Here is a 288,358-nt window from a genome sequence, read left to right as displayed (position 1 = left end):
CCTTCCATATAGGTTATCAAATGGAGCTTCATTTAAGAGATTTAGAACAAAAAAGAAATTCAGTTCTCTCTACCAAAACACATATTTTTTTTAAGTGGCCAACAATTTGGTCACTGGTCTGCTAATCAAAACATGTCCCAAAACAACCTAATATGAACAATCTAACATATTCCTGTCTTTCACAGTCAATGTAACCCCAATATGGAAGCCATCTTTAAACTTACATGAAAAGAAAAAGCAGAGAAATCATTCCAAAATCATCAATTCAATTTTTATATTCCAATTGGAATACAGCTTAGTTAAAAGTTTAGGGAGGGTCTGAATAATGATTTTTTTTTCTTGAGCTCATTAACTAATTTTCTTAAGATTGGAACTTCTCAAACCAAACCCCCCCCCCACAAAAAAAAAAAAAAAAAAAAAAAAAACTAAAACTATAATGTAACCCCTAATAACTGTATGTGTTTAAAAAAACACATGGATGCAGTAGGGCATCTTCATAGGCAGATAACTGAGGTGTCTTGGGAAGAGGAAAACACAAATCAAATATCCTAGATAGAAATAAATATTGATTGTTGAATAAAAGTTCTTTATTTTAATGTAGTAGTCCAATTTTTCAATTATTTCTTTATGATTAGCACTTTTTTATTCTATTTAAGGAATCTTTGCCTTAAAGATGTCCTACTACTTTACCATACATACTTTGATATATAATCCATCTGAAATTGATGTTAGTGTATAATGTAAAGTATAATTACAAAAGAATTCATATCCATAACATGTAAAAGATTCCTAGAAATAAATAAGAAAATGCAGACAATATAAAAACAGACATGAACCTTCAGCAGTTACTTTGTAAAAGGGGATAGTCAAATAGTGATATCACATAAAGTGCTCAAATTCTCTAATTATCAGAAAAATTCAAATTAAAACCACAAGGTGATACCACCAAACATCCACCAAAATGTCTAAAATAAAAGACAAATACTTCAAATATTGGCAAGGACATAGAACACCTGATAGTCTTATACATGCTGGAGGGAGTATAAATTTGTATAATCTCACTAAAAAGCTGGCAATAACAACTCAATTTCAACATATGAACCCTGCAGTTTTGCTCTTTTACCAATGGTCATACACACACAGATTAAACAAAATACATGTATAAGAATGTATGGAGAAAATATATTCATAATGACATTTAATTAGAAATAACCCAAATGTACATCTACAGTAGAATGAACAAATACAGTATATTTTTACAATGAAATACTATTGAACAATGATATATACAAATGGATGAATTATTCCTACAAATGAAATACTGAGCAAAAGAATCCAGAAACAAAGAGTTTATATCATATAATCTCATGTATACAAATTTTTGAAGCAGACAAAACAAATCCACGCTGCTAGAGAGTGCTTATTCTTGGTGTCTGTGGGGGTACAGTGGCATGGCATAACTTCTGGGAAATGATATTGTCCCATTTGTTCATCTGGGTGACAGTTACTTATACACTTGTAATTTATGAACTCTTCATACCCATTTTGTACTGAAACTAAAAATAATAATAAAATGCAGATTCTACTCTGACTTAGTGAAAACTGTATATGAGAGAAAACATATTTCATCAGAAACTGGTTCTAGTGTTATTTGAAGCCTAAAGAAAAAAAAGTGAAGATACAATATTGTGATTTATAATAAAGTATACATAATCGGTCTTCATCTCTATTTTCTGGCACACAGCTCCTAAAACCTCTGGAATATCCAAACTGAAAAGTGCCTTTCTGTGTGCCAATAAGAAGACTGATGACTGGGGACTTCTGGACAGCCTCAGGATGGTAGCTGGTTGCCAGGAGAACCAATCCGGTAATTAGAGGGTTGGAACTTTCAGCCACACTCCCAAACAACTGGGAAGGGAAGAAAGGCTAAAGAATGAGTTAATCACCAATAGCCAATGATGTAATAAATCATGCCTACATAATGAAACCTACTTCAAAGCCCAAAACTGTATGATTTGGAGAGTTTGGGGATAGTTGAATGCATGGAGGTACCTGGAGGGTAGTGTGCCTGGAGGGGACATGGAAGATTTGTGCCTCTTCCCACATTCCTTGACCTATGCATCTCTCCATCTGGCTGGTCAGCTGCATCCTTTGTAAAATCCTTTATAACAAATGGGTAAACGTAAGTAAAGTATTCCCCCGAGTACTGTGAACCACTCTAGGAAATTAAATAAACCCAAGGAGGAGGTCATGGGAACCCCAATTTACAGCAAGTCAGTTAGAAGCACAGGTCACAACCTGGGACTTGCAATTGCCATCTGAAGTGGAGATGGCCAGTGGGACTGAGGATTTAATCTGCCAGATCTGATGCTATCTCTAGGTAGATAGTGCCAGAAGTGGGTCAAATTGTAAAACGTCTATCAGGTATCTGCAACAGAATTGGTTCTTTGGTATGTTGGGGGTGAGGGGAAATACATTTTGGTGACTGGAGGTGGGTGCCTGTGTATGAGTAAAGGATTTCCTTTAGAGAAGAAAAAATTACAAAAATAAAATCACCAAATGGAATTTTTTGAACACCTACTATGTGTATATCCATGAATAATGAAGTAAAAACAGATGCTGACCTCAAGGGAAACAGGATCTAGATGGATTTCTGAGGCTCTGAGAAAGGGTCTCCCAGAGAAGGAATCAACAAAAATAGGAAATATAAGTGAAAGTCAGTTTTTGAACACTGTTTTGGATACTCTCCAACTGAGATGACAGGAAAACATGCAAGTGGAAATATTCAGGATACATTTAGCATTATGGGATAAGACAAAGACGTAAGTCAGGACAAGGATCATGAATCTGGAAATCACCTAAATGAAGGAGAGAGTGCTTTGGGAAGAAAGTGAAGAATACCAGGCTGAGAACCAAACTTGGCATATATGGACACTTAGTAGGTAAAAGAGGTTCCCAAATATCCTGTCTCTCTTTTGCGTATCAAACAATACTGCATTTTTCTGCCACATTCCAGTTAGAGGTGACCGAGCAATTTGATTTGGCCAGTGAAATGCGAACAGCATTAATGTGTGTCACGTTTGAGTGGAAGCTCTAAGAAACAGTATAGGACTTGCCAAAATCCTTTCCTACTACCTTAGTGATTGTGGAGATTGCAAGTAAGATGGATTCTCCAACAACCTGAGTTCTGGAGTGTTTGCTATGTACACTGTGCCCCAATCCCTAACCTATACTAAACACGTAGCATGAATGCAAAATAACATTTTCACTGTGTTAAGCCACAATGAACTTTCAGATTTGTTTGCTTCCACAATTTAATCTAGGCTAACTTGACTAATGTAGGGATTTTTTTCTAGAAAAAAGGGATAATCAATGCTGGCATATGTTGCAGAGAGATCTAAAAGGCTATGAGGATGGGGAAAATGTACATTGGCTTTAATGAGAAATATGTTAGTATTGATCTAAAAGGAAGCAGTTTTAGATGAGTATAAAAGACAAAAAACAGATTTCAGGATCTAAGGAGTAGGTGGGTATTAAGAAAGCAAAGGAAACAATGTAGACCACTCATATAATAAATGTGGTCATTAAAAGAACACCAAGAGTGAGAGAAAAAGTAAGGATCATATGCATCTCTTTCTTGTGGGTCTCACCTGCTCTAGAAAGCAGAGGTCAGTATTATAATTCAATCTTTTTTTGTTCCTACACTCAGATGACTGAGTACTGCTGAGAAAAATCAGGTAATCACATTGCCACAATTTTTTTTTTTTTGAGATAGTCTCACTCTGTCACTCAGGCTGGAGTGCAGTGGCGCAATCTCTGCTCACTGCAGCCTCTGCCTCCTGGGTTCAAGTAATTCTCCTGCCTCAGCCTCCTGAGTAGCTGGGATTACAGGCACATACCACCATGCTAGGCTAATTTTTGGATTTTTAGTAGAGACGGGGTTTCGTCGTGTTGGCCAGGCTGATCTCGAATTCCTGAACTCAAGTGATCCACCCACCTTGGCTTCCCAATGTGTTGGTATTACAGGGGTGAGCCACCACACCTAGCCACTACAAATTTTTAATCTGCAAAATCAGCAGGCCCTCTGCAATCATTTTATCAAACTCAGATAGTTTCCTCTCCCATGTCCACAACAACTCTTGCAAAGCTTAGACGTTCTTCTTTAGCCCAGCCTCATACTGAACTCTGCTTCACGAAGTCTCAGCAAAGCATCTGGCCTCTTAAATCTTCAAGAGCACTAAGGCTATAAGGTATACTCTTCTATATATTCCACTTGACCCTTTCTACTAAGTTAAATTTACCCACACCCCTCCTTATTCCCTTTCTCCCTGTCTCAGATGTTGAGGCTTCCACACTTCTGGCCAGGAATTCCCTTCACTTAAACCATTTTGTCCTGCCTCTTCTGGGACTTTGCTCTACTAGGCAGTCCTCTTCCCACTGCATTCAATTGCTTACTCTCTACTGTTTTCTTCTTTCTGTAGTTTATAAGTATGCCACAAACCCTACCTTGAAATTAAATCTCCCTATAGCAGCTACCATCTAATCTCTATCTCATCCACAGAAGAGAATTAGGCTCACTACTAACCCCACTATAATCTTACATCTATCATTCTACTACAAACTGTTCTTACTAGGATCACTAAAGGCCAAATAAATGTCTATTAGACGTATACTATTAAGCCTCTATATTATTCTTAACCGCAATTAAAACTGCTTTTTCCTTTTTGAAACTCTCCAGTCTCTTGATGTCTGTGATTCTACACTTTCCTCATCTTACCCTATCTCCATTATAGTTCTCTCTTCTTCCCAATACCCTAGAAATGTTGATTATCTCTAGAGTTCTTTCCTTGGCACACTCTGTTTCTCACTGAGCAATGTACCGGAGTTATCTCATTTGTCTGCATTATTTCAACGTGACCTATATGCCGATGACTTCCAAATTTAAATCTCCTGTCCAAACTTCCTTGAGCTTGAAATTAATAGTCACCTGTAGAGAATATCCTGTAGAGACTTTAAAGACAATATGTCCAGAATTAAGTCTTTTTTTATGTCCTAAACCCATGCATTAAACTATATTCTCTCAATTGATGGAATTACCATGTAGCCATTGACTCAAGACAAAAATATGGGAGTGATCCCAGTTTCTTTCCAATTTTGGTAGAATATATTGCTGTCCTGCTTTTATTCCTACTGCCTTACCATTTCAGTGCATGTTGGCTTGACTTGCTAATGCCATTATCTGCATCTCTCTACACAGCAGAGCAAGAAGTGCAGGGAATTAACCTCCCTTTTCTTTGACTCATGACTGAGAGTAGGCTTATAAATATCCTACCTCCATTGCCCTTAAGTGGGACGTGTTTACGTATCTTATAAGACATGTTTTTAATAATTTCAACATTTATTTTAGATTCAGGAGGTACACATGCAAGTTTGTTACATGAGCATATTGTGTGATGCTGAGGTTCGGGATGTAAATGATCCCATCATCTAGATAGTGAGTATAGTGTTCTATACTGCCTTATGAAGTTACTCAGTAGGATTAAGTGCTGGTTGCCCACACTGGTAATTTGCTTGAAAATATGTCATTTATTTGCTAAACTTCCTCCTCCGTTTTACTTTCTTATTTTTTGTGCTTGCATTTTCTTCCTTTCCAAACCAAATTATTTAAATTCTGATCTCAGGTTCTGCTTCTAAAAAAACCCAAAGACACCAGCTTTTAAGTGAATATGTAATCAAACACTTGATTTGCGTTGGTAACTGTGTCCCGATTCTATTCACATCATTTCCACCATTTTGTACTTTCCTCATTTATTGCTGGGCTATTCCAAAGGCTTCCTATTCATCCCTCTGTTTCTAAGCCTGTCTACCTCAAATCCATCCTCTACACTGCTGAAAGAGTGAGGTATTTATAAAGCAGTCCTCCTGTGTCTCTGTTGGCTGAAACCTTTCAATATCTCCCATCACTTACAAGATACAGGCCAAACACTGATGATGAAATTAATTTTAATTAAGATCTAGTCCTACCTACATTTTTAGCTTCGTTTATCTTACTTCTCCATATTTTACTCCAGCAACACCAGTTGAATTGATATCTCACTCTCTCTCACCTCAGTGCTATACCATCTCTCTAGATAAGACCAGATCTCATTTCTCTCCTATCCTATCCTATCTAAAAAGTTTCTCTAACCTATACCTCAGGCCACCATCCTTAAAATCTCAGCTCAAAATATCCTCATGCAAAAATCATTTTCTAACCTTCCAACAAAAGGCTAAACATCACATTCTCTCACATTATTGTCTATATATATCTATTATGTGCATATATCTATTATGTGATAAATTATAATTATCAGATTATAATTTTCTGTTTATGCCTGGATTATTACAATTGTCTCCATATAGATTTCCATGCCTTGAATGTCTTCCTCTTTTGAATCCACATGACACATTTCTACTATTACTAAATTTGAAAAAAAAAAAAAAACCTGATAGGAAGCCCCAGGCAAACTCACTATATAACTAACCCCTCCTCCAGTCACTCCATTCTGATCTTTGGTTCAGGACATAGCAAATTAAATTACTTTTCTCACTGAATGCCACGGTGCAAGGCTCTGTTATGCTTCTATGCATTTGTACATACTTCTGACTGGAATGGCTATACCCACCTACTAATCCATCAAGTTTATCCCAAACATTACTGCTCTATGGTACTTTCTCCCATCTTTCCCCTTCCCTTCCTGTTAGCAATTTCTTCTAATGGCATCTCTTGGCACTGGGCAAATATTCCCTCTATAACACTCACTATACTGCCTTGTAATGATTTCTAAGTGCCTTACAGGCTGTTCTTTCTCATCTCAGCTCTGTATCTCACACACAGTAAATGCTCAATAAAGAACTGTTGAGAATGGATGAATGAATGAATGAATGAACAAATTGATGGGAAGAATAACAACTAGTTTTTAATCAAACTAAAGACAATCACATAGAGGCAATTCTTTGCTTGCAATGTGGCTGAGCCTTAGAAGCATTTCTCATATTCAAAACTTGAGAGTAAATCTGAAAACAAAAGACAGAAAAGAAAAAAAAAAAAAAACAGAGGCTAGAAATGAAGAAACAGAGTGGGGAAGGCAGGTAAAACAGGTGATGGGGAAGGTTGATAGCATAATCTACTTCCACACAGGATCCTCATATGTGGCTTCCGCTCAGGATACATGTGATTATCATAACTCAAGCAATGGGAGATTAAGCCTCAATTCCCATCAGCAGGACTTTCCCATCACACATGTCTTTCCTACTGCCACTAGGGATTTAAACTACCAGCCATAAGAAGCTACACAATATATTAATTCACAGAAAGAGAAAGAAGCAAAGGCAATAACAGAATTACACCTTCAGGGTCCCAGGTAGAAGGGGTATTCTCCAAAATAAAGCTAATTATTTAAATGATGGCAGTCACTGGCTGGTCATTGCAGTGGCCATATGTATGATAATGTATTGTAGCCCCTCTGTTGGATGAGGTTTCGTGCTCTGAACATCTGCCTACTATAAGCAAGAATATGTTCTATGTAGCCTGAGAAGAGTATCGTATGCACAGAATTAACCGGAACTATAAATTCAGTAATACAAGCCAATCATTTAGGCTTTGCAACGAAGGGGTGTTGGGGTTTTGAAAGATCACTCAGATGACAAAAATAAGATACAGATTTAACTCAAATACTGATGTGTAGGTCAAATCTGAAGCCCAGTGGTAGATAGCTGTGAAATCGTCTAGTATGCTAAAAATCAGGCCACAGTGAAATGGTGTCGTTACTCCTTCTCATTATCTTCCGCTGTCCCTTTACTTAATTCTCCTGTCTCTCAATGAGAATGTCAATAAACCTCACTGGAGTTAAACACTGGAAGTATCTAATTTCTCCCCGGCAAGTTCTCAGGTTCTCTTTTCTCACAGATTTTTCATTAAAAATAGGGTAATAAATGAGAGTCTTGGAAGACAAAAGGAAATCTGTCTAGTAACTTTCATTAATTAATCAAAAAGCAAGAACATAATTTACTCATTCCCCTGAGTGACATGTTTTTGCTCCATCCCATGGCTCACTTCCTCTTCTCCCTCCCCCTGCTGGTTTCCTGTCTTTCTCTATCCCCCTGTTATAAGGACAACAATTTCCTCAGAGCCATCAAACACATCAAACCTTGGTAACAGCCTGTACAAGGATGTTTCTTAAAAGGCAGTGTCTGAATATGACAAATGACATTAGCCTTGTGTTTGGCAGGGTCACAGCCAAAGCCAAGACTGATATTTACAGTATACTTTATAAAACCACAAGCATCTTCCTAAGTCCTATGGGATGTCATGTCACACGGAACATATATAATTAATCTCCTATTGTAACATTTACCACCTTTCTCCCCAGGCAGGTCTCTCCCAGAGATGGCTAAGCAGCCACTGCCAGAGCTGCCACCTACTTAGATGGCTAAGTAGCCACTGCCAGAGCAGCAATAGTCATGTAGGTGTTTTAGGGTCTGGCACCAATACAGCATCAGACCTATGCAGCAAGAGCATTTAGTACTCAGCCTTTGAAAAAGACTTAACAGGTGATGCAGCAAAATCTTTCCCTAGTAGAATAAAACTTTCAATGCCTGGAAGAGACGCTGGCCTTGGAGAATTGGCTGCTATCAGTTTTTGGCATTATATAAATTTGTCCTAATTTAGCTCTAACATGATACTATATTTCAAGGCTTGAATACACTGATATTGCAGAAGTGGAAGTTTAAAAACTGAACACTATCAGTTTCAAACTTTACAATACCTGAATCAAGGCAGGGCCAGCAAAATGATTTGAATGGTTAATAATAAAGTTTATCGAAAAATGTTAAAATCTAGATTTCTATAGTGAGCATATACATACATGTATGTATGCATGTATACACACACCCACACACACACTTGTGTCATGTGTGTGTATATATATTATATATATAATATCCAAGATTCCAGTTCTAAGTCCTATTCTTCCTCTATGGCTAGTAGCCAAGCAGAAATCCAAGGCCAGACATCTACATGTCCCAAGTTTCTCTGCCGAGCAGTGGGAAGACCACATAATTGAGGGCAGATTTCCAAGTTCCAACATCATCTCGGCACTGAAAACTGTTACACTCGGTCAGCTAGGCAAGTGCAGTTGTTAATCCCAGACAGAGCAATTGCCTAAGCAGCAAGTCCGACACACATTAAGATTGGCATTTCCTTATGACACCCCTCCACGAATACACACGGAAGTCTCAATTTTCATATGCTAGCTTTAACTCCATCTTTTTCTCTAATAGTCAAGAAATCAAATCAGTGAGCTGGAGTGTTTAGTAGAAATATGGTTGTTCCTTTCTACTGAATATAACATTAAATAATTCACATGTGTTAGTATTTCATTATGAATAACAAGATAATCACAACACAATTGACAACTCATGAACAGACTTTAGGGTATCAAGACCCTATGGCTGATGCATGCCTCACATGATAACCACACCATATGCCTTCTATGCCAGGCATAGTGCTAAGAACTTTACATATTACATTTAATCGTGATCACAGTCAGAAATATTAGATTATCTACCCAAGATCATACAACTGGTAAAGTTTTGGATCCAGGATTTTAAAGCAGATTTTTCCTACTGCAAAGACGATGATCAACCACTATCCTATTTATAATGACTCTCTACCTCAATCTTCACCTCAAAACCTTGGGTGCTCCCCAGTGGCAAGATCAAGGTCCTGCTAACTATGACTATAACCTTATTTATAGTCTTACTTACTCCCCATATTCTAAGACTCAGGTCAAATGAATCCTCTTGGCATCTTCTCTGAAAATTTGACACAAGTTATTATTCTCCTCTAGTGCAGTGATAGCTTCTACCCTCCTCTACTCCACTACTCCTTCATCAGGGCAATTTTTCTCCGCAGGGAGTTATCCAGCAATGTTTGCAGATATCTTTGGTTGTCACAACTGGGGGAATCCTAGTGGGAAGAAGCTCCAGTTGCTTGCTAAACATACTCAATGCACAAGAAAGCCTCCCACAACAAATAATTACCCATCCTGTCTCAATAGTGTGAGGTTGAGAAACCCTGGTGCATACGATAATCATCTTTGTAACTTCCTTAAGGAATTGAACACTTTTCCCTTTGTATTACATAATATACAGAATATTCTGAGTTAAGAGCCTATGTCTTACACAATTTTATATTACATATCCTTTTCCTTTTCAAGAGTGACTTACTGTTCCAAGTAACTAATAGGTGTTCAATAAGTGTTGGGGACTGTATGAATGATGAACATTCTACAGACATTTGACTCTTTTTTTTCTTTTGAGATGGAGTCTTGCTCTATCGCGCAGGCTGGAGTGCAGTGGTGTGATCTTAGCTCACTATAAACTCGACCTCCCGGGTTCACACCATTCTCCTGCCTCAGCCTCCTGAGTAGCTGCGAGTACAGGTGCCTGTCATCGTGCCTGGCTAATTTTTTGTATTGTTAGTAGAGATGGGGTTTTGCCATGTTAGCCAGGATGGTCTCCATCTCCTCACCTCGTGATCCACCTGCCTCTGCCTCCCAAAGTGCTGGGATTACAGGCGTGAGCCACTGCGCCCAGCCACATTTGACTCTTTAGAGTAAATTCTGAAAGACACATCGGAAGAGCTGTGTGAAACAGTGACTGCATCATAGAATCCTATAGCTTTGAGGTGGATAGCATATCAGATGAACAACAACCTCATTTTAAATGCATGGATGATGAAGAGCAGAGAAGTACAATGAATTGACTAAGGTCACAGGACAAGTGCCACTTTCTTAGTCCTTAGACTGGGCTATATATTAAAGAAAGCCAATACTATATAAGAAAAGGATCAAAAGTAGAAAATATCTCTTAAATAAGTAAAATTTCTCTTTTCTCAGGAGAATGAAAACTTACTCATGAAATGTGTTAAGTACGTGAGTTGTTTTTTCTTTTTTTAATCATAAACATGCTATGCATCCGTGCTTCCTCTAATCATACTGTCAGTGATGATCAATGCCTTTTACAGAGATTTGTGGAAACCACAAAGAGTCAAACGTTGCTACTATGGAGATAAATGTCCTTGAAGGCTCTCAGCCTTAGCTCACCACTAAATGCCTCCTTGGAGGATGCTTTATTTTATCCCCACGTTATTACTGAAACAGGGCAGTGGTGCAGTTCTGACTCAGAAAAGTGTCCAAGGTACTATGCCAAGACCTTAGTTTATGACTCATATGAAAGACAGCTCCATCCTGAATTTTCTTTCTTGTCATCTGTTGTCCCAGTCCTGGTGATTCCTCACTCAATTAGTTTATGAGTTCTCTGAGGTAACCCTGTGGAACACTCTTTCATTATTTAAAAATAACAGCAACAACAAAACACCATAATTTAAAACTTGATACAGAGGTTGTGTTCTCTGTTAAAAATTACGTGCCTCACTCTTGGGGCTGACCCAGTTTACCCATTTCTGTTAATAACCAGCTCACAACTACTCACAAAATCACTTCTTAGTAGTATGAAACTCTCACAATGTGGCTGGGTGTGTGCTCCAGCAAAAGAGACCCAAAGGCTTAAAATGTCAGACTTCAAAAGGAATAGTCTGTTGCTGCATCCTCAATAGGTTGTGCTCAGCTGAGAGAACCCAAGCAGAAGATAATGCCACCCTAGTCCAAGATTAAGGCAAAGTGCACTGTGTGCCGATAACTAAGCACAGTTACAATAATGGAGCAAGAAAAAACCTGCCATTTGGACACAGTTATCCTGAGTCTCCAGATCTTTCTTCAGATAACACGCCAGAGACCTCATGAGTTACATGAAGAGAGCTTTTACTAATGGAATCCCCACTTCGGGGCACACACACAAAATGGAAATGTTATCTTTTCTTATTCAAGACAGAACTGTTTCCTCCTCTCAACACAGCTACTAATCCACATGTCAGCATCTGTGATTTATAACACATTTCCATATGTTGTACCCATCGCAGAGTCGTCTATTTAACCCCATCCTCTCCTACATGAAAGACAATCTTCACATAAATATTAATGAGTGTTAGACCCATGAACAGAAAGGTATGACTCTCTCAGCATTTCATAATGATTGCACTTCTCTCCTTCTTCAAAAGCCACAATTATATCCCAGAGGGAAAATTATCTTCTGTGGATAATGCAAATAGTGTTGTTTTAATATATGCACACATTCATAATGATATTACTATTATTAATAGTGACAATAATGAATAAATTTGCTACTAGAAAATAAGTAGGTAGCCCAGATTTTATAACCCTATTAAATATCTCTGTATTTTATATGTTACATATTATTTTTTTATGAGATGACCTGAGTCACATATGCACTTTTATAGCTTCCTAGAGATACAAGAAAATGGAGCTATAACTTTTCATTTTCTCTCTATCATGTGTGATGTGTATAAGAATATGCATATGTATCAAAAAAGAAAGCTTTATTTTACTTCAGCTCTTTGATCTGGGGGGTAGAGATTATTTTCCATATGATTCTATTCAAAAGAGTCATATTTTTTTCCCATACGTATCTAAATAAGAAGGAAAGAAATTATCCACCAAAATCACCCACAGAAAAAAGAAAGAAAAAATCATCCACCAAAATAGAGCTCTCCATTTACGATATATTGTTTCTCAAGTGACTTTTGTCATTGGATGCTCCAAATAGGGGAGTCCAAAAATAACAGCATGTAATATTACAAGGCTTCAGAGTACTGAAATCATAGTCTAAGTCAACTTTTTTAGGGTATTCAGAAACTTTGAGTGGCACTCACTTTGATATGATCCCCAAATATAGCCTTAATAATCCATTAAACTTCCTTGCTATACAAGAGATCATCAAAGAGATCAGGACAAGAAGAAAACAGAATAACAAAACAGTATAAGGAAGAGAATAAAATGGAAAAGGAACGCAGTTGTATAGATACTTGACATTTTTAAAAAGGCAGTTATTCATTGTCTCAAAGGCACTTAAGAATCAAAATCATTGTCTGATTGATATTATATCAAAACATAAATTTGCTAACAATCCAGTTGTTTTATCATCTTATGTGCAATAATACAGCATGAAAGAATGAAGAATGCATTATGATCATTCTCAACTCGTTGAGCAACTTACTGTACAAGTTGTCTATTCTTAGTTATTGTAACACTTGCTAAGTCAAAAAGGTCAGGTAGGATTTGACCTTCCCGTTCATTATAAACAATTCTTGATGTTTTCTACTGCCTGAGTGTATAGACTTTGCTTTCTGGCCATCAGATCAGGTCTGGAACCAGCTTTTGAGGGGAGCACAGAAATGTGCTTCAGTTTTAGGAAGAGCCCATTTTGTAGGGAATGCACAAGGCTAGACAATCCTGAGGTCTTCAAGTGCTGTGTGCTCCCCTTTGAACTTCCCAGTGGTGCTCTGAAAGGCTATTCCAATGGACTTCAAAGTTCATACTACATTAGAATCATCTGGAAGGTTTGTTAAAGCACAGATTCCTGGGCCTCACCCCCAGAGCTTCTGAGTTGGTAAGTCTGAGGTGGCCCAAGAATTTGCATTTCTGATGAGGTGTTAGAATGCCCATGCTTCTGGTCCGAGAACTACATTTTGCAAATCATTATTCTATCCAATTATGTACAGATTTCCAGGACAATCTTGCCCTGGGTTCTGCAATAATCAATTCTCATCTTCATGTTTAAAATATAATGCCACCGCAATTTGGAATTAAAAATTAAACATTTAAGGAGTTACGTTTTCTCTGCTTGACATCAAACATTCACACTTTTAGAAGTATTTAAATTCATTGATATGGATACACATAACTAGAGATGGCCTTTCGTTAAAGAACATTTAATTCCACTGACAGATAAAAGGAAATATGGGGGATAGTCTCATCCTTTATAATGTCAGTTTCTTTTTACGTTGAAGAAATATTATGACTGGTGTACAGAAAGAAATAGATTATAGCTTTGACATAGTTTGGTTTTTAACAGTTTTGCAAAGTCTTTCTTCCAATGTTATTTCATCCAATAAATATTTTATTAAATGTCAGCCCATAAAAGGCCTACTGTACGCATGGCACTCTGTCAGGCCCTTTGTAATATTTAAAAACTAAATAAATACCAAGTTTCTGACTTACAGAAAAGTTACATACACACACAAACACACCATTGCAGCATATAATAAGGTGAAAGATGAAACTTTATACAGGAAGATTATCCTTTTTAGGAGAGCTCTGGCTTTTCTTTATTTTATAGAATAGTGCTCTTCATCAATTGATCAGATGTTGAATTTGCAAATACTCTCAGCCTATGTCTTTCATTCTATTCAGTGCTGTTATTTATCTTTTTAGCGTTCCCTTCTGTCTTAGTCCATTTGAGCTGCCATAACAAAATACCATAAACTAGGTGGCTTATAAACAGCAAATATGTATTTTTCACAGTTTTAGAAGCTGGGAAGTTCAAGATGAAGGCGCTGGCAGATTCAGTGTCTGTCGAGGGCCTATTCCTTACAGACAGTAACTTCCAGCTGTGTACTCAAATAATGGCGGGGCACTAATCCTATTCATAAGGGATTTGCCCTTATGATCTAATCACTTTCCAAAGGTTCCACTTCCTAATATCACTACATTGGGATTAGGTTTCAACATACACATTTTAGGGGGACACAATCATGATAGCACTATTTAGCATAATTATCCTAATTATCCTATTCCTTTGACATTTCACTCAACTAACATTTAATATGCATACTTAGATGACAGCCATGTTGTCTGGCAATAGGAAGAAAAAGTGGATTGCTCTACATGGTACCCCCCTAAAGCTACTTATAGTCTAATGGGAGAACAAATACAAAGGCATTCATGCTATGGGGAGTCAGCACTAAGACTAGAGAGAGGCAGCTGGACCAGACATGGTAAGGTTTTCTGAGTTTCCTAATACTTGAGGCAAATGTTGAATTTAAAGTAGGAGGGGCTAGACAACAAGGTTATAATGAAGCAGAGGGAACAGCATGCCACATGGTCTCACATCATAGTGGAACATATTGTGTTTGTTAAGAAAAGTTAAATTGTTCAGTAATGATTGAAAGAAAAAGGTGTGAAGAAACAATAAAATAATCAGTCAAATGGAACATCAAGCCCCAAAAGAAGACTTTCCAAGTCATTTTAAGGAGCTTGGGTTTTACACTAAGAGTTGAAATCTATTAACTTAGTTTAAGAAGAGAATGGCAGGATAAGTTTTGTTTCAGCAGAAACAATCTTGCATTTTCTAAATTGTAACCATCGTTTCAGTTTTCTGAATGTTGTGTACCGTTTAGATGCCTACCTGAAGCAAGTAAACTAAAAGTGATGAAAATAATTGAAACCTTTAGCCATTCACATGATATAATTTACAAAGTCAAATGTGTACATGTTCAATGGTTGCTGGGTGACTGATTCTGTTTCCCCATTTCTATTGGGATGTTTGGTGAGGCATAGCCTCCCGTTGAGTCCTAGGACTGGACATATCAGTACAGCCAAGGCCTGAGTCATGTTGACTATTTCATTCATTTCTCACAATTACAGATTTGCTTTTTACCAGTCCTCCAGAGGGAAAAAAAAATGCTGACTGGTGGCCTACTTGTTACCCACTGTGGCCTCTCTAAATTTTTCTACTCAAGCTGCACAAAGCTGTGATAGTCTTGCTCATTCTTACAGTCTTACACTCAGAATTCCCTCCACAGGACTGCGCTCTTTGTTCTTTCTGCACATTATTCAGCTGATGTCTGATCGCTGTCCAAATCCTCAATCATCTGGAATTTTCACTCTTTGCTTTAGGATATAGCTAATCAATGCCTTACTGTGCTGGCTTCTCACATTATTTTTATTTGACGGTTGTTCTGCACTCTTTATTTCCTACCTCTAATCTTCACCAAATTAAATTCAATAAATGTATTTTCTTCATGTTTGGAACTTTGTAGTAAAAACGTGATAAAGGTGTTTTGAGTATAGACCTTAAAAGTAAAGCAAAAAAGGGAACTAAAATCATCTGAACTTTAATGACTTTTCCCTTTTTTTTTTTAAAGAAAATTTAAAAATGAATACCTGGACTGTTCCTCTATAATATCTTTGAAAGAAGCAATTTAATAAAAAATCAGAGTGCTTCTAGTTAATTTAATTCCCTCCAGACCCACATTCCTTCCAAATTGCACACTTCAGAACTACAGAGCCAGAGAACTTCAGATGCCCTCTGAGAATGCCTGAGGAGAAGGGGGAAAAAGGTCCATGAAAGAAAATGAAAGTAAAAGCTAATTTATGGAGAGAAAACGGAAAATGGTGAGGAAGTTTCAATTAATCTGTGATTGATTTAACACTTAAGAACAATTGTTAAGAAAAAAGCAATATTAGCATTTAATTAATTATTTAGAAGCTATTGAAAGGAACATATTGTACAGTGTATTAAACCTATAGCCCATATGAAGAATGGATTGAAACTCGATAGGAGATTACTAGCTTGAAAAATGAAAGGATGATGTACCATAGGGACAATCCAATTCCAAGCTTAAAAACATGGGAATAAAAACACATAAAGGAGAAAGGGTTACAGATTGGTAAATTGGACAAAATTTTAGACACCTGGACAGCCTGAAGTCATTGACACCTAGAGTTTGTGATTATAAAGAATCTAAAGTGCTCTACTGATTACCTCTGAAATAATAGACCTTCCGGATTTTTGTTCCTAGACAAAAGGGTGACTCTACTTTATATAGACATTGTAATATTTAAACAAATCTAACCCAGGATGTGGTTTCATAGGAACCAGAGTAATTAGAGAAACTATTTGTCAAAGAGTAACTGACACGCCAAGTGATGAACAGAATCTAAGGCAGGATAACAATACTCTTCTGTAACTCCATGGAGCATGATTCCAACAGTTTCTGTTGTCACTTTTGCTTCTTATAGGGAAGCTTGTTTTGTATATGTGCATGTAAAGCTGTTAAAACCATCAAACCCTCTCTCTGATATTTTGTTGTTGTTTTTACTCATATTCACGATGAAGGAAGGAGGAAAAAAAGAAATGGTATCTTCGCAAGTTAGTGTTAATGTTAGGTACAAGAATGTGCACGCGCATAAACGCCCATTCCCCAACCTCCGCACACCCAAACCTACACTCTCTGCCTGCTAGGTTCTGTCGCTCCTTATGGCTTCCAGGACATACTACTTGTGTGCACAGTACTATAAATTTGAGAAAGTCCACTCTGCAGCTTTGTTCTAATCCCACCTCATGTCTCTTCATGTGGAAGTCATCACTGTGGCTCTGAAACAATACACTTTCTCTCTCCTGCTATGTTAAATTCACTACCCATCTAGCCATCTTTGCCCTTAACAGTGGCATCAGTCTCCAACCACTTAAGGATGCAGGTTCTGTTTTAAACATTTTACATGTAATCTCATTGATCATAATTACCATATAAATTGAGGCTGCTATTATTTTCATTTTTCAGATGAGGAAACAAAGGCTGAAGTATGTTAAGTAACTTGCCCAAGGTCTTAGAATTAAGAAGTTGTGAAGCCAGGACTGTAATGTAGGTCTCTGCTTCCAGAATCTGAATTCTAAACACTGCTAATCAACAACTGCTTTGCCTCAAGGAGTAGAGAAGCTGCTAACGTCAGCATTGTTGCATTTTAGTGTTAATCCACCTTATGACTGGTTCAGAATTAGACTAAATCCAAACCCATATTCCCCTGTTGATGACATGAAACAGTCACTATTTTTTTCTCTTTCTTACCCATCAATGGACATTTTATACCATAAAGTATATGCCATGCAAATTAGGTGGAGAAGCAGAAAGCAGGCTATTAGACCCTAGGGTTATCATCTGGGGAAAGAATTGAGGAAAATATGCAAAGGAACATGAAATGCTTTCTTCCTTCCCATGACTTTATATAGAGGCTTGGACGAATTTTAAACACATATATTAAGATTTAAGGATTAAATACTTAGTGATGGAAGTTCTTTTAAACTCTAAACCAAAAGCCTTCAACTTTGCAAGATAAGGGTTAAAGAAAATTAAAAGGACATTTTGCTGAAGGCTGGTGGAAAGAAGGATCTAACTATAGCTGCTGGTGGTTCTCTTTTTAGGCTAACCTTCTTCGGCCTCCTGGGGGGATACATTAGCACGTCCAGAAACTGCATGCCCATGAAATATTTGAAAATTTGCAAACCGTGGGAAGCTTACCAAAATGTACACAGTGCTATCCCTGTTACTATCAGTTAAAATGTAATCAATAAAAAACACAGGGACAGCCTTTCCCTAAAGCAAAAATGACCTGCTGAAGTACCTTCTAAATATCTTTTTTTTTTTGAGACGGAGTCTCGCTCTGTCGCCCAGGCTGGAGTGCAGTGGTCGGATCTCAGCTCACTGCAAGCTCCGCCTCCCGGGTTCGCGCCATTCTCCTGCCTCAGCCTCCCGAGTAGCTGGGACTACAGGCGCCCGCCACCTCACCCAGCTAGTTTTTTGTATTTTTTTTTTTTTTTTTTAGTAGAGACGGGGTTTCACCGTGTTAGCCAGGATGGTCTCGATCTCCTGCTAAATATCTTTTTCATTTCTTATGGCACTACAGCTATCCTCATTCTTTGGGGTTTTATACTTTACCATCTATGTCTATTTAAGGTCAAGCCATGGCAATCTCTTTCAGTTTCATGTCTTACAACTTGTGGCATATATGAATCATATACAATGTGCTACAAAGGAAGAATCATGATCTTTGGAGTCTGGTCCAAATGCAAGTCTCATGCTTATCAGTTATATATAATTAACCTCACTGATGTTTAGTTAAGTATAGCTAAGTATAGTATAGCTAAGAAGTTATAGCTAAGAAGTTAGCTACAGTATAGCTAAGAAGCTATAAAATGGTCATTCTAACACAACCTCCTAGGTTTATCATGAAGATTATAAGTGAGATAATACTTAAAATACATTTAATACTGTGCCTAGTATATTGTGAACTCTTAACAAATGGTGGTGGACATTATTATCATATGTGAAGCCCATTTATGGTAAGTATTCAATTAATCCCTATCTTGTCATTATTAGAATGGCTAGATTCACCTTACTCACACATGGCACAAGCACATCTAATTTACTTCAGTTTCTTCTCTCTGTCTTTAGTATAATCTATTCCCTAGACAAGAAATTTATTCTATACACTGCTACATGAAATTTTTCTCAAGCATTTCCTGCTTAAGACCCCCCAAGGGACTCAAGAACATCTTAGAACTCCCTATGACATTCAAACTAAATATAAATTGATCTGCTCTTCACTAATTCACCTGTTCTATCTGTCCTACCAAACTCTTTTCTTATCTTTCATAGACATTTGATAATAGGAGAGCCAGGTTATCCTACTATCTGAGGCATGCTTAACCTATCATATCCGAAAGTTTAGGAAGTTTTTATTCTATCTCACCCTAACTAGGAAAACCATATTATGTTACTGTCAATTCATGTTTCTCTCCTTTTACAAAACCATTCATGCTTTCCTTGATGGCTTCACATTAACACCACTCAGTGCCGATGAGATTTCTCTATCTATAGCCACTCAAGGTGTTTGCTTTTGGTTTGCTTTTTACTTGCATGTCGTATATTCCTTTCCTTAGAAAAATTATTCATTATTTGTTTACCCTTGATGCCAATACATTCTATGAAGCAAAGTAATAAACATTTTATATGCTGTCTTTGCCAAAGCTGGTGAAGATATCAGGAAACCAGAATAAACATTCATAGATGACTATACTACAAGCATAGCTCCTTTCATTGTGTTTTCTTTATTGCATGCCATAGATACTACCTTTTTGTACAAATGGAAGGTCTGTGGCAACCTTGCATGTAGCAAGTCTATGGGTACTGTTTTTCCAATAGCGTGTGCTCAGTCTGTGTCTCTGCATCACATTGTTGTAATTCTCACATTATTTCAAATGTTTAAAATATTATTATATCTATTATTATGATCTGTGATCACTGATCTCTGATATTACTTTTGTAATTGATTTGGGGTGCCATGAACTGCACCCATATAGAATAGGGAACTTGATTGATAAATGTGTGTGTTCCCACTGCTCAATGGACCGGCCATTCTCTCATCTCTCTCCCTCTCCTCGGGTTTCCCTTTTCTCTAAGACACAACAGTATTGAAACTAGGTGAATATTAACCCTACAATGGCCTCTAACGGTTCAAGTGAAAGAAAGAGTAATATGTCCCTCACTTTAAATCAAAAGCTATAAATGGTAAAGCTTAGTGAGGAAGACATTTCAAAAGGAGAGATAGGATGAAAGCTAGGCCTCTGATGCCACACAGCCAGGTTATGAATGCAAAAGAAAAGTTCTTGAAGGAAATTAAAATGCTACACTGTAAGCACACAAATGATAAAAAGGCAAAACAGCCATATTGCTGTTATAGGGGAAGTTTGGGAGGCCTGGGTAGAATCACACCAGCCACAACATTCTCTTAAGCAACACCTAATTCAGAGCAAGGCCCTAACTCTATTCAATTATATGAGGGCTGGGAGAAGTGAGAAAACTTCAGAAGTAAAGTTTACAGCTAGCAGAGATTGGTTCATGAGGTTTAAGGAATGAATCTGTCTCTATAACATAAAAGTACAAGGTAAAACAGCAAGTGCTGATATAGAAGTTTCAACAAATTATTTGTAAGATACAGCTAAGATCATTGATAAGGTAGCTACACTCAATAACAGATTTTGAATGTAGACAAATCAGCCTTATGTCAGAAGAAAATGCCATCTAGAGCATTCACAGCCAGAGTCTGGCTTCAAAGGACAGACTGAGTCTCTTGTTAGAGGCAAATGCAGCTGGCAAATTGTAGTTAAAGCCAATGCTAATTTACCACTGTGAAAATCCTAAGACCCTTGAGAATTATGCTAAATTTACTCTGCTTATGCTCTAGAAATGGAACAACAAAGCCCGGATGATAGCACACCCGTTTACAGCCTGATTTACTAAATATTTTATACCCATTGTTGAGACCTACTGCTCAGAAATGATTTCTTCCAAAAGATTACTGCTCATTAACAGTACATCTGTTCATTTGAGAGCTCTGAACGAAGTGTACAAGGAGACTAATGTTGTTTTATTCCCTGCTAGCACAACAGTAGTTCTGCAGTCCATGGAGCAGGGAGCCATTTCAACTTTCAGGACTTATAATTTCAGAAATACATTTAGTGAAGCTATAGCTACCATAGTTACTGATTCCTCTAATAGAACTTGGCAAAGTAAATTTAAAATCTTCTGGAAAGTATTCACCATTCCAGATGCCATTAGGAACATTTGTGATTCGTGGCTAATGTTAATATCAACATTAACAGGTGTTTGGGAAAAGTTGATTCCAACCCTTTTGAATAACTGTGAGTGGTCCAAGACTTCAGTGGAGGGAGCATGTCTGCATATGTGGTAGAAATTGCAAAATAACTGGAATTAGAAGTGGAACCTGAAGGTGTGACTGAATTACTGCAATCTCATGATAAAACTTAAACAGAACAGATGAGAAGTTGCTTCTTATGGATGAGTAAAGAAAGTGGTTTCTTGAGATGGAATCTACTCTGGGTGAAGATGCTGTGAACATTTTTGAAATGACAACAAAGCATTTAAAACATTACACAAAGTTACTTGATGACACAGAATCAGGGGTTGTGAGAACTGACTCTAATTTTGAAAAACGTTCGACTGTGGGTAAAAAATGCTATCAAATAGCATTGCAAGCTCTAGAGAAGGCTTTCATGAAAGCCTTCAATCCATGTAGCTACAATCTATGTAGCAAACTTCTTTGATGTCTTATTTTAAGAAATTGCCATAGCCACCCTAACCTTCAGCAACCACCACCCTGATCAACCAGCAGCCACCAATATAGAGGCAACACCCTCCATCAGCAAAAAGATTATGATTTGCTGAAGGCTCATATAAATGTTAGCATTCTTTAGCAATTTTTTCAATAAAATATTTTTAAATTAAGATATGCATACTGTTTTTTGGACATAATGCTATTGCACACTTAATATACTACAGTATAGTATAAATATAACTTTTATACTAATTGAGAAACTAAAAATTTCATGACTCACTTTATTGTGATATTTTATTTAATGTAGTGGTCTGAAACCAAACCTACAAGCTCTAAGATATGCCTGTATTTAATAGTGTGACCAATATCAGAGAAAGAATGTACCTGTATGACTGTGTTTTTCTTCATCTACGCCTCATGCTATTAATGTTTTCACCCCCTACTGGAAAAAGCTGGAATTGAAGGGATTCTGATCCTATTTCTCAGATTCTTAGGGAAATAAACCCCTAGCACAGACTGCCTGAAAGGCAGCTCATTGACTGATGTTCAGGACTTAAATAATAGTAGAGTTCCTTTTTTTCTCTCTCTTTCATTCCTTTCTTTCTGAAAATGTTGCTATGGTAACTGCACTGGGTTTTCATTCTCTGTCTTCGTCATGCTTCTGCTTAGAAGCCCTGGAGAGAGAGACATTGATCAGTGATGCAACGAGACAGCCTCTGGGGAGAGACGAAGGCCATCAAGGGGAGTATGTATTCTCAGGACACTGGATCACAACTACTCTTTCAGCAAAGACAGGTCGATTTGACCATCCTTTAGGGGGATTTAATTAAAAACCAGTCTAGGCCAGCCCGTATGCGGCACAGTAGCAACATGGATCACCAGCATCTAATAGTGGCATGTCAAAGAAGGCAAGGGTTACTCAGAAATGGCCCACACATATTAAACGTTTCTGCTGTGTGCTGCTGTCAAGCAAGAAATTCATTTAGTGCTCATCCTTTTAGCCAGGGAGATTTACTGCCCACGGGTTGAAATCACTTTTCATGTTATTAGGTCACTGGGGACCAGGAAGGTTTCTCTCCCCTCCATCCTATGACTTTCCCAGTGGAAGGGACGTCTACATCGTTTCACCCACACATTAAAGGAAGCACACAGGCTGAGGAAACTGTGAATTGTACTTTCGAGGTACTCTCATTCCATTGCAGTAATGACTACTGATAGTATTTGTGGTGACATCTTTTTACATGTGACTTTACAGATACCAGTTTATTTTTAGTTTTTCCTCACGTTTTCATTTTCTCATATATTAGGGGGAGGTAAAGATATTTGGGGGCCTGAAGGTAGTCTAAAAAGCCCCCTGGGAATACCTCATGTATGTCAGTGGTGGGCTTCTGGTTTCCACTTGGAAAATACTCCTGCCCACTTACCAGGCTTCTAATGTTTTTTGGGAGTGAACTGTGCCAGCTTTTAAGATGTCTGGCAAGTGAGGAAGATATTCTGAGAATATAGGACTTGGTGGCCACATACATTTCTCTCATTTACACAGTCAGAATTCTTCTAACCTACTTTCTCCTGATTCTCTCACCAGTACACACTTTCCTTTACCTTCATCCTTGCCCCTCCCTTGCTTCCTTTACCTCCTATTTAATCCCTCCATTTAGTGTAGTTCTTTTCAGACTCTGCAGTTACACAGGCTCCGTTGCACCCCATCCTTTCCAGATTCTACATATGTTTACTTACATGAGTTATTAAACAGGGCTTTGAGCTTTCTCATCTTTACCATGTTATTGTAAAGATTAGTATAATAATGTATATGAAAAAGTGTGTCAGGAAGTATTCAGTATACATTAGCTTTTAATTCATTTAGATCCATATATATTTCCTGAGTTTTTCCATCTCTTATTTTTCTTTATTTCTTTAGTCTGTGATCACATTGCTCAACATGATTTGTTAAAATTTCATTTAATATGTGAAAGTGAGTTAACAACACCTTCACACAGCAGTGCGAATGCCATAGAAGCTGTAATCATTCAGGGTTGCTCCAAGATTCCGTCAACTGGTTGCCCAACTTTTTTATCCTACCCCTTCTCAGAGAGAGAAAACATTCCACACTCTGAGTACTCCCATAAGGTATCATATATCTCAAAACAACTACAAGATAGGTATATTGTATATGCCTATTGTATATATTGTATATCTCAAAACAACTACAAGATAGGATTGGGAATGGTCTCATTACAGAGAAACAATATGTTTTTGAGGTGATAGTTATGCTAATTACCCTGATTCGATCATTATACAAAGCATACATGTATGGAAAATCACATTGTACTCTGTCAATATGTACAATTATTATATATCAATTAAAAAGTAAATGAAAGATGTTAGATCCTCAGAACTTGAATTTCTACTCTTTTCTGTTCCTTGCTTCTTTTTCAGATAGCCCACCACCATACCAATTTATAATTATATACTTAACAAGCCACTGTAGATAAATTGGACAATATACCATATTTTATTACACCTACTGTGAATAAAGTTAGCACTTAAAGATCTATGCCTTCTCCCTCAAGGAACACTCACTCAGGGATTTCACAACAAGCCCTCAAATGATTCTTTCCAAATGTGCAGCTCCACCCTGATTTCTCTTAGCTTTCACTCTCTTAATTTTCAATACCCTCTGAAAGCTTCTATCAATATGTATAGAATCATCTCAAATTTATTACAAGTCCTTTGTAGCTCACCTGCAAAAAGTATTTTACTCTAAATAATTTCCAATGACCCTGCCAACCTGTCAATCTGTGACTTTTTGTATTACTCTAAGACAATCTGTATCACTCCCACAACTCCCTCTCTACTGTAATATCCCAATATTTGTCAACTGTTCAGTAGTTTCATATTTTTGAGAAAATTATGCTTATAAAGTTGTAATTGTTTTTGATTCACTATTACCTAATTAAGAGCTGAACTTATCTTCCAAGTCAAGTTGAATATTATGTCATATTTCTTTACAATCTTTTCCTTCCCACCACTCTAATGAGAATCAGAACACTCATTATAATTAGTGTGTCCTTTTTTTCTCTCACCACAACCCAACAGACACACAACTGCCAATTCAATACTCTGAAAATATTGTGTTCATAGTTCACTCTCCTGCTTAATAATCACTGGAGGTAAATGGAACTCCAATTCCCACAGAAGAACACTGAGGCTCTAGAGCCCAGCACTCACATCCTTTCATAATTATCACTTTTCCTTTTCAATCTTCTCACCTGCTTCTTCTCAACATAATTTTTCCTACCCAATCAATACATAAAGTCAAAATTTTGATTGCACATAATTCTGCTTTTTGTTCACGATACTATTCAACTTTCTCCTAATCCCAGCAAGTCTTCCATGACTCTCCCATTCACAGAGATTTATTTTGGCCTGTAAAACCTATAACACTTCCTATGAACCTACCACGTAATCATATATAGTTTTACCCAGTATGTAACACATTAATGTGTATGGTATATGGATCATTAGTGGTGTATGTAAGGGATCCTGAATGGTACTACAGGTTTATTAATACAACAATTTAATTAAAATGTTCCCAGTTATAAATACAGTATAGCAGGCACTCTAGTACATAATAAGGACACAACGGAAAACAAGCTAGACACTGTAGCTGCCTCATGAAAAGTGTAACCTAATAGAGGCTCATGCAGGGAAACAATAAAGAAGTATGATGAATGGTATGAAGATGGTAGTACAAGGTGTCATAGAGCACAAACAAGGGGAACCAAATATGGTCTGCAGCTGGGAGAGGCACATGAGCACATAGGAAAATATTCGTGGTTAAAGTTATATCTAGGCCGGGCACAGTGGCTCACGCCTGTAATCCCAGCACTTTGGGAAGCCAAGGCAGGAGGATCAGGAGGTCAGGAGTTGGAGACCAGCCTGGCCAACATAGTGAAACCCCATCTCTACTAAAAATACAAAAATTAGCCGGGTGTGGTGGCGGGCACCTGTAGTCCCAGCCACTTTGGAGATTGAGGTGGAAGAATCCTTTGAACCCAGGAGGAGGAGGTTGCAGTGAGCAGACCACGCCATTGCACTCCAGCCTGGGTGACAGAGTGAGACTCCATTTCAAGAAAAAAAATTTTGTATCTAGTTTAAGACCTAAACAATAAATAGTACTTTGGTAGGTAAATAGGGGAGGAGGTTATGAATATAAGGTGAGCAAAATCTTAGAAGAAGAAGAAACAGATAGAAGAAGATACACAAAATCCTAGTAATAAAAACAGATCATTGCACATTCAAAGAACTAAAAAAAAATTCAAGATGGCTAGAATTGGGGGAAGCAGGAGATTTTACCTCAGTTTTAATTTATAGAGCCTATAAGGCCCTATAGTTTACAGTAAGGATGTAGAAAGTTGGCCTGACAATGAACGTTTTTAAGCATAACAATAATTTCAGTTTCATCAAATTCTTAACATGTAGTAATCCAGAAAGAACATATGGTTGCTTGAATTAGGACCTTTGTAGTTAGGGTAGACAAAAGTAGATGGATAAAGAAAATACAGAAGAGGCAAAATTAATAGGCTTTAGTGGTAGACTAAACTCCTAAGGGTAGAAACTGTACTTATGCATCTCTGCACCCCACACAGTGCCTGCCACAGTATTTTAGTGCAGAAGGGACCCTATAAATATTTGTTGAATGAATGAATAAATGAAGCCTCTAAAACTTCTCTCCCTAGAAGAAATATGAATTACATTCATGTTTCATTTATAAGGGATGTAATGAATGCTGAAAGCAGAGGCAAAACCCTTTCAGCATCAGTCTTGTTGAAGGAGCTAGTAAGTAGGAATTTCAGAGTACTGCTGTGTGCAGCCCCAGGGGAGCACGGCTGGTTTAAGGCCAAGGATTCAGGACTGCCATCACTAAGACGGCTGTGGTATACTAGGCAGTTGAGGAGGTGAAAGGGCAGCAGGAAATCTAATTCCAGAGTTTTGCAACAGAACACATATTTTTTATTTTATTTTATTTATTTATTTATTTGCAATAAGACCAGCTTCTAAAATGCTACAGTTACCCATATCAGAAGAGGGAATATGTCACACATACTTTCACATGCTTCTGCAAAACAGTTGAGTCGAGTTTGGGATAAGGAAATGATATGGATAGCAAACTGAATGCCATATTCTGAAAGCATAATTCCATCCCGGCCACCTTGGCAAGTCATAGAGAAATAATTGGCAAAATGTTTCATTGTATTCTCTACCATCCTTCTTTCTTTCCCTCTATTCAAATTCATTCTTTCCCTGGTACCTCTCTATACTTTTCTTGTACCTCATTTTTCCTCAAGCTCTAGCTCTTTTTAGCTCCATCCCCTCCCTCCCTCTTAGCTTGGTATCAGGGTTCAGGTCAGAGAATCAGCCAAGAATTAATTTAAAACCTATTTAAATTGAGATGGGGGGAGATATGGCATATTTTCCCTCAGCTTAAACCTTCTACCAACAACTGCCACAACACACACACACAAAAACACACACACACACACAGTGCCAACAGTAATTGTTAGTTGACCACAGAATATTTATATCTGATGTCTCACTATTAGTGTTCAATTATAGAGAAAACATTAAGAAAATGATAGTTCTTCTAGACACACCACCATGCAGCCATTAAAACGGTATTGGTCGAGGAATTTAAAAAGATGGGAAATGCTTTTGTTATCATGTTAACAGGGAAGAAAGTCAGAAAAATATTATATTTCAATACAATTTCAAATAGGTAAAATATGCATTTGAATACTGGAAAGTTATACACAAATGTATTAGCAGTGATTAATTTTGTACAAGGCTTTCATTTCCATTATTATACAGTTTGGAAGTTTAAATTTGCAATGAACACAGGTTCATTCCATTTGGGGGTAAATATCTCAAAACAAAGGTGCAAACAAGACACCATGTGGTGTGTATGTGTGGTAGAAGAAGTATTGTAAATAAAGTCATTAAACTTTATAATAAGATGTAGCTCTGAGTATAAGATTTTTAGGTGCTGGGTGGAACATACAATAAGAGTTAAATGACCCTGGTGATGAATTAGGTCAAAATAAATGTTTCAAGCACAGAATATCTAAGTCTAAGTATCATAAATGAGGCCACATGCTCATGCTTAGAAGATTCTCCAGCTATCTTGTGAATCTAGTCAATCCTATAATCCAAGTGTTAAGAGTAATATTCTCTACTCAAATTTTTACTTCCTAATACTGTACCGGAAGCTATCCTACCTAATAAGGAAAATTGGCATCAGCTTATTTATGTATTTATTAATCTGTTTATCTATTTGTTTGTTAAGCTATATCTTGGGGGTAGATATACCAGTATCTTTTGCACTGTCTCACATGAATTATTTTCAGTTTTCAAATAAAAAGTACTATATAAGCCCTTTTGCAATTCTCACTCTGGTCCTTTTGTGTGGAATATTCTATTTCATAGTTTGTTAACCTGGTAACCTCCTGCACATCTTTTAAAATAGTTTGAGTATACTTCTCTAATAAAGCTTTCCATAATTCCTCTTACTTCATAATAGAAAGACTATCACAATCTTCTGTGATTCCATTATAGCCAACACATATTCCCATCACAGCATCTATAATTGACTTTTTTCATGGTTAGAATACTTGTATGTATGCATTTATTTTTATTGTGATTAAAAACCTCTCAAATGTGATCTACTCTCTTAACAAAATATTAAGTGTACAATACAGCATTATTAACCATAGACACAATATTTTAGAGTAGATATCTAGGACTTAATCATCTGGCATAAATGAAACTGTATACCTAATGAACAGCAACTCTCCCATTTCCCCCTCCCCCTTGGCCCATATAAATCACAATTTTTAATGACCAATATGTCTTTAGCTCTCATTTCAAACTTGCTTAAAAAGGCAATGGAGTGTGGTTTTTGACAATATGTGATTTGGAATGAGAAATACTTGAATTCAAGTCTTGCTTTGCTAATTAGTAAGTATAAAATTTGTGGCAAATAACTTATTATCAATAAACTAAATACAATTTGAATAATAATTTTATTATTAGCATGATAAGCCATTGGGTCTATCACAATTTGAATAATAATTTTATTATTAGCATTATAAGGCTGTTGGGAAGACCAGAAAACATTTATTCTGGTTTTGATTATCTGGGCACCTACAGTGGACTCTTGCTGAGATATTTTCAATGGTCAAGAAGAGTGAATAACTCGTAATAAATGCTTTCATGTTAATTCTTATTGATGGTGAGAATAAACGTCTTTAACTGTTCTCAGTTCCTCAGGATGCCATATACTGAAGACATAGAAACTGAAACTCTTCCATCCTTTCCCACTCTGTTTGAAAACAAAAACAGGGCCACAACAGTCGTCATTACCTCTTCAGTATGTGCAAAATTGATATGTTATTGTCTCAGCATAGCTACTGTTCTATGCTTAATCTGAATTCATTTACTTCAGTAGAACAATATATGTGGTAGATATTGTGAAAGTATTGCTTCCATCTTCATGGGATTCTTATCTGACTTAATAATTGTAACATGAGGAAAATTTCTGCCTAAAATTTATAAGAGGTAAATGGTTCTCCACAATTGTGTCCTCTTCAGAACCCAGATTCTTCCAAATGATGCTAATAGTATCACTAACTCTAACACATCAGTGTTCAATCCTTGCCAAGAGGACTAGATCCTTTCAGAGAGGAGAGGGGGCAACATTTACATGAAAAGAAATGCTTCTGGAAATGAAATTTGAGGCACATTGATACTAACATAGTAATTAATTAGGAATAAAATAGCTCTCGTGTTACCTCTCAAATCTTATCATATAGGTTATCATCTTCTTCCCTTATCTGAGAGGCTGACTTAGATCATCTCAGCTATCACATAGAAAGGAAACATGGGATCATCACCAATGAAGTCCTCGAAAATCTACCAGCACAGAAGTGATTCCTACCACAACACAGCTCCAACACAGCTATTCTCTGTGATGGCAGCCATGGGACAGGCTGACTGTAGACTGGGTCAGAGAAAGAAAACAGTGTGGCTCCATATTAAAACACAACTTCAATCGCATCCCCCTACACAAAATGTTGGGAAGCTGCAGCAGCAACATACAGGATATTGGTTTAAATCAACCTCGGAGAGAATGTTACCCATTTATTTAAATATAGCCCGTAATGCAAGCAAAGAGGTCAAACAGTAACAAATGAAAAGTGTCCAGATAGGAGTTACCATCCTAGAGCAAAGAGTAGTCTACCAGCCTACCCATGTATCATATACAATCATGTACCACACAATGACTTTTCCCTCAATGATGAACCACATATACCATGGTGGTGCCATAAAATAATAATGGAGCTGGAAAATTCCTATTGACTGCTGACATCATTGTCATCCTAACACTATATTGCAATGCATTATTCATGTGTTTGTGGTGATGCAGGTGTAAACAAACACATGGTACTCCAGTCACACAAAAGTATAGCACATACAATTGTGTACAATATATAATACTTGATAATGATAACAACTATGTTACTGGTTTATGTATTTACCAGAATGTATTTTTATCATTATTTTAGAGTGTTCTCCTTCTACCTATTTTTTTTTTAAGTTAACTGCAAAACAGCCTCAGGCAGGTCCTTCAGGAGGTATTCCAGAAGAAGGCATTGTTATCATAGGAAATGACAGCTTCATGCATGTTATTGCCCCTGAAGACTTTCCAGTGGGACAAGATGTGGAGGTGGAAGACAGTGCTATGGATGATCCTGACCCCGTGTAGGTCTAGGCTAATGTGTATGCTTTTGTCTTAGTTGTTAATAATGTTTATAAAGTTAAAAAAAATTAAAAATTAAGAATGGAAAAATGCTTATAGAATGATACAAAGAAAACAAATATATTTGCACAGCTGTATAATGTTTGTGTTTTAAGCCAAGTGTTATTACACAAGAGTCAAATAATTTTTTAAAAATTTGAAAATGTGTAAAGTAAAAAAGGTTATAGGAAGCTAAGGTTAATTTACTATTGAAGAAAGAAAAATTTTTAAATAAATTTAGTGTAGTATTTATAAAGTTTATGGTAGTATGCAGTAATGTCTTTAGCATTCACTCACCATTCACCCACTGACTCACCCAGAATAACTTCCAGTCCTGCGAGCTCCTTTCATGGTAAGCATCCTATAGAGCTGCTTCATTTTTTTATCTCTTATGCTATGTTTTTACTGTACCTTTTCTATATTTAGAGATGTTTAGGTACAGAAATTCTTGCCATATCATTGTGTTACAATTGCCTGGAGTTTTCAGTACAATAACAGGTTTTCCAGGTTTTTAGCCTAGGAGCAATAAGCTATACAATACAGCCTAGGTGTGTAGGCTAGGCTGTATTGTATAGCTTATTGCTCCCAGGCTAAAATCTAGGCTATATCATCTAGGTTTGTGTATATATACTTTACGTATCATATTTGCACAATGATGAAATCACCTAACAGTGCATTTCTCAGAATGTGTCCTCATTGTTAAGTGACACATAAACATAATGACAAAGTCACAAGTCCATATTCCTGGGTTCATATGTTATACATACTAAGAAACACACATGCACACACACACACACACACATGCACACAGTTAACCGGCACATTTTATATACATATAAAGAGTTGAAGAATAATCTTGATATTTCTTTTTCTCCCTCTTAGGTGCCAGTGCATTTACAACCATGATTCTTTAAAATAGAGTTCTTATTTTTCTCACAGTTCACGGCATTTTTAATGGTTTTAAATGTCTCCTTTTTGCATTTAATACCGTGTACTATCCCAAGCAGCATCAGCAAACCTGCTCAAAGATACCCCAGTGGCATACCTTGAGTAGTCTGGGGATGAGTGAATCTGAAGGATGAGTATATCTTTTAGTACCTGCTGTCTAGCAAAATGTCATGCCACTCAGTACGGACAGATCTGAAGAATAAAGTTGTCCTTAGTTAAGAATCTATAAACTGGTCTGTGGAGTTTTAATAGGCCAACAAGTCCTGGCCTCACATACCTCCCCCCAAAAACCTTATGTTCAAATGTAGTTTTAAAATTAGTTTTCTCCTTAATGATCAAATTAAATTAGATACTCCAACCACACCTATGCATGGCATACGTCAACAGTGTTCAAAATCCCAAATTTTCCCTGGGAAGGATAGGAGAGTAAAAATGAAAAGTTTTAGGCTTTCTAGTTAATTATCTTCATGTTAATATCATTGGGAAATAAAGGTGGGAAAAGGTAGAAAACAGTACAAAAATGAGAATCACTTTTAAAAAGACAGTACAATCTTATAGTTCTACTCATGCACACTGTGATACTTAATGGGACATTATAACAAGTCCTCCCAAAGTCAGATGAGAGCAAACACTACAGCTTCTCACTTACAGCATAAGGTGATGAGATTAGTCGTAAGATGGTGGTAGTAAGAAGGCCTGAAAGCAAGAGCAGATCAGCTGCTGGAGAATGCAGAGACATGAGTTCAGTAATTGCTTGTTGACTCTTTGAAGTGTCTCTTCACCATTTTATCATTCATGAGAAAAAATGTCAAAAAGTATTGATGACTACTTGAAGGATGATATAAAAGAGATCCCTTAATAGTGAGGAAATATAAAGGTAAATAAGTTGAAAAAGAAATGGAATAGGTAGAATTAAGTAACAATTCATGGAAGCTGCTTACAGTGGATACGATTTGGATACTCGCCTTGAATGAGCTTCTGGGCAGGTCTGACCATTACCCTGGCTTCCTTTGATATAACCATGATAAAAAATCATAGAAATGAAAAGTTAGCACCAATACAACATTCTAGGCAAGCTTGTATGGCTGGCACAACAAGAAAAATAAGAAAATCTGATTATCACCAAAATATTACCAAGTTCATTCTTTCATTCAAAAATATTATCTAAGTACCCGCTATTCAGCAGTTAGTGAACAACACAAAAAAGCCTCTGCCTCTTGAAATATATCCTGTTCAGAAAGACAAAAAATGCACATAATATATCAGGTAGTGATTACTGCAAAGAAGAAAAACAGAGCAGGATAAGGGAATAAAGTGTGAGAGGATGCTATGCTAGACAGGATGGCCAGAAGATTTCTTTGAGAAGGTCACTTTTGAACAGAATTGAATAGGGAGAATAATGAACCAGATTCAGTTGCCTAGAGGGAGAGCCATTCAGAGAAAGGAAGAGCAGGGGCAAAGGATGTGGTGTAGCAATACACTTGGCATATTCCAAAAACATCAAGGAGGCTGTGTGAGAGAAAGAGAAATGGAGAAAGTTAAGTCAGAGAGGCAGCCAGGGCAAGATTATGCAGGTTCTTCTTGACCATATCCAGAATATTTAAGTTTATTCTAGATGTTATGGGAAGCAAGAAGAAGGTCAAAAACGGTGCTAGGCTCTTACTAACATGGTGTTGATTAATGCGGTCTCATAATTAGAATAATTCCATAAAGTTTTTATCAATAAAGTATCAAGTTTATATAATACATATTAAGATCTACTGTTTAAATATATTGAAGAAGGCTAGTAACAACCTATGGGGCATTGGTAACACTGGCATTTATGACAGCTGAAGTATAGATTCTTAGTGTATTTTAATAGAGAGAAGGAGATTCATTTAGTAGGAATTTACATGGACGGTGAGAAAACCATCAGAAAATGATGATGCTGTGGTGACATTAGGTAGAGTCTGCATTGTGTATGTAGTTTAAGAAGCACCCACAAGAATTTGAAAAGATTAACAATGAAGGTGCCCTCTAAATGTTAAACTATTAAATCAACAGAAATCGAGCCATATTACCATTAAGAGGCAGGATGGCTCTGGACCATAACAACCTTTCCTGTGATAACTAATATGACTATAGAAAGAAAAGAACAATCCAAAGCACAGATTGGTCAGCCATAGTACTATAGAAATAGGAAAGCACAGAGGTCTATTCTGCTCCTGTCGAGGAAGGGACATCTCGGCATTGTTGGACTGCTCAGAATGTCTGTTCTTTCTGGCAGGTAGATGGAGATGAATGCATGCTGCCATTAGCACCTGATGAGACCAAAGCACAGAGGTCTATTCTGCTCCTGTCCGAGGAAGGGACATCTCGGCATTGTTGGACTGCTCAGAATGTCTGTTCTTTCTGGCAGGTAGATGGAGATGAATGCATGCTGCCATTAGCACCTGATGAGACTAAGCATTTGAAACAAGCATCCTGCTCACCAAGCAACCTTCTGTTAATGTGACTCCCTGTGTAGCTTGTGTGCAGGGCAAGAATTCACTGGCCAGACTGATGCAAATGTCTGGTCTGGTTAACAGTAATATTTTTCATTGTAAATTACTACAGTGGCTTTCTAATTTATATGCTTCAGTCTTTTGTGAGTTGGTACAAGTCATCCCCCGTAAATAATCAGCTCGGGGCATTAACCAGACCAAGTACTGGGACCTGCAATGCTGAGGTCTGGACTCCAGTTGTGATGAATTCACCCTGGAAATGCTGCCCTGCAAGGTCTCCTGGCAGCTGGCCTTCTCCTGGGACACACTGACCTTGCAGTACCTTACATTTGAAATGTCGACATGTGCATTCCAACACTGGCTCTCCTGGGAACAGTCACTGCCGGGGCATATGTGCAGGGAGTTATGAGATGTGATTCATTGAATATTGAAAAAATGTCTCTACTGGTAGGAAAATAATTTTAATTATGTATACTATGTATGTACTCTTTAAATATAACAATAGTCAATATTTTTAATTTATTGAGCACTTTCTAAACCCCATTCTAAAAGTTTTAAATATTACTTGATTTAAGTACTATTATTATTCCTATTCTCATTTTAGAGACTGGAAAAACAGAAGTTGAGAAAGGTTATGTCATTAACCAGGGTTTCATCTTTACGATATGATGGAACAGTGATTTGAACTCAGACCTATTATCCCCAGAGTTAAGAGAATAGACTCTGGAGCAAGCCTTGCCCTGGCTGGAAACCCAGCTCCATCACTCATTAGATTACTGATCTTGGAGAAAACAGAACTCTTTTGAATCCGTTTTGTCACTAAGTGCATAACAACATAGAATTGCAATGAAGTGCAAACGAAATTATGAAAATAAAGTACTTAGTAATATAAAGTGCTTAATCATGCATATGATACATAGTAAGAACCAAAGAAAGGTTATCTGTAATAGGTAAAATACGTAACACGTGAGAGCCAACATCACATAACCAGATCAATGCTCAGGTATACCTTCTCGTGAGTATCCTCACACCCGCCTATACCTTTAATATTTAGTGATATAAGTTGATTTACTTGTATAAGCCTCATTCCAAAAATTTCCGTCAGGTTTCAAAAATACATACAAATATAGAAACGAAGTAGATCAAATGTGACAAAAAGTAGTTGGAAAAGAAAACAAATGGCAGTATGCAATAGACGTCTGTACATTTGAATTAGGCCGCACATTTGGCTTTGAATTCCCCAGAAGCCCAGGTAAATGGGACAAAGTGGTTAATTATAAGTTTCACACTGGCCATAAGACTAAACCAAACCTCTAGTCCATAGTTCTGCAGCCTGAGAACCTGACCCACTCCTAAAGGCAGTATTGTGTGATGCAGCGGCAGCATCAACACCCGCCCTACAATGCTTGCAATAATGAACCTCAATAGTTTGAAAATAGCAACATTGCATTCCAAGAATTTGAAATGTCAGCATATGTGTGAGTGTTTCTGACTGGATTGAAACTGGACTGACTGACCATTTTATATCTTCACCCACAGACTGCTAGTGCTTTCCATTTACCCCAAGCTTACTGTATTGTCCTGTCTTTATGGAGATCTTCTGCAAAATGCCAGGCTATAGTTTCCCTCTTATCTGCATTTATTCAAAATACCCTGTGTTTTTTTTTTTTTTTCTATTTCATTTTGGGTTATATTTTTCAATTCTTTCACCATGTAGAGAAGAGGTCAAAGTCGTTCATCTGGAACTGGAAAAAAAAATTCACAGAACAGCGAGTTTACTATTCCAAATGGTTAATGGCTAGGAGAAAGTAAATGCCTCTGGAACTTGAAAACCTGGCTTCAGACAATAAATCAAAAGCAACTTAAGTTAGTACCAAGGCACCTTGGGCTTTCATACCTGACTAGCAAAAAAAAAAAAAAAAAAAAAACTGGCAAAAGGAAAAAAGAATAGCAAAAAAGGAAAGAAAGTGGCATCCTCCTAACGGAGCTATAAAAACGATGGGAGTACAATCTCAATTGTGCTTACTGTCTGCTTACATATGCTGTCCAAGCACACCCCCACATCAGCATCCAGGCTGCATCTCACTTGACTGTCCCTTCTCAAGTCCATGACTTTTTATTTCTTCTCCTTTATTTATCTCATCCCTTTTTCAGCATGGTACCAGGTCCACCTTCAGAGTTTACATATACACTCTCACTTACTTTTAAAAACACTCATCTTAATCTCCACCTAATTTTTTTTTTCTTTTCACACTGCAAAATTGCATGCCTGTTCATAGCCCTGGAAGGACTGGAAGGCCAGGACCAGACTATCATGGAAAGGTCAATTTTTTTGTTTTTTTTGTTTTGTTGTTGTTGTTTTGCACAGTCTCAAGTGGAAAGTCCCATGGTTCTACTCATAGAGGGAATCTGTCTTTTTCCATGACATTTCCAGATTTACCTTCAATAAAATAACTAAAACCCTGACTTGGGCATTTGAGAGTAGCACGTTGTCAGATTTTGATTGCAAATCATATGTTCTGCTCAGCACTCAGCACGTGGTTGATAATCCTTGAGTTGTGGTTTCTCTTTCTGTCACAGAATAGCTAACTGAACTATAGCTTGCTTTGCCTTCCTACTGCCCTCTCTCTGTGTCCTCTTCCCCTTTCTTATGGCACTCTATTCTTTGGGGAATTCTTACCAGCTAAGTTGTGGTGTTCACTTTGCATGACATGTATAGGGATCAGAGAAAAAAAATTAACTGTCCACTAATTGAATTGCACCACTCCTTGCTCCTGGAAGCAAAGTAGGGGAGAGTCACCACCATTAATGATTATAGGTGATTATCTCATCTCCTTAAGAAGCTTATTAGCCCCTATGACGTTCTTTCTACTCCCAAGGTGTCACTTCACACCCAATGGGGAACAGGTACTGAAGTGTCTTGGCCAAAGTCCTCTCTCAAGATCTCAGTGATTCTATTTTTAGGCTACCAATGAACCTGATCCAAGAATAGCAATATTGAAGGTGATATTTTTCCTTTGACAGATAAACTTGTATTCCCTAGTGACTGGAGAAGAATGGGGTGGTATAATTTCCCTAGCACTCCTGTAGAACAAAGTAAATATTCTATACCTTGTCTCCCTAATGATAAAACTGCAGAGAATGAAGACGAAATGGCTTGATCAGGGTCCTAGAAGTGTGTCAAAAGTTTATATAAAGACCAGCAAAACAAAACAAACAGACAAACCAGTCAGAAACCCAGTCAGGCATTGGATCCAATCACTGGCAACATTATCTCAGATGCAGTGTCCTCTGTCAAAGCCATGGTGAGGAACACGTGTCTGAGACAGAGTTGGAACCCTGGTAGACATGAAGTCCTGGCATTATGAACTCAGGCTCTCAGTGCCTCCATCTGCCTGTGATTTAACGTGGATGACAGTATCTCTCCACTGACAGGAACAGCATTTCTTGTCGTTTCGTGCACTGAGCTATTTCTGCCATGACATATATCAAGAGGATCGGGATCTTGAGGATTTATTGGGAGTGTTAATAATTGCATGTGAGTAAGGTCTCAGCTCTTCATCTGCAGCCGGGGATCGGGGTGGGGAGTTGCAAAGCAGAGCCAATGTATATTCTCTTTTGGACAGGGAGCTCATATTTAACACACAGCTTTGTCTTCCCTGACTGCCCTCTGAAAAATTATGTTTTTAGTAAATAAATATTTAACAGATTTCCTAGTGTCTCTTTTTTCTATTAGTTTCGTTAGATTTAAAACCCAGTATTGTGAAAGTAAAGTGTAAGACAATTCCTTTGTAAAAATAGCAATGGTCATTTTTAATGCTTATTTTTTGTCTGTTTATGTGAGTTTTGTCTTACATTCACGTCCCAGTTTTGTTTTCAATGTGTAGATACCCATATTTTCTGGTTTTAAAACAAGTTTAAACATGTGTATATTTGAAGAGAGAGAAAACATACTGATATTGTCTGCTGATATTAGGAACCTAATATCACCTGAATTCTATTTCCATTTAGTATTTTCATCTTTTGTTTCTCTGACTCCTTCCCCAAAGTTAGTTTTCCAAACTGTTAAGAAAACATAGCAAAATTGGATTTGCTCCATCTTATCCAAAGTAAAATTGACTACAACTAAATCTATTATATATCAATTAAATATAAGTTGAGAACATCTATACACTTGCTCCCCAAACCATTGAATACATCAAATTTAAGTGCCTCTGGGTTTTGTTATAAGCATTTGCAGAAGCTGCAAGCCAGCTGTGGTTAAAATTCACAACCTGTAGATACTCTTTACATCAGATATTGCAATTGCCTGGAGATATTATTTTTATGGGCATTCATTTATTTCCAATCTCCATAACATTCTGAGAAACTTCTATAAGACAGGCAAAATGCAAAAATGTATCAGGTTATAGTCTGATATGTATAAATAGATCTCCATCAGTGACATTTATTTCCTGCCCCTTAATGTTTATAAATGGTAATATGTTCTTTGTATTCTGAATTTTTTGGTATGTATAATGACATTAGTCTTGCAACACAGGTATTTTTCTACTTCTCAGTATATTGTATTTGTTTATATGATCTCTTATTAATTAGGTGCAGTTAAGAAAAGTGAGCCGATAACAAACATTACTAAACTGTGTTTTGTTGTGGTTGAGAGAGAAATGAGATGAATAAAAGGGAGAATATGAATTGAAGGTAAGAAAAATATGAATATGCCTGCATTTAAAAGCCAGATGGCCTCATGTGAGTACAGACCTGGAAGAAATAACTCAAATCTACACATTTCCTTTCACAGATGAGGAGACTGAGGCTCGGAGGGGCTTGTCTATTGTCTCAGAGAGATGCATATCTGGACCCAGAAGCAACAGACCAGTGTCATTTAATGTTTCTGACCCTCAGCTCTTGGACCAGAAGGCAGCTACTTTTTTTTAACAGAAGATTTCTTTAGTCCTGGTTTTGCATTTAAAATCTAAGTTCATCTCCTACTTTCTCCTCTTTTCACCCCTACAGGACACGTATAAGACTTCCAGGAGTCACTCAGCATTTTCTTTTACATTTTCCCCCCTCATATTTTCTCACTTAACCACCTGAGGACATACACATACAGCAAATAAGATGGGTATTGGGTGTCCAGCGAACACAGATAACTTATGCCTAACACAGCATAAGATCAAATAAGTCTTGAATTATGCATAAATGTACAAATTAATCAATTCAAGGTAACATGAGATCTAAAAATGTATTACAAGAGAAAAGGGATAACAAGTCATTCTTTGTATCTTCTCCAAACACAGTCATACTTAGATAAACCTAACAAATAATTCAGAGGCCTTTGCTACACTAATTAGAAACACTATTAGAGACTCCAAAGATAAAATTCTGTCCATACCTGACCAACCTCCCCTTGTCCAACACATTTGCCTTGTATTCCAAGCACAACACATAAGTATAAAACAGAGGAAATTTATATAGCCCATTAGAAAGCAGTTGGACACTGACCACATAGAGATCACAAAGCCATCATCTGGTAGTGTTGGAATGCCTGGGTACCTATGATGAAAGCATTTGTAAATGTTGCTGTGAAGTAATTTCCTTCCATTTCTAGAGTACCCCAGACAAATTAGATTTCCTCTAATCACATCTGCTGCCTGTGTATAAGAAAAGATGGTTTTCTCATACACAAATGATATGTACTTAGAGGGTAGAGGACAAAGACATTTAGTGGAAAGTTACCACATATAATGGAGCAGCATGGTACCAAAGAAAAAGTCACAGGATGCTTTTTAGGCAGAGACTATGCAAAATGCCACATGAATACGGCTGTGAGGTACTGCATATTACAGGGCATGTGCAATTCACCTGTCAGAGGTAAACAAGACCTTAACCGTGTCTTCCACATACAGGGCACACTGTTGAGAACTGGCTAACTCATGTCAAGTACTTTCAGTAAACAAATCAGATTTATGATGTTATTCATCTAACATATCCACATTAAAATCAGAACGGAAATAAATTTAAGCTGAAATGTTATCAATAAAGTGGCCATATGTAGCTCTAGCCTATGTCAGAATCACAGGTTATTCTGATAATTTTAAATAATATCTAGTCACAAAGAGTTCGGAATTCAAAAAAGAGATAGTAAATAAATACAGCAGGCTACCACGTAGTCAAAGGTTCCTTACTGGTGACCTGGTTGTTGCAGATGCTATTGATAAACTACTCGCATTCACTTGGGACACACCATTTCAGAAATTGCCGACAATGCCCAACTGCAAGTTCTTGTGATTCTCCACCTGAGGGTTTCCTTTTCTTTTGGCCTTCAGGTAGCATGTTAAAGTGCTGAGCAGTAAATGTCCTAGGGATTTAGGGCATTCTTCTGTCATCCAATGACAGACAGAAGTTGGAAACAAAGGCCCTGCTCCTCACTTCCTCATCTTTAGGTAGGAAGATTCTGACACTGGTTTTCTCACAGAGTTCCAGTGATTTCCATTGGGTCTAAACATTAATGGTACACAACACACCCTTTATCGGTTTCCCTGTATGCCTGCTCATAATTCCTTACTCTATTGCTCATTTTTTTCTGAGATTATCTCCCAAATAAACTACCTGCACATTGTTGATCCAAGGGGGAACTCAACTTAACTCATGGTCAGTTCAAAACTGGCATGAACAGAAAATTAAGGCAACAAAAAGTAGGGAAGGGCAAGGAACCATGTAGTAAAGCCCATGCATTTTACTTAAAATGAGAACTCTGGGAAAAGAGGAGGAGAAATCAGCAAAACAAATGAAATAACTTATGAAGCATTTAGAGTAGGAACAATCAGGTTTTAGTCACCTGTAAGATATTATACATAATATAATCCTTTGGTTACCTATAAGACATTATATATCTACTCTTCTATAAATGTTCACAATATAAAATCTGAGTTAGTGTTGGTAGGTCCAAACATAATACTTACTATCCGTAACTATGCAAAAAATACCACATTACATAAACTACCATTAGTGAATATAAATCTTTGAATGGATCGGTGTGAACATCTTTAAACGGTCAGCATTATATTAATCTATGCAGGTAGTTGCACAGTCACTAAACGGCTACCTGGAAACACATTCAAATAACTTAAGACCTGAAATCATTTGTACAGTATCTCAGAGTACGATTCTTACTTATACTGATGGTCTAGGTCATTGATCGCTGAATAGCAATTATTGCACTCTACGAATACAGGGGGTGCAGTGTATAGTTTCTAAAATTGACATCAAAATTGTTACAATGAATAGTTCTTATTTACAAATTAAACTTCAATTTGCTGGAAAACATATTAATGTAGGATATACACCTTTCCCATAACTGGAGATAAAGTAGATGATACAGGACAGGTCTAGTATTACTTAATTGAATTAATATGTTCCGTAATTATAAGTTGGGTTAACACTGTACCTATAGAGACATCACTGAAGTAGGAAAGTTGAAGCACAGAGGAAGTAACTGAGAGTTAAGCATAATATTTGAATCAAATATATATTGAGCTGATGTTTCATAGTTTTCTTAAAATTCATATCCCAGACATTTTAGCATAAATACATGCTTGTATCTTTTGCTTTATGTATGGGCTAAGCTATTCTTATATGTTAGTAAGATAAACTTAAGTAGTGAGAATTGATGAGTATCATGAAAGGATCCGGGCTATAAAAATATCTCCCCATTCATCAATAGTTGACACTTTGAATTCTGCCACTAGCAGCCTATATCTTTGGTTTAATCATTGTTGTGTTTCATCCTATGAGATGAAAATATACCTAAGGGAAGTATCACTTTGGGTCACTCACATCTTAATGTGCATAAATAATATTGAAAGCTTTGTTAGATAAATTAGGGTTACAAAGATAATATGGTGATGGACATTTTTGTTAAATAATTTTTATGATGAGTTTCCTTTGAAAAAAACAGTCTAAAATCATACTATACTATATGATTCTGGCTAAAAATCAGAAGTATAGAGGCAGGGGCATATTTTATTAAAAGAAAACACCAAAGATTCAATTAAGTATAAAGCCTGGAAAGAGTCTAACAAAGTGGTGTTTGCCCATTTTTGTGAGCCAAATTACCGTGAGCTCTTTCTGATTTGTGTGTTTATCTTTATTTTGCCCAATTTCTGTGTCTTTGTCCAGCCCAGCCTCCCATTCCCCAAACCTGTACTCTGCAAACCATTCTACACACATCTACTTCCAGCAGTTCCTCAGAGCATGTCCCACAATAGCTGACCTTATTCCTTCTGTGGCTATGACCTCTATGCACAGGAAAATCTCCAGTGCTGCTCTATATGACTGGCCTAGGCAGACAGATGGCCTGGAATACTACCAACAACCAGGCATAGGAAAAAACACCAAACAGGAAAACCGGCTTAGTAAGATCAAATTATTTTCTAGCAGTACTGAGATCAAGGTGGGAAGTAAATGTCAGGTATCCTTCTATATCTTCATTTTTGCAAATTTAAGATACATGTCCTCACGCAATTTATATTTTCTGCGGATAGATTACTAAAATAAATCCACTCAATTCAAGTATTTTTGAAGTATCTTCTCTGTGCCAATCACTACATCAGGCAAAGAGAATAGAACAATGAACAGGTTACAATCTCTGACTCTAAAATGTGGGGGATCCCTTCATGCAATATTGTAAAACCACAAGTGAGCACCTGGTCCCTATGGCTGTAGGAGGTAGTGTTACCTGAGTAACGGCATTTCCTTTAGAGTTCCCACCATGGCTTTTTGATTACCATAGTAGTGATTGGACCTGCCAGTCAGTAAGACTGTTTTCTGACTTGTTTCTACAAACTCTGACCTGAAAGACTGGAACTCCTGCCAATAACTTACTAAGGAGGAAAAAATGCAAGACCTGTCTGTGCTCCTTTTAATTAGTTCAGCAATCTGGCAACCAGAGACCCTGACACAGAAAAGACAAAATAAAGTCTTATTTAAAATACTGTGGGAGGCTAATGCTAGAACACTGACCAGTCCCCCTGTTGAGACAAGGGAGGGGTCTGGAGTAAACTATAGCAAGAAGCAGCTCAGTGTATGGGTCCTATTTAAATTCCTGTGTGCATTTCCCGTCAACATGCACTAATTTGCATTGAGGCCAAAGAGCCAAGAATGGGCAATCTGACAGCGGTCTGACCACTGTTGCATCTTCTGGTTATCTTGGCAGTTCTTTCTTCTTCAGGTGTGACAAACGACACTCCTGAGAGGTTTTGGCAGGCTTCCAGGTTGTGTTCTGTGCATGTGTTGAAGGGAATGACAGCGATTCCTGTAACACACCGTAAGAGCACACTTTTATAACACTTTGATTTTTATCTGTAATTTTTATTAATCCCAAATTCTCTCATTTGTCAAAGAATGAATGAATTAGATACGGTAGAATGTTCCTCCACAGGTTCAAACTATTACTTCTTCTTTTGATCTATGTACCCATCACCAGCCTTAAAATTAAATAAAAGCCTTCTCTCAAGGTTCAAACATAGAATGGGTGGGTGGCGTCCACCCTTTTTTTTTTCCCTCACACCCATAATTGAAAGACTCAGGAGGAAAAGGTATGTGATTGCTATATTGTGCCAGATGAGATGCAGTTCAGACTATACATAAATATAGGACATATTTTACATCAAATAAAATATTTTAAGACAAAATACAGGAAGACAAAATACAAATATTTACAAAATTAGTGATGCAAGATTTCAATACCAAGTTAAAGAAAGCACTACACACACACACACACACACACACACACACACACACACACACATGGTGGAAACAGTGTGGTAGCTATTCATGAGAACAGTGAAGTACCTTGAAGGGTTTGTGGCACTGAGCTGGACTTACAGGAAGACAAAAGAATAGATTAAGCAATGAAGAGGGAAAGGGCATTTCGGGTGGGTTGAATATAGTGAATAAAATCCAGTCATTCACTGGTGGCCATTCACCAAATAAGTTGAGGACATTCACAAAATAAACTGGGAATTTTAGATAGGTTTATTTGCTGCTTTTAAAAATAATTCTTAGACTCTCCTCACTCTTCCCTAGAAATTACCATCATTGCAGAGTCCTTTCCACCAGAACTTTCAGGCAGAGCTGGAGCTGAATCCTCCCTCCAACACTGCCTCCTCCACATCGGACAGAATTACCTGCATGTTCCTGGGTGACACAAAGGATGGCTGAGATGTCACCCATGACAAGCTTAAGTGGACAGTTTTGGACATCAGTCGCTAATACTAATTTCAGTGCCCTATGATTTGATTGCTTGGATGATTAATGGGATTCTCATGACACTTGTGTAGCATACTTCTTCATTTTCTCTTTAACTTTAATAAAATGGGATTACCCATTCTTATCATGCTGAGTCTGAAGAGGTTGTCAAGTAGACAAAAAGAAAAAAAAAAAACTGAAATGTATCTTGAGAAGGGGGACAGCAGAATAGCCTAAATCAACTTCATATTTTTTTCAAGATATCAAAGTACAGGGGGCTCCTGTTGCTTTCTCTAACGAAGGCCCTTAATTTTCTGCCTGTATATAGTTACTGAACGTCACTGTGCATCAGCCTTCTTATCTATGAAATGAGGCTAATAATACAGATGTAGCCCAGAGCAAAGCTGTAAGGATTAATTAATAAAACATGATTGTTAAGCCTACTGCAAACACGAAGCATAGCATGAAGCTACTTGGTTAGAAAGTATAAAGTGGGGCCTCTGAAGCACTGGGCAGCTGTGCTGGGAGCTCAAAGTCCCACCCCTCCTCCCTTTGAGTATTCAGGTCAATGCAGCCTTCTTTGTGCCTTCAGCATTGAAACCCTTCCCAAATACCAGACCCAGGAGTGCTTCCCCTCAGAGGCTCAACACGTCACATGCTTCTCTATGGTTCTAACTACACCTACTCTATCTCTGTATTTTGGCTCATCTCAGTTGCTAGCTTTTGATTTCATCTTCCTCACATTGATATTTCTTTTTCCAATTATCTCAGCAGAGAAAATGTTCTTCCTACAGTAGAAAGAATTCCCCAATCACACTCCTCACCCCGTGAGTGACAGGCCTTGCTGATGCTTCTTTACCCATCTCTCTCCTCCTCCTTCTCTGTCTCTGTTTCTCTCTCTCTCTCTCTCTCTCTCTCTCTCTCTCTCTCTCAAGCACACACACACACACACACACACACACACACGTTTGCACATAGTGAGATTACAATAATTTACTCAGTACTGTGAGAGAGGAGAAAATACCATCCCTAGCAAGTGAATCTTACAACAAATGACTGTGAAATACTCATTAATTAGGCTCAATTCAAAAACTCAATTTAATCAAAACAAATATCTAGCATGTACATTTTTCCAAAAAGCACTGTGCTGGCCATTGTGCAGTGCAAGGCAACAAGCTTATTCCCTTGCTGTCAAGGTTTAGAGAGATATGTACATGAAATGCCACAACATAAGCAAAGTCACGTGCTTTAAAAGAGTTATAAGTAAAAAGAAGAGATAGATTTCTGTTGGAAGAAAGGAAGGAAAGATGGATGGAAAGAAAAGACAGAAGGAGGGACTGGGATATTCTCATTAGGATGTTAAATGCTTCCATATAAGTTACCTAATTTTAATTTTGCATTTTCTCTATAGGGTAGTATTATTTTTCCATTTATATAGATGTTAAAACTGAGACTCCCGAAAGTACACAACTTTCCCAAATTGTTGATGTCAATGGGACAGCATTAGTTCATGAGCCTCCAGGATGAGGCAATTAAATTGAACTTTGAAATAAATATTACATATCTACTCTTCTATAAATGTTGACAATATAAAATCTGAGTTGGTGTTGGTAGTTCTAAACATAATACTTACTACCCATAACTATGCAAAAAATGCCACATTATACAAACTACTGTAGTGAGTATAAATCCTTAAGTGGACTGGTGTGAATATCTTTAAATGGCCAGTATTATGTTAATCCTTGAAGGTAGTTGCACGGTCACTAAATGTTCACCTGGAAACACATTCACATAATAGTGTGACATGAAGCAGGGTCACTACTTTTCTAAGACAAATCAGAAAAAGAAGTATAGTACAGCAGCAACCCATGGGCCAACAAGAAAAGCAAGCAGCAATGGCTCAAGGAAAAACCTTGACCCATCACTGAAAACCATTGCTAACATCTAAATGTCATAGAACACAATTTTTAAAAGGATATGAAACTAGAATATATTACAGAAGTCAGTATAAAATAGACTACTTAGAAGGACAATCTGTCTTAGCTAAGGCTGAAAGACAAAGTAAAAACTGTCTGCTGTTAAATATTGTTTAGTTGGCTTAATTTTCCATTAAATATCAAATAAGCAGCCTGCTATATCTATTTCTGAGCAGACAGGGTATCTGACATTCTTACCAGCTGCGATATTCCCTATGGGTTGAATGGGTTTGTATAATATTTGTACAAAGTAATATTATCATTATCATAAATGTTTTCTAATTATTTCTTGGGATTAATGAAAGCATGTTGTATTATTGATGGATTAAGTACAATATTTATGAAACAGTGATAGGATTAAAGAGAAATAAATATGTATATCTTTCTGCATGTGTAAATAATAAATATTAATTCCCATCATCAATTTTGTACAAAGTGGTTTAGGTATATAATATTTTTGTACATACTTATAACGTACTAAATACTTCAGTTATCTGTTGTGGATTAAGGGGTATGAAGATAGTGTTTGTTTATCTGTAAACTGAAGTACTTGGTAAAGTCTTCAGGGACTGCAGGAAGGACAAAGATCTGAAAAACAGACCAAAGAAATAATGTAAAATGTGTTGGATTTTTAGAAAATGTGCAAAATGTACACAATAAACTTTCAAAGGGAAGAAACATAAACTTGCATCAAAGTCAGAAACAAATTAAGCCTCATAAGGTGTTACAAATCTCCAGAGCACTCTTCTGCATATAGTTGTTGGTTCATATATGTGTACATTATAGAACTGTTGTTTTGATTGTTGACTTGTGTGTATATAATTGTTTCCCCTCTGTCCCATTTGGTTGTGTAAGCCCTCTGCAGACAGGGATAAAGCATCTATATGACAGACTGTAAAACACCTCCGTTTTGAAGACAGAAGATCTCGCTTGGAATTTGGAATTACCACTGACTGGTTGAGATATGTGGGGCAATGGTAATGGCATGTATCGTCAGCTTGTTCTCTTGCCATTGTTTTCAATAATAAGGTCAATCCTTTACTTCAAGCAGGGAATTGATTTTGATATAAATGCAAAGCAATTTCTCCTCCAAAGCTACAAACTACAATTCATTTTAAGGCTAAGATATGAACCATTCAAGAAACATATGTTTGCTGATGAGGTTTTAAAGAAATTACATCAGTGAACTGATGGGAGTCACTTAAGCAAATAGATTCATAAGAGACTAGTGAAGTGATGATACAGTTTTAAATGGCAATACCGTCTTCAGTAGTCATGCAAAGTTGTTTTTCTTTTGGATTAATGTCTTCCAAGTTAAAGGATAATGGTTCAGGAATTGAAAAGACAAGAAAGCTCTTGTCTTTCTATTCTAGTATTATGTTTGGAACCACCAACACAGACAGGAGTCTGAGTAGCATAACCTTCGGAATTTCTCATTTGATTAACCTGATCAATGTAATTTCTGTTTTTAAATAAGCCTATTTCTAACATACTATCCCCTTTTCCTATGGGCAAAGTTATTGTCAATAACCCTCATGGTTCATTATCCTAGTCCTAACAGATTTCTTAAAAATGGAATAACATCAAATAAAGAGAAATCATTTACAAATGAGAATGGGAAGTCTTAGCCTTAGTAGCCAGGCTATTTTTTTTCCACAAAGTAAGCCAGACAATGTGGACTTTTCAGAAGTTTTCCAGGGTGACAGGTGGCTGTGTAATGACATGCACAGATGTTGTGAGGATACGAGGCATCTCTGGGTCACCCCAGAAATCTGGGCCTTTACCCCAGGTTTCCCTAAGGTACAAGCAGCCTTTTCAAAACTTCACCTGTCTCAGAGGATCCTGAGTGCCCCAAGTTTGCCTAAGCATCTGCTCTTACTGTACTGCACCAGAGCTAACTTTATGAAAACTGGTATGTTCCCAAAACAACATGACAATAAATACTGTCTGTTAATGTAAATGATTTGTAAAAGCTTGTCCAAGAAATAAATGACAGTGTAGTATATTTTTTAAAAATTACTTATGCTTTCTGCTGTTTCTGGGAAATATGGTTCAGGTCAGTGCCATATTTCTCTAAGCAATTTTAGGTCCTGTATTTCTGATCTAATCCAGTCTGCAAAAGTTATTTCTGTTCCATAGCCACTAAAATTGAGAAGGAAGGCACTATCCAAGCACTTGAAATTCCTGGTTAACTTGTACCCAGGCAACAGGAGTGAGGAAAATGGGCACAAGTCAAGTTCAAGAGGCAGAAAATAGAGCAATCTGGGCTGCAGAAGACAGTCAAATGATATGCGTGTTGATCTGCACATAACTTGCCTTTTGGAAACTTTGTCCATCACCAGGGTCAATCTGTAAACTTATTATTATTTGTGAAATGTAGGAAATAAGAGGCCTTTATTCACAATAGCCAAGACACAGAATCAACCTAAGTGTCCATGGGCAGATGAACTGATTAACAAAACAAAACAAAAAAGTACACATACACACACACACACCATGGAATATTATTAATACTTAAAGAGGAAGGACATCCTGTCATTCTTGATAATATGAATGGACATGGAGGATATATTATGCTAAGTGAAATAAGCCAGGTACAGAGATACATATATGGTATTATCTCTCTTATATGTGGAAAAAAGTAGAACTTATAAAAAAAGAGAACTTATATCTCTCTTATATCTAAAAAAGTAGAACTTATAAAAGCCGAGAGTAGAATGGTGATTTCCAGGATTTGACTGGGGGAAGAAGGAATAGAAAATGGGAGATATTAGTCAAAGAATAACTTTCAGTTATAAGATGAATAAGTTCTGGAGATCCAATAAACAGCACAATGGCTACAGTTGATAATACTGTCCTGCACACTTGCAATGTGCTAAGACAATACATCTTAAATGTTCTCACCACGAAAAAAAAGTAACTGCATGAAGCGATGGATAGGCTAGTGAGCTTTACTGTGGTAATAATTTTTCAGTGTATATGTAGGTCAAACATCACATTGTACTCTGTAAATATATACAATTTTTATTTGTCAATTATATCTCTATAAAACTGGAAAAAAACTTAAAAGACAGTTGGCTGAATATTAAGAAAAAGAGTTAAGCCTTCCCAATGACAAGCCAGGCCATTTGCTAGCCAAATTAAATGAAATATTATTTGTTTGAAAGTGTAAGTTAGCTTAACTGAGAACATTATTAGGAAAAAAATATAATCTTATAAATAAATTACTTTTGTAAAGATTTGTGAATGAATTTATAAACATACTGTTATAGTAAAAAAACACCTACCAGAAAATATTACAGGATATGTAGCTATAGAACAGTGATTCTCCCCATGTGGTCTACACACCAGAAGCATTAGCAGCATCTAGAAACTGTCAGAAAGGCTAATTCTTTAATCCTACTTCATAGTTAATCCAAAACACTAGGGATGGTGCCCAGCAACCTGCATTTGAAGAAGGTGTGTTACAGAGGAACTTATGTCTCTAAATTCTATTCAGAGGCATATTTATTCCAGGATATTTCCATATACAAATTAATTTAACTTGCAGCTCACTGGAAAATTGAGGTAACATCATATTTCAGTCCTCGACCATACCTGTTGATTAAAATGTTGTAGTTATTTTCTCTACTAGAATATTTAGAAATTTTATTGATATTTAGGTTATTGTTAGAGTTAGTGTTTTAATTGTAATTGCAATGGTAACAAAATATTTTAAATAATAAGGATATAAGGCAGATGCTTTAATGTTTCTGTCTAGCTAAGCATATGTTAGTTTTTATATCACTATCAGGTTTTATATCAAAGAAAGAATAAAAGATAATGTCAAGATTTTGCAACATAAGATTAACTATCCAGGAATACAGAAGTTCTTATGTGACCTGAGAATGAAATAAGAAGTCATTGTTTTTATAAGTCTCCAGTGAAGCGGAAGTGGAGCACTGTAAGGCAGAATAATATTCTCACTTCTCTTGGGGGTTTTAATTCTTCTGAGCAGCTGAAAACTAGTGTAGAGACCTCCTGACACTTTCACTTTCCCTCCCATCTTTCTCTTCTAATTGCCCTTAGCCAAATGAATGACCAGTCTTGGAGAGGGCATAAAAAATACCACCCCCAGCAAGAATGATTTTCAAGTCATAGATAACTACATTCTGAATTTCACAGTGCTGGAGCAGAAAATGGCAGAAGGTGGAAAGTGCAAAATGAAACAGGCTCATTCAGAGTCTGACAGCCAGCAAAGAGCAGAGATGAGGTAATCAGAGATAAGCTAGTCAGATTTGGGAGGGAAGAAAGTAGAGAATGACAAGGTAGTCAGAATTGGTGAGGTAAGAAGCCAAGGGAAATTAAAAAATGGGAAGAGCTAGGATTTATTAAGGAGGGAGAAAACCATGTCACTTCCTTAAAATCCCACTGCAAGCTCTGTTCTCAAGATTTTAAGTTGAGGTCATTTCCAAGACACTGGCAAGTTAATGAATATTTACTTTTAATCATGCACTAAAGTTTATGACTCACTACACTACTTTGTGTGAAGTGCTTGGCAACTTTACATCCTTCACTTTTAGAATGTTGGTATTTATCTTGAAGTAGCTTATTTTGCCCCAATTACCTCTTTCTCCTCCTACCAAGGCAGAACATTCAAGATGTTAGCTTGCAACTTCTGACCTGGAGAGAAAGCCACATGGTTGGCTTTCTGTCAGGTTGTAAGCTGGAAATTGACAGATATCAAAGGAATCAGTGCCACTTTCCTCTGCCCATCTTGAACATTGTGGCAAAGAACCATTAGGGCTGAGTCTGCTCAACCCTCAGTTAAAGTAGGCAAATCAAAAGCAACAGATTAAACAACCAGTAGCCAATCTTATTTAGTTATCTTAATGACTAAAACAATGGCCATTTAGTGATTTTAGTCATTGAGGCCACAAAATCAGATCATCTGTTCTGGAAGTGAAAGATGGGCTCTGTGATTCCCTACATCAATTTCAAACACAAATACTAAAAAGCACATAACATAAAATTAACCACTCTATCCATTTTTAAGTATACAATGTAATTAAAAATTATAAAAATTTTTTAAAGTTACAGCATGTAGAACTGATTCAGTTCTGTATCACTAAAGTTGAACACAATCTCAGACATGGCAAAGCCCTTACACGTCCAAATTCAGAAAGAGACAAAGACCCAGAGATGTTCAGCAATTTGCCCAAAGGTCACATGAAAACTCAGTGACAAAATCAAAACTAAAGGCTCATTCTTGGGCCATCTTTTATTTTTTCCATTTTATCCAAGATGAGTCAGGAGAACACAAAATGAAAACTATATAGCAATTATCTGATAAATGTGATAGATGTGTACAGACAAACAGGAATAATTATGACCAGATAATCCAATTTAGGTCCACAATTACCTAGATTGACTGTCTACATTGACCAAATAAACTGGATAATGGCCAAAAATGCACTCTACATTGTGTGGTGCTCCCACAGCCTTAGAAACACTTCATTATGCTTTTGTGATTAATAGTAACATCCATACCACTAAGATGACTTACAAACTACAAATTTAAAGTAGAAATGGATGCATCTTCCATTAATGAAATAGATTTGAAAGTTATCTCAAATCTCTCTTGTTCATTACTAAGTCAAGTGAAAATGCTATATGAACGAAATGTGTACATGTTACAGAATTTCTCCAAAGATAGCAATCACATTGCCTCTCTCTGGTCCTTTGTTTCATCAAGGCTATTATTTGTCCAAATGAATAAACCATAATTAGGCCCAAGTTGTAAGATGAAAAGATTTTCAAGACCTCACACCAAAACCCTCGGCAAATCTGGGTCATTCTTTATTTCATTCTAAAAATGATGTGGGTCTTAGTTATGAACTTAAGATAAACATCATATTTAGTCCCCTTCACTGACTGAAAATTAAATAAAATATTTAAATAAAACAAAGCCCAACATCATACTTAGGACGTTTGATCATGGATAGGAAACATAGAGAAGGGGTTTTCAAGCAATACCTCCAAAAACTTTTCTGACGGACTTCATATTTTACGTTTTAAAGTAAAAATTCTGCCACTCTAATTAACACAGGTTTTTCTGCTCAAAGATTCAACATGAAAATATATTTCAAAAATAAATATATGCTTTAATACTCATTCTCTCTCTCACCTTAAAAGTAATACAGATTTAGAAATTTCTTTGCCAATATCAGCAATATAATTGACTGCACATCATGATTGGAAGCTGCGAAGACAGTCCTGGGGAAAGATGAATCAAAAAGTACAATATGATTTGTTATGGTGGAGACCTTGTTGGTCTGGGAATTATAAAGCTAGGTTTTAATTATCCATTTGGCATGAACAAGCTTGGTTACATTAGACAATTCATCTTTTCTCCAGACTTTGGTTCTCTTATCTCTTAAATGACAAGGTTGAACTGGATGAGTTTTTGGTTTTATCTCTCTATGACATTAAGCCAGGGATCAGCAAATTAAGGTTTGTGGGCCAAATATAGATCACTGTTTTTGTAAATGAAGTTTGATTGGAACATAGCCACACTCATTCATTTACATATTGTCTTTGGTTGCCTTCATGCTACAACAGCAGAGTTTCTTAATTGTAAAAGAGATTATATGTTCCACAAAGCCTAAAATATTTACTATCTGGCCCTTTACAGAAAAGGTTTGCTGACCCCTACTCTGATCCACTGATGGTATTTCTAACAAAAGAGAGCACCATGGTAACACTGCTAACCCAAAGTCCATATTTTAATGGATTATACCAATTCTGTAGGGCAAATTTTCATGTTTCTTATGCCCAAGGCCATGCTGAGTAATGTGTCTTGTCTGATTATAAGTCATGGTCCTCTAACAGGCATGCTGGCAGTTGCGGATGTACTGGTCCTTCACTGTAACCTCAACACATAAGTGATGGTAATTAGTAAGAGTGTTGTTTGGATGTTTTGCTGGATGTTGGTAGGGTTGGTGAAGGTGACTAGAAACTGATTGGTTCCCAAGTTTCAGGGTCATTGAGAAGCCTTCTTGCACCTGTGAAAGGAAAGTGAGCTACTATATTGACAATAGATAAGGAAGAGAACAAGAAAAGTGGTTAAATCTCCATAAAAGTGTGAGAAAAAAAGAAAGCCTATCTAAGACAGGAGTAGTGTAACTCACATAACTTTAATCTTCTTGAGGAGCACAATTTATGTTGAAGCTGAAAATCTATATCCAAATTAGTGGTTATAGAATTGGCTCAGACTGAAATTGTGAATGTGCTTTAAAATTCAAGTGACACAATGGAAGGAAACTCATATATGTTCCTTATTATTCAATCTAATGTCTCACAGAACCTCACTATTAAAGGGAAGGCCTCTCATAGTCACAGAAAGAGAGGGCTTCAGTGCAGGCTTATCTGAAAACCACACTTTTTTTGCATCCAAAGACTTACCAGGCTAATCATGCACAGAGCCATATCAGAACTCACTTTCTCAACAGTCTTTCTGATCTGCCACCAAAGACCCTCAACCCTAGAAGACATTTTACCTGGAAAACTCAAAAAACTGACAAAGATATCCCAGAGCCAAATCTCTACTAAACATTGTTACTTGTAGATTTTTTAAAGAAATTGTGTAAGAGCTGCATGCAACCTTAAAATATGTCTCATTCCTGACGCTTTCAGAAACTATATTTATTTTTAAATATAGTTCAATAAAATTGAGATGTGAGGTCAATCATTCTCAATTACAGAATTAGTGTTTTTCCATTTCCTTATTGTATGGCATAAGTAAGTTACACTTAAACTCCCTGGACCTCAGTTTGAATCAACTAAATAATGCCAAAATTGTCTCCCTTCAAAGACTATTTAAATCTCTTAGAAGCATATGTAGTTGAATGAAAAAAAATGTTATTCTCTTTTGAGTCATCAGTAGTCACCAGAAGCAAACATATTAGTTCATTTAATATTTTGAGGTAGAAATTATTAATTCCATATTATAGAAAAGCAAAGAAAAGCCTGGATTTTAAGAGATTTGACAATTGTCATTCAGTTGTCAGAGGCTGGAATGGGCATTTGAACCCAGGCCTTTCTGACCCCAAAGCCTATGCTCTTTCATCATATCCATACTACCTCCCACTAATGGCATCATCTGTACACTAAGATATACTCTAGTTCCTAAGTTGTAATACTAGCTAAGGCATAGAGGTATGGAACACCTCAGCTTCATGATTCAGAAATTATTTACCCTTATTAGATAAAAAATATTGTGTTCCAGGGCTGGCCTTTAGTTACTGATCCAGCACTTCTTGTCTGCTACAAGTTTTGGCCAAGGGACTAGGACATTTGATTGAACTCATTACTTGCTTTGGAGACTTTTCCCTGCATCCTATTCCACTCATCTCAGGTCTATAAAATCTCCTTGGTTCCTTCTATTTGGAATTGTACCTCCCCATGCTCAAAACAAGCCATAGGGAATATGTTAACATCTCTCAGCGCATCGTCAGAGTCTGGCCATAACTAGGAGAAAGCCAAAAATCACAGTGATGCCATTTCCATGGATAAGCTGGTTCTGGAGACTCCTGTGTTGGTCAAATTTAATGCTCAGATGCCAGTAGCTACAGAAACCATGTCATGTCTATTCTCTCTAAGATTTAAGTTTGGCATGCCATTGAACGCCTTGGATGATGCCAGACTCAGCAAGCAATCATCTCACTGCCTTTACCCTCTCTCCCTGGCTATGCTGTTCATGTGCCCAGCATGCCTCTCTTCAGTGTCTTCTTGAGGTCTGCCATGATCAGTCAGGAACTAGGTGATCCGCAGAAAGTGAAGGCAAAGAGAGCAAGAAATTAAATGTGTGACTCCAGTGACCTAAGAGATATGAGTAGCAATGCCATGGCCAAAAAGCTTCCCTGCATTTAGTCATGGCAATCACTTACTCCAAAACCAGACTTTTCTGGGCCTGTAGGTCCAGGCTGCTGAATGCATCTGACTAAAGCAAGAATTGAGAAACAAAGAGAGGAAGAACTGCTGAGTTTGGACCTTTAGCAGAACTTGATTTTACATAAATGCTCTGTTATTTGTCAAAGGGTCTGTTTTCTCTGGTTAAACTGAAAAGGGATATGAAAAATCTTTGCTTAGAAAATGTGCATGTTTCCTCTAAAAAGCATATTTCAAAACTTCATTCCAGGAAGTTCCTTTATAACTTGGTGTAATTTGCTGCAGCTCAACATAAATGCTGCTAAACTCCCACAGGAAGCATGCAAAGATGATGTTGGAAATCAGGGAAGAATTGTGAAGGAAAAGGATGAAGGGATTCTGTGTTTCAATATAGTAATTCTCTTATGCTACTTTTCAACATCCACCCTGCCGTTAGAGCCATTTGTGTTCATCTCTCACTTACTGGACTGTTAGTTCTTTATGAGTATAGAGTCATTGTCAGATATCTTCTTTTTTTCCCCAGCATCTAGCGCAATGTCTGATATATGGTAGGTTTGAAAGACAATGAACATTGTGAATATGGCAGAGAATGTCAGTGCTCATTAGATTTCTGTTTACTCTTCATGGTATAAAGACATGAACAAGGAGTGGCGGGGTCATCCAGGTACTACATTACAAAGTGTGTTCCCAATGAATTTTTCCTATGTTAAGACCCTGAAATGTGAGCGTCTATTTGTTACAGCAGGTAAAGTAATTCTAACACAATGAGTACATAATTCAGTTGATTAACTGATTAACTAAGTGATGGCTGGATAATATTGAGATATTAATGGTTGATTTCTAATTATTTAAGTAAGAGAATAAAGACAGAATCAGATTTATCATGAAGCTAGTGAAGGTTATGTTTCAATGAACGCACTGGCAGAACTCTTTCTTCTTGGGAAATGCCCTAGCAATATATTCAGATTTGTAAATTTTTCAAAAGTAATTTTTTGTATTATTTTTCTTAGGAGCAGGTCCCCAAATTATGGAAGCCACAGAAAACTGACTCTGTCCCTGGGTCAAGATAATACATACAGCATGGTGGTATATAATGCATAAAATGTGAAATTTGTATTAGCAATGCACAGAAAGTCAATTTCCATTGAAGTTGACTTTTTTATTAATAAAAATGTCATACAATCTAAAGTAGCCTGCAATTTATTGTCACATTTTCTCTCATTACTTTTTCTATGATGCCTTAGCATAAAGAATTGCCTCATTAATAACTTTGACCAATTGCTTTTGCAAGATGTTGATTATTTTTCCCTTTTGCATTTGACAAAGCTTACAAATAGATAAAAAATGCCTTTCTTGTAATAGTGTTAGGTTAGTTTTAATAATGAGTCTACTATGGGTGTTTTAAACATTTCCAGTAAATTTATCTTCAGGCATAGATATATCTTATATGATAACCAAATTAAATACACACACATACAACACACACACATACAAATGAGTTTATGGAATGCTCAGGAAAGTAAGATAAAAAATAATGTCTAACAACTTGTTTGATTAAATTCAGCTCTCTCACTTTTAATATTTTGTTAAGTGATATTCTAACCAGAGGGGAGATACAAGAAAAGGAATATTAGATAGATATTATCTTTCTAGATATTAGAAAATGAATAACTTATGACTTTGGAAATGAGTTTGAGTTTTAAAGGTAGGAATATATGACGTACAATTTTGTCTGTATTTTCAGTTGTAAACATTTGTGTCTGCTATATTGATAAGCTTTCCTTACCAAAACTCTTGAATTTGCTATTATTCAATTTGATTTGCCTCTTCCTTTATCTTTACCTAGCTTCTTACAGACAATCTACATAAGAAAAAAATAGTTTGCCTTATTTAGACATAGGCTTTAGTTATTTGTTAACATTTCAATGTATACTATTTTCTGATATGAAAATAGAAGAAAAACATTACATTTCTCTCTAGGAAGGAAATTATTACTAAAATTTTCAAAAGCAACATTCCCAATATAGTTAATAATTCATAAAAAAAGCAAATCAAGGAACTAAAGATAAGAACAATGCATGGTGTCTAGAAGACATCATTTATGCAGCTATTTAAATGCATATAATAAAAGTTGAAGATATCTCTGTGGTTTCTGAACTGAAAGAGTTCTCATAAAAGTCCAAAAGTATTCATAAACACAGAGCTCCCATTTTAATGAAAGAGGTTTTTTGAGGAATCATAGAATAGTGTTGTATCATCCATACATAAGCAACATGGCAGCAGCAGCTGTAGCTCGTTTTTATCCCAAAGCACTCACTTTAACAGCTGAGCATTAAAACATTGATTTTGATATTGAGAAAACCACATTTGCTAAGTTCCATGTCCAAAATATTTCAAATAAGCTATTATAGAATAAATAATTTAAATCTCTCTATATGCATTTCAAAAGGGTAAAGGATTTTATGCCCACAAAAAAATGCACGTTTAGTATAACAGCAGAACTATTATCCAAAAGAATACAAAATATTTCCCCTACACCTAATTTAGACCCCCTTCCTTTAGCATAGGGCTTTGTAAAACTGTTTGATTATTCAATAATCAACTTTCAACCCAAAGTTATTACTTCTTTAACTCTTTGAAAGAAACTTTGATATAGTTGTTCTTAATCTAATTGGCAGCTATCAGTTAAATAAACCATTTGATTGAGACCTTAAATGTAAATAATTTTCCCTAACCATCTGTTAATAGAAGTCAGTTGATGAATGTTAACTGTAACATCCTTAAGAGTCGGTGGCCTTTCATTGCCCGTATCTTCCACATATCCCTGTACTCCAGAGATATGTCAATTGAAAATAGCTGGATAGTGGTCGAGATTTCTTCATAAGTCCTCTTGTCTGTAGTAGGTATTTGTTCTGTGTTCTTGAGCTTGATATATGGTCGTAGAATCAAAAACACACATTCATCATAAAGGAAGTTAGTGTTTTATCTAGGAGCTATAAGTTTTCTGGTAAGTACAAAAGGAAAATAACAGCACCCAAGAGAGAAAGTGAAGGAAGAAAGATGAGGAGCTAGCAGTGGGTAAACTAAACAAAGCATTATAAAGTACTACACAGGAGCAATTCATCCAGCATCGAGGCTACAACCATGTTATCTTTTCATTTTCAAATCCTTCTTATCCCTCCTTAAGGGCCTACTACATGACCTTACAGACAGTAGATACTCAGTCAACATTCTCCAACAGTCGGCCATTCCAACCACTTGCACATTTCATGCTTGGGGCATGTGGTGAGAAAAAGGACAGTGGATGAGAGCTACACACAGAGAAGGCTCTTCCTCTCTTCACACTTCTGATTGTCTTCCTTGGAGCCTCCATTTTTCCTGTGTCCAGACTTTGGTATTCAGTGTGGGCCCATTGTAGTGTCTGGAAAAATTTATTTATTTCACAGCTCCTGAACAGAACTAGCATTCAGTTTCCAAGCTGGAATCACAAGAGAAATATGAAAGCTAACTGCACATAGTATAAATAAACATGGTATGGGAACATGAGAGCAGAACACAGCGGCCTGACATAGACGAGAGAGACAATCCAGCATAACAAATAGTAAGTTGTGCTTTGCCTGTGGCATTTTCTGGCTCCATCAATAATTATATAATACAACAGTCACTGATTTCTCAGCCCTGGATCAATAATGGGTTTCACATCCCCTCCAGAGCTGGTTGTTGACCAAGGTGCTTGCTCAGACCCCCACCTCATCTATGGCAAAAATCGATTCTTGCATAACTGCTTGTGTGCTTGGAATGTCAGCATCAGAGCAATGGAGAAATGTGGTGTTTAAATAGCACTGCAGAACTCATAAAGATTTCATATCTGCCCCATAAGCCCATAGAGCTCAACCAGTAGCTTCAAAGGAAAGTTCCCAACCCAAAAGATACAATACAGTGGGACTTTCCAAAGAAAAAACAACAGCAACAACAACAACAACAACAACCACAAATATGTAGCGCACTCACAGGTTAAGAGCAGACTATGGAAGGAAATCTGTTTCATCTGTCCTATGATTAACATATCCCATATTCTAACAGGTGAGCTGACATTCTTACTACAATGGGATGGTAGTGTCACAATAATATTGGGATGGACTTTCTGAGGTATAGCCCAAAAATATCCATCACAACTGAGGCTACATCAAAGGACGGTCACATCACATCATAAAATATATTTTTAAAAATGTAAAGAGGCTCTATTTCTTCATACAAAGTAGCATATTTTCAAGTCAGGAATTCTTTGATAAACGACACTAGTTGTGTGTACTCAACACACACACAAAAAGGAGATATGACAATCATTGTTTTAATCTGATCAAGGCAGATTACCAAACTGGATAATATAGCTTAAGAAGGAAGGTGTACTGAAATATAACCAAAGTAGGTTATAAAAATTGAAATTTCCTGTTTGGTTGTCTGCTTTGATTTCATTAATTAGACAATGGTCTGAATTCTTCTTCACTAGTAAAGTTGTATACTGGTAGTATATAAATGAGGACAAAATTGTGAAATGGGCTTTTTTAAGCTTCTATTGCCCTGTCTTTTACAGGGTCACTCTAACTGGTGGCCATAAAAATGTCAGAAGAATGTATCACAGACATTAAGAACCTTAATTTTGCAGTTTAAAAAAAGTGGAACCCAGAGAGGCTGAGTGTGTTACCCAAGATCAGCAATAGCCCCAACATCTCATGGATCCAGGAACCACGTGTTATGCACTGCGCCAGAGCTCCTGCTAAGATGACAAGTATGTTTTTGGGGTTCTAGAGGCTATGCCCCTAAATTATCTTCACTGAAATGGAGTAAATATTTGTGCCTCTCTGAAATTCATATGTTAAAATCCTAACCCTCAAAGTGATAGTATTAAGAGGTACGGCCTTTGAGAAATCAGATCATGAGGGTGGAGCCCTCATGAATGGGATTAGTGCCCTTATACAAAGGACACCAGAAAACTCTTTGACCCTATTTTTGTTATGTAAGGACACAGCAAAAAAGAGCGCTGGTTATGAACTAGGAAACAGGCTCTCATAAGACATCAAATCATCTGGTACCTTGCTCTTGGACTTCCCAGCCTCCAGAACTGTGAGAACTATGTTTATTGTTGAAGCCATCAGTCTATGATATTCTGCTACTTCCCCTCCTCATATCATTTTTTTGAACATTTCCCTATTGTCATTAGGAAATACAACTAAGCAACACTGAGCCTAATTTCACAAAAAGGTGTTTATGGTGGTCAAAGCAGTATCTTCTGATCCTTTCCCTCTCACCTTCCCACCCTCATACCACTTTTCTACCTATAGAATTAACCAAACTTAGCAACTCCATTCTTTGAGTTGCTTGGAACAAAATCTTTAGATTCATACTTAATGCTTCTCTTTCTTGTATTCCACTCATCCCAACCATCATTAAATACTAGCAGCTCTACTGTCAACCTCTGACCATTTCTCATCACTTTCACTGTTATCACATTGGTCCAAGTTACCATCATATGCACCTGAGTTAACTGAAATAACTTTATAACTATACCTAGTAGAGGGTGTCACTGCTTTGACTTTTGCCACACTCTTTCTTACACCCAAGTTATTCTCATCCAATAGCCAAAATTATCATTTTAAAGCCTAAATCTGAATATGATACTTTTCTACTTAAAACCTTCCAATTATTCTCTATCTCACTCAAAAAATTCATACCTGACAATTGTCTATAAGGCCCTATATAATCCTATTGCTCTAACTTCATCATCTATTCACCCACTAGTTCACTAGGAGCTGGTCATATAGTCTTCTTGCTGTTCTGCAAATACACTAAGCATGCTCTGGCCTCAATGTTTTTATAATCACGGTCCCTTCTTCCTGGGTCACTTTTCCCTCAGATGCAAACATAGCTGGTACCCACAGCTTCCTCAAGATGCTGCCCAAATGTCAACTTCCCTTGCTTTCTCTTAAAAAAATAAAACTGGAATTCTAACAGCTACCTCAGCATTTCTTACCGATTTTTCTTCATTACAGTTAACTTCTAATATGCTATATAACTTGATTTTTCTTTTGCATACTGTCTATCCTCCCCCTCCATATGTGAGCTCTGAGTGGTGAGGAGAGAGGATGGGAGGCAGAGAGGTTTTCTTTGTTTACCACTACAACCCCAATACCTAGTATGGCAGCATGTAGCAAATGTTTAATTAAAGTTGATTGGATAAATTAATGAATAATAAGAGAAAAGTCAGATTTCAGGTAGGGAGGTTCAGGGGACAATTTGGGGCAAAGGAAATCTGCTTTGTATCCTGTTCATCATCTCCAGATGCATATTCTTTCACGAACAAGGCCAAAGGTTGGTTCAAGCTATTCAAGTTATCTCAGTAAATCAGGTATCTGGTCTCAAATAAATGTTGGCGATAATCTGATGCGAAATAGTGTTCTTAGACAGGATAAAATTTAGGGAATGGGCATGGTGCTGTTTAATCTGAAATAGCTGGAAAATGGTTCATCATTCTTTCCTGTGCTGCCACCACCCAGAAAGCTTGAATTAAAAGTAAGTATTTCCTCTCTGTTAGCACTCCCTGCCCTTGAGACACGAGTTTGCAAAATCATGGAATGAAGGCCTGAGGGAATGAGAAGAAAGTCAGAGAGCCTCATTGAGGAACAACATACGTGATACTCTGACTTCCTACCCTCTCCTTATGATTCCCTCGAGATCTGTTGAGGCCTTTGCTCCCCTCACTTTACTCCTTGCCGTCTGCTATCCCTATGTCTAGTAAGGTCAGGAGCAGCTGAACTGGATGAAAGGATACTTCACATTGAGAATCAGGATTAGATACAGCAATTCAATGCCTTACCAAAGTGCCCAGAGAACCCTTATGTTTGAAAATAATTCACAACAGGTACTGAAAATTCAAAGGACTTATATTACAAATGCAGCATCTGAGCCACACTCTTATACAGCTGGGCTGATTATGTAGTCTAGAGAGCAGGAACTGATCACCATGGGCTGTCCAACTGGGCAAAGAACAAATGATGAATGTGATATTAACACTGTCCAACTGCATGACCTCAAAGGCTCCCTTTCTGAATGTACCCTTAGTCTGTTTGCACAAAAGCAGACTGCAATAACAACTAAAGGTTTTCTTTTTAGTTTCTTCTTTAGGCATGCACTATGGAACAACATCAACAAAAAGGAGCACCAGCAGGAAGAAACTAACTAATGTACAGTCAGCAAAAAAGTCCAGATTTTAGTGCATTTTTATTCACATCCTCATAGAAAGAGAATACAAACTGTATTTGACACAAGCAACTCCCTGCAAACTTTAATTACAGCACTTGGAAAACCTTACATGTAAAAGTAATTAAAAATAAATTGTTCCCTGGGAAGAAATAGGCTAATTTGAACTGTGGAACTTTATTTTTTCCAAGAAATTTCACAAGTGAAGTTGGTGTCATGTAACTTGCCAGGTAATAAATAGCGATAAGAATAAAATCCCAAACATCTTCAGAGTTGATAGGTGAAATTTAAAAATTGGTCATCAGGGAATCTAGCACATTGACAAGGTAAAGGAAAAGACATAGTTAGTTGAATTTCAAAAAGTCATACAGCAATTGTTGACTCATTGGGAATTATCTAGAGAAGGTAAAGAGACAATCTTAAAGCTAAATAGAAGGGCCATTATTCTATTTTAACAGCCTCTCAGGCCACTGGGCGTGACTTATATTGTCAGTCCTTCTGTTTTAAAGACCCACATGCTCAAACACAAACAGATAAGTAAGTCTACTCTTGAAAACATTTAAGTACCAAGAATTTAGCCTCATTCCCACATTTACCCTAACAGAGTTCATCAAAGATAGGGCAGATCAGCAAAAACAAAAGTAAAATTTTAGAGGATGTGGGAAGGTGTTGCTACTCTGGATGATTTGGGGTACAAACATGGGTCTGGAGTAAAGTTTCAGACAGGCTCAGAATCCTCCCTCTGCTACTTGGCTTAAATGTGACTAGGTTCTTCATTCTGAACTTTATGGATCCTTGACTTTAACTTAAGAAGGAAGGCGTACTGAAATAGATTTGTCTGCCTTTGAGATGAATCAAATTTTGGCACTAGAATAGTCTAAAGAATTACATAGTTTTGTTCAAATTTACCTATCTGGGTTCTAAGGAATGTTCTATTTTTAGGTAGAAATAGATTTGGCAAACAAGTAGAACTAGTCAATGGTCATTGGGTCCACATTTGGCATCACTTTATATACTTTGATGTTTGAAAGGCTTTATCACACCACATTGAGGTGTCCCATCCTCATATATCATAGCCTTCATTGCAGTTATAACCATAATTGAATAACTGTGTGACTGAAGCTCTGTTTGTTCACTACCTCTTCCAAGATGCTTAGAAAAATGCCTGGCAAATAATACTCATTATAAAAGTAATACCTGGATAGATGGACACAAGAATGGAGGATGAAGACAGTTTCTCCTCATTTATGCAATTATTCCCAGTGACAACTGAGTTATCACTTTAGGGCTCTCTAATAAAATAAGAGCTCAGTTTTAAAGTAGGAACACTGTCACCTAAGTCTTTAAGTGTGGAGGCAAAAGTCCTTTCCTCTGTCTGTGCTACTCCCTCTATGGTTACGCAGGCCATACATAAACGTACAGCCATAGTTATAATGGCGCATATCTTTTTGTGCTGAGAATGCTCACAAGAAGTCCCAGCTGTTCACATGCAAGAGACTCCATTATTTTCTACAAAACTCATTTGAGTGGTATGGTGAAATGAAACAAATGTGTACTATGCTGCTTTTGAAACCAGAGATTTGATGCCAACTTGGTCTCCCACTCCTTGTAATAAGTGAGAAATATTACTTACTATATTCTTAGCTTTCATTGCTCCATGTACAAATATGGAGACCTCATTGCAGGGGGATGGGGAAGATCAACTGAGATTATTAAAGAAAGGCTTAGCAAGTATTACTGATAGTCAGTCATTAAACAAGTATCATCATCAACTATTAGTAGGTTCATGTACTTCTCCTGGACACAGGAGAGATAGCATAAGCTAGTGTATGGGTTTTACTTCCCACATTTGTAACTGTCTATGCTAACTCTTTTGGAAATCAGATTATTTCTGGAGCTCAAATGTCACTCAAAACAAATGTTCAAGGCAGTAAAAATCAAGTCTAGAGACTCATGATGTTGGAGTCCAAGATCAGAGACTATGAAAGATGGAGTCAGATTAAGGACTGATTTTAGTGTACCTATACATGTGTCAAGACACTTTGTGAAACCCCGTCTCTACTAAAATATACAAAAAATTAGCCGGGCGAGATGGCGGGCGCCTGTAGTCCCAGCTACTCGGGAGGCTGAGGCAGGAGAATGGCGTAAACCCAGGAGGCGGAGCTTGCAGTGAGCTGAGATCCGGCCACTGCACTCCAGCCTGGGCGACAGAGCGAGACTCCGTCTCAAAAAAAAAAAAAAAAAAAAAAAAAAAAAAGACACTTTGCTAGCATGCTCGTCTGCCTTTGTAATCCAAGATACCACATCCCAAGACTAGGTCTCATTATCAAGGAAACTATTACTTCACCATTAATAAGGAAAGGTGTGTCTTGGCAAAATAAAATTCATAGTCCCACAAAGCACACATGCACAACATTCAATCAAATGATGCAATGTTATTTACAATCCTTCAGAGAGGAGTCATTCATGCAGGGACCATGGGCTCAAAACTGATGGTGCTGTACAACAACTATGGAGTAGCCAAATACTCCATCCATCTAAAAAAGCACAGACTGTGAAGCTCCGTAATTTACTAGTGGAGTAATGTTAGACAAGTCACATAATTAATCTGAGTATAGTATCTTCATCTCAAAGGACACAGGAAGAAATCATGCCCATTTTGCAGTGTCTCATGAAGAATAAATAATAGGCAAAGTATTTATTCTATGGAAAACATCCAATAAAAATCTTCAGTTACATTTATTCTTGTCCTATGCTTGTTATGATATGAAAAAAGAGTATTTGTCCCCACAAAATTCATATGTTGCAATCCTAACTGCAACATATGAAAGTGGACCCTTTGGGAGGTGATTTAATGATGAAGGTAAAACTCTCACAAGTCAAATTAGGCCCCAGAGAACTTCCTTTCCCGCCCACCATGTGAGGATACAATGAGAAGGCATCATCTATTAGAAAGAGAACCCTCAACAGGCCCTGAATCTGCTTCCACCTTAATATTGGACTTCCCAGTCTCCAGGACTGTGAGAAATAAATTTCTGTTGTTCATAAGATACCCAGTCTAAGGTATTTTGTTAGAACAGCCCACATGTACTATGACAGAAATTGGTACTGAGAATTGGTCAAGCTGCTATAACAAATACCTAAAAGTGTGGAGGTGACTTTGGAAGTGGGTAATGAGTAGAAGTGAAAGACTTTTGAAGTGCATGCTAGAAAAACATATGGTACAGTGAAAGGCCTGAAAAGGGCAATTCTGATACAGGCTTAGAAGAAGAAGAGAGCTAAGGAGAAAGCTTCAGTCTTCTAAGGGATTACCTAAGTGGTCACGAACAGACTATTGGTAAAAGTATGGACAGCAAAGGTCATTGTGATGAGATCTCAGATGGAAGTGAAGAACATGTTATTGGAAATTAAAAGAAAAGTGATGTTTGTTACAAAGTGGCAAAGAACTTCACTGAATTGTGTCTGTGTTTTTGTGTTTTGTGGATGGTAAAACTTGAGAGCAATGAAATAAAATATTTGGTGGAGGAAATGTCTAAGCAAAGTGTTAAGGGTGCAGCATGATTTTTCTTAACAGTAACATGCCAGAAGATAAAATGATTTAAAGATGGCATCTATGAATCAAAAGGGAAGCTTCCTGTTGATTAAAGATTTGAAAAATTATCAGCCTGGCCATATTATAAGAAACGAGAAAGCTTGTTAGGTGGAGAACCAACCAACTATTTAGTATGGATCTATGGAATAGCGTTTAGTATTCATCAATACAATGGAAGAACAACCCAAAGACATTTCAGAGATCCCCATGGCTGTCCCTCTCAACACAGGCACATTATAAAATGGCCTTAGGGATAAAAAGGTATTTGGAGTCCTTGCTCTCCTAAATTCTAACTGTTCACTGTAGATTATCTTAACTATCCTTCTAGAAGGCAAGTAGGTAAAGTTCAGTAGCATCCATGCAGTGTCATCTGCACCAGGGCACTGAGTGCAGGAGGTGTGTAGGAATGTTCACCTTTGCCTAGATTGCAAAGGATGGAGTCACTCAAAGACTCTGGTTCTCCATTAAGGCAGAGAATGAGTGAGAGGGTAGAGTCACTACAGACAGTTCATACTAGGACAATGCCTAATAGAGCCATGGGGAAGAGGCTTCTCCCACCACCTCAGACCAGTAGTTACCAGCATGCCATTCTTGCCTGAGAAAGTGCAGGCACAGGCCCATAATCCTTGACAGCTGCTGTGTGGGCTGTACCCAGCAAAGCTATAGAGGTGGAGTCACCCAAAGCCATGGGTGCAATGCTGCCTGAAGCCTTAGATGCTCCACCCCTGCCAGGCAAAGCTGCAAAGGCAGGACTTCTGCTCCAGTGGGCCTGGAGGGTAAAAGGTCAAAGGTCATTCTGAAGCTTTAACATTTAATGTTGTTTGCTCTGTTGGGTTTTGGACTTACATGGGACGGACCAGTCACTTCCTCCTTCTTTCCTGTTTCTTCTTCTTGAAATTGGAATGTCTTCCTATCTCATCATTGTATTTTAGAAGGACATAAAGCATATGATTCCATAGCTTCAAAGCTGAAGAGCAATTTGCCTCAGAATAAATCATATCTTGAGTTTCATCTATATCTGATTTAGATGATATTTAGTTAAAACTCTGGACTTCGTACTTTTGAGTTGCTGTTGGAACAAGTTAAGAGTTTTGGAGTAACTGGGATATAGTGAATATATTTTGCAAGTGAGAAAGACATGAAATTATGGGGCTAGGGGAAGAATGTGGTGGTCTGAATGTTTGTGTCCTAGCTCCCCACTCCAAATTCCCTCAAAATTCATATGGTGGAATCTTAACACACAAGGTAATGGGATTAGGAGGAAGAGTCTTTGGGAGCTGATTAAATCATGAGAATGGATCTTTTGTGAATGGGATTAGTGCCCTTAGAAAATGGGCCCTGCACTCCAGCCTGGGTGACAGAGCAAGGCTCCATATCAAAAAAGAAAGAAAATAGACCCTGGAAATATGTGTTGCTCCTTCCACCATGTAAAAAACACAGATAAAAGTTACCATCTATGAGAACCAGCCCCACAACAGACCCCAAATCTGCCAGTTCCTTGATCTTGGAATTTCTAGCCTCCGGAACTATGAAAAATAATTGCTACTGTTTATAAGCTACCCAGTTTACAGTTTTGTTTTGTTTTTTTGCTATAGAAACCTGAATGACTAAGATAACTCTGTGAATGCCTGACCTAAAGCACATCTTAGAGCATGTAGTTGATCAATATCTGTTTGTATTTTTAAAAATTACCTTCATTTGTTGGAACATATTTTTATAAGTGAAGGTTTGACTTTGCACCACAAAACTGGTATCCACAACAATGACAACATGACTGAGGAAACACGTGCTGTTGTTCACAAAATGGATGCCTCCATAAGTGACCATAATATTTGGTGCCAATAGGGCACCAGAACCACCCATCAGTATCAGTGCACTCTCTTTAGAGGTGTGCTTAGCAACCTCTTTTCTGAAGGATTTTTTTTGGGGGGTGGTGGTAGGACCCAAGAAATTACATATGTTTAACATCTAAGCAAGATAATGTTACTATAACAGTTTAACACTACTACAAAAGAGCAAAATCAAACATAAAATAATTTGTAATAACACTGTATTTAGTTGTCACAATAAGGATTGACCTACAGTTGATATGTTTCTTAAATTATACTTGTTTATACAAATACTAGCCTAAGTTTGGACAAATTCAATTAACTTGTACAGCATCTTTTAGAAGACAGTCAAAGGAAAAGTTTATAAATCAAAATAAGAAACAAAAGATAATGGTGAAAAAATCTTGATAACCACCTTGATGGAAATAAACCCTATCACAGATAACCAAAAATCAATTTATACTTGGTTTTCTAAGGGCTGTACTCATGCTTACACATATATTTATACACTTATATTTACTATTTATTATGTTAGCTAGTATAAATTAATATAAAATATGTAATATTTAATCATTAATATAATTAATATAAATTATATAATTAATATGATTAATATACAATATGCAATACTTAATCATTTTTAATATATTAAAGATAACATCTATCATATTGGAAATATATGTTCCAAATTTGTGATATTACAATATATTTTAATGTTATGTTGTAAAATGTTGAACTAATTACTTTTACTCTCTTGAGAACTCACAGCCCTTCACTCATACTATAAATGTCTAGTTTTTTCCTTTTTCCCCCCTTTTCATCACTTCTATTTCCTTGTTTTATAAATATCTGAAGAATGTATTTCCTAGACATTTATACAGAGCCATCTCACAGTCACACTTGTTTTTAAACACACTGCTTCACACTTTCTATGGGACAGGTTAATGATTATTTTTGGTTTTAGATGCCATCTGTTAGAACTTCTGCTGGACCAAAGATCCTGTTTATGTCAACAAATTACTTAATTAAGCAAAATAGGTGACAACAAGGATGAGTTTTTGAAAATGATGTGGATGTTCATAAACACTATATAATTCAATATTATTCTTTATTTGAATGAAGATAGAAGTGCCTGAGGTGCAGGTAAAAGGATACCAGCAAGATCCCCCCACAAAGGTGGGAAGGAAAATGGTCGAGTATCCAGGTTGAAGGACTAGCTGTAGGTCAAAGGATGGACACTCTTTCCTCTTCCATTAGAAGAAAAGAGATTCTTCTGTAGATGAACCAAAGTCTTGCCTGAGCAAGCACTCACTGAGTCTTTCCTGTGCACCAAGTACAGCATTGCCTGTTATGTGACAGGCCACTGAGATGAAAGGTGCCTCAATGTTCCTGTGCAGCTACCTCATGGCTTCTCTAAATCCATATTCACTGGACACTGGACTTGACTTAAGGCTACTCTGCCTTACTCCCAGAACACTGTTTCTCATGTAATACATGACTCCATGATAGCCTTGCATATTCGATAAGGACAAAATTCCGAGTGCCTCCTTAAAAATCTTATTTTTGTAAAAAGATGTCCACAAAATATAATTTCATCTCAATTGAGAAAATTTTCTAATTCTGACAGCTTTTCAAATAATATTTCTTGCAATTTAACATGTCCTTTGGAATTTCTATAATTCCTATATTATTCTATGTTACTATAGAAAACTCTTGGATTTACTATAATTCTAATAATATTAAAAGAATAGACTTTAACTTCATTATTATCAATTGTTAAGCCTAACTATTCACAAAAATAATGCATTCTGTTTAAGACAGGACTCCTCTTGGTTCAAAACTAGCTTCTTGGTTAGCTGTATTCCTAGATATTTCATTTTCTTTTTAGCTGTTGTAAGTAGGATTGTGTTCTTAAGTTCACTCTCAGCCTAGATATTGTTGGTATATAGAAATGCTACTGATTTTTGTACATTGATTTGTGTCCTGAAACTTTACTAAAACAGTCTATCAATTCTAGGAGCCTTCTGGCAGTCTTTAGGATTTTCTAGGCATAGAATCATATCGTCAGAAAAGAGAAATAGTTTGACTTCTTCTTTCCTATTTAGATGCTTTTTATTTCTTTCTCCTGACCAACTGCTCTGCCTGGGACTTCTGGTATTATGTTGAATAGTAGTGGTAAGAGTGGGCATCTGTATTAGTTCATTCTCATGCTGCTATGAAGAAATACCTGAGACTGGGTAATTTGTAAAGGAAATAGGTTTAGTTGACTCACAGTTCTGCATGGCGGGGGGGCGGGGAAGCAGGAAACTCATAATCATGGTGGAAGGCATTTCTTCACAGGGTGGCAGGAGAGAGAGCAAATGCAAGCAGGGGAAATTCCAGATGCTTACAAAATCATTAGATTTCATGAGAACTCTCTATCACAAGAACAGCAAGGGGGCAACCGCTCCCATGATTTAATTACCTCTACCTGGTCCTGCCCTTGACATGTGGAGATTATTACAATTCAAGGTGAGATCTAGGTGGGGACACAGCCAAATCATACCAGCATCCTAATCTTGCTCCAGTTCTCAATAGGAATAGTTTGAGGTTCTGCCTGTTTAGTATGATGCTCGCTGTGAGTCTGTCATAAATGGCTATTATTTTGAGGTATGCTCCTTTGATGGTTTTATCATGAAGCGATGTTGGATTTTATCAAAAGCTTTTTCTCCATCTATTGAGGTGATCCTGTGGTTTTTACTTTTGATTCTGTTTATGTGATGAATCACATTTATTGATGTGTGTATGTTAAAACAGCTTTGCATCCCAGTAATAGAATCTAGTTGATTGTGATTGATTAACATTTTGATATGCTGCTGGAATCCATTTGCTAGGAATTTTACATCTATGTTCATGAAGGATATTGGACTGAAGTTTTATTTCTTCATTATGTCTCTATCAGATTTAGTATCAGACTAATGGTGGCTTTATAAAATGAGTTAGGAAAGAGCTCTTCCTCCTCAAATTTTTGAAATAGTTTCAGTGGGATTGAGAGTTCTTTGTGCATCTGGTAGGATTCAGGTTTGGATCCATCTGGTCCAGGGCTATTTTCAATTGGCAGATTCATTATTATTGATTCAATATCCAAAGTTGATACTGGTCTATTGAGGATTTCAATCTCTTCCTGATTCACTCTTGGGATAATATGTGCTTCTAAGAATTTATCCATTTCCTCTAGTTTTTCTAATTTGTGTGCATAGAGTTGATCATAGTAGCTTCTGAGGATCTTTTGTATTTCTGTGGGATCAGCTGTAATGTTACCTTTTTCATTTCTGATTGTGCTTATTTGGATCTTCTCTTTATTTTTCTTTGTTAATCTAGCTAGGGGTCTATAGTCTAGCTAGGGGTCTATCAATCTTATTTATGTTTTCAAAAAACCAACTCTTGGTTTCACTGATTTTTTAAATGAATTTTTCTATGTCAATTTCATTAAGTTCCTCTCTAATTTTAGTTATTTCTTTTCTTTCGCTAGTTTTGGGGTTGATTTGTCCTTTTTTCCTAGTTCCTTTAGGTGCAAAGTTAATTTGAGGCCTTTCTAATGTGTTGATGAAGGCATTTAAGGCTATAAACTTTCCTCTTAACATTGCTTTGGCTTTATTCCAGAGACTTAGGTAAGATGTGCCCCCATTTTCATTAAATGCAAATAATTTTTAATTCAAGAGTAAGTTTTTTAATTTCTCTGTATTTGTGCAGTTTGGAGAGATCTTCTTGATATTGGTTTCTATTTTTGTTGCCCTATGGTCTGAAAATATGCTACTATAATTTCAATTTTTTTAATGTATTGAGGCTTGCATCATGGCTGAGCATGTGGTCAATCTCAAAATATGTTCTATGTGTAGATGAGAAGAATATTCTGTGGTTCCTGAGCATAATGCTCTGTAGATGTCTATTAGTTCCATTTGGTCAAATGTCGAGTTTAGGTCTAGAGTTTCCTTGTTAGATTTTTGCCTCGGCCGGGCGCGGTGGCTCAAGCCTGTAATCCCAGCACTTTGGGAGGCCGAGACGGGCGGATCACGAGGTCAGGAGATCGAGACCATCCTGGCTAATACGGTGAAACCCCGTTTCTACTAAAAAATACAAAAAACTAGCCGGGCGACGAGGCGGGCGCCTGTAGTCCCAGCTACTCGGGAGGCTGAGACAGGAGAATGGCGTGAACCCGGGAGGCGGAGCTTGCAGTGAGCTAAGAGCCGGCCACTGCACTCCAGCCTGGGCGGCAGAGCAAGACTCCGTCTCAAAAAAAAAAAAAAAAAAAAGATTTTTGCCTCGATGATGGGTATGAAGTCTCCCACTACCATTGTATAGTTGTCTAAGTCTTTTCACAGGCCAAAAAGAAGTTGTTTTATGAATCTGGGTGCTCCAATTTTGACACATATATATTGAGGATAGTTAAGGCTTCTTGGTGGATTGTTTCCTTTATCATTATGTAATGCCTTTCATCATCCTTCTTAATTTTTATTGATTTAAGGTATGTTTTATCTGATATAAGAACAGTGACTCTTGCTCCCTTTTTTTTCCCATTTGTGTGGTAGATCTTATTCCACCCTTTTAACTCTGAGCCTATGGGTATTGTTACCTATGAGATGGGTCTCTTGAAGACAACATATGTTTGTGTCTTGTCTTTTTATCTAGCTGTCACTCTGTGTCTTTTAAGTGGGGTGTTAAGTGCATTTACATTCAAGATTAGTATTAAGATGTGAGATTTCGATCTGTCATCATGGTGTTAGCTGGCTGTTACATAGACTTGATTGTGTAGTTTCTTCATAGCACCTACAGGCTATGTATTAAGTATAATATCTCTACAAGGAGAAAAACAAAACACTGCTGAAAGAAATCAGAGATGAAAAAGTAAATGGAAAAAAATCATTCATGTTCATGGATCAGAAAAACGAATATTGTACAAATGGTCATACCGTCCAACGCAATTTAAAGATTCAATGCTATTGTTATCAAACTATCAATGACATTCTTCACATACCCAGAAAAAACTATTCTAAAACTCATGTGGAACCAAAAAAGAGCCCAAATAGCCAAAGCAATCCTAAGAAAAAAGAACAAAGCCAGAGGCATCATGCTACCTGACTTTAAACTACAATACAAAGTCACAGTAAACAAACAGCTTGGTACTGGTACAAAAACAGACACATAGATCAATGGAACAAGATAGAAAACTGAGAAATAAAGCTGCACACCTACAACTATCTGATCTTCAACAGGGCCGGCAAAAACAAGCAGTGGAGAAAGGATTTCCTATTTAATACGTCATGCTGGGATAAGCAACTAGCCATCTGCAGAACATTGAAGCTGGACCCCATACTTTTCATCATATACAAAAATTAGCTCAAACTGGGTTAATGATTTAAATGTAAGACTTCAAACTATAAAAATTCTGTAAGAAATACTCTTCTTGACATTGACCTTGGCAAATGATTTTTGGATAAGTCCCCAAAAGCGATTACTGCAAACACAAAAACAGACAATTGGACCTAATTAAACTAAAGAGCTTATGCACAGCAAAATAAACTATCAACAGAGCAAAGGAAAAAGCTACATAATAAGAGAAGATATTTGCAAACTATGCATCTGACAAAGGTCTAATATGTAGAATCTACAGGGAACTTAAATCGACCAGCTCAAAACAAATAACCTCATTAAAAATGGGCAAAGGACATAAACAGACAATTCTCAAAAGAAGAAATATAAGCAGCCAACAAATATATGGAAATATATAAGGATTTGAAATATAAAAAATGTTTATTATCATTAATCATCAGAGAAATGCAAATCAAAACTACAATAAGATACCATTTCACAATAGTCATTAATGTTATTATTAAAAAGTCAAAAACCAACATGCAGGCCAGGCTGCACAAAAAAGGGAATGTTTATACATTGTTAATGGGAAAATAAATTGTAAATGAGCCCAGCTACTGTGGAAAGCAGTTTGGAGATTTCTCAAAGAACTTAAAACACAGCCACCATTCAACCCAGCAATCCCATTACTGGGTATATCTCCAAAAGAAAATGAAACATTCTACCAAAAAGGCACACACGCTTGTATGTTCACTGCTGCACTATTCACAACAGCAAAGACATGGAATCCACCCAGGTGTCCAACAGTGGTATACTGGATAAAGAAAATGTGGTATAGGTACACCATGGAATACAATTCAGTCACAGAAAGGAATAAAATCATGTCCTTTGCAGCAACATTGATGAAGCGGATGGCTATTTTCCTAAGCAAATCAACATAGGAATTGAAAATCAAATACTGCATGTTCTCACTTATAAGTGAAAGCTAAACACTGAGCCCACGTGAACATAAATATGAGAAAAATAGACACTATCAGCTACTAAAGGGTGGGGATATGGGTTAAAAAACTAACTCTTGGGTACTGTGCTGGCTACTTGGGTGATGGGATCCATACTCCAAATACCTGTATCACACAATATTCCCAGTATAAAATCTACACGTGTACCCCCTGTATTTAAAATAAAGTGGAAAAAAAAAACAAAAATATAAGAGGCGCCGGGCGCGGTGGCTCAAGCCTGTAATCCCAGCACTTTGGGAGGCCGAGACGGACGCATCACGAGGTCAGGAGATCGAGACCATCCTGGCTAACATGGTGAAACCCCGTCTCTACTAAAAAATACAAAAAACTAGCCGGGCGAGGTGGCAGGCGCCTGTAGTCCCAGCTCACTCGGGAGGCGGAGGCAGGAGAATGGCGTAAACCCGGGAGGCGGAGCTTGCAGTGAGCTGAGATCTGGACACTACACTCCAGCCTGGGCGACAGAGCGAGACTTCGTCTCAAAAAAAAAAAAAAAAAAAAAAAAAAAAAAAAAAAAATATATATATATATATATATATATATATATATGAAAGAGGCCTCTAAGTGTGACTTATTTAAAAGGTTGACTGTGTTAAGTAATGCCTAATTTAGCAAAATTGTCTGGTATGGGCAAATTTATGGCAATAAACCTAATCATAGTAATTCCAGGGATACTTAAAGTTCTATAGATATACTATGGGACCACTGGCCTAAGTAAATCCAGATAGTAATAGATCATGGGCTTCAACACTAAGTAGCTGCAAAAGCCAAATGTTGAGGTCCTGAATTATGAACAATGAGACTGCCATTATTGAAAAGTTTAATGAAAATGGATTGTATGTAAAGTTTGTAATAGAAAAGAGGAAAGTAGTCTTGTACATAATTATTGTAAACTACTATTTTTATTAGCTAAACAAGATGGAATAAAAGCCCATACTGCTGCCAGTCTACTGTGTGGGATTTTTTTTTTCCTTTTTTGATAGATGGTGATATGATTTGGCTCTGTATCCCTACCCAAATCTAATGTGGAATTGTTGGAGGAGGGACCTGGTGGGAGGTGACTGAATCATGAGGGCAGACTTCTACCTTGCTACTCTCATGATAGAGTTCTCAGGAGATACGTTTGTTTGAAAGTGTGTAGCAACTCCCCCTTGCCATTCTCTTCCTCCTGATCCAGGCATATAGGATGTGCCAGCTTTCCCTTCACCTTCCACTATGCTTGTAAGTTTCCTGAGGCCTCCCCAGCCATGTTTCCTATACAGCCTATAGAACTGTGAGTCAACTAAACCTCTTTTCTTTATAAATTACCTAGTCTGAGGTAGTTATTAATAGGAATGTAAGAATGAACTAATACAGATGGGGTCTTGCTCTGTCACCTACACTGGAGCACAGTGGCACAATCATAGCTCACTGCCACCTCGAACTCCTGGCTTCAGTAGGTCCTCTTATCCTCTTGTCCCAGACTTCAGAGTAGCTAGTTAGCTAGTAGGTAGGACTACAGGTGCGAATAACCATGGCTCTTTTTTTTTTTGGTAGAGATAGGGTCTTGCTATGTTACCCAGGCTGCTCTTGAACTCTTGACCTCAAGCAATCCTCTTGCCTCAGCCTCTCAAAGCACTGAGATTACAGGTTTGGACCATGGTGCCTGGCCTGGCTAGAATTCTTAATACATGGAATTTCTAATGACAACCCTCAAGCCACTAAGAAATGGATTATGAGATAAGAAGGAATAGAAAATAAATAGCCCTATTCCACCCTAATTATTTTTTCTTATTATTCCATAGCAAATTCCAAGACACTAATATATAGGATGATCACATGTTTTAGTGTGTTTTGGACAGTCCTAGTTAATATCTATGATCCCATTGTAATTATTAATAAACTTCATTTTCATTGTCAGAAGTATCTCAGTTGGAATAATAAATTATATGGTCACACTCCCAATAAGCCACTGAAATTACTGAACTCCCTTCAGATTATTCTGACATTAAAAGAGAAAAAATCACTTTGTTAATGTTGCTGTCATTGCTATCATTTAATACCAAGTAAACAGCATTGGGTTGTTGCAGACAGAAATCAATAAAAAGCAATGCTATAAGCCTTCAAAAAAGGGAATAGAACCTCATTGTGGGAAGGGGACTTAGAAGTAAGTAGCATTTCATGTTCACTAAGACATAGTTGAGTGTCTAGACTCAATGGAAATACTGTGGCTTTGGTTTAATGTTTAACTAGTAAGTAAAATCCATATCTACAGAATCCGTATGGACAAGAGATTCATGTCATTGCTGTGATGACTTTTGCCTCCACAACATAAAGGAATTGCTATTTTTCAACTATTCAATCAACAAATTTTTATTAGAAATTGATTATATTTCATCCCCCTGCTTAACTCTGTGGGATACAGAAGCAACCATGGTACTTGCCTATAAAAGTTCATATTTTAATTTGCAATTCAAGACCAAAACAATCACATATACGAAGTGTATAACTATATGGCAGTAACTCTTAGAATTTTAAGAAAATAGTTAAAATACTAAGAAAAAAGCTTTTGAAAAAAGGCTTGAATTTAGACCTAAAGGATGCAAAGACTTCAAAAGATAAAGAGGAATCATGTAAAGGAAAGAATATCTGGTAATGAACATAATTTCAGGAGTGGCCAAAATGAATCTAGTGTTGAAAGGAAATAAAAAATACCATTGTATAGACATGATGGAGCCATGTTCTAGATACATTATTTAGGTAAGGGTTTTTGCTTGATAAAATACATGGTGTCAATATTAAAAATCATCCAACAACTGACGTCTCCACAGTAGTAAAGATTTTTAGGTTTTTCTATACTGCACTCCAAGTCCTTATCAAGATGATGAAAGACATTCAATAGGAAAATATCCAGCACCTTTTTACTTTTAGTCCCAAACAACAGCTATCGTGAACAACAACAAAAAATATGTGATCCGATAAACGATGCATTAATTTGTGATGAAAATATTTCAAAATATGTCACTAGTTTCTTTGAATAACCAAAGAAAGATGTGTCCTGAGTCTGCACTCCCTTTCATTTTTTTTTTACTCCAAACATCACATATCTAGCTAATAATTTCAGCATTCAGGTTCTTAGACATTTTCAAATATGCAGAGGTTATCACACTAATCCCTTGTCTTAAACTTCACTCACAGTTGCTTCCATCAAGACTCACTTGTTCCATGAAGACATTCTCAAATAAACTTATCTGCCTCCAGTCATTAAAATCACTCAACTAAAATAGCCACCAACCCCTCCTCCCCAGATCTCTGAATAGTTACTGTTTTCCAGATAGTAGTAATTAATTGATGGTAGGCATGTTTTAGTCATGTGAGTCTGAGTCTGTGTTCTGTTTCCTCTTTTAGACTGGATCACTGCAAGGGCAGGAAACTATCTTTTATTTTCTTTCACTACCATCATTATGTATTATTATTTAGCATTTAATAAGAAACAATAGTTTATTGTAGAAGAGTACGAATCAGTTTCTCACAGCTGAAAGCAAATAATGGCCACAAAAAAAAATAGAAGCATTAGTACTAGCCAAAGAGATTAAAAATAATAAGAAAACTAAGTATATGTAAAATTTTTAAATCAAAAAGAGAGTAAGAGAAAACAGACTTTAAATAAATGGGGCAGGCATGAAATCAATGACTACTCAACAATGACTAAAATACTAAATTCGGTGTGTTTTTTTTAGTGATACACCAAAGAAAGTAGACTATTAGGAAGTAATGAAGACTGCTAAAATAGCTATTGATGAAAGGTTGGTAAGAAAACACTTGGAACTGCACATTTACAAATTAGGAGTCCCCTGCTAGAACTACTGAACACTCTACAATGGGATAAACTAGGGCTAATAATTGGATGGATTCTTTGACAGTGAAACTTGAGGTGAAAGGGAAAGCAGAATGCTATAGCATTTTTGACACAGAATTATGCTGCTAGTCTACCAAAGACATCGCCAATGAGTTCTGGCCCCATGTAGTATTATTACGCCAGCAAAAATCACGTCCAGGACCCTCTATACCTTCTTTCCATAGTCATCCTTTGTCCATGGCTGCTTTTTCCTGACACAGCACCTGACCAGTGCTTTTCTGCTGTCCTGGCTTACTGGGCCATCAAGTCTATCTTCTCTTCCAGACTTAGAGTTCTTTTCCCTTATCTCTACTTTCTGCTAAGATAATAGTTAGGTATTCTGTTAAACATTAATCCATGAAAGTCAACCTAGTTTAATTCAACAATTTCTATTTCATGGCTACCACATGTCGGGCACAGTAGAAAATGTGGAGCTGAATATGATAGAAACACAGTCACCTCAGCATGTACAGCTGGACAGAAGATGTTCTCACACTTAGCTTAGGCTCTTGAGAATATGCTTTAACTTCTTCTCTGGCCACAATTCAAGGCTTTTGTTACAGATTACCCACACTTTCCCAAATGGTTACTTTCAAATAGCCTGACCTGGTGAGTGCAGTGAGGTTTTGTGTTTGTTTTGCATTTGTTTGTTTTGTGTGGCAAGATGTGGTATTCACATCTCAGCTTTCATCTGTTGTCTTATCTTTATGCTTTGCTTTTCACAGTCTCCCTAAATGCTCCCTTGTTTGCTTATCTTTGCACGGCACTCCCATGTCTATTTTGTTGTTGTCGTTGTCATCATTGTTTTTTCTTTATCATCGGTAATTATGTTGTGATTCTGGATAAAAGCACAATGACAGTTATACGAGGTTTTTGGATGCACATTTTAAATGACCAACACCAGGTGCTATGACACCCACTTGTCACAACAGGATTTCTCTAGGAAAAACTCCAAGACTATTCATATATGACAAAAAGAAGGTTTGAATATGAAAGATGAACATGATATCAAAGTGAATATTTAAGAAGGAAGCTTTGCAGGACAAAGTAAGGAAAACAGCTAAAACTGAATGACAGTTTTAAGTGGGAAAAAATCGAACAGTAGTGTAATAGATACCAAACTCTTCTAGAACTGGAAAAAGCATCATGAGGTTATGTTTGAAGACTTTTGGGGGGTATCCTTTGAATTTCGGAAAACTTATCTCCAAAGTGAAAGATAATTCTTCAGAAAATAAAATGCTTAATTATTTTCCCCTTCAAAGCTGCTGATACATATGTATTCTCTTTCAAATGACAATTTCAATCTATGAGGCAATCAACCAAGGAAAAGGTTTTACATTTCAGCACTATGGGCGAGATAGATAGAAAAAGATTCAAAAACTATGGTTCCCTTCTCTCCAGTAATTTACATATATTCAACAATCTTTTGCTGTAGCAAGACCAATGCACAAATAATTCACAGTAAAATAGTATGGACTATATATGCTATAGATGCATAAGAATAGATAAGCCAAGTTCCATTAATATAGATTTGTATTAAATATTTGTAAAATGGGTAAATGAACAAATAAATAAATGAGCAGATTAGGGTGATTGGGTTCAGTCTTGAGTGATGGTTAGAGTTTGATGAAGTAGAGCTGGTAGGGTTATTTTACATGTACAAGAATTTACCAGAGCAGAGGCCATGAGCAGGGACAAGAATGGGGGAAAGAGATTGTACTTTTAAGGGGCCAAGAAAACAAGCTCAAATGGAGAAAAATGTCTCAAGGCATGAAGAACACATGTACATTTCTTATAATTATAAAATCTTTAAAAAAGAAATCTGGAGTATAAATTTGTATTATTATAGTAATAATTGAATTATCCCAGGGTAATAATTCACAAGCTTAATGACTTGAGTACCCAGAATAATGCAGCAGGAAAAATAATATGACTATGACTAACTTTATCCCAGTCATATTTTATTGGATATTAATTTTTATTCATTCACTTTTTGATCCCACATTCTCTGCTGTCACTCCTTTCCCCTCCCTTTTTCTCCCTTTAGTCTCAGCAACCTTTATCTCTTGGGTATTGCTTGGTTCACCTCTAAGTTTGTCTCTGAACTCTAGGCTATTAATCATCATAGACTTTATCTGCCAAGGCTTTCTGGACTAATTCTTCTCGATCTTCATGTCCTTCACTCACTTATGGCCAAAATGTACAGCTTCAATAGTACTACCACATAACATGTATGCAGAATGCTAGCCTAGGGAGTAGGCAGGTGTTCCACCTTTATTGGGTACCGTGAACTGTATGTTTCTTGGTTCTTTTCTTCTGCCATTATAATGAAGTCTTAAAGTGCTATCTGACTTACATGTTGTTGGTGATACTCTAGAAACTACCCATGATTCCTCAAAGCCACATACTGTTAATAAAAGGGATAAACATTGAAAGAAGTACTGCATGGTTATGTGTATCTTCATTAATATCTCTTCATCCACAGCTTACATAACAATCCATTACCTATCCATCCAGAATCATTTTACATGCCCAATCTTTCCATTTTTGGATGTAACAAAATTATTTCAATTTATTTCTTGATAAGTAAAGGTGTATGGTACTTTAGAAAAGGAACAGAAGTTAGCATCAGAAAACCTATGCTTGAATTTTACCCTCCACTATTTTATGAAACCATCTTACCCTCCAAGTTAACATATGTAAACCTATTAGAAAAAAAATTCTTGCATTTCTACCTCATAGGTAATTGTAATACCAAATGAAAGAAGGGAAAATCCTCAGAACATTCAAAATTTTTAAAAATGTTATTTGTATTTATTTCAAGCTCGGACAATTGTGAGCTAATTTTTAGTCTATTCTCATTAGCCTTCTTTATTTGTAGATATTCTTTAAAAAAAAAAATTGAGATGCATGACCAAACAGATTTCAATGCCCAGAACACATATTAGATATTCAATTAGTATTAGATGGGAAATGGATTAAATACTCCATATTATGATATATCATTTAATTCAGGGTTAATGTTTCTGTGTGTTTATTTTCAATTTCCATCTTGATTTGTCAATATATACAAAGGTTACATCAAAGAGTAGTGTATAAAAACTGCCTGTAACTTTTATGGTACTACTGGATAACTCAACTTATTTATTGATAAGTACAGCCTGTATTTTTTTTCCTAAGTGAATTACCTTTCAGTGCCCACATTGAATATCATCTACCACTTTTCTGCCTACTCACACAGGCTGGCAAGTTCTCCCTGCAGTTTATCTCCATCTGCTTGGCATTTCACTACCTGGAAGAGCTTAGTGTCATCTGCAAACTTGCATAATTCACCATGCATTCCCTCTTCCAAATCATTTATGAAAATGTTAAATAAGACAGGTTCCAGGGCCAGTGTCTAAGAAATCACACTGTTTTCACTTCTCCCTTCAGAGGCACTCTCATTTATCTCTACATTGTGTTTTTCCTTTCCTCTGTTAAAATAAGCTTTGTATAATCACTATATATATGTATACATTCCTTCTATGAACTAAAGATACTAGAGGTTTGGGGATATGAAATTATCCAAAATGTGTTTCTTCCATAAAACTCAGGCACACTGGAGGTCAGACAACTTGGGTAGCAATAAGGAAGCTGAACACACAAGAAATTCTGGGCCCTTCAGACTCAATATTCTAAAAAAGCATGTTTTTATCTGTTTTATACATTGAGACATCAATTTGTGCGGAAAAAAATCTGTAAAAAATTATAGCTTTAAAACCACTAGTCCTGAAAAAAACTGAAATCAAGATCCCAAGGTTTGTGCTTTGCTGTACACTCATCTATGTACCACCAGTGTATTCTTAGACAAGTGACCCAGCCTTGCTGAGAATCTGGTTCCTGAACTGCAAAGCAGAAAGAATGGTCTCTGCCATGTCTCCACGTCTCTCTTGCAGCGTTTGTGAGGCTGAAGTGGTATAATATATTTAAAGGCTGATTGTAGCATTTACTAAGAGTAAGGCTATACAGATGGATATAGTAGAAGGAACAGGGGAACCAGCACTATCAGAGAAACCATAGTTCCCATATTCAAAGGGCCTGAGCTGGGAAAGGGAAATAAAAATGTCAGTAGGCAGTTGATATAATGAGAAAGTGAGCAAAGCAAGGACCTTTGCCTATGAGATTAAATATGAGAGATAAGGGGAGTGAGAGTTTGAAAGAGAAGGGAGGAGGTTGCGGTTGAAGAGTGTAATACTGGAGTTTAATGTTTCTCAGTAAGGGACCTAGAAGCAGGTACCTGTAGTGACGTTGAAATGAAAGATGTAGAATTGAGGAAATAAAAGTGTTATAAATGAGGGTATTGTAAAAATTGTCTAAACATCCTTTTTTCCTCTCAACAGGGGTAGAGAAGAAAAGTGAGATTGGTCCCAAGGTCTGAAAAATTAGAGAATAACCATCAGGATATCCATGAATGGCAGAGTGAGGAGGGTAGAAATAAACACAGTCAAAGAGTAAGAACCTCAAAGGAAGACTTCAAACAGGAGGATGGAGAAAATAGTCTGCAGTCAGAAGATCATTCACCCATGCTTCATGACCCACTAAGTAAGGGTGTACTGGGTAAGTTATGTAATCAAAGGAGTGCCTCAGTTCAAGCATGGCATGCAGATATACAAAGAGTTCAGTGAAAGGATGACAACATGGGAGATTTGGTTGACAAGAGTACAAGGTTTCTAGAGGGCCTAAGCAGAGTTATACTGAGACAATGCAGAGAGCTATGTAAAATCAAAATAAAATGGTAGATGTGTGATGAGAAGGAACTCTGTGACCAAACTCTACGGGGGTGCAAATCATGTTTTGGTATAACATAAAAATATCCTCAGAGAGTAGAGATAGTTGCTGCAAAGTTTAAAAGGGGCATCAAGGGCTCACTTGTTCTAGAAATAAGTTATCTAAATCTAATCCAGATGTAGTAAAGAAATTCTATTGGACCACATTGGTATCCAATTGATACATGCTTTCTGTTTGGTGTAACCCATTTAAAGGTGTCCAAATCAACCAAAATTTGTTGGCTACCAAATATATACTAAGTACCAGTTGCACCTATAAACAAATCAGCCTTATGTGTTCCAGATTTGTTCTAAGATTGTTGTAAAATCCCTTGTTTTCATTTTGGAGGACTTAAGCTTGGTAGGAGAAAGGGTGAACTAAGTTTCTCTTATATTATGAAGGCGTCTTTCACTTCTCCAGACTAAACTGTACCCCCCCACCCCCCACTTCCTAAAAACTCATATATTGATGCCCTAATTCCAAATGTGATGGTATTTGGAGACAGGGCCTTTAAGGTTTAAATGAGGTCATAAGGATGGGACCCCGATCCAACAGGACTGGTGTTCTTATAAAAAGAAGCAGAAGATACACTAGGGACATGCAAACAGAGAAAAGATCATGTGAAGACACAGTGAGAAGGTGGCCATCTGCAAACCAAGGAGAGCAGATGTGGAAGAACCCAAACCTGCTGGAACCTTAATCAGGGACTTCTAGCCTCCAAAACTGTGAGAAAATCATTTTCTGTTGTTTAAGCCACTCAGTCCAAGGTATTTTGTTATGGGAGCCTCAGCAAACTAATACACTCATGTTACCAGTTAGCGCAATTTCTTTTTGATGTTCAAAATTGATGAGGGAACTGAGTCTCAGAGAGGCTAAATGTGTTTCCCAAGGCCACACTGCTAGAAAGCCATGGGTGTGGAATTAAAATCCAGGTCCATCTGACTGCAAAGCCAATGAGCTCTTTGCTGCCATTGGCTCTATTTCTTTTCTAGTGCTAAGGGAAAACACAGCAACCCCCATCTTCCACTAACAATAATAACAATAATAGACCGAGCTCTATATTCATTTTCTTAAAGGTGATTTCAAAGAAGAACATTTGAGAGCTGGATAGACTTAGGACAAAGCTGATCATCAGCCAATTGCTTCTAGTCCCAAACAACAACCACAAAAATAGATATTTGAAAAATGAAATCTATAAAGAAACTGTTCTCTAAAACTACAACGCTTTCATTTTGATTTTGACATTTCGTTTCATTATGAATATAAGTCATGTTCACTACAAAAATGGAAGGAAAATAGAAATGTATAAAATGTTAATGGACATTCACTTTAGGTGTTTCTAGTTTTTCATTATTATAAAACAATAGGGTCACATATCATTTTATGTACTATATGGAATTTTATATAGCTATAGATATTTTAGAATAAACTTGTAAAACTGCTGAGTCAAAGGGTATGTGCATTTTAGATTGATAGGTATTTTCAAAATCGGCTTCTAAACCCTCCAAAGCTAACTTTCATTATATTACCTTCCCTAGGTCCAGCCCCTAGTACCACCACGCAGACTCCACCCAGAACAAAATGGTCTACAAGTAAGAAATTGCTATTGCTTACATTACTTTATAAGAAAGCACTGACATATCCTGAGGATATATCCAGGACATTTCACCATCTTGTAACAGAAAACATAATTCAATTTGAATGTTAGATCTGTGTCTAGAATTCTGTTTAAAACGAACATTAAAGCAAAAATCCTACCATCCTATTGTACTTAGAGTGAACCAGTCTCCACAAACCATGAAATAGTTAAGGCTGATTCATCCCAACCAATCAGTAAATTTAATAAAAGTAGGACAGAAATGTGGATGGAAGCTGATAAGACAGTATGTGACACATTGTAGCAGCCACTGTTAGTGACCTAGATGACACCTATCCCTTCCTCCTCCTAAGAAAGACTTGCTGAGGGCAGCTGTTTGTCTGCCAAGGTAAAGTCTCACTTTCCACCTTTCTTATGTGGTCATATGTCATAATTTTCAGCCCAGAGAAGTAAACAGATGTCTGACATGGACCCAGCAAACACTTTTGCTTTTGTTGATAGAGGGATGAAAATTACTTACACTGAAATCTCCTAACCCACTGCTCCTGCTACCATCACCTTCATCCGTTTTTAATGTGGATATGATATAAAATACTGTAGCCATTTTTGTGAACTTTAAGAGAAATAGCATGAAGAAAAGGCTAGAAGAATCACAGAGATGTTGGTCCCACTATTCTCCAGCATAAGTTTAAGGACGCCTGACAAAATATATACAGCATCTCTTTGTTTAAAATCCTATATTATCTTGCTATTTGATGCTAAAGACATGCTTAATCATGTAGTTATTACATTAACAATGTAAATCTGATAAAGATATTTTTAAAATTGAAATATGATAGTTATTTTTAAAATTGAAATTAAAATGGAAGACATTTAAAATGGTTTCTTTTTTAAAAAAAAGGTTTCAATAATTAGTAGATTACCTTTGTACAAGACTGCTTGTAGCTTTTGGTTGGAAAGTAATGTGATTAAAAGAAGAGGCTGAACTTTAGAATCTGACATACCTACACAAACATTCCATTTTTGCCATTTTCTAGCTTTTGTGATCGGAAGGGAACCCGGTTTCTTAATTTATAATTAAACATAATCAGAAGAATCATATAGGCTTGTTCTGATGATATGTGATGATCACATAGTAGATAATCAACACATGTTGGTTCTTCTCTCATTTCATTCAAAATTTGTATTTTTTATGGAAAAGGCAGCCTTGGTCTACCTCTCAGGAAACAATAGCAGTTTCACATTCTTCACTCTGTTTTATGGCGAAGAGGAAAATAAGCTGATAAAGGACTTTTAAAATCTGAACGATAGATGTCAGGATGTGGAGTAGGAAGAACACTGATTCAAATCAGCCCTTACACTTTCTAGAGATACAGCCCCACAAACTGAAAATTGATGGTCATCATGAAGACTCATGAGATTCTGCAAGATCCTGGCCTAGAGGCTACAACTAGGTTCACTCGATTGTACTTACCAATGGAGAAAAAAAAAAAAAAAACTCAGCAGAAATAGCTAATTCTCTGCCAGCTTGAGCTCCATGGTAATGACTATTAACTAAGATTCTTTTAAGAATAACATAGAATTTGTTTTTTTTTAATGCAGGAATAATCATTCACATTAGTAATTCCAGAGTCATTTAAGGTTGGCAGTTGCTCTGGTTTATTCAAAATTTTTAAAACGCAAGAATAATCATTCACATTACTAACTCCAGAGTTATTCAAGGTTGGTGGTTGCTCTGGTTTATTCACAATAAAAGTACGTCTTTTCTACTTGCTTCGCATTTAAGAACCATGTTTGCAGAATTTGTTTGTTTGTTTGTGTATGAATAAGGTTATACTTACCAAAATACAATTGGAAATATATAATCAGAAAAGATTCTATTAAAATATTTCTTCAAGTGTGTTCTAAGGAACATCAATCCCTCAGTGTGCTTTGGAAAATTTTCTTGTGATTAAACGAGCTTGAGAAATCACTTTATAATATATGGTTCTCTTAAAGATTTTAAGTAACACAGTAATACATTATAGGGTTTGAGAAACTTCATATTTATAGAAACTATTTAACATTTAGCTTAATCCAAAGCCTAGAATTGTCCCAAATGTCTTTGACCATGAAAGGTTGTTCTCCTAGTAATACCTATTAACCTCCTACACCGAGCACATAGCTTGAAATACACTTTGGAAACAGCTATAGAGTTTGGTGGTCATATATTATAATGGTGGCGATACCTATAAAAGCAGAGTCATGTGAAACATACTCCGGTGTCCATTCAGTCTGTCTATGAAGCCAGATGGACCATCAGCTGACATAAATGGGTTACATGCAACCAGACAGAAAGCAGATTGGTGTTAAGATGGTTTTCTTTGCAGTCCTAGATTTGTACCCTATTGTCTTTACTATGTTACTTGGGACAAAAATGTTAGCATACACATATAAGTATATACTTCTACGCAAGCAATTGAAGTATCCAGAAAACAGTCAACACTATATTTGTTCAACCATTTTTAAAAACATTCTCTCTGCAAGGCATGCTGCTGATAAAAGAATAGAATATGTTTGGCTTCTGTGATGTCGAGTCCAGTGTGGAAGAAGGGAGTGGTAAAAGATTTCCCAAAACATGTTTCTCCTGAAATGTAACACCTTGATACCATTTGGCTCTGTGTCCTCACCCAAATCTTATCTCAAATTGTAATTCCCCTGTGTCCAGGAAAGGATCTACTGGGAGGTGAGTGGATCGTGGGGGCAGTTTCCCTCATGCTGTTCTCATAATAGTGAGGGAGTTCTCATGAGATCTGCTGGTTTTAAAAGTGGTAGTTTACCCTGGGCTCGCTCTCTCTCCTGCCTTGTGAAGGTGCCTGCTTCCTTCACCTTCTGCCATGATTGTAAGTTTCCTAAGGCCAGCTATGCAGAACTGTGAGTCAATTAAATCTTTTTTGTTTATAAAAAACCCAGGCTCTGGTACTATCTTTATAGCAGTGTGAAAACAAACTAATACACACCCTCTCAAATGAATAATCCTCACAAAGATGGAAACTTCAGCATAATCTGAAGTTACCATTTGTGAAGATGTGATGTCAATTTTTCTTTGAAATTTATATTTTCATATGATATTTACAGTGTGAGACTTAGTGAGGGAAGATAATATATGTAAAGATTTTACCCAAATGGAAATTGTGAAATGAATTTTGCTATGGAAAGCCAGCTATAATATTGTTTGACATAATAGTTTTATTTTACTATTTTATATTCTATAACAATCATATGTGGATTACAGAATATGGGTCCAAAAGCAGGCTAAATAGTGAGAAAAATTTCTTTTTTTAAAAGAAAGGATGATCATTATTTCATGGGAGTTTGTAATCTAATTGAAAAGACAAGACGTATGGCCATAAAACAGGTAACAACACAAGGGAGATATGATTAAGTACCATGAAAAATGATGAGTGATAAAAGTAGCAGGTGCTATGAGGATTGCAGAAGAAGAAATCGAGTTTCACTATTTTCATGGATATAAAATAACCTAAATTAAAAAATCAACTTGATTTAAGTGGATTTAGCTTGTCATTTCAATTTTGCATGTTCAAGGCTTTATGTAATTGGGACTCTTCTCATTGTTTTCCCAGCTTGCTCACCAGGTAGCCAGTGAGAGAACAGAATAGGCAGTTCTGTCCTTGTCATCTGCCATAACTCCCATTGCAAATCGGGTGACTGTGTGTGTGTGGTGTGTGTATACACACATACACATATGCTACCTGATATGTATTTGCATTTGGGACTGAATATTTTGAGGTTCTCAGATTTAAGGAACTGTGAAAATACCGGGTATCATTATCTAAACTTTCAGTCTGAGGTTTAGCCATCCCTGAACAATCACGGCTCAGCACTGAAAGTAAAGATGTATCTACATAAGCACAAATTGCAACAATAACATTTTGCATTTCTAAAACATCTTCCATTGAAATAGCTCATTCTCAGTGCTGTTTACAAGCATTAATTTAGCCTCACAAGGGAAAGATCATTTGCAAGAAATAGGTTAAGGTTCTGATTTGAGACAGCACAGTTCCTGAAGTCAGTATAAAATACAGGCATTCTCACTCCTTGTCTAGTGACTTGGGGCGAGCCAACCCTTCTTCAATTCCTTTTAAAATTTTGTTTTCAAATGCCAATGAACACACAATAATAATAAATTATAACATGTCATTAGCATAGATACAAAAAATAATGCAGAGAATCTTTTTTTATTATTATTATACTTTAAGTTCTAGGATACATGAGCACAACGTGCAGGTCTGTTACATATGTATACTTGTGCCATGTTGGTGTGCTGCACCCATCAACTCGCCAACACCCATCAACTCGTCATTTACATCAGGTATAACTCCCAATGTCATCCCTTTCCCCTCCCCGCTCCCCATAATAGGCCTTGGTGTGTGATGTTCTCCTTCCCATGTCCAAGTGATCTCATTGTTCAATTCCCATCTATGAGTGAGAACATGTGGTGTTTGGTTTTCTGTTCTTGCCATAGTTTGCTGAGAATGATGGTTTCCAGCTGCATCCATGTCCATACAAAGGACACAAACTCGTCCCTTTTTATGGTTGCATAGTATTCCATGGTATATATGTGTCACATTTTCCTAACCCAGTCTGTCACTGATGGACATTTGGGCTGATTCCAAGTCTTTGCTATTGTGAATAGTGCCGCAATAAACATACGTGTGCATGTGTCTTTATAGCAGCATGATTTATAATCCTTTGGGTATATAACGAGTAATGGGATGGCTGGGTCATATGGTATTTCTAGTTCTAGATCCTTGAGGAATCGCCATACTGTTTTCCACAATGGTTGAACTAGTTTACAATCCCACCAACAGCGTAAAAGTGTTCCTATTTCTTCATATCCTCTCCAACACCTGTTGTTTCCTGACTTTTTAATGATTGCCATTCTAACTGGTGTGAGATGATATGACTCTGTCTATGTTATTACTATCATTTACAAGCTTTTCTCAGGCCTGGTAAAGTTATTTTCTGTGTGCCTGGAACCACTGATAATGAAAACCATTATAATGAAGAGAATAATATTCAAATGTGAGAAAATGTTCAATGAGAAGATGAAAGAAAACATGAAGAAGTTCTGAGCCCCTCACAGGTAGACTTGATTCATGAAAGTCTGTTCTCCAGTTTCTTAATCAAAGTAGTAGCTCATCAACAACTGGTAGAATAGAATAGGAGCAACAATGCTGGGTCAGACCATCAGAAATTGGATAGTAGTCCTCCGCCAATACCACCGTCCCTATTGCAGCCCAAGGGAATTAAACATTAGAATGTGCCGGGGCAAACAAAAAGTGTAGGTCGAGGAGGAGGAACAGCACAGAGGGACTATGATGATTATCCTTAGCACTTGCAGAACTTTATTATTCACTTTTTTGCTCAATTAAATATAAGGAATTATTATGTATTTTCCATATCAAGTTGCAATGCTAAATGTAGAGATAAAAAATCCTCAAAAAGGCAAAACATACATAAGCCAGAAAGAAACAATAAGAATGGTGTAAGTTGATTAATTCTTTCAATACATTTGGAGCATCTACAACAGGAATGGCAAGAAATTCTCAAAACTGGTGATGCTTTGGAAGGTACAATGGGGAACTCTAGAATTTAGCTGGGATGGCTTTTGATTGTCACAGTAACTGAAGGAACCCTTGGCACTCATTGGGCAGTATCCAGGGGCACTAGATACACTGAATATTCAGGACAGTCTCACCAATAAATAACTCTCCCAACTCCTGCATGACTTTCAAAGATCTCACTGCATGTTTATTCATGGGGGTGAGAAGCCAATTTATAATTGCTTGAGGTTAGACGTTCTCTCCATGTACTAGATTTTATACAAAGAATTATTTACACAGTTTTAATACATACTGAGTTCCCTGAGTGCAAGTCTCATATTAATCAGGACATATTTAACATAGTTTGATTCAGAATTTACCAACATGTGGTCACAATTTTAGAAAATCACATAATGAGTGGCTATGCCATTGCTCTTGAATCACTGAAACAACATGCCACACCCTTCTGCATGTGTACTGGCCGTGTCCAGGTGATACCATGCATACTTGAATGCATCTTCCTACTTTATCACATCATTCTGTGAAGTTATGCCTTAGCATTTTACATATTGAATATTAATACTTTATTTTAATTAATTTCCATAATTTCTTCTATTCTAGTTAACCATGATACTGACTTTAAAAAAATTACATGTGTAGCTAAGTTGTATCATATATTAATCTCAACTCAGAACAGTAAAGGTATATTACATATTAGTTGTTAAAAACAGTATCACATATTGTTATAAACAGTACTGTACATTATTTGTTATAAATAATATAGTATATGTGATGGTTAATATTGTCAACTTGATTGGATTGAAGGATGCCTAGAAGTTAGTAAAGTATCATTTCTGGGTGTGTCTGTGAGGGTGTTGCCAGAGGAGATTAACATTTAAATCAATCGACTGAGAGAGGAAGACCTATCCTCAATGTCTGTGGCCACCATCCAATCGGCTGCCAGTGAAGCTAGAACAAAGCTAGTGGAAGAAGGGGGATAAGCTGCCTTGCTGAGTCTTCTAGCTTTCATTTTTCCCGTGCTAGATGTTTTCTGTCCTTCAATATCAGACTCTGGGTTCTTTGGCCTCGGATTTACACCAGTAGTTTGCTGGTTGGCTCTAGGGCCTTCAGCCACAGACTGAAGGCTGCACTGTCAGCTTTCCTACTTTTGAAGCTTTTGGACTTGGACTGAACCACTACTGGCTTCTTCTTGGCTTGAAGACAGCCTATCATGGGGTTTCACCTTGAGATGGTGTGAGTCAATTTTCCTTAATAAATTATCTTTCATATATACATATATCCTATTAGTTCTGTCCCTCTGGAGAACCCTAATACAGTACTCTATTATTAAAAAGTAAATGTGCCTCTGCTAGGTAGTACAGATAACAGTAGTGGTGAGGACAGGAAATAGAGTGGTTAAAAAGCAAGTGTCAAGTCAATGGGCACAGAAATAAGTCTAAAATTACAAAGAGTACTAAGCCTTACGAAGATAAAGAAGATCATGAATTGAAAAGAGAATAGCAGAAGAGAACTTAAATTGAATAGTCGAGGTTCAGAAAAGGCTTCTCTAAACAAAGATAAAGAGCAACAAGATGTTTATAAGTTGTCAAATGAAGAAAAGGGGGCTGCACTGTGAGTAGAAGGACGAGCATGTATGAATAAATATATGGTCACAATGGGCTACAAGAGAGGAGAAGGGGTTTAATCAGTTTGATCAGAAAACACAGGACAAAGCAGCTTTTCCACATCCCACATTCTTTTGTGCATAATTCCTCCACCTTCCTAAATACATTTTGCTTTAAAAGCAATTCAGATCTCTCCTCAGAATCTATTCAATGAACCCCAAATTTCTCCTGAGAGAAGAAGAAATATAAAGCGTCACTAGAATGTACATTACCTTGCTTAAATGCCTTGAGATAGATTAACTTATTCCAATATTTTCTCTAGGTAAATGCTATCTGAATTGGAAAATTGGGATTTTTACTCTGTACTCTGCATTTAGCATGGTCTTGCCTAAATGTTAAAGCAAATGACTTCTTGCCTAAGGGTTTGAAAATAACAAAGCCAAGCAATATGCATCCATGGCTCCCCTTGGCTCATTCAATCAAAAAAAAAATTAAGTAGTGCTGTTTTCATAACTACCATTGTGGGGACACTTCAGTGTTGAGAGAACAAGAAGCTTATTCCTATTCTCCTAATGTGATGCAGTGGAGAAAATTCAGAGGAGGATTTGTCTCATAAACTGCAAATATGCAGGGGGTGACTCCAATCAAACACCACAAGACTTCTTTGTAAGTGTTTACATGAAAGGAAACCATCTATTTCTTGAGGCCAGTTATCTCTCCATTATGCAATCTCTCACCCACTTGGGGTACAGACATGGAAAAAGTGCAGTTGATTGAAAACCTGTCCAAGAATCTCCTTCCTAACTGTGGCTTACGTCAGAAAAACTGGGAGATGCGCAAACTCTCAAGCTCTCATCTGATAGCATTTTCCTCTCCTTCTACACTTTTATTTTTAACAAAACAAGGAGGAAATGCATTCTTATTTGAGTCTGGGTTGAACAGAATCTTTAGCCTAAGATTTGACTGGCTATGACATCACTGACAGATAGGCTAATTGGGATGGGGTGGAGGCTGTGCCCTCTATCTTCCTTTCATTAGTCAGTGGAGAACATTCATTTTCTTCTAACATATCAGAAAAACAATAATTCAAATCTTATTTGGAAAGGCTGGAAATTTTTGCTTGAAAAATTAATCTTATAATACATGGAATTGCTATCATACTTTCCAATTTGGGGAGAAGCTTTACGGTTAACTTTAAAATGTAGTGGTTTTGAGTTGATAGGTCTTGGGAAAATTTTAACTTGACTGTAATTCCAAGTAATGAATGTGCTTTAAAAATATTCAAGAATAAATAATAATTAAAATGTTCATTTTAATAAAATCTCCATAAGATGTAGTCTCTTTTATTTCAGAAATGGTATTGCCTTGTGTTTAGTGTTTGTGAAATGAGAAGTATAAACTCTAAAGTTCTAGTGTATAATCCCAATATGGGATCCAATCATATTGATAAAATAATACATAGATGCCTGAAGATTAGAAAAACAAATTACACTAAACTTTGAGGTACTATAATCTCCCTTAGACTGAATGTAAATATAGGTGTGCAAATCTATTTGTGACAGATGAGGGTCAAACTGCTGCTGCTTAGAAAGCTCCTTGGCTGCAAAGCTTCTATTTCCTATGTAGAACCTTGATATTGTTTGTAAATTCCAAACTGAAATGTTCCTAGACTCCATGGCTTAGTTAGGAATTCTACATTTGTATCCCAGATATTATACATGGCAACATGAAAGTTAGAGTCTGTGATTAAGATGTGGATTATGCTGCTGGGCACAGTGGCTCATGCCTGCAATCCCAGCACTTTGGGAGGCCGAGGTGGGTGGATCACCTGAAGTCAGGAGTTCAAGACTAGCCAGATCAACATGGTGAAAACATGTCTCTACTAAAAATACAAAATTAGCCGGGCATGGTGGCACATGCCTGTAATCCCAGCTACTTGGGAGGCTGAGGGAGGAGAATGCTTGAACTTGGAAGGCGGAGGTTGCAGCGAGCTGAGATTGCACCACTGCACTCCAGCCTGGACAATAAGAGTGAAACTTCATCTCAAAAAAAAAAAAAAAAAAAAAAATGTGGATTACGTGGTCTACAGGCTACATAATGAATAAAATTCAAGAGTGATGAGAGAGAATTCATTCTTCCTGTTAGCAGGACCCCCAAATCACACTGGCCTCCTATAAACACCCACTTAGAACATTCTTTGGGAGAGACAGAGAAGAAATTAGGTCCTCTATCTACTCTGCCTCCTGATTTATGTTTCACCATCTATGAATCTGATATTAGAGAAACCTTGGTAATACCATTACTATGAGTCCAAGTGTTTCATATCTATTATTTCAATAACCAATGTGAGTCTTGGTATCTCACATTGTAAATGTACATTTTTCTACAGAGATTGTCCTAATGTTCAGATATTAGGGTTTGGTTCATCACCCCAAGAGCGGTTAAACTAAAATGCTCTATAATATGGCAGATTCATTTGAGCATTCCATTCCAGGCCTCAGATTAGAAATCTCCTCACTAACTCCAGGTAAATGGAGATCAACCTCTGCCCCAGTATATTCAGCTAATCACATATTTATGCACTCATACATACATCTGATCAATTCAAATATTTGAGGTGGGACCCACATTCAAGGCTCATCAATACACCTAACTGTATCCTTTGAGAGACCCTGTTAATTCACGTGTTCCCACTTTGTTCTTCATTTTATGATCCCAGGAACTTTCCGCACTAGCTCCAGGCAGTTACATCTGAGGTGCCTGCAATGTAATCATGTCCTTAAGGATAAATAAAATTGAAAGCATCTGCTTAAAATTCTCTGAAATGTCATGAAAATGCCTATACAATTCACTTCCAAAAATGAATATGATAAAATCCATTGTTACTGTGTACAGTCATCCACTGAAGGGCCATCTCTTTGGTCACATTCTATTCTGAATTTTAACACAAAGCACACAATTTTGCTTTAGATTGACATATTTTTACAATCTTCAGATCAATCTGATACATAGTAAAGACATTCATAGTGCTTAGGGACCCTTCCTACAAGTTTTAACCTTACGGAGTCTGGACAATGATGGGACACAGTTTTAAAGTAAAAATCTTGCTCAGTACCTCAAATTTGCCAAAGTCTATTGAGATCGGTTAAAAAGACTGATGAAATTTCTCTATCTGCTGGGATGCTTCAGCTAGAAAAAGTAACATTTACTCATATTCCAGTATGTGTTTTTCTTTAGTATTTAATGTTTCAAAAAGAAAGCAGAAAAAGGCTCAGTAAATTCCTGTGGTACTTGCTTAAACTGACATATATGCAGTTGTGGTTAATATATTTTTAACAAAATATGATTTTAAAAATCATCAGTTAACCCCTTTCAGAGTACAAAATATTCTTTGACTATTCAGCCATTGAAATAAGTGCGAAAAATATTGGATGACCCTCATATTCATGTTAAACAAGATTCATCAACTCCTAAATAAGAATCATAAGCTTCTACAGGATGTCCATTTCGGAGGATAGCATGGGTTGTTGTAGAATTGATGGATCCCTATCTAGGGACCAATTTTATTCAATATTTTCAGCGATCATCCTGGGAAATCAAGAAAGAACCTTGAAGAAGTTATTAAGTACATTCTGATGTCCTGAAATACTATCTCTGTTCAACAGATGGTAAATGCATTCAGAGGTCCTAGTTGTAGTCATTGAGGGATTGCTGTATGCCAATCATTCTGCTCCAGGAGCAACCGCACTGTTAAGATAGGCAGGAGATCATGAGCCTCCACACAACCTGCACAAATATCCGGACTGACAGTCAGCCTAGAGGCAGGTAGATTGCAGGAAATCTAGCAAAAAGAAACCTTCTGAGGGCACCACATTAAAAACAATTCCGAATTCAGCTTGAGTCTAAAGACAGCATTATTAGAAAAATCAAATAAAGTAATTCACACATTTTAAGGATACAGTTGGGCATCATGGATCATTAATTTACAAATATGCAGTTTGGCAACATTTTACAATTTACATTATAATCATGCTACCTTAATTAACTGTATAACAACTAGATCACATCTCAATTCCGGAACACATTTATTAGCATCACTTTTCAGAGAACTGAGATCAATAGTAATGAGTTCTCACCATAGAAATTCCCAAAAACATCAAAACTCTCATTCCTAAACTTCAACCTAGCCTCTAAACAAAGGACAAAGGGTGTGGTGGTGGTGGTGGTGGTGGTCAGTCAGAGGTAGGAAAATAGCAATGAGAAGTGGGAAAATGTGTAAAGCAAGAATGAAGCTGAGTAACAAGGCTCTTGAAAAGAAACAGTAACTAAGAATAACTCCTTTAGAAACAATAAATTGGTGGACATTTTGCTTGTGTTTGTTAGCTTGTTTAGCAAAAGCAGGATGTATGAAGTGAAAGAAAAATGAAGCCAGGACAAAGGAACATATGTTCATCTACTCCTCTTTTCCAGCTATTTTATACCCCTTTATCCACACAAAGCCTGGTGGAAGGTACTGCAGGGAAGATGAATAATACCATCTAGTTAAACAAGATCTTACAATTTATGTGATTTAGGTAAAGACCACACCTTGAGAAGAGTTTACAGGAGAAGACAGACTTTGAAATCAACGTTTACACATGCCTCCCTGCTGATGCCATGCCATGCCTCCTCTTGATAGCCTGAGTAATAGCAACAATTGTTATTGGCATTCATCACTGGCAGATCAAATCAAGTGTTGAGGGCTGGAATTCCTTTTCTAGGCTTTCTCCTTGTGCCCAGTCCCACCCTTTGCTAGAGCCACCAAGTCATCACCAATAAACACCTGGGATCTTCAGAAATGTATTGGAAAATCATTGATCTAATCTAGTCCAATTCAATGTCACCTATTCTAATCAAGAAGGTGACGTGATCTGCACATATATTTAGTAAGCAGAGGGCTAGGATTTACAGTCAGATCTTCAAATGATTACTTCAGTGTTCTTTCACACACCTCAAATTAGATGGGATTAGAAGCAAGTGCAGTTAGATGCTGCCTTTGGATAGAATGTGTGGTGGCACTGAGAACTGAAGTAGGGAGGCGGCTTTGACTTTATATATTCTCCATGTTAGGAGATCAATGAGTTGGAAAATATTAAAAACTGGCCTAAGTTTATTCAGTGAATAAATTGGTGGCAGATTGGCTCTGAAGTTCATATTTGAACCACTATACTATGAGTGCTAAATTAAATATTTAGTTTAATTCTTAATTTGGTAAATTTACTTAATTTTTTGATAGCAACATTTAAATTTTAAAGATTACTATTATCCACCTATATTTTATAAATTGCCTATTCATCTTTTTTGTTTTTTTTATTATGGGATTTCTAACTGTATATTAATATTCAAATATTTTATTTTTATTCTGAAGGATTTGCTAATTTTATGAACATGGATTTTTTGTTTCCATTAGGACCTTTCTCTAAATAAAAAATTTAATATTTTGGAAATACTTTCATGTCATGAAAGCCAATACTTTTCATACTTTTATTTTTTAATTCCTATTTTATCTGAAATTTATTTGCCATAGAAAAGGAAAGTAACTTATTTGAAAGGATCACTGAACAATTCTTGAATAACTTGCTTAGTTTTAATAATCTTTTTTCATATTCATTTGTAATGCTACCTGTATCAAATAATTCCTCCTTACACATCACAGAATCTGTTAATAGATGAGCTATATTTCTTTCTCAATGGCCTAGCTATAGATTTTTATGCCAGACTATAGTGCTATTATATATATTACTATTACTACTACAACTACTACCAACAATATTTTTGTTATTGTTGTTATTTTGTAAGGAATTACAGAATAATGAGGTTAAGAACATGAACCCTGGAATCAAGAATGCCTGTGTTCATACAGGCGTCAACATGTCGGAATTTATTAGTTATGTAATTTTGGGCAAATCAGAGAATGCCCACTTTCCTTAACTGCAAATGGGGATTAATGATGGTACAACTGGCCCTGTGTATCAGCAGTTCCACCTCCACAGATTCAGACAAATGCAACTGAAAATTTTCAGAAAAAAAAACACAATAAAAATAATACAAGTAAACAATACAATGACAATTGACAAACATTTACATTGTATTAGGTATCATAAGTAATCTAGAGATGTTTTAAATTATATGGAAGGATGTACATAGATTTTATGCAAATAAAACATTATTTTATATAAGGAATTTGAGTACCCACAGATTTTAGACTGGGGGTGAGAGGTTCTGGAATCAGGCCCCAAGGAAACGGAGGGACAGGACAACGGAATCTATATCATAGAATTTTGGTGAGGAATGAGTGACTTAATATACTTAGAGCATAGGAGGTTACCTATTACATGTTAAGTACTGTGTGATTGTTATCATTTTATTTCAGTACTCCAAACCATTAATTTAATTAATTTTAGAATAATTATGAAAAGTTCCAGAAATTATTTGTGAATTTGGTTGGAAAAGGAGTAATATTTGTAAAATAAGTTGGAAAAAGCAGATATATTTATAATATTCATGAAATAATGGTATGTCAACAGTTATAAAAATGAAAAGACATGTCATCCACTATTTCTTGTAATTCTTTTTTTTTTTTTTTTTTTTGAGATGGAGTCTTGCTCTGTCCACCAGGCTGCAGGCTGGAGTGCAATGGCACCATCTTGGCTCACTGCAACTTCCGCCTCCTGGGTTCAAGTGATTCTCCTGACTCAGCCTCCAGAGTAGCTGGGACTATAGGCACGTGCCACCACGCCTAGCTAATTTTTGTATTTTTAGTAGAGACAGGGTTTCACCTTGTTGTCCAGGATGGTCTCAATCTCTTGACCTCATGATCCACCCGCCTTGGCCTAATGAAGTGCTGGGAAAATTTTTTCATAGAAATTATGGAATTCTATTTAAAGTCCGTTGCCATATTCAAAGATATTTTATTTTTCTTTGTATTTTTTATCTTTTTTTTGTTATGTGGAGAAATTATTGATTTTTTCCCAACATTTTTGTGGTAAAATACACATATAAAGTTTACCATCTTAACCAGTTTTAAGTGTAGTATTCAGTAGTAGTAAATATATATTAATAATGTTGTACAATCATCACCACCATCCATCTCCACAAACCTTTTCATCTTGTAAAACTGAAAATATTGATTTTTAAATATTTAACTGATAAAAGTCAAACATCTAAACATTTTTATTATTAGTTCAAGTGATTCCTTGGTGTTGCTGTTACTGTTATAGATATTCTTAGATCAGCTTTTAGAGAAATAAAAATAATTTTTGTCTCTTTCTTTGCAGTTCACTAAACTTCATGCCTTACTTCATTTCCTGAAATACACCAAACAAGAAGTTTCTCATAGCAGCCATCTGCAGCTTGTTTCTCATTTAATAAAATTGCTCCTAGGTTCTCATTTTAAACAGCAATGTTATCTATTGATTTTCTTTAACCCATAAGATTTTAACAATAACATAGTTTAAATGGCATCAAACATCCTTTTGGAGATTTGTTGAGGTGAACATACAGATTTTATTATTTGACTGAATAATTATATAAGACAATTATCTGTATTAAATTATGCATGCCTAGAATAAGCTCATCTTTAATAATATACATTATATTTATGTATTGATGAAATTGATTTGTTCTTTTATTTAGGAGTTTTATATCTCTGTGGTATTCTTCTTTGTTTATTTACTTGCTATTTTGTTTATTTACTTTAATTGACAAATACAAATTGCATATAATTGTCATGTACAACAAGATGCTTTGAAATATGTATATGTGCTGGAATGGCTAAATCAAATTTATCAGCATAAGCCTATTTCACATACTGGTCAGTTTTTGTAGTGAGAACATTTCAAATGTACTGTCTTAGTAATTTCGAGATTACAATGCATTTTTATTAACTGTAGTCATCATATTGTATGATAAACTTCTTGAAATCATTCCTCTTACCTTACTGACATCTTGTATCTTTTGATGCATTTCTCCCCAGCTCTCCTACCTGCAACCACAACCTCTCGTAATAGCCATTCTTCTCTCTGCTTCTTAGAGCTTAACATTCTACGATTCCACATATAACTGAAATCAGGCAGTAAAGTTTTGGTATTATGGTTACGTAGGTTCATCACAGTAGGTTGGGGGGTCTTTGATTTTCCTAAAATTTTATTTTCCTGGGCTTAAAAAATGTTAATATGAGAATTAACTTCACTTTTGCATTTTCATGTAATCTGCCTATAAAACCATGCAGGGCAAGAGCCTTTTAAGGGATAATTCTGTGGTACTTTGTTTTCTATTTTTCAATAGGTATTAATTCAATGTTTAAATTTTTATAATTATATTTTTCTAAGAAACTCATTCAATGTGTCAAGATTTTCAAATTCATCAAAATGGCCTTCACAAAGTAAATTTTACGTAGTTTTTAATCTCCATATCAATAATTATAGTCCCTTTATTATTCATGATTTTGCATATTTTATTTTCTATTTTTTATTGAAATTGCCAGACGTGTTATTATTGCTGATTTTATCCAAGGATTTTCTATACTCCTTCTGTTTTCAGTTAATTAATTTCTGCTGCCATTTTGCTATCTCTTTCCTTCTATTTTTGTATTCAAAATGTATAAATGATTTTAATGAATATGAGATTTAATGCATTTTTATAAAAATAACTTTACCCACTTATTTAATTGAATTTGGTCTTATAAATGAATAAAAATTGTTTTTTTAAATATGTTAAATTCTAATATTTCCATTGAATATAAATTATAATTTCTAGTTCATTTAGTTTTTAATAAGTCACATGGAATTCAAAATGTTTCACAAATAGGTTTCAAAAGACTTACATAGTAGGTGTTACCAGTAAATCTGAAGAAGTCACTCCACAAAATCGCCAAAAATAGTCTTCTGATACCTATTCAGCTGCCATCTTGTTTTTAAAAAGTATTTTAAAGATCCTATGAACTTTACTTGTGACTTAGTACTCTGTACAATAAATATCAAAATAATATTCACATATTTTTTATATTAGAATATCATAATTAAATGAAATATCAGAAAATTAGAATATCTACATCAAAAAATCCAAAAAGTAATGGACTTTAGTACTCACCTCAATTCCTTAGTTTTTTAGATGAAGAAATTGTGGCTAAAATAACTAAAGAGGTTAACTATTCATTCATTCATCCAGTTGTATTCCATGAGGGAAGTGTATCACACACCATGTTGAAATTGGGGCAGGAAGAATGTGGGAAGAATGATGAGCACATGACTGCTGAATTCTAGGAGAGCTCAGTGTGGTGAGTCTCGTATAACCATATGCACTCATCATCCTGTTTCATTTTCTTCATTTAGTTGAAAATAATCTTATGTGCTTACTTGACTATCCCACTACCTTTTATGGTGAGATGCACAGAGAAAATAAGGGCTTTGTTTACTACCCAATGTACAGAACAGCTCCTAGTGTATAACAAGAGCTCAATGAATGTTTGCTCAGTTAATCAACAAAGGAATTGATTGGGCCTGGAGGGTACATGGAAGTCAGTGGTACTATTGAAGTGTGTCTTAGACAACAAATTTCTCACCAGAACAGGCAGCAAATGTAAGGACTTCAAAACTAAGATGACAGAGCAGGCCCTGCCAGTGGAATGGCACCTCTTCATAATTTCTATAGTTTAAAGGGCGGAGGAAAGAGTCAGGAGAAAAAGACACAAGAAAGAGAAGGGGCCTCGCATATCAAACCTGAGAGTGCTGACTTTAACCTCCTATCTTTTCAGAGATTTTCCTCTTTTTTAGAGAAGGCAGGATAGATGGGTTTTAGAAAGATCACTTTGGCAGCTGTTTTGAGAATAAATTGGGGGGAGATTATAAGGTCACATTGACGGTTGCCAGTGGAGTTGCAGCTGAAATATTTTTTCCACTGTACATCATCTCATCTCCTAGGAGCAAATACCTTTTTGATTTAGATTGAAAAAGAGAGACAGACATTCGTTTGGTCAATTAAGGGCCTAATTTTGTAGGATTCCTGGAGGTTTATCTATCAGATACTTTAGAAAGGTAAAAGGAAATCACTGTAACTAATAGGTGTCAGTGCTTAGATCCCAGATGTTTAGCGTCTTCAAAGATAAAAGGCTTGTTAACAGTAAGGATAGAGGCTGCAGATAACAGATGGATCAGCCCTGTTGTCTCTGCATGGCACATTTTTCCAAGTTTTTTTTTTTTTCTTAATCTTACTTTGTTAAAATAGTTATATTTACTTTTCAAAAAAAGAAAGTATTTACTTTTGAAAAATATAAACTGGCTATTAGCAATTGAAATAATTTTTGTGTGTAGGCCTTTGTTCTTTTGGAAGGAGTTTTGGGTAGGGAGATCAAGAGATATCTTCCTAATACACAACAAAAATACATAACCCATTGAAGGGGAGATAGTGTCTTTATAAGCCTCTGGTTTAATTCGTTTTTAATTTACACCCATCCTCATTTTAGAAGATTTACAAAGCTTTATATGACAATTAGTTTGGGTAACTAAAAAATAATCAATAGTCATTCTATTTTCTATTGCAGTTATAAATTTATTCTGAGAACATATCAACATTCATATAAAGCAGAAAATATGACACAAAATGAACCTCTATCAATCCTATTTGAGCTTTGAGCGTCTTCCAAATTTTCTTTTTTCATGTTGCCAGTTAAAATTCAGCCAAATGGAGTACCTGAACTTCATTGAAATCAGTTTAGAGTTTATTTTTTAAAAATAGCATTATAGAATTTATTCAATAATAATTATTTAACATACTGGTGTTTTAAGAAAAAGAACACTGGATTTCTGTGTTACATATACTGCTAACTTGTGGGAGTCCATCACTTTTAGTAAGTAAAGGATATGTGAAAGATGACCAAGAACAAAATAACTTCAATATTTTCATTAATGGATATCTTTAATTTCTCCAAATACTGATATTTTTAAATTTCACTATGTCAGATTTTAAACTCATAAATAAACTTAGATATAGCATTACTTAATAGTTATCTGCTATTATATTTATCTACTTTACAAATAGATCATGAGCTTCTCAAGGGCAGAAGTGTTGTCCAATGTTTACCTAGCACTTAGTGCGATGTCTTGGACATAGTTGGTACTTAGTAAAGTTTATGGACAAATAATTTCAGGTACATCATATGTAAGCAATTTCATTCTATTACAGCATCTTGGCACCAGAAGAAATCATCAAAATTATCTACTCTAACTCTACCATTTTACAGAAAAAGGAATACCTATTCAGAGAGGCAGGGTACCTATTTGATGAGCACAAAGCTCCCCAGGTCTCTCAACTCTTATTCCAATTTTTAGAGTTTAGAAAATTTGAGATTTCTGAGTATTAAATCTTTGATAACAGGAAATGAGCTTCAAGGTGTGCTATGATACATATAAATTCAATTCAATGTTCAGGTGTCAGAAACCAGGTACCAGGAGTTCAAATTAAGACATATAGAGAGGGCTGAACACTAACTCAGTGATACATGTTCTGCTTTTGAAAGTCTCCACTACCTTTCTGTAGAGGAACACCTTGGCTTCTGTGTCACATAGAAAGCATAGCCCTATTGGAGAGTATAACATAATAAGAACTATTATTCTGGATTTCTGATACAAAAATATCTATAATTTGTAAGTAAAATTCTCTAATGAGAACATCAAAAGGGTTACATGGAAAACAGGTGTTACTTGTGACAGAGACTGCTATTTACCAGTGTGTTCCGTCTTCTTCCTGGAACACAGCTGGCCCACATTTCCCAGTGTTCATGGCTTTGAGGTGTAACCACGTGATTTAGTTCAACCAGTTGAATGCAACCAGAAATGAGATACAGCACTACCAGGATCTAGCATAAAACTGACCTCCGTTTGCTCATTCTGATATACAGATTCCTAGGACAAACTTCTAAGTCACATGTTAAAGTTACCAGGAACATCAGTAGCCTCAGTTATGAGTGGCTATGAGGATCAAGGGCTGCCTATTGACCAGAAACTCCCTTGAAGCATGGATGAGACACACAATGCCATTGTTTTCAGCCTCTTGTATATTGCAGGGACATTTGTTCTAGGAATTAGTGTTACTTTTCTCTCAAATTTCTGTGATAGAGAAAAATACATCATTTCTATCAGCTAGAAAACATTCAACATCTGGACTATGGAGTGGCAAAATGAGTATATTCTTCTACACTGACTTTCTTCACAGTTGCTCTTAGATATATAAGCATCTAGCATAGATAGTATTCATTTAACACCACCACCATAAGCTAATTAAGGTTCCATTTTGCCTCATCCCATAGGGCAATGGTTCTCTAGTTTATCAGAATCACCTTGAAGGCTTATTAAGCCAGATTACTCATCCTTTTTCCAGAGTTTCTGATTTGGATACAGTCCGATAATTTGAATTTGTGACAGATTCCAGATGAGGCCCCTGCAGTCAGTCAAGGGACTACCCTTTGAGAAGCACAGCTATAGAGCTTCTAGATTACTCCAAAAAATGCGACCCAATAGTTTCACATACTAGCCATCTATAATAAGCTGTCATCCTCTGGAAGTGGTACTATCTCTGTGGCAATACACCTGATGCAATTCTGAAAGGGAGACAATTGCAGGATCTAATTGCAACCGCTTAGCTAATAAGGAAGTGTTTCTCACTGTCAAAATTGTCAAAAACAGCACTTGTGTTCTGATGGAGTGCAGCCTGTTTGGAGTTGGAAAAATTAGCTGACAGGTAAGTCAAGTCCTCCTTACGGAATTAAAGGTAAGGTTAAAGCTCATCTGAAGATGAGAAGAGGAAATGAGATGTTGAAGAAAAAAAATATCTGTAGGCCACAGACCTGGAGAAATAAAACATCATTATTAAAGATTTACCAGAAGAAAAAACAGAATCTCACCCTGGCATGAGGGGAAGCAGCCAGCCAGTTCACCACCAGAAATTCATTAGAAGTTGTTGCAAAAAAAAAAAAATCAACTCCAGCCCAAAGAGAAAGGCTTCTCTCTGCTATAGCACAACTTTACCTTCCAGGTGCCACCAAGATCATTTACTTCAGATGGCAGCAACTTTCTAACTGCTCCAATTTGTTGATATTTTGTCTGCAAGACAGTGGCATCAGCCTGCAAGGGATGCTTCCAGCCATGCAGCTTGACCAGGCAGGGCATGCGCAGAGACAGACTAACAGCAAGATTCCTGTGCAGCAGCTATGTGATGAGGTGAAGTGGGACCTATGCAAGCAGGGAGCATGAAGTCAGTCTTCAAAGATCCACTGAAGCCAAACTTCAAATATAGTGACAGAGCTGTGGATTGCTGGGGGAAAAAACACTGACAGACAGGCAAGTCTTGTTTACAAGGTTCTAAGAAAGAAAAGCCTTCAAAGCAGAGGCTTGGAGAGACGTGGAATCTAAGAGGCAGACTTGAATAAACATTGACAGTGCTGTAAACAACCAATCGCATCTTTATTTGGAAAAGCAAGTAAAGGTTACACATCAGTCTCTAGTTGAATTAAAGGACAATAATTATTGTTAGCAATATCCTCAAGGTAAAGGATCACAAACTGAAAATTTTAAAGGAAAATACTACTAAAGGAATATTGTATTAAAATGATACATATTTAATGATAATTAAGAGTCTATATTTATATAGTGCTCTGAAGTGTTTCAAATAATGTTATGTCAACTAATCTTCAAAATAACCCTGTGAGGTAGGCACATTAGCCCTATTTTACAAATGAGACTCTTCTGGCATTAATATCCAAAATTTCCAACTTCACTAATTTCTTCTCACTTCAGAAGTCTTTATATCCTAACCCAAATAATATATCAAATCTAATCTGCAGTAAACAGCATCTAAGAAAATCACATTTTGCAATTGCCCTCTGCAGTATAGCAAATATATTAAATAGATGCTTTTTTTCACAATGGCATTTGAAACCGCCTTCTTAATATGAATGGAAAATTTTAGACAATTACTGGGATTCACGAAAGAAAAGAGTATCTGCTTGGCTGAATGCTGCCTGGAAGACTGACCTTATTTATTCAAAAGATTATATATACACACAAATACACATAAAATATTTTGAATAAGGTGTGTATATATACATAGTAAATATACATATTTACTCAAGAGAGCTATATGTATACATAGTATGTAAGTGTATATACACCATGTATATGGTATATATATACACTGTGTACATATGTGTATACATATATTCACACATATACAGAAACATATGTGTGTGTATGTATACACACACAGATATATATACAGACACACACGTGTGTGTATAACTTTTCTCTCTCTCTCACAGTGTCAAACAGTCCCTCTCCTATAGCAGCTGGTATTAAAAGGTGAACCCTTGTATTAAAAACTTGCCTCTCTCCAGAGTTTTGCTCTGTAAATGTTGCCTGCCTGTTTGTGGGGGCTATATAACTACACCGCACCAGCAGCAGCAGTACCATAGCCATCCCTATCATCACTGTCATTATCATCATCATTCTTTCCCACCTATTACACCTAATGGAGCTCATTTAAACCAGAGCAAACACCAGAGAAGGTGTGTTAGTTAACTCAGTACACAAAGGCTATTTAGAGCCATGAATGAAAAATCCAGAAATACTGAAGATCTCTTAGAATCTTCATTAACGGATAATGGTTATATAAACGGGGATGCTTGGAAAGATGGATAGGCGATCCATATTTATCTTTACAAAATTATGTTCATATAAATGCTGCTCTTTATGTAGAAGCAGTGTCGCATAATGGTTAAGTCTGCTGATTCTTGAGCCAGACTACCTAGGTTGAAAACTGAGCTCTGTCACTTTAGCTGTGTTGCCTTAGACAGCTTAAACTGCCAGTTCTTCATTTTCTTCACCTGTAACATACTAACAATAATAGTATAAGAATAGGTGAATCAGTTTGACCCATTGTGTAAGTAGTTGTATTAGTATTATTTTAAAACTGCTACAGTCATGGCTTGCAGAATCTTTCAATGGAGCTTAGCCTCCATGACTTTTGGATACCATGAAGCCTCTGTTCACAGCCTGTGACTCCATCCCCACCAACTGTTTTCCAAGTAGACTAGTGTTGTGCTATTAGAATTCTGAGCTGGTTTTGAGAGGCCAATATGATGAGACCATTCCTAAACATTGTTTTTTTCACGTGGGGATGAAGAGTGAATTTCTAAATAGAAATCAAAGGTGATAGAAAAATGATACTATCTGCTTTCATCTATGAAAAGACCAATTCTGGAGTCTCCGTTTGTGTCAGAAATCATTTCCAAGATATCTCACTATATTACTACATACTACAAAATGGGTTGGTACTCTGTCGTGGGACTTTTGGAGGAGCCTATTTACGTGAGTAACTGAAAAGCTATATAGGAATAAATCTATCTATAAAAAAAGATTCCAGTTGAAAAAGCTGATTATTAAAAAAATGAAGATTTCAGGGGCATCATTGTTGGGGGAAACAGCTGTAATTTTGATGATGAATGAAATGCTCTCTGACCCAACTCCATAAAATCATATTTGAATCTCTTGGGTGCTTGAAAGTTGTTGGCAGTTTGGGGAGGGGGGCATATCAATAAGAAATGAGTTTTAAAAAACTGAACAGAGGATACTGAAAGGTTAAGAGAGCATTTGGTATAATCACAAAACATAGCTCAAATTGCAGTAAAGAGTACTTAGGCTATTTCAACAAGGTGATCAATTATTGGAACATGTATGGTTTCAACACGACTCAGAGCAACTGAAGAGCTCTAAATACGGGAGACTTGGAAACCACTGAGAGGAACAAGGCATAGGACAACATATGATAGTTAAGATGACTACAGGAGGGAGCACACACAGAGTATGTTCCATAACTTATTCCTTCTGCCGTGTTCAGAAACAAATCAGTGAACTCTTTCTTTTATTGAGAAAAACTAAGCTACATAATTTTTAAGAATAATGATCTCCTTGAGTCATAATAATGAATTTGGAATATTATATAATATGAAATTTCTTAGTCCTATCTGTTCTGGGCATCTCCTATTTTACAAAGGAGGGATTTGAAAGAGATTAGAGGGATCCTAAATTTGGGTATAGAACCAAAGAAAACATTGTTTATTATTATTATGGCCAACCTTTGAAAAAGCCATGAAGTTATAATGTATTCCATTAAAGCATTCATATTCTCACCTGCTCACTCCTTTTTTGGACAGCTATATACATTGCAGGGTGTTTAACTCAAATGAGCATAGGAGTAACTGGTAATGGGACTAGATATATCTGTAGATAATTGTGTTACCCTCATGTGATTTGATGCCATTGTTTAGTGATAGGCTTTAGCCTTATCAGGTGATGAGATCTTTGAAACTGCATACTTTAGGTTACGAATTAAAATTTACATTGCTTTCAACGTATACAAGCATTATATAAAGAATACTGCCAAGCCTTGGATATATTTGAAGTACACTAAAAAATTGAGCACTGGAAATGACTTCTTATAATCTCCTCCAATCCCTTCATTGCACACGATGAAATTAAATCCAGGAGATGTTAAGTGACTTTCCTAAGTAACCTGTGTGACAGAGCCCACTTTGAGTCTGGCTATTCAGTTTTCCCCCAAACATGATGCTGACTTAATGTGTTGGTGAAAGAATATTAAGGGTCACTCTGTCTCAATATAGAAAACCAATTTCTATGAGGCTAGTTAGGGGTCGGTAGCAATTGCTTAAAACTGGAGAAAACAGTATCTACAGATTTAGAGTGGTGGAAATGGGAAGGAAGAAATTAAGACATATTTAAAAATGCTCATAATTGCATGGGTAAGAGGAAGTAATGGACAGAAGGAGATAGAGCATTTGAAATAAGAATATGAAGTATACTAGTGTTAAAAGTACGGATACATTATTTTCATGGGATGCTTGTGGCTGAAATTCTATACCCAAATTAACATGTTGGAACTGAGAGAGACAATAATTCCCCTTATTATGATATGAAACTAGTTTTCCTTAAAACTGACACCAAAAGCAGATATTAACAATGAGGCTTATTTATTATTTAATGAAAACTAGAAGCAAAAAACAAACACTAGAATGCTTTTTTTAATGATCTATAAAAAGGTGTTTATAACTGCTCCCTATGATAGACATTTACAGCATGAATTAGAAAGTGGGGCCTGGGGAGACAGGAGTCTGACAAAAGTAGCTGCAGAAATTAGCTGTGTGTAACAAAATTCAACCCCACATCCTGGTGGTAGAGAGAAATCCAAATAAATCAATCAAAAATGTTATTTAATTTTAGAAAAGGAAACAGTCACAAAATGACATCATTAGTAAAGAAAAACTACAAATAAATATATATAAGGCACTAGATAACTTAAAGGTCTTAAAAACTTCAAGCCTTGAGTAAATGTGGGTTTCAGAAAAAAAAAAATAAAGACAAAGCTTGTAAAATGTCATTTATTACCAATACGTAATCTACAAGAGGTATTCCAAGGCAAAGGGAAAACATAAAAAATACAGAATATACATATTAAAAAAAGAAACAAGGAGGGTCACAAAATACTTCAAATAAAGCTTGAGTCCCAAAATAAATGTGGAAGTGGTACACATGACAGTTTAAAGAGCCTAATAAAAGTTATTTTTTTAAAAAAAATATTTTAGGTTCAGGGGTACATGTGCAGGTTGTTCTACAGGTAAACTCATGCCATGGGGGTTTGTTGTAAAAATTATTTTGTCACCTATGTCCTAAGCCTAGTATCCAATAGTTATTTTTTTCCTTAAGTGCAGCAAAGGGAGGGAGGGGATCAGGTGAGAATCCCCCAAACTCTCTGGCCACAAAGGTGAGGATGCATACTCAGGGTACAAAGGTAAAACTTAGGAAACCATATTTTTTGTCTCAGTCTTTTTCAAGGTCATTATCAGTTTCATATTTTAAAGGGAAAGTAAGATCAAAGGATGCTATATACATATGATCTTTGAAAACAAATTGACAAACCAAATGTAGATGAGTCATCCTTGCTGGATAACATCCATCTACAAATTCTAAAAGTAACACAAAGGTGGGACCTTGAGATTGTAGATCAATTTAGATGTGCTTTTAAACTGCCATATTCAGATAATTTGAGATTTGTCAGAAAGATTTTCCCACAACCAGTCATCGAAGAGAAGCCAAGTGAAACTTTCTCTCATAATGAAGTCAAATCTCAGTGAAAAGCATTAAACATATGATGCTCAGCCCCAGTCAGAAGCAGCGCAGTAAAGAAGGAACACTGGGCTGGAAAGGAAAAGATCATATCTTGCTATTCCACCATCTAGCATTGTATCCCATTTAAATTATTGAAACTTCTAAAGTCTCAGTTTCCTCATTATTAAAGGGGTATAATAATCCCTAACCAATACAAAATAAATAGAAATAGAAATTTAAGGAAATAACAATTGTGACTGTCAAATAGCAATATCTAATACTTTTTAGAGTTGTCTCTACATTGCCAGGCATTGTACTAGATGTTTTACATGCAATTATCATATTGCAGGTGTTCAATACTTTTAGCTTACTTTCTTCCCCACAGAATATTCTTGGGATCCAAATAAGTTAGTGTATCTGAAAATACTTCATAAAGTGTAAATTGTTGTGAGCATATAGGTAGTTATGTAAAGATCATGGGATCTATTAACATGGATGTATCACTGAACTGGCAACCAAATGTAAGCTATTGGAGAAAAACCAACATGGGTTCTGTAAGATGAAATAACACTGGATTAATTTGCTAGCCAATATCCTAAGGTTGTTTAAAACCACTATGATCGTGAAGCAAGAACAAATTAATTGTGTATGCCATCATGTAATATCTTCCTATTTTAAAAATAAAAGCACTCACCAAAAATGATATTCAAAAATAGAGCATTGATGAATAAATTATGACATGAGACACTAGGCAACCATAAACAGAAATATGGTAGGTGAATATTTAATAATATAGAAAAAAATTTCATAATATGCTATTGAAAGAAAAAAGTAAACCATAAGGTATATGTAAATCATAATCCTAATTTTGTAACTTATGAATATATATTTTGCGGGGGAGAATCTGGAATGGTACACAACAAAAAAATGTAATAGAAGCTTTTGTGGTATTGAGAAACTGATTAATTTTTCATTTTCTTCCTTGTGCTTTTCTGTGTTTTCTCATTTTGCTATAATGAACACATTAATTTGTAGTGAGAAATATTTAAAAATACAAACGATTTTTTTAAACCATACCACGGAAAACCCTAGCTTCTTCACTCATTCTAAGAATATAAAAAAAGCAAGCTTTGCTTCAGAATGCAATGGGAAGTACTTCAACGTTCCTTCAGTGTTGCCAAGGTTTATTTAACAATATTTTCTCACCATATATTATACAAGAACAGAACTAAACAGATGGTCTACATCGAAAACTCAGCAATCTAGGAAAAGCTATCCTCACTCTACCTATTCATCATATACTACATTGTATATATAACATATACACACACACACATACGTAACTCCTTATCATCTTCTTAATAACATACATGCCTAAATCTTTCATAGATCGCACATGTCAAAGTTATCGTACAAGCCACACCCGCATCTGTGTGTGTGTGTTTGTTTTCAAAATATGACAGGAATACTCACACTCATTGCATGACCCTACTGACTTTAAAAATTACATTCTCACATATTTACATATTTGTAGATTTTATCCAAAAAAAATCTATGTAACTTGGAATTTCCAAGGAACAAAGGCAAGGCTTGAATTTGACTCTGTATTAGGTATGCAAATGGTATCTTGACATGGAATTAGTCTTCCAGAAGCAACATTTCCTTTGTGTCACTTCCTTCCTGGACCAATCAATGGTCCTTTATTTCTTTCAGGATGAAGAACAAATGGTTCAGCCTGGCATCCAAGGTTCACCTTGTGTCTCCAGGCTTCCTTGGCAATACTTCCCAATATAAACCTTTAACTCCACTCAGGCCAGAGTCTATACTATAACTCATATACAGAATGAACATTATTTTCTCTGTCCTTTGTTCGTGTTATTTTTCCCAATGGAAATATACTTCATCTTTTTCTTCCCCCTATAAATTCTCCTGTCCTTCAATATTAGGCGTTAAGTCCATGTCCATACTACATTTCCATCTCCTGATTTCTCTCAATTCATTTTCTGAAAATTCTGCTTTATACTTTATCACACTTCATCTATAGATCTTAGGAAACTATTTCTCAAGAATACTAGACACTCAAAAATGTCATACTGAATTAAGCTCAAATGTCCAGTGGTATACATTTTTATAGAAATAAGGTTTAATATGTACCAGAAAAGAGCTGATAATATGATTTTATTGACTTAATTATAAACAAATGGTGCTGCTACCAATTCTTTTTTAAGTTTGGCTTTTTAAAATCTGGCTATAAAATTAGGTCAGCAAGATCTCCTTGAAAAGATTTTGTTAGGAATTAGTCTTTTTGTATGTATTTGAATGTAATAAAATGGTATTTCTTTAAAAATAGTATTTAATTCAGCCGTTTTGCTAATTAAGACTAGACTTCTCCCCAATCGGAATAAAATCATAGACTCATCTAATTTTTTGAGCTCAAAGACACCTTAGAGATTATTTCCAGAATCAGAGAGTAACTTGCCCAAGGCCACATAGGTGGTTAGTCAAACATGACTTTTCTTTTAATTCTGTAAGTCATTCTCTTTTATACTATTGTTTAGGGTTGGCAGCATGATATAAGGAAAAGAACCTGCATTTGGAGACAGAGGCACAGGATTCATTCAAAGCCAAGCTCGGTTTTACTTGCGTTAAGCCTCTTTACTCAGCTAAAGAGTGGAAAGTATAGAACATCACCTCATGGAGTTGTTGGTAATAGTAGGTAACAGGTGATAGGCAATTCTATGCACAGCCACTTTAAACTGTAAAGCTTGTATCCCCTGTCTAACCTGCAATGGTGGTTTACACACCTACATGCCAGAGATTCTCTGTGAACTAAGCCCTGTTGATTCCATCCCTGAATCTCTCTTCTGTGGCCTCACCTCCAATGCCACAATCTTAGTCTAAACCAACATTTTCTTTCTTGTTACACAGTGAAAGCCTCTGACTTAGCTTCTTCCCAATCACTCATCCTTTTCTCACACTGCAGCCAGAGTCCTCTTCTAAAAACTCCTACTTCAGGTGGCACTTTCCTGCTTTAAAACTCATCAATGCTTTCCCTCAATTTCCCCTTTGGACTAAATCCCATATTCTTGCAATGTCCCTAAAGGCCCTGCAGTGTTGGGCTTACTTAATTCCTCCAAACTTACCTTCTGTCACTTTCCTCTTTGGTCCTTACACTCCTTCTGTTCCTTCAGTTCCTGGATTATGTTGGTCTCTTTCATACCTTAAAGCCTTGGCAAGACTTCTCTTTGCTGTTAAAGCTCTCTCTACCCGCCTCTGCACATAGCTAACTCCTACTCATAATTTAAACTCCAATTACATGTTAATTCCTTAAGCAAAGCCTTTCTTAACTCCCCAGACTAAACAGAGTCTCCCTAAAATACAATCTCATAGTACCCTAAACTCTCCTTCTTTAGGTATTATTATGGTGGCAATTAATTTATTATATTTTATGTGTCTGTCTCCCTTGCTATAAGGTTTATGAATGTGTTTGCTTAAGGCTTAATAAATATTTATGGAAGGAAGAAAGAAAAAAAAAACAATAAACGGAAGTCTATTGGTTGTTTTTCTTGCATATACCCCACTTTCCTCACTTTCCTATATTCTATGTCTTGTGTATACCCTAGCTAGCTGAAATAACTACCCATTCATCACACTACACATATCATACAAACAAAAATAACTTTAAGCCCACAGAATGCCCACTGTTTGCCTTCCTCCTCATCACAAACCACATTATTGCCTAATGGGAAAGATAGGAAATTAAAATTTCAGTAACAAAACCATAGTTGTTACTAGGAGCAGTTTCAAGCCTGCATCTGTTATGCTGGCACAGGTTTGCATCAGGTCAGTAGAATTGTCTTATCTCTGTTACTTGAGGCAGAAATCATCAGGCAGTTTCTTTCCATTCCTGTGTAGAGAGAGGATCCCCAGTGGAAAGCTGACCTGGTCGTGTGGGCTGTCTGGACTCAACCAACCCAGTCAGAATGTCCCTGATCATTTGTCAGAGGCAGCTACTCTGGGTTTCCTCCTAGCAGCTTGCTGTTCTCTCCTTAGGAGATAGAATCACAAATATCTCCTCCTGGGAGTAGGATATACCTTCTAGGTCTGCCAGGTTGGAGGAAGGAGATATCACAGGAGGTGGAAAAATAAACCTCTCTTCCTGCCCAATCTTGGGAGTACACAACTGTCTTCCAAAAGAGAGAAAAGAGGGCAGGTCCCTGAATCAGGGAAGACATTCATATAAATTATTGTTTCCTCATCAAACACTTGACATTCATTCAGTTTAAAAACTAAGTTGTATTGTTGGCTTAAATGTGACCAATTCTACACTTGAAATAAGGCCCTATAAATAGTTCTCAAGAGAAGTCCTTGACATAATTGATAGTCAATGGAAGGCAAATACTAATTCTAAATGTCAACAATGCCAGCATATTTCCTTGCATAACTTCCTATTTGTTTCTGACTTTTTTCACACTACAATAAGAAAGAAGAAACATAGAAGAAGAGAAGGTATGAAGGTTATTTGAGCAGCAGAGTTCTGGTTGGCTGACACCCTTGGCAAGATTCATTAATCTTGGAGATTCTCACTCTCATTTACTAAACAACAGTGATTCACACAGAGTTACACAGCCACAGTGGCAAAGTTAATTGGGATCTAGTCCCCCTAACATTTCTTCCTTCCTTCAGCAATTCCTCAATACTGCAAGCTAAAATATTAAGTGAGACTGTCATAATCTTATGAAAGGGAAAACAAACAAAGGGTGTTAGCACAGAATTAAAGGTGGACATGTTTCATTTTGTTTTGTTTTGTGTTTGGCTTTATCCCTTTGAGCAAAACAAGAAGGCAGAGGTAGTTTATGTAACCCTGTATCAATACTGGTATCTTTATTCAGCATGAAATTAGCACTGGGAGCTCAATGTGGCTTTTACCCAAGTCCAGAGAAAGAAAGAAAGGATGGAAGAAGGGAGAAAGAGACAGCTATGAATACTGGTAAATTCTGTTCAGTTAGTGGCAAGCAGCCAGATAATCCCTTTTAATTTTACTCTTTCTTTCATCTGGCAGAAGCAAATATTGCATTTTCTTAAAGCTTTATAACTTTAAAAGTATGCATAATGACATGTGACAGGCACTATTATCCCAATCCAGTAAACGAGGAAACTGAGACTCCCATAAGAGTATTATCTATGTTTTATCAGGAATTATGAGTGAATTTAAGACCAGTGTCTAAGTTGTCTAATGTGTACCTCATTGTTCCTTCCACATGATGATCTTTCCAGCTAAGTGTCCAGATGAGCACTGCTTATGTTGGCAGCATAAAGGCTTTTAAGTAAAGAAGATAGAGAATACAAGAAAATCATGAGTGGTGGAGAGGTAATGGTATACAACAAAGATTCACTTAAGAAAAATATTTCTGTATTCCTCATTTCAAATATGCCAAGCATATTTGAGAGGGTAGAGAGGTATACAGTGACAAAAATGTACTGTGTATGCAATTATGATTGAAAAAGATCTTCATGGTAGAAATATTTTTATGTGCTAGAAGACACTGTGGCTTCAGGATCTGACCCGAATTGTGTAAAAGGAGTCATAGATTTCTGACGTTGACAGTTATCAAATGAAATAAGAAAAGAAATCCAAAGACTTCTCATCAATTGCTTTACTTCCAGGCTGGACTGTGCTTTTCTAGATTAATAAACTATACTAAATAACTTCCACAAAAATATATCATATATTGTTTTCAGCAGTCATGGTAATTTGAGCCAGGGGTTTTTGTTATAAGTAATAATCATCACTGAAAGCTTGTGACAAGGTCTGGTCCACCACCAATAAAATCTAGAGGACTACACTCAATAAACGATAAAGTCTGTATTGTTCGGAATGTTAATGTTACTATTATTATTGTTATTGTTTTGAGAAAGGATCTCACTCTTGTCTCGCAGGCTAGAGTGCCATGATGTGGTAACAGTTCACTACAGCCTCAATTTCCTAGGCTCCTGTAGTCCCCCGACCTCAGCCTCCCAGATAGCTAAGACTACAGGTGCACATCACCATGCCAGGCTATTTTTTTCTGTTTTGTAGAAACAGGGTCTTTCCATGTTGCCAATGCTCATCTTGAACTCCTGGGCTCAAGTAATCCTTCTGCATTGGCCTCCCAAAGTGTTGGGATTACAGGCAAGAGCCACCATGCCTGACCTAGTACTATTTTTAAGTAGGTAAGGTCAAACACTTATTTGGAATGCAATTTTTTTTTTTTTTTTTTTTTTTTTTTTTTTGAGATGGAGTTTCACTCTTGTTGCCCAGGCTGGAGTGTAGTGCCACAATCTCAGCTTACTGCAAGCTCCACCTTCTGGTTTCAAGTGATTCTCCTGCCTGAGCTTCCTGAGTAGCTGGGATTACAGGTGTCCGCCACCACGCCTGGCTAATTTTTGTGTTTTTAGTAGAGATGGAGTTTCACCATATTGGCCAGGCTGGTCTTGAACTCTGGATCTCGTGATCTGCCGGCCTCAGCCTCCCAAAATGCTGGGATTACAAGCATGAGCCACCGCGCCTGGCTTTTTTTTTTTTTTTTTTTTTAAGGAGCTAAGTTTCTCCTGTATCTTAAACAGACAGCCATCATCGTGTAGTCAATGTTCATCATTGACTCAGTTCTAGGTTACCAATGTTGCTGGAAACAATGGAGATAACATCAAAAATCCTACCTAGCAGAAAACTATACCTTATGGATGGTGCTTTAAATCTTTTAAAATTACTTGGGTAAGTCAAATTAGAAATAAGCCAGGCACAGTGGCTTACACGTGTAATACCAGTGCTTTAAGAGGCCAAGGCCAGAGCATCTCTTGAGGCCATGAATTCAAGATCAGCCTGGGCAACATAGTAAGATCCCATTTCTACAGAAAAGAAAAATAAAAAACAAAATTAGCTGGGAATGGTGGTGTGTACCTGTAGTCTAAGCTACTTGGGAAGCTGAGGTAGCAGGATCCTTTGAGCTAGGAAGCTTGAGGTTACAGTGAGCTATGATCATGCCACTGCACTCCAGCCTGGGTAATGGAGACAGTGCCTCTTGAAAAGATCTTTTAATTACTTGCCATTGCTCTTAATATTAAAAACAACATGCATCTTGGACTCTAAAATATATTTCCTGAAGGGTATCATTTTTATTCTTTGCCAGAGGCACCTGTCAAAAACCTCTAAAGAGATTTCACCAACTTGTTTTGGCTGGAACCATTCGGAGGAGGTTGGGGAGTGTCACTGTGAACAGTTTAGACAGAGCTCTTAAGGGAAGCCTCATAGTAGTTAGACAGAACATTCCCATCCTAGGCATTTCTGCTGCTCCATCACTAATCAGCGGCAGCAACCCCTCCTCTCTGGGGTTGGGATTGGGGGTTTGTCGGCTAAGCTGCCTCTGCTGCAGTGTTACTACATTCTTCTCTTCTCCTGGCCACTAAGCAGCCCAAATATGGCTGCAGGCAGAAGACAAGGAAACCTTCATGCCCAGATGAACCAGAGAGATGCGGGTGGGATGGGCCAAGTGGAATCCATCTCTTCTGCAGTCTCGAAAGGGCACAGGGCTACTGCCATCCCAGATGCCAAGGGGAGAAAATAGAACCAACCTCAGTGCAAAACAGTGGCTGCTCTCTGGCTCTGGATCTGGAGCACGAGAAAGAAGAGACAGATGCCAGATGACAAACAGACCTGGCCAGATCTAAGCCAATGAAGCAGGGTCTCAAACTAAGCTGGGAACAAATGGAGAGTCCCAAGAAAAGTGTTTTTGTTTTAGTTTGTGTATGTGTGTGTGTGTTTGCTTTCTTTGCTTAATCAAAGTTACAGGTAAATGTGATGATATTAGTACAATCATGAATATCTAAAAAACTTTCTTCTGGAAACCTCAGACCCTTTATCAACAGAGATGTCATTAATATAAACTACAGTTGCCAGGGTATCAAGGATAAAAACTGGCTGGGCCAGTATGTAACCTTCTTGCCATCTCGTCATTGCACAAAAGGTTAGAAGTTCTCTCTACCAACATCACAAGGGCATTGCACAGATGAATACACTCAAGTATATCTAAGTACTCTAGGATATTTGGAAAAAGAACACCAGAAAATAAACTATGGTTTTTATTCACATGTAAATATATCTTGACTAATGTATCTTTTATGATCTATTTCAAAATAATGATAATTATTACATCATTCATGAAAAACAGAACGTAATTATTACTGAACCTCACGAATATATGCCTGACTTGCCCATGGTCACAAAATAATGACTTAGACTAAATAGCCTTTTTCTCATGGGGCCAGCACAAATCATCTGTAAATATGCCTCCACCTCAGAACCACCTAGCCTCAAATACTTACATTAAACCTTCTTGAACAAATGGATTCTAATTAAAAATGAACACCAAGAACAGCATTCATCTGTGAATCCATGAACATAAGAGTAAGAAGCAGCAGAAGCAACTGTGCTGAAGAATGGAGATAGTAAACAAGGGATGGGGCCAATTGAAAAGGGCCACATACTCTGACACTGAGGAGTGTGTACATGTCTGCCCACATGTATGTATGCTCAAGGGAGAGGAGAGCATGTTGTCAGGAAGCAGTTCAAGCCCTGCCATGATGATGGCAGGAGATAATGTGTATGGCAGTTGTTTGTGAGTGATCCCCATGTTTCTTAGCCTCATCCAGCTGCACTGCCTTCTTCTCCTATCCCATTACTCAATATTACTGCTGCCTAGTGTGTGCCACACACTGGGGGATCCCAAAGCTTGAGAACTGAGGCCACTTCCCACAATGTGCTAAACTCTATTTAGCAAAACCTTGAAAACTCCTCTTTAGAAAGAATAATATTCCCTGGGAGGAAAAGCTATCTGCTTTGCCCAAATGAGACCAGAAAATTCAGAGAATTGTTACTATAGTTTACTATGTTATTACTGAAAAAGACTGTAGGGCTTTATTTTTTTTAGTAGACGATCTCCTGAAATATAATTACCTGGTTTCGTGTTCCATTACACCTTCCTCATCCTTTAGAAGTCTCTTTCACTCATGAGACCCCATGGCTGAGTAATGAATATCCCATAGTTTTACTCAAACTTAAGAGAAGCACGTATTCGTGACACCAATCTTAGCATTTTATCAGAAGAGCTAAATTCCTAGAGTTAAATGGAATAGGAAGGAAAGGAATTAACCTCTGCTGCTGGCATAGTACAGTCACGATGCTAATGTCTCAGTATGAAAAAGCTGAATTGCAGCAATATCTGAAATCACAGAGAAAGTCCTGTGAGCTTTGGAGGAAAAAAAAATGTGAAGAAAGAAAATGTAAAAAGCCAAAGGTAGGTTGGGATTCTATTTTTCATGCAGACATGCTTAGTAGAAGAATCCTATATTGCAAGAGCTCACAAATTAGATGGGAGAGGAATGGGTCAGTGAGTTCTGAGATGAGGAAGTTTTTAGAACCTGTAACTTGTAATTGTATTATGGGTGAGTTCCAGCTGTTCCCCTAAGCATATTTTAAAATACAACTTCAACATAGTATTTATTCACTTGCAATGCTTCAACTAGTCAACAGCCAGGGAGTCTATTCTCTTTTCATTTAGCAAGAGGGCTTTATAGCTACACAAAATATCCCCCAGCAATGAAAAATGAAACCCACAAATGTAACATTAGCAACCAGCTGTCAGAAAAAAATCAGCAGTAGGATTGCCAGTCTGGTCATTTCATGCCAAGTGTTCATGAGAGGGAGTGTATGTGTGTTTATGTGTGCTTGCGCACATTGTGTGTAAATGGAGTGTGTTCAGTAGCATGAGAGATGTGAGCGGGTGCATGTCCTAATGATGGCAGAATGCCCGGACGTGAAGATGGAGTGGAACCGTCAGTGGTAGAGCAATATAGCATAGACTCTCTCTGGCTAATTGTGCAAGCTTCTCTCATGAGCAGGAAGAGTGAGAAAGGAGGATTAAAAAGACAATATATTTTTGTGTTGGAATTACTTCGTGTATTATAGGTATGTTTAACATACGAGAGGGCTCTGGGTGTCAGCTTGTAAGTGAAATGCACACACTATGTATGTATTTTCATTCTTAACCTTCATGAATTCATTTTACAACCTCCCCAAAATACAGAGACCTACAATCCCCTCAAAGTAAACACCCAGCTCTAGCAATTTTGTCCTGCAAGCACGAAACACATTGACCATTATGAACCAGCACAGCTATCAACCCGTGAATTCTCATATTCACTCTCTCTCTCGCTCGCTGGCTCTCGCTCTTCCTCTCCCTCCCTCCCTCTTCTCCTTCCCCCCGCCCCGTGTCCCCCTCCCCCCACCCCACTCACCGTTCCCTTCCCTCCCGCATCCCTCCTCCATCTCGGGCAGAAGAATCTGTTGGGGCTATTTTGCAGAGAGATACAAGTACCAGGTGCCAAGCGGATACCTAGCCTCCTCCTAAACTTAATGCCAATTCCCTCCTGAAAGAGGAGGAATGCAGTGATATCAGCACCGGGGACACGGGAACAGCGAACACCACCGCGGCACTTGGAGTTTACAGAGGAGCAACCCCAGCTCCGTGACCACCACCTCGCGCAAAAGCCCCTGCCCCACCAAGACACACACACACACACACACCACGCCGCTCTATCCCGACCCCGTTCACGCGCGCACACGCACACACACACACACACACTCACACACACAAGCCCTGGCTTTGGATTTCCCCATCAACACCGATGTTGCAGCAAGTCTGTCCGCACACTCCCCTACGCCTCTGGACCCAACCTGGGCGCAGAGCTGTCAGGGCAGGGAGCGCACCGCAGGACTTGTAAATAAGCCCTGTTCCATCCAGAATCGGAGCGCTTCTTACTCCACCGACCACCCCGGAGCCCGGCGGCAGGGAGGAGGGGGCGCAAGGGGGTCAGGGATTCCTCCCCCTACCTTGCAATGAGAAGAGGGACAGGAAAAAGCCCAGCACCCAGACGCTGTGCAGCCAGTAGGTCCTCATGTCTCCGCTGCGCTCGATGCTCCCTCGCGCGCTCCTGCTCTCGCCTCTTCCGCTCGCGCTCTCTCTAGTAAAACGCGCCGCTCCTTTCCCTCGGTTTCCCTCTGGGTTCTCCTGGCTCCGGCAACCCGGACAGACAAGCCTCTTGCCGTACGACGGCCGGATCCCAGAACAGCCTTGCCCTCCTCTTCGGGAGCGCGAGCCAGGGGCCGAGATGGACGCTCGTAGCCCGTGTCTGGTGTAAACACACCGAGCCCCCTCGTCCCTAGAGCTCTCCCGCTTTCCTGCTTCCTATCCTCCTCTCCCTCACTCCCCTGCAGCTTCAACTAAATGCGATGTACTTAAACAAGCAGCGCCTTATAGGACCGCGAACCGAGCCGAAAGGGCCCCGCTACTGCCATCTAGTGCGCAGAGAACGGCATCGCCGCGGCCCTTCTTTGCTTGCGTGTCTGCGCCAAGTGTATCCAACGCCGCCAAAATCCCCTCTGCTCTCAGCAAACACAGGTGAAGCTCTTGCCTTCTTAAATCCTTGACTTGACCTTGCTGTCCCGTGTAGGTCCTGACTTTCTCCTTTTCACGAGGAAACTCTTGGAACATGCCAGCCGCACATCTTCATCACCGCATTGCTCCTCCTCTCCCTCTCAGGAATCCCCGTGCTTTCCTAACAACTCTATGGAATTTTTTCTCCAAATGTCACCATGACCTCCACCAGAAAGTCCAGTGGCCTTTTGAAGCCTCATCCTACTTGATTTCGATGCTGCACTTCACAGCGTGTGCCATTCCTTTTTATTTGATTTCAAAGTCACTGGGTCAAAACAATCCCGGTACTTCTGACCTTCCCTCCAGGAGCCCTCTGGGTTCCTCTGCACTTCTTGGTTTACATGTTCTGTTATATTTTCTTTAAGTGACTTGGAAATAAAAGGTCTGTTACAGCTACTCCGGGATGGAAACCTCCACCACTAACCTCGTACTTAGCCCTCGGCTCAGACTTCCCAGCTGAGTACCAAGCATCTCAAACTGGATGACTCAGGGCTAGGGCTGCGTTGGGTGAGAAGGCAGATGGGGCCGCTCTAAAGAGCACTGACTAGAAGTTAGGAAAGCTGGATTTCAGTTCTGTCACTGTGGCCTCCACTCGTTGGAGACTTTAAGTCATTCAATCTGAATTTCATTTTATTCATCCATGTATTTACATGATAAAGAATATTGGTCCCTTCCAACTCTTTGTAATATCTATGCTAGGTTTCTCCACCTTGGCACTACTGACATATTGTACCAGATAATTCTTTACTGTGTGGGGCTATCCTGTGCTCTGCAGGATGTTTAGCAGCATCCCCAGGTTCTATCCACCAGATGACAGTAGCACAGCCCTCATTCTCCTAGTTATGACAACCAAAAACATCTCCAGGCATTGCCAAATGCCCCCTGGAGGGAAAAATTGACCCAGCTGAGAACTTCTTATCTATACCCATGTTATTTCCTTCAGGAATGATTCCCCTTTTCCAACTTCCCTGTTTCACAGGCTGCGAGAACATTTAGAAGCATATTTATTTCTCGCTTCTCCAGTTTCAGTTGGTCATCAGTCTCACCATGACAATGTATAAATGTGTCTAAGATGTCTCTATGTTTTTCTTTCACTTTTACTGCCACCTTTTTCATAATATGGTAAACACATACTGTGCATCATACTTTCTGAAATACTTTTAATTATCTCATAATATTGTGATATGTTCAAGGGCTATGTTAGCTCTTCTAGCATTGGTGGGAAATGCAGACAAGGACAAGTTAAGTGACTTTTCTTATGACATACAATAGGCCAGTGAAAACAACATCAGCAGAGCTGAGGGAGGTCTCCTGAGTCTAGCACCATTCCTGACCCATCTCTCTAGCATGGGTCTTTATTGCCACATCCCTAGATTTCTACGATAGCCTCCTACCTGATCCCTTTCCTCCATTCACTGCTGTAATCTAGGTTATACATCACCACCAGGTTAATCTTGTTAATAGTTTCTTCAATACTCTCACCTGCTTATGAGTTACAGCTGCTCCGTATGGGCCTCTAGATCCATATTAGAATCACCTGAGGACTTTTGCTGATGCATCATCTCACCCCAGACCAATTAGATCACAATTTTTGGGTTGCAGCCCTGCCGTCGGTAGTATTTTAAAGATCTCAGGCCATCCTAATCTGCAACCAGGGCTAGAAAAACACTAACCTACCAGACTGAATTCAGATTCTTCATTTTTAAAATGTAAGGTCCTGTGAAATTTCTTATCTTACCTTTAACAATTCATTTTTGTTTTCAATCCCCAATGGAGATACTTTCTTCTAGATTGCCCAGTCTTCTCTTCTCCCCATGCACTTCCTTTATCTGCTGCTTGTTTGTATTGCCAAATCTGTTCCATTCTCAGGAGGCAATTTGCAAGTGGTCAGAGCATGGACTTTGCAGCTAGAACTAGGTGGATTCAAGTCCTACCATGCCTTTAACAAACGGAGAGACCTTGTGTGAGTCTCAAAGGACTTTTGTGAGTATAACTCATGAACTACTTAATAAATAATGTCTAGTGGTATTGTTTTTCAAGGATCAACCTAGATTTCTTCAATGTTAATGTATGTCTTAGTAAGGTTTCTCAAAATACAATCTATTTAAGAACTCAGATGCAACAGAATCACAGTGTACATGTTAAAATTCCAGATTACTTAGTCATACACACAACCTAGTCTATTAATACATTTGTATGTTGGAGTCTAGGAATCTGCATTTTACTAGTATATCTAGGTGATTCTTGTGCCCTCTAATGATTGAAAATCATTATATAAGAACCACAAAGTGTTAAGAGTTGTGAGAAATTGTTTGCTCATCTAGTCCAGTTTCTCAGCCTCAGCACCCTTGACATTTTGGGAGAGATAACTCTCTGTTGTATGGCACTGTCCTTTTTATTGCAAGATGTTTAGCAGTATCCTTGACCTCTACCCACTACATGACATTAGCAGACCCCTCTCCTCAAAGTATGACAAACAAAAATATCTCCAGAAATCCTATATGTGGCCTGGGAAACTAATTTCCCCCACCTCAGCCACACCATGGAGTACCACTTGTCTAGTCCAAACCCCATTATAAGATAAGAAAACTGAGTTTCAAGGAAATCGCATGACTTGCTAAATCATGTAGTTTATATTTGGATTTGCCAGAGCCACAAAATGTGTTGCATCAGACTTTGTGATCTCCCTACATTATACGTAGAATGACTTCCAACAATTCTTTAAAATTCTTTCAAAATTGTTCTTGATGCCTAAATTGGACATTTTCATGCAATATATACTTACTGACTATAGTATCTTTCTGTTTGTTTCTGTATTACTTTAAATAATCGATCTCTAATTAATTTCTATGTCTGTGTCATGATTTTCCAAATTGATTTGTAAACACCCCTGCCAATTATCATGTATTCCTCACAGAGCCTAGCAGAGTGCTAGATGGGCAGACATTTTTTGAGTATAGCTAGCAGTTGAATAATTACTTGTTTGTGTGTGGTCAGAGGGAGCTTATGCATTCATGTATCAATTGTCCAAATATCGAAGGTTTCTTAGATGTAATATATGCTTAGAGACCCTTTTCATAAATATTCATTTTTTCAGCAAATGAATGTATCCTATGCTGTTCCTGCTCACACCCTTCACTGTAGTTCAGGTACACTGTTTACAGCATAGGGAAGTGGTTCTCAAATTGGCTGGGTAAAGAACTTGTAGAAATTGCATAGATAGCAGACATTCAAGCCCTAGCCCCAGAGGCTTTAATTTGCATGTGGATGGGACTACAGGTCAATCTGATACCTTGCCAGAGTTCAGGAAATCTAAACTTGAAGATTTGTGTGTGTGGGGAGGGGGGGGTGGCGGGTGTTTAGTGTGTTTTGTTGGAAATTTCTGAATGCAAAACTTTGCCCACATTATTTGAGGTTCAATTTATTATGTATTCGTGTGGATGACGTCCTTCTTAATATCATGGTGGAAGACACGCCTGTATATATAGACAGGACATATTTGTATAAACAGGTAGAAGTTATGTAACTCTCCATCATCACTATTATTCTAAAAAACGAATTTGGTCACAAATTCACATAGTTACATACTTACATAGGGTAAGTAAAATAAATCATAGAAATCCTTTCTAGCTTTTTACCTGAGGGCATTTTATTCCCCTCCCTACAGCTGCCTTCCACTCCAACAAAATCTCAAAGTTTATAAAGCCTGTCAACTTCCATTGCTAATTCTCAGTGATGGGATTGTAATTTGCTCTGGGAAGCTTCCCTGTATTACTGTTAAGTCATTTGCATTCCATAGAACGATTTGTGTTCTCACGAGTCCAGGAATTCCTAGAAGTCTGTCTCCTACCGTGCCCCCTCTTTCATTTGGATTCTCCTTTTCTGAGTAGCAGAAGCCAAAAGAAAGAAAGAAAAAACCTTGCATTGCAAGTACAATTAGATCTATGTCTGTAGAAGTGCCTTTTGTCCAGAGACCCCTTAGGATGCTATACTGAGACACGGAGCTGAAAAAGGAAAGATGATTTTTTTAACAGATGGATTGCCTATTTTTGCCTTTCCTACATTAGAGCTGTTTTTTCCCCTTCTCTAAACTAGAGGACTATCATCCTGTAGTGGTATACAACTGTCATTCATTCCTGCCTATATTATACTGTGACTACTTGACTTTAGGCAAGAGAAGGTGATATGCACAATATCTCCCATAATAGACTTTGCAATCTGGCCTGTGGGTTTCTTTTGACTATCCCAATGCCTGCCAGAGCAGTTTTCACAGATCTAGGAAATGGCTACATAATTTATGCGGAATCAGAAAATGAAAAACAAGAATGCAGATTTTTGCAGGTTTCTGAAATAAAACAAGTCCAACTCCAGATTGAAAGCCTAGAGTAATTGTGCTCATCTCATAATAATAATATTTTGTGGTTATACAGCTACTTCACGTGCAGTGTCTCATTAATAGAGCAATGGAGACAATTTCAGAAGGTAGAAATTTATCTTGTTGCCTTTGAATTATTTTACCCTGGAAGTTTATAGCTAAAAAAAGAAACGTTGTAATTTGATGTGTCAAGAAACTAAACAGTAGAGCTTCAAGTGAAAGAACTTCAGTGCTTGAAGGGACTTTAGATGAGGCACTGCGGTGTAGAAGAAAAATCTAGCTGTAACATCAGACGGATATGGGGTTTTCCACTCACCAACTGTGTGGCCCTGGGTAAATAACTTTTCTGAGCTCTAGTGCTTTCCCTAGGGTTAAGAGAATCTACTGACATAAGATACACGAAGTTCCTTACATACATTAAGCACTCATCAAAGGTTTGTCTGTAATTATCTCAAACACCATCACCCATCCTCTGCCTTTCCCTAATCTCATTCCCGTACCCGAGTTTTGCAAGAAGGACTAAGGCCTCTGAAACTCAAACAATGTATCCAAAGTCATACACCTCAACAAAAAATACAGAACTCGGCCTTTCTGATGCCTAACATAGTGCTGTACCTTAGTAAACAACTAAAGGTAAGATTTCCCACCAACTCTGTTCCATACAATAACACGTTCTCTCCCTTAGATGTTATAATTTTTTAACTATTTACCTAAACCTAAAGAAAAACTTCAGAATTTAAAATGTATAAGGATTGGTTAATTTTAATATAGCCTGAGGTCATCTGAGTCACACTAAATCCTGGCCAAAGAAGGACTTCTACTGAGATGGAAGGTTCACAGGTGTCCAAAATCAGGAGCTATAATAGTCCCTGTTGAAGCAAAACAAATTTTTACCTTTAAAATATTCCCGTTTGCAACTGAAAAGAAAATAAACTATTCTGTCTAAAGAAATTACTTTTGCCATTAGGATGCAAATGGCCAAGCAAATTTGTTGCCCAATAAATCTTTTGGGGCATTATATAGACATAGTCTTGGAATTTGTAAAGCCTAAGCTATAAAAGCAAATAACAAAAAAGAAGAAGCTATAAATTCCAAATCTAGATGACACCTTTGTACATAAAGCTCAGGAGGGCAAAACACACTATTAAGAACAAGGAATTATAGGACCAAAATAGAGTTGGACATGCTTCTGGTTTCTCCCCTCTCGTTCTTTCTGTTTATCATGTACTTTTAGCAAAAAGGGGAGTACTACAGCAGGACCCGACATCCTGCATTGAGCAATATGGATTGGAAGCTCCATTTCTTCTCCCTCAGTCCTATGTTGATTCCAGCCCAAGATATTTAAGAACAAACCAAACTTACAAGACAAGTGTTTGGCTGTTGACCATGTCCCAAAGACTACAAAGGGGAATTTGAATTCAGAATAGATGGAAAAATTGATCATGCAGAAGCTTGGGATCATGGTGCTTGAGTACCCTGCACTGCAGACAAAAAAGCAACAGTAACAAGTTTCAAAAGATTTTCCTTACACCATAAAGAGGTTTCATACTTTTTCAACTTTATCTCACACTATACTTTCACAGGTACCTCATCCCCTAGTAGCCAAACTATCCCTCAATGAATTGATTATTCTCTCAATCAATCTTGAGCTTGTCAAAAATTTTGCTCAAGCCACTCACCTGTCTCACCATTTGTTTTCTTCACTCTATGTCCATGTATCAGAATCCTTCCTACCTTACATTCTAGGAGCACCTTAAATACATTCATGAAGCAAGAATTTGTTTATTGTATTCACCACCATGTCCTTGGGCATAAGCATAGTTCCTGGTACTTAACAGGTATTTCTAAACATATCTGTTGAATAAAGAAATGTCTTTCATTTGCCCTTGTGGACATGAACCACCTGTTATGCTTTGTACAACTCACGTGATGAGTCCTTGACTATAGTTGCATGTATGGGTAATACCTTTCCTATTCAATTTCAAGTTCACTGATGGCAATGACCACGCCATTGAACATAGCCACTGCATCCTTATGTATTGTTTTAAGCATGCAGTCACAATGAAATGAATAAACTACTACATGAAGAATGAATTCAACCTGAGGTTTTGAGAGGACCATCTAAACTATCTGAACCAGAAATAAGTGCTATGTGGAACTGAACAAATTCAAGAGCAAATGAATAGTAGAATTCCTATATCTAGCCACATGAGAGTAAGTCAATATTTAAAAGTCTATTAAAGAGGACCATTATTTCTCTAAAAAACATATATATAACACCAACACTTTATTTTAACTTAAAGCTTACAAAAGCACATGTATGTACTACCATTTGGATGTAAGCCCAGGGTCTTTTCTTTGAATAGGCCCATTATTTAAAAAACAGTCAAAAAATATTTAAGATATCTGTGAAAAATCTGAGTATGGGATTTCTTTCAGATTTTACTGAATCTTTTACAGTTGTCTCACCCCCCACCAAATTTAACAGCATATTTTACAGCTCACCATTAACAACTATTTTCAAAACATTCAACATAGTTTTTATTAAAATATTTTTCTTTTGTCCTCATTATTTGTTTGTTTTGAATAGTAATTAGTTAAAATATATAATTACAAGAGAATGTAAAGCTGACGTAAGTATGTTTGGAAAAATACTAGACACCTAATAAATATATAATTTAGCTGATGGGAGAAGAACATGGAATGCTGAGGAGGTCTACTGATCAGTGGGTCTCAGTCAGACTAGATGAAACAGAGTGATGGTTAATTGGTCAACTGGTTAAGACATCTCCTGTAAAACAAATACATCAAGAGAGAATTGCCATTGTAGATCTTTAATCTCAAAATGCTTAAAGAACATTGATATCTCAGAATAAATAATGTTTGTAACAATATAAAAGGAATCCACGTACAGGCCTCAGATGTATTTCCAAAAATATATTTTGTTCATACATGTATTCTCAAACATGTCTTTTGTTAATAATGAGGTACCTGTATTTACCCATTTAAAAAATATACCTACGCCTACTATTATCATGTAAATGCTTCCTGTTATTTCTATCACATACGTATTTATTATAGTTTTATTATTTTAGGAATGAAAGAGGTCTATGGATAATTCAAGACAAAAGCAGTCATTGATCATGTGTTATAGACAGAGAAGGGAGAGAGAAAAAATTATGATACATGCACGAGAAATAGAGATAGGTGACATAGGAGTTTATGATTTAGTGGAAGGAACAAAATACAGTAAATAAATAAGAATAATATAAGAAGAAGAGAGAAATATCATTATACTTGTTTAGATTAAACAATACATGTACAAAGAAAATGCCAGCACATTCCAGTATTCCTTAGCCAGGTGTTCTGGTCGGGCCACCATAGCTCTGCATATAACACATCCACCACCCCAGACATTGTCTGTAATAAGGATTCCCATTGTTTTTTCTGGCAAGGACTCTCCCGTACACATTACTGTTAGACAGCCAAGATTTCTCTGGGCACTTTTTTTTTTTTTTTAATTATACTTTAAATTCTGGAATACATGTGCAGAACGTGCAGGTTTGTTACATAGGTATACACGTGCCATGGTGGTTTGCTGCGCCCATCAAGCCGTCATCTACATTAGTTTGTATTTCTTCTAATATTATCCCTCCTGTAGCCCCCGACCCCACAAGGCCCTGGTGTGTGATGTTCTCCTCCCTGTGTCCATGTGTTCTCATTGTTCAACTCCCACTTACGAGTGAGAACATGCAGTGTTTTGTTTTCTGTTCCTGCGTTACTTTGCTGAGAATGGTGGTTTCCAGCTTCATCCATGTCCCTGAAAAGGAGATGAACTCATCCTTTTTTATGGCTGCATAGTATTCCATAGTGTGTATGTGCCACATTTTCTTTATCCAGTCTATCATTGATGGGCATTTGGGTTGGTTCCAAGTCTTTGCTATTGTGAATAGTGCTGCAATAAACATATGTGTGCATGTGTCTTTATAGTAGAATGATTTATAATCCTTTGGGTATATACCAAGTAATGGGATTGCTGGGTCAAATGGCATTTCTGGTTCTAGATCCTTGAGGAATCACCAAACTGTCTTCCACAGTGGTTTAACTAATTTACACTCCCACCAACAGTTAAAACCATTCCTATTTGTCAACATCTTCTCCAGCATCTGTTGTTTCCTGACCTTTTAATGATCGCCACTCTAACTGGCCTGAGATGGTATCTCATTGTCGTTTCGATTTGTGTTTCTCTAACGAGCAGTGATTATGACCTTTTTATCATGTTTGTTGATTGCATAATGTCTTCTTTTGAGAAGTGTCTGTTCATATCCTTCACCCACTTTTTTAATGGGGTTGTTTGATTTTTTCTTGTAAATTTGTATAAGTTGCTTGTTGATTCTAGATATTAGCCCTTTGTCAGATGAATAGATTGAAAAATTTTCTCCCATTGTGTAGGTTGCCTGTTCACTCTGACGATAGTTTCCTTTGCTGTGCAGATGCTCTTTACTTTAATTAGATCCCCTTTGTCAATTTTGGCTTTTATTTCCATTGCTTTTGGTGTTTTAGTCATGAAGGCATTGTGCATGCTTATGTCCTGAATGGTATTGCCTTGTATGTTTTCTTGTAAGGTTTTTATGGTTTTGGGTCTTACATTTAAGTTTTTAATCCATCTTGAGTTAATTTTTATATAAGGTGTAAGGAAAGGGTACAGTTTCAGTTTTCTGCATATGGCTGTCCAGTTTTCCCAACACCATTTATTAAATAGGGAATCCTTTTCCCATTGCTTGTTTTTGTCAGGTTTGTCAAAGATTGGATGGTTGTAGATGTGTGGTGTTATTTCTGAGGCCTCTGTTCTGTTCCATTGGTCTATATCTTTGTTTTGGTACCAGTACCATGCTGTTTTGGTTACTGTAGCCTTGTAGTATAGTTTGAAGTCAGGTAGCATGATCCCTCCAGCTTTTTTCTTTTTGCTTAGGATTGTCTTGGCTATACAGGCTCTTATTTTGGTTCCATATGAAATTTAAAGTAGGTTTTTTTTTTTTTTTTCTAATTCTGTGAAGAAAGTCAATGGTAACTTGATGGGGATAGCATTGAATCTATAAATTACTTTGGGCAGTATGGCCATTTTCACAATACTGATTCTTCCTATCCATGAGCATGGAATGTTTTTCCATTTGTTTGTATCCTCTCTCATTTCTTTGAGCAGTGGTTTGTAGTTCTCCTTGAAGAGGTCCTTCACATCTTTTGTACGTTGTACTCCTTGTTAGGTTATTCTCTTTGTAGCAATTGTGAATGAGAGTTCACTCATGATTTGGCTTTCTGTCTATTATTGCTATATAGGAAGGCTTGTGATTTTTGCACATTGATTTTGTATTCTGAGACTTTGCTGAAGTTGCTTATCAGCTTAAGGATATCTGGGTATGTGACAATGGGGTTTTCTAAATTTACAATCGTCATCTGCAAACAGAGACAATTTGACTTCCTCTCTTCCTATTTAAATACCCTTTATTTCTTTCTCTTGCCTGATTACCCTGGCCAAAACTTCCAGTACTATGTTGAATAGGAGTGGTGAGAGAGGGCATTCTTGCCTTGTGCCAGTTTTCAAAGGGAATGCTTCCAGCTTTTGCCTATTCAGTATGATATTGGTTGTGGGTTTGTCATAAATACTTATTATTGTTTTTAAATACATTCCATCAATACCTAGTTTATTGAGAGATTTTAGCATGAATTTTGAATGTTATTGAAGGCTTTTTCAGCATCTACTGAGATAAATGTGGTTTTTGTCATTGGTTCTGTTTATGTGATGGATTATATTTATTGATTTGCATATGTTGAACCAGCCTTGCACCTCAGGGATGAAGCCAACTTGATCATGGTGGATAAGCTTTTTGATGTGCAGCTGCATTTGGTTTGTGAGTATTTTATTGATTTTCACATCAGTGCTCAACGGGAATATTGGCCTGAAATTTTCTTTTTGTTGTTGTTGTTGTGTCTCTGCCAGATTTTGGTATTAGGATGGTTCTGCCCTCATAAAATAAGTTAGGGAGGAGTCCCTCATTTTCTATCGTTTGGAATAGTTTCAGAAGCAATGGTACCAGCTCCTCTTTGTACCTCTGGTAGAATTCAGCTGAGAATCCGTCTGATCCTGGGCTTTCTTGGTTGGTAGGCTATTAATTACTGCCAGCATTTCAGAACTTGTTATTGGTCGATTCAGGGATTCGACTTCTTCCGGGTTTAGCCTTGGGAGGGTGTATGTGTCAGGAATTTATCCATTTCTTGTAAATTTTTTAGTTGATTTGCATAGAGGTGTTTATAGTATTCTCTGATGGTAGTTTGTATTTCTGTGGGATCAGTGGTGATATCCCCTTTATCATTTTTTTGTTGTATCTATTTGATTCTTCTCTCTTTTCTTCTTTATTAGTCTGGCTAGCAATCTGTTTTGTTAATCTTTTCAAAAAGCCAGCACATGGACCTACTGATTTTTTTGAAGGGTTTTTCATGTCTCTATCTCCTTTAGTACTGCTCTGATCTTAGTTTTTTATTGTCTTCTGCTAGCTTTTGAATTTGTTTGCCCTTGCTTCTCTAGTTCTTTTAATTGTGATGTTAGGGTATTGATTTTAGATCATCCCCACTTTCCCTTGTGGGCATTTTGTGCTATAAATTTCCCTCTAAACACTGCGTTGGCTGTGTTCTCTGGGCAGTTTCAGAGCAGAACAGGCACAGGCACTGTTGTCTGTAATTATGCTGAATGTATCAAGTGCACCATTGTTATCCGTGACTTGCCTGTGGGATGAGTATGTCACACATTCATGGGTCTTTCCATGTACCTAACTAAACCTTTCCATGCCATGTGTATGTGTATGCATCTGTGTGTTTCGGGTTATAGTGAAGTGTGATAATTGCATTTTTCTTTGAGAAATCATCATTTATCAATCTAGAACTACTTTCAAGGTCAAGAACTACTGAATGTCCAGATAAGACATTTTTCATGGATGGGCACCATAGTCTATCAAGAGCCTGATGAATGTTTATACCTGGCCAGGCTCAGATAGACTGCACAAATTGGATTCAGATTCCTTATTCACCTATTACTTGGTGACCAGCAGATCCCATCCAATTCTGTTTTCTGATCTTTGCGTAAAGATGTCTTCCAAAATTTTGGTTTAGAACCACCATGATCTTCCTGATCCATTTCACCAGATTCTTTCAATCTCTTCCGCTCCACCCTCATGCTTTTCACTCTTGTGAAATAGCTCCCTATGGCTCTTGCTCACTCTCTTTGCTGACTCCTGTGTGTATAGAAGCGTGGTCTCTAATAATTTGAAGGCAATTTCACTTTAAATACATATGTGATACAGAATGATTCAATTCTTCATTTGCTCGCTTTTGATAGGGTAGGATAAATTATTCTTTATCTGTTTTAAATGTTTTATTCCCCATACATGTACATATTTCTTTCTAGTTTGCTTTTTTTCATTCCATTAAAGAATACCAAAAACATGACATATTAGAACATACTGACAGATAACAGCTTACAGGGAAAGAAGATGCCACATGACAGAGTTGTTATCCTGCCCCAGACTTTGTTCTCGTCACTGTGGATCAATCATTCAAAGCCAAGCTTACATCCATAAATTATTTTTCATACTTCTAACTACACTTATAATTAGTCTTTCTTCCTGCCAATTCATATCATCTACATCATTCATTGTCCGATAATCATTTATTGCCTCACAGTATCCTTTTTGTTATAATAATATATTATTTTCATTAAAAAATTTTTATTACTTGAGTAGGACATCTCAAGTTATACATCTAATATCATTGTAGCTATAACTGACAGAAACACAAACAAGTTATACTTTGCCCCTCATGTCCTTTTTCTGTTATTTTTCATGTGAATAAAACACTTTTATCCCCATCTGGACTAAAAACTCCATGATGAACAAAAATTAAGCACTATATGTAACACTGCTATAGTGATTTGGCATAATGTTATTACTGAACAAGTTCTTACTTCAATAAAATACTTATGAAGTAAAGAAATCATGGAAGGCAGACTTGGGTACTTGAAAAGACAAACAATACAGATCGACATCATAAAGTTTAGTACCCCGGTCTACAAAATGGAGCTAACTATACACCCAAATGCCAACTTCACAGAGTAGGGTAAGAGTCAAGTGAGTTATTTAACTATTAATATTCTAATGACTTCAGAACTTCCTTTTATTATCACTCTCTTTCACAGCTCAAAGAGTTTCTCTACCAATCAAGTTATATATATGTACATATATATAAATTAATATCTAATTGTTTTTCTTACTTTTATTAATCAGATAAATATATGTTATGCTTTATAATCAAGAAATACAATATTATCCTTATTAGATTGTTTTAAAATGTTGTAAACAATAACAATTACTAAAGTCAGGAACTCCCAGTGGGTCTAGGACCTCAAATTGGGAATATGTGTTTTATTAACATTTAAAGTTATTATTATTTCTTTGTTTCTTATTTTTAACAATATTAATAGTAGTAAGCCAAATTACTGGTTCAAGAAGCCAATTTTAGTCACTCTATCAGTTCTCATTGGTTTCGAATTTTTTTCTAGGATGATCAATTTTTTAAAGTGCTAAATAAATGACTAAGAGGCAAGAAAATACCAGAAAGTCTAGTCCTATTTCATTTACTTGTAATATGTTGTTGAGAGGTCTTCTCTCCTAACACTCCTCATTGCAAAATTGCAAACCAATTGTGAGGCTGTCTTCATTGGACTGCTCTTGGACCAATACACAGAGAAGCATATAAGATAGTGAAAATTTAAAAACATTTTCCTAAACATTGCAGGTTACCTTCAATTTTAAACTAGACCCATTTTTGTATTTCTTAGAAAATCACCAACAAATGTTTGTCAACTAAGGTTTAGAGAGCTGTGACCTCCCCTTTATAAATTTTACTTCAAATTCAGAAAATCTTGTGTTTTGTCTTTCTGATAAAAATCATTTATAGGGACATACATGATCAGAGTGAATCCAAATAAAATGCCAAAAGAACTTCTGAATTGAGAAGAAATTGAAGAGGATTACATGTCTAATTGGGGAAAAGTTTTAAATGGGAAAATGTTTACTTTGTAAGAGAACCTATTGCTTTTTGCTGGGTTAAAGCTTCCTTTTAATAATCCATGCACACAGCATGAGCAAACGTGGCATAAAAGTGTAAGATAATTATGATTTCATGGCTGTCCACTTCTACACTAATAACATTCAGTCAGGGCTTTCTGAAGGGATCCTAGTTAAAGAAAAGCAGTTGGTCATAATAAAGGGTAAACATGAATTAAATGGCTCCCCCACAAAGTGTAAAAACTAGTGGCATTAGTTATCCAAATTTTGTCATCTGATCTACCCCAACAGTTTCAGAAGACAGTGGAGGAACAATATTAATGTAAGGCCTAGGCAAGGAGTTATAATACACAAACACACAGCAGACAAGTAATTGACTTGAAAGTAGCTTGTCTAAATTAGCATTTTTAAACACTTTCATATACTAGACATAAATGGTCAGTCTTGCTCTCAAGAAGATTATAGCAGCATTAGACTAGAGGAAGCAAGATGTAGACTGTTTTTAGAGTGTTTGTTAATGCCACATCTCTTTTTGCTTCATTCATTCTCTAGTGTTTATTTATATCTGTGGCAAGGATAAAGGTCAAGAAGATATTTGTATGGTTGTGTAAGAACCAGCTCTTTAAACACATCTCACTCCCACTTAATCAAACATGCCTGAGTGGAGTTGGAATTCAAGGATAGTTTTGAAGGAGAGAAGAAAGACGATTTAACTGAATCATTCCAATACCTGAAGTAGACTACTTAGCCATCTTATCTGAAAGCATCAAGCTTAAGTTAGCATGAGTGGCTACAATTGTGGCTATGAGGGCAGTGGAGAGTCATGCTACTATGGAAACGATATCCTTGAGCTTTCATTTAACCTTGTAGAGGTCTTGGCACACAGAATGATTGCCTAAAGCCAGAAAATAAGGCAAGGAATTACAGAACGTTGTCCAATAACATTTAATCGCTTCAAAGGGAAGTCACTAATTGCGAGGGCAGATTTTTGGCATATACTCTGATGTAAAAAGGAAGTCATTGTACACATAAATGCATCCAAGTAAGGATTTAGTACTCTGCTATTGCAGAAAGGAGTTTTGTAAAATATGTATTCCAGTCACTTGCCTTCTTCCCAGAAATAAACTCTGAGCAGATCAAAAAGAAAGCTAATCTATTATCAGATTTTTTTTTTGAAATTCATCTAGGACCAACTATATAAAAAATTACAGAATGTGTTTCTTCACATTGGAGGCAAGAAAATTCAACATGAACATGATTAAGCTCAAGGCTAAGTCTGAAAGAGATACAGAACCTTCACAGTAGGCACCCTGACCTCTAAATGTAAAAGCTGGATTGTAACAGAAAATGTTTCAGCTGTTCTTCACTACGGTAGAGACAGACAGAAAGAGAGACAGAGAAAATATCAGTACAGTTTTTCTTATAGTAATTTTAGTTAAAAATATTTTTAAATAATTATAAGTTCAATAAAAACAAAACTGGAAAATATTGAGTAATAATGAACAAGATTATTTCGAAGACCTGCCTCTCAAATACAACACTCAGGCCATTTTGGTATTTTTCTCTCTCTCTCTTTTAACCCTTTGAATATATTTAATCAGCATCAGTTTGTATTTCTGAGGATTTGACACACCTTTAATTCAATCTTGAAGAGCATATGTACTCAGAAGGAAACACTGAATCCAGATGCAGGACATTTAAATTATCCTCACCCTTACAAACCATATCTTACCAGATTCTGTTTATAGCTCCAGAAACTATCACAACCAGAAGGGATCCCAAAGATTATCATTTCCAATTGCCTCATTTTATAAATGAGGAGACCGATCACCAAAGAAGTATAGTAACTGATAGAAGTTGTACAACTATTGAGTGGTTAACTTAGACTCAGTGCCATTTTCAAAGCAATAGAGCGCCACCCACTTGTTGTTTTTTTAATGTTAAAGCAACTTTCAAACTATTTGTAACTAATATGAATATATTACATCAGGTTGTTTTTCTCCCCAGCATTTCTACAAATCTCTGTTTCCCTTCCTATAAGATAGAGATTATTACATGCACTGAATTCATTGCTACCCTGACCAGATAGGAATTTCCAACTGTTCTGCTGTTGCATCTTGATCAGCAGACATTGCTCTTCCTCATGCTTCTCCCTCCAGACAAGATGCCCAAGTCAAGGTTGGAGGGGAGAATTACATGTGTTCAGGACTGTTGAATGGCAAACCTACTTATGGGACAGGTGCACTAATAGAAGGAGAAGGGTGCCCACACTGGAAGTCATCCCAAACTTAAGAGCACCTACCACTCCACTTCTTAGACCAACATGGGAAATTTTCCATTACATCCTACAGCAATACACCCAGTGTTGAGTTTCTGCATTCCTCCCATTATTCTTTTTTTTTTTCCATGTAATTTGCAACTTCTTTCTCCTCCTCCCCTTACCCAAACTCTATCTTACCTGGTTTCTTGGAAAGGAAAGCCCCAACTGGAAACCTCTAAACTCTTCTGCTTGTGGCCCTTTGTTTCATCTTTGGTGTAGGATGAGAGAGAGAAAATGGCATGATGTTATTAAAGTAAAAGAGGAGGGAGGAAAAATACAGGGAAAATCAGATATTTGAAATGTAAGCCTGCCAGGAGATTCTATTCAACCCTATGATAGAAGGCAAGAGTGAGAAAGGATTTTCTGGAGCATTTGGGCCAATTACTTTTACAGATGAGGAAACAGGCTTAGAAATGTCAAGTTATTTGTGTTTGTGCATGATCATCAAGGAAAGTAGTTTTGGATTCAAGAAAAGTATCCAGATTGCCAGAGCATTTGACACTATATCTCACTTCATCTAATATTAAGGTATTAAAGCTCTGAGTACCTCAGTGACCCTCAAGTGTCAATACTTGCTTGTGAAACAATGTTATATGAAATGCTAATTACATGTGTATAAGTTCTCGGAGTTCTGAAATGGTCAGAGTCATGTGAGGACTGAATCAACACAATTTCCTACAGAATATGTGGGCCACTCTTTACAATGTTTGGCCAAAGACTTGCATTTCTTTTTTTTTTTTTTTTTTTCTTAGACGAAATTTCACTCTTGTTGTCCAGGCTGGAGTGCAATGGTGTGATCTCAGATCGCTGCAACCTCTGCCTCTCAGGTTCAAGCAATTCTCCTGCCTCAGCCTCCTGTAGCTGGGATTACAGGTCCCCCAACACCACGCCTGGCTAATATTTTTGTATTTTTAGTAGCGACGGGGTTTCTCCATGTTGGTCAGGCTGGTCTCAAACTCTTGACCTTAGGTGATCTGCCCACCTCAGACTCCCAAAGTGCTGGGATTACAGGTGTGAGCCAATGTGCCCAGCCTAGATGTGCATTTCTTAATCTTTTGGCATATCCATCTGTATATCTAGTTTCAGAAAACATGTCTTGTGTAATGTAATAGTACACATGAGTTTGTGGGGAGCTACAATGCAAATACTAAGAATCACCTGTGAAAGTATGGGCCACAGTCTAGCAAAAGAACATGTCCAAAATGGAGAAAGGAATAGAGAGATTTCAGAGATAAGTATAGAAAGTATGCAAATTTGGTCTTACATTTACCCTTCTCAGCAATACCTGTTGACCTTCCATGTTGATTTTATTCTTATTGCAATAAAATTATGCAATATAACTGTGTGATCATTATAGTTCAGTTAAGATATATTTGACCATACCACTTGGCTCATTCTCAAAAGATCATTTTGTAGTTGTCAGTTGCTCTGAGATATATTAAAGACCTGTTTATGGTGTGTCCTATACCAAACTCCAGTAGACTCCCTCACTCAGGACAGGATGTTCTTATTTTTCACAGCCACAGTTTAGAATGTACTTTTGAAAAGTCATTTCTAAGATCTCTTGGTCACAATCTCTCCTTTGTGGATTATTGCGATAGCTTCCTAAACACTTTTATCTACTACTGCCCCCAGCAGCTATTTTCTGCACAGTAGCCAGAGTGATCCTTTTAAAATATTAATCTGATCATGTTACACCCTTGCTGAAAGCACTGTAATGACTTTCCATCACTTTAGTATAAGATCAAAGTCCTCCACCTGATCTGGTTCTCTCTTGGCTCTCTGACCTTCTTTGGTCACACTCATCCTGTTTCTCTGAGCATGTGCTTGCCTCGGGGTCTTTTCTGATAGGGCTCCTCTGCAGGAAACGCTCTTCCCTAGAGAACCACATGGCTTGCTCCTTCAGCTCTTTGTAGTCTGTGCTCACTTGTTACTAAATCAGAGAGATCTGCTCTCAAGACCTTGTCTGAAATAGCAACATACCACTCTACTCTCACTCTTTATTATTTTCTCTGCTTTATTTTTTTTTTTCTAAGCCAACTTCTTTCTAATGTTATATTATGTATCTGTTTACTTGGTTACTCTCTGAAACTTCCTGCTCCATAAGGGCAGGTACTTTTTTCTGTTGGCCCACAGATATTAGTAAAATGGCTGGATAAAGTATATTGTTTCTTCTGAAGCAGCACAGACCATTTTATGAACATATGTATTGGTTATTTCTTACTTACTTTGAACCAGTGTATTTGTGATGGGTTTTAACAAAAATAGTTTGGAATTTCTAATAATGTGGCAAAGTTTAATTTATTTTATATACATAAGTAGATTTAAAAAACACACACACACACTTTGGTAGTTGCACCTTCTTTATGTCCCTATATGTTTTACTGAACAAGATCTTTTTTTTTTTTTTATGGCCAGCTTCTTTACTGTCGATTTTTGAGGGTACTTTATATATTCTAGAGGAGTCCTTTATTAGATATGTGGTTTACAAATACTTTCTTCCAGTCTGTAGCTTATCTTTTGAACTTTTAAGCCTGATCTTTCTCAGAGTGAAAGTTTTTATTTTTTTATTTTTATTTTTATTATACTTTAAGTACTAGGGTACATGTGCACAACGTGCAGGTTTGTTACATATATATATATGTGCCATGTTGGTGTGCTGCACCCATTAACTTGTCAGCACCCATCAACTCGTCATTTACATCAGTTATCACTCCCAATGCCATCCCTCCCCCTTCCCCATAATAGGCCCCGGTGTATGATGTTCCCCTTCCCATGTCCAAGTGATCTCATTGACTGAACAAGATTTTTTAAAAAGGCGAAGTTAAGGGAGGCACACTCAAAATACAGTTTAATTTACTACTCATATTTACCAAAGTGTACTTCTTGGAAGGGTCATCTGACCACCCATTAAGTATGTCCTCATTGAAAAAATAAAAATAAAAAATTGAGAATCCGTTTTTTAAACTGGTGATTCCTTGACTTCATGCTTGCTATGAATATTGATATAAGGACTTTTTAAATCCACAGCCCATTCAAAATCCCTGGCTCATAAATACAGAAAAGACTGTACTTAACATTTCTAAAAGTCAAACTTCCTTTAAGTAACATAGTCTATGAAAATCACTGAATATTATTCTGAACACATAGTAGGTATACAGAAATGTTATTCCTCCTTCCCCCACCCTTACTATGATTTTCTCAGTGGTGATAGAAATAAAAGAAATGTTATCAAGTTATGGCTAGGCATGTTGGCTCATGCCTGTAATCCTAGTACTTTGGGAGGCTGAGGCAGGTGGATCACATGAGGTCAGGAGTTTAAGACCAACCTGGGCAAGGAAGACCCTATCTCTACAAAAAATTAAAATCAAAACAAAAAAAAAATTCCAGGCATGATGACATGTAGCTATAGTCCTAGCTACTCAGGAGGCTGAGGCAGGAGAATTGCTTGAGCCCAGGAGTCCAAGGCTGCAGTGAGCAATGATCACACTACTGTACCACAACTTGAGCAACAGAGTAAGACCCTATCTCTCAAACAACCAAACAAAAACAACAGAAAGGTTAGTAAGTTACAAGTATTTGACATCTACCCTCCTCCTTGTGTCCTCATTATGGCAGATCAGGTCTTCCTTTATTGGAAAGAATCCAAGTAATGATATAGTGGAAAAAATATTAACAAAGTAACTGATGTTATCTACATAATAAATTGGTCATAGTAATAAAGGTAAAAGTGCAGCAGGAATAAGGAGGGCATAAATGAGTTTATAGAGGCTGAACAAAAGGAGATATTTGCAGAGTTTGTAGATAAAGAGATGGCACTTGGGACAACGAGGGGAGTAGACAGTTGCCAGGCAAGTGAAATAAATAGCAAGAGATTGAAAAATGGCTTTCCAAAAGTGTGAGAAGCATTGTAATTGTAATACCCTTTATTAAATTTTTAAGAAAAACTATAGCCAAGACTCAAACAGCTCTAAAAATTTGGGGGTCAAATTCTATTTTTTGTTTGTTTTACGACAATTCTTTTTTGGGGCCTAGCTTATCTCTCTCTGGCCCCTTTCCATGAGAAACTTAAAATTCCTTAAGTTCCTAGAATTTCTAGATGGAGCCTGGGTGGGCAATACAAAGCTGAATTTGTAAGGATTTCTGCAATTATCCTACATAAATCTCACTCAAACAAGAAAGAAAAAAGCTGGTTTGCAAAGAGAAAGAGGTATTATAAAAACATAGCTTTACAGTCTTTGTACAAAAATATGTGTAATAACTAAACATTCAATCCACCATCCAATAAATAAGGATGCCAGAGTAACTCATATGATCCATGCAATAAAGAAGGCAGTGAGGGAGGAAAAAGGTGTTCAGAACTTGCTTATAGAGGGTGAAGGGAGGGTTTGTTTTTTAAGAGGCCACAGAATGAAAGGAAATACGCATGAAAGATTTTGACATGAAAGATTTTGACATAGAGAGCCTAGGAATGTAGAATTTAAAAATTTTTGTTGAAATTGAGGTCTGTCTGTTAACATTTTTTTTGGAGGAGCCTGTTAAATGACTAAATTGCTTTAATGACTTTTTCTTAAGTGAGTCTCTGTTGACCCTCTTGCTTCCAGGCAAGATACAACTCCCCTAACTTTATGCATGTTACAAATAAATAGCATTATTTTACATTGCCTTTATTATCCACCTTGGAATGAATTAGTTTCAGGTAAGTTTTTGGAGGGTCAAGTTTACTCTTCTATCCACAGAACCTATGACAATATCTAGCATAAAATACATTGTCCACGAATTAACTAATAGATGATTGAGTTAACAATCTAATTTTCGAATAAGGAAAACTTGCACTAATTGATGGCTGTTGTCCATATTGATAGGAATCATTTATTTCGTACACTTAGAAGTAGAGACGTAGAATATTTTTATTTTAATTTTCTGATGAGAAGGCACACATTGAAAAAGAATCAGGAATTATGAATGATGTTCGTGTCAAAGAGTGGTCAGCAAAGTAGCTGTTCGTATATTTATTAGAAATTTGGTTTCTCGCTGTTTTATTTCCACCCAGCCACCAGTGGAAATGATACTTATAAATATTTTATTGAATAGCTTTCATTTGAACACAAGTAGTAAGTAGAGGAGCAGATGCTTCTGCGTCTATGGGAGTGCCTTTGTGAAGAAGCCAAATGCCAAACTGCTTTGGCGAGAACTTTAATATTGGCTAGCTCTCTGGATCAAGTGTCCTTATCAAGATTTATTATATTTTTCAAATTATCATATAATAACTTTTAAATATTTTATTAACTAGTTTTAGGAAAGCCCACTTGCTTCAAATTCTCAACTGAAAATAGCATAATTTGAGGATTATTACTACACAGTCTGTCTTCTGAACCTGACTGTTCTATGCATCCTGTCTTCAGCCGTACTCATAAGAGGCCATGTCCTCACCGTCGCTCTGTCTCACACCACGCATGTTGGCCTTTAATGATTCCAGGTGATTGATGTGGGGAACTTTGGTCCAAGATAAATTCGACACTACCTCTTTTTTCTCTCCTCAGGGTCTCTACTATGCCTCTTCCTTTAACTTGACATAGCTCAATCAGTTCTGCCTTGGCCAAGATTTATTTTACACTCGTTAAAGGTATGATTTATCTCTCCTGGTAGTATACTATATTTGGCCACACAGATTCCTGAGGGAGGTCACACAGGGGACATTCAAGCTGAATTACATTATTCATACTCTATGTTAGGTTTTTGCCACAAATTCCTGGTTTCACTGCGGGAAGTTGGACATTGTATCATGAATTAAATAAAGTGGCTGACTTAAACAGGACAAATACGTTTCTTCCAGAAATAGTTGCATGGTTGATTTCGTGACTCAGTGATTGAGATGGCTTTCCTTGGTCTTCTGAACATGTTGGCAATATGGTTGCTAAGGCTGTTCCCATCATATCACATCCAGCCAAGACAATTACAAAAGAAAGAAAAGAATTACAAAAGAAAGAAAAAGCAGCACTGGCACCTGCATCTCATTAGCCAGGGGCCTGCCACATGGTCAGCCCTAACAGGATGTTGTTTAGGCCAGTCTTCAATGTCTACCACACTTTCTTTTACCACTTGCCTTCAGGGGCTGGGCTTAAAGTTTCTGCCCTGGTATTTTGCTTAGCCCTCCAAAACTGAGGGCATCTCTAAAATAGAAGAGCATCTCCATTTTATCAATCCAGTCACAGTAAAAAGAACTCAAACGCACACAAAAAAGCAGGATATTTGTGTCACTTCATTTATCCCACCAAGTCCACCACTGCCCAGCACCATAGAAGCACAGTTTATTCATGATGATCTCATTTGGTCCTCGATATATCGGTGTATCTCTTCTCTGAGGAAGAGAATTCATTTTTTGGAAATAGGGAAATTTCATCTCAGAACTACATTCCGAATGTAGGATTTACAACTTGGATAATGTTAGTTCCACACACCAGTGCATTGTTTAGGATTGTTCACATCAAATCTACTTTTGGTTTTTATCCTACTTCTCAAGTACATTGAGGAGTTAGAGTGTTACAGGATCAATTCAATTCTCTAGATTTCAAAGGAGGGTTAATATTTTACCTGACTTTTGAAACAAACAAAATGTATTCAATATAAGAATTTGTGTGACTTTTGTAGTGTTCTTTTCCTCCACCATTTTTATTTTAGAAAATTTGCAAAAAAGGAACAGTGTATAACTTTATGTCCCTCACTTACATTCACCAATTGTTAACATTTTCCCTCTCCAAATACTTACGCATGTAGCTGTTAACAACAGAAATGTTTTTATATAACTACAATGGAATGTTCATATTGAAAAATTAACATTGATTTATTATTATATATTGCCCATATTTTGATTTGCCTAATTTACCCAATAATGTTTGATTTCTTGTTCCCCCCTTTTCTAGGACCCAATCAGTGCATTTAATTGTCATCGTTCTGTAGTCTATTTTAATAAAAAGTAGTTACTTATCTTTTTTTATTTTCCTTTCATGACACTGATATTTTTTAAGAAGGCAAGCCATTTGTATTGCAGAATCACTTGATTTGTTTCTTTCCTCATGATTACATTAAGGTTAAACATTTTTAATAAGAATACTAGAGAGATGATTATGTATCATTCTCAGTGCATTATAGCAGTTCATGATGTTAATTTGTTCTACTATTAGCAATATTACATTTGATCATTTGGTAAAGGCAGTATTCAACAAATTTCTCATCTGTGGTGTCTTTTCCCCTTTACAATTAATAACTAATCTATGAGATCATATGTTGAGACTGTGTTCCCAGACAATCTTTAACCCAACAATTTTAGCATCCATTGATAATTTGTGCCTGAATTGATTCCTACAATATTGATTAAAAATGATGATTTTCTACTTTGACCATTGCTCCTACATTTATTAGTTGGCATTTTTCTATGAAAAAGAGATTTTACTCCCTCCCTTTTGAAACTTAGTATTACTATGGCTCATAGATTTGTTTATTACTCAATCTGTTATAAACCATTTCCATCATAATATAAACCATATTTCTTTTTAATGCTCAAATTCTCCCAGATTTGGCCAGAGGGAACCTCTTCAAAATTGCATGTCTTCTTGATATGTTCCTATCAACTTTTGAGAACTTCTTACTTACTCTGATGTGACCGTATGTCCCACGCTTACCTTGTTTCTCTTGCACAGACCTAGAGGCAGCCATTTTCCAAGGAGCTCTAGCTTCTGTCAGAGGAAAATAGTTCCTATAGAATCAAGATCTAAGTGATCTAAATGCTCATTGTTACTGATGTACTATTGCTACTAACTTCATCAGGGAACGGAACTAAGAAATATCTATTTTAAAAATCATTAACTTGTATCTATAACTCCATTTCAAATTCAACATTATAGTATTTTTTTCTCTCCTCCCAAGGCACATTTGTAACTTTCTTCTTCCACAGTTGAAAATGAATGTGGTTGCATCAATATCAATATGTGTACTTGTGCACTCAATCATTGAAGATACATGAAACAGTTTCAGACTTATTACACTCATACCACTAGCATTAAAAAAATTATTAATTAAAGGTCAAGATTTCCTTTTGTTTTTAGAATATATACCAATGGGAATATAGTCAGAGTATTTTATACAAAAGTTGCATTTTAGTTATTGTGAATCCAATTAGGTATTTGCTTGTATTTGTATTTTTTGCAGCTCTTTCTTGAGTTTTTCTTGAATATAAACATATTAATATCATTCAAAAGTCAAATCAGAAAATGATAAAGTCAGAGCAAGTAGAAATACTCAGTGAAGTCTCTTTTCTTTTCTTACCTTTTCTAGTGTTCCCGTATGTCTTCTGTAGGTAACAAGTGTAATCAGTTTTTAGTTTTACCCTTCCTGCATTTCTTTGGCAAAAATAAGCATATATACATACCTCCATGCTCACAGATATAAACTTCTACCCCCTTCTTTTATTTTATTCATATTTCTTGATTTCTTAAAATTATTTACATTTATCTATAGTTAGCTCTTAGAATAAATGTTACACAAATTTTCCTCCTAGTTTGTAATTTATGTTTTAATTTTATTTATAATTTTGTTTTATAAAACAAAACATTTTATTTATAATTTTGTTATGTAAAACATAAGGCTGTTCTTTTTATGCTATTGAATTTACCAGTATTTTCTTTTATTACATCAGGATATTGAGACACTAGTAGAAAGATTTGGTCCCTTTGCCTATCCAGATTACATGGGAATTAATTCATGTTTTCTTCCATCTGTGTGTGCTTTTGTTTTGTACAATTAGATTTCTGATCCTTTGAGAGTTCATTTTTGCGTAACCTATGGTATACAAATTCAATATTATTTTTCCCAGATGGCAATACAGTTGACCTATCATATTTACAATAAGTCTGCACTATCTACAATGATTGAGGTGTCACCTTTACACTACACTAAATTTCTGTACATACTTGGGTTCTTTTCTGAACTTTCTATTCTGTTCTACTGCTCTTTCTGTTCAATCATATGCCAATAAACAACTGTTTTGATTACACAAGCTTTGTAGTATGTTTGCATATCTGATAAGTATATGCACTTTGTTACTCTTCTTCAGGATTTCAGATCTGGCATGTTTATTTTTCTATGATAACTTTATAATAAACTTGTATAGCAAAAAATAAAATTATATGAATTTTTATTGAAATTGCACTCAATTTAGATATTAACTTAAAGAAATTTGTCATGCATATGATACTGAATCCAAAACCAAAAACCGTTTGTCGTTTGGTCCAAAATTATTTTTTATGCTTTTTATGAGAGTTTTAAAGTTTTACACTTAGAGGTTTCACATATTTCTTGTTTTGTTTTTCTAAATTTTCCATATTTTGTAGCTATTTAAACAATTTTTTAAAAAAAATTATTTTTCTGCAGTTACGATTTTTTGTGTACAGTTGAAGGCTATTTATTGGGTTTTTGATGTTCATTTTTATATTCTATTATGTTATAGGATATTATTATATGCATTGGTTTTATAATTTCTTCTCTCACATTTCCAAAAAATAGTGATATCATTTGAAAATAGATACATTTTACTTCTTCTTTTCAAATTGACCGATATTCCTATACAATGTTAAACAGTAGTAGTTAAGTAGACATCTTTGCTTTGTTCCTGACCTGAGTATGAAGGCTTCTATTATGTGGATATGTGTGTGTGTATGTATATAGTACTTATTTCTTTCAATATTATTAGAAGAATTATGTATCAAATTTTGTCAAAGGAATCCTTAGAAACTAGTATTTTCTCCCTGGCAGTATCAATACAAAGAAATAAATGAATAGATTTCCAAACTTCACTTGGTCATGATGTATTACTTTCCTGTAGGTCTATTCAGTTCCATTTGCTGATGTTTTATTTAGAATTTTTACCTCTGTATTTACAAGTAATACTTGTTTTTTGTTTGTTTTGTTTTCTGCTACCACCATTCACCATTTAATGATATACCTGTCTCATAAGAAGTAATTTGGAAATTTTCCTTCACTTTTAAAGCTCTGAACAACTTATGTAGCAATTGAGCAAATAAATATTAATCATTTTATAGAATGCCCCTGTGGAACCACCTGACTTTGGTGCTAATTTTGGTAGGAAGTTTTTGTTTGTTTGTTTTGTTTTTTCCTTTCTTTACCTTTCACTATTCTCCAGTGAAACTCATCTATTTAATCTCTGTGTCTCAGGATTGTTTTTACTTACTGCAGATTACCAGTCAGTTGGTAATTAAGTCTCTTAGGTTTGTTTTTGTTTTTCCAAAAATGCCTTTATGTTACCTCTGGGATAATTTCACTTGATATGAAATTCCAAATTGACTGATTTATTTTCTTTCAGCACTTTAAAGATATATCCTCACCATGTGCTGGCCTCCACTCTTTTTGATAAAATGTTAGCCAACATTGACATCAATGTTCCCGTGCATTAATGCTTGGTTTTCTTGTTTTGTTTTGTTTTCCTGTAGCTACATTGAAGACTTTTTTTTTTCTTTAGCTTTTCAATAGTTTGATAATCATACACCTAGGGGTTTTTCTTTGTATTTATCTTACTGGAGTAGTCTGAACTTCTTGCCTCTTTTTTTTTTTATACTTTAAGTTCTAGGGTATATGTGCTCAAGGTGCAGGTTTGTTACATAGGTATACATGTGCCATGATAGTTTGCTGTACCCATTAACTCATCATTTACGTTAAGTATTACTTGTTTCTTTAAATTTATGTATTTTAACACATTTTGGGGGAGAAATTTCAGACATTATTGTTGAAAATATTTTTCTGCCACATTCTCCCTGTTTCACTTTTCCTTCCAAGGCTCCAATTATGTATATGGTAAACTTTTTGATATTCAACCACAGGTCACTGAAGTTCTCGTTATATTATTTTGCAATTAGTATCCCTCTGTTTTTCAGATTAGATCATTTTTGTTAATCTGTTTCAAATTCCTTGATTCTTTCTTCTGTTATATTCACTGTGGCATTAAGCCAAACCAGTGAATTTTATTTTGTTTGTATTTTTCAGTTCCAGAATTTAGAGTATGCTTGTTTCTTACCATTTTTATTCCTATGCTGAGATTCTCTACTTGTTCATAATTTTGAGCACACCTTTTCATTGCCTCATTGAGCATAGTCATATGGCCATTTTCAAATTCCTGTCTTCTAAGTTTAATATCTTAATCATCGCTGACTTTTAGTTTATATTGGTTTTCTTTTCTCTTAAGTATAAATCATACTTTCTGTTTCTTCAAATATCTAGTAATGTTTAATGTTATATTTATTGGATACTGTGATTGATGTATTACAGAAACTATGAATTCTTTTTTTCTTTTTTTTCTTTTTTTGAGATGGAGTCTCCTTGTCACCCAGGCTAGAGTGCAATGGTGCCATCTTGGCTCACTGTAAACTGCCCCTCCCGGGTTCAAGCGATTCTCCCACCTCAGTCTCTCAAGTAGCTGGGATTACAGGCATCCAACATCATGCCTGGCTAATTTTTGTATTTTTGTAGAGGCAAGGTTTCACCATGTTGGCCAGGCTGGTCTTGAACACCTGAGCTCAGGTGATCCAACTGCCACGGTGTCCCAAAGTGCTGGGATTACAGGCGTGAGCCACAGTGCCCGGCCTTATAATCTTCCTAACAATGACCATTTTTATTTCTTTGCTTTAGCAGTTAATTTGGCTAAATTCTAACTCTAAGCTGTCTCCCTTCTGTGATAAGACCCAGTGACAACTTTCATTCAGTTATTTTAGCTTTGGATAGCTTTTTGGAACATGCATTGTGCATTCATAGTTTAGGAGTCAGGCAGAGATTTAGACAGAGTTAGTAAATGAGCTTTGAATCTTCCCAAGTGAAACTCCCTGCTTATCAGAATTTCTACTTTACTTTCTAGCTGTGGTGATAACCCAGAACCTAGTCTCTGATTTTTCATGCCAGTAACACTTCAGGTTTCTAGTCAAGTTTGCACAAACCAGTGCAGCATGCATATTACTATGCTGTGCCTCCAGGCCAAAAAAAAAAAAAGAAAAGAAATCATAAAATGGGACACTCACCTAGTATTTTATTCTTCAAATGTTGACTTCCTCTAGCTTTTATCTGCCTTTGCCAGCTCAAGGGTGCTTTCAACTATTATTCTATTATTGTTTTTATCCAGAGTTTATAAGAGTTGTATTTTATTTATTTATTTATTTATTTTTTATTTTATTTTTTTTTTGAGACGGAGTCTCGCTCTGCCGCCCAGGCTGGAGTGCAGTGGCCAGATCTCAGCTCACTGCAAGCTCCGCCTCCCGGGTTCACGCCATTCTCCTGCCTCAGCCTCCCGAGTAGCTGGGACTACAGGCGCCCGCCACCTCGCCCGGCTAGTTTTTTGTATTTTTAGTAGAGACGGGGTTTCACCGTGTTAGCCAGGATGGTCTCGATCTCCTGACCTCGTGATCCGCCCGTCTCGGCCTCCCAAAGTGCTGGGATTACAGGCTTGAGCCACCGCGCCCGGCCAAGAGTTGTATTTTATTTCTGAGAATTTTTGTTTTGTTTTGTTTTGTTTTTCTGAGATGGAGTCTCACATTGTCGCCTAGGCTGGAGTGCAGTGGTACCATCTTGGCTTACTGCAACCTCTGCCTCTCAGGTTCACGTGATTCTCCTCGCCTCAGCCTCCCAAGTAGCTGGGATTACAGGCACTCGCCACCACATCCCATTATTATTATTATTATTTTGTATTTTTAGTAGAGATGGGGTTTTACTGTGTTGCCAGTCTGTTCTCCAACTTCTAACCTCGTGATCCACCCACCTTGGCCTCCTAAAGTGCTGGGATTATGGGCGTGAGCCACTGTGCCTGGCCGAGAAAATTTAAAAATCGTTTTGACATGATTTGTGTGATGTGCACTCATTTACATTTCTGTGTTATAACTGGTATTTTTTATTTCAATTATGTTATACTAACATATTTATTTTGCATAATGTTTTATATTTGCAATGTTGCTTTCTTTTCATGGTCTTATTTTACTTTTACTCCTTTTGGCATTAAAGTTTTACTTTTGTTCTCATATTTAGCTTGATGTTTATATCTTTTGTAATGCCTATTGTTTCTTATTTATCACTTAACTATTTGGCTTTTACCTTTAATTATTTAAATGTTATTTCTAAATTTTACTTTTTTATCTTCTACTTTTTAGTTGTATTACCTCTGTATTGACAGAACATACACTATTCATGCAATATTTTTCTTGTCACCCTTTTGCTTTAAAAACATTTGGAGAAATATTCTACATATGCCATTTATATAGTGAATATACATAAAATTATAGGACAAAATTAAAATCAAACACATCAATTACATCACACCATTGCAGTGATCATGGTTAGTTCTTTTGCTAAAGTCTCCCCAGAAATGATTTGGTTAGCTTAGAACTTATATACTAGTAGATTCCTCAAAAAGGGCTTTTGAATATAGTATCCCCTGGTTCTTGCAAGTTATATCTGTTTTATCTCTTTAATATTTTAGGATAGCTTGGCCGTATAAAACATCATTTAGTTTACACTTTCTTAAAATTTCTGAAAAAAATGCTATGTCCTGCTGTTTTGTTTTGTATATACTTATTATGAAACCTGATGGCAATATTAATTTTCTTCCTTTAGTATATGATTTGGTCTTTCTCTCTACAATCCTGAGATTTTGTTTACTTTTGTTTTTCTTTAATATTAATTTCTAAACATTGTATTATTATATGTTTTGAATTTCTTTCTGATAGTTTTCCCTAGAAATATTGGGCCCTTAAAATAAGTAAATGTAGCCTTTTGATATAAAAAATGCTTCTGAAAAACAGTTTTAAAAAAATTCTGTTCTATTGCTAACTTTTTCAAAAAACCTTTTTCTTCAATTTCGTTCCTGATGGTTAATTTCTCTTTCAAAACTTTCTGATATTTTTAAAATCTGTGTTTATAATTCCAATTTGTTTTAACATATCTACAAATGCTTGTTTAATACTATATAACTCAGGTTAGGATGTTATATTGTAGTTTCTTTCTGCTTCATGACTGGGAAATTTTTTATAAGCTCAAAATTTTGATTCTTATATTCTGTTTCTTACTATATTGCTTTGTAGGGACATGGATGACCACTTGTTGATTTCGTAATATTTTATCCTCTGGGATGATTAAGCACTGGTATGCAGACATGGCTGAAGAATTTTAGATAGCTTACTAAATTGTGTAGTCTGAGAATGTTCTTTTCTATTGCTATAGTCAAATACAGTCTTTTAGGATGGAGCAGTTCTGTTTTCTTGCTTTTAATTTAATTTTTTGCTTACTTGTTTGAGTGTACAGAGGAAAGCTAGTTTTATATACCCTTGATATTAAAAGAGATCTTGGCTACCTGTACAAAACTTGATATATATGCTTCCTTTTCTTGAGTTTCTTAATAATAGTCTTTAATATCTGCCTATTATTTTCTTTTCCGTTTTTAGTGGCAAGTCTCGAAGTAATGGCTACCTTTTTCAAGTTTCTTCATTTTCACCAGAAGCTAGTGCCTTCCTGAGCCTCCACCTTGAGTCTTCCCCTCAGAATTGCTTTGAATTCTGCAATATTGAGTGCTCTGAACTGCTGGTAACAAACCTTTCTCAGATATGTTTCTACTACGTATAAGCCTTTCTCTTTCTGGGAGTAATTTTGTCTGTGTTTCACTACTCTTTTTCCTTTGTTTCTATGTCTTATTTCTACCTCTTTTATTTCACAACCATGAACTTATCTGTGGAATTTGGGTGTTTATTTTCCTACTTAAATATAACTTAATATTTGTAGTGTTTTCTATGTCCTAAATATGCCATAGACATGAGTCATGTGTGGTTTATTTGCTTCTTTTTAATTTATTTGGAATTTTTTTGGAGAATGTGTATACATTTTTATTTAAGCTATTGTTATCATCCTTTGAGATCTTGGAACTCCAAAAATTTATTTTAAACTAGTTTTCATTAACTTTCATTAGAAACAGAAAAACTAGAGTCATAGTGATATAATAAGTCACAATGATAAGTCATAATTAAAATATAAAAGTTTGTATGGCTTGAACACAAATATTTAAAAGTGTCCCTATTACTGGCCTCTATTTTCAAAAATGTTTAATATAAATCAGCTCTGATAAATATACATCAGAAGGAAAATATTAGAGTTTTAGAGGTTGTCTACCGAGTTCCTCTTAACAACAAAATCAAAATCTGTCTGTATAGATTGAATAAAGCTCTAAAGTTTTTATGTCCCTCTAATACATATATATATAATATACATATATATATATATATAATTGTTATGGCTTCATGGCAAGTAGAGTATAATCTTTGAAATACAGAATTAATTAGTTAAGATATAGCCTCTTTGCTTTAAGCTTGGCCAGTTGATTTATTTTGACAGTAAGATGTTAGCATATTTGAATTAGCCAAATCTCTCTAGTCTGGACTAAAGACAACTGAAAGTGTCCAAGATGTAAGAGCTTGAAAGGTATTTATATATCTGAGTTTGCCTTCTTGAATTCTTGCCTTACCCATAAGAAAATTATGGCTAAAATAACTGTTATTCTATAGAGAAAAAAAGTAACATTGTGCAGACATGCATCTAATCTAAAACTTGAAGCCAAATTTAATCCAGATAAAATGAGTTTCAGATAATCCACAATGCATGGATGAGAAAGTATGCTATTGTTGTAAGCAACTGAGGTTTGGGATGGTTAGTTATGCAATATCATTGTCACAGTTGTCAACAAAGAAAACAAAAAACTAAAATTGATGGTAGTAATTTTGGAACTGGGAAGCAGGTGGCAAGGGAACTATAATAGGAGGTTAGAAAAATGGTGAGTAAAGTCATAAAAAGTGGGGAAAATGTCAAGCTGTGCTATGCAGTGACTAAATATTTGGTAAAACTGTCATCCATGATAACAGACAGGACAGAAAATATATCTAATGAACTTGTCATATTGATTGAGGAGATTTTGAGGTCGACTGCTGTAATCCCAAGGTGGTTTCTTCAAGCTGCATTTGATTCTATAAGACAGGAAAGTACTATAAGATAGGAAAGAACTGGCCAGAGTCAGAGTAGAATTGAACCTATGAAGAACCCAGAAATGCTAGAATGTGTAAAATTATCAAGTTAAACTGATTTTCACCTTATTAAATACACAGTTATTAACATATAGCCTTAGGAGAAAAATTATTATTTGGTACTTCCAAAAAGATATGGTCCTAGAATATGACAAAATAGGCATGTGGTTCTAATACCATTTTTAAGACCTCTGAAAGGATTAGATGAACATCTTATAGATCTTTTCAGCCAGAAAAAAAGGAAGGACTCCTAGGAGGTTGAAAGGTGTGGTCCCCTTGATATCTGATATACTCAGGGAAACTATAATTTCAATTAAAATGAGAGACATGTTTCAGAAGTAATTGTGGTTGTAGCTTTTGGAATATGACATTAAATATAATTAAATATATAGAATATTTAAAATTTGTGAGAGAGTTGGAGTAGCCAAATCTCTCTAGTCTAGACTATAGGCAACTGAAAGTATTAAAGATATAGAAAGATCTTTGAACTTGCTACTCTCTTCAGTCAGAAAGCAGACTTAGACTTTTCTTCTCTGAAGTAAAGCACATTCTCCAAAGTATTTTCACAACATGAGATTTTTAGAAAAGAAAAAGGCTTAGGTGACAGAAAGGAGCTGTGGAGAGCAATGCACAAGGGAACTATTCCCAGAAATCAGACACACAGCCTAATCAAAAAGCGAACAAACAAACAAACAAACAAAACACATTGCCTGTCCCCAAAATAGGGGAACTTGGCAATATTTGTCTATCAGGAATATAAAATTTCTATAGACTATTTTTACTGATGTGTGCATTCTGTTATTACTCTTTCTGAATGGGAATGTTTATTATGTTCTACCCTGTTCTATCATTATACTTTGTATTCTGGTGGACTTTGAATCAGTTCATAGATATCTGGATCACAAAAAACTACATGTAGACATATTGTAGGTCCTCTGATCCTAGACCTTGAGTCTGCTGCCATGATGGAATGGGACTTTTAGGGGTGTTTGGATAAAAATGAGTACATTTTTCACATTGGTAATTTTGACCTACAAAAAAGTGTGAAAAACTGAATCATTACTCTTAATTGTTAACTCTTCTGCAGTAATGGTATACATCCACATTCCTGTCATGGTGGAAGCACTGTATTACCCAACTCTTGCTTTGGGTTTGATCTCATCACTGACGTTGGCCATAAAATGTTAATGAATGTGAAACCAGAAAAAATACAAATTTTTTTTTGCACTTGAGCTTTCATTCTTATGCTCTTGCCTTTCACCTGTGAAGGCTATGACTGGTAGCCTTGGGTTTTAAGAAGGCATAAAGATGGCCGGGCGCGGTGGCTGAAGCCTGTAATCCCAGCACTTTGGGAGGCCGAGATGGGCGGATCACGAGGTCAGGAGATCGAGACCATCCTGGCTAACACGGTGAAACCCCGTCTCTACTAAAAAATACAAAAAACTAGCCGGGCGAGGTGGCGGGCGCCTGTAGTCCCAGCTACTCGGGAGGCTGAGGCAGGAGAATGGTGTGAACCCGGAAGGCGGAGCTTGCAGTGAGCTGAGATCCGGCCACTGCACTCCAGCCTGGGCGACAGAGTGAGACTCCGTCTCAAAAACCCAACTTGTAGTTTGGTATGAAGTCCAATCAAGCCCAGCCAAGCACAACCAGAATCAACTGAACTTCAGATGCAGGAGTATAAAATGCTAATGTATTTATCTATTTTTCTGCAACTAAGTTTTGAGATTGTTTTTTACACAGCATTATTATGGTAATATCTAAAGCATTCACCCTTTTTTTTATTTAACCAAGCACTTTGATGAAACTTTGAGAATGAAGAGAATGCTTATTGCATTGTCTGGAAGCAGAATGTGCATAAATGAATAAAAGGCTGAAATTCTTGGGATAAAAATTGGATAAATATTTGCAAGGAAGACCAGAGAGAGAGAGATTAAGAGACTGAAGCAAACACGGAGGTAGATAAGAAATGAAATAGCCTGAAATCAAATAACAACTGGATCTTCAGGTTAAAAGTCTATACTGCTTTCTGGTTAAAAATCTCAAATCATAAGTAATATTTTGATAAACTTACCAAATGAAGTATACAATTATTTCTTCTTCTGACTAAAATAACACTCAAAGTTTTGAAATATACTTTGCAAAATATTCTAGTGGAGATTCTCCATCATGGCACCCTCAGTGCTCAGTAGAGAAAAGTTACAGAGCTAGGTCATCCAGAGCACAAAACCCCTCTGATGACACTGACAGGACCAGTTATGACAGGTGACTCTCAGACTAATCAGAGCTTAGGATATTTTTCAAAGTGGAATAGCAAGGTATAGGGTTTCCTTTTTAGTTGCTAAACTTTGTATCTGGGGGCTAATACTCATATTCACAGTTTTCCTAAAGCTGTTCCCCTTCAACTTCTGCAAAATAAGGGAAACACGACAAATGCAGACATTGACAAATAAAAAATATAAGGCAGTAAAATTGTCAAAAATATTTTTAAAATAAAAAAGAAACTCCAAGGACTAGTTTGTTGAAAGAAAAATGAACAAAATGGATAAACAAAAACTACCATAACTAAAACAAATAATAAAATGAAATACCTTCAGGCAGTTGTAATATTGATGGTCCATGTGTAATATACTAGGAGAAACATCTTCACAGACAGAAAAGATAAGCCTTCAAGTATATTTTGTGAATCCAATATATCAGCAATCTCCAAATGTGAAAAAAAGCAACACATTGAAAGGGAAAAACAAAATTCAATATTGCTAAAGAATAGGTATGCAGAACTCTTTGGTTAAATATTTGTACAAAGAACTATGCAGTATATAAAAATATCAACTAACTTAGCCATGTGGTGTTTATAGACAAGGATTTTAAAAGATTTGTTTAAGTGATTCCAATATGAGTTAGACAAAATTTTTAAAAACATTAGGACTATATAAGTAGTTTATGCAAGGACATGTAACAGAATAATGCCAAAATAGATAGTTCCTTGACATAATAAATGTGATTAAATTGTAGCCAGCCACCATTCTGTCCAATTGTAGAAAAGTAGGATTCCCTTTGAAGTTAGGACAACCACACAAACCTACCCTCAATACTGCTATTTAACAATACTTTGAAAGTACTAGCCTATACCTTATTCTGGAGATTAAATACAAGTAAGTAGGGATATTTTTATTTATTATTTGCTATTAACATGATGTTTTGACTGAAAAAGTGAAGAGAAGTCACTGAGGAAACATCTATAGGAAAAATATGACTTCATTAAGTTGGTGTTGTCAAAAAATTAATGTACAAATTCTAATGCCTTTTGTTGCAAAGTATAATGTAAAAAAAGACTACATAAAGTGATCATAACTAGGAATAATCTTACATGATATTTGTAATAATAAAATAAATAAATTACTGAATGACATAAAGGAATATTTAAATAAATGTAAAAATACAATATATTTTTTGAAGAGAAAAACTGGAAAAACTCAATACTTTAAAACTAAAACTACCTATCCTTCTCGAATTTATCTAGAAATTCTATGTGGGCTCATTTGAAACATTAATGGAAATTTTTTTTGTCATTTTTCCCCAGAACTTGAAAAAGATTGATACTAAATTAAATCTAAAAGATGGAGAAAGAACTATAAATTCTTCTAAAAGATAGAGAAATGAGAGCAGACTATCCTTAAAATTGGTAGAATTATACTTTGTATAAAATTATATGTGGCCTGTAATAGTTTATAGAATATAACATGATATAATGAGGTATAATACAAATCTGTGTATGTATAGAAATTTTTTTCAGAAGCTAATGACATCAGTAGGAAGGCAAAACAAAATTTCCAATATTTGTACCCTTATCGAAAAATCAATTTGAACTCTTCATACTCAAAAATACCCTCACAAGAGCTAAGAAATCCCTACAAGAGCCAGGAGCTATTAACCCAGCCTCTAGTCAAGACATCATAGCCCCTGTCACAAAGTCACCACCCATGTGCCTAGCCTCAAGGTCCACTCTAGCATGAGGTTGGACTCTACAGATCCAGCTTTCATGTTGTTCTCTTCAGTTATAGACTCCAGGTTGAGCCCCGACAGTCCCATGCTTCAGGCCTGCCCCACAGCCAGGCCCCCTTCTACAGCCCTGAAGTCCTGGCAGTCTATTGTGAACACAGCCTTCAGGTCTTCACTAGCATAGGAGTGGCACCCACAAATCCCAGTTCCAGATTTCCCCCTGCAGCCCTAGGTACCATACATGCCCCAGCTTCCAGATTGCCCTCTACACCCCACACATCAATTGAGCCATGGCTCAGGCCCACGTTAGCACTAGACCAACCCCTACAGACTCAGGCTCAAGTTCTGCTTAAGCACCAGTTTGGCTTCTGTGGACCCAGGCTTTAACTTATCTCCCACTGACACACAGGCTCCAGGTCTGCCCCAGCAGACTAAAGGCCTAGGACTATGGCAGTGAAGACATAGGCTCTAGGCCCAAACCCAGTGACCCAGGAAACAGATCTGGCCCCTATGGGCGTTAGAGGCAGGCCTTCCCACCTGTTTATATAGGCACAAGGCCAGCCTTCCCAAGGACTTCAGCAACAAGCCTGCCTGCAAACCCTACCAGACAGGCCACAGACAATCTCTTGATGAGTTGACTGGTGAAGAGCTTTGCTGCATAGACTATTCTGTAAATGCTGGAATAGATACCTGCTACTTCAAATGCACAGACGCCAATAAATGGTCACAAGGATTATGAATAATTAGGGAAGCATAATAACATCAAAAGAACAGGCCGGGCGCGGTGGCTCAAGCCTGTAATCCCAGCACTTTGGGAGGCCGAGACGGGCGGATCACAAGGTCAGGAGATCGAGACCATCCTGGCTAATACGGTGAAACCCCGTCTCTACTAAAGAATACAAAAAACTAGCCGGGCGACGAGGCGGGCGCCTGTAGTCCCAGCTACTTGGGAGGCGGAGGCAGGAGAATGGCGTGAACCTGGGAGGCGGAGCTTGCAGTGAGCTGAGATCCGGCCACCGCACTCCAGCCTGGGCGACAGAGCCAGACTCCGTCTCAAAAAAAAAAAAAAAAAAAAATCAAAAGAACAAAATAAACCAGTAACTGATTCCAAAAAATGGAGATTTATGAACTATCTGACAAAGAACTCAAAATAAATATCTTGATATTCAGTGAGCTACAGAGACACAGACACAGAACACAGAACACAGACCATATACAATCAGGAAACTAATATGTGAACAAAATGAGAAGTTCAACAAAGAGATAGACACAAACAGATAGAAGAAAACAAAAAAAAGCATTGAGCAAATTCTGAAACTAAAGAACACAGTTAACTGAACTGAAAATGCCTATAGAAAGCTTCAACAATGGATTCTACCAAGCAGATAATTAATAAACCTGAAGATTTGTCATTTAAATTATCTAGTCAGAAGAACAAAAAGTGAAAAAGAATAAAAAATAGTAAGAAAAAAAAGCCTATGGGAGTTATGGATGACCAGCAAATGAAACAATCTATGAATTATGGAAATTTCAGAAGCAGCAGAGGAAAAAGATGGGTAGAAAGCTTATTTAAAGAAATAATGACAAAACTTTATAATTCTGGAGAGAGAATTAAACATCCAGATTGATGAAGTCAAAAGAATCCCAAATAGGTTAAGTATAAAGAAATCTTCACTTAAATACATTTATACTCAAATTCTCAACAGTCAAAGATAGCAGCACGAGAAAACTGATTCATCACATATGACAGAAACTCTATGAGACCTTCAGTGGATTTCTCAGGAGAAGCCTTTCAAATCAACAGGCAGTGGAAAGATACATTTAAAGTGTTGGAAAAAAGAAACCTGCTATATAAAAATACTATATTCAGCAAGGCTAGCCTTTATAAATGAAGGAGAAATAAGGACTTTCCCAGACAAAAAGGACCTGTGAGAGTTTATCACAACTAGGCCTGCCTTAAAAGAAATACAATGAGTTCTTTACATTGAAATGAAAGGATACTAACAATACAAAACAGACATAAAATTTAGGACTTACTATAGAGGTACACTCTAGCAAATTTGGAATTCTCTAATACTATAATGGTGGTGTATAAATCACTTTTAGTATAAAAGTTAAAAGACAAAAGTATCAAAAGTACTAAGTTACAATAAGTTAATGAATATATGATACATAAAAGATGCACATTGTAATATTAATAACATAAAATGGGAGGAGAGGATAAATTAAAGGGCAGAGTTTTTGTATGTGGTTTAAGTTCATATCAACTTAAAATAGAGTGTTATTACTGTAAGATATTTTACTTAAGGTTAATGGTAACCACAAAGATAAAAGCCACACAAAAAAGATAAAGGAATGAAGGCATACCCCTGTAAAAGTTAATCAATCACAAAGGAAGAAAGCAAGAGAGAAAGAATGGAACAAAGTAACTACACATTACTCAAAACAATTAACAAAATGGCAGCAGTAAGTCCTTTCCTATTAATAATTACTTTAAATGTAAATGAACTAAATTCTCTAGTCAAAAGACATTGTGGCTGAATGGATAAAACGAGATGCAACCATATACTTCCTATAAGAGATTCACTTTAGCTTTAAGGACACACATAGGCAAAAAGTGAAGGGATGGAAAAAATATTTCATGCAAATGGTAACCAAGAGACAGCAAGGATGGTTATACTTATTTAAGACAAAACAGACTTTAAGTCAAGAACTGCTACAAGACACGAAATATGTGATTACATAATGATAAGGATGTCAATTCATCAAGAGTATATAACAATTGTAAATACACATACACAACACAGAGAACCTTAATATATAAAGCAAATATTAACAGAAATTAAGAGAGAATTAGACAGTAATACAATAATAGTAGGGGACTTCACTATTCATTTCAACAATGGGTAGGTGATGCAACAGAAATTCAATAAGGAAACAGGAGAGTCGAACAACACTATCAACCAATTAAGTCTAACAGACATATAGAGCACTCCAAACATTCCAACCAATGACAGCAAAATACACATTCTCTTCAAGTGCATATGCAACATTCTCCAGGATAGATCTTATGTTAGAACACAAAACAAGTTTTAACAAATTTAAGATTGAAATTATATCAAGTATCTTTTCTGGCCACAATGGTATGAAACTAGATATTACTAACAGGAGGAAAATTGGAAAATGCACATCTATGTGGAAGTTAAACAACACAATTCTGAACAAACAATGGGACAAAGAAGAAATAAAATGAAAAATTAGAAAATAACTTTAGACAAAGGAAAATGGAAACACAGTATACCAAAACTTATGTGATGTAGCAAAAGCAGTTCTAAGAGAAAATTTTATAGCTATAAATCCCTAAAATAAGAAAGAAAAAGTTATCAAATAAACAACCTAACTTTACAACTCAAAGGACTAGAAAAAGAAAAACTTAAGCCCAAATTAGAAGAAGAAAAAATAAATAAAAATAGATACTAGGAAAATGACAAAAAGATTAATAAAATTAAATTTTGTGTTTTGAAAAGATTTTTAAAAATGAGAATCCCTTAACTAGACTAAGAATAAAAGAGAAATCAATTTTGATTTCCTCAAAATCAGGAAAGGGGAGAAATTACAAGTAACACATACATAAAAATATTATAAGATACATGCACAAAAATGAAAAATAAAAATAAAAATTTAATGATAAATAAATCTCATTAGAACTTGAATATATATATTATATGTATGTATAGAAATATGTATATATAGGTACCACCATGAACAATCACATGTAACAAATTGGACAACCTAGAAGAAAGTGTATAGATTATTGGAGACATACAACCTACAAAAAATGAATCAAAGAGAAATAGAAAGCTTGAAAAGACCAATAACACATAAAGAGATTGAATCAGTAATCAAAATCTTTAACAAAGAAAAGTCCAGGACTTAATTAATTCATAGGTGAATTCCACGAAATACTTAAAGAAGAATTAAAATTAATACTTTTTAAACTATTCCAAAATAATAGAATGAAGGAGAACACTTCCAAACTCTTTTTATGAAAAAAAATCACCTTGACGACGCAAAGACACTACAATGAAAAAAAAAAATAACTGCAAACCAATATCCTTGATGAACATGGATGCAATATTTTCAACAAAATACTAACAAACTGAATTCAATAGCATATTACAAGAATCCTTCACTATGATCAACTGGGATTTATCCTCGGGATGGAAGGATGATATCTCACAAACAAATTAATAAATGATTCATTCTTTTAACAGAATGAAAGATAAATATCATATAATCATCCCAATAGATGCTGAGCAAGCATTTTACAAAATTCATTATATTTTCCAGATAAAAATTCTTAACATACTACACAGAGAAGAAATGCATTTCAACATAATAAAGACCATATACGACAAACTCACAGGTAGCATCATACTCAATAGTGAAAAACTGAAAACCATTACTCTAAGATTTGGGAAAAGACATCTTTGTGATGTCTTTGCCTGATTTTACTCTCACTACCTTTATGTAATATGCTACCGGAAAGCTTACCTAGAACAATTAGGTAACAAAAATGAATAACACCATTTAAATTGGAAAGGAAGTACAGTTGTCTCTGTTTACAACTGACAAATCTTATATGAAGACAATCCTAAAGACTTCATCAGAAAACTGTTAGAACTGAAAGCATTCAGTAAATTTGCAGGATATAAAATAGCAAGCATACAAAAATCTGTAGCTTTTTATACTAACACAGAACTACATGAAAAATAAAATTTAAAAATCTCATTTATAATAGCAAAATAAGAAACTTATATTTAGGAATTAGTACGACAAAAAAAAGTGAAAGATCTATGTACTGAAAACTACAAAATAGTGATGCAATCAATTGGAGAAGACACATACAAATGAAAAGATACCCCAAGTTCATGAATTAGAAGTATTATTATTGTTAAAATGTCCGTACCACCTAAATTGACCTATGGATTCAAGGCAATTCTTACAAAAATTTCAGTGACATTTTTCACAGTATCAGAAAACACAATCTTAAAATACATATAGAGCCACAAAAACCCTAAGTAGCCAAAGCAATATTGAGCAAAAGAATAAAGCTAAAGCCATTACACTACCTGAGATCAAAGGATGTTACAAAGTTATAGTAATCATAACAGCATGATGCTGGCATAAAAACAGACATAGAGACCAATGGTGCAGAATAGAAAGCCAAGAAAAAAAATTCATACGTTAATGGTCAATTGATTTATGGTGATGCCAAGGACATACCTCAGGAAAAGACAATCTCTTCAATAAATGATGTTAGACGACTGGATATACATAAGTATAATAATGAAATGATACTCTTTTTCCAAACCATATATAAAAATCAACTTCAAATGTATTAAAAACAAGTATAAAATTTAAAAGTGTAAAGTTACCAGAAGAAAATATAGGGCAAAGATTGACATTGATTTGGGCAATACATTTTGGTTATGACTCCAAAAACACAAGCATCAGACGCACCAACAGGCAAACGGGATTTCATTAAACTAATAAGCTCCTTCACAGCAAAGGAAACAATAAACAGAATGAAGAGACAACCTACAGAATGGAAGAAAATGTTTGGAAACCATGTAGCCAATAAAGGGTTAATATCCAAAATATATAAGTACCTCAAATAGCTCAATTGCAAGAAAACAAATAATGAACTTATAATATGCACAAAGGACAAGTATAGACATTTTTCAAAAGAGGACCTACAAATGGCCAGCAGATATCTGAAAAAATGCTCAACATCACTAGTAATCAGGTAAATGCAAATCAAAACCACAATGAAATATCACTTTACACTGGTTAAAATGGCTTTTAATAAAAATACAAAAGTACCTAGTATTAGAGAGGATATAGAGAAAAGAGAATGCTTGTATACTGTTGGTGGGAATGTATATTGGTAGCCATTATGAAAACTAGTATGGAGGATCCTGAAAACAATAAAAATAGAACTACTTATGATCAGCAATTCCACTTATGGGTGTATATCCAAAGGAAATGAAAGTAGTATCTTGAAGCGATATCTACACCCCTGTATTCATGGCAGGGTTATTTACAATAATCAAGATGTAGGATCAATGTATGTATCTATCAATGGATCAATGGATAAAGAAAATGTGGCATATGTGTATATAAATATGTGTGTGTGTGCACAAGCCTATGTGTGTATACGATGGAGTGCACTTCAGCCTTTAAAAGGAAAGAAATCCTATCATTTGTAACAACGTGGATGATGGAGGACATTATGCTAAGTAAAACAAGTCAGGCATAGACAAATATCATATTCTCTCACATGAAGAATCACAAAAAGTCAAACCACAGAAGCAGAGAATAGAATGGTGGTTGCCAGGAGGTGGGGGGTGAGAAAGGAGGGGTTGTTGGACAGATGATAAAAAGATTCATGAGACAGAATGAATATATTCTGAAGATCTGTTGTACAGCCTAGTGACTATAGTTAATTATAAGATATTGTATTTTTGAAAACTGTTGAGAGTAAATGTTAAATGTTCTTACCACAAAAAATAACAAGTATGTGAAGTGATGGGTAGGTAATTAACTTGATTTAATCATTTCACAACGTGTACCTGTATCAAAACATCACATTGTATGCTGTATATATATATATATATATATATATATATATATGATTTTATTTGTCAATTACACCTCAATGTAGCTAGGGAAAAGTAAAAATAATTTGAAAAATAAATGGAGCCAGTCACAAAAGAAAAAGGGAGAATTTTTGTTTCAAAAAAGCTGACAAATCTGTGTATATAGTAGTTAGTAAGTAGAATGGATAAGGAGATGAGACTTTCAATTTTATTATTTGAATTCTTTTTCTATGCACCGGCATTAGAGGGCGAGGCATGGTGGCTCAAGCCTGTAATCCCAGCACTTTGGGAAGCCTAGGCCAGGAGTTTGAGACCAGCCTGGCCAACATGGTGAAAAACCAGTTTCTACTAAGAATACAAAAATTAGCCGGATGTGTTGCAGTGAGCCAAGATCATGTCACTGCACTCCAGCCTAGGTGACAGAGTCCAGAGACAGAGTCCAGAGGTAGATGATCATCTGGGTCCAATTTGTGATTTCATAATTTACTCTTTGTATAGCTTTGGAAAAATCATTTAATCTCTTTGATCCTCAGTTTATCTGTAAAATAGTAATAGTAGTAAATAATCATAATATAAACCTCAGATAGTTTATATTATATTTTATTGTATTATATTGAGGTTAGAATTTTATTATCCAATGCCAGGCATGGTGGCTCACGCCTGTAATCCCAGCAGTTCGGGAAGCCAAGGCAGGCGGATCACCTGAGGTCAGGGGTTTGAAACCAGCTTGTCCACTATGGTGAAACTCCGTCTCTACTAAAAACAAAAATTAGCTTGGTGCGGTGGCGCGTGTCTGTAATCCCAGCTACCAGGGAGACTGAAGCGAGAGAATTGTTGAACCTGGGAGGCGGAGGTTGCAGTGAGCCAAGATCGAGCCATTGTGCTCCAGCCTCGGTGACAAGACAAAACTGTCTCAAAAAAAAGAAAAAAAAAAAAGAATTATATTATCCAACACTTTAAAGCACAATGAGAAACACCGAGAAGATAAAATAAATGCTGATTGCTAGTATTTTAAAAATTATCATTATCTTCACTGTTTTTAAAAATATTTATAGAATGTATATATATATATATATATATATATATATATATATACAGATTTAAGAGCACCATTTTAATGTTTTGATAATTTATACAAAGCTACCAAAATTAAAAACAGAATATTTGCATTACCACCAAGAGATTCGCTACTACCCTTTCTTTCAATCCCCATAGGGATAAGCTATTCTAATATATAACATTCTGTTACAGGCATATGTTTCCAAATTCTACTATAGAAGGGTGGTTTTGCCTATTCTTCAACTTTGTATAATGTATTCTTTTGTTTCTGACTTTTATCTCAATATATATTTCAGATCCATCTACGTTTTTGCATATAACTGAAGTTTTGCTTCTTTTTTTTAGTAGTATCATTTTACATAAATATTACTCAATGTATTCCTTATTTTATTTTATTTTATTTTATTTTATTTTATTTTTTTGAGACGGAGTCTTGCTCTGCCACCCAGGCTGGAGTGCAGTGGCCGGATCCCAGCTCACTGCAAGCTCCGCCTCCTGGGTCTACGCCATTCTCCTGCCTCAGCCTCCCGAGCAGCGGGACTACAGGCGCCCGCCTCGTCGCCCGGCTAGTTCTTTGTTTTTTTTTTTTTTTTTTTTTTAATATTTTGAATTTTCTTTTTATTTATTTATTTATTTATTTTATTATACTTTAAGTTCTAGGGTACATGTGCATAACGTTTATATCATGTACTTTGTATTTTTAAGTAGAGACAGGGTTTCACTGTATTAGCCAGGATGGTCTCGATCTCCTGACCTCGTGATCCGCCCATCTCGGCCTCCCAAAGTGCTGGGATCACAGGCTTGAGCCATCCTTATTTTATTAATTAACATTTGAGTTGTTTCCATTTTGGAGCTATTATGAAGACACTATAAGCATATTATATACACAGCTTTTGTGAACGTGTGTTTTCATTTCCTTTTCCTTACTCAGAGTGGAGTAGAATTGCTGTGTATTTTATAGGAATGCTTTCAAAAATTGTTGCAACATTTTTACCTTCCAATGTAAGAGATTATCAATTCCTTATTTGCCAAAATTTGCTGTCAGTTTTGTTTTGTTTCTTCTTATTATTTGTTTGCTTGTTTTTAGCGATTTCACTGAGTATGGAATGGTATCCCATTGTGATTTCAGTTTGTACTACACCTGTGGACTAATTAGGTTGAGCAGATTTTCAAGTGGTTTATGGTCACAAATATTTACTTTTGTGATGTTTAAGTCTTTTGGCCATTTTTATTTGGTTCTTTTTTTGTTGTTGTTATTGTCTCATAGGTTTTTAAAAAACATATTCCGAATATAAGTCATTAGTGAGATACATGTATTACAAGTATATTCTCCCACTCTGCAGTATTTCTAGTTCAGTGCTATAGGTAACTCTGGTATGAAGATTTAAATGGACATGTTTGTATGAACCACTGCTTCTGTTTCTCTTGACAAAATTATCTAGCATTGGGACTATTGCATCAGATGATAAATGTTTATTTAACCTTCCTAAGATATTGCCATGCTGTTTTCACACTGACATTACCATTTCTTTTCCCACCAGCAAGATATAAAAGTTCCAGTTGTTCCACCTCTTTGTCAACACTTGGTTTTGTTAGTTCTTTTAACTTTAACCTAATGGTTATATATTAATATCCAATTGTGGTTTAGATTTCCATTTCCATAAAGCCTAATTGAATGTATTTTCATGTGCTCATTGCACATTCATTTATCTTCTTTTGTGAAATGTCTCCTCAAATTGTATGTTCATTTTTTAATGGCACCATCTTCTTGTTGAGTGGAAGATATTTTATGTTCTATATTCAAGACCTTTGTCAGATAATATGTTTTGTAATGTATTTTCTCTTAGTCGATAGCTTGTCTTTATCTTTTCTTTAACCATTTTTTTTTATTATACTTTAAGTTCTAGGGTACATGTGCACAACATTCAGGTTTGTTACATATGTATCCATGTGCCATGTTGGTGTGCTGCACCCATTAACTCGTCATTTACATTAGGTATATCTCCTAATGCTATTCCTCCTCCCTCCCGCCACCCCATGACAGGCCCGGTGTGTGATGTTCCCCTTCCTGGGTCCAAGTGTTCTCATTGTTCGAGTCCCACCTATGAGTGAGAACATGTGGTGTTTGGTTTTCTGTTTGCAACAGTTTGCTGAGAATGATGGTTTCCAGCTGCATCCATGTCCCTACAAAGGACATGAACTCATCCGTTTTTATGGCTACATAGTATTCCATGATATATATGTGCCACATTTTCTTAATCCAGTCTATCATTTATGAACATTTGGGTTGGTTCCAAGTCTTTGCTATTCTGAATAGTGCCTCAATAAACATACGTGTGCATGTGTCTTTATAGCAGCATGATTTATAATCCTTTGGATATATACCCAGTAATGGGATGGCTGGGTCAAATGGTATTTCTAGTTCTAGATCCCTGAGGAATTGCCACACTCTCTTCCACAATAGTTGAACTAGTTTACAGTCCCTTCAACAGTGTAAAAGTGTTCCTATTTCTCCACATCCTCTCCAGCACCTGTTGTTTCCTGACTTTTCAATGATCACCATTCTAATTGGTGTGAGATGGTATCTCATTGTGGTTTTGGTTTGCATTTCTCTGATGGCTAGTAATGACGAGCATTTTTTCATGTGTCTGTTTGCTGCATAAATGTCTTCTTTTGAAAAGTGTGTATTCATATTCTTTGCTCAGTTTTTGATATGATTGTTTGTTTTTTTCTTGTATGTTTGTTTGAGTTCTTTGTAGATTCTGGATATTAGCCCTTTGTCAGATGAGTAGATTGCAAAAATGTTCTCCCATTCTGTAGGTTTCCTGTTCACTCTGTTCACTCTTTGTCAATTTTGGCTTTTGTTGCCATTGCTTTTGTTGTTTTAGCCATGAAGTCCTTGCCCATGCCGATGTCCTGAATGGTATTGCCTAGGTTTTCTTCTAGGGTTTTTATGGGTTTAGGTATAATATTTAAGTCTCGAATCCATCTCGAATTAATTTTTGTGTAAGGTGTAAGGAAGGGATCATAACATCACAATTAAAAGAACTAGAGAAGCAAGAGCAAACACATTCAAACGTTAGCAGAAGGCAAGAAATAACGAAGATCAGAGCAGAACTGAAGGAGATAGAGACACAAAAAACCCTCCAAAAAATCAATGAATCCAGGAGCTGGTTTTTTGAAAAGATCAACAAAATTGATAGACCACTAGCAAGACTAATAAAGAAGAAAGAGAGAAGAATCAAATAGATGCAATAAAAAATGATAAAGGGGATATCACCACCGACCCCACTGAAATACAAACTACCATCAGGGAATACTATAAACATCTCTATGCAAATAAGCTAGAAAACCTAGAAGAAAAGGATAAATTCCTGGACACATACACTCTCCCAAGACTAAACCAGGAAGAAGTTGAATCCCTAAATAAACCAATAACAGGCTCTGAAATTGGGGCAGTAATTAATAGCCTACCAACCAAAAAAGTCCAGGACCAGATGGATTCACAGCTGAATTCTACCAGAGGTACAAGGAGGAGCTGGTACCATTCCTTCTGAAACTATTCCAATCAATAGAAAAAGAAGGAATCCTCCCTAACTCATTTATGAGGCCAACATCATCCTGATACCAAAGCCTGGCAGAGACACAACAAAAAAAGAGAATTTTAGACCAATATCCCTGATGAACATCAATGGGAAAATCCTCAGTAAAATACTGGCAAACCAAATCCAGCAGCACATCAAAAAGTTTATCCACCATGATCAAGTGGGCTTCATCCCTGGGATGCAAGGCTGGTTCAACATTCGCAAATCAATAAATGTAATCCAGCATATAAACAGAACCAAAGACAAAAAACACATGATTATCTCAATAGATGCAGAAAAGGCCTTTGACAAAATTCAACAGCCCTTCATGCTAAAAACTCTCAATAAATTCGGTATTGATGGAATGTATCTCAAAATAACAAGAGCTGTTTATGACAAACCCACAGCCAATATCATACTGAATGGGCAAAAACTGGAAGTATTCCCTTTGAAAGCTGGCACAAGATAGGGATGCCCCCTCTTATCACTCCTATTCAACACAGTGTTGGAAGTTCTGGCCAGGGCAATCAGGCAAGAGAAAGAAATAAAGGGTATTCAATTAGGAAAAGAGGAACTCAAATTGTCCCTGTTTGCAGATGACATGATTGTATATTTAGAAAACCCCATCGTCGCAGCCCAAAATCTCCTTAAGCTGATTAAAGTAAAATCTCAGAATACAAAATCAATGGGCAAAAATCACAAGCATTCTTATACACCAATAACAGACAAACAAAGAGCCAAATCATGAGTGAACTCCCATTCACAATTGCTTCAAAGAGAATAAAATACCTAGGTATCCAACTTACAAGGGATGTAAAGGACCTCTTCAAGGAGAACTACAAACCACTACTCAGTGAAATAAAAGAGTACACAAACAAATGGAAGAACATTCCCTGTTTATGGATAGGAAGAATCAATATCGTGAAAATGGCCATACTGCCCAAGGTAATTTATAGATTCAATGCCACACCCATTAAGCTACCAATGACTTTCTTCACAGAACTGGAAAAAACTACTTTAAAATTCATATGGAACCAAAAAAGAGCCTGCATTGCCAAGACAATCCTAAGCCCAAAGAACAAAGCTGGAGGCATCATGCTACCTGGCTTCAAACTATACTACAAGGCTACAGTAACCAAAACAGCATGGTATTGGTACCAAAACAGAGATATAGACCAATGGAACAGAATAGAGCCCTCAGAAATAATACCCCACATCTACAACCATCTGATCTTTGACAAACCTAACAGAAACAAGAAATGGGGAAAGGATTCCCCATTTAATAAATGGTGCTGGAAAAACTGGCTAGCCATATGTAGAAAGCTGAAATTCCTTAACTATTTTTAAAATAACAAAAGTTTTTAAAATTTTGTTCTTTTTTTATTTTATAATTCATGTTTTGTTTGTGTTTGAGAAACTTAGACTTTTTATTTTCCTTTATCATGTTTTGTCATTGTCACTGTATTGACCATGCACAGAATTTCTAATTTTATTCCTCAGTATTTTTTATACCATTGTAAATGGAGTTAATTTTTGAAATTTGTTTTTGTAATTATTCACAGCAAATATATAAACAACAATTAATATATCTTTATTGACCTTTCATATGCAATATTCATACATTCACTGATTATTTTTAGTAGCATATTTTTTGTTAACCACATTTTCCTATGTATATAATGTCATTTTCAGAAAATCCTATTTCTTCTCTTCTCATATTTTTAATTTTTAAGTTTCTCTATCTTGCCACTTTTCATTGGCTAAAACTGATATTATAATGTTGCTTAAAACTTTGCCTGGTTCCTGATATTAGATTAAGATGTTTGAGACTTTAATGATCAAGTATAATGCTGTATGTCTTTCAAATATTTGTGATCAGATTGTAGTTTTCTTTAAATTTTCTTTCCTAAGACTTTCAATTCTAAAACAAATTAAATGAGTATTAAATTTCTGAAATGCATTTTCTGCATCTATTAAATTTATTATATATTTTATGGCTTTATTCTATTAATATACTGAATTAGAATTGATTTCTGTATGTTTAATCAGTCTGGCATTTTCAGTAAAACTCTATTCAGTCATGATATGTTATCCTTTTCATATGTTGATGGATATAATTAACTAAAATTTTGTTACGGATTTTCGCACCTGAATTCACTGGGTATATCTGTAGCTTCTTTGGTTGTGGTATTTTTAGGTTTAGTATCACCATAAAACTGCCCTCATGAAATGAGTTGGGAAATATTGCCTCCCCTTGTGCTTTCTGTAGAAGTTTCTATATTGTTATTATAATTGTTTTCTTAAATACCTAATATAATTCACCAATAACATAATTTAAGTGTCAAGGTTTTATTTCAGGATTCCTTTTAATTATGAATTTAATTACTTCAATAGATGTAGAACTATTCCGATTTTTCTATATTTTCTTATACCATATTCAGTAATTTGAGTCCTTCCAGAAACTTTAATTTTACCTACATCATCAAAATTTTTTCGCATAAGTTTGGATCATGATGGTTCCCTCTTCTCACTTAATATCTGTAACATTTCTAATTTTGTACTCTCTTTTATTCAAAATTTTAGTAATTTATATCTTTCTGATTTTTGTCTTGATCATGTTAACGAAATGGTCATCAATTTTACTGATCTTTTTAATGGAGAAGCTTTTGGTTTCACTGAATTTTCCACAGTTTTCTAGGCATTTTTTGTTTGTTTCTGCTTTTAACTTTTATCACTTTCTCCTTTCTGCTTACTTTTTATTTGCTCTGCTTTTTATTGTGTAACTTAGGCATAATTGCATATTTTTGATTTTAGACCTACCATCTAGTATATGCATTTAAAATTATAAATTTCTTTCTAAACTCTGCATTAGCTGTATTTCATAAATTTGACATACAGAATTTTCATTATCAGTCTGTTAGAAAACTTTATTAATTACCCTTGTAATGTTTGACCCTTCAGTTATTTTCAAAGTGTATTGCTTAGTTTAAAAATATTGGTGGATTTTCTAGGTAATCTATTATTATTAAATTCTAATTTAATTTCACTGTGGTCAGTGAATATATCATGTTGTAAGATTTTAGTTTTTGAAATATATTAAGACCTTTTTGATGACCCAGCATACAGTTTATCTTTATGAATCATATCTTTTTGAACAAAATATTTATTGTAGAATTTCTGGGTGGGTGAAATGGTCTAAAACTGTCAACTAATTCAAATTGTTTGAGTTACTTTCATTTTCTGTATTTTTAAGGTTTTCAGTATACCCCTAATCATTACTGAGAAGGAAATGTAGAAATCTCAATTTATAATTATAAATTTATTTATGTTTCCTCTTAGACTTCACAGGTTTGATCTATTTTATCTATTTGAAGCTCTGTAATTAGGTGCATATACATTTTAGATTATTATCTCTTTTTATGAATTTATTATTTTATCCCCGTACCAAGATTTTTTTTAATTGAAACCTGTTGATATTTCTCATCCTGAAGCCAACTTTATCTAATATTTATATATGCACTCTAACTTTCTAAAAAATTTTTTTAAATAGAGTTGAGGCCTCACCACATTGCCTAGGCTGGTCTCAAACTCCTGGGCTCAAGCAATCCTCCTACCTTGGCCTCCCAAAGTGCTGATATTACTGGTGTGAGCCACTGTGCCTGGCCCACTGCAACTTTTGTATGACTATTGTTTTCTATGGTATGTATTTCTTTATATTTTTCTGTCAATTCATCGGTATTTTTATTGTTAATGTGCGTTTTCTGAAGTCAATATGTATTTAGGTCTTCTCATTTCTTCTGACAATTTCTGCCTTTGATTAGAATGTTTACACTGTTGACATTTAATATAACTGAAATAGTTGGATTTCTTTTTTATCCCATCTCTTCTTTCTTTTTTCCTCTTTTCTCACCATTTTGAAATTAAATAGGTGGTTTTAAAATTCCATTTTATTTCCAATATTAACTGATAAGCTATACCTCTTTGCTACTTTTTACAATGCCAAGTTTTTATAGTGGCATATAGAGAGATCATCGTGACTAGAGACATATGTATTCTTAACAGAGTTGAGAACCTTAGTCAAGCTCAAGGAATTTAAAACTGAAGAAAGGTGTAATATTTATGGAGGAGCAAGTTTTGATTTTCACTGGCTTAGGAGGACCTTTCAGTGACACATATATTAAAGGTTTTGGCTACCAAGTGAAATAAATTTCAGTAAGAAATTTAGGACCTGTCAGGGACATAAACAAATAATAACAGCAGCAACAACAACAGTAACAGCAAAACTGGACAGAATGGTGATTAGATTCTTAGAAGTTCTCTAATGGCATATATTAAATACTTGAAAGGTGCCCCCAGGGAGATTGTGCATGGCCAGATAATTCTCAAAAATCTAAGTGATATGTCCCTCCCATATCTTACAACTTATGCTTCATCAAAACTTTTCATTTGTATCCCAGCAACTGTTCCCTGAGCTGAGGAGCCACAGCAACGGACATTCGAACGCTGGAGTTCCACCAGACAGACATAGGGAAGAGTGAGAAGGTAAAACTGCTAAAAATTTAAGACTTGAATGTATATTTTGGATGTCCAGTGTTCTCTCTCTCTCTCTCTCTCTCTCTCTCTCTCTCACACACACACACACACCACACACACACACACACACACACACACACACACACACAGAGGCTTTCTCCTTGGTCAAATCTCACATGCAATTCAGATTTGCAACATTGGAACTTGGAGACTGACACTAGTTTCATTTCTGATATTAGACATTTTTATGATTATTTAACTCTCCCTGGCGAGAATTGCTTTTGATTAATTACTTTATGTCCTAGATGAAAGAGTGTTGAAAAACAATACTCCTTTATCCCCACTGACATAAAGCACATTAACCATGATCCTTTCTCCAGGATATAAGCCTTATTCTTTCATTTGAGCTTTAAGTCACAAAAGTAAATCTGCTTTGTGAAGTCCACCACTGCCCCTACATGCCAAGGTATTCCATAACGTTTCTTTTAATTTTCCACCCCGTATATGAACTTCAAAGTTACAATCTTTTCTGTTCAACCTATATTCCACTCACATGCTGCCTTGCTTACTTCCCTGGCAGACTTAACAATGGACATATGGCCATGGAATTCATACTCTTTATTCCTAATTTGTTCTTCTGCTCAAACCCTTGACTATTTCCTAATTCCCTAGACTAGTTGAAAGAAAAGGCCTAAGAATTCCTTACACATTTTCTTCTAAGACCCTTATAGAACACATACTTCTGTTCCACTACTTTATTCCCAACTGGTTTTCATTTAACCCTCCCAGACTTATTGCAACTCCTAAATAGAGAGCATTTCTATGTTAGTATAGGTCCTTCGAAAAGCAGATGCCAAGATGGCATAAAATATACAAAGACTTTATTAGAGGAAGCCCTGTGAGAGAAAAATGAGAGAGCAGCTGGGGAAGATCAAGAGAGCTGTCACACTGCAGTGCAAGTCTGAGCCTAAGTGAAGAAAAGAGGGAGGGAAGATTGGGTATGAGTTTCTACTCTGTCCTGTAGTTTAGAGCACCTTCAGCAATGCCATCAGGGAGTCCTGTAGCCAGTCAGTCAGTAGAGCAGAGGTATCCATTGTCTTACAGGACCATGATTACCTCAGCAGAGCATAGTCGTTGACTAGGAGCAACCTGTAGGAACCATGTGTTCCGCCCAAGTTTGCTGATATCTTTCTGAGCCCAATATTGGTACCCTCAGTCAATGCGACTTTTGGAGTTGGAAGGCTTAAAGGCACAATTCCTAATGCCATGTTTCACATCCTTTTCCAGAAAAGGAAAGAGATTTTGAATAAGGAGGTATACAATGTTGATACTGTTCTCTTTTCACTAAAGCCTCTGCTTGAACCATGTATCTGGTCATAAATGGCAGATGAACACAGGCCTAGGATTAGTGATTAATCTATATCAGGGTAAAAAGAAGTGATAGTATTTTCAGAGTAAAAATAGAAGAATAAAATGAAGGAAAACATCATCCAAAGTATTTTAAAATGCTCCTAAAGTCTTTTCAAAGCACAAATACATTAATGTCATATATCTGCTCTAATTAAACCTAGCTTTTCTAAAGTATCAACATTAAGATAAATAGGGACAATTATTCATTTTGTTTTGCTTAATTATGTGTTATAGGTTTAAATCCATTTTTCATTATAAATGTGCAGTGTTTCAGACACATTCTGCCTAATATAGGCTTATATGAGTAACATGGGATCCTAACCATCATTTATGACATTGCTTCTATAGGGAATTAATTCCAAGTTTCAAGTGATGAATTTATAAACGAGCTTTTGTGCAAGCCTGTGTGCAAATTGGAGACGTCTTATATCTTCCACAAGCATGCTATGTGATCTCGGCAAAATGTTTCCATCTCTGTTAATTGAGCTATAACACTCTGGAGTAGGGAAGTAAGCAATAATTATCTTTTATTTCTTTTTTCTTTTTCTAAAATTCACATCTGGGTACACAGAAACCCCTCCCAAGGCTTTCCTTTATCGACCACCCCCAGTTTAAACTTAAACATATATGTTCTGCAGCAAAAGTTATTTTTCTTGATTGAAATCAGAAGAGTAATTGACTTTGAAGAAGGAGTACTGATTGGGAGGAGACATGAGAGGGCTTCCTGGGATGCTGGAAATGTTCTGTATCTGTATGGGTTCATGCTTACATATGTGTATATAAATGTAATAATCAGTTGAGCTCTCCATTTAAGATTTGTGAGGTTTATGTAATTATACTTGAATTAATTTTTTTAAAAACTTAACTGATAAAAACTTAATAAGGAACTCTATAGAATGATCAAAGATAATGAATAATTATTTATAGTTAGTTAAGTTTGTCCCAGCTATAACATATCTATATTTTAATCAACACTATTGTCAACTCTACCCCAAGACACTCATATAGAGTGATGCTAATATTTACAATTTTAAGTGCTGGTGATTGGTTGAAAGATTTATGTTTTAAAATGTTTTTAATATTTTTATGTTTTAAAATATTTATTTTTGCATGTTTCAAATCAGCTGACTCAGTCTGATTGAGGGTGTTGCAATACTGAATTTGTTGAAGTTCACATTGCCAGCAAAGGCAGTAGTAGTGAGTAGATCTAGAATGCAGGAAGCTGTTCGTTAAGAGTTTTAAGAGAAAAATATAGTTGAAGAAAGTTTACATTGCCTCAAATTGAAAGGATTAGACAAAGAGGGATTAGATAAGATCTTATCACTTTTGAAGGTAGAAATTTATTTCAGAAGCTGATGAAAACTAATGACTTTCTCTCTTCAAAAGCACACACATATACAGAGGCACAATTTTGCATACAACTACAAGTATATTCACAGAGCACTTATCGCCCATTGATGAGCCACCTAAGGTTTTGTGGAAATCATACTAAAAATTCCTCTTCTAGAAAGACCCTTTGATATCCAAAATGTGTCAGGTGCAGTGATGTACAAACCAGAAGATAATGCCCACAAGAACTTTACTAGCAATCTTAGGGATAAGACAAACACACCTATGAAACAATTAGTAAATGACTGGCACAGACCACAAGAGATCATTCTGTTTTTAGGCTGTAAACAAAACGTAATTTAGAATACTCTTTCAATAGTTTCCCTGTGTTTTGTATGGTGTACTTCTTATGTTTTTATTTTTTGTTTTATGATTTCATCAGAAGTTATATTTTCAGTGTTTATATAGATTAGAATTTACATACAACGGGTACGTGAGGAACAGATTCACAGAATGCAAAGTTCCTGGTGTATAGTTAAACATTTTTTATAATATGGGCTTGCAATATCTAAAAGTCTGTTTCTTTTTCTCCTTGTTTTCAAGTAGGAAGTGAAGAGACTATGATATATTTTCAAAGGCCCTACAAGTAATTCAAAAGACTTTGAATAATGTTTTTCAGGTTGGTTGTCATGTAAACCAGGTTGTACCCAGAGTGAAACAGGTAGAAGTGAGGGTGGAAGAATATACACAATCACCTGTTCCTCACCTCCACAATAATTACCATTATTTTCTCTTTTCCTGTCCTCCTCCACCCAAAATATTTGCAACTAATCTGTGAGTCCCTCTTCTCCAGGAAAAAATTAAGGGCAGAATTTATACATCTTCTTTCTGATAGCATAGAAACTACCTTATTTCTTTTTTTTTTTTTTTTTTTTTCATTTGGAGTAGTGGAGGAAGTGGAAAGAAGTATAGAAATTATCTGACTTTTGTCTCTATTAGAGAAAAATTTCAATAAAAATAAAAATTTTCAGAAATATTAAATTAAATGAGTAAACATGTATATATACACACCTGTTCATTTAATGTGTGTGTATATATACATATACACACACACATACAGATATGAACACACATAAATTTTATCTAGAAAAAATGATTTTGACTTGGCTTATTCCAGAAATTAAAGGATAGAATATTGCCAACTGAAAATAATTTAGAACTTAACAGCCTAAGTATGACCTAAATGCCCTGAAGATAGCAACATTCAGCATTTTAATACTCTACTTGACATGAGAGCCTCAGTGTGGCATGAAGTAAAAAAGAGCTTACCATCTTCTGATCTATCATAAACACTTTAAAAGATGTGTATAGGTTTACAAAATTAATTAAAATGCCTTGGAAATAACAATCGCTTCATTACAAGTATCATAATTTTGGACAAAAGTACAAAGTGTATATGGCACTCTCCAAGAACCTGGACTAGCCATTCATGAAGCACAGTAACTGAAGTTATTCTGTTTGATACCCTTTTCTCTTCTTAATGCTCACCAAACACATCCTCCCTAGGTAATGTAAATATATGTGTGTATTTGTGTGTATGTGTATGTGTGTGTGTATATATATATATATATATACACACACACATACACATATATATATAGTCCTTCCCACTAGAATAAAGGCACAGGAAGAGCAAATATTATCTTTGTCGTTTGTTGCCCTATCCTTACAGTAGCTAGCACAGATACGTGGACATAATAAATGTTCAGTTAAAATGTTCTGCATGCCTAAGTTATCCCATTCTATCTTTCTGTCATAACAAATTACCACAAATATAATTAAAATAGCATGACTTTATTATTTTACAATTTTCTGTAAGTCAAGAGTTCAGGCACAATGTGTCATAGCTGGCTTGCTGCTCCACATTTCATAGGCCAAAATCAAGATGTTATTTTCCAGGAGCTCTGGGGATGAATCCCTTATGAGCTCATTCATATTGTTGGCAGAATTCAGTTACTTGTGGTTGCAAGATGGAATTTCCCATATCCTTGCTGTCTCTTGCTCAGGGGTCATTTGCAGCTTCCAGAAGTCACCTACATTCCTTAGTCCTTGATCCCTTTCCCCTATCTTCAAAGCTAGTAACAGTGAGTGGAATCCTTTTCAAATTTTGAATCTCCATGACATCCCTCTCTACCTCATATCTTCTCTGTTTTTCTATTCTTCCACATCTCTCTGATGAACTCTACTACCTTTCTCTTCTACTTTTAAGTACTATGTGATTGCACTGGATCTAGCAGAATAATCCAGGATTATCTTCCTGTTCTTAAGGTCAGGTAATTATTAACCTTAATTTTATTTCCAAAGTGTCTTGGCTGTAGTACCTAGATTCATATTTGTTCAAATCACTAGGGGATGTCAATCTTAGAAATATATCTTTAGAATTCTGTCTATCAAAGTCCAAAAAAGGGAGAATGTGTATGAATTACTCATGGTTCTTGATTCATTGGAGAAAAGACACAATATAAACATTAGTTATGACGACTAACACACATAAACTTTGTGTTGTGGTGGGCATGAAAGTGAGAGTGGGCAGGTAGTTATTTCCATATGCATTTTTAATCCAAACATATTAAGGTACATTTCTGGCAAGTTGCCTCGAGTAGCTTGATTTGAAGAAAATGTTATGGGAATGGTTACCATATTTTAGAGCAGGTGCAACTAAGATCCCAGTGAAAACAGAAGAGTATCAGGTAAAGCCAATTAACATGAGAAAAATATATTGCCCTGGAATTGCATTTCCACTATTAACTTTTTCTATTTGTGTTTACTGATATTTGCAAATAAAACAAACATTTATTGTTTGGAAAGGAAATTTCACTGAGAAAAACAAAGAAGAAAGGCAGAGAGATAGGAATACTTGGAGGTTAGGTGGAATAGAAACTCCAAGAAAGAATTAAAGAAAAAAGATGTGAACTTGGGAACAAAAATTAGAAAAATGAATGTTGGCCGGGCGCGGTGGCTCACGCCTGTAATCCCAGCCCTTTGGGAGGCCCAGGCAGGCGGATCACGAGGTCAGGAGATTGAGACCATCCTGGCTAACACGGTGAAACTCCGTCTCTACTAAACAAAATACAAAAAATTAGATGGGCGTGGTGGCGGGTGCTTGTAGTCCCAGCTACTCGGGAGGCTGAGGCAGGAGAATGGCATGAACCCGGGAGGCGGAGCTTGCAGTGAGCCAAGATCGTGCCACTGCACTCCAGCCTGGGCGACAGAGCCAGACTCCGTCTCAAAAAAAAAAAAAAAAAAAAAAAAGAAAGAAAGAAGAAAGAAAGAAAGAAAGAAGAAAGAAAGAAAGAAAGAAAGAAAAATGAATGTTGACAAAAGAAAGTTAGGTAACATAAGGTTAAACTAGGCAGAGACTTAAGAGAAAGTACAGACTGAAGAGATTGAGACTTTTCCCTATAGCTAAGGAATTATTTTTCTCTATTTTATACTTTGTCCATTAAAAATGTTCAAATGGACTACAAAAATGGTAACCGTATTTGGGTATTAGTTAATATGCTTACTTCCCTCTAGCTTTATTCTCCTCTACGTAGTTAAAACTCTCATAAATAAACAGAAACATTAGTGTGAATGCTTGCAATTTGGAGCTATTCTCCAAACACTTGTGACTGGCACAGGGTTATGAGTCTCCTAGATAAGAAACTTGATTTAGGTATTGAGATAAAGAAAACTGTTTTACAGAGACTGCAGCATACGAGGTGCAATAGATTGCATTGCTAACTTTTCATTTCAAGACTGCATTTGCATTTTCTCAATCTTTGGTTTACCTGCATCAATTTCTTTCCAATAGCTGTCTCCTAACTTCCCTTGGTAACTCCCCAAATGCCCTACATATAGCCCCATATCTGAAGCTAATATCATACCAATGCATTCTTAGAATTTGAATTGGTACACAGACATTCTTTGGAGACATTCCTAATGAGTTTATTATCAATGTTCTTCCTTCATATTCCCCTTGTGGGCTTTTACTGGTTTCACCCATAAATGTGATTCTTACAACAAATTCATCTTTAAGAGAATCTCATATCTATCCTTTTCACTGATTTTGCACTACCTTTCTCCTATTCCTTTTTGTTTGGTGGATTTTATATATTTCTTTATTTTCAGCCACCTTTAAAGCAACAGAGCAAGAATGAGCACCTGGAGCTTCGTGAACATTGCTGATTTTTGGGACTCAGTTTTCACAGAAAAATTCAAAGTCCGTCTGTATGGGAGTGATTAAGTGGACTGATGCCTGTTTAAAGTCATCCTGCTTCTCCTGGCATTCTCAGAACAGGCCCTACTTACTCAGTAGTCACCAAAACAAAGGTTTAATGACAGTTTCCAACACTTGTAGATAGAAAACTGTTCAGAATTGTGACATGAAATCCTTGTAAGTGGTAGTTCTTGCATATGTCTCTTTAAAAAGAAAGTTTGGTTTTCAGTAGAGGAAAGATGTTAACCACTCTAGATAGCTTAAGACCAACCCTCCATTCTTCTTTCTTATTTGAATGATTACATTGACCCCTGATTCATTACTCAGTCACAAAATTAAAGTCTATTATGATCCAGACACATTCAAACATCTTTCAAAACCCATCTCTTCCTTTGCTGAGTATTTTTCCTATTAATTTTTACACATCAAATGTAATAGCCATTTTAAAATTGATTTGCAACTTTGCATTCGATTTTAGCAGTATTTTATTTTTGTTTGTTTATTTTTGGCACTTAAAGATTATTCTCCGGCTAAAAATATTTGACTTCCCAATTATAACAGAAAAAAAAATATTTCCTTCTTGGTCCAGCTTTCATGGCCTCACAAAATTTGTATATATCTTGTCCAGGCATGAGGGAACCATCTTTCTCCAAAATATTCTGTTACAATCAATGTGCTTAATTCATTGAAGGATCATTTTAAGAAACATTACATCTTCAGGGTTAAGCAATAATAATGTGAAGAAGCTCATGCATCAGAATAGTACTGGTTCACTCTCTAATTGGTCTGGCTTTTTCTAAGGACATTTGTAATTATTTTTTATCTTTTTAATTAATAGAATTCAATTTTAAAAGAAGTTTTAATCTTATAGAAAAATAGAGAAGAAAGTACAGAAAGTTCCTATATATCTCCTCATATGTGCTGGCCCACTGTAACCGTCTGGCTTTCATTTTGTCAATCCTGTCTTAGATCATTCTGATCTATACTTACTTTGTACTCTTAAAATAAATGTGGCTCTCAGAAACAACTTGTAAAAACTGCCCATATTAATTCCTACATAAGGATATCCAGTTTTCACAACACAATTTCTTGAAGATGCTATTCTTTCTCCATTGTGTGTTCTTACTATCTTTGTTGAAGATCAATTGATTATAAATGTGTAGATTTACCTCTGGATTCTGTTCCACTGATCCATATGTCTTTTTTATACCAGTACCATGCTGTTTTAATTATTATAGTTTTGTAGTAAATTTAGAGGTCAGGTAGTGTGATGCTTTCAGCTTTGGTGTTTTTTTCTTCTGTGTCTGTGAAAAATGTCATTGGAATTTTGATAAGGGTTGACAAACTCTGTAGGGCAATTTGGGTAGTATGGACATTTAATAACAATAATACTTCAAATTTTTGAACATGGAATATCTTTCTATTTATTTGTGACTTCTTCAATTTATTTCATCACTGTTTTATAGTTTTCAGGGTACAGCTCTTTTACTTTCTTGGTTAAATTTATTACTAAGTATCTTTAATGCTACTGAACATGGAATTTTTAAAAAATATTTTACACCATTGTCTTAGTTTATTCTTAATGTTATAACAAAATAACCTAGACTGGGTAATTTATAAAATCAAAAATGTATTTCTTACAGTTCTGGAGTCTGGGAAGTTCAAGATCAAGGCTCCTGCAGATTCAGTGTCTGATGAGGGAAACTCTCTGCTTCCAATATGGTGCCTCCTTTCTGCATCCTCACAGAGTAGAAGGTGGAAGGACAAACAGGGCCTACCTACTTCTCCACAGAACTTTTATACACCCTTATACCTCCTAAAGTTCCCACTTTTAAATACTATCACGCTGGGTTTTAGGTTTCAACATATAAATTCTGGGGGGATACATTCTGACCATAGCAACTATACACAAAAATCAACTCAAAATTCTGTCTATTAAAGGTTGTGTGTTGTTGTTGTTGTTGTTGAGACAGAATCTTGCTCCGTTGCCCAGGCTGGAGTGCTGTGATGTGATCTCGGCTCACTTCAGCCTCCTCCTCCCGGGTCCAAGCAATTCTCCTGCCTCAGCCTCCCAAGTAGCTGAGACTACAGGTGTGTGCCACCATGCCCAACTAATTATTGTATTTTTAGTAGAGACAGAGTTTTACCATATTGGTTAGGCTGGTCTTGAACTCCTGCCCACAAGTGATCCACACACCTCCCAAAGTGCTGAGATTACACACATGAGCCACCATGCCTGGCCTATTAAAGGTTTAAATGTAAGACATAAAACTGCAAAATTGCTAGAAGAAAACAGGGGGGAAAGCCCTCCTGAAATTGTTCAAGGCAATAATTTTTTGTATATGACTCCAAAAGCACAGGGATAGATAGCAAAAACAGACAAATGGGATTTCATCCAACTAAAAAGTTTCTGCACAGCAAAGGAAACAACAGAGCCAGCCGGGCGCGGTGGCTCAAGCCTGTAATCCCAGCACTTTGGGAGGCCGAGACAGGCGGATCACGAGGTCAGGAGATCGAGACCATCCTGGCTAACACGGTGAAACCCCGTCTCTACTAAAAAATACAAAAAACTAGCCGGGCGAGGTGGCGGGCGCCTGTAGTCCCTGCTACTCAGGAGGTTGAGGCAGGAGAATGGCGTAAACCCGGGAGGCGGAGCTTGCAGTGAGCTGAGATTTGGCCACTGCACTCCAGCCTGGGCGACAGAGCGAGACTCCGTCTCAAAAAAAAAAAAAAAAAGGAAACAACAGAGCGAAGAGACAACCTACACAATGGGGGAATATATTTGCAAACCATACAACTGATAAAGGGGGTAATATCTAAAATATGTAAGGAACTCAAACAACTCAATAATGAAAAATCAAGGGCAAAATACCTGAATAGACATTTCTCAAAAAAAAAAAAAAGTCTACAAATAGTGAACAAATGTATTGAAAAATGCTCAACATTACCAATCATCAGGGAAATGCAAGTCAAAACTACAAGGAGATATTGTCTCACACTTGTTAGGATAGCAGTTATCAGAAGAAGGGAGAAATGTCGGCAAGGGTGTGAAGCAAAGGAAACCTTTGTAGACTGTTGGTAGAAATGTAAGTTGGTGTAGTCATTATGGAAAACAGTATGGTTTCTCAAAAATTAAAAACAGAACAATCATATTAAACAGCAATCCCACTTCTGGGTATATTTTCAAAGGAAATAAAGCAAGAATGTTGAAAATATATCTGCATTCTCATGTTTATTGCAACATTATTCACAATAGCAAAGATATATAATCAACCTAAGTATCCACCAACAGATGAATATAGAGAAATATTTATGTATGTGTATATATATATATATACACACACACACACATACACACAATGAAATATTATTCAGCCTTAAAAGAGGAAATCCTGTCATTTGCAACATGAATGAATTTGAAGGAAATTATGTTAAGTGAAATCATACAGGCACGGGAAGATAAATGCTGCACGGTCTTACTTATATGTGGAATCTGAAAGTAAAACCCATAGAAGTATAAAGTAAAATGGTAGTTGCTAGGGCAAGATAGGGGAAAACAGGGAAGTATTAGTCAAAAGTAAAGTCATGGTTTTATACAAGAAACAGTTCTAGAGGTTCTGCTGTATGGCACAGTGCCTAAGGCCAACAGTACTGTTTCATATAATTAAAATTTTACTAAAACGTTAGATCTTATGTTAAAAGTGTTATTATCATAAAACAATAATAGTGATAACTAGAAAGGATGGGGGAATACTTTACAGTGATGGATATATTTATGACATAGATTGTGGTGATAGTTTCATTGTTACACTTATCTTGAAATTCAAGCTGTATACACTAAGTATGTATAGTTTTTGTATGTCAATCATAACTCAAAAGTGGTTTTAAAAGTGATTGTACTTAATTCTTTGTGAAAAACTCTTTAAAAGATAACAAACTTTGGATTTTTCTCCTTAACACTTGGAGTGTGGTGCTACAACAGTGCTTGCATTGGTAGGCCTAAATGCTATACTTTCTTTAGGCGCAGTTAATGGAATTTAAGCAGCTAATCCAAAAAATCATCCAATAATACTGCTTTTATTGGGGTATTTTTTAATTTTGAAAATTTGGATCTTTATTAACATAACTGTACTAGTTCATGTGTTCTGAGATGCAGAAAATGGGCACCAAGAAAGAAACAGACAAGCGAGAGATTTATTGGAGGTGACTGAACATCTTTAAAGGATAAAGAAGGAGGGAAGTAGGCTTGGAGAAAACCCAGACAATAATGCAAGTCTGACATCTGTGAGTAAAGGAGAGAGAAGAAAGAGTTGTAAAGAAATGTCATTAAACCACAATGTTAGGCTAACAGGGAATCCTCAAGCTAAAATTACTTGTTGAAGGAATTCCACATGGAGCAGAATAGCCCTATTTCTGCTCTTTTAGCCAACCTTAGTTACGGCTGCAAGCACCTCAGAGGAAATGTCCATGGTGGATTTGAAAGTCTAGCAACTAAAGGCTGTTAATCAGCTATGCAACTCACAGCAGGTTTATTTAAAGGTACAACACAGTGGGAAACCCTCATGGTTACCACAGTAGTTCAGCAAAAAATCTCAAATAACATATTTATTCAAAGGAGAGATATAGCAAAACAAATATATAATATTTTAGGTATTATTATCTGACTTCTCCATAATGTTTAATTTTCCTTTTTACTCTTTAACTCCACCCTACTTTTCTGCCAGGGTTTATTAGAACTGAGTCATTCTATCTGAAGTTTCTTATGACAATTAGGTTTATTACATTCATATGGTAAAATCAAATGTAACATATCTCAGGTGTGGTGGTAATGAGATAAATATATACTGATTTATGCAAGCAATAAAGTGTACTTCTGGAAAAGTTACATGTAAAAACAGTTTTAAATTAAAATACTTTTACCTCAGTTTTTTTTTTTTATTTAAAATTTTTGTGGGTACATAGTAGATATAAGAGGTATTTTGATACAGGCATACAATGCATAATAATCATGTCAGGGTAAATGAAACATCCCTCCCCTCAATTATTTATCCTTTCTTTATGTTACAGACCATTCAATTTTACTCTTTTAGTTGCTTTAAAATGTACAATAGGGCCGGGCACGGTGGCTCACGCCTGTAATCCCAGCACTTTGGGAGGCGGGTGGATCACGAGGTCAGGAGATCGAGACCATCCTGGCTAACACAGTGAAACCCTGTCTCTACAAAAAATGCAAAAAATTAGCCGGGCGTGGCGGCGGACGCCTGTAGTCCCAGCTACTTGGGAGGCTGAGACAGGAGAAGGGCGTGAACCTGGGAGGCGGAGCTTGCAGTGAGCCGAGATCGGGCCACTGCACTCCAGCCTGGGTGACAGAGTGAGACTCCGTCTCAAAAAAATAAATAAACAAATAAACAAAATAAAATGTACAATAAATTGTTGCTGTAGTCACCCTGTTTTGCTATCAAATGCTATATCTTATTCATCCTATATTTTTGTAACCATTAACCATTCCACTTCCCCACTGCTTCCCACTACCCTTCCCAGCCTCTGGTCACCATCATTCTACTCTCTATCTCCATGAATTCAATTGTTTAATTTGTAACAAACACAAGTAAGTGAAAATACGCAAAGCGTGTCTTTCTCAGCCTGGCTTATTTCACTTAACCTAATTACCTCCAGTTCTAGCTCTGTTGTTGCAAATGACAGGGTCGCATTTTTTTATGATTGAATAGGACTCCATTGTGTATAAGTATCACATTTTCTTTATCCAATTACTTGTTGATGGACACAGGTTGCTTCCAAATCTTGGCTATTTTGAATAGTGTGGAATAAACATGGGAGTGAAAACATCTCTTTGATATACTGATTTCCTTTCTTTTGGGTATATGTTCAGCAGTGGGATAGCTGGATCATATGGTTGCTAAATTTTTAGGTTCTAAGGAAGCTCTAAACTGTTCTATATTGTAGTTGTACTAATTTACACTCCCACGAACAGTGTATGAGGATTCCCTTTTCTTTGCATCCTTATCAGCATTTGTTATTGTCTGACTTTTGGATATAAGCCATTTTAACTGAGGTGAGATCATACTTCATTACAGTTTTGACTTGCATTTTTCTGATGATCAATGATGCTGGGCATCTTTTCACATAGTTGTTTGCCACTTGAATGTCTTCTGAGGAATATCTGTTTAAATCTTTTGCCCATTTTTTAAGTTGGATTATTAGATATTTTCCTATAGGGTTGTTTGAGCTCCTTATTTATTAATCCCTTGTCAGATGGATAGTTTGCAAATAATTTCTACCATTCTGTGGGTTGTCCTTTGCTTTGCTGTGCAGAAGCTTTTTAAACTGATGTGATCCCATTTGTCCATTATTGCTTTGGTGATCTGTGCTTGTAGTGTATTACCCAAGAAACATTTTCCCAGTGAAATGTTTTCCCAGTGGAGAAACACTGGAGAGTCCTCCCAATGTTTTCTTGTAGTAGTTTCATAGTTTGAGGTCTTAGATTTAAGTCTTTAATCCATTTTGATTTGATTTTTGTACATGGCAAAAGATAGGGGTCTAGAATTCTTAATTCTTCTGAATATGGTCATCCAGTTTTCTCAGCACCACTTATTGAAGAGACTGTTATTTCTCCAATGTATGTTCTTGGCACCATTGTTGAACATCAGTTTACTATAGATGTATGGAATTGTTTCTGGGTTCTCTATTCTGTTATATTGATCTATGTGTCTGTTTTTACGCCACTGCCATGCTGTTTTGGTTACTTATAGCTCTGTAGTATAACTTGAAGTTGGGTAATGTGATTCCTCTGCTTTTGTTCTTTTTGCTTAGGATAGCTTTGGGTATTCTGGGTCTTTTGTGGTTCCCTGTAAATTTTAGGAATTTTTTTTTCTGTTTCTGTAAGGAATGCCATGGTATTTTGATACAGATTGCATTGAATCTGTAGATTACTTTGGGAAGTATAAAAATTTTAACAATATTCATTCTACAACCCATGAGCATAAAATATCTTCCATTTCTTTGTGTCACCTTTGATTTCTTGCAGCAATGTTTTATAGTTTTCATTGTAGAGATCTTTCACTTCTTTAGACAAGTTTATTCCCAAGTATTTTACTTTATTTGTAGCCATTATAAATGGTATTAATTTCTTGATTTCTTTTTCAGATTGCTTGATATTGGCATATAAAAAGGTTATTGACTTTTGCATGTTGATTTTGTATCCTGCAACTTTACTGAATTTATCAGTTCTAACAGTGTTTTGGTGGATTCTTTAAGTTTTTCTAAACATTGGACTATATCAAGTCTGGGTGCGGTGGCTCACGCTTGTAATCCCAGCACTTTGGGAGGCCGAGGTGGGCCGATCACGAGGTCAGGAGTTCGAGACAAGCCTGGCCAACACAATGAAACCCTATCTCTACTAAAAATACAAAAATTAGCTGGGCGTGGTGGTGGGCACCTGTAATCCCAGCTACTCGGGAGGCTGAGGCAATAGAATCACTGGAACCTGGGAGGTGGAAGTTGCAGTGAACCGAGATTGTGCCACTGCACTCCAGTATGGGCGACAGAGCTAGACTCCATCCAAAAAAAAAAAAGAAAAGAAAAAATAAAAGACTATATCATTTGCAAACAAAAATAATTTGCCTTCTTTCTTTCCAATTTAGATGCCCTTTATTTCATTATCTTATCTGATTGATCTAACTAGGACTTCCAGTACTGTGTTGAATAACAGTGGTAAAATTGCACTCCCTTGCCTTGTTCCAAATCTGAGAGAAAAGACTTTCAGTTTTTCCTCATTTAGTCTGACAGTAGCTGTGGGTCTGTCATTTGTGGCTTTTATTATGTTGAGGTATGTTCCCTCTATACCCTGTGTTTTCAAAGTTTTTATCATGAATGGATGTTGAATTTTATTGAATGCTTTTTCAGCATTAATTGAAGTGAGCATGTTTTTTGTCCTTCACTCTGTTGATGATGTATCATATTGCTTCACACTTGTCAAATCATCCTTGTATCCCTGAGATGAATCTCACATGGTCATGATAAATTATCTTTTTAATGTGTTGGTGAATTCAGTTTGCTAGTATTTTGTTGACAGCACTTGCCTCAATGTTCATCAGGGATATTGACCTGTAGTTTTATTTTTTTGGTGTGTCTTTGACTGATTTTGTTATCCAGGTAATACTGGTCCTGTAGAAGGAGTTCGGAAGTATTCCTCTCACTCTATTTTTTGAAATAGTTTGAATATAATTTGTATTAGTTCTTCTTTAGATATTTCATAAACTTCAGCAGTGAAGACTTCGGGTCCTGGGCTTTTCTTTGATGGGAGATTTTTGCCACAGCTTCAATCTCATTACTTGCTATTGATCTGTTGTTGTTTAAATTTCTTTATGGTTCAATCTTGGTAAGTTTCAGGTGTCTAGGAGTTTATTCATTACATTTAGGTTTTCCAATATATTGGCATACAGTTGCTTATAATACCCTCTAATGATCCTTTGAATTTATGTGGTGTTAGTTGTAATGCACCCTTTTCCATCTCTAATTTTATTTATTTGGGTTTTTTATCCTTTGTGCCAAGTTGTCAATTTTGTTTATTTTTTTCAAATTACGAACTTTTAATTTTGTTGATTTTTTTGGTATTGTTTTATTTGTTTTAATTTCATTTGTTTCTGCTCTGATATATATATTATTATTATTTTCATCTACTAATTTTGGCTTTGGTTTGCTCTTGCTTTTCTAGTTGTTTAAGATGCACCAGCAGGTCGTTTATTGTGAAGTTTTCTACATTTTTGATGTAGGAATTAATTGCTACAAACTTTCTTCTTAGTACTGCTTTCCCTGTATCCCATAGGTTTAATATGTTGTGTTTTCATTTTCATACGTTTCAATTTTTTTCATTTTTTCTTAATTTATTCATTGACCCACTGGTCATTCAGAGGCTTATTATTTAATTTCCATGTGTTTGCATAACTTTGAAAGTTCCTCATTATTGATTTCCACTTTTATTCTGTTGTGGTCAGAGAAGATTCTTGGTGAGAATACTTTTTTTTTTTTTTTTTTTTTAATGTTTTAAGACTTGTTTTGTGGCCCCCATATAATTGATACTTGAGAATGATTAATTTGCTGAGTAGAAGAATTTGTATTCTGCAGCCATTGGATCAAATATATGTAAATATCTATTAGGTCCATTTGGTCTATAGTGCAGATTAAGTCTGATGTTTCTTTGTTGATTTTCTGTCTGGATGATCTGCCCAATGCTGTAAGTCAGGTATTAACATCTCCAAATATGTTTGTATTGGGTTCTCTCTCTCTCTCTCTTTTTAAAAAGAAATCATTTTATATTATTTTATTTTGTTGAAACAAGGTCTTACTCTGTCACTCAGGCTTGAGTGTAGTGACACAAACATGATTCAATAGAGTTTTAACATGTTTGGCTCAAGCAATCATTCAATCTAAGCCCCTTGAGAAGCTGCGACTACAAGCATGTGCCACCAGGCTAGTTTTTAAAATTTTTTGTAGACATGGGTCTTGCCATGTTGCCCTGGTTGGTCTTGAACTCCTGGGTTCAAGCAATCTTCCCAACTCAGCCTCCGAAAGTGTTGGGATTAGAAGCATGAGACATCACACTTGGCCTGTCTCACTCTTTAGCTCTAAGAATATTTGCTTTATATACCTGTCTACTTCAGTGTTGGCTGCATCCATATTTATAATTACTATATAATTACTTGTTAAATTGACCTATTTATCATTATACAATAACCTCTTTGTCTCTTTTTGTAGTTTATAGTTTTTGTCTTGAAATTTATTTTGTCTCATGTAAGTATAGCAACCTCTGCTCTTTTTGGTTTCCATTTGTATGGAATATCTTTCTATCACTTTATTTTCAGTCTATGTATGTATGTCTTCATAAGTGTGTTTCTGTCAGCAAGAGATCATTTTGTCTTCTTTTTTTTTTTAATCCATTCAACTATTCTATGACTTTTGATTGAAGAGTTTAGTCTATTTACATTCAATGTTATTAATGATTAGTAAGAACTTACTCCTGCCATTTTGTTGTTTTCTGGTTGTTTTGTGGTTTTCTCTTCCTTCTATCCTTACTTCCTATCTTCCTTTAGTGAACGTAATTTTCTTAGGTGGTATGTATTAATTTTTTGCCTTTCATTTTTTGTGTGTTTGTTGTGTGTTTTTTATTTGAAGTTACTATGAAGCCTGCAAATACTATCTTATTACCCATTATTTATATATATATTTTGAGACAGAGTTTCACTCTTGTTGCTCAGGCGGGAGTGCAATGGCACAATCTCTGTTCACCGCAACCTCCGCCTCCCAGGTTCAAATGATTCTCCTGCCTCAGCATCCTGAAAAGCTGGGATTACAGTCATGCGCCACCACACCCAGCTAATTTTGTATTTTTAGTAGAGACGAGGTTTCTCCATGTCGGTCAGGCTGGTCTCTAACTCCCGACCTGTGGTGATCCGCCTGCCTCAGCCTCCCAAACTTCTGGGATTACAGGCATGAACCACCACACCCAGGCATTACCCATTATTTTAAACTGATGATAACTCTACATTGATTGCACAAACAAATTAACAAACAAGCAAGGAGAAAACTAATAAAAACTCTACATGTTAATTCCTTCTCCCACTTTTTAACTTTTTATTATTTCTATTTATATCTTATTATACTATGTGTTGTAAAGTTGTTGTAGTTGTTATTTTTTATCGGTTCATCTTTTAGTCTTTATAAAGACTAAAAGATATGAGTAGTTTACACACCACAATTGCAGTATTATGATATTTTGCATTTTTCTCTACAGTTACCATCGCCAGGGGGTTTTGTACCTTCAGATAGTTTATTACTCATTAATGTCCTTTCTTTCAGATTGAAGAACCCACTTTAGCATTTCTTTCAGGACAGATCTAATGTTGACAAAGTGCCTCAGCTTTTTTGTCTAAGAAAGTGTTTTTTTCTCCTTTATGTTTGTAGGATATTTTCACTGGATATACTATTCTAGGATATAAAAAAATTCTGCTTCAGCACTTTTAATGTGTCACATCACTCTTTCCCAGCCTGTAATGTTTCCCCTGAGAAGTCTGCTGCCACATGTATTGAAGCTCCTTTATTTGTTATTTGCTACTTTTCTCTTTCTGTTTTTAGGATCATTTCTTTATCCTTGTCTTTGAGAGTCTTATTATTAAATGTCTTGAGGTAGTATTCTTTGGGTTAAATCTGCTTGGTATTCTATAACCTCCTTGTAAATGAATATTGACATCTTGCAATAGGTGTGGGAAGTTCTCTGCTATTATCCCTTTGAATAAAATTTCTACCCTGATTTATTTCTCAACCTCTGTTTTAAGGGCAGTAACTCTTGGATTTGTCTTTTTGAGGCTATTTTCTAACTTGTAAAAATGTACTTCATTTTTTATTCTTTTTTCTTTTGTCTTCTCTGTGATTTTCATATAGCCTGTCTTCATACTCACTAATTATTTCTTCTGCTTGCTCAATTTCTGCTGTTAAGAGATTCTGATGCATTCTTTAGTATGTCATATGCATTTTTCAACTCCAGAATTTCTGCTTTTTTAAAAATAATTTCAATCTCTTTGTTAAATCTATCTCTGATAAGATTCTGAATTCCTTCTGTGTTATCTTGGATTTCATTGAGTTCCCTCAAAACAGTTATTTTTAATTCTCTGTCTGAAAGGTTACATACCTATGTCTCTCCAGGATTGGTCACTAGTTCCTTACTTAGTTCATTTGGTGAGACCATGATTTCCCAGATGGTTCTGATGCTTGTAGATGTCCATCAGTGCGTGGGCATCGAAGAGTTAGGTATTTATTGTAGTCTTCACAATCTGGGTTCATTTTTACCAATCCTCCTTGGGAAAAGTTTTCAAATATTTGTGGGGACTTGGATGTTTTGATCTAAGTATTTGGTCACTGCAGCCATATCTGCTTTAGGTGCCACTTCAAGCTCTATAATTCTGTGGCTCTTGAAGACTTGTAGAGGTACTGCTTTGGTAGTCTTGGGTAAGATCCAGGAGAATTCTCAAGATTAACAGGTAGAGACCCTTGTTTTTTTCCCTTACTTCCCCTAAACAAAAGAATCTCTCTCTCTCTCTCTCTCTCTCTCTCTCTCTCTCTCTCTCTCTCTCTCTCTCTCTGTCTCTCTCTGTCTCCATGCTGAGCTGCCTAAAGCTTGGGTAGGGGTGACACAAGCATCCTGGTGGTCACCACCAATGGAACTGCACTGGGTCAAACCTGAAACCATCATATTACTAGGTTTCATCCAAGCCCTGCAGTGACCACTACCTGTCTCCTCATTATGTTTCCTCAAGGCTCAAGGAGTCTACAATCAGAAGGTAGCTGTACCAGCCAGGCCTATTTGCCTCCCTTCAGGGTGGCAAGTTACCCCAGCCCCAAGCAGGTCTGGAGGTGCTGTCTGGGAGCCAGGGCCTAGAGTCAGAAACCTTAGGAATATACCTGTTGCTTTTTTCTACTGTGGCTGACCTGACACTTAAGCCACAAGAGAAAGTCCTTTCTACTTCCCTCTCCTTTCCTCAAGCAGATGATTCTTTGTTCATGATCACCACCACCACTCCGGGTCCATCGTAAGTATTGGCTGGCTACCCCTGATATGCACTCAAAAATCAGGGGCTCTTCAGTTCACTTGTGGTGAGTGCTGCCATTTCTGAGTCTCTCCCTTAAGGACAATGGACGTCCCTTTGGCTAAGAACAGGTCCCAAAATGCCATGCAGGAGCCAAGACCTGGAATCCGTGATCCCAGATGGCTGTTTGGTGCTCTACACTGCTGTGGCTGAGCTGGCACCCAAGCTGTGAGACAAAGTCTCTGTTACTTTTCCCTCTGCTTTCCTCAACAAGAGGTCTCTCCCCTTAGATGCTACAGCTGGAAATGTGTAGGTCACATCTGAAGCCTATATGACTCTGAGTCTTACTCAGGACTCATGACAAGTACTGCTTGAATACCACTGATTATTTTAGGACCATGGGTTCTTTCGTTAGCAGGTGATGAATTCTGCCTTGACTGGGTCCTTCCCTTCAAGGCAGAATTCACTTCTCGCTGAGGGTATATCTACAAGTGTCTAGGAGCTAGGGCCTGGAATGGGGGCCTCAGGACTCTGCTTGGTGCCCTCTTCTATTGTGGTTAAGCTGGCAACCCAGTTGCAAGAAAAAATTATCTTTACTCTCTCCTCTTCTCAACCAGAGGGAAGGTGACTCTTCCAGAGCTATGAGTTTCACTACCTGGGATTGCGGGAGGGTGGATACAAGTACTTCTTGGTTATCCCAGCTGGTGTCTCATTAGGTCACATGCACCACAAGTCCACTGGCTCTGAGCCCAGCACAGCGTAACAACTTGTCCAGGAATTGTAGTCCTTGTGGCCTATATTGCCTTTCAAGTTTATGTAGGACCCCAGAGTTATTTGGCACACCCTGGTGGGGCTGCTGGAACTCAGGTTCTGACTGCTGGTTTGGATGATTTGCCTCTAGCTAGATCTGATGTATATGCTCTTTCTGTGGCTGCCAGCTGAGTTCTGCCCCATGTTGTTTTCAGCTGTCACAGGCAGCACTGAGTTTCAATACAAAGTCCCACAATCACTATGCTCTCCCTCCCATAGGCACACAGATTCTCTCTCCATGCCACATGGCTGCTGCCAGAGAATGAGGGAGGGGTGAGGCAGGCAATTAAAGACTCTCTTTCCCATCCTCTTTAGTGCCTCCTTCTTTAATATGATGTTAAAACTAAGTACCATGATCAATCACCTGATTTGGGGTTCTTACAAAGGTGCTTTTTGTGTGGTTAATTGTTCAATTTGGTGTTCCTGCAGAGGGCGAAGGATCAATCACAGGATTCTATTTGGCTATCTTGCTCTGCCTCCCTTATAAAATACATTTTAAATATCATTTGAGAAAATATTTTATATAAATAGAACATATAAAATGTATTTTATTAAGAACTGTTTTCATAAAATAAATACTTTCCCACTGCACTGTCATTTGTAATCAGAGGTTGCAATTAGTTGTATTCTCCTTTCTGTGTGGCAATATACTTTAGTCATCTGAAAAATATTCAGTTAATAGGTATTCAATATTCAACTAATATTGAATACCTATTAGGTGCCAAGCATTCATTTATTTAGGTTAATAAGGCAATATTAAACACACACACACATGCACACAAATACACACACACACACACACACACATGAAAATGAAACCCAAAATAACCAACAGTTCCTGTCTTCAAAGGCTTATGGTCTCTTTTCCTCTAGTTTATGCCTATTTTTGCCCATTAAATTTATATCTGTTAGGAAAATACTGCGGTTACTACCCTCTGCAGCTTTTCTTATTTCCTTCACCATAAATGTGAAACTCTACCTTGAACCCATACCATATTTAAATAAGAAGTATCAAAGAGAGTACTGCAGATGTTTGCCATATTTTCTGGCTGATCTGAATATTTTGTAAAATATTAATATATATAGATAATGCCTAATATTACAAATTCTTCCTCTTCAAAATAGGACCTGGAGGCCGGGCGCGGTGGCTCAAGCCTGTAATCCCAGCACTTTGGGAGGCCGAGACGGGCGGATCACGAGGTCAGGAGATCGAGACCATCCTGGCTAACACGGTGAAATCCCGTCTCTACTAAAAAAATACAAAATTAGCCGGGCGAGATGGCGGGCGCCTGTAGTCCCAGCTACTCGGGAGGCTGAGGCGAGAGAATGGCGTAAACCCGGGAGGCGGAGCTTGCAGTGAGCTGAGATCCGGCCACTGCACTCCAGCCTGGGCGACAGAGCGAGACTCCGTCTCAAAAAAAAAAAAAAAAAAAAAAAAAAAAAAAAATAGGACCTGGAAAAACTTACCTCACCAGGCTACTTTGCAGTTAAAGCACAGGTAGATAATCTGTGTTCCACCCATCAGACTTAACCTTCATTAAGAACAAAGTGAACTTGAGGAAGTAAGCTCTCCATGAAATCTCTTTTGCTAGAAAAGGCCAGAGATGTCTGGCCTTGTGGTTTGGCAATATTGCAAGCTTCATTTCCTGAAATAGGAAAAACACTGGTGTGATTATGGCAACAATTTCTTAGTAGCTCAAGGAGGCAATGGATATCTCCTCAGCATTTTTATACTCAGTCCATTCTTCAATTAATTTAGGCCATTATTATTCCTAGAAGCTTGTCTGACACTTCTTTATCTACCTCTCCAAATACTCTGATAGCTTCCTAACATGGTTTTCTTACATTTTTTAGTTAAATCAATCACTATTGCGTTGTATTCAATGAAGGTAGAACTCAGTCAAGAACAGATTCACTGAAGATGTCTCCACCTTACTTGTACCATGCTTTGAAACATTTTGTCTATTTTTATTCCTGTGTGTTTTCCCAAGAGTCCTATTGTTCATTGCCTAAAACCTAAACCTTTACAAAAACGCTTATCCACAGGCAGACTTATGTATGAATATTTCTAGAACTCAATCCATATAGCTCTAAATTGGAAAAACCAAATGTCTATTAATTCATTAATGGATAAACAAAGAGCAGTACACCAATCTAATGAAATATTATTCAGCAATAAAAAGGAACAAGATACTAACATCACTGGCACAAAAAGGCTACATACTGTTTGATTCAATTTATATTGAATTCTGGAAAATGTTACTCTACAGGAATAAAAAATAGATGAGTGAGTCATAGGGGGATAAAGATGGGGGGAGAAGAGTAACTTGAAAGGAACCCCAGAGAAATTAGTGCAATAATAAAATTGTTTTTGTCTTGATTATGCTGGTGGCTAGACAAATGTATACATTTATCAAAACTCATTAAATATACAAAGTTTGAATTTTGTTCCATGAAAATTACATCTCTAAAAACCTGAATTAAAATATAATGAAGCAAAAATGGATAGATTAGTATCACTGAAAGTAGATCAAAAGCAATATATATTACCAGAGATAAATAAGGACTTTTTTCTTTTTTTTGAGACAAGGTCTCACTATTTCACCCAGGCTGGAGTGCAGTGACAGGATCATGGCTCCCTGCAGACTCGACCAGCTGGGCTGAAGTGATCCTGCCTCCTCAGCCTCCTGAGTAGCTGGGACTATAGACATTCACCACCATGCCAGAGTAATTTTCAAAAAAATTTTTGCAGAGACGAGGTCTCACTATGTTGCCCAGGCTGTTTCTAACTCCTGAGCTCAGAGCAATTATACTGCCTCAGCCTCCCAAAGTGCTAGGATTACAGGTGTGAGCCACTGTGCCCAGCCAAGAGGGACATTCTATAATAATAAAAAGACCAGTTCATAAGAGGTAATCACAGTCCTAAATGTATATATGTCAAGTAACTAGAGCTTCAAAATACTTCAAGCAAAAACAAATAGAAATGATACAATTTAAAGGAGAAAGAAATAAATTTAAAATTATAGTTGGAGATTTCAACACTATTCTCTGAGGAGTTAATAGATAACACAGATACAAAGTCAGTAAGTATATAGAATGCTTGACCACCACTATCAAGCAACTTAACTGACAGTCAAAGAACACTACAGCTGCAACAGCAGAATAAAACTATGTTTAAAGGACACATGAAACAATCACCAAGATACATCACATTCTAGCCATAAAAAAGTCTCAATATATTTAAAAGAATGTAAATAATAATCTAAAGTGTATTTTCTGACCACAGTGGAACTAAACTAGAAATTAGGATGCAGCTAAATCAGTGCTTAGGGTAGAATTCATAGCATTAAAAATGTATAATTAAAAAAAACTCAGATGAATCAAAGATGCTTCTCCATTAAAACCTGGAAAAAGAGAAGGGAAAAGCATGAATACAAAGTAGGTATAAAAAAGGCAATCATAAACATGATGGCAAAAGTTAATAACACTGAAAATAAGCAACAAAAAATGAGAAAATCTATGGAACCAAAATCTTGTTATTCTAAAAGAAACATAAAATTAATAACTCTCTAGTTGGACTGATCAAGTAATAATGACAAATGACTCAAATTATAAATATCAACAATGAAAAAGGTACATTATTACAGATCCCACAGATATAATAAGGAAGTACTGTGATTAAAAAGTACATCAGTGAAATTCACAACAGATTAAATGGATAAGATTAAATGCTACCAAAGTTTATTCAAGAAGAAATCACTTGAGTTAGTCTGATAACTTTTTAAGAAACTGAATTTATAGTTCAAAACCTTGCCTTAATGAAAATTACAGGCCCAGATGTCTTCACTACAAATCGCTTAAAGTAGATATAATACTAATTTTATATAAATGTTTCTAGAAAATAGAACAAATTAGTCCTCAACTCATTTAAGAGGCCAGAAGTATCTTGATAACAAAAGTAAAAACAAAATTACACAAAATAAATTACAAATTAGTATCCCTCATGATTAAATATTAAAAAATCCTTGCCAAAACTAGCAGATCAAATTCAGCAATATATACAAAGGATAATACATATTTTAATATATGGCTGACTAAAGGGAAACTATTCCATAAAAGCCAGGTTGTTTATAGTATTTTAAAAATTAGTTAGTAATCAATCAGTTTATTCTTTATGTTAAAGACTAAAAAGAAAAATTATATTATCTTCTTAACAGATGCACATCTATTAATGAAAAAAAATGCTTGGTGTATTAAAAAGAGCAATTCCATAATGATTATCAGTAGAAGCCCTAAGTAAACACGCTTATTACTAAAAAACTAAATGCTTTTGCTCCATGATCAGTAACAAGGCAACTTCTATTCAACATTATAAATCCTAGCCTGTGTATAAAGGCAGAGAAATAGAAATAGACAAAGCAGAGATGGGAAAGAAAAACAACAAAATTATATCTTCCCAGATAAATATAAAAAATCCTTTCCCCAAATCTCTAAAAATCTGCACAAACTACTTTATAAAATTTGTAGATGTACAGTCAATATACAAAAATCAATTAAATTTCTATATACTCGTAAGAATTGTACATTACGTTTTAAAAATAATAGCATCAAAATATGCAATATTTAGTGATAAGTTTAACAAACTATGAACAATATCTTTGCTTAAAACTATAAAGAATTGCTGAAATAAATCTAAGATGACTGAAATAAATGAATTCAATAATATTATAATGTTAATTCTCCCCAAATTTATTTAAAGATGCAAAACAATCTCAAATAAAATTGTAGGAGGTCATTTGAACAAACTAACCAGCTGATTTTATAATTTATGAGGACATGCATAGGATGTAGAGTATACAAAACGATTTTGAAAAGAACAAAAATTTAAAATATATATAATTAATTTTAAGATTAGGAATAAGCACTATGACCAAGGCAGTGTGTTGTTTTCATGAAGGCAGACATAGAGGTGAATGGCAGAGAAAACAGGGTCCAGAAATAGACACACATATAAATGGTCACTTGATTTTCAGTAGATGTGCCATGATATTTTATTGTAAAGAGGGTAGTTATTCAACAAGTGGTGCTGGAACAATAGAATATATGCAAAATAATTAAGTAAAGCAAGAAATAATGATCCTAACCTCACACAATACACAGAAAGTAATTTGAAATGGATGAAAAATGTGAGAATTAAAAAATTTAAAGCTTGTAGAATAATATAAAAAGTAAGTCTTTGTGATTAGGGGTAGGCAAAGATTTCCTAGATAGGACAGATCAAGGATGAACTATAAAATAAAAATTGATAAATTGGATTTAATTAACTTTAATTTTGTATTTCAAAAGACACCTAAGAAAATAAGAGGGCATACAATACTCTGGGGAAAATATTTGCAAAAGTTATACCTGATTAAAGACAAATCCAGAATGTATAAAATTTCTTACAAGTAACAGGACAAAATCAAACAAAAAGTGGGCAAAACCTTTATGCAGACACTTTACCAAATGTGAAGTATGAACAAATGGTGATATTCAACATCATTTCGCACTGGATAAAGAGCCATGAGATACTATTACATACCCATCACGATAGCTCAAATTAAGAGTACTAATAATTTCAAGTGTTGACAACTAATTAAACAACTCGCTTTCTCATACGCTGCTAGCAGGAATGCAAAATAGTATTCGCTTCGGAAACCATTTGGTAATTTCTTATAAACACACACATCCCTGTGACCTGACAATCTCATTTCTACATATTATCTGAAAAGGCATGAAAACACATACGTATACCAAAACTTGTATGCGAGGGTTCATAGAAGCCTCATCCATCATAAGCAAAAACTGGAAACAAGAAAACTGTTTTTTATATGGCAAAGGGAAAAACACATTTTGATGTATCCATATAAGAGAATATTATTTAGCCTTAAAAAGAAACTGATATAGGAAATAAAATATGTAAACTCAAAATTAAAAACTATATTCTGTATGATACCATGTATATGAAATTCTAGAAAAGAAGAAGTTATAGTATTAGAAATGTGTCAATTTTATTATTCAAGGACCAGGTGCATGAAGAGGGGATTGACTGTAAAAAGTTATAGGGGAACACGTTTGTCATGCTAGAAATGTTCTATTTGTGATTGTGATGGCACTTCCAGGATTGCACACATTTGGTAAACTCATGAAATTGTACATATTAAACTGGCAGATTTTATTTTATGTAAACTCTATCATCTTAAAATGCAGTTTAGGAAATAATATTAATACCTGTAGCACTAAATTATGTAAATATGTTTGTTTTACTTCCCTTAATTATTAACACAATACTAGGACCAGTCTGAATTGTTTGTAAGCTGTTTGCAGATCTTATTTATTGGGCTAGGAGTAAGCTTAGATGAGAATGAAGTTAGATACCTTTTATTTTGTAGTGTTTAGCAATAAATTCTAGTATCTTCCTCAAAGAAGGAAACAAAATATAATTAATCAATTTCTTAAGATCCCCCAGAGAGCTATCAAGTGATGCTGCTTTATCTGAAGTCACTAAACACCTCTTCTCTACAGATGCCCAACCATTCTTTGTGCCTCTTTTCTGTATGCAAGTACACCTCTATTTCTATTTTCTGTAAAACAAAACACCTCCATCTGGGGGTTCATCAGAGACTCTTTTCTGTCTTTTGCTGATTCCAAGCCTCCAATTTACAATGACAGAAATGTTGAAGATAACTCTAGCAGAACAAAGTTCTGGGTAGGGAAAACTCTCTGAGTCATTCTTCACTGCATGCTGCTCGGCTTTCTCTTTGCCTTTCTCCACCAAATTACTGCACTCCATTCAGTGCTTTCTCAACTGAGTCCTGTGTCAGCAACTTTCTGCAGCTGCAAGAGCAGCTGCTGCTTCTACCTCCCTCTCCTCACTAGTGACTGTCATCATGTCCAGCCAAAAAAATACAAATTATTTCTAAAGTTTCTGTCCTTGACTCAGTGTGATGTAGTTCTAGAAATTCTAGAAATGACTTCAGAAGTCTTTAAAGAGGAATGCTTCGAAGGAGCATCTTCTTAGTAGGGATGATATTTATAACAACTGATGCTGGCAAAATACTTTTACCTACTTAGAGTCATTTCGTCTCCTAAACACAACGTGGAGTGGACGTTATCACTATTTTTACGTAGCCAAGTGAACTCAAGCATTAACAAGATTAAATGACCTGCAGTAAACAGCATAGCTAGGATAAGTATTGGCAACCATGTTCTTCCAGTAGCCTACATTGCCTCTGGCTGTAGTTAGAAATTGTCACAGTCCCAGTTCAGAAGTGTGTTCATAAGTCCTATCAATACTCCAATGTTTTCTGTCTTAAAACTTATTCAATACTAATATTTCAGCTTCCAGAAAGAGTTCTGGGTTTATGAAGAATCAGAATGCCATCCCATATGAGAATGTGTTTCCAAATAGTTCAGAGAACCAAGGTAAAATGTAACTACTTCTCCACTCATGCCCTCCTCCTTGACTGCAATTTTATGTCAATCATTTCTCAGGCTTAGATATTTATCCCTTTTGTTAACCTTTCCAATCTCTTCATGGGAAAATCAGAAATCACAATGATTAGACCAAAATTTTCTAGACCAAGACTCTGGTCCTGACAGAATAATACCCAACTTTAACAATTTATTATGTATTATATACTTCACGATATCTAAATATATCATCAAACATACTTAGCATTCATAAATTATATCACGGTATTTTTAACATGATCATCAATCAGAGATCTGCATTTCTAATGATAAAACTGGTGTCTGGGTTCCAGTTCACTTGTTTACAGATTATGGTGATGGCAGATAAGACAATTAAGTTTTTGTAATTCTCATTCAAATTTCCCTGCCTACAGGCTTGTAAAATGATACCTGTTCTATATATTTCACAGGGATTGTGAAAATCAAATGAACCATAAGCTCACTTATATGACAGTACTTTGAAAGCTATTAAGCATTATGCAAATGTAAGGTCGCATTCTTAGTAATGATAGTACCTTGATAATATGTTATTCGTCATTTCATCTGTGTTCTTCCAAAGGCTAACTATACAGAAAGCTGTACAAACTCTTTGAATTAGTACAGAGTATTTAAGACAGCACATTTATTATCCTTTTCCTCTCCTCTTCAAGCCTCAGTGGAGGCTCGTTAGAGCTATTCACATTCTCAGCTACGTATTGGATCTACTCCCGTCCTATCAGCTCTCTGACTTCATTGCTCCAGATTACAGGACAGAATATACTTAAAGTCCTCTTACACGACTTCTGAGAGTCACTCCATTCACATCTCTGCCCCTTGGCTTTCACTCTAATATCTAAGACTTCCTAACCCAGATTCTCTGAGTTCAAATACCATTTTTTGTGCTTCCTACTAAACCCTGTCGGTTCCTCAGATTATAACCACACTTTGGAATAGGGAAGTGATAAATTTGGCATTTTTTTCTGTACCTATATTAAAGCAAAAGAGATTCACACTTCTCAGATTTTTCATAAATCAATTATATACAAACAATAAGAACTAGTTCTAATTCTGGTCTGCTTCACAATCAGGCAGGCAAGTAACAACTCAAAATGGTCCAAACACCTAACAATTGCTAAAAGTTCACATACATTTTCAGCTACGTGCTTTTTATATTTTTAGGCAATTTCTGAAAGTACCCGTAATATTTTTGCCAAATTCACCCTATCCTTAGTAGAATATATGTGATACTCTTACTGGTCCGGGTAGATCTAAAGGTGAGAGATAATTGATGTTATTTTCTATATTAACCTTATCAATGCTGTTATTCACAATTTGGCTTCTAGTTCTAATCTAGCAAATTGCAGATTAACGTCTTTCTACATCTATGCCTCCAATCTGTACTCAGATTGCCTACGATAAATCACATAAGTCACCAACAGCAACCACTTTCTAGGCTTTGCAATAACAGCCAGATGTCTTCCCTCAGTTGGTCAGCTCAAGCTGGTAGTCTCGTCAACATCTTTTGTGGACCTCTGCTGGCAGGTGAACAGGAAGAAGTGTTGATCTGACAATTAGGGGGGCAATTCTCAGGTCACAGCAGGTGGAATAAACCTCCATCTTCCACTCAATCATCTTTGTAATATGTTCATTCCTTTGAAAACCACCCATAAAGTTGGTGTTAGGCTGACTCTTTCTATAAAACACTAGTTTTTAAGGTGTAGAGAGGCACAAAATATGATTTATTTGTCCTAAATGGCTCCTGTGTATAATGCCTGGGTAATCTGCTTCAGCAGATTTCAAGTGTCGGGCTCATGTTCCAATAAAGATACCCACTAAAAGGAGACTTCAACAAGTTCCTTAACTTCCTTATCTTGAAATTTGAAAACAATAATAAAATAACTTTGTAAAAATTATAAAAACTTGATGTGTGATTTTTAAAAGTGTCTTGAATTGTGAAAAAATAGGGCTTGACTTCATATTAAATATAGTGTCCTTTGAGGAAAATTCAGTTCATCACTTCTATAGAATTGACAACTTTTAAATTTTTCATCAAAATCACACATGTAAGTTAAGAATTTTTATAATTAAGATGAAAAGGCAAAATCAGTAGATGGTCTGTCATTTTGCACTGAGGTTATAAGAAAATGCACATTTTGTCTCCTCCCACTGATGTTTAATTTGTATGTATCTCCTCTCTTAATCACCATGGCATAGGCTTGAATTTATGTGAATGATTACCATAAATCGTTTTCTTCATGGTGATTCTCATATTTCAAGAATTAATTAGTTATATTATAGGGAAACTTTAATGTTTAATTAATAGGAGAAATTTAAGTGATCTTAATTGAGCAGAAAAGAATTTTTCTTTTAAAAGTTTATTCAGAATCCAGAGGTTTCAGTAAAAATAGAAATGGTATGTAATACATATGCTATCAAAAACAACTAGATTTTGTTGTTGTTGTTTCAGTGTGCCAATGCATAGCCTAATTCTAAGTAAATGACAAATAGGTAAATACCAACAATTTATGACAATTACACAGATAAAATTTCCTCCTGACATTAAACAGGTCATCAGCATCTAAATCTTATTTGTCACCACCCTCCAACACCAAGTTGTTCTTTTTTTTTTTTTTTTTTTTGAGACGGAGTCTCGCTCGGTCGCCCAGGCTGAAGTGCAGTGGCTGGCTCTCAGCTCACTGCAAGCTCCGCCTTCCGGGTTCACGCCATTCTCCTGCCTCAGCCTCCCGAGTAGCTGGGACTATAGGCGCCCGCCACCTCGCCCGGCTAGTTTTATTGTATTTTTTAGTAGAGACGGGGTTTCACCGTGTTCGCCAGGATGGTCTTGATCTCCTGACCTCGTGATCCGCCTGTCTCGGCCTCCCAAAGTGCTGGGATTACAGGCTTGAGCCACCGCGCCCGGCCCACCAAGTTGTTCTTAATAACCTCTTGAAACTTTTAATTCCCTTTCAACTTTTCTTATCTGGCAAAACAGCACAACAAACACCTCTTTAATTTACTATCTTGCCCTACTACATACAGAAAATTCTGGGCTGTCTGTAATGGTTTAGCATTCTAGGAGTGACATGTAGTAAAATTAGTTGGGGAAAGACCTAATAGTAATCGGGAGATGACAAGGTATAAAGGAAAGATTTCAGAGTACAGAACAGACATAAAAGTCAGTTTCTTAGACATGAAAGACGCACTTTACCTCTAGTAGGTCAAATAAAAAGTCATTATCCATTCTTTCTTCTTCATTAACCCCAGATCATTTTGTAGAGTTTAAGATAATTCTTTTGTTTTGGTTGATTTGGTCATTTGAAGGCAAGCAAAGAATAACTAAGGCTGGGCGCGGTGGCTCATGCCTGTAATCCCAGAACTTTGGGAGGCCGAGGCGAGTGGATCACCTGAAGTCAGGAGTTCGAGACCAGCCTGGACAACATGGAGAAACCCTGTCTCTACTAAAACTACAAAAATTAGCCGGGCGTGGTGGTGCACACCTGTAATTCCAGCTACTCCAGAGGCTAAAGCAGGAAAATTTCTTGAACCCAGGAGGCAGAGGTTGCAGTGAGCTCAGATCGTGTCATTGCACTCCAGCCTGGGCAGCAGAGCAAAGCTCTGTCAAAAAAAAAAAAAAAAAAAAAGAGAATAAGACTGTAAACTACATCAAATTTAGTGCAAATTATTTTCAGTCCCGTTTTAACCTTCAATGACATGATGTTTAATTTTGTGTGTCAATTTAGCTGGGCCACAGTGCCCAGATAGTGAGTTAAACATTATTCTGGGTGCTTTTGTGAAAAAGTTTTGAGTGAGCTTAACATTTAAATCTGTGGACTTGAGAAAAGCAGATTGCCCTCCCTAATGCGGATGGACCACATTCCATCAGTTGAAGGCATGAATAGAACAAAAAGACAGACCCTCCCCCAGTAGGAGAAATTTCTCCAACTGACTGCTTTTAGATTTGAACTGAAACATCAGCTCTTTCTGCGTCTTGGGCTGTACAGGCCTTTGGACTGGAATTGCACCATATGCACACCATTGGCTCTACCGGATCTGCTGAATAACACTACAGAAATTGGGACTTGGCTGCTTTCATAATCATGTGAGCCAATTCTTTATGGTAAATATCTTTCTGCGTGTGTGTGTGTGTGTGTGTGTGTGTGTGTGTATTCTATTGGTTATGATTCCCTGAAGAACCCTAATACAAATGAGAACAGAATACCTTGAGTGGCTGAGTCTTTAGAGGCATATTTAAAATACTTAGTTCCATTTATTTATGGACCACAGGATGTACTTTGAGTATTCAATATAGTAGTATTATTTTAACACTATATGTAATTAGTAGTATTAGTAGTATTATTTTAACACTATATGTAATTATAGTAGTATTATTTTAACACTATATGTAATTATAACTATTCGGGATAGTAGTATTATTTTAACACTATATGTAATTATAGTAGTAGTAGTAGTATTTTAACACTATATGTAATTATAATAGTAGTATAGTAGTATTATTTTAACACTATATGTAATTATAACTATTCGGGATAAAGATGTCTAGCAATGGCATACTTCTTTCTTTGAAACCACAATAACAGACTGTAACTGACCAAAGACTCCTTTCCATGATGAGCAAACAATATTGAATGCAAACCAAATAATGCCATCTACAAATGTAATCATAAAGTGTGAGCAAGGAGGGAAAGATCAAGAGAGAAACCTCAGAAGAAAGAATGCTGCTAGGACCCTTGTTCATGAAACAGCCATGAGCTCTCATACACACACATATACACACATACTTACACACACACATTCAAAATGTACTAAGTGGATGTGTCACACTTAGATGATTTCAAAGTCACACTTACCTTAAAGTCCGTTTATGTACTGATGAATTTTATTTTTATGTTATTATTGAAAATGCTATTTTAGACTTTTTAGTTATTATACTATTATACTTCATTATGTAATCAAAGCAATTTATACCAGAACTGTTTGTTTTAACATTTGTTTTATGTGTTGCCTGTATATTCTTTTATAGACCTTCGAATACTAAGTCAGAAAACACTATCATTATGGTGGTTTTGTACTGTGTTGTGTTGATCTGAAAGTGAATTCCTTAGCATTCCCTCTCCTATATCATTCTGAGTTAGTAGTAACCACTAGGAAATTTGCATGAGATCTAGAAAGCAGAAATAAAGGTTAATGTAGCATTCTTTCACTGCAACAGTGCATTCTCAATAATTGCTAATATGCTGGGACCCCTTGGTGTCGGGTCAGCTGGGCCTCACTTCCCCTATTTCCCTTCATATCTCCTTCAGACTCTGTAAGTGCTGGACCAGATGTACCTATAGTTGGTTGGAAAAGGGTCCAGCTTCTTCTGCAGGTCACTCACTTTGTCAAGGTTCAAAGTAGACAAAGATGAGGACTTCCGACTGTACACATGGGTTCCAATTTATCCTCACAAATTCTAGTCTGTCCTCATTTCCCAGTTCGTGTTCAGTATTTTTTTTTCCAACTGCTAGCCCTACTGAATATAGAGACTGTAGGCCCACCACCAGATGCACAGGCAATAGCCTCCCGTAAATATCTTCAACAACTTCCACAATCCTGTCCATTCTAATCTGTCACTGTAGCCTTACCTGATCAGACCATATTCATGCATTTGAGTACTTAAAAGATCCTAGGTAATTTAAAAAGAAGGTGAGCATAATTATATGGGTGTTTAACACTCTGACAAGCAAAGGCTAGAGAATCAGGGTTATTTTCACTGAAGAAGGGAAGAACTGGCAGATATAACTGTAACTTAATGGATTGTTTTACCATGGCAGTTACAGACCATAGAAGCAGACCAAGAAACATCTTTTTTATCCGTAAGTTGACCCATAGTAGTGGTATACTTCCCTAATTGAACCTTAAGCAGCACAAGTGTTTTCTCTCTACACCATGTTGGAATCAAACATGTTTTACTCATTTTCACATTTAGGAGCTTCTCAGAGAGTACTGAATTCTGTGTCTGTTTGTCTATGGATTCCAATTTTAAAATGTGAATATCAACAGGATTATGATATACACAAACACTTCTACAACATGGAATATTTGTTGGTGTAAATGAAAAGGCCCACATTTTGATAAAAAAACAAATTGCGTGAAAATAAACACATGGGTTGACTAAACCCTACAAATCATGTAATCTAAACCTTCCATTTATGGTTGAAGAAACAAAGGACTAGATACTTACCTGTGATCACAAAATAGTGTTGTAGTGGAGCTGGGACCAAAGTACACTGCAGCTTAATTTCCTCTCTCTTCGTATCTTCTTAACTCTTGACTTATTATCAGGTTTTGGGGAAAACCACAGGGAGTCTCAGTTGACCTCAAATTCATTAAGATTCAAAAGTGTAAGAAGATATTCAAACATGTTAATGTGACAAGACTGTATTAATATAGTATCTACGGTAAGAAAGATTGTAACTTCACTGTAGCCTTACCTGGTCAGACCATATTTATGCATTTGAGCACTTAAAAGATCCTAGGTAATTTAAAAAGAAGGTGAGCAGAATTATATGGGTGTTTAACATTCTGACAAGCAAAGGCTAGAGAATCAGGGTTATTTTAACTGAAGAAGGGAAGAAATGGCAGATATAACTGTAACTTAATATTTGAAGAACTTCCATAGAGAAAAATTAAATTTATTATGTGTACTTTTTTAGATTGTAAATAAGATAAATGGTTAGATATTAGAGAGGATGGTTAATATTTCAAAATACTTTATTAAAAATAGGGAATTTCCAAGCTAAATAGATTTCCATATAATGCAATGAGCTTCAAATCAATGGAAGACTTCAGAGGCTTTGATGAAAACCTATCAGGTAGTTTTTGTAAAGAAGTCCCAGTGGAGTAGATGTTAGAATTAATGACTTCTAAGACTCTTCCTATTTCTCTGCAGCTAAGAGTCTATTGTTTGAATGACAATGTTATATGAATAAAGCAACAACCTCAATTATGTGAAAGTTGTATTTCTGCTATAACATGGAAAAGCTGCATTTTATCTTTCATATTTAGTCCTAAAATACCAACAACTCCGTTGAAAGCCTCTTTTTTCTAGAATGAGCTAGATTTAATCTAGTAAGAATATGTAGTGGAATAAAATTCAGGATGTCAGGAGGAAGGTACCATATAGGTTTTTACTACACAAGGGGTAAGATCCCCAGACACTCAGTGATAAATACACTCTGACTTGTGCCAAAGGATCCCTGTCCACAAGCCAGGATGCTGTCTGTGAGCCACCAAGATGACACTCAAGTTGATCCCCAGAGAGTAATAGAGCTTTTGCTGTATTATCTGAACAAGATGCCAGACCGAGGAAAGGGGAGGGGGAGTCTTATCAGTGGCAGCTCAGCAGGCTGGGCTATTGGCATGGATTGTTCTACCATGGCAGTTACAGACAATAGAAGCAGACCAAGAAACATCTTTTTTTATCCATAAGTTGACTCAAAGGATGTTGCTGAACTTAAATACCTTAAAGAAAGAGAGGTAAAGAGAAGGGATTTCATGGGACCTGACAATGATGCCTTTCAAAGGAGAAAACTAAGTAATCTTGTTTGACTTTTTTTTTAATTAAAAAGTTGTTCTCCTTGAAATGCACAGCAACACTGGCAGATACACAGGATAATGCTAGAACAAAAGGCTTCCCCTGTGCACACAAGGAAGGCACACATCAAGTTAGCCTGGGGCCTTCTCCGAGAGGAAATTACAGAATAAAGTAAAGGAATCTTGAGTGGTTGCTGACAAAGAAAAAAAATGCTAAAAACAGAATCTGATAAACAATTATAAGACTTAGAATCAAAAGGGATCTTTGTTGCTATCTAGGGAAGTCTGGTAAATGTGGCAGCACATTCCAATCCCTGTGGAGGTTATTAAAAAGACAGTTAATTACGCTACAATCTGCACTAACTGTGTCAGAATCTGATACTCAGACTAGTTTGAAAATCTCTAATCTAGGGCACCATACAATATTCACCATACTTCTGCCCTGATACTTGTACTGCCATAACTGCTTTGGACATCGACCCTGGCGTTTCTTCAATAATCAGGTTTAGTAGATAATCATAATTATTATTAGTAGTATAGCTATGTCTACTAATTTAATAATCAAAACAGTCCTGAAAGATAACTCTAATCTCAGTTTACAAATCAGAAAACCAAAGTGATGGGTCATTTTCCAGCACCTGGAGCTGCTAAATGACATACTCAGAATTGTAACAGAGATGGCTCCTTAGCTCACATTTGTTCCACTATACCATATAGTAATAGGTTGAACCAACCACATAGAATATCCGATATTAAACTTTTCAGCCTACAAAAGTTATGATTTATATCATTTAATATGAAAAGTTTGAAGTCATGAAAGAAAAAGACAAGGCACTGTGTAAGAAATCACTGTGAAAAAATAAAGCTGCATGAACATTATGTTTCACAAATTAATCTTTTTCTTTCAATGCATTGAAATTTGATGATATTAGAAATAAAATTTTCTACTAACTATTGATGGGAAATTCCTTCCTTACCTGACATCTTTCTGCTTGTGTTACTTAAGGATGAGTCAGAAGCCTGGGGCCTGGACTGAGCTGCAATAAGCTAGATGTCCAGGGAACACCACTTTAGGAGATACTTACTCTCTGGTGCCAAACCAGCACTTGCATTTTCTGAGGGTAAGTGACTTCTTACATTTACGCCCTGGATACCTCCTTTGCTCAATCTAGCCCTGGTTTCACACTTCATCCTTATTTCTCCCCCTGTTCTTTTTATTCCACTTTTGTTAACTCTGTACCCAAATGATACAAAGAAGGTAATTATAATCATGAGAACCAAGCTCAAGGAAGCAAGAATTCTTTGTGGATAACTCAAAATATCACTTACACTGCTTTGGGGAGAAATTACAAAGATAGAGCAGAAAAAAATGGAGAGTGTGTATTTAAAATAGAAAAAAAGCACAATTTATTTAAAAAGTGGTTGAGGTTTAATGACTATGCTTACTATCCATCAAGCCTATTTAAAATTGTATTTTCTTCATGCCATAGTGATACTTGGGTTATTATAACCACAGCCATCCATTATCTATTAGCCTTATGAACTGAGAACTTTTCCTATGCCTCGAATCATGCATGCACAAGAAGACATGATTTAGTAATCACAAAAGAAACATGTGTTTTGTAGAAGGAAGCAATCATAGAATCCTAGCATGATAGAATGGAGAATGAAAAAGGTCCTTAGAAGCCACCTGAGACTCAGGGAGGAACATACTTTCTACTCAGCCCTCTTTCATAGAAACAATCTTGCCACTGTTTTAAATATCTTTTAAAAAGAGAACAAATCCTCTGTCAGACATCCTTACCAATGTCAGAGACTATTCTTACTAGAGTGCTCTCTTCTTCTTAGCCAAAATCTTCCTTTTGCAGGTTTATATTTTTTTAATCTTGCTCAGTGTCATGTAGCAACATAAGGCTATTATCATTTTCTTCCAAAAATTAGTTCTCAAATATTGAGAAAGACTTTTATATTTGTTATAGTTATCCACATTAGACAGTCCAGGCTCTTTCAAAAAGTTGGACCAAGCCAAGACCTGTTTCTCTGAAAGTATCTTGTTTTGCAGTGTGTTTTTAGAACTGTTAGTTAGATACAAATGTTCATTCTCACTGGTCTTCTTCAATATAGTTCTGGAAGCTCTAAATAGGCATGCAGATTAGAAAAAAAAAAAATTATTTCCATTTGCATTGCCATGATTTTTTACATAGGAAATCCCAAAAAGTTTACAAAAACTCTTAAACTAATAAATAAATTCAATAAGGATACAAGTTTAGCACACAAAAATCAATTATAGTTCTGTGTACTAACAATGAATATGCAGAAACTGAAATTTAAAATACAATGACAATTATAATTTCTCTGAATAAAATGAAATAATTTTGTATATACTTAAAATATGCATAGGATTTGTTTGCTAAAAATTACAAAATACTGATGAGAAAAATCAAAGACCTAAATAAATGGAAACACATACAAAGTGTATGGATTGGCAAACTCAACATGATGAAAATGTCATTTATCTCCAAATTTATTTATAAGTTTAATTCACTGCCTGTCAAAATCTCGACAAGGTATTTTAGTAAAAATAAGCTTATTATAAGGCACAGGTCACAAAATAGCTAAAGAAAGCTTGACAAAGTAGAATAAACAGGAGGGAATATTCTACTCAATATTCAAGCTTAATATATACCTATGGTAACCAAGATAGTATGGTGTTGACAGAGGAATGGACACATAGGTCAACTGAACACACAGTGAACTAAAAAACAGACCCACACAAATACACTCAAGTGATTTTTTTTATAAAGGTAAAAAACTAACTCAGTGGAGGAAGGATAGCCTTTTCAACAAAAGGTGCTGGAGCTATGAAACATCCATAGACAAATAAAAGAAAAGTATCACCAGTGATACCTCACTTTTTACATAAAATTAATTCAAATGAATCACCAAATTAGGTATAAAATACAATTCAACAAAAATTTTAGGGAAAAATTGGGGAAAAATCTCTAGAATGAAGGGCTAATCAAAGATTGTTATACTAGGCACTAAAAGTAGAATCCATAAAAGTAAAAAAATATAAATTGGGACCTCATCAGAATAAAAACATTTCCTCTCTGAAAGCCCATGGGAAAAAGGTGAAAAACCAAACTACAGATAGCGAGAAATGTTTGCAAACCACATACCTAACAAATAACTAGAAATTAAAATATGTAAATAAGTAGTCATTAGTACCCAATAGTTACATACATAACAAAGAAACAAGCAATTCAATTGTAAAATGAGCAAAATACCTTTTGTTGAAGATTTGCAGAAGAGAATATACAGATAATTATATGGTTTGGGTCGGTTCCCACCCAAATCTCAAATTGAATTGTAATTCCCATAATCCCTTTGTGTTGTGGGAAGAACCCAATGGGAGGTAATTTAATCATGGGAACAGTTACCCTCATGCTGTTATCTTAATAGTGAGTGAGTTCTCATGAGATCTGATGGTTTCATGAGGGGGTTTTCCCTGCTTTTGCTCAGAACTTTTCCTTTCTGCCGCCATATAAAGAAAGACATGTTTGCTTCCACTTTCTCCATTATTGTAAGTTTCCTGCGGCCTCCCCAGCCATGCTGAACTGAGTCATTTAAACCTCTTTCCTTTACAAATTACCCAGTTCTGGGAATATCTTTATTAGCAGTGTGAGAGTGGACCAATACAGTAAGTTAGTGCCATAAGTGGAGTACTGCTGTAAAGATACCTGAAAATGTGCAAGTGACTTTGGAACTGGATAACAGTCAGAGGTTGGAACTGTTTGGAGGGCTCAGAAGAGACAGAAAAATGTGGGAAACTTTGAAACTCCCTAGAGACTTTGAGAGTTCAGAAGACAGGAAGATGTTGGAAAATTTGGAACTTCCTAGATATTTATTGAATGACTTTGACTGAAATGCTGATAGTGATATGAACAACAAAGTCCAGAATGAGGTAATCTCAGATGGAGATGAAGAAATTGTTGGGAACTGGAGCTAAGGTGACTCTTGTTATGCTGTAGCAAAGAGACTGGCAGCATTTTGCTCCTGTTCCAAAATCCCTGTGAATCTTTGAACTTGACAGAGATCATTTAGGGTATCTGGCAAAACAAATTTCTAAGCGGCAAAGCATTCAAGAGGAAGCAGAGCATAAAAGTTTGGAAAATTTGCAGACTTATGATGCAGTAGAAAAGAAAAACCCATTTCCTGAGGAGAAATTCAAGCTTGCTGCAGAAATTTGCATAAGCCACAAGGATCTTGATGTTAAATCCCAAGACAATGGGGAAAATGTCTCCAGATATTTTGTCAGAGATCTTCACAGCAGCCCCTCCCATCACAATCTCGGAGACTTAGGAGGGAAAAATGGTTTCATGGGCCGGGCCCAGGTCCCCCACTGCCAGGCACAGGGCCCCCTTGCACTGTGTAGCCTCAGGACATGGTTCCCAGCATTCCAGCTGCTTCAGCTCCAGCAGTGGCTAAAAAGGGCCAAGGTACAGCTCAGGCCATGGCTTCTGAGGTTGCAAGCTCCAAGCTTTGACAGCTTCCATGTGGTGTTGAAGCCTGTGGGTGCACAGAAGTCAAGAATTGAGGTTTGGGAAACTTGGCCTAGATAGAAATGCCTGGATGTCAAGGCAGAAGTTTGCTGCAGGGGTGGAGCCCTCATGGAGAACCTCAGCTAGAGCAGTGCAGAAGGGAAATATAGGTTTGGAGCCTAGTGGAGCTGTGACAAGAAGGTCACCATCCTATAGACCCCAGAATGGTAGATTCCCTCAACAACTTGCACTGTGCACCTGGAAAAGCCACAGAAACTCAATGCCAGCTGTGAAGGAACATGGGAGGGGGGCTGTACCCTGCAAAGCCATAGGGGCAGAGCTGCCCAAGGCGGTAGGAATCCACCTCTTGCATCAGCAAGACCTGGATGTGAAACATGGAGCCAAAGGAGATTATTTTAGAGTTTTATGGATTAATGAGTACCCTCTTGCCTTTCGGACTTACATGGGGACTGTAGCCTCTTTGTTTTGGCCAATTTCTCCCATTTGGAACAGTTGTATTTACCCAATGCACGTACCTCATTGTATCTAGGAAGTAACTAAATTGCTTTTGATTTTACAGGCTCATAGGCAGAAGGGACTTGCCTTGTCTCAGATGAGACTTTGGACTTCGATGTTTGAGTTAACGGCTGAATGAGTCAAGACTTTGGGGGACTGTTGGAAGGGCATGATTGTGTTCTGAAATGTGAGAACATGAGACTTGGGGGGGGTCGGGGCAGAATTATATGGTTTGGCTGTGTCTCTACCCAAATCTCACCTTGAATTATAGTTCCCATAATCCCCACGTGTTGTGGGAGGGATGTGGTGGAAGGTAATTGAATCATGGGGGCAGTTACCCTCGTGCTATTCTTGGGATAGTGAGTGAGTTCTCATGAGATCTGATGGTTTTATAAGGGGCTTTTATCTCTTTTACTGGGCGCTTCTCCTTGCTGCCACCATGTTAAGAAAGATGTGTCTGCTTCCCTTTCTGCCATGATTGTAAGCTTCCTGAGGCCTCCCTAGTTATGCTGAACTGTGAGTCAATTAAACTTTTTTCCTTTATAAATTACCCAGTCCCACTTATGTCTTTATTAGCAGTGTGAGAAGGGACTAAATCAGATTCCATATAAGTACATGAAAATATATTCAACATCTTTAGCTGTGTTCAACCATCACAGAAACACAAATTAAAAGCACAATGATAGATCACTACACAAGTATCATAATGGCTAAAACAGAAAGTAGTGACAATTCCAAATGCTGGCAGGGATTCAGAAAAACTGGATCACTCCTATATTATGGAGGATAATTTAAAATTGAACAGCCATTCCAGAAATCAGCTTGGCAGTTTCTTATAAAACTAAACATGAAATTACCATATGACCCAGCAATTGCACCCTTGGGCATCTATCCTAGAGAAAAGAAAACTTTGTTTTCATGAAAAGACCCACAAAAAATATTCAAAACACCTTTATTTCTTTTAGCCAAAAACTGAAATCCATCTAGATACTCTGTAATAGGTGAATGTTTAAAGAAATTGTGTGTCATACATACCATCAAATACATCAACAAAAAGGAATGACCTATTGGGGAAAGCAAGAACTTGAATGGATTTTTAGGAATTTATGCTAAGTAAAAAAAAAAAAAAATCCTCATGCCTGTAATCCCAGCACTTTGGGAGGCCAAAGTGAGTGAATCATGAGGTCAGGAGATTGAGACCATCCTGGCTAACACGGTGAAACCCTGTCTCTACTAAAAATACAAAAAAATTAGCCAGGTGTGGTGGTGGGCACCTGTAGTCCCAGCTACTTGGGAGGCTGAGGCAGGAGAATGATGTGAATCCGAGGAGGGGCAGAGCTTGCAGTGAGCCGAGATTGTGCCGCTGCACTCCAGCCTGGGTGACAGAGCAAGACTCCATCTCAAAAAAAAAAAAAAAAAAAAATTCCAGTCTCAAAAAGTGATAGACTGTGTGATTCCATCTTGTAACATTTTTCAAATGATACCATTTTTTATGAATTTTACTTTAAGTTCTGGGATACATGTGCAGAACATGCAGGTTTGTTACATAGGTATACATGTGCCATGGTGGTTTGCTGCACCCATCAACCCATCATCTAGGTTTTAAGCCCCGTGTGCATTAAGTATTTGTCCTAATGATCTGCCTCCCCTTGTCCCCCTCCCCCTGACAGACCCCGATGTGTGATGTTCCCCTCCCTGTGTCCATGTGTTCTCATTGTTCAACTCCCACTTATGAGTGAGAACGTGTGGTGTTTGGTGTTCTCTTCCTGTGTTAGTTTTCAGAGATCCGTGTCCCTGGAAAGGACATGAACTCATTCTTTTTTTATGGCTGCATAGTATTCCATTGTGTATATGTGCCACATTTTCTTTATCCAGTACCATGTTTTAAAGCAAGGGTAGATTACTGGTTACTGGGGTTTAGGGACAGGAGACAGGGCACAGGAAGGAGGGAGGTGTCATTCTTAAAAGGGCAACACAAGGGATCTTTATGGTGCTGGAACTGTGGTGACTTGACTGTGGTGATAATGGATACACAAGTCTTTATAGATGTCAAAATTTGATAGCACTTAATGTACACACGTACCCAAATGCAGATATAACTGGGGAAATCTGAATACGATTTGAATATATTTTGGTTACGATATTATAATTTTTAAAATTGTTACTATTAGAGAAAATTGTCCCATGTTTTTCCAAGAGGCTTTCTTGTCTCAGTTTTCTTTCAGTTCTTGAACACATCAGAGAGTTTCAACTAGGTACTAATTTTTGCCACACTTAAGTTTCTACAGACTCTAAGAAAGAAAGCAAGTGACTTCTCACTTAACATGCTAGCAATAGCAGCATAGGCAGGTCCTAGATACAGCAACAATGAAACAATAACTAGTAATTACCTTATTGTAGGCTATGGGGATTGAAGTTAAAAACATAGAAACCCAAATCCTCAAATCCAGGGTTTTCTTGAAAATTAATGTAGTATTTTTCAAAAGGTAAGAATCTCTTTTATTTGATGTGAAGAAGAAAAGCCTTATTTCTGTATGTGAATAATTCATGCTGTGTGGATGTAATTTTTATTGCAAAAATGAGATGCCTTTATGCAACAGAACAAGTTATTTTTTATTTGTAAAATGTATGGAATCTCAAGCACAAGCTATGGCAATAGCATGGAAAAGGTTTCTATCATGAAATTAAAATCTTACTAAAAGGGTCCTGAGGGATGGGTGAAGACGCAGAAGGTTAGTAAGGTAGGTTAGTTCGTCTTTTTAAAATGTGTATAAATTTAAGGGGTACAAGTGCAATTTTGTTACATGGTTATATTGTTATATTGTGTAGCGTTGAAGTCTTGGCTCTTAGTGTAACAAGTGCCTAAATAATGTGCATTGTACCTATTAAGTAATTTAAGTAATTTCTCATCCCTCACCCCTCCCACCTTCCCACCCTTCTGAGTCCAAAGATTATAACCAAATAGAGGCCAACAGGAAGACAAGATGGCAACCTCCTGATGGAGTCAAATAGGTATTTTAGAACCAAAAAAGTGAGTGAAGATGCTTATAAACTTGTGACTGCTTTTGGTGGAAAAAGTAAAGAAAACTATCTGTTCAGAATTAGACCAAGCTATAAACCTTAGAAAGTTGGCACCTCTCACGGCTAGAAATCAATGCTTTGTAATATGCACTGGCTTAAAATTTCTTGCATTTTTAAATTTATCTTTTGTTGCTTTTGACAAAACTCTTGACATTCTGTTGTTCTCAACTGTGAAGAGGATTTTGTCTGCATTTAGGCCTGAGTTTTTAAGAGAGAGAGAAAGAAATGTCCTTAGGGAAAAACCAGCGGCAATGGATTCCCAGTAAAGTGCCCAAGAGAAAGACAAATCTCATAGAGAAAAAAGCTCAGGTCCCCTGCTGGAGCCAGAGCTCGCCACCTGCTAGGTTTTGAAGCTCATATGCTTTTATCCTGAGACTACAGTTTTATTCACCCCTCCCCCACTTGCCTTTTACTCCCAATATCTATTGCTAATACAAAGAAGCATTTGCTCTGAGGTTTCATTTTGAGCCTGCTACAGTTTACAACTTAGTTTCTGCTCTCAGTCTTCTGAGTCACACTTTCTAGATTGCTGCTGTCATAGTCTGTTGATGATCCAAAGTCATTTTCCATCACTTGCTTCTTAGAGGCCTTCACATTCAGGGTGGTATCATTTGCTGATCCACTAGTATGGAAGCAGGAGGTGCTGAATATAAAAGAAACAAAATATATACTTCTGTCCTTGGAAAGTTTATAGTCATGAAAAGGGCTTGGGAAGGCTTAGAAAGCAATTTGCATATTGCATATTAATATGGTGAAAACAGTACTATATTAAGGCCAGGCACAATCTAACAAACAAAGGAATGATGATAAAAATAATAACTAGACTTACGAAATCTTTTCTAATTTATCAATTCCTCCCTAGCCTTATCTCACTGGTTATAACCCTGTCAAATAAAGACCTAATGCTTTATTAAATCTCTATGTTGCTAATATAGCAAAAAAAAATTGGGGCTCAGAGTTTGTCACTGTTGTGGCTACCTGAGGCTCTGAGCCCTTGTTTTTCTTTCTACTTGCCACCTTCTGAATAAGGGGAGATGGGATGGATTTTGGACATAAGTGCGTTTGGAATAGGATTCTATGGGAAGTAAAATTATGTACAATGGCAGACAGAAGTGGAGAGAACATTGTTGTGTACTATTAAAGTAAACAAATAAAAGCAGAAACTCTCCACACAAATGCAGAAACTATTTTTTATTTTTAAAAAATTCAATCATGCAGATCACCTGTTTGGTTGGGAGACTGTTTCTGTGGACTCATCCTTTCTCTCTGGCTTTGATAACTTTATATTTCTTAAATGTATAACTTGAAATCAGGCAATCTACTCTCCTTGTCCCATACATAAATGGGTCATAATAACAACATTTTCATTGGTGAAAACTAACTCAAAAGAGTTCAGTTCTTATAAAGATCAATCTTCAATATGTCTCTTTGCAGCAAAGGGAAGACCAGTATTAACTTTCATGAGGTTGCACAAGGAGACGGTGATACATGAGTTCTTTCTGAAGTAAAAAGTAGCCTAGGCAAACTATGAACTGTTTCACAGGCATACAAGCTATGGCCATGTGATTTACATAATAAGCTATAGCATTCCCTTCAAACTAAGGTTCTCTGCATCACACCTTAAGAGCAACATAAGTAAAACAGAGAAGCAGGGAGAGGCACGGAAGAAAAAGTGATAACCTTTCCTAGAATCAAAGGGCAGCTATATATGTTGGGGAAGAATCTCTATGTTTTTTAATATCAGTGTTAAAGGTCATATCCATCTGTCTCTGGGGGGGAAATGAGTTTTCCCTTCCATCATTAGAATTTCATTTCTATCTTCATTGAATGAAGTCCACAACCTAAAATGCCATGCAGGTAAGTAGAGAGAGATGCAATATTAGTCTATAATTTGTAACATCCATCACATTTCATCAGTGTAGAAATGTTACAAAATGTGCAGACCCAACTGACAGGATTGCCAAGGGAGCCTCCTCCTTCATTGTGCTTCCATCCTTCTCTGCTTGCCTTGCACGTCCAACCCCAGTACACTACTTTTTGCCAGTGAATTATTTTGGGATTGTATCCTCAGCTATTTATGGAGCAGCTGTTCTGTCCTAAGAATGTGCTGCCCTGACAGACGAGAGATTAGTGAGACATAGTCCCTGACCCCAAGGGGCTGAATGGTTAAAACAATCTAGGTGGCCTTGAACAGCACAATCTTGTATATGGTGAAGGGCTACACTGCAAGCACAGAAAGAGTTCTGAAATGCAATATAGCAAATTCAAAAGAACTAAATATTGAGGGTTTGGAGGTCTTTGCCATGTTACTCATTTTCTCCTACTAAGATATGGCCATAATTATTATCTATCTGTACCATAATGAATGTATCTGTTGTATGTAAATAATATCAGCTGCCTGGCCTACAGCAGGAAACTGTTGTGAAGGACATATGAGTTCATGCACTTTGATGAGAGTTTTAAATGATATATCTGAAAGATGAAATCAGTTAAGAATGAAAATTAAAGTGAGCAGTAGCTAGAAAGAGGCCAGGAGGCTAACTATGGGCCAAGTTATAAAGAAAAGAAATTCAGGCTAAGACGAGAAAAACTGTCAGCAGAGAAAAGAATTGAGCAGATAAGCAGAATGAAGCAGAGATGCCAGGAGAGGGTCCATGAAGAGAGAGAGGAGAAGAGGCGAGAGAGGAGAGAGAGAGAGTGGTGTAAAGTTGGAGAGTAGGAGGCAGATGTCACATGGTATAGCGGTCTGTCAAAATGCAAGCCACTGAAAGGTAGAGAGCATCTTTGAATCCACCTACGGTACTGAAAATAGTGTGCTATGTATTGCACCTATAGTAGACACTCAATTCATATTTGCTGAAATAAAAATCTCACCATATTAGGAGATCTTTTGGCTCTTTTGCCAAAATCATCAGAGGGATACATTTTAATTTCTTACAAAATTACCCCTCCTGTCATTCTCCTTCAGGCTCTATTCACACCGAGCAAATGAAATTCAGTTTCTTTGAGAAGTGCAGCAAGCTGTAAACACACATATTATAAATGTCAAAATAATATTGACTTCAAAATAATAGTTATTAGGTATTGCAAATAGTTATAATTATTGAGAAAATATAGTAACTGAGTATGAGACCTCTCAGAAGCTGAGTGAACTTAGGCAAAAAATTATGTTTGTCAGAGTAAATTATGCAGACATTCATTTGTGTGAGGTGTATATGTTTCTTTTTTGTCATCTGCATTCCTCTGTTTCAAGGAGATAGACAGATATTCATGTCCTCATAGCTCAGGGTTGATGCTGCTTCGGGGAACTTATCACGGCCACCTCAGCACTTACTCCTGAGGAAAGTGGGAAATCATGTAATGCCTTTGAAGTGGAAGGCAAGTTCTTGAAGAGAACAAGAGAGAACAGAGGCAGAATAGATTTCCCAAGTCAGGAGAAGAAAAAAGCCATTCAAAATCTGGGGGTGTTTGCCCTACATTTTCACAGAACCAAAATAGGGAGGTAGAAAATCCTGGGACAGAGCTGGCTGCCTAGTGCATCCCCAGAGGGTTGGCAGTAAAAGTTCAGCCTCCATGTATGACAAAGATCTTTCTGCCCAGGTGTGGCACAAAAGCAACACAGACACCTCCCTCCAGGGACCATATAGGTTTAGGAAATGAAAACATCATATGCAGACCACAAAACACGGTGCTCTCCCCAAAGGCCTACTTTGAGTAAAACTCCTAGAATCATTTCATGCTCCCCCCAAAAATATCCCAGTTAACACCAGAAAATCAAATTTCTCTTTAACTGTAGGAAATGAAATAATTAAATGTTATGTTTGATTCCAGATTAGAAAAATAGACTACCTGAATATGAATCTTTAATAGCTGACCATCTGATTATTTATCCTGCTAACATTTAAGAACCATGTTTTAGGTGGGATATTTTCTTTGAGATACATATTGGGTAGAAACACGAAACTTGACAATCCCCTCAACACAAATTTCTCGAGAAAACAAGGAGTGCTTCCTTAAATATGCTGTCAAAACATAGTTTTAACAAAGTTTTAGTTTAAAGATCTAATTGGCTTTTATTAGTGAATCTAGAATGGGCAGCATGTCTGTTTATAAAATGGAACAAATGCTCCAATGAATTCATTAGAAAAGGTGGGCTTTATAGGCAGAAAGGGACTCAAAAAAGCAAACATAAAGAACATAAAACGGATTTACAATTTCAAAGTTACTTTCCTTATAGGGTTAAAGCATAGGGGACTTTCTTATCATGCCATCTAGAACATGGTAAGAAAGTGGATTTCGCTATTATCTCTCTTTCTCTATTTCTCCTCCTGATGTTTCAGAAGGCCAGATAAATGACTTAATTTTGGTTTGGTAAGAGACTCCATTTTTGTCTGTTGGGATACAGTACAGGAGCTCAGTACAAAACTATGGCCTCCCATACATTTTGTTTAACAATATTCTCCTTTTGCTCAGATCTCACCTAGTTGAGAGTGTGACCAAACTTACAGCATCAGTGATATTGTCAGTCACCATCATTTTTTGTTTTTCAGTCACAACATGTCAGAGGTTACAGAGTCTTTGTTACTACTCGTTTGAGTTTTTATCACTCTAGCCAAAGAGAGACTATTTGGCATTAAGAAAATGGCTGCATGCAGGCAATTAAAACTTTTGAGAAGATATAATACATCAGGAAGAATACTATTATGACGGCCAGGAGGATAATACTGAGTTTGGAGTATGTATGTTCCTTAACCAAGGTCCCCATGAGTCAAACCAACAAATACGGAACAGACCAAAGAATGCGGCCAACAAGAAATCCACTAGACCAAGTAGCCTGTACATTACTTTTTTGAAGAGTCGTTACAATAGTCAACACATTTATCCATGTGCAACAGCAAGTGTTAGCAACTGCAAAATACAGTGGGAAGAAAGATGGGTCCGTTTTATTATACTTACAATATGATCAATGGTAAGAGAATCTCATAACTGCAGGTTTGCTGATGAGATTGGAACTCTTAAATCTGAGCCATATCCAGTGCTTAGATGCAGGCATGTTTGGACTGGTCTGGCAGTCTGGTGGCATTGGCCTGCCAGGAGCCTATTTGTATGAGGATTCAGGGACTCTTTGGGGAGGACACTTATTCTAAAGAAAGGATGGACAGACCGAATGGTTAAACAGGGTCACTGTTGTCAACCAGAGAAGTTACTCTGAGTATCACTTGGTGTTTGTAAACTGGAATTGCCTTCCAGCTAAATTCCTATGAATACGTGTCTTATTCTAAGGAGAAGAGAAAACTGAAAAACCAATTTGTTAGTTTCTTCTAAGTTACTAGGACATAGGGCTGCTATGCAATAGATTTAAAAACAAACAAGCCTATTCCTCCTGTGTAACTGAGACTTTGTACCATTGACCATCATTCCCTCATCCCCCCACAACTTCCAGCCTCTGGTAATTACCATTCTACTCTCTGCCTCTATGAGTTTGATTGTTTGCGATTCCACATGTAAGTGAGAACATGAGATATTTGTCTTTCTGTGCCTGGTCTATTTCACTTAGCATAATGTTCTGCAATTCCATCTGTAATGTTGCAAATGACATTATTTCTTTTTTTAAAAAGTCAAATAGCATTCTATTGTGTATACATACCACATCTTCTTTAGCTATTAATCTGTTGAGGGACACAAGTTGATTCTATAACTTGGCTATTGTGAACAGTGTTGCAATGAATGTAAGCATGCAGACATCTCTTTGATATACTGATTCCAAATCTTTGGGGTAAAACATCCGGAAGTGAAATAGCTGTATTGTATCATAGTTCTATTTTAGTTTTGTGAGAAAGCTCCATATATTTTCCATAATGGCTGTATTAATTTACATTCCAACCAACAATGTACAAAGGTTCCCTTTTCTCCTCATCCTCATAAATACTTGTTATCTTTCGTCTTTTTCAAAATGGCCTTTTTCACAGGTGTTGGGTGATATCTCATTGTGGTTTGTGGTTTTGATTTGCATTTCCCTAATGATTAGTGATGTTGAGCATTTGTTCATACATCTGTTAGCCATTTGTATGTCTTCTTTTGAGAAACGTCTATTCAGATCTCTTGCCCCTCTTTTAATCAAATTGTTTGTTTTCTTTCTATAGAGTTAAGTGTTTTTTTATTTTTTCGTATATTAATCTCTTATCAGATGTGTAGCTTACACATATTTTCTCCCAATTCCTGGGCTGTCTTTTTACTCTGTTGTTTCTTTTGTTGTGCAGAAGCCTTTTAATTTGATGTAATCCCACTTAACTATTTTTGGTTATGTTTCCTGTGCCTTGGTGTCAAATCTAACAAACTCATTGTCCAGTTAAATGTGGCTGGAGTTTTCCACTATGTTTTCTTCTAGTAGTACTATAGCTTCAGGTCTTATGTTTAAGTCTTTAATCAATTTTGAGTTAATTTTTGTATATAGAGTGAGATAGGGTTACAAGTTTATTCTTCTGCCTATGGATATCCAGTTATCCCAACACCATTTATTGTAGAGATTGTCCTTTACCCATTGTGTGTTCTTGACACCTTTGTCAAAAATCAAACATGAAAACAGATTGTGAGACCTGAGGGGAGAAAAATCAATTGAATGTACATGCGTGAGTTCATTTCTGTACTCTCTATGCTATTGAATTTGTCAGTGTGTCTATTTTCATGCCAGTACCATGCTGTTTAATTACAATTACTTTATAGTATAATTTGAATATTCAATAGATTTAAAGGAATCAAACTCATACAGTTCTGTGACAATAATAGAATTGTTAGAAATCAATAATATAAATATATTTAGAAAATGTCCCCCAAATTGAAAATTAAATACTATACTTCTGAATAACCCGTAGGTCACAAGAGAACCATAAAGGGTCCTAGAAAATATTTTAGATTGAAAGATAATGAAAAACATAATATATTACAATTTGTGAGACACAACTAAGGCAATTTTAGACCAAAATTTACATAATTAAATACTTATATAATAAAAGAAGAAAAGTTTAAATTATAAACTGGGAACACAACTTTCTTTCTTCCTTGTCTCAGCCAAGGACTTAGAGTTGTTTCAGCTTATCAAAGATTCCAGACACTCTCCTAAGTTGTCTGAACACTTTGAGGGCTCCAGAATCTGTTAGTGACCATAGAGGGCAGAAATTCCTGGAGTGAGCCAGCTGAATTATTTTTTTTAACCAGAGGCAGGGCTGAGAAATTCTTCTTTAGCTTCATAGGCAACAGAGGGCTCAGCAGAAGAGGAGCTATGAAAAGCAAAGGAAATATGTGACAGAAACCTCATTGTAGCTGATAGAACTTATTCATAAGTAAATGTGAAAAGAAAAAACACGCAGAGTTTCCATCAGAAATAATAGGGGGTGTGGTAGCTTTAGAGGTGAGTAATAACTTGAAGGAAGTTAAAGATCAGTGGCACACATATGATGGCAAATTCTCCCTGAGTGAGTACAATAGAGCCATGTATACAGAGAAAGTCCAAACTGTGGCCTTCTTAAAACATCTAATTTAGTAAGACAGTGTATTAGTTATCCATTGCTGTATAACAAGTTATCCTCAAATTTGGTAGCTTGAAATAACAACATTTACTTTCTCTCAGTTTCTATAGGTTGGGAATCTAGATCCAGCTCAGCAGAATCTTTTGTTTCAGGATATCCCACAGGCTGCAATCGAGGTATGCACTGGGCCTCCAATGTCTAAGCCTCAACTGAGGAGGAATCCACTCCAGACCACTCATGTGGTTATTGGCAGGATTCCATTCATTTTGGGTGTTACACTGATGGACTCAATTCCTTGTAGGCTTTTCCCCCTCTCCTTTCCAGGTCATTCCCCCCAACATTGCAGCTTGCTTCATCCAAGCATGCAAGTGGAGAAGTCAAAGGGAAGAGAGTCTAACAAGATAAAAGGTGCAATCTCGTGTAACCTAACTACAAAAGTGGTAACTTATGTCGGATTCCATCCATTAGAAACAAGCTAGGTCCAGCCCACACTGAAGGGGAGGCCATGAGTACCAGGCCATGGAGATTACTGGGAGCCATTTCAGAAAGCTACCACAGACAGGAAAACAGGTGAGGGGTGGGGAAGAGATTTATTCACGCTGCCAGGGCATTTCCTGTTGGAGTGAGATGACCTAAATAATACTCAACATTGGAACATTAAGCCCCTAAGGTGCTCAGACAACAACTGCGCTCAGATGCATGGAGTTATGTATGAGGCGGGGCATTAGGCAGGCCCTAAGTGCAGAGATTTGTCTGAGATAAAGGTGACCATACATGACAGCAGTAGGAAGCCTTTCAACAAAGGGAAATCTTGAACTGGGAATACAGGAAGAAGTAGCTAATGAGGGGGAACAGTGAATGATTATGTGAGAGTACATAGGAAGTTTTACTTGCTTTTAAAATATTTATTTTATACAAACAATTTTGTAAACAACCTTTTAAATAATATTTTATAGATGTTTTGTGTGAATATATGAGTGGGTTTCTCTAGTCCTTATGTCATCAATGAGTTCCTGAAGATAAAAGTTTGAGAAGTCCAGTTAGTGTGATTCACTGAAGTGTTTTCTAAACTTCAGTCATTCAAGTGTTTCCTTTGTGACTTTTCCCAGAGTCGTATTATTATTAGGAAACATTTTTAAAAGTTTAATGTGCATTTTAACTCTGACATATTTTAAGAATATTTTTATAATCACTGCTAGAGACAGAAAATTGTTATTACTGGTCATAAATATCATTCTTATATACATTGAAATTGATGTATATGTATAAAATATTTGTCTATGTACTTCATCTCCAGTGATAGGAAAATTGAATTAAAAATTATATAATGGAAGGAACATGTACTTTGGGTTTGAATCACGACTTTGCCATTTTCTATTTATTAAAATATAAGTAAGAAAGGAATAGTTGACTTATTTGAAACTCAGATATAAAATTGGGATAATAGTATTCACCTTGACATATTATTATTCTGTTCTAATGAGATATTTGTGAAAAGGATCATATTTAGTGTTTAATAATAACTGTAACAATAATATTGGTGATAACTATTATATACTGCACAATTACTATGTGCATTGTACTAAACTGTAATATGTTTTTAACAAAAGTTAGTGTTTGTTTTCAAAAGCTGTGTTATCAAATAGTACAATAGTTCCACTTAATATTGATGATCTCCCTAAACAGTTCCCAAGTTTCCAAGGTACTGAAAAATATTTGAGGGTGTGCGATAGATTAGAACACTTACAGTGACTCTATCATTATAGCTGGACAAAAGTACCATGGTAAAATTTAATTAAGAATATCTTATAGATAAAAATTATGACACTCAAATCCCTCCCTTTGTAGTGTACTGTATTACATGCATTGTATTTAATTAGTCCTCATAGTTTACACATTGGTACATAAAACCCTTGCAGCTGATTTTGCCACATTTAAAGGGAAAATTAGTTCACAAACGTGGAGTTTCCTAAGAGTTTTAAGCACAAGAACAGAAGGTATGAAAGGTGCCCCATGGGTGGTAATGTCTTTATAAACTAGAGACAATTAGGCTAATAAGACAATTTATGTGTCTTGATTCTACCCTCCCAAATTTCCAATACTTATCTTAAAATAAGTGTTGCCAGTCCAACAAATAATCCCCTCTGGTTGGGTTCTGTCTTTCAATGACCTCCCATCTTACTTAGGTCAAACCTCCTCTACCTGTTCGTATCTTTCTACTCAAACCTTTTTAAAGCATTGGATGGGACAGACTTTCCTGAAGGGTTGAGGTGACAGGTTTTTGTGCCAATTTGCTACTCAGCCCTCTAAAACTCCCTGCTTCACCATTTTCTTGGGTTCCATTCCCTAGGCTCCCAGGAGCATACTCCGCTTCATTTTATTATGCAGAACCACTTGGTTCTCCACCACCTACCCAGCTCAGAGCCTGCTACTGTATGACAAACGGTTTGTTAGGGGACAAGTAACAGACTCTTGTAGGCCCCTCGAAAGAGCACAAATTAATGGCAAGAGGCTTTGAAAGTTTCTTACTTTTTATCATTTCAACTAATCTGCATAAGAATAAAATAACAATGCATACACTATTTTATGCAATTTCCCTGAGAAGGCAGAAGCCCTTACAATCGTTTTGGGTGGTAAGTAATTTTTGTCTCTTTATTATAGTCAAATAATTCCAGGCAGAAATGAGAAATGTTCAATACTCCTAATTCCATTTCAACAGTTTCCTCTACCAATCAAAGGGTTCCTCACTCTACTTTCTAATATTTTTCACAATGGTCATGCACATATAAAAAGAGAATAAACCAACCTTTTGGGATAATAAAATCCAGTGTCCTCATTTTACAGAGAAAAAAAACTGATGGCCAGAGCAGAACCTAAATTTAAACAACTATTCAAGGAGCGGAATAGACAGTAACTCGGGTCTGCAAATCCTACCCCTCCATATTCTCAGTGCATCATTCAAGTACCTAGGATGAAAGGTCAAAAAGTAATAGCCTGAATATGTGCCAGCAAAGAAAATTGTTAGTACTCTGAGACTAATAATTGCCCCCAGAATTTTAGTTTGTGGAGCATTTTAATTAGTATTTGGAAGATTCTAATCCAAACTGTATCTGCTCCCCTCTTTTCTCTGTGCATTCTTTCCTCTTAGCACAATTCATCACTAATTCACACTCTACCTGACATTTCAACACACAGGAGGAAAAAGGAAGTTATGGGCTTCTAGAATCTCCAGCAATACTTTCTCTCCTTGACAATAGCTATGATCCACTTCTCAATATCTGCTGCAGCCTGTCACTAGAAAGCCAAACTTTCAGCTGAAAAGCCACTAATATCAGACTAACGCTTGTAGCAAAATCCTCTCTTTTTCTAAAAATATCGGAGGATTGAAGGGTGACCCCATATGGGCTGGGGAGGACGTGATAAATGCAAATTTGCAGCTTTCACGGGAGAGAGAATGACACAGTACTAGGTCAGAAGTGTGGACTGAATGAGGATTTTTAAAATACTAATGTAACCGGGGGAGGATTGCTTCCAGATGGGAGGGGCAGCCTGTGGAGAGAGGTTTGTGGGGGCTGAGGGTGAAAATTGAGCAAGCATATGGAACTGTGAGGGAAAGAAAAAGGCTCTAAGAAGGCAGAAGGTGTGGAAATGGGACTCATATAGAGTAGAGAGCTCGATAAAGATGAGCAAAGTGTGTTGGGTCTGAAAAGAGGGAGGCATACTCAGGAAACGACCTTGGATAAAACTGGAATCCTAAAGGCTTCTGGGAGTAGTTTCCATTAAAAAGCAAGAGAGGAAAGAAAGAGACACGCTAGTCCAGCAAAGAAAAATAAGGCTTCCAGGGCTTGGGGTTAAAGTAAGGAAAGTAAAGTAATGGGAAGGTATAGAGCAGCATCTCTTTGGGATTTTAAGGTAAAATGTTGTGCAGAACATTCAAGCATCTAGGAGCATCTGAATTTCTTCTACTCAAAATATCTTTACAGATAAGGCAAATGGAGCAAAATGTGAGTAATAAGTGAAACTAGGTAAAGGATTCTTTGGTGTCCCTTTTGTCCTTTGATTATTCTTGCTCTTGAGTGATAAACAAGGAGTTACTGCCAGGTTTTGCTCTGTAGTGTTACCTCACATCTGATAAATGTTTGGTTTCTTCCTCTGGTGTCACAATTTGAAGAGCAAGCAAAAAGTGATGAGACAGAGGAATTTCCTACTTAAGAAAAGCTGTTCTAATAGCCACTCCCTGCTCTCAATTTTTTCTCAGCCTACTTAATTGATATAATGTTCTCATTTTCCCCCCAGTCCTAAGATGCCCTCCATCCCCAAGCTTGACATAGGTAGATGGTTTATCATGCACTAAAATTTGAGATAGAGTCTCACTCTGTCACTCAGGCTGGAGTTCAGTGGCATGATCTCGGCTCACTGCAACCTCTCTACTGGGCTCAAGCAATCCTCCTACCTCAGCCTCTCAAGTAGCTGGGACTAGAGGTGTGTGCCACCATGCCCAGCTAATATTTTTGGTAGAGACAGAGTTTCACCATATTGCCCAGGCTGGTCTCGAACTTCTGACCTCAAGCAATCTGCCTACCTCAACCTCCCAAACTACTGGGATTACAAGCATGAGCCTATTGCCCAGGCTGGTCTCGAACTTCTGACCTCAAGCAATCTGTGCACCTCAACCTCCCAAACTACTGGGATTACAGGCATGAGCCACTGCGCCTGGACGCAGTAAAGTCTTCCTACAACGTCAGGCACTGCTGGACTGCACAGGACAATGTAACATAGTTTGGTCAGTTTACTAGCAAGAAATCATCAAATGTATAAAACATAAGCCATCTTACTCAAGTACCATTTCATTTCTCTAGATCCTGTACTTATGCTGAATCTGCAACAATTCTCCAACTAAGGTGATTACATGAGCTCTGATTCTTCTTTGCCAAGTCCTCCTTTGTCCTTATTTTTAGTTTTCACAGTATTATACCTATTACCTCCTTAACTTTGAGCCTGTCAACATTTTAGTATAATCACTAAATTATACTAAGTATAGTATAATCACAAATTATAGTAAATCTAGCATAATCAGTGGACAATTCAGTATCTAATGTTGAATTTTGTTCATATTTTTAAAAACACTTTATTTTCTTACCATATGACACCGATGGGGAGTCAGTGTGTATTTGTATTTCAAAATGTATTATTGGTCTTCAGTATATGTACAATTGTTAATATCTAAGAAAGGCCCTATTTAATTCTGTATTCCTTTAGTAGAAGAGACTGATTCATGTATCATGATAAGGCATCTATATGCCTTTAACCAAACCTATTTCATAAATAGTTTAGACTTTGATGTTTGCTAACAATGTAGTAAAGCAATTTGTGTATACTGACATGGCTTGCCAGCGTGCTATCTTGCAAAGGATCCTATGGGTATGTAGGAACAACAGAAGTGGCAGGAAAAGGCCACGAGTCTCAGTCACGCTATCTTTGTAGTAGGAACTCTGGATCCCTTTGGATTTGTTCTGCTTTGGCAGAACACAACTGGAAGCCTTCTGTTGGGGACTTCGCAGGGATTCCCATTTCAATACGTATGCCTGCATATGGCCTCTGAATCACAGTTGAGTAATGCAACAGAGGCACTACCACTTGCGCTCGACCACATCAGACTCTGACTTCTCTTTGATTGCAAACTTCTAGGCGACCAGAAGTCTCCAACAAAGCATAACTCCTACCTCAGAACCAACAGCTTTCATTACACCGCAGGGTGAACAAGCCCTTTCAGCCACCTCCTTGTTGCCTGGCTTAGATTTTAACCTTCCTTTCAATCTTATGTGTTTCTCACTCTTAAGTAGAAGAGAGTAGATGGAGAATCCTGGATCTTTATGGCTTTTGAAAGAGGGTCTGCAGAGAGACCCTGGGGGGCTAGCCCTGACATCTTTATTTCACACTATGTCACCAGAAACGCAAGTGGGAAGGGATGTTATTGTGAGCATTTCGAAACAACATTCAGTATCACCTTCTGTTTTGACTTGTTCACCCTTTTCTTTCAAGAAATTATCTTTTGATTCTCAAACTCCCTTGCCCTAGTCTAAGAACAAAGAGCCCTCACCCATCTTTAGCACACAAATTGCTTTAGTCATTTTCAAGTTACAAAGCCAGGGGGAGGGGACAGGAGGGGAATTTCATTTAAAAAACCTTGTTTTTTATGGATAATTCAAATATAGTTGAACTTTAGAACTTTAAGATAAAAAATGAAATTGTTACATGTTTGAAAAAAAAAAAACAAAAAACTCTGAACAATCAACAACCAGCCTTCATCTAGGCACAATAAAATTGAGTTTTGAAGTATATAATCATACCTCTGCATAACATGACAGGGATATTATTGTTTGTTTTGATATGGTGCTTTATTTTAAAATGTACATAGCTATGCAAATAAAGTTAGGTAACTCAGTCAAGGCATAACACTTTCCTTCTTTCAAGCTTTACTATGTTACTTTTTAAAATCTAAAACACAAGGAAATTAAATTAAAAAAAAAACTCAGAAGAAAATATTCAAATGTCAATGCTATATCTTAAAACAATCAAAGATGTTTAAGATTTTCATCAAGACAAGGTTAGTTAACATTACCAGGAGGTGATACTGTCAATGAAAGAACATACTTCCAAATTTTGTGTCTCTATGTGACTCTCCATTATCTTTCAACACTTCTGTCATCTCTATACCGCTGGTCTTTGTATAATTAATTACTCTCCTGGCCTGGAATGTCCTTTAATCCCTCTTGTCTACCTGGCTAACCCATATTCATACTTCAAAACCCAGATCTGTTGTCTTCTTGTCTGGAAAGACTTCTTTATCCAACTGACCCAGAAAAGTGCTATCTTCTCATATTTTAATCTGGAATTAATTTACTATAACTTATTTATTTTTGTCTGATCCCTCAATTTGGTTAGGAACTCTTGAAGTTAGAAATTTTATGTTACTCATTTTTCTATTCCTAGCACCTATGAGATCTTGTGCCTGGCACATGGAAAATCTTCAATATATATTTGTTTGATTGGATTTATTTAATATTTTTTACTAATGTGATAGATTTTCTAGGATATTTGTCAATATGTTATTCATCTAAAATTATAAAGTGCCCCCAAAATAGCAAAATCCAGCTAAAGTCACCTCTTTTTCTAAAGGCTTTTAAAGGAAAGAAGCTATGATTAATATTGTAGGCACATTTCCTTATCCTAGTCTTTTAAAAACCTTTCAGAATATAACCAGAATGTATTGGGTAAATCATATAAAATTGTTATTGGTCAAAAGAGTCAAACATTCATAATTTTGTATGATTCAACCTAATAGATGCCTGATCTGTTACCTCGGTTATCGCTGTGATTTTGCCCTGCTACAGATGGATCTATGCTTCAGTGTCAAGGCCCTTTTCCACTTCTCTTTGTGTTTGCCTGATAGCAGGTTTGCTGTGCTGTGGATAACTGAAGTGCCTCACTGTTGTGCATCCTTTGGGGATGAAGCCTCCTACGAGTGGGAATGGGCTGAGTCAGGGCTCATGTTAGAGAAGGATGTTACCCTATTCTGGCCTTGCTTGCCTATTCTCAGGGTTGATTTCTTCAATCAGCTAGATTTACCATCAATTATGTTCCTAGACCTCAGATTTGGCTTTGAAACAAGGAACATGTGGCACCTTATATTTCCCTGCAGGATATCTCCCACGTGGTGCTTTGCTCACACAGAAGCAGATTCCCCGTCAGCTTCCCTGACCTCCCTTCTTCAAGACAATCTTGCTCATATTGCATGTAGAGAGTCAAGCTATCTGGCTTTGAGCTGTCTGCCCATCACTTCTGGCAACAGGGACTCTTTCTTCTTTGGTCTATCCCACCTGTTTTAACTACATTTCTTCCAGAAGAATGGAGTTAGGTTTTGCTGCTTCATGAAACTGTTTACAGGTATATGAATATGGACTGAATGATAATACAGTAAGGTGGATTCAAATTCATAGTTCGTTGACATTATGAAAAAAATTATCTTAAATACTTAAGTTATAGTACAAGCTCTCAACCAGTAGTGGAATGATATGTTCTCTTAGCATCCATTTCTTTACCTATAATATGAGAGTAGGAACAAAAAGGCTGCCCTTCCTTTAACCTAGGATTATAGTATCATATAGGATCATGTGCTTTGTGAATGCTTTAGTATCATGAAAATATAAAATATTAGTATTATGTGCATTATTATGGGAATCTGTTCTACCCAACATTTTTACCAGCAACCTGAACAAAGACATAAAAGCACGATTATAAGCATTACAGATGATAGACGTATGGGAGGAATAGCTAATAAAAAGAAACAAGATAGAATCAAAGTTCAAAGAAATCATGACAGATTGAAATGACGACTAAAACTACCAAAATAATATATAATATGAACAGATGTAAAATAACACACTTCTGTTAAAGAGAATCATGTCAGGAGAGGCCTGTTATGACATTAGTTTATATGAACCACAGTTATATGACTGGAATTTGAGAGTAATTTTAGGTTTCTTTAATAGAAATGCTGTGTCCAGAACAAAGGAGATAATATGCTACATGTGTCAAACCACTGCTAACTTATGTAGCATTTAAATAGTGAAATATGAGACATTTGGTACCACATTAGAAAGATGTAATGTGATCTAGGGAAAATGACCAGAATCTTGAAAAGCCTACAACCATATCATACAAGAAGCAGTTGACAGAGCTAGGGTTGTTTGCTTGGGAAGAAAAGACTTAAACATATAAAGGTGTCTACAAATGTTTCAAGGACTTCCACATAGCCAAGGAATAAAATGCCTAAAGCAAAGAGTAATTAAGGATCCAGAAGATATAGGGCACATCCTAGATTCTCAGTAAGTGACAGTTGAATCTAAATTAATTCTGCATTGCTCTAGTGGAAAGAATATGGGCCTATGGCTGTGAGAAATCAGTACAATGAAAACAAAAACAGAGTTTCCTGTAGTTGGACATAATCAAAACACTGACATTTATTGCTACATGAAATGTTTCTGGGCTATGCTAGAAGTATATACATATAGTGCTTTATGTGGAGAGTGAGGGCATGTTGAAATAATTATACACCTGCCTGCTATCCATACCCATCTCAGTTAAGCCAAGTTAACATACAAAATGCAATTACATTTTCAGAAGAAAAAGGAAGATAATATCACCTTTTACCACTGGAAATTCGTAGATACAGAGAGATTATGTAAACTAAATATTTGGTAATACTGCAATAGCACCTTCTGACTCAGTGGTTTTCAAACATTATAGAATGTATCAAAATCATGCAAAGGGACTACTAAAGCATAGATGGCTGAATCTCACCCCCAGGGTTTCTGAATGAGTAGTAGATCTAAAGAAGAGGCCCCCAAATCTGCATATCTAAGTAAGTCCCCAAGTGGTACTTATGAAGACTCTCTGCTTTATATAAAACTGCCTCATTCATAGGCCTTGCTAAAGATACACCAAGTGACCCAATTTGTAATGCATGGAACCTTCCTACCACTCTTGGTTGATAATTAGAGATCGGAAACTGACCAAACCATACTATTCAGTGACCTATAATGTGCTGAAAAAATAGGCAGAGAAAATCAAGTTTCATCTCTTAAGAATTTGATCCAGAACATGTTTAAAAGACAGACAGGTAATTAGTATGAGAAACAGAAATATAAATACTAACAAGTATTTTTAAAAGTGAAAATAAAAAAGAGAATATAGATAAAAAGTGAGAAGAAGCTGAGTCAGGATAATGATTAAGCACTGGATTTAACTTCATTTTCTTTTCCTTAATGTCTTTTGCTAAAATTCCTGAAACTACCTTGAATCTCATTCCTGTATCCATCAGGACGACTCTAGTAAGGTTTGTGTTCTTCCTGTTGTTTAATTATTTGACTTTTTTATATTCTTATTCACACACTTGCTTAAAATATATCTCACATTTATTTTGTGGATACAGAATTGAAAATCAGGTACTTGGGCATTTTAAAGACAGTATCTTTCTGCTTCCAGAGTTGCAGTTGAGAAATCCATTGCCACATTTATTCCCTATCTTTTGCTTGAGACTTAATTTTTCACCCCTGTGGAATTTTTAAGGACTTTTTCTTTATTCCTAGTGCCCTAAAATTTCATGAAAAGTATGTCTTAGTATGAGTCTTTTAAAAATTATTCTGTAGGTACTCAATGGACTCGTTCATTCTGAAAAATTGTGTCTTTTGTCATGGACTTTTGTTAGCTTGTTTGTTTTTTGCTTTACAAAATATTTTTTTCATTCTCTATTTTGGGATTCTTATTTTAGAAACACTTTTTAATCAAATGTGGGATTTGTTGAACTGATGTTCTATTTTTTCCCTATTGTCTTCCATTTTCAATATATGTCCTCTTATTCTCTTTCCTGCAAGATATTCTCAACTTTATCTTTTAAGCTTTCTCCTGTCACATATATGTGTGTGTATATGTGTGTGCATGTGTGTATGTGTACGCATGTATATGTGTGTGTATATATAAATAATAAAGATATAATAATTAGGAGTGAGTGATGAAGACTGATGTATAGAGGATGATTCAGAATCATCGACTGAGAGCTGGGTGTGTTTTTTTTATTTATAAGAATATGGTTGTGAATTTAAAAGAAAAAACAAGTAAATATTTTGAATTTTACAATTTGGAATTTGCTTTCTGTAAAGATAACAAGAGAATTTAATTGAATATTTAGATTTATGCTTAGAATATTTGACATAACAAAAAATCAAGGACCTACGTAGCCTAGCAATTGTATATCTAGGAATACATTTTTTTTAAAGCAACTGTTTTTTGGTTGTTTCTAATTATTATACATTTCAGGTCAAATATAATGCCCACCTTTTTTATAAGCTCGTTCTTTGATAATTTTAGCCTCTTCATTCAAGTAGGGTGGGAGACAATAAATATGAAAATACAAAATGCATCCATTAGTAATGATAAGTGCCTAGTGGAAAAATAAACCTAGTGAAGAGATGAAGCCTGATTCAGGGTGCCCTTCTAAATAGGCTGGCCATGGAAGTTCTCTCTGAAGAAGTGATAGTTTAATCAGGGACCAGTTGCACGAAGGGAACAAGGCATACACATAACGGGAGGAAGAGCATTTCAGGTAAGAAGAACAGGAAACGCAAAATGTCCGGGAGGAATGAGAATATTAAGAAACAGCAAGAAGGACAGCATGGACGGGATACGGCGAAGGAGGGGAACAGGGATAGATAACCTATTTTGAGTCATCCAGGGACGAGAACATGTAGGACTTAGTTGGCCATAGCATGTAGTTTGGCTTTTATTTCTAGTATAAGAAACTGTTGAAATGTTTTGTGGGGGTGATTAACATGATTTGATAGAGGTATTTTGAGCCTCACTGGCTGCTGTGTGGACAATTCAGTGGAGATAGGGAAGATGAATTAGGAGGTGGTGAGAAGTACAAGGATTTGGTTGAGGTTTTTAAGGTAGAATAAACAGATTTTGCAGATCTATTAGAGGTCAGGCATGAGAAAAAATGAGAAGTCAGGGTGACTCCAAGGTTTTTGTCATGAGTAACTAGGTGACAAGTAGTACCATTTATTGAATTCAAAAAATTTGCAGCGAAGCAGTTTGGAGGGAAGAGGGATTATGACTTTTTTTTAAAAAGTCATATTTAACTTTGATATGTGCTCATTAGATGTTTAGATTAAAATATTGAATATGCAGAAATATATGAGTCTAGGGTCCTTAATTTATGGAGAAATTAGAGGTGTTTTGAGGCATTTATAACTATTATAATAGCTGAAGTAATGGGCATTCTAATGGCAAGTAGTTATGGTAAGACAGAGAGGACTGGTTCTCTGATTTGAATGTGTGTGCATGTTTGTCTAATCATCAAGTACAGGATTATCATAGTAAATTAGGAAGCTATAGACGAGAGAAAAGATCATAACACTACCACCCCAGGGACAAGATTATTTGTATATTTCTTTGCAGCAACTTAATTTTACACGATGAGCCTTGTCTGATTGATCAAATGTTCACTGAAAACATGAGGTTTTATTACTGCATAATATAAGCTACAGCAATTCAATAATTAAGATATTGGTACAATGATCAATAGTTAAGTGATCTGAAACAGATTACAATTTAGTATACAAATTTAATATGTGCCAAAGGAACCTTACACACCAAGAAGGAATATTTTCAACAAATTAAGGCATAGCCTTAAATCACACCACAACCCAATATTAAATGTAAAATTTTTAAACCATAAATATTTAACCATCTTTGAGTCTATTCTTGCCTCCTTAAGTCTTTTCTCAACATAGAATTTGTTTAAATTATGTAAGATGACATTTTTTTTTGATCGAAATCCTTCAATGGCTTCTCATTTCATTCAGGGTAAGGTCAAAGTTCTTCGAATGGTGTACAAGATACTACATCGTCTGATCCCTGCTATCTCTGCCTGGCCATTTTCTGTTTCTTCTTCACTTAAGCTCTGTTAGCCTCATTGTTCCTCACACACTTTCATCATTTCTTCACCTCAGTGTCTTCGCACTTGCTCTTCACTCTGCCTGAAATACTTCCCCACCTATCCCCATAGCCCACTCTGTCATTTCTTCAGGTCTCTCCTCAAATGTTGCCTTAGTAGGAGACCTTCTCTCATCATTCAATTTAAAATAGCAACTGAAAACCACCACTTCCTCCACCTGCATCCTTCCCCCAAAGTTATATTTCCTTCTTAACCTCCTTTATTGTTCTACATCAAATTTATGATTACTTGATCTACTAGATATTTGTTGATAGACTGCCTCCCCTCATGAGAATGTAAGCATCATCATGCAAATTAAAATAACAATGAGATAGCATCTTATACCAGTCAGAATGGCTATTATTAAACAATCAGAAAATAACAGATGCTGGCATCATTGTGGAAAAAAGAGAACACTTACACATTGTTGGTGGGAGTGTAAATTAGTTCAACTATTGTGAAAAGCAGTATGGCGATTCATCAAAGAGCTGAAAGCAGAACTACTGTTCAACCCAGCCATCCCAGTACTGGGTATATACCCAGAGGAGTATAAATCATTCTACTATAAAGACACACGGATGCAATTGTTAACTGTAGCACTATTCATAATAGAATACACATGAAATCAACCTAAATTCCCATCAATGACAGATTGAATAAAGAAAATGTAGTACATGATACACCATGGAATACTATGCAGCCATAAAAAATGAGCCAGCCCATGTCTTTGCAGGAATATGGATGGAACTGAAGGCTACTATGCTTTGCAAATTAACACAGGAACAGAAAACCCAATACCACACGTTCTCACTTGTAAGTGGGAGCTAAATTATAAGAACTTATGAACACACTGGCCAGAGGTTGTGGCTCATGCCAGTAATCCCAAAATTTTGGGAGGCCAAGGCAGGTGGATCACCTGAGGTCAGGAATTAAAGACCAGCCTGGCCAACATGGTGAAACCCTGTCTCTATTAAAATAACAAAAATTAGCGGGGCATGGTGGCACGCATCTGTAATCCCAGCTACTCAGGAGGCTGAGGCAGGAGAATCACTTGAAACCAGGAGGCAGAGGGTGCAGTGAGCAGAGATTGTGCCACTGTACTCCAGCCTGGGTGATAGAATGAGACTCTATCTCAAAAATAAAAATAAAAATAAAAAGTCATGAGCACAAAAAGGGAAAAATAGACACTGGGGCCCACTTGATGGGGGAGGGTGAGAAGAGGGAGAGGAGCAGAAAAGATAACTATTGGGTACTGAGCTTGATACCCAGATGATGAAATAATATGTATAAAAATCCCCCATGACACGTTTACCTATGTAGGATGCCTTTACATGTGCCCCAAAACCTAAAATAAAAGTTAAAAAAAACTAAAAATTTAAAAAGTAAATGATTCTTCGTTTTAAAAAAGTAAGCTTCATAAGGACAGAGACTTTATTCATTTATTTTTGGCACCACGTTATCTCCAGAACCTAGTACAGTGCCTGGCATACATTAGCCGTTCAATAATGTATGTTTCATTAACAAATTAATGGTAAAGGAATGAATTTAGGGCAAAACATAGGCCAATTGTAGCTGATTTTTTGTGTTTGTTTGTTTGTTTTGAGATGGAGTCTTGCTCTGTCATCCAGGCTGGAGTGCAGTGGCACGATCTCAGCTAACTGCAACCTCTGCCTCCAGGGTTCAAGCGATTATCCTGCTCCAGCCTCTTGAGTAGCTGGGATCACAGGCACGTGCCACCACTGGACTGATTTTTGTATTTTTAGTAAAGATGGGATTTCACCTTGTTGGTCAGGCTGGTCTCGAACTCCTGACCTCATGACCTGCCTGCCTCAGCCTCCCAAATTGCTGGGATTATAGGCGTGAGCCACCGCACCCAGTGTAGCTGATTTTTTTTTTTTTCAGGAAAGTGTTTTCTGAACAACACAATATGACCTAATAGAAAGAGAAGATTTTCCAAAAAAGCCAAGGCAGTTTCAGAAATCAAACAATAACAAAAACCTATTTTTTATTTTTTCATTCCTCTTTACCAAAACAAAACAAAAGAAGGAGAAGAAGAAAGGAAAACCAGGAAATTAGGAGTCTGGAGGGGGCTTTGGTTTCTCTCTGTTGTAATTCAGTCTTGGGCTTGATTCATCTGCTAAATTCTCTAAAGGGTAACTATAGAATCCAGAGCAGCAAACAGAGAGTGAGAGAATGAGTAATAAATAAATGAAAGGATAGTGATAAGACTCAGAGAACAAAACAAAACAAAGCTGTGCTGCAGCTGGCCATGCTGGACTCATGGTTGCACACTCTAAAAAATACTCTTAATGGTGGAGGGAAGAAAACAGTATTTTAAACCCAACTATAATCCCCCTCTATTTTCTGTCACTCTGGAAAAGCAGTTCTTACAATGACTTTCTCTGTGCTTCCCACGTGGGATTTAGCCGCTGTTGTAACCTTTGTGTTGTTCATTGTGAAGCTGGAAAAGTACAATTCCACTACATTTAAGCCACTTTGTAAGGGGAAATGCAACTGTCAGCTCAGGTGGCTTTAAGCTGTCAGAGCTTGGGGAATAAAACCAACTCATCTCTCCTCAACATCCCCACATAAGGAGAGAAGCTGACAGATATGAGTTCTGTCTTCCCATAATAAACTCCTCCCATGCAATGCAGTGATTTCATTGAAGGGCACGTTGGAATCAACTGTAAAGCCACAGAAAAGGTCTGCCCAACCCTTTCCCCCAAGAGATTCTATTTTATTTGGCCTGGGATGCTGCCTTGCCATTAGGAGTTTTAAATGCTCCCGGGTGATTCTGACTTACAGCCAAAGTTGAGAACCATTGCGACTGGTTTTTATTTTCCTTTTTGCTTTTCTTTTTTTCCTTCTATTTATATTTTTAGGTGAGTCTTTCCAGAATAGTTTTCTCTTTCCTGTGACTTTCAAATATTGGTTCAGGTTTCTATTCTTACCTCACTTAAGAAACTGTGAGAAAAACGAACTTCTTCAAGGTCAAGCCTTCTTGGCTTATGGTAATTAGCCCATTCTATTTCCTTGACTACAATCACTGGTATGGGGACAAGCAAGTGATATAAACAGCCCAGTCAGGGTGGATCTCAGGACACTTGCTGAAAAGTCTGTAACGAGAACATTTTCTTTCTTCCTCGGGACATTATGATACGTGGCTATGAAGTGTACCCTAACTGATTTACTCTGACGTACTGTTTTTATTTATTTATTTTTTTTCCTGCCTCTCTTAAGCCTGAGCCAGTTGTTAAAGATACCTAGATCCTCATTTGATATTTTTAGGGGACTGAAGTGATCTTGCTAACCATTCATCATAATTATCTCCTAGAATAAGATAGATCCTAAAATAAAATATCCTTTTTGTCATACGAAATGGAAGTGTTAGCTTCTCGCATCTGTACAGGGTCAATTGATGTGAGAACTGCAGGGAAGAGTACTTATATTCAATCTTGTGGCTTTCTCAGTGGCCCCACAACAAGCAAGATGCATATCTGTCAGCAAATCAATAGTTGTTGAGTGGATGATTCACAGGAACATTGTGTTAGGAAGTGTGAGGTTGGCTTGTAGAATACAGAGAAATGAAAGAAAGGTATAACCCATGGTCTGAAGTAGTTTACTATTTAATCAAGCAGTTCTTCATGTTCTTCATTCACTTCCAGTGTATAATTGCAGCCTGCTTCCCCATGGGAAGAAGGCTCAGGGGGTCATGCCTGTGTCTTACCTAATGTTTTATGTATTCTGCCTTTAGACAAGCCAACCCGCAGCTTGCAGGCAGCACTTGGCTCAGAATGCCGGCCAAACACAAATTCGTAAACTTTCTTAAAACATTATGTTTTAGCTCATGAGCTATTGTTAGTGTTAGTGTATTTTATGTGTGGCTCAGGACAACTCTTCTTCTTCTTCCAGTGTGGCCCAGGGGAGCCAAAGGATTGGATACCCTGCTTTAGAATGTTGGGCCAGAGAACACCAAAGCAGATAATGCGGTCTCAATGACCTATGATCCTTTCTACATGTACTCTTTTCACTAGATCCAACAAACCGGGGCTTCTGCCAGGATAGAATGGAAATTAAATCCAGAATGGGATCTGAAATTATTCTGTCAGTTTCTCTCCTTGTATCTTAGATATTACTTTTGCTAATTACAGAAACTAGCACTTTTCAAACAACCAGGCGTGATTCCCCCGCTATTATTATCTAGTGATGTTTCACTGTCTAAGCTTCATCTCAAACTGACCTTTTTCAGCTGGGAATCAAACTGTCCCCTTTTGACACATACGAAATTGAAATTTTTATGATGCTGCAAACTAATCTGACAAAGAAACTGTAGTCTTGAGGAATTCTGAATTCTGATTAAAAATATAGCTTTCAAATATTTTCCTAGTTCTTTGTGGAATGATCTTATTTGGATTTCATAGGCTGATTTCAGTCACATTGACAGAGAGGCAAAAGTCCCAGAGATATATTGAATTTTCTTGTAGGCAGCCACCCATGAAGTTAAAATCCAAGGGAAATCAAATTTCTTTAGTTCAGTCATTTGCCTTCAGTAATGACTTGCTCTTGCACCAACCATAACATTTCTCTACTGTTATAACGACTTTGAACATTTTTGTGTATCAGATTATTTTCACTTCAACACAGTTTCCCTGCTTCACTGCCAAACCAATCCAGTGCTTTGAGGTGCTGTCAGTTCACATGAAGGGACAATTTGCAGCCTCCACTGAGTAGGTGAAGTGCTCCATTGTGACTGGTTACACTCAAGTCATGAGCCTTTACCTTCAGATTGAAGCAGCACTATACATTTTCTCTTGCAGCTTGCAAGTCAGTCTAGAGATCTTAGTTTTAAGACTGGAGGTACAGCTGTGTATAGAAGGTGTGTGTAAAAGCTATATAGCTTTAAACATTAACTTTTAGATCTTAAAGATCAACTTAGATCCTTACAAATTGATTTTTTTCTCAGTATGGTGAGAGTCAAGAGTTTACTTAAAAATATATTAATAGTCAATTATTCCAGCATGGTATACTGCGAAGTTTGTTTTTTTCTACACTTTTCTGCAGTAACACCATAATAAATCAAAGATCCATTTATGCTAAGTTTTTAGACGGTAGGTAAAGGCTGCTTTTGAACGTTCTTGCATCTTGTTTTGTGGTATGGGTAAGAAACAGGAATAACAATTTTCAGAGAACTCACTTTTGATCTATGGGTAGTGCTGGAGCAGGCTCAAAGACGCACGTGCCATCCCCTGACTTAGACCATTTGCTGACAGTTGCTTCAGTGCCTCATAAGAAACTGATATTGAAGCTTTCCTAGTATTACAAAGCCTGGAGCAGACCAGGGAGAAAGCCCAGGTTTTCCAAAGACATGTGATTTTTATTTTCTAAACTCTATTGTTGTGTAATAGAATTGATACATATAGATGTACATAAAATATAGGTTCAGTTTACTAAATAGCTGTAAACAACACTCATCTAAATATTACACAGAACAAGCAAAATATTATCAGCCTTTTCAGAATCCCAACATGTAGTTGCACCTACCATTCCATTTACATGTATTTGCAGCTACCATGCCATTTTCTTTGGGGCTAGCACTTTTCTGACATTAAATATAATTAATTCTTTGTTTTTCCGTAATATTGATTCTTCTTTTATCATCCCTAAGCAAAATACATTAATGTTGGCAGTTTCGAACACTATATAAGTAGAATCATACTGCATATATTTCTATAACTTGCTACTTTTATTCAATATTAATATGACAAATTTTAGCCATATTGTACATAGAATTAGTTCATTGATTTTTATTGCTCTATACTATTCTGTAGTTTATTGATATTGTAATTTGCTTATCCATTATGCTATTAAAGTACTGTTTTAAATTTCTGGAAAGTTTGGAAAAGACTCCTTTGAACATTCTTATATCTTGCTTTGTGTCGCATGTAAACATAAAAATTATCATGTATACACTTAGAAATGAAAAGACCACTCCATAGGATATATGTGGAATTTTTATTCCATGTATAGTATTACTAGTTAATACCATACTAGCTTCCATTATGTTGTGCTGGTAGTTCATGTGTGTTATATTCTTGCTAACTCTTGATACAGCCAAGGAAGTTTTAGTATCTGACAATGTGAAGCATGTGTATTGGTATCTCATTGTAATTACAATTTGTCTTTCCATAATTACTAATGAATATTCACATAAACTTTAAACTTACTGGTCGCTTAGCTATTGTTTTGAGCCTCTTCCTAATTCTTTGCCAATTTTTGTGTTGAAATATCTGCCTCTTTTCACTTTGATTATTAAAAGTTTATTATATATTCTGGAAACTGGTTCTTTATTCATTATGGAAAACTTAAATATCTTTTCCTACTCTGTAACTGATGTTGTCTCTGTAATAAATTATCTTTCGATTATTGGTACTTATTCATTTAATTCATTCCTCTTTGTAAGTCTTTATGGCTCTGTGTTTTGGATCCTGTTTAAGAAATACTTTTTCTACCCAAAGGTCTAAATATATTTCTCTATATTCTTTTTAAAAGCTTTATAGCTTTTTACCATTTACTGTTATATGTTAAAGATCAATTTACGTCCTCACAAATGGATTTATTTTTAATATGGTGATAGTCAGGAGTTCACTTTAAAAAAATATTGATAGTCAATTATTCTAGCATGGTTTATTGAAAAGTTTGTTTCTTCTATACCTCTCTACAGTAGCACCATAATAAATCAAATATTCATTTATGCTTAACGCTGGTTCTAAGCTCTCTATTCCATCTCATTGATCTATGTTTGCCAATACCATACTGTCTTTATTACTATTGGACTACAATACATAAAGTTAATAGGGCAAGTTCTCCTACACTCTTCTCCTACAAAAATGTCTTGGCTATTTTCAACTCTTTGCAATTCCATATAAATAAAAAAACCAGCTTATTAGGATCAAGACTATGATTGCACTGAATGTACAAATCATTTATGTGCAATCTATTAACACCGTGTATCTTTCCATGTCCTTAGGTCTTATATAATGTTTCTCAATAAAGTAATACATTTTATCTGTAAAGCTCTTGTACATATTTTATTAGATTCTTTTGCAGGTTTTAACTAATTTATATAAACATGTAAATGATAGGTTTTAAAATTTGTATTGACTAAAAGTGTTGATGGTATATAAACATGCAATTAATATTTTATAGGGATTATTGTATATATTGAATTTGCTAAGATCTCTTATAAATTTAAATATTTATTTGCACATTTCTCTACATATAAGCATTCATTTATGAATAATGAGAATTTCTTCCTTCAAATTGTTTTCTTTTTTAAAAATTTTTCTACCTTTTCTCCTGTCGTTATTGCACTGGCTGAGACCTTGAGGTCAGTGATAATAGTGTCTTATTCTTTAATTGAAGAAAAAGATTTTGACATTTGATCATAAAATAATATGTTTGTAGAAGGCTTTATGGTAGATACTTTTTATCATATTAATGAGACCTTCTATTCCTAGATAACCATTTTTTAAGAAGTAAAGAATAGATGTTGAATTTAACCAAATGCTGTTTCTGAATATATTGAAAATAATTTTTTCAGTTTGTTGTTTTGATGACTTAAAATGATTATGTTTTTCATGCTAAGTTAGCTTACATTCCTGTGATAAACTGAGCTTGACTGTGATGTATTATCATTTTTATATGGTACAATAGTCTTCAGTATTTGCATTTGCTAGGATTTTTAAAAGAATTTTTGCGTTTACAGTTCATGATTTTTGTTGGACTTTAATTTTAATTTACAGTCCAGTTCTCAGTAGCTTTTTAAAATGTATTGAAGTATCACTTAATATCTACACTAAAAAAACTTTAAAAGCATATAATTTTGATCTATGTATGTATATATGTGTATATTTACACACACATGCACACACATACATATTAGTGAAGCATCATCACAATCAAGGTGATGAACTACACATACACTCAAAAGTGTTCTCATGTCTCTTAGCAATACCTTGCTTTACCTATCCTCAAGTCGCTCTGACAATTTGCTTCCAACCACTGAACTACTTTCTGTCACTATGCATTAGTTTCCATTGTCTAGAACTTTATATAATTAGAATTATATACTAAGTATTCTTTTATGGTCTAGCTACTTTCAGTTCAATATTATTCTTTTGAGATTCATCTATGTTGTACATATCAATAGTTTATTATTTTTGTTGAGTAGAATTGCATTATCGTGATAAAACACAATTTGTTTAATGAGTATTTGGGTTGTATATAGTTTTGACTATTACAAATAAAGCATCTCTGAACATTGGTATATAAGTATTTGTATGATTTTTTTATTTCTCTAGGATAAATAACTAAAAGAAAGGTGGGGTCATATGTAGGTATACATTTAAATTTTTAAGAAATTGTCAAACAATTTTGCAAAATGATTTGTATCATTTTTTCAGTCCCACCAGAAATATACAAGAGTTCACTTGTTCCACACACTTGCCAGTGTTTGGTATGTTAGTAGTTTTAACTTTGGTTATTCTAATAGGTATATGAGAGTTTATCATTGGTGTATTAATTTGCCTTTCCCTAATGACTAAAGAGTTTGGGCATCTTTTCATGTGCTTATTTGCAAACTGAATTTCACTTTGTAAAGTATCTCTTCTAATCTTTTGCCTATGTTTTTCATGAAGTTGTTAAATTTTTGTTATAGAATTTTGAGAATTCTTTGTATTTTCTACATATGGTTTCATTATTAGACATGATATTTGCAATTTTTTTCTCCCACTCTGTAATGTTTTTGTATTCATTCTGCTTACAGTGTATGCCAAGGAGCAGATATATGTAAATTTTATGAAGTCTAATGTACTTTTGTTCCTTTTTTGTATTGTAAATTTTGTTGTTGTGTCTAAGGAATCTTTGCTTAACCCAAAACCAAAAAGATTGACTCCTATGTATTCTTTTAGAATGTATATAGTTTTAAGTTTTATATTTAGATCTATTATCTATTCTTGAGTTACTTTTGATATCATATGTATGAACTTAATTAAATGAATGCAAATTAAGATATTTTGCATATGGATATTTAAATTGCTCAAGAATAATTTGTTGGAAAAAATTATGCCTCTCCTATGAATTGCTTCTTCAGTCTTGCTGAATTCAATTAACTATGTATTTGCAGGTTATGTCTGAACTTGATTTAGTTCCATTGATCTATTTGTCAATTATCATGCCAATACCACAGTATCTTGATTACCGTAACTTTATAGTAAATTTTGATAGCAGGTAGTATATACCTTGATAATAGGTATATAGCAACTTTATTATCTTCAGTGTTATTTTAGATAGTCTAGATTCTTTATATTCAATATGAATTTTCACATTAGCCTGTAAAAAGCCTACACAGAATGACCTTGGAACATGGGCTGATAGAATATTAAATATATAGATGAATTTAGAGACAATTGGCACATTAACAATATTAAGCCATCCACTCTATGAACATAGTATTTCCATTGTTTTAAGACTTCTTAAAATTATCTCTGCATTTTCTATTTTTTATTGTACCAGCATTGTGCATCTTTTTTCAGATTTGTCCCTTAATATTTAATATTTTGAAGCTATTGTAAATTATATTTTTAACATTTCAGTATTTGATTACTGGTTGCTAGGACATAAAAATTCAATTGATTTTGAATATTGATCATATATTCTACAACCTTGCTAAACTCACATATTAGATTTATTAGCTTATTTTTTAGATTTCATAAGATCTTTTACATAACCAATTGTGTTTTCTGTAAATAAAGACAATTCTACTTCTTCCTTTCCAATAATGTGTCATTAAAACTTTTTCTTGCCTTATTGCACTAACTGGAATCTTCAGTATAATGTTAATTAGTAGTGTTGAAACTAAATATCCTTACTTTGTTTCTAATCTTAGAAGAATACATTCACTTTTTTCACCTTTAATAATGATGTTAGCTGAAAGATTTTCATAGATGGCATTTAACAGATAAAGTATGTCTCCTCTATTTCTTTTTTTCTGATAATATTAATCAGTAATGGATGTTAGTTTTATCAAATGCTTTTCCTGCATCTACTGAGATGCTCACAAAAGTTTTTGGTGTGTGTGTATATTTTTAGTCTGTTAATGAGATGAATTATATGGATTGATATTTAAATGTCAAACCAAATTTGTATTGCTGAGATAAATCAAAATTCATCACAGTATAAATTTATTTGTATATATAGTTCAATATGATTTTCTAAAATTTAGTTAAAATTATTTCCATGTATGCTCATGATAAATATTGTTCTATAGTTTTTTATTGTAATGTCTTTGTCTGGTTTTACTATTAGAGTAATGCTGGTCTCATAAAATGTGTTGGAAAACATTGTCTTCATTTTTCTGAAACAGTTTGTGCTTAGACATATTTTATGACCTGGTATGTGTTAAATATTTATAAATGATCTGTGCATGATTGAAATTAATGTGCATTCTGTAGTCGATGAGTCAACTTAGTTAATTATGTTTCTCAAATATTTTATATCTTGCCATTTTTGAATGCTTGACTGTCAGTTTCTGAGAGAGGAGTGCTGAACTTTCTAACTCTGGAGATTTATCAGTTTCTCATTGTGTTTCTGTTAGTTTTTGTTTTGAATAATATGAGACTTTGTTAATATATCCATACAACTTAAAAATTGCTACATTGTTCTGCTCATTAACTCTTTTATCATTTTGAAATGCTTCCTTTTAATTTTGCTAATATTTGACTTAACATCTCTATTGTTTCTGAATAAGCAGTTATAGCAGCTATCTCTTCATTAGAATTTACTGGCATGTGTTTTTCCATCTATTAACTTTCAAAATTTTCTATACCCATGCATTTTAGAGATATTTCTTATAGACAAAATAGACTCATTTTCCTTGTCTTATCTTTTTTTTTTTCTAAATTACAGCACTTGGTTCATTATTATTGAATGGAATAACTAACATGTTTCAACTTATTTCTACCGTCTTGTATTATACTGCCTATCTATGGTCTCCATTTTTATCTATTTTCCTATTTGTTTTGGATGATTAAATATCTTTAATGATATTTTCTCCCATTATTAGTATAAAATTTAGGCCCTCTGTTTCTGTTCTTTTCGTGGTAATATTAACAATTATAGCATGCATAACTGACTTAATAACGTTTGTAATTAATAAATTACCCTCTGTTTTGAAAATACTAGTGTCTTAAAACTTCAACATTAATGCACCCATTTCAATTTATTTATCTTGGATATCTGACATTTTTGGGGTTATCTAACACTTTAAATTCATACTTTTTGTTTCTATGTTTAGCCCAACAGATGTTATATTTTTGTTTTACAGACTCAGCATTTATTTATATTTGTTTACTAATTTACCACTTTATTCAATCCTCATTTCTGCTTAAAACTCAAACATTTAGTCAGAGACCAGTTTCTTTTGACCTGAAAATTTTTTTCTAGATTTTCAATAATGGACAATTTTCTGATTATTTGTTTGGTAAAAATACCTTTATATTACTTTTTTTTTGAGGTGGAGTTTTGCTCTTGCTGCCCAGGCTGGAGTGCAATGGCACAATCTCGGCTCGCTGCAACTTCCACTTTCCAGGTTCAAGTGATTCTCCTGCCTCAGTCTCCTGAGTAGCTGGAACTATAATACATTTTTTAATTGAAAGATATTTTGCTGAGTATTCAATTCCAGTGTTGCAGTTATGCATGACACTATTACTTTTCTTCATAGCAATTAAAATTTGTACCTCTATATTTATTTGTTCAATACTTGTATTCTCAAACAGGTGGCTAGGCCATAATTTGTATGTGGGTGGGCACTACGTTCACTTTGCTCCTCACTGGATATACAAACCTAGTAAATGCCTGGAATATGGAAGTTAAACAACATATATTTGAATGAATAAATAACAGAATGAATAAATTAATATATTACTTCTAGGATACTTTTGCTGACCATCCACATCTTGGTTAGTTGTGACCAGCGCCTATATAAGCAAGAACAACATATTGCTCAACTCCAAGGGTGACACTCATATTACTGTGCCAACATTGTCAACTGGATTGTTCAGCATATACACCATGCAACCCAGGTACTGTAATGGCAAAAACAGTCATGTTTATTTTGAAAAGCATATTCTCAAGGACAGCATAGTGAGTTATTATAACTAATCTAATTTGTGGTGAAACATTTTATCAGTAGGACGTATAGAAGTAGTCTTCCAGCTTTTGGTGGTTACCTACCACATGGGTATAAGAATAGATGGAAGACAGAAAATTCAAAGGCCTTAAGCAATGCTGCCAAAATCAAAGTATAAAGTTGAGCCACACCATGCTGACTTAGTAAACCAGAGAGGTAAGGGTTAATGATGCTGAATGGAATATAATGTGAACATTCATAAGGTTGTAGGCTTCAGAAGACTGTTTTTCATAAATTAAAAATATTTTTTTACTTATCAAAGACTTCGTTCAATAAAGTTTTCAAATATGTTTTACCTTAAATGAGGATTATAAAATATCAGAACTAAAGAGCTCTTGGATCTTTGTTTAGTTCTGATATTTTACAATCCTATTTTAAGGTAAAATATTTGAAAACTTTATTGAACAAAGTCTTTGATAAGTATAAACTGTTTTTAATTTAGTTCAAAAATTCTGTGGAGAAAAAAATAATACTAAGATTTTTTGATAGAGGATTTAATCACTTAGTGAAGTAACTATGCAACCTCTATGCAATATGGTGCTATTGCTTACTTAGATGCTGGTAACACCTACCAGCTTGTGTAGACAGTAAATTTACCTGTGAAGAATTAAATATGAACACAAGAGCTCTCATTTATAGAGAAGTAATATCTTTTTGAAAAATTTACCCTATACTGCTCTGGGTGCTCATGTTTGGCTAATCATGAGTCATCTCCTTCTTTTGATGAAGTAATTCAAATCTGAATGTTTTCATCATGAAAATAAGAGCCCACTATGAATTTTCTTTATGAGAAAGTCTGTAGTTTGGACGCGAGATGATCACTTCTCTTGGAGAAACAACACTAAAAAAAAAATCAAAACTTGTTTTTAGCATAGAAAATGTAGCTCTAAATTTATTTAAATTGGTTCAGTTTTCTATTTCAATTCCTCTGTCCAATGGAAGTATAGCAATAATTTTTAGCATCATGGATAATCGGGAATGATGCAACTGTCCATCAAGATTGCAAATAATAAATGTATGGTCAGCCTATTGAATATACTGTTCCTTTTTGAATGTATATTTGAGTGGAAGATAAAAATGAATATTTGAAGTCCCGGACTTACAAAAGTCTATATTCTAATATGGATTGTATGGCATGACTTAGATTATCTTAGTTTGAAGCCAATTATATGGAAAGCTGTGATTTCAGACAAGAGCTAAGGAGAAACAGAAGGTAGCATTTATTTCTTGAGCCAACAATACCAGGCTGGAATTGCTATTAATTTTCTTCTCCTTTTTTGATAGATAAACTTTTTTCCTCTTAAAATATTGGCAAAACAATATATAAAATTCTGTTAGCGATAACTATTTTCTGGGGAAGGACAGAGGAGCAGAGGAAGAAAGTTCTGATTTTCATTACAAACATCTGAACAATGTATGAATAATCTAATAAAGTGTATGGACTACTTTTTTTCATGTGACAGGTAGTTTCTAAGTGGAGAGATTGAGAACTATATATGTTTCCTTTATATAGTTTTTTTTTTTTTTTTTTTTTTTTTGAGACAGAGTCTCGCTCTGTCGCCCAGGCTGGAGTTCAGTGGCCGGATCTCAGCTCACTGCAAGCTCCCGGGTTTACGCCATTCTCCTGCCTCAGCCTCCGGAGTAGCTGGGACAACAGGCGCCCGCCACATCGCCCAGCTAGGTTTTTGGATATTTTTAGTAGAGACGGGGTTTCACTGTGTTAGCCAGGATGGTCTCGATCTCCTGACCTCGTGATCCACCCGTCTCGGCCTCCCAAAGTGCTGGGATTACAGGCTTGAGCCACCGCGCCCGGCCTCCTTTATATAGTTTTATGTCCTAAAGCATGAACTCTCATTTTGAACAATATTCATTATGAAAATTAGAAATTACTGATAAACTAAAAATAAATAAAGCATTTTCGAGACCCTATGATTCGTTCAAAGATAGAAATTGTTAGCTTTTAGGTGTTTATTCTTCTAGATTGCTTTCTCAAATACATGATGCTCGTTTAAAACCTAATATATTACTTTCCATATCACTTAATACATTTCTACATCACCGTTTTTAGGAACTACATAATTTACTTAAGAAACTCATTATTGCTTGACTCGTAGGTTAGTTTTGACTCATCCTTCTTCCTTCATATTTGTGCATTTGCTTTATTACTTCTTAGAATAAATTCCTAGAAGAGCATTGCTGGCCCAAAGAGATGACATATGTTTAAGGCATTTGATACTGTTGCCAAATTGCCTTTCAGGAAAGCTGGACCAATTTAGACTACCATAAGCAACGTCTCAGAATATCTGTTTCTTCCAACTCCTGCTGCCATTAACTTTTGTCAGTCATTTTAATATTTGTCAATGTAATAGCCTCAAAATTAAAACTCATTTTATTTGCATTTTTAGTTAAGTATATTTTCTTCTTTTGTGAATTACCTGTTATTGCCCTGATTACATTTTCCACTGAGATTTTTAACAATTTCTTCATAATTTGTTACAATTCTTTGTATGCTAACTATATTAACGTGTTCATACGTTTTGTCCTATCTTTTGTAATTATATTTCCTCTTTTAATGTTCATCTCAATTTTTTTTTCCTAAGACAACGACGTTTTATGTTTTGTTTTCAAATCTATTGAGAAACTGAATATACAAATTGACAGTGGCCAGTCCATATATAAATAGGGACTTTCGACCCACAGCCTATAGCCGTCTGCCCAGGAAACTAACCCCTTATCTATAATAAATGACCCAGGAAGCCAGCCTGCTACATCATACTTGTAAGAACAGAAAATGCTACCCCTCAGGACAACTCAGCTTCAGCAAGCTAACCAATAACTTCTGCAGCAGGCAGCCCCAAATGACAAAGCCTTGATTAATAACTGATGGCTTCCTTAATTTTTGGTCCCATTCCTGTAACCAAGTAGGATGCCCCACTTCTAGTGATTCCACATACAGCTTCCCCATGACAAAAGCCTCCACTCAGGGTAAACCTGAAGTCTTCCCCTTTTTCCACTGTAAAGGTTTGCCCTTCTCTGCTTGCCTGAGTCTCTGCCCAAACACACGTGATGGTAAGTGACTCTTTTGCTATAGCAAGCTCGGAATAAATAGCCTATGCTTTTCTCATTTGTTTTTATTTCCATACTACCTATATATTCTTATATTGCTTCTTCTGTGTTGTCACACATAGAGAGCCTTCTTCATCCCAAGGTTATGTAATTTTTATCTGTACTTATTATACCTTATCGAAGAGACCATACAGTATGTTGATTCAAAGTGCTGGTTGGGAAATTCCTCTATCTGGATTTTGATATCTGCACTGGCACTAACACAAAATTTCCAACAAGTTACGTAACCTCTCTGGCCTCAGTTTGTACATCTGTATTAGGGGTAAAATATTAGCTCCATGGTGTTTCTGCAAGGACTACGTGAAGATGCTTAGAATAGTGTCTAACACTATATACGTTACTATCACCCAATGTATGTTACTGTCACTTCCTATATTTTTTCAAGCACTGCTATGATTACATTTAATAATAATGTAGTGATAGCAGGGTTATGATACATAGTTCTTACAGGAACTGAGAGGCATACTCTAAGGACTGGTTGAGCAATAGGTTCTCAATTTCAGCCACTTGAGGCCCCTGCACTTTGCTTCAGGGATGCATTCACAGAATCAAGAAAATGAGGAAGCTCAAGCACGCTGTAGGGCCAGCAGACTGAGAAATGGGGAAACACTGCCACTTACTGACACATGGATGCCCAAGACTCAATCCAAGCTCAGTGGGTCTACAGTCTTGTGTCCTATTTTATGCACCAGGAGTGCCAAGAGTCTTGATGTGCTCTTCGCCCTGGCCTTCATAGAAGTCACTATTTCTGAATGAAATGGAATAAATTAAATATTTTCTTGTCTTTCCTCAGTCTTTGACCAGAGGTCAGTGAATCCCCATTGTAATAGGTAAATATAGCTCAGCTGGTTTATTTAAAGATTATGTTAGGGATCTGACTTCCACATAGACCCAGAGTAGTTCTCAATTTTCAGATATCACCTAAGATTATTTAGGAGACCTGGCACTGTAAGCAAGAATAAGCATTCTTTCATCTTTTTCAAACAGGCCCTAGAGAAAGAGACCTATTATTTTTATCACCTTAAACATTACATTAAACATATTTGTTTTTCTCAGTCCCTGTTTCTTATGGCTTCTCTGTTCTGTGGTTCAGAGCATTCTGTCACCAGGATAAATCTTGGCATGTCTGAGGAAACATCGGTCACCTTGACCCTTCTCCTCCAATTATCAGGACCTTCTTTTTCAGTTAGAAACAATGTTTTTAACCTTTTATTGGGGTATTCAGTACAACAACTTTCCTTTTAGTTTTTTACAAATGGAATCTTCAAAAGATTTTTAAAAAACAAATGGGGGAATATATTTAACTTGCCCCACTACACACACACACACACACACACACACATACGCTCTCTCTCTCTCACACACACACACACAGACACAAACACACAAGTTATATCTAGTACTTAAATATATGATGTATACCGTCTCTAATTATTTCTTGTGTTTTCATCTTTTCTCCTCAGATAGATGGCAAGACTGGCATATTTCATTCCTCTTATGGTTAGTATAATATGGAGGAAAATAGGCACATAATACATACTCTTGTTTTGCTTTTTTATTTCTTCCATATGTTTTGGCCATTATTTTCTTGTTTCTTGCTTATATTTTACGATTTACCTCTATTTTTTGTACTCTTTGAAATAGAAGTCAACTTTTTCTTTATTTTCTCACTACATTATCAGAAGAATATCTTTCTGCAACCAGTTGGAATACCAAAGCTTAAATATTACTATATCCCCTAATACAGACTCCTGAATCCTGTTCTTACTAGTTACACAGTCTTTCTGTGACTCAGTGTGTTTTTGTTATTTTTTTTTTTCTTTTGAGATGGAGTCACCCATACCGGAGTGCAGTGGCACAATCTTGGATCACTGCAACCTCGCCTCCCGGGTTCAAGCAATTCTCTTGCCTTAGCCTCCTGAGTAGCTAGGATTACAGGTGCATGCCACCATATCCACTTAATTTTTGTATTTTTAGTAGAGACGGGGTTTCACCATGTTGGCCAGGCTGGTCTCAAACTCCTGACCTCCTGATCCACCCATCCACCCACCTCGGTCTCCCAAAGTGCTGGGATTACAGGCATGTGCCACCGTGCCCAGCCAGTTTTTCAATATATAAAATTAGAAAAGAATGTCTACTTTATAGGTAGATAAATTTAAATTCAATAAACTTATGGGCTTGCTTGAAAGATTAATTAAAGGTATGTAAAGGATTTACAATGGTACAAAGAGCATAAATAATTAATAAATATTGATTATTATCACCATTATTATTATATTTGTGATACTACATTAGGATGTCTCTAGAGTTAGCATAGGCAGTTTTATTTTCATTTAGAAAATATGTTTGATTGATGAGGACCTTCCTTTGACAAAAAAAAAAGAAAAGAAAATACACTTGAAAATATTATTTAATTAAAAGTTCTCAGAATGGTTTAACATACTAGCCAAGTACTATATATGAGCCAACTGAGTATTTCACAAGTTACTATAACTTTTCAAGAAAATAATGGTAAGTTGAACATATTTTTTCAAAAATAAAATAACATCAGCAAACATTAGTAAAACACCTATGAGGCCAGTATTTGTATACATTAATCTCATCTATTCCTCAAAGTTACCCTATGAGGTTAATATTATCATCATTAAAGAGATGAATAAATGGGCTTAAAATGCTAAGTAACCTGCTCAAACTCACAGTTCACAAATACTAAAGCTAAGAATCAAACCAAACTATTTCTGGACCTATATTCATCTTCCCTTTAAAGGGAATATCTAACCCAAAATTCAAGCCCCTTTGCATGACACCACACTGCAGTATTATGTTTCAGTTCCATTTCTATTCCACGGACATGAAAGCATCGGTAACAGGTTTTGAAGGTAACAGGCTTTGTTCCTGATGTAAAGCATTTTTCTTATGCTTAATTCCTTCAGTCAGTTGGCACAATAAATAAACTGTGGATAGATGGATGGAAGGAAGGAAGGAAAGAAGAAAGGGTGGAGTGGTGAGCAGGAAGAGAAGGGAGGAAAGGAAGAAGGGAAAAAAGATAAAAAAAAAAAGCAAAGGAAAGGGAAAGGGAAAAGGAAAGAGAAAGGGGAAGGGAAAGGGAAAAGGAAGGGAAGGGAAGGGAAAAAGGGAGGGAAGAAAAAGAGGAAACGGAAAGAAGAAAGGAGGAAAGAAAGAAAAAGAAAGAAAGAAAGAAAGAAAGAAAGAAGAAAGAAAGAAAGAAAGAAAGAAAGAAAGAAAGAGAAAGAAAGAAAGAAAGAATTTGTATCTCAGATTCTTATATTACTCCCAGCCCAAGGGAAAGTATAAATGGTTCTTCCTTAAAAAAGAAATTAATTATGATATCATACCCTTCAATCAGAGAGAACAGTAGAATATATTTCTGCCTCTCCTAATTCCTTTAGCAATAGTTAATTAAGTATGTAGCTTTATCTATATATAGAAACTATCTATAATAATTTAAATAGTGAATTCTTTCCAATAAGCTTCACATGTGCACTAACTAGAAACTTTAAATTTCTACAATTTATTACAGTGAAGAGAATAATGAGGTGCAGATGTTCATCAACTTAAGGTCACATCACAATAAACCCATTGTAAGTTAAAAATAACCTAGGTTGAAAATACATTTAATATAACTAACCTACTGAAAATCTAGGCTAAACTAGATTAGCCTTGCCTACCTTAAATGTGCTCAGAAGACTTGCATTAGCCTTAGTTGGCCACAATCATCTAAAACACAACCTATTTTTAATGAAGTGTTGAATACCTATCTAATTTACTGAATATTGAAGTATGGCTTCTACTGAATGCATATTGCTTTTCTGTCATTATAAAGTCACAAAATGAGAACTTAAACTTTCATAAGTAGGAGAGTGTCTGCATCATTTTATTTTCTCTTCCTCCTTTTTTGTGCTACCATTCTGAATGATATCACATCTATCTGTTACCAATACAACAATTCATTGTTGTAAGTATTACTTTATATGCTTTTATTTCTTTTAGAGAAGCTAAGAAAGAAAAGAGTACAAATAAAGGCATACTTTGTTTTATTGTGCTTTGCTTTACTGCACTTTGCAGATACTGAATTTTTAATAAATTGAAGGTTTCTGGCAGTCCTCTGTCGAGCAAGTCTATCGGTGCCATTTTTCCAGCAGCATGTGCTCATTTTGTGTGTCTGTGTCACATTCACTTAAATCTCTCAATATTTTAAACTCTTTCATTATTATTATATCTGTTATGGAGATTTGTGATTAGTGATTTTAGATATTACTATTTGAATTCATTTGGTTTCCACAAACCTCACCCATGTAAGACAATGAACTCAATCAGTAAATATGTGTGTTCTGACTGCTTCACTGACCAGCCCTTCCTTTATCTCTCTTTTTCTCTTCTTGAACCTCCCTATTCCCTGAAACACAACACTGTAGAAATTAGGCCAATTAAAAAAAAAACATACAATAGCCTCTAAGTGTTCAAGTAAAAAGAGTTCCACATCTCTCACTGAAATCGAAAGCTAGCAGTGATTAAGGTTAGTAAAAAAGACATGTTAAAAGCCAAAGCAGACGAAAAACTAGGCTTCTTGTGCCAGAGTTAGGAAGTTGTGAATAAAAAGAAAAAATTCAAGAAATAAAAGTGCTACTCACTTTTAATACATTTCAAGTTAACACACAAATTGTAAGAAAGCAAAACAGCCTTATTGCTGATATACAGACAGTTTTACTGATCTAGATAGAAAATTTAAAAATCCACACATTCCCTCAAACCAAAGCCTAATCCAGGGCAAGGTCTTAAATCTCTTCAATTCTGTGAAGACTGAGAGAGGTGAGGAAGCTGCAGAAGCAGATGTTGGTTCATAAGGCTTAAGGAAAGAAGCCATCCCCATATCACAAAAGTGCAAGGTGAAGGAACAAGTACTGATGTAGAAGCTGCCAATAAGTTCTCTAGGAGATCTAACTAAGATTATTGATGAAGGTAAATAAATACACTAAACAATAGATTTCCAATGGAGATGAAATAGTCTTATATTAGAAGAAGATGCTGTCTAGGACTTTCATAGTTATAGGAAAGTCAAAGCCTGGCTTCAAAGCTTCCAAGGACAGACTGACTCTCTTGTTAGGAATAATGCAACTAGTAACTTTAAGTTGAAGCCAGTGCGCATTTACCATCCTGATACCCTATCAACCTTGAGAATTATGCTAAATCTACTCCACCTGTACTCCATAAATGAGACAAAAACAGCCAGGATGATAGCACATCTGTATACAGCACGGTTTATGGAATATTGTAAGCCCATTGTTGAGATCACTGCTTAGAAAAAAAATACTCCTTTCAAAACATTACTGCTGATTGACCATGCACCTGGTCACCCAAGAGGTATGATAGAGATGTACAAGGCATTTAATGTTTTCATGCCATCCTGCAGCCCATGGATCAGGAGTAATTTTAACAGGAATATCTAATTATTTAAGAAATACATTTTATAAGGCTATAGCTGCCACATATAGTGATTCCTCTGATGGATATACACAAATTAAATTGAAAACTGTTGGAAAGTATTTACCATTCTAGATGCCATTAAGACCATTTATGATTCATGTGAGGAGGTCAAAACATCAACATTAACAGGACTTTAGAGGAAGTTGGTTCCAACCTTCATTGATGATGTAGAGGGGTTCAAAACTAGTGGAGAAGTAACTTCAGACATGAGGGAAATAGCAAGAGAACTAGAATTAGAGGTGGAGCCTGAAGATAGGACTGAATTGCTGCAATCTCATGATAAAACTTAAATGAATGAGTAGTGGTTTCTTATGAATGAGTCAATAAAGTGACTTCTTGAGATAAAATTTTCTGGTAAAGATGCTGTGAACTTCATTGAAAAGGCAACAAAGGACTTAAAATATTTCATAAACTTAGTTGATAAAGCAGGAGCTGGGTTTGAGAGTATTAACTGCAATTTTGAAAGAAGTTCTACTATGGGGAAAATGCTATCAAATGTCATCACATGCTAAGATAAATCTTTCATGAAAGGAATAGTCCCACAATGGGGTAAACTTCAAAATTATCTTAATTTAATAAATTTCACAGAAACTTCAAACATTAGTAATCACCACCCTGAAGAGTTAGCAGTCGTCAACAACGAGGCAAAACCCTCCATCTACAAAAAGGCTATGATTTGCTGAAGTTTCATGATTATTAGCCTTTTTAAACAATAGAGTATTTTAAATTAAGATATGTACAGTATTGATTTAGCTGTAATACTATTACACACTTAATAGAGTACGGCATAGTACAAACACAACTTTTATTTGCACTGGAAAAAAATGTGTTACTCACTTTATTGTGATATTTACTTTATTGTGGTAGTCTAAAACCAAACCTACAATATTTCTGAGGTATGCCTCTATAGACTTATAGTGTTTGTTATGTTATTCTTTTTATTTATCATTTTGGGGTTTATTTATTTGTTGCTATAAATTCAAATTACCATCTGGTGTCATCCCTTCACTTCATTATAGCTTTGCTAGCACCCACCTTTGTCTTGTTATGGTAAAATGTGTATTATTTCTATATGATATAGGTTCAAAAATACAATTTTTATATATCTTTATTTTTATACAAACTTTAATCAATTAATAAAAAGACTACAATATCGAATTTATACAATTACATTATTACTCTTATTCTCTGTGGCTTTTTTGTATATATACAGATTATCATCTGGGGTTATTTTCTTTCAGCCTGAAGAACTTTCTTTAGTATTTCTTGTAAGAAGGGTCTGCTAGAAACATATTCTTTCAAATCTGGGAATTTTTTCATCTTTATTTTTGAAATAGAGGTTTGCTGGATATAAGGTATTTGGTTGAAAGGGTTTTTGTTTGCATTTTTGTTTTGTTCAAGTTTATTGCTTTCCAAATTTTCTCTTACTATAAAGTGTCTTCATGTGGATATTTTTGCTTTTATCCAATTTGTAGTTTGTTAAGCTTCTGGGATGGGTAAATTAATATTTATCATAAAATTAAAAAATTTTTAAACAATATCTTATTAAAATAATTCCTCTTCTCTTTCCTCTATTCTACTTCTAATACTCTGTTGCACATACATTGATGTCCTTAATGGTGTCCTACATTTTCCTGATGCTCTATTCACCATTATCCATTCCTTTTTTCTCTCAGTTCTTTGAGCATATAATTTATATTGATCTATGCTCAAATTCTGGTACTCTTTCTCTTGCCAGTTTAAACTACTTTTTGATCCTCTCTAGTAAATTGTTCATTTTCATTATCATACTTTTTAATCCAGAATTTTCATTTTTAATTCATTTTTTAAAAATGTTTATTTCTATATTGATATTCTCTATTTAATGAGGCACTGTCATCAGACATTTCTTTATTTCTTTATTACAGATACTAGTTTCCTTTAGTTTTTAAAACTAATTTATAGTGGCTGCTTTAAGATTTTTGTCTGTTAAGTCCAACATCTGGGCCCTTTCACAGTCAGTTTTCATTGCCAACTTTTGTCTTCCCACTTATAGTCACACTTCCCCATTTCTTTACATGTATGTTAATTTTTTATCAAAAACTGGAAATGTTATAGAATACATCATGTTTGCTCTGAACAAACAAATCGTATGATTTGTTTTTGCTGTTTGATTTTCATATGTTTAGCAACTTTGCTGAACTAGCTTAGTAATGTCTATTTCTCCTGCACTGTGAAGCTTTTGATGTCACTCTTCAAAGGGAGCAGTCTAAGAAGTATATACAGTCAACCTGAGATGACAGTTGTTTTGCCAGGGCTCTCACTCACTTTCTCTTTCACTGATCTCTAAATTAAGCTGTCATCACACCTTTCACACCCTTTTCCGGCATCACACCCAGCTGTTAGTCTCCACTCTTTCCAGATGATTGCTCTATTGTTTTTAACAATGTTGTAGAGCATAAAATGTTCAACAGTGTGATACAATTAAAAGTGGGCCCCTTTGCAATAATTATTTCTATTATTTTTCTTTATTTCTTCTCAATAAAAGAGAAAATTGGATACATGTGTAGAACATGCAGGTTTGTTACATAGGTATACGCATGCCACAGTGGTTTGTTGCACTTATTGACCTGTCCTCTAAGTTCCCTCCCCTCCCCGCCTACCCCACAACAGGCCCTGGAGTGCGTTGTTCCCCTCTCTGTGCCCATGTGCTATCGATGTTCAGCTCCCACTTATGAGTGAGAACATACAGTGTTTGCTTTTCTGTTCCTGTGTTATTTTGCTGAGGATGATGGCTTCCAGCTTCATCCACGTCCCTGGAAAGTACATGATCTCATTCTTTTTGATGGCTGCATAGTATTTCATGGTGTATATGTACCACATTTTATTTATTCAGTCTATCGTTGATGGGCATTTGGGTTGGTTCCATGTATTTGCTATTGTAAATATTACTGCAATAAATGTATGTGTGCATGTGTCTTATAGTAGAATGATTTATATTCCTTTGGGCATATACCCAGTAATGGGATTGCTGGGTCAAGTGGTTTTTCTGGTTCTAGGTTTTTGAGGAATCGCCATACTGTCTTCCACAATGGTTGAACTAATTTACATTCCCACCAACAGTGTAAAAGCATTTCTATTTCTCCACAGCCTCACCAGCATCTATGGTTTCCTGACTTTTAATAATTGCCATTCTGACTGGCATGAGGTGGTATCTCATTGTGATTTTGATTTGCATTTCTCTGATGATCAGTGATGTTGACCTTTTTTTCTTCTGTTTGTTGGCCATGTAAATGTGTTCTTTTGAGAAGTGTCTGTTCACATATGTTGCCCACATTTTGCTGGGGTTATTTTTTTTTTTTTTTGTAAACATGTTTAAGTTCCTTGTAAATTCTGGATATTAAACCTTTGCCAGATGGGTAGATTGCAAAAATTTTCTCCCATTCTGTAGGTTGCCTGTTTACTCTGATGATAGTTTCTTTTGCTGTGCAGAGACTCTTTAGTTTAAATAGATCCCATTTGTCAATTTTGGCTTTTGTTGCAATTGCTTTTGGTATGTTTGTTATGAGGTCTTTGCCCATGCCTGTGTCCTGAATGGTGTTGCCTAGGTTTTCTTCTAGGTTTTTACGGTTTGGAGTTTTACATTTAAGCCTTTAATCCCTCTTGAGTTGATTTTTGTGTAAGCAGTAAGGAAGGGGTCCAGTTTCAGTATTCTGCATACAGTTATCCAGTTTTCTTAGCACCATTTACTGAATGGCAGATCCTTTCCCCGTTGCTTGTTTTTGTCAGGTTTGTCAAAGATCAGAAGGTTGTAGGTGTGTGGTATTATTTCTGCAGTCTCTGTTCTGCTCCTTTGGTCTATATGTCTGTTTTGGGACCAGTACCATGCAGTTTTGGTTAATTTAGCTTTGTAATATAGTTTGAAGTCAGTTTGCGTGATGTCTCCAGCTTTATTCTTTTTGCTTAGAATTGCCTTGGCTGTACAAGGTCTTATTTGATTCCATCTGAAATTTAAAATAGTTTTTTTCTAATTCTGTGAAGAATGCCAATGGTAGTTTGATGGGAATAGCATTGAATCTATAAATTACTCTGGGCAATGTGTCCATTTTCACAATATTGATTCTTCCTATCCATGAGAATGGAATGTTTTTCCACTTGGTTGTGTCCCCTCTTATTTCCTTGAGCAGTGGGTTTGTAATTCTCCTTGAAGAGGTCCTTCACATCCATTGTTAGCTGTATTCCTAGGTATTTTATTCTCTTTGTAGTGATTGTGAATGGGAGTTTATACATGATTTGTCTCTCTGCTTGCCTATTGTTGTTGTAAAGGAATCCTTGTGATTTTTGCACATTCATTTATATCCTGAGACTTTGCTGAAGTTGCTTATCCGTTCATGAAGTTTTGGGGCTGAGATGATGGGGTTTTCTAAATATAAAATCATATCATCTCCAAACAGAGACAAATTAACTTCCTCTCTTCCTATCTGAATACCTTTTATTTTTTTCTCTTGCCTGATTGCCCTGGCCAGAACTTCCAATACTATGTTGAATAGGAGCCATGAGAGGGCATTCCTGTCTTGTACTGGTTTTCAAAGGGAATACTTCCAGCTTTTGTCCATTCAATATGTTATCGGCTGTGGGTTTGTCATAAATAGCTCTTATTATTTCGAAATATGTTCCATCAATATCTAGTTTATTGAGAGTTCTTTTTTAACATGACGGCACGTTGAATTTTATCAAAAGCCTTTTCTACATCTATTGTGATAATCATCTGGATTTTGTCTTTGGTTCTATTTATATGAGGGATTACATTTATTGATTTGCACATGTTGAACCAGCCTTGCATCCCAGAGATGAAGCTGACTTGATTGTGGTGGATATGTTTTTTGATGTATTGCCAGATTCAGTTTGCCATTATTTTATTGAGGATTTCTGCATTGATGTTCATCAGAGATATTGGCCTGAAGTTTTCTTTTTTTATTATGTCTCTTCCTGGTTTTGGTACCAGGTTGAAGTTGGCTTCATAAAATGAGTTATGGAGGAGTTCCTCCTTTTCAATTGTTTGGAATACTTTCAGAAGGAATGATGCCATCTCTTCTTTGTATTTCTGGTAGAATTCAGCTGTGAATCCGTCTGGTCCTGGACTTTCTTTGGTTGGTAGGCTATTAACTACTGCCTCAATTTCAGAGCTTCTTATTGTTCTATTCAGGGATTCAGCTTCTTCCGAGTTTAATTTTGGGAGGGTATATGTGTCCAGGAATTTATCCATTTCTTCTAGATTTTCAAGTTTATTTGCATAGAATTATTTACAGTATTTTCTGATGACAGTTTGTATTTCTGTGAGGTCATTAGTGATATCAGCTTTATCACTTTTTATTGTGCCTATTTGAATCTTCTCTCTCTTCTTTATTAGTCTAGCTAGCAGTCTACCTATTTTGTTAATTTTTTCAAAAAACCAGATACTAGATTTATTGATTTCTTTGGAGGGTTTTGCACGTTGCTATCTCCTGCAATTCTTCTCTGATCTTAGTTATTTCTTGTCTTCTGCTAGCTTTTAGATGAATTTGTTCTTGCCTCTCTAGCTCTTTTAATTGTGATGTTAGGGTGTCAATTGCAGGTATTTCTAACTTTCTGATGTGGGCATTTAGTGCTATAAATTTCCCCCTTAACACTTCTTTAGCTGTGTCCCAGAGATCCTGGTATATTGTCTCTTTGTTCCATTGGTTTCAAAGAACTTCTTGATTTCTGCCTTAATTTCATTATTCACCCAGGAGACAATCATGAGCAAGTTGTTCAATTTCCATGAAATTGTGTGGTTTTGAGTGAGTTTCTTAATCCTGAATTCTAATTTGATTGTATTGTGGTCTGAGAGACTGTTTGTGATGATTTCAGTTCTTTTGCATTTGCTGAGGAGTGTTTTACTTCCAATTATATGGTTGATTTTAGAATAAGTGCCATGTGGCACTGAGAAGAATGCATATTCTGTTGATTTGGGGTAGAGAGTTCGTAGGCATCTACATGGTCCACTTGATCCAGAGCTTAGTTCAAGTCCTGAATATCCTTGTTAGTTTTCTGTCTCATTGATCCGGGTAATACTGACAGTGGGGTGTTAAAGTCTTCCACTATTATTGTGTGGGAGTCTAATTCTCTTTTTAGGCCTCTAAGAACTTGTTTTATGAATCTGGGTGCCCCTGTATTGGGTGCATATAGATGTAGAATAGTTAGCTCTTCTTGTTGAATTGTTCCCTTTATCATTATGTAATGCTTTTCTTTGTCTTTTTAAAATCTTTTTGGCTTAAAGTCTGTTTTTTTCAAAGACTAGCATTTCAACACCTGCTTTTTTTTTCTTTCCATTTGCTTGGTAAATTTTCCTCCATCCCTTTATTTTCAGCCTATGTGTGTCTTTGCATATAAGATGGGTCTCCTGAATACAGCATACTGATGGATCTTGACTCCTTAACCTATTTGCCTGTCTGTGTCTTAATTGGGGCATTTAGCCCATTTACATTTAAGGTTAGTATTATTATGTGTGAATTTGATCCTGTCATCATGATGCTATTTGGTTATTTTGCACACTACTTGATGCAGTTTCTTTGTAGTATTATTGGTCTTTATATTTTGGTATGTTTTTGCAGTGTCTGGTACCAGTTTCTCCTTTCCATATTTAGTGCTTCTTTCAGGAGCTCTTGCAGGGCAGGCCTGGTGGTAATGAAATCCCTCAGTATTTGCTTGTCTGGAAAGGATTTTATTTCTCCTTCACTTATAAAGCTTAGTTTGGCTGGATATGAAATTCTGGGTTGAAAATTCTTTTCTTTAAAAGAATGTTGAATATTGGCTCCCAATCTATTCTACCTTGTAGAGTTTCTGCTGAGAGGTCCACTGTTAGTCTGATGGACTTTCCTTTGTGGTTATCTGGCCTTTCTTTCTGGCTGCCCCAAACAGTTTTTCCTTCATTTAAACCTTCGAGAATCTGATGATTATGTGTCTTGGGGTTGATCTTCTTGTGGAGTATATTAATAGTGTTCTCTGTATTTCCTGAATTTGCATTTTGCCCTGTCTTGCTAGGTTGGGGAAGTTCTCTTGGATAATATCCTGAAGTGTGTTTCCCAGCTTGTTTCCATTCTCCCCATCTCCTTCTGGTAATCCAGTCAATCATAGGTTTGGTCTTTTTATGAAGTCCTGTATTTCTTGGAGGCTTTGTTCATCCCTTTTCATTCTTTATTCTCTATTGTCTGCATGTCTTATTTCAGTAAGGTTGTCTTCAAACTCTGATATCCTTTCTTTTGCTTGGTCAATTTGTGTATGCTTCACAAAGTTCTTGTACTGTGTTTTTCAGCTCCATCAGGTCATTTATGTTCATCTCTAACTATTTATTACCCATCTTCTGAAGCCTGCTTCTGTCAGTTTCTCCAGTTCTGCACCCCTGATGGAGAGACACTGAGAACATTTGGAGGAGAAAAGGCACTCTGGCCTTTTGGGTTTTCAGCATTTTTTCATTGATTCATTCTTATCTTCATGAGTTTGTCTAGTTTCGGTCTTTGAGGCTGCTGACCCTTGGATGGGGTTTTTGTGGAGGCCTTTTTGTTGTTGTTGCTGTTTTTGATGCTGTTTTTGTCCATTTCTGCTTGTTTGTTTATCTTTCAATAGTTAGGTCCCTCTTCTCTAGGGCTGCTGCAGTTTGCTGGGGGTTCACTTTAGGCCCTATTTATCTGATTCACTCCCATGCCTGGAGATGTCGCTCAAGGAGGCTGGAGAGCAGCAAAGATGGTGCCTGCTCCTTCTTCTTGGACGTCTGAACTCCAGGGGCACCAACCTGATGCCAGTAGGATCGCTCCTGTATAGGGTGTCTGACAATCCCTGTTGGAGGGTCTCACCCAGTTGGGTGACACAGGAAGTAGGGCCCATTTAATGAAGCACTTTTTCCCTCGGTGGAGAGGGTGTGTTTCACTGTGGGGAAACCCACTCATCTGGGCTACTTGGATTCCTCAGAACTACCAGGAGGAGAGGCTAACTCTGCTGGTCCACAGAGATTCCAGCCACCCCTCCCCCTAGTGACTCAGGCCCAAGGAGATGCGAATTCTGTCCCAAGCCTCTGGCTGGAGTTATTGGAGATCCTGCAGAGAAGCCTGCCCACTGAGGAAGGATGGGTCAGAGTTAGGCCTGAAGAGGCACTCTGGCTGCAGATTGCCACACCTGGTTTGTTGGGCTGTGGGGACAAGTCTTGGGACCAAGCCTTCCAGCCTCCCTGGCTCCAGCAGGGAAAAAGCACAGCCTGGAGCTATAGAAACGGGTGCCACCCTTCCCCCTCCTGGGGAGCTTAGTTTGTTAGGCAATTGCTAGTTTCAGTGCTGGTGGCTGCCCCTCCCCCAGGGAGCTCAAACAGCTTAGACTGCAGACAACCACAGCAGATGCTGGTCACCCCTCCTCCCAAGAGTTTGGTAGGCTTAAGCAGTTTCCAACTGAGAGGATGAAATAATCTGCATGTTCCAGGTTTGAGACTCTAGGTCCCAGTGGTGGCATGGGTTAGTGAGTGGGATCCTCCAGTCCATGGGTTGCACAGTTCCATGGAAAAAGCATAGTTTCCATGACTGGGTGGCGTGCTCACTCACAGCCTCCCTTAGCTGGGTGAGGAGGTTCTGCTTCCCCGTATGACTCTCAGGTGAGCCACCATACCACACTGCTCTTCCTTCTCTCCCCGTGTTACGCCAGCCTTCTAATAAATTTCTATGACAAAACCCGGATACCTTGGTTGCTGGTGAAGGATTCACATGCTTATTATGTTTTTTTGTTTTTTTTTTTTAATTTTGTTGGGGACTTCCAAATGCCTCTGTTTCTATTCAGCCATCTTGCAAGAATAATTTCTGAGGCTTATTCTGCCCCTAGTAGGAATGCTGTTAGCTATCTATTTTACTGGTTCTTTGCAGTAAATAAGCTGGTCTGTGCTTTAGCTGTGGCTCTCATAGGGTTACTTGCCCCCTTTAAATTGTTTACCACAAAAATCTCCTGTATTAGCCAGGGCTCTCTAGAGGGACAGAAAAAATAGGATAGATATATATATAAAAGGGAGTTTATTAAATATTACCTTATACAATCACAAGTTCCCACAATAGGGTGTCCACAAGCTTGAGGAGCAAGGAGAGCCAGTCCAAATCTCAAAACTGAAGAACTTGGAGTCCAATGTTCGAGGGAAGGAAATGTCCAGCACGAGAGAAGGATGTAGGCTGGGAGGCTAGGCCAGTCTCTCCTTTTCATGGTTTTCTGCCTGCTTTATATTCACTGGCAGCTGATTAGAGGGTGGCCACCAGATTAAGGGAGGGGGGTGGTCTGCCTTCCCAGCCCACTGACTCAAATGTTACTCTCCTTTGATAACACCCTCACAGACACACCCAAGATCAATAATTTGCATCCTTCAATCGAATCAAGTTGACACTCAGTATTAACTATCACATCTCCATTATTTTTAAAGCACCCTTAAGCTTAAAGCTCCCTTCACTGTTTCACATATAGACATTTTCTAATGGTGGGGCTTCAAAGCTCTCTATTCTTCTGAACAGTCTTTACCTCTGGTCAAAATCTCTAAACCACTACTCTGGAACTGGGGCAGACAACGGGGCCCATTTCTTTCAGAGTAACATTCCTGTTTTATAACTGCAACACTAAGAGAGGGTTACAGGCTCTGTTCTTCTTGGCTTACCTCTTGTCAAGCACGTCCACTGAAGAAACCACCAAACAGGCTTTGTGTGAGTAATAAAGCTGTTTATTCACTTGGGTGCAAGTGGGCTGAGTTCAAAAAGAGAGTCACCAAAGGCAGATGGAGAAAGGGTTGCTTTATAGGAGTTGGGTAGGTAATGGAAAATTACAGTAAAAGGTGTTTATCTATTGTTAGCAGAGGAGGAGGTCACAAGGTACATGGTGGGGAGATCATAAGACTCATTGTCCAGAAGAAGAATGCCACAAAGTCAATTGATCAGCTAAGGTAAGGCAGGGACAAGTCACAATGGTAAAATTGGCTGTTTTACTTCTTTGTGGTTTTTTGGCTGCTCCAGAATTCTTGGCTCCTGCAGGCCACCTGGATGTATATGTGCAGCTCACATGGGTTATAATGGCTGAGCTTCGGCTCAGAGGCCTAACACCTCTCCTGTCATGAAATCTCTATCTGAGAAACAAGGCTGGGCAAGGACTGTGGAGATCCCAGTATTTTTTACCTGCCATGCCTGGAGTAGAATCTCTGCCCTATGAATGGGAACTGAAAGTAGGAAGGGAGCCCATGACAACTTTCTAGGCTGCTTTCATCTGTAATTTAGTCTTCAACACACAGCTGGTGGAGATGATAAATAATGTGGCCTGGCCGTCTTGGAAAGACACTGTGGCCCTTCACTGGCAGCTGGAGGAAGAGAGAGCTCAGATATTTTAGCCAAACCTGCTTACAGAAGATATCTCAATGCTTAGCTGGGAGGGGGGCAGTTTGTGGCTTACATGCTCCAGACTTTCATGGTTATTAATGACATTTCATAGGTTTATTGATTAAATATTTCTTCTGTGTGATTTCCTTTCTGCTCTTAGACAATTTCCAGAGACTTTAAATAGTCTTCTTTTTGTTTTTTAAACAATTTTTGCCAGTTATGCTCTCTCCATAATCTTTTCTCAGTTTTACTGGAAAGAGTGTCTTTGAAGCTCCTTATGCTGCAAATCCAGAAGTTCAAGCAGTGTCTTTCTCCATTTGTGGCTTTAAATTTCATTTCTATGATGAGTAATAGATACTGTCCACTTTTTTAAAAATCCAGGGATTTTTTTTTTATCACTTACCTTACAAAAATATTTAATTCATTTATCCAAATGACTGCAATTATTTTTAACAACTTTATTGAAAGAAAAATTTGACATGTAACAAATTGCACATATATAAAGTGTACAAATTAGTACATTCTGATATATGTATACTCCAATAAAACCATCACTATAGTAATCAACATATACATTACTCCCCAAATTTGCTCATGTCCTTTTGTAATTCTTTCTATTGCATCTTTCTACCCACTATTCCCTTGCACTCTCCTTACATAAGCATTGATTCACTTTCCATTTATATAGATGAGTTATCATTGTCTAGAATGTAATACCAACAATACCATACAATATATAATATTTTTGTCTATCTCCTCCCATAAATGTAATTATTTTTGATTCATTCATTCATTTTGTAGCATATATCAACAGTTCTTTCCTAATCATTGATGAATACTATTATATAATATCCATTCATCTGTTGATGAATACTTAATTGTTTATAGTTCTAGGCTATTAAAAATAAAATTGCTATGAATATTTATGTGCAAGATTATTTTTGGACATATGGTTTTATTTCTTTTGGGTAAATACCTTGGAGTGGAATAACCAGATCTTATGATAGGCATATGTTTAACATCCTTTGAAAACTGCCAAACTCTTTTGTAAAGTGGTTGTTCTATTTTACATTCTGACCAGTAGTGTACGAAAATTCCAGTTTCTCCGTATAGTTGCCAATAAATGGAATTATCTGTATTTTTATTTCAGCAATTCCAATAGATATGTAGCAGGATCACATTGTACTTTTAATTTGTATTTATCTAACAGTGAAATATCTGCCCAAATCAACTATTTTAATGAGTTGTTTTCATCATTTTTTTTAGATTGAGAGTTCTTTATATATTTCAAATACACATATTTTTATATGCATATGACTGCAAATATTTTCTCCCAGGCTGTGGCTTAACTTTTAATTATTGTAATAGTATGTTTCAGGAACAAAAATTTCTAATTTTTATAAATTTTAATCTGTCAATATGGTCTTTATAGATTTTCTTTTAATTCCCTAAATGTAGATCACAACAGTTTTTAAATACATATTTTTCTAAAGTTTTATAATTTAGGTTTCACATTTAGGTCCATAATTTTTATCTATTAGTGTTTTTAATGTGAGCTAAGGTATAAATTGCAAGAGATTTTTAAAAATTTTGTTTTTGTTGGGTTTGGTTAACTAGTATTGAAAATAACTGTCCTTTCTCTACTGAATTGTCCTTGCACCTTTTCCAAAAATCAGTTGTCCATATATGGTTGGGCTTACTTTTTGACTCTCTATTCTGTTTCATCAATGTATTTGTTTATTTTGGTGCCAATACCACAGTCTGTGTTACTACCACTTTATTATAAGTTTTATATTCAGGCAGTATTATTTATTCAGTTTTGTTCTTCTTCCTCAAAGATTTATTTATCCATTTTATGTATTTGCATTTTTAAATAAAACATAGGATCAATTTTTCAATTACTATTCTAAAAATTTGGATGCAGAGATGTGACTTTCCAAAGGCATCACTGAGAACTTCTGTGAATCTCATTCTCCATAAAACCAATGAAAATTCTGGCAAAAATTGTCAAACTCAGCTTTCTAATAACTCTGGAAATTAACCATGGTCTTATTACAATTACAGGGGTTTTGATGAAAATAAAACAAAGGAAAAACTCTTATACCGTGATAAGAAAAGCAATTTTTAGCTTTTATGTTTGGCTTATCACCATCCCTCTCTTCACAGACACTGGTTATTAGTTCAACCTCAAGGCTTCATTGTACCCTTGAAAACAATACCTCACAACAACAATAGCATTGAAAACCAGGAGCTTGTGCCACTGCAAAGAACAGACTAGGCTTTCATTTCTTCAAAAAAAAGCCCTTCTTCAGAGTATTGTCACAGTTAGACCTGTATCACAGCTATCTAGAATAACCTGACTTCTGGAACATTAGCATTATTTAGCTTGACCTTGAGCTCACCACATTGAAAATGTCTATCCCCAGAGCATTTGTAAAAAAAAAATTGTTTACTATAGCAGCTGCTTAAGACTTTAATACAAGTTGAGGCAAGCAAGAGCCTGACAATTTTTAAAAAGGTTTGAGTATCAAAATTCCCATAGAAAGCTTGGGAAAAGCTCTGATATATTCCTGTAGTTGTAGAAATCTACATGCATGTACAAGGATGTACATATGACCATGATACAACCTGACAGGCCCAATCTCTTAGGACTGGCTGAATTTGAAATATTATACAAGCAGGAAGTAAATGATAAGTCAGAGTTGTAAACAGCCTGTGCACTGAAGGCATGACTAAACTTTCATACAGAGTCACATGGTAAAGAATGGTAGTTCAAGGTTTTTAAACAAAACTCTGATCAAGTACTAGCTGGTATCTAGGTTAATCACACGGAAACTTCCATGGCATAACATTACAGGAAGAAACAGACTTTATCAAATTAGTGCAGAAAAGTCACTAACCAAACAAACAGAAATAGCAACAACAAAAAAACATGAATAAGAGTAAGAATAAAGTATTGCAGAGTTACCATATTATGTTATCCCAAATATCCAGTTTTTAACAAAAGTTACCAAAAATATTTGAATATATGGTTCATACACAGAAAGAAATGCAGTCAATAGAAACTCCTTAAGGGCACTCAGATATTGGACTTACTAGACACAGACTTAAATCAGCAAGCATAAGTATAGTTAAAAAAAATAAAGAAAATCATATCTAAAAAATTAAAGGTAGAACAGTGATTATCACATGTATAAGACAGAGTATTAATAAAGAGACAGTAATTAGAAAAATAAAGTCAAGTAGAAATGTTGGAACTGAAAATAACAATAACGAAAATTTCACTTGGGAAGTTCAATAGTAGACTTCATCTAGCAGAAGCAATAATCAGCAAACTTGAAGAGAGACCAATTGGCATAATCTAGAATTTGAAATAGCAAAAAATAACTAAGAAAAATAGAGTCTCTAAGATCCATGAGATACTATCAAGTTGTACCCATAAATGCATAATGAAATTCCCAGAAGAGATAAGAGACAAAAAGCAGAAATAATATTTCTTAAAAATGTCTAAAAACTTCCCAAATGTGATGGTGAAGAGATAAACTTGATTAAAAAATAGAAACAAAGACAAACTTCACAACCTTGATGAAAAGATTAATCTACACATCCAAGATATTCTATACCCTCAAAATAGGAAAAATGAAATAAATTCACATATAGATATAACTTGGATTGTTCGTTCCTCCTCGTCAGTCATCCATAACCCCTTGGAAGCTGATTAGTAACCTACTTTCACAGGTTTTAAGGCAAGTTGACTCACAGAAGAAGTAGAGGACAATTGGACAGAGATATAAATATCGGTGGGGACTTCACCACTTGCATCTCTCCCACTATGCACACATACAGAAAGGACACAGTTACCTCTTTAGAACTGTCATACCCCAGTCTAAAATAAATCCATCTTTCTATCTTTCTCTGTACATAAATAAATGTGAATTTATAAGGAAAAAAACTGTAACTAAACTAAAAAGCTATAAAAAGCTAAACTGTAAAATGTCAAATTATTATTTTCTTATTGGTGCCCTGAGGAATACAAAGTATAATAAGTAAAATAATAAAATTTTTAAACTGTCAATTTAAAATAAAAATTAACAGCTGACTTCTCAGTACAAACAATGAAGACCAGAACACAATGGAATGATATATTCAAAGTGCTGAAGGAAAATAAATATATCAAACATTAATTCCCCATCTGATAAAACTCTCCTTTGAAAATCAAAAAGAAAATAAGATGTTTCCAGATAAAAACTCAGAGAATGCTTTGCTAAACATATGTCCTACAAAAAATAATTATAGGAGGTTTTCCATACTAAAAGAAAAGGACACTAAATAGTAACTCAAATCTATATGAATAACTACAGAGTACTAGTAAGGATTACTACATAGGTAAATATAAAACATGTCTAAATATATCTGTATAATTTTTCTTAGCTACTTTAAGACAATATTGCATAAAGAAATTAATTATAAACTGCTGATAGACATAATGTATACATATTAAATTTGAAAGACAATAATGACACAAAGGAAGATTTAGGGAATGTAACCATATTAAAGTAAATATTTTTTAAACTATTGAAATTAAGTTTTTGTTAATATACATTAGATGCTTTAAGTTAAGATAATTGTAATGTCCTGGGAAACCCCTATAAAAATAGCTAACAGCAACAAAATGGAAACAATAATGAGATTAAATTTTACACTAGAAAATATCTATTAATACAAAAGAAGGCATAATGAAAAAAACAAAGATATAAGGTAGATTTTATGTCTTCCAGTTTTTGCTTATTTTCTGTATGTCGTATATCTTTGTTTTTTCTTAATGAAGTCTAGTCAGCTTCTTGATGACTCTGGCTGGATCATTCTTTAAAATCCCTTTTGCTATTCTACACCTTTTGACTGGGGGTTTTACTCCATTCACTTTTAATTTAAGAAGTCCAATGCTAGTCTCCTACACAAACAAAGACCAAACCAACAAATAATTAACTGCACATCAAAGAGTACCTAAAGGAGAACATAGGAATTTAACAAATAAAGTGATAAAAATCACCTGAAGCATGGAAACATGGGATGGCAGCGTAGAAAAGGAGGCAAAACACATGACTAGGATATACTTGGAGCCAAGAAGGACCCCCTGTTGTGGGAAAAAGGTAAGCAGATTCCTGGCAGTCCCCATTGACATCATGAATACATGTGATCCTAGCTATAGGAGAACTTCACAGTACTCATAGTTCCTGAGCCCAATATAGTAACTGCCTGGAGTCAATGCAGCTACATTGCTCTTTTGTGTACTGACATAAAAAACAGACACATAGACCAATGCAATAGGAAAGAGAACCCAGAAATAAATCAACATTTTTACAGACAACTGATTTTCAACTAAGGTGCCAAGAACATATATTGAGGAAAGAACAGTCTCTTCAATAGATGATATAGGAAAAACTGGATAGCAAAAAGCAACAAGCAGAAAAAAAAAATCTCACCATATAGAATAAATCAAATCAAAGTCGATTACAAACTTAAATATAAGACATGAAACTTTGAAACGACTAGAAGAAAACGTAGGAGAAATGCTGGAGGACATTCATGCAAAGATTTTGTGGGACCTCAAAATCACAAGAAACATAAACAAAAAGCAGCTAATGGAATTTTATCAAATTAAAAAGCTTCTGCACAGAAAAAGAAACAATCAACAAAGTGAAGACACAACATGTAGAATGGAAGAAAATATTTGCAAACTTATTATCCAAGAAGGGACTAGTATCCAGGCTATAACAGAAACTCAAACAGCTCAACAGCAAAAACACCAAATAATTCAATTCAAATATGGGCAGATAATCTGAACAGACATTTCTCAAGAAAGGCATACAAACAGCCAACAAACATGAAAAAATGCTCAACAACACGAATCAGCAAAATGCAAATCAAAACCACAATGAATTGTCATCTCACTTCAGTTAGAATGGGTATTATCAAAAAGATACGCCATAACAAATGTTGGTGAAGAGGCAGAGAAAAGGGAATCGTTATTCGTGTCGAGAGTGTAAATTAGTGTAGCTATTGTGGAAAACAGCATGGAGGGCCTTCCTGAATATACTGAAGTAGAACTACCATATGATACAGCAATCCCACTGCTAGATATATAGTGAAAAAAATAAAAGGAAATCAATATATGGAAGAGATATCTTGACTCCCATATTTATTGTGGCACTACACTATTTATAATAGCCAAGATATGAAATCAATCTATGAGTTTATCAGCAGATAAATGAATAGGAAAATGTGATTTTGTGTGTGTGTGTGTGAGAGAGAGAGAGAGAAAGAGTGAGAGAGAGAGAGTCCATTTTGCATTGCTATAAAGAAATTCCTGAGACTCAGTAATTTACAACAAGTTTATTCTGGCTTATGATCTGTAGACTGTAAAAGATGCATGGCACCAGTATCTGCTTCTGGTAAGGACTTAGGAAGCTTTTAGTCATGGCAGAAAGGAAAGGGAGCCAGCATGTCACATCGTGAGAGAGTGAGCAAGACAATGAAAAGAGGGAGGTACCAGACTCTGTTTAACAACTAGATATCTTGTGAACAAATAAAGAAAGAACTCACTAATTATTGCAAGGAGGGCATCAAGCCATTCATAAGTAATCTGCCCCCATGACTCAAACATCTCCCACTATTTTCTCACGTCCAATATTGGGGATCACATTTTGTACCAGTCAGGGTTCTCTCGAGGGACAGAACTAATAGGATATATAAAAATATTATATATATATATAAATATAAATATAAATATATATATATATATAAAGGAGAGTTTATTAAGGAGTATTGACTCATGAAATTGCAGGTGAGGTCCCACAATAGGCCGTCTGCAAGCTGAGGAGCAAGGAAGCCAGTCTGAGTCCCAAAACCTCAAAAGTAGGGAAGCTGACAGTGCAGCCTGCAGTCTGTGGCTGAAGGCCCAAGAGTTCTAAAGCTGAAGAACTTGGAGTCTGATGTTTGAGGGCAGGAAACATCAGCCTGGGAAAAGGATGTCAGTCAGAAGACTAAGTCAGTCTAGTCCTTCCCCATTCTTCTGCCTGCTTTTATCCTAGTCACATTGGCATTAGATGGTGCCCACCCAGATTGAGGGTGGGTCTGCCTCTCTCAGTCCACTGACTCAAATGTTAATCTTTTTTTGGCAACACCCTGACAGACACACTCAGGGATAATACTTTGCATCCTTTAACCCAATCAAGTTGATATTCAATATTAACCATTATACATTTCAACATGAGATTTGGAGGGAAAAATATCTAAACTATATCTATCTATTTATCTCTACAAAAATTGAATACTCTTCAACTATAAAAAAGAATGAAATCTTGCTGTTATTTGCAGCAAGACAGATGAGCCTAGAGGGTGTTGTGTTAAATGAAATGAGACAGGTACAGAAATATAAATACTGTATATTCTCATTCATATATAAAATGTAAAAGTTTTTATCTCTTAGAAGTAAAGAGCAGAATAGTAGTTACTGGAGGCTGGGAAAAGTAGAGGGTGGGGAAATTGGGAGAAGTTGGTTAATGAAAAGAAAACTGCAGCTAGATAGGAGAAATAAGTTCTAGTGTTCTACAACACTGTAGTGTAACTATAGTTTTAGTAATTTACTACATATTTCCAAATAGCTAAACCAGGAGATTTTGATATTCCCAACATATAGAATGTATAAATGTTTGAGGTGATAGATATCCTAATTATCCTGGCTTGATAATTACACATTGTATATATGTACTGAAATATCACACTGTATTCCATAAATATGTTCAATTATGTGCTAATCAACAATGTGAAAAAATAACCTAGTCTTATGCTGTCTACAAGACATACACTTCAGATTTAGACACAATAATTTTAAAGAAAAAGGATGGGAAAATGTGTACCATGCAAATAATTACCAAGCAAAAGTTTTAATAGCCATACTGATAACGGATAAAGTAGACTTTAAGACAAAAATTGTTACTGAAGACAAATAGAGAAATGTTATAATAAAATGATTAACCATTAGTAAAATATAATAAACACATGCACAAAACAACAGAGACTTAAAAACATAAAATAAAACCGACATAATTTAAAGGGGAAATACACAATTAGGGAACAATAATTGGTGTTTTTAATACCTCATTTTTAATAATGAATAGTGTTATTAATTAATGAATAGCATATACAAGACTTCAACAGTACCATAAACCAACTAGACCTAACAGACATCAATAGAACACTCCACCCAACAAGAGCAGAATACACATTCTTCTCAATTAGATAAATACATTCTCCAGGATAGATCTTATTTTATGTCATAAAACAAGCATTGGTAACATTAAAAGGATTGAAATCATACAAATTATATTTAATAAGCATGATGTAATTAAATTGAAAATAAAAAATAGAAGGAATTTTGGGGAATGCCCAAATATTTGGAAGTAAAAATACACTTCTAAGTAACTAAAATTTCTAATGATAAATCATATGGTAAATTAGAAAATGCTTTGAGATGTATAAAATAGAAACAAACTTATCCAAACTTATGGGTTCAGTAAAGCAGTTCTCAGAGGGAAACTGCTATATTAAAAAGGAAGAAGCCTCTCAAATCAATATCTTACCTTAAGAAACTACCCATCCTAAGATAAATAAAAATATATGTAAATGTCCATTATAAACAGAAATATATGAGAAATTAATTAGTTTTGATGAAAGGGACAAATTTCGCAAAAACCACAAACTACCCAAGCTGACTCAAGTAAAAAATAAGAAACTCAAATATACCTAAAAGTGATAAGGAGTCTGAATTAATAAATTTAAATTTTCCCAGAAAAAAAAGCCACAGATCATATAGTTTCAATGGTAAATTCTCCCAAACTTTTAAAGAGGAATTAATATCATCCTTAACAAATTCTTCCAAAAAGAGAGGGAGAGTGAACATTTTACTATATATTCTATGTACTCTGATATCAAAAGAAATTACAAAGAAGGAAAATCACAGACCAATATATTGGAAACATAGACATAAAAATACTGGCCAATTTAGTCCGGCAACAAATAATTGCATGTTTTATGCAACTATACATCATGATTAAGTGGGGTTTATTCCAGGAATGCAATATTTGCTTAACATGTAAAAGATAATAAATGTAAGACATCTTATCAACAGAATATAGGACAAAAATCTATAATATCATCAATAGATGCATCAAAGGCATTTATAAAAATCCAACATACTCTAACGATGCAAAAGAACACTCAAAAAACTAGGAAATAAAGGGAAATTTCTCAACACATAATCAGCATCAATGAAAACATTCACAAATAACATTATACTTATAGAAAAATAAAATGCTTTTTCCATAAGATCTGAAACAAGAAAACCTACTCTCATTGCTTCTATTCAATATTATAATTTAATTTAAATATAATTATAAAGAATATTTATAAAAGAATTATAAAAGAATATTTTAATTCAATTTGCTCATAATGTATTATCCGTTTTATATATTATTTGTTTTGTTTCTTTTATGCTAAAGTCTTATTAAGAATTTTTGTGACTATATACATAAGAAATGTTGGTCTCTAGTTTTGTTTACCTGTCATATGGTTGATTGACTTTGATATCAGAACAAAGTTGGCCTCATAAAATAAGTTAAGTGAGATGTTTTCTTTCTTCTCTTTTCTGGAAGAGTTTACTTCTTTCTTAAATGATTAGTATAATTCACCAGTGTCCATGTGTGCCGACGTTTCTGTTTTGCAATGTTTTAAATTACAAATTAAATCTCTTTAATAAATATAGGTGCATTCAGGTTTCCTTTTCACTCTGTTGTGATCTTTGGTATTTGTGTCTTTTAAAAATGTTGTCCAATTAATCTAAGTTGTTAACCTTACTGGAAAAAAACTGGCATATGTAATACTTCACAATTATCCTTTTAATATGTAAAATACCGGCCGGGCGCGGTGGCTCAAGCCTGTAATCCCAGCACTTTGGGAGGCCGAGACGGGTGGATCACGAGGTCAGGAGATCGAGACCATCCTGGCTAACATGGTGAAACCCCGTCTCTACTAAAAAAATACAAAAAATTAGCCGGGCGATGTGGCGGGCGCCTGTAGTCCCAGCTACTCGGGAGGCTGAGGCGAGAGAATGGCATAAACCGGGAGGCGGAGCTTGCAGTGAGCTGAGATCCGGCCACTGCACTCCAGCCTGGGCGACAGAGTGAGACTCCGTCTCAAAAAAAAAAAAAAAAAATATGTAAAATACCTAGAAGAATGTAACTTCCCTCATTTTTGTTATTGGAATGTCTTCTCTCTTGTTTATTTCCTAATCACTGTTACTACATTTTTTTCTCTACAATTTTATTTGCGTTTTCAAAAACAAACTTTTAGTTTCATTGATCTTTTTAAATTATCTTTCTGGTTATAATTAACTTATGCTCTTTGTGATTTATTTTCTTCTGCTTACTTTGCATTTACCTTACATTCACATTCTGTTTTCTAAAGATGGGTCCATAGGCTACGGCTATGAGACTTTTATAACACTGTATAAGCATTTATTAGATTTCTAATGCTGTATAATAAATTACCAGACAACAAAGCAACTTGAAAACAATAAACATTTCTCATCTGATGGTGTCTGTGGGTCAGGAATGCAGTATTATTTCCTAAAATAGCTGGGCCTGTATTGAGAACTTAGTTTAAGGCTACTCAGAGAGGACATATTTCTAAATAAGATCTCTCACATAGTTGTTGGCAGGCTTTAACTTTTTGATGCCTGTTGGCTAGAGACTTCAGAAAGCTGCTGAGTTTCCCCAGAACAAGTGATCTGAAAGTGAGAAAGTTCCATGCCAGATAGAAGCTGCAATCTTCTTGCAATCTAATCTCAGACATGACTTAGCATAATTTCTTCCATACCCTATTTGCTAAATCCACCCCACAATCAACAGTAAGGGAAGAAAAGTCTTCCTTTTACAGGGAGGAAGAAGTATAAAACAATTCATCCTCTAGCCAAAATCTTAATTTCCTCCCTCTTAAAAAATACATTCCTCCCCTCTCAAGATCCACAGATGTTTTATTCTACTGTAGAATTTGCTTTAAGTCAGAATCTTGTCACTTAAATCAGGACCAGGTGTGAATGTCACTCCTTTGGTGTACTTTCTAAAGTTTAGCTCCTGGAGTACAGTTGCTGTCAATCTGTAGACCTGTGGAACTGAAATAAAAAATTACCTGGTTTATACAAACCCAGTAGACAATGGTGGGGCAGGCACAGAGTAACTGCTATAGCCCTGATGTTCAAAAAGGGGAAATACAGGAGGTGAAAAGAATGCACTAGCATAAGGAAGCCCGCAGCAATTCTGATATCTAGCCAGGCAAAAGTTGAAAGTTCTGTAGTTAGGTTTCAAATGCTGGGAATGATTTACTAAGGCTCTCAGCTCTATCCTTTGAGTTGTTGGTTCTACCTCCTGAGTTATCTTTCCTGTATCATTAAAAGGTAGATCTGTTTGTATTTGAGCCCCCCTGTACATGCCAGTAGAATTGGGGAGGGAGTCAGTTTTTTTTTTTTTTTTTGAGACGGAGTCTCGCTCTGTCGCCCAGGCTGGAGTGCAGTGGCCGGATCTCAGCTCACTGCAAGCTCCGCCTCCCGGGTTCACGCCATTCTCCTGCCTCAGCCTCCCGAGTAGCTGGGACTACAGGCGCCCGCCACCTCGCCCGGGCGTTTAGTAGAGACGGGGTTTCACCGTGTTAGCCAGGATGGCCTCGATCTCCTGACCTTGTGATCTGCCCGCCTCGGCCTCCCAAAGTGCTGGGATTACAGGCTTGAGCCACCGCGCCCGGCCCAGTTCTCTTTTTATTTCAGCTCATTTTTCAATGTCTCTAAGGCCTTTCAGTCCAACTGGTGATGTTTCTGCATAAATAATCTTTTCAAAATCTTTCTAGATCATCTTTGACACACTAAAACCCACTTCATTAGACAAAAGTCATACACATACATTTCTTTAAAACAAGCACTTTTTTATTTACTTATTTGAGCGATACATTTGGGTCTGTGTCTCTGCCCAAGTCTCATGTCATTGTGAATCCCAAAGTTGAAGGTGGGACCGGGTGGGAAGTGACTAGATCAAGGGTGCAGAATTCCCCTTTGGTGCAGTTCTCATGAATGTGTGTGAGTTATCCTGAGATCTGGTGGTTTAAAAGTGTGTAGCACATCCCCCTTCTCTCTCCCTCCTGCTCCAGCCATGTAAGGTGTGCCTGCTTCCCCTTTGCCTAGTGCCATGACTGTACTTTTCTTGAGGCCGCCCCCAAAGCTGAGCAGATGACAAAATTATGCTTGCTCTACAGCCTGCTGAACTGTGGGCTAATTAAACCTCTTTCCTATAAATTACCCAGTCTGAGGTATTTCTTTATAGCAGTATGAGAACAGACTAATACATTGAGTTTCTGATGAAAAGGCTGAGGGAAAACACTTTTAAGTTTCCTAAAAGACCTGTTGAGAAGATGTGTGAAGCACCCCTTTGTTCTCTCCAAATAATATTTGAATGAATAGCACCTTGGTACACTTCCTCTAGTCTTCCTGAGACATTAACAAAAGATTTCAGAGTCACACCCTTGGCTCAGGTGTTAGTGCACAAGTTTTTATCTGTTCTCAGAAATCATTGCTTGATTTTAGCGTATGTCACCTATAGAGACAGAATTCTCAAAATCATCAACTTCTTCTCCTTCATGTTCAACAGTACTTTCTTATCTCTCTCACTGTATTTTATATTAAGCAGAAAGAAGAAACCAGATAGTTTATCATATTTTGTTACGGCAATCTGAATAAATTAAGACAGAAAACTAGTACCAAGAAGTGGAAATGTTGTAACAAATATGTAAACATGTGGAAGCAGCTTTTGAAACTTAGAAATAGGTAAAAACTAGAAGAGTTTTTAGGTGCATGCTAAAAAAAAATAAGCCTACATTGCTGTGAATAGACCACTGAGGGTGATTCTGGAGATGGCTCAGAAGGATAGGCTGAAAGTTATAGAGAAAGCTTCAATCTTCATAGATAATATCTAAATGGGCACGAATAGAATGTTGGTGTAAATGTGAATGCTAACAGCCATTCTGATGAGATCTCAGGTGGAAATAAAGAACATGCTATTGGACAATGGAGGAAATGCCATTATTGTTATGAAGTAAACAGAAATTGGCTGAATTGTATTTTTTTCTAATGTTTTGTGGAAGGTACAACTTGTATATAACAAATATTTGGCTGAAAATTTTTTGAACAATATATTGAAGCATTGGCCTGCTTCCTCTTTCCTGCTTACAGTAAAATGCCAGAAGAGAGAAGTGATTGGAAGATACAAGGTTTTCATCAAAAGAAGTAAAAAATTTAGAAAATTTTCATCCTATCTATAAAATGATAAAATTTTTTGAGAAAGAGAACAAACGTGTGTCCAACTGATCATTTGATAAGGAGATTAGTATTGATTGGCTATCCCAAAGGAAGCCAGGTATCATTTATCAAGATTATGGTGAGATTAGCCAGCCGTCTAAACGTTGTCTTCATCTAAGCAATGAAAGAATAACCGTATATTGATAATTCTCAGGATGCTGTCTCACCACTGGCTCAGAGTGACAGAGCTTGTGGGGCAGAACAACATCAAAGGAGAGGCCTTGCTGTCCAGCATCATCTCATATTTTGGACTCTATTTTATAGACCCTGTCACCATGTTTCTTGACTGCCCTAGGAGCAGCTTCAGTGGGCTTCAGTGTAGCATGCACTGTGCTGAGCCAAGCTGTGGGGTTGTGGCTGCCTCCACTTCGATTTCAAGTGACGTCCTGGTGAGCCACAGGATCCAGGCAGAGAACTGCTGTGAGGATGATACCACCACAGAGCCGCTACTCAGGCAATGCCCAGGAGAGTTGTAGAGGAGGGGCTGCTCCAACAAAACAAGATCTGCAGAGCCACGTGCACATGATTCCAGCACAGGAGAGCTCCAGATATGTAATCCAAGCACAGAGCAGTCATGGAGGTGGGGCCTCTGCAGTGAACTGCCATGGGGGCAGGACCCAGGCACAGAGCCACCATGGGATGGGGCTCTCCAATGTCATGGGGGAAGGGCTGCCACCCAAGTATGTCTGAAAGGCAGGGCTCCTACCCAAGGAGGACTAGAGGAGAGAATATCAAACCAAAGACAATAATCCTAAGCCTTGAGGTTCTAGACTTGCTTGAGACTTGCTGTTCATGTTTTGTCCAGTTTCTTGCTTTCCTTATGTTGATGCATTTAAAAAATGGCAAAAAGTGGCAAATACTTTTGCACCAACCTAATAGGAATGTATGTCCTATGCCTGTCCCATCATTGTATTTTGGAAGCACACAACCTGCATGATTTCAGAGGCTCACAGCCGGAGGAGAATTTTACTCAGAACGAATTACATGTTGAGTTTCACCAATAGCTGATTTTGATGATGTTTAGATGAGACTTTAGGCTTTAGTTGATATTGGAACTAGTTTTTTGGGCTACTGCGATGGAATAAATATATTTTCCATGCAGGAAGAACATTAATTTGGGGGTCCAAGGTCACAATGCTAAGATCTGAATATTTGTGTTCCTCCAAAACTCATATGGTGAAATTATAACCCACAGGGTTATATTATTAGGAAGTGAGGCTTTGGGGAGGTGATTAGGTCATGAAAGTGGAGCTCTCGTGAGTGGAGTTAGTGGCCTTGTAAGAGATTCCAACTGCCTGGCTCCTTCCATCCTACGGGAATGTAACAAGAAGGTACCATCTATGACCCAGCAAGCAGGCTTTTACCAGACACCAAATCTGCTTTGATCTTGGATTTCTCAGACACTAAAACTGTGAGAAATGAATTTCTGTTGTATATAAGCTGCCAGATTTAAAGGATTTTTTATAACAGCAGCATGAACAGTCTAAGACCCTCACCCCGGCTCTTGCAAACTCTCCAGGAACATGTGTACAACTGTCTACCACAGGGCTGAGGATGTGTGGATTGGTAGCTGCTTTTGTGCCAAAGACTGAAATTGACAGAAATTAACAGCAATATCCTGTCCAAGCCTTCCCTTGGAAGTTTCAAACCTTTGGGAGACTCCAGAGTTCCAACATAGTTAAATCAGGCAGATTCTGACAGTGCGATTGTTGTCCAGGTGAGGAGATAGATTCCTGGTGCTTATTACTCTGCCATCTTCTCAGAATCTTCTCTCATATGTCTTTAAGCTCTATCAGTTTTTGCCTAATCTGTTTTTAAACTCAGATTTTAGGTGCATGATCATTTAGGATTATTATGTCAACTTGGTAAATTGACCCCTTTAATTACCCCAAAATAATTCTCTTTATTTCTAACAATATTTCTTGCTGTGAAATACAGTTTTTCTGATACTAATGTAGTCATTCCAGTCTTCTTCTATTAGTTTTAGCATGGAATATCTACCTTCTTTTTACTTTCAACCTATATATCTATATGTTAATGTGAGATTCTTCTATATACTCTATATGTGGGTTTTGCTTTTTATTTAATCTTAAAATACCTTTAAAAATTAGAATGTTTAGACTATTCACATTTAATGTGATTATTGATATGTTTGGACTTAAATCTACCAGATTGTTTACATCTATCTCATCCATTTTTTGTTTCCTTTTGGCACCTTTTTACCTTTTTAAAAATTAATTGCATATTCTATGATTGTATTTTGTCTCCTTTGTTGGAATTTTAGTTATCCCTCTGTGATTTTTTTTTTTCTATTCATGGTTGTCTAGGGTTAATTTTATTAAAGTCTAACTTCAAGTAATGTTATACTTCTTTACACATAAGAACCTTACAACAGTATACTTCCACTGCATATCTCTAGACTTTCGTACTGATTACTTTCTTATTTTACTTCTACATTTGCTATAAATAGCATGATACATTATTTATTTTCTTTAGATATTAAATTATATTTAATAGAGATTTTTCAAAGTAAGAAAATAAGTCTTGTTTTAATATATAATTTTGACTGGTGATGTTTTTAATTCCTTTGTGTAGGTCTAGGTTTTGACCTTGGTATCATTTTACTTCTTTCCCCAAAATAACCTATTTACTTTCTTTGAATTTCTTAGGAAAGTTTTATGTATATATATGATACATATTAATATGTAATAATGTGTACCCTTCTGTTCCAGATTGTGGTATAATATAAAATATATTTGATCTGTGTCCCCAGTTGCTGGCACAGAGCTCCTAAAATCCTTGAAATTTCCTGAGTAATAGGAATGTCTTTTGTTGTTCATAACAAGACCCTTTCATCTTACTGAGTTTGTGCTAATGAGGTAATTAGGATGAGGCCCCTAAATAGCCTCAGATTGAGGCTGGCCAACAGAAAGTCCAAGTGATTAGAGGGTTGAAATTATCAGCCCCACCCAATGACCTCTGGGGAAGGAGACTGAAGCTAGAGACTGAGCTCTATAAAGTTTCGAACAAAGAGTTTCAGTGAGATTCTGAATCGTCGAACATAGCCTTGTACCAGGAGAGTAGCATGCCCCAACTCCACAGGGATAGAAACTACTGTACGTGGGACCCTTCTTAACCTTACCCTACGCACCACTTCATCTGGCTCTTCATTCGTATCCTTTATATCAAACTAGTAAATGGTAAGCGGTTTCCTGATTTCTATGAGCCATCCTATCAAATTATTGGACATGAGGAGGGAGTAGTTAGAATGCCTGTTGTTGTTGCTATTGTTGTTGTTTTTGAGATGGAGTCTCACTCTGTTGCCCAGGTTGGAGTGCAGTGGCTGCAATCTCGGCTCACTGCAACCTCCGCCTCCCGGGTTCAAGCAGTTCAATTCTCCTACCTCAGCCTCCCAAGTAGTTGGAACTACAGTTATGCACCACCATGCCCAGTTAATTTTTGTATTTTTAGTAGAGACAAGGTTTCACCATGTTGGTCAGCCTGGTCTTGAACTCCCGACCTCGGGTGATCTGCCTGCCTTGGCCTCCCAAGGTGCTGGTATATATAAAGGCATGAGCCACCATGCCCAGCCAGAATGCATGTTTTATAGCTGTTTGATCAGAAGCATGGGTGACCTGATATATACGACTGGCATCTGACCTGAGGGCAATCTTGTGCGGCTGAGCCCTTAATCTTGTGGAGTCTGACATTGACTCTCAGTGGTTAGTGTCAGAATTCAATTCAATTGTTGGACACCCAGTTGGTATCTGCAGAGAAGCAGGGAATTTGTTGGTGTCTGAAAATACCTCAGACAGATATAGGTAATTCTAAATAATTTGTGATTTTCGGGTCAGTCCTGATTGGATCTCAATAATTGTAACTTTTTAAGTATTCTCTATTGCTTATTGGGTTTTAATTTAATTTATTTCATTTCATGGATTAGTATCACCCCATTTTCCACTGGCTCAGTAGTGCTCAAACCCAAGAACACACATTAGAAACAATGGGATTACATTCTCAAAGTGTTGAAAGAAAATAAATCATCAACCTATCACAATTTCAAATAACAGATAAATAAAAGAATTTGTCAAACATGAACTGCAGAGAATGTTTAGTAAAGTTTTTCAAGTTGAAGAAAAATGATTCCAAATAGAAACTCAGATATTCAGGAAGAAATGAAGAACACTAGCAAGAGTAAATATTTATAAACATAAAAGATTTTTCTTCTCAATTTATTTAAAATTTGTATGACTATTTAAAGTAAAAATTTTAACTTTGCTGTAGAGTTTATAACTTATGTAAATATGATATATACGACAGGTGCAAAGGACTGGCAGGGTGGGATAAATAGTCCTATAGAGTACCAGGTTTCTACATTTTATGTGAACTGGTACAACACTACACAAAATAGACTATAAAAAAGTTAAAAATGTGTACTTAATCTACAGAGCAACTGCAAAAAAGATATTCAGATGTCTAAGTAAAAAGCCAGTAGATAAATTGAACTAGAATACTAATTATTAATACAAAATAATATAGGAAAGGATGAATTGGTGGGGAGGACACAGGAGATGAACACAAGCAAATCAAATGGTAGAGCTAATTCCAAGTACATCATTAATTTCATTAAATAGTATTAGGTAAAACAATCTAATCAGAAGGCAGAAGTTATCATCATTGATAAGAAACAAAACCTATATCCTATCCACATAAGACAATTTTAGATAAAACAGACTTTAAGACAGAGTACTACCAAGATAGGAAATAACATTTTATAACTATAAGAGTTATTTAATCAGGAAGACAATGATCAGAAATGTATATATGCCTAATAACAGCCTCAAATTACATGAATCAAATTTAACGGAATTAAAGACTAGATAATTCTGCAATCATAACTGGAGATTTTAAACCTCTTATCTCATCAATTGATAGGATGATAGACAAAAATCATAAAAACCTAGAAGAAGTGAACAGCACTAGCAACCATTTTGTCTAAATTGGTATTTACATAACATTGTAATAAACAACTTCAGAATATAATTTTTTTTCAAGTGGACATGCTATATTTATCAAGATTAGTCATATTCTGAGTCATGATACAGGTGTCCATAATTTTTTGTTTTGTTTTGTTTTGAGACGGAGTCTTGCTCTGTCGCCCAGGCTGGAGTGCAGTGGCGCGATCTCGGCTCACTGCAAGCTCCGCCTCCTGGATTCATGCCATTCTCCTGCCTCAGCCTCCCGAGTAGCTGGGACTGCAGGTGTCCACAACCACGCCCAGCTAATTTTTTGTATTTTTTAGTAGAGAGGGGGTTTGTTTCACCGTGTTGGCCAGGATGGCCTCAATCTCCTGACCTCGTGATCCACCCTCCTTGTCCTCCCAAAGTGCTGGGATTGCGGGCCTGAGCCACCGCGCCCGCCCCATAAATTTAAATAAATCATTAGCATACAGACTCTGTTCTACTTAATAATAGAATTAAATGAGGCATTAATAACAGTAAGATTCTGTCTAGGAAATCCCCATCAGGAGTTGAATGTCACACATCTAAATAATCTATGGACAAACTATTATATCATAGAGCAAATTTTAAAATATTTCAAACTGAATGATAATTCAATTAGAACATTTCAAAATTTGGAGGATACTAAGAGAGTTATTAGAGGAAAGTTTATTAGTTTTTCATGACCATATGTTGATTTTATGATTATAAAAAAAGGTGGAAAACCAATGACCTAAATTTATACCTAGAAAACTAGAAAAGTAGGGCAAAGTAACAACAAAGTAAGGAATGCTGTGTTAAAGACCAGAAAGTAACAAAATAAAAGAAGAAGACAATATAAAATATTAACAGATTCTATCTCCCTTTTTGTGCCTACAGCTCAAATCTGTTCTAAGTTCCTCCAGTCTTTCACTTACTTTCCCTTTGGCTACTTAGAGATTCAATCCTTGTGGGTACATTTTATAAATCAGCCTAGGATTTCAAGATGGTTTTATATAAAGTCACATTCTGCAACTGCCTGTTTTGTGGTATTTTCCAGCCATAGGAACACCCCTGTACTTCAACTTCTGACTCCTTAGGTCAACACGCTCTCTGCTTGAACTTTCCCTACCAGTATGTTTTGTTGACTGGATAGTATCCTCAGAGCAAAGCTATATAAAGGGGAAAATCTAGCTCTGGTTCTCTTCCTTCAAGTGTGTAATTGCTGTAATATCTCCACATTCATCATTGTTCTTCTCTGCCTCAAAACAGCTTTCCAAAGTTTGTCACTCTTTTTGGAAGAAGTGTTATTCTGATTTAGATTCTTTTCCATTACCAGTTACTGGAAGTCTCCTCCATAATTCTGATGTTCAGTCAATCCAACATTGTAGGTAAATGCTTCTCAAATTTTAATACCATGGTGCATCATCTGAAAATCATGCTAAAATGAAGTTTCTGATTCACTAGGCTTTCAGTGAGACCTACGATTCTTCATCTTTAACAATCTCCCATGTGATATGGATGCTTCTGTCCACAACTGACACTTTCAGTAGTGAGCCCTCAACTACTAACATAGTGAAGTAG

This window comes from Trachypithecus francoisi, unplaced genomic scaffold (assembly GCF_009764315.1).
Source record: "Trachypithecus francoisi isolate TF-2019V2 unplaced genomic scaffold, Tfra_2.0 Lachesis_group0, whole genome shotgun sequence".
In the NCBI taxonomy this organism is placed as follows: Eukaryota; Metazoa; Chordata; class Mammalia; order Primates; family Cercopithecidae; genus Trachypithecus; species Trachypithecus francoisi.
This window is presented reverse-complemented; position numbering follows the sequence as displayed.